This window comes from Raphanus sativus, chromosome 5 (assembly GCF_000801105.2).
Source record: "Raphanus sativus cultivar WK10039 chromosome 5, ASM80110v3, whole genome shotgun sequence".
NCBI lineage: Eukaryota > Viridiplantae > Streptophyta > Magnoliopsida > Brassicales > Brassicaceae > Raphanus > Raphanus sativus.
Genome location: NC_079515.1, coordinates 9,423,436 through 9,689,009, shown reverse-complemented (window position 1 = coordinate 9,689,009; position 265,574 = coordinate 9,423,436). Strand labels below are relative to the sequence as shown.

The window sequence follows — 265,574 nt, the reverse complement described above, 5'->3', positions numbered from 1 at the left end:
CATGGCAGTCCGCGATTGATTATATATATATATATTTTTTTTTTAAATCAGAAAAAAGAAATTTTAAGAACCCTTTACCGATAATGTTGCCCTTTGCTCTTTAGTTTCTGTGAGAAAGGAACTAACATAGTGATTCTAGTACTACCACATACCTATATATTTAAGCCTTGTTTCTACAATTACCACGTACATAAATATTTCAAGTATTTTTTTTCCAGAACAACCACGTACATAAATATAGTGCTTCCATAAATCAATCACAAAAAAATGAATAGAAATGTGGACAGCATTGATTTCATGAAATTTTAGCTGAAACTATTAAATCTCAACCAATATAGTGGGTGGGTGCAATTTATGTTCGCAGAAACATTATATTAGAGGAATTCCAACTTGAAACCTCACTTTTGACATACTGTAGCTTTGTTTTTCGTCGCCAAGAGTCTAGCTAGTGATAGATTCTTCTTGCTGGAAGAGTTTATACGAAATACATGGAAAATATCCAAATGTTTTTGAACTTGTGTTACTGAGATTTTCTGCATTTGGCTAATTGAGCCGTTTTGGACAGAAACATGTTTTAAACTAGGGGCAATTTGTTGTATAACCATAGCAAAGCAAAAATAAAGAACATAGACATACTTCAGAAAATGTGTCATTTTACCACATAAATAAACATCGCCTTCATATGTATTTGATACTAGTTGATATCGACAACTGGAGTATTAAAGGTTCAGGCAACAGTTTATAAGCATCTCAAATTCATTGCTATTTTTATTTATATAATAGCATTTAGAACTCACTTCTATTTTTTATTCTGTAATAAATATTTTTATTTTCTTCTCTATTTATATAGGAAGAAATAGCATTCTTCTATTTTTACTCTATATTTAGAGATTACTATTTTAAAAAAATACATTGGAACATATTTCACATCTATTATAGAATTTTTTTATTTTAGAAGTGAAAATAACAAAATATATTGAAGATGGTCTAAGTTGCATTAAAATCTTGGAGTTCTTGAAATGTTCATTTACTACGTTCCCCCCAAAGCATTAATTGGAAAATAATATTATCAACCAATCTGCACCTTGTTAGTTTATATAAATAAATTATTTTTAGGTATTGTTATTATTTTACGTTTTTACATATAATAAATATATATTAAATAATTAAAAATCAGTAACTATCACCCTCCAATATATTAATTGATAAGTCAATCAAATGACTTTTGCTTATGTGTCAATCACGAAAATATTTTCAAGAAATTATTATAATTTAAATGGTTGATGATTTTCTATTTTAATTATTTTAGTTAGATCTAAATAAAAATATAAGTTTAAAATCAATTAATATCACTTTTCAGATAATCTAAATGATATTGCAAACAATGATTTATAGTAACTATTATCAAAATATAGAAAAAATAATAATGTTTGATTAACATTTTTAATACCTATAGTTTAAATTTTTTTATCTCTTACGAAATTTTCACCCCGCGCAAGACGCCGTTTATTACCTAATTTTATCTATTATTTTCGTTGTTTTCCTAAAACTATCTATCTATACGGTGTTGGACTTCCATTCAATACAACTTGACCAATTGAGAGTAGTATCTTTTAAATATATGACTATAATATGACTGAGATTATTTTCCTATAAATCACTAATTTTTAATAATATTTCTTTATAAGATTTTAAATATTTTGGATATTGAAATTTATCAAAATATCTTCATAATATTTAAAGATATTTTAGTTACTGTTGAGATGTATATGTTTTATAAGGAAAATATCATGTAAAAGTAAAATTTTGATATTTTGTTAAGTTTCTAATTAATAGCACAACTATGATTTTTTAATAGTATATTATTTTTTATTTATTTTTGATAGAATATATATATTTATTTATAATATTCTCAGTTATTATCTAGCAATAAGAGTATGTTTATCGCGAGCAAAAAAAGGTTGCTTACCCCACTAAAAACACAAGCGTCGTCCTTTCCGCATGTAAAATAAGCGCCGTGATTTCTTCTTTGTTTGTATTGTTTGCAGACCTCACCAACACGTAGCGGTCTGCAATTGATGCATTTTTTAATTTTTTAATTTTTTTATTCGGACGAAAAGAATTAAGCAACCTTTGATGGTTACTGTGATAAACATGCTCTAATTTATGAAGCTACTTATTTGCCAAAATAATAGGAAAAACGTATTTATATTTATTGGTTTTCATTAGTGGGCCTAATAAGTCTCCATTTAACTTTCCGTTAGGTTTAGGCTTTTAGCTGATATTCATTTTTATACATTAAAAGCTCACAGAGCAAATCACAAAGACTTTTAATGCTCCGTATATTAATTCTTAAGCATTCCAACATTTTTCGTAGCCACGTATCATCTAGACTTTGACATAAAATTCAAAACCCAAAATCCAAACCGAACCGAAAACCCAACATATTATCCGATCCAAAATGTAAAAATAACCAAACGATCTTGTAGGCTGATATAAAAAATATTCGAACCCAAAATGTTATTAACCGAATACAGATATATAACTCGAAAAATCCCAAATTAGTTGTCAATATAAATAAGGGAATTTTCCAAAACTAACCTAAAACTTGATTTTAACCTCAAAGCTATACTCAAACTTGAATCAATTGCAAAACTAACCTAAAAATCTTTTGAAATTACAGCCCAGCCCCTTGTGAACCAAACAAAAAATATAGAAGCTATTTTTACGAATGTAGCCCCAGTAAATCGTCTGAGTCGTCTGAGATGTTGGAATTCGTCTGGACGGCTGAATTTTAAGTCATGTGGAACCAGTTTATCTTAAAAATAATTTATAAATTTTGTAAAAAATATTTTGATGAGTGAAAAATTAAAATAATGTAATTATAAACAATTTTAAGTGATATAAATTAAGATATGATAAAATTGATTTGTTTTCAACATAGATGAATGGAAGTAGTGAATCATAATATTCTTTGGCTTAGGGGTTTGACAAACATATATTGTAGTATTGTATGTATTCTTAGGGTTAGATTTTGAAAAGGTGTTTTTTTTCAAAAATTAAATTATACCTATATGTGTTTATTTCTGCGTATAGTAAACACTTTAAGTTTAATTTGATTTTATGAAGTGTTTAATTTGATAATTAAGTTTAGGGGTTATGTTTATGGTTTGGACGACTTATATTTTAGTTGTCTAGTGAATAATTTTATCCAGATGATTTATATTTCAGTCTTCTAGAAAGTCTTATATTTTAGTTTCCTGCTAGAAATATTTTAGTTTCCTGCTAGAAATATTTTAGTTTCCCGCTAAAATTATCAAAGTCTTCTGGAGACTTACAAGTAAGTCATCTGAATCGTAAATATTGAACCTAGTTGGATTTTTTGTCTCCTTATATAACGAAAAATTTACACATTCTCTCTCTCTTCCTCTCAAATGTCTACAACAAAAATGTAACGTTCATCTTTCTAGAACTCTCCAACCTTTCTATAATCTTTTGAACTTATAAACACCAAACTTTATATCAATTTATTGTTTTTATCTCATGTTTTTCTCACTAATTTATCTTGTTTTACAGGTTTTTCATCACATGGTTTTCATCTTACACTCATTTAAAGGTAGATCTATTAATTTTAGATATATATTTTTGTATGTTTTATAAAGGTAAATTTATCTAATCTTCCACCAAACTTTATATGAATTTTTCATTTTTGTCTCGTGTTTTTTTCACTAATCTATCTTTCAGTTTTTAATCAGATGGTTCGCATCTTCCATTTGGATATGTACGTTGTGTGTTCTATAAAAGTATATACATCTAATGTTCCACTCATTTTATGTGCGTTTTAAGCCATTTGAATTTTTTTTGATGTGCAGGTTTTTCAGATCTGGGCTTGATATGCAGGTTTTTTTTGATCTGGAAGACTTATGGGACGACTTACCTGTTAGTCGTCTAAACTATAATGCGTTAGACGACTTACCTATTAGTCGTCTGGACGACTGAATTTGAAGTTGTTTGGGCTTCCTGGAAGTCGTCTGGACTTTTTGGAAGTCGCCTGGACTTCATGTAAGTCGCCTGGACTTCATGTAAGTCTTCTGGAAATTGTCTAGACTTTCTGAAAGTTTTCTGATGCTGTCTTTATTCATATCAAGTGGAGTCCAAACTTGTCTTTGTAGAAATGATCTATTATAGTTTTGTTTGTGGTCTATTTTGTGATTTGCATGTATACTCCTTTAGTTGTGAATTTTTGTAAAATCAATAATATTGTTTCCAAAGATGTAATATATGTGCTAACATTGTGTTTACACATTTACAAATCAATGAAATAATAGACTTCAATATCCTTTTCTCATCTTTGGATCTCCCATATGCAATAATAAACTCCAATGAACTTCTGCTCATCTTAATGAACAATAATGTTAGTAGCCTCGTATTGATACAACATTTTAAGAAGCATTTTAACCCTTCTTCTAACAAATCATCATTGGTGTCAAAGCATATTACATGTTTTACAAGTATGTGTTGAAAAAATTAGTCAAATTTAGTAAAACTAAGAAAGAAAACATATTTTAAAAATATGAAATTTACATATCTTGAAGTTATTTAACACTCTTAAAAAACCAAAAAAACTTAGTAAAATTCACAGAAGATCAAACATTATACAAATTCAAAAACTAACACATAAGATACTAAACCACAAAACTTAATATTCTTGAAGTTACTTAACATGAATTAACAAGAAAATGTTAAAAAGTATTTCTAGTTTGAGAGAAAATGAAAGTTTATTAAATATCGAAGTGAACGACTACAAACTAAGTCATCCAGACGACTAAAACATAAGTCGTCTGGTCAACGAAGAGGTTATTTTTACAATTGAATTCAAATGTGTTTTATGAGATGACTGAAATATAAGTCGTCTACTTTTGTTTGGCTAAAAAAATATCCAAAAAACCTAGACGACTGGAAAATAAGTTGTCATAGGTTAATTTTGCATTTGACTGGATTTTTTCAGAAGTTTAACTTTCCTGGACGACTTACATTTTAGTCGCCTGGAGAAAAATTGATTATCAATATTTTATTAAAACTCAATGACTTTAAATTAAGTCGTCATAGGTTAGTTTTGCAATTAAAAAATAAAAATTCAATATTTAATTGTATCCAGATGACTTACAATTCAGTCGTCTGTGAGACGACTTACATGTAAGTCGTCCAGGATTTACGAGGTTTGACCAGAATCTCAGAATAAAATCCTGGACAACTTATATATAAATCATCGGCCGGACGATTGAATTGTAAGTCGTCTGGAGGTAAATAAATTTTGAAGTTTTATTTTTCAATTGCAAAATTAACGTACACGACGACTTACATGTAAGTCGTCGGGTTTTAATAAAATATTGATATTTTAATTTTCCACCAGACGACTGAAAAACAAGTCGTCCTGGAAAGTCAAAATTCCGACAAAATCCAATCAAATGCAAAACTAACCTATGACGACTTATATTTCAGTCGTCTAGGTTCTTTAGAGATTTTTTTTTGTAACCAAACAAAAGCGAACGACTTATATTTCAGTTGTCTCAGAAAACAGATTTCAAAGTCAATTGCAAAAATAAGATCTGCACTGACCAGACGACTTCCAGTTAAGTGGTTTATTGTAAGTCGTCTGGACGAATATATCTGAAAAAAATTTGATTTCATAGTTTTAACTAGTGAGATAACTTGTTTAGCACACATATGTTTTCTCCAAGCACCCAAAATCTCAAACAAAAGTGACCCACCAAGAATCGTAAGCTTCCATGGCTCTTTGAACCATAAAAAAAAATTAGAATCAAAATCTTGGGTTTTTCGGATGAATATGGAGAGAAATTGAAAGAGATGTTGTTTTTAGTTCATAAGAATTGAGAAAGAAGAAGTGTAAATCAATTTTAGGTGCATTAAGAGTTTCAAATTGGTTGTTCATGTGGTTGGTTTATTGAAGGCAATGCCAATCCTGTAAATATTTGAAGGTAGTGAGGTTGAGAGAATAAAAATGCTATTTTCAGAAAAAAAAAAGTGATGGCATCTTCGTGAATAATCTGAACTTGTAGGGTGGATATGGAAAAAAAAATTCAAAAAGACGTTAGTTTTGTATTTGACTTTGAATTGTGAGTCAATTTTGCAAAAAATCCATATAAATATTTAGAAATATACAAGTATTTCAATTATTAAATTCAATATTTGTGGTAATATGATATATAAAAATAATATTACCATTTTAATAAATGCTTTAGGTACACAATTAATTTTAAATAAGTACATTATAATTTGCTCATTAAAATAACAAGTATGTTCTCTATAAGATAATGCATATTGTTTACAAAAGATGTTTGTTTTCACGCTTGATTTAACATATATTGTTATTTTATCAATCTTATGTATGATAGATTAATTTTTTTATTTAATTTAATTAGGTGTTTTTCTTTATGTTTTGTTTTGGATTTTTGTTTTTTTTCCTAATTCGGTTATATCCAAACCGAACTGATATAACTCGAATCCAAACTTATGCTTATTTATGGGTTTTAGGGTGTAATATAATTTTGAACCGAACCCGATCCGTAATAATGAAATTTTAGTATGGAACCTAGAAACGTAAATCCGAAAACCCAAAAGTCCAAATAACGCAATCTGAACCCGAACTGATACCGAACGCCTAGGCCTAGTATCATCATTAGGATTAGGATGATTCTTAGAGTCCTTCAAAAATAAGTTGGTCCATAAAAATATATAACTATCAAATTGATTAGTAGTGCACAACATAATATTCTCAATTATTTCCTTAAATAAAAGCTACAGAATTACTTAATATTATTAACATATATATGATAATTAATGATTATGAATCATAAATATTTGATAAAATTTTTGTATCCTCTATCTTTTTTGGTTTAATTTTATATTATTAAAAAATTAAACAATCACATTAAGCAATAATAAAAAATAGATTTTTTTCTTATCAATTATATTTTGATTTTTTTAAAACGACTATAAATTACTAAAAATAATAAAAGTTCTGCAATGAAAATTTTGTGATCAATGGTTTATTTATTTTTGGTTGAACAAAAAAACAAATTATCATAAATCGCATGAATATGAAGTCTCATTAATATATATTCATATTATATATCATTTAAATAATATTATCTACTGTATAAAAATATATAAATATGTTAATTTCAAATTTTATTGAAAAATTATTGAAATCGTAATATTTTAATTTTAAAATTTGTATTGAAAAAATTTGTGATTAACAGTTTAAATTTTTGTTACATCAAATATACAAATGTTAATAAAATCATATGAGTAAGAAGTGTCAATAATAAATATTTATATTAAAATATACTATATATATATCTATGTATAAATATTACTAAATTTTAATTGTATACAATATATAGTAAATAAAATGATTGTTTTGATTTATTTACCGAAAAAATCACTTAGACCATGTTTATCCCACGTACCCATTATGGGTATCTTGATCATAAATTAATGATATTTAAGGAATAAAGGTGTTGAAGAGATTTAGTGAAAAAACTTATATTTTGATGTCTCCATTGCTAGTCTCTTGATTTTGGTTTCTTTAAAAAAAAATATTAAACTTTTTTTATAATTTTTTTTTTTTTATTCAATAAAACATAATACAAAAGGGAAAAAATATGATAACATCCCGGTTAAGACTCATTCAATACAACTGAATCAACTGAATCAACAACGTCTGCATATCATTCATAGAGATATCAAAGCGAGCAACATTCTACTTGACAGAGACTTATCCCCCAAGATCTCTGACTTTGGATTCGCCCGGCTTATGCCACCGAACATGACTCATGTCAGCAGCATCCATATAACTTAACCAAATTCTCGTGCTGTATTTCTGATATGACATTGATCTCGGTCAAGAACTCTTTCACGCCTTGTCTTGACTCAGTGGAAAGGACTTTGATAGCTGCAATCTTTCCATCTTTAAGACGGCCCTGATCGTTGACATTGTTTGAGTTAAAAAAAAAGATGAAGAGAAAGAAGAAGAGCAAGGAGCTGAGTTTTCTCATTTTACCTTGTACACAAAGCCAAACCCTCCTCCAATTTTATTCAGGGCATCGAAATCATTTGTAGCCTGACGAATCTCTTTGTATTTGTAAATCTTTACCTTGCCTGTCACTGAAAGTTCTGTACGCAAAAAGATATATACTAAGTTAAGAGGAAACCAGCAACAAATCTAACACATTGATCACACATCAACCTAACACATTGATCACACTAAGACAGGCTTGCTATCTAACCCTCAACCTAGCCATTGCACTTATTTATTACTAACACAACCATAATATTTCATTAAGGAAAACATTAACTACCTAACTAGACATTAAAAGAGTTCAATTAATTCCATCGAAGTAGACATTTTACCTGTATTGTGATTTGCTTTGCACTCCTCTGGTTTGACGAGACTTCATCTTCCTAAAACAGAAACACACCGAAACATATCAAAGATGTGTTCCACGCGAAACAACAACAAACATATATTGAAACAGAAACATATATAAAACTTGAACAAATCCAAACATAACAACATACATATCAAATTTAATCAATCCATATCAATTCAAAGATGATCAATGAATTTTTTTTCTAAGAACATGAAATAAAAAGAATCTTTACCTTCGATTAGAGGAGAGCCACCGTGAAAGAGATCCCTCGCCACCGACAGACAGCTTCTTCCCAATCGCAGAGAGGTCGGGGCCGTCGAGGAGAGCTCCGTCGCCACCGGAACACCAAATCGAACCGAACAAACAAAACAAAAAACAGAGATATTGCAATCAGAACACAACTTGAACAACAGTCAATCACATGCATTGAAGGAAGACTAGAGGAAGATTTACCTTTCGATTAGAGCCGAATCACCGCTGCAAAACTCCATCGCCGTCTAGGTGACCCACCGAGACACAGATTCAACGAGAAGCAACATATCCAACCGGTCGGAAGAAGAAGAGCATCGATCGATCAAATCGCCAAACAAATCGCCGAGAGGATTCGAGAGAGAGAGAGGGAGAGAGAAATAGAAGTTTGATGCGTTTAACGCGTAACCGACGCTCCACCCTCTCGTTCGTCGACACGCGTCCACCAGGATGCGTTCCTTCATGAGACCACGAAACACCCGTCTCCTCGACTTTCTTCCTTTTTTTCTTTTTTTTTAATTATAATTAACTAAAGAAACTCCCTTAGTTAACCGCGATAAACATGCTCTTAGGGAAGCTCAAAAATCCTCAATACTATCACAATTGACTTTCAAGGCTGCAATTTGCTAGATCAAGAAAGCACTGACTTCTTCCACAGTGAAGCTACTGTAAACACTGCTGAGTAACCTTAACAAAACCCATGACTCGATCAGTCTCAATGGAGACTGAGACTATCCTGCCTATAATTTCTATAGAGGATAACTCTACAACTACTACCACTCCATCTGAAATAGATTGTCTACCGGAAACTGCAGGAACAGGCCCCACTTCTGGTCTCATTGAGACATCCACTTCACCATCAACTCTCTCACACTCTCTCTCCTTGCAGCAGGTTCTCACCTCCATCTGTAGATGTTATACAAAGTGAATCTATACTAGGTGGCGATCAGGATATCAACAGGCAGCTAGATGAAGCAATGATCGCAAATAGGTTTGCTAATCTAGCCACTATTGAAGAGGAAGAAGCAGTAAATGATGTATCCTCCCCATCTTTTTCTCTATCACGGATTGTAGACGACAACACATCTTTTGTCTCCAACTTTTCATCGTCCTCATCTCAAGCCAAGATTTCAGATTTCTTTCACTCTCTTGATTCATATGTAGCAATGACGCTAGTTGATGTTAACACTGATATTGCAAATAACTCTGATAGTTATAATATGGTGTAAAGGTCTCATGGAGGTCGTCGTTTAAAGCCATCTCAGAAACTGAAGGAAATAGAGTGGTAACTGCCAGGATAAGAGAAGGCGTGGAAGAGGTGGTTGTGCTCATAGTCGTAAATCCCACTAGGATTTAAAGATCAAAGAGTTCTCCATCTTCTTTTGTTATTCTATGATGTTATGATTTTAAAAGTCTGTGGTGCTTTGCTTATGCAATTAGTTTTACTTCTAAACATGAAATTCTATGGCTGCATTATATACAGCCGGGTTATCTGATGTTCAAGAAGCTGATATTCTCACCTGTTTTCCTTTTGCTTCGGGGGAACTGCCGTTTAGATATTTGGGTCTTCCCTTACTTACAAAAAGGATGACTGTGAATGATTACATGCCTCTGGTTGAAAAGATTAGGAAGTGAATGGGCTCTTGGACAGGTAGATTCTTGTCTTATGGAGGGAGGCTTCAGTTAATCAGTTCTGTTATCACTAGTATGGCTAATTTCTGGATGTTGACTTTCAGGCTACCTGGTAGTTGTCTAAAGGAAATTGAAAGCTTGTGTTCGGCATTTCTATGGTCTGGTCCTGAATTAAAAACGAGCAAGGCTAAAGTTTGTTGGAAGGATGTTTGTTTACCGAAGCAGGAAGGTGGATTGGGTCTTAGACCTCTTAAGGAAGTGAATATTGTGCTTGGTCTGAAGTTAGTATGGAGGTTATATTCTTCACGAACTTCTCTTTGGGTTAAGTGGATACATTGTTATATGATTCGCAAAGGCTCTTTCTAGTCAACGAAGTGCAACGCAAATGGCTCTTGGATGTGGAAAAAAAATTTGAAGCTAAAAGATCTTGCTAAGACATATCTTAAGATGGAAGTAAACAATGGTGAGCACACATCCTTTTGGTATGATTCTTGGTCTCGATTAGGATGTCTCAAAGATCTATTGGGTGATAGAGGTACCAAAGATCTTGGTATATATCATGGAGAATGCGCTAATGGTGGATGTGCTAACTAGTCATCGCAGGAGACGGCACAGACTGAGGATTTTTAATGAGATTGAAGATGAGATTGATAAGCTGAGAGCTATCAATAATCAAGAGGATGATACACCGCTTTGGAGGCAAGCCGATGATAGATTCACAAATCAATTTTCCACAAAAAAGACTTGGAATCACATGCGTCAGGCAAGATCAGATTGCAGCTGGAGTAACGGGGTGTGGTTTAATCAGTATACTCCAAAGTATTCATTTCTAGTATGGGTAGCCATTCAAAACAGGCTGCAAACTTGTGATAGGATGCAACTATGGAACAATGGTATAGATACTTTGTGTGTGTATGGTTTGGCACAAGACCTCAAGGCGTTTCTCAGCCTGAAGTTTAATGACTTTAATTTTTCTTCAGAACTTTCTTTGTCTTTGGTTTCAAAGCAAACACTAGAAGCACTTGATGTAAATATGTTTTGATTGAATAAAATTTTATATTCATTCAAAAAAAAAAATTCTATGGCTGAGTGATGCAGAGAGATATCAGTTAAACATGCTTTTTTAATGTGGGTTGCTCAGCGAAACAGATTTTCCACAACTGCGAAGTTGGGGACTTGATGTTCCTGGGGATTGTATTTTGTACTCAGGCCATTCTTTTTTTTTTAACGAATTTTAAATTTATTCAAAATTTTTTTTTTACAACAAGTGTAGACCAGTTTTAATCTCAGAAATCAAATGAACTTCGAACTACATTTTTTAGCTCTCTGCTATTCTCTTGTTTGGAACCTTCCCACCCTTAGTTTTGATCAGACTGAGTTTATTTCTTATCCCTTTATCAGTAAATTTCTTAAGCATAGATATAGGCATCATCTTTTCTCCATGCTTTACTCTGTTCCTCTCTCTTCATATTGCATAAGTAGCTGCATGAAATGCATATCTTAGACAAAATAGACTCCTCTTCTCAAAAGTACCCCCAGAAATCTTCTGCACTATCAATGACCAGACCTCCGTGGAAGAGTTCCCAAGAATACCTCTGACAAGATAACCCAAAGCTGTGCAGAGTAAGAGCACTTCAAAGAATACCTCAGGCCATTCATAGTCGCGTGAACACTTGTTTTTTCGACTATACCTTGGCGCAGGAAGTGTGGAGCTCTTTCTTTCAGCACATACTCTTTCTCCACCATCATCTTTTACTTCTGTCACAACTTAGGTTCAGAAACCTACTCCCAACAAGAAATCCTAGTCATATGCATTGTCAGTGGCGGAGCCGGGATCTTTTTTTACCGGGGTCAAAAAATATGTACACAAAATTATTTATATATGTGTGTGTATATATATACATATTATATATATTTCATTTTATAATCTTTTTATAAAATATTTGTAACTTAAATTATTTTGCGTAAAATATTTTCCATAATAGATACTATAAATTAAAATTTTTAATAGCAATATATAAATAAAAATAACTTTAAAAGTCTATAATTCTCATAACAAACATGTCATGATAAATTCAGTCAATTAAAAATTCTTATTAATCATATTCATGAAATAAATCAATTATTAAATGATTTTTTCAGAATTTAATAAAATCCAAAACGACATCTAAAATGTTAAAGCAAATTAAACAATTTTTAAGAAATCCAACTTGAATATATAATTGTTTAACCTTTTTCAGAAAACAGTTAAGAAAATAATAGAAAACGTTAACCGTGATTTTTTCAAAATTAGATATTTGTTTAGTTTTTTTGTAAGAACTAGTTTAATAATCAATCATCTACGACCCACAAAATTATATACTATTTATCATTGTATTTAGATGGCTTAAACTAATAGCTGAGCCTAAAATCAAATTGAAACATCATAAATCCAACTGTCTAATTAGCTAGATAATTATGCCTTAACGATTGTTCACTTTTATTTTTATGGGGTCATTCAAAAATATTTACTGGGGTCATCAATTTTTTGGTCAAGGCTAAACATAATTCTTTTAAAAATAGGTGGGGTCAGCTGACCCCCCTCTTGCTGTGTAGCTCTGCCCCTGTGCATTGTCATTTTTCATGTTGTGGAAAAAGGAGCTCCACGATTAGTTGTTAAGACAAGTGGCCTATAAAAATTTAGAAAATATGAGTCAGTCGAAATTTTAAATTATAAATCTTTATGATTAAGCCAGACAAATCTTTCTTGTTATTTTCTCAAAAAATGTTTATTTCCAAGAAATCAAAATCCTTTAGAAGTAAAATTATACAAATACATAATCAAAGACCCGTATCCATTTAACCTTTGAAAAAAAGAATCCGATAAAATTAAGTGAGAAAGCTGTAAGGCCCAATTTTGTTTGCAGATAAAAATGCCTTTCGGTCATGAGCCCATGAGTAATATAAACCCTTAGCTACTGAATATACCAAAAACATAAAACTTTTTTTTAACTCGAAATTTTAATAAATTTTTCATAATGAGAAAAATATGGATTACAAAAGCAAAAAAAAAGTAACATCTCTGGAAGCAACAGCCCGAAAAAAACAAAAGTTAACAAAAAATAAAATGATGCGATGAATAATCATTAAAAAGAGCTATAGATACTAAAGTTGGAACTAATGGACTGATCATAACTCGCAAACGCTCCTGATAAATATGAGACCAAAGATAACCAAAGAACCAACAACTTAAGCAAATCCAACCCTGAAGGATATACCACCAAACCAAAACAGGCGCAACATTGGTAAAAACATGCGTGAGGATAAACTTACATCAACACCAGAGACTATTGCAAAACATAGGCAAGGCATAACCAAACTAAAACCAAACATTTAGACTACCTACTAACTTGAAACGCTAAAAGAAAAAACACATACGAAGATCATAAGTCTTACACGTGGACATTCGTTAGGCAAATAGTGATCGATAGAGCTAAAACTGGCCATCTCCTCGCAAGAGAAGACCTGCAAATCAGATCCACTGCTTTGTCTCGAAAACACTCACTCAATGGTACATAAAGAAGAGGTCTAGTAGATACCTCCACAGCAAGTACACCTAACACCGACGAATCCAAAAGGGTAGAACCATGCAAAAACGATGTCTGGGCTTTGGAACTTTGGACTAACCATTTCGAGGTAAAGCCTGACATTTCCTTCTCTACCTCACTTCATGCTTCAAACACTTGGTGGAACCTTTCTCCCTTAGGTGTCTGTGGCAATTTGTTTCCATGGATCTTCTAGAATCTCTGAATTACTAGGAACAAGCGAATCTTTGAAAATCGATCCTCTATGCCACATGAGATATTAACCGCATCGATTCGATTAATGAACGAATATGAAGAAGCACAAGTTGCATGTCAATCAACTTGTCACCTCGCTGACCCTCAAGTGTCACACATCAATAGATTTCAATTGCCGCCGTCTTCCACCGTATTCTTCGGTAACACTGATGCATCCTGGAAAGCTGGCTCGGTGAACCTTTGCTTGGATCTTCTACGACCAATCTTTAATGAAATTGGATCATAAAACCATCTCTCTGCGACATGTCTCCTCTCCCGTCATGGCGGAGGCTCTAGCTATCAGAGGGGCTCTTCTATATGCGGCTTCATTCAATATCACCAACATCAGCCTTCAATCAGATTCTCAAGAGCTCATCCGAGGAAGTGGACAATCGAACTTCACAGAGTTCTATCCGACATCGACTCTCTTGCCTTTTTCTTCATTTTCTATTTTCACCTTCTGTTGCTTTGATTTCTTTTCACGTTCTGTTAATGTGTCGACAGACTTGTTAGAATCCCAATTTTTTTTATATTACCTTAAAATCTTTAGGTTCTAGCCATTTAATGAATAATACAGTTACACAAAAAGAAAGTAAATAGAATAGAATAGAACAAAAAACTTAATATAGCTGTACATATTCGACTTTATAAATATATATTAGTTGTACAAAATTTTAAATATGTCATACAAAAATATTTTTTTTTATAAGTAAATAAAAAATTAGAATAAGTAATTTTTAAACTTATAAAATAAATTTTAAAAGAGTTGAAAGTGAAAAAAGTAAAATAGCAATTATTATATACTCCCTCTATTTCAAAAAAATATATGTTCTAGAGTTTTCACGCTTCTTAAGAAAATACGAATTTTTTTGATAATAAATGTATTATTTTCTGTGTTTAGCTATTTTTATAATTTTCAACCAATCAAAATTTAATAAATACTATTAATGTTTTTGATATTTACAATGACAATGTAAAATATGAATTTTTTAGAAATAATATTTTTTTTCTAAAACATCGATATTTTGAAATGGAGGGAGTAAATATCATGCATGTTAGTTGTTACGGGTGTAAACTTAGTTTTTGTCTGTGTTATGTATACTTATGTATACGTGATCTATTAAGTATTGGTACGTAGCATCGACATCAAATATATGTATGTATAGATAGGCCTTTTGAAACGTTTGGATGCATCTAGAATGCTTTTTGGTCCACCAAATTGAGATAAACATGATCAAAATTTCCGAAAATATATACGTGTCAGCATCATATTGAATTTATCTCATTTCGACCACATCTATATTAATTATATATAGTACATGATTGGACCAGGAGTTTCACGTTGCTCACAAACACATGCTAAGATAAGCACAACAACAACGAGCTGTGGTCGGGAAAGCTTAGAGATTGCGTGAACAAGTTGTCATAACCACGGATACGGATTTTCATTTAAGCAATTAAGAAAATGATATACTCTAATACTAGGTGAGAATTAACTTATATTACAGGTACAATTTGCATTTGGTTATCGGTGCAATGCATATGTACGTTTATCAAAGATTTAGACATAACTTTAGACGGTCAAATTGCAGCGAGGAACTAAAATGAATACAAATATGTCATTTTTTCAAGGTTGAAAAGATATCAACACGTCAGGAGAATATGAATCTTTTTTTTTTGTAACTAGAGAATATGAATCTTACTTGTATTGATTACTTCGATCTATTAAATAGGCAAAAAGGAGTGAACGAATTTACTTGTATCATTTACGTACGTAAAATAAGTAAAATCTAGTCACTAGAGTAATTCTCTCAAGAATTTGATTCTTTTTAATGGAAATTAAAGTAACTTAATGATGCTTCTGTGATTGGAAGTATTTATGTGTTACCATTATTTAAAATTATGAATTTTTCTATTTTATTGAGAACCATATATATTCTTAAATTATGATTTTTCTATTTTATTGAAAACCATATTATGTTTAGACGATAGATCTTATAAGTGGTTTGAACTACATAATCTTTAGTCAAAAATAGAGAACTACACGTTGATAGTTAGACAAAGATAAAGAAAAGCCAAAATATTGAAAATATTACATACCAACTTATAGGGTGTGACTGTATAGTTATTCTGTTAGACTAAAACTATTTTACTCTTAGAGCAGCTGAATATTTCATTTACAAATCATGAAAATCAGGTAAAATACTTCAGCTGAATACATCTTAAAATAGCACAAATTGTCTCACCACTTTTTAATAGAGTAAACATTTATAGTTTTTTTTTTAAACCTACATAATCACGTTATCGTTGTTCAAATTAAATCTTGTAGAATACGTGTGTGAACTGTTAATAGAATATTTTTTTAAAAAGAAAATGTTAATGGAATACTGTTTCAGATTGAGAAAATATGTCATTTAAATCACCAACTTTCAAATTTGATTGAAATAAAGCATCAAATTTTTGTAAACAAAAATATTCAATTTTTATTAACAAGTCATTTTAATCATAAATTTTAGTTGATTATATCATTTTATTCCTATTGTTAGTTATCATTTTTGTGGTAAAACAAACACTTAATTTTGATTAAAAGTCATTTTAATCATAAATTTAGTTGATTATATCATTTTATTTATATTGTCAGTCACGAGTTATAATCGACTAACAGTAAGCATTAAATGGTTCTTAAAGTTGATATTTTCTTGCAAAATATAAATCAATTTTTTTCCAAAATATTAGTTTTATATTTTTATAACTATAGCACTAATAATAAAAAGTAATTCAAGCCAAAATATTAAAGGTTTTAATTTTCTCAAAGTAAAAAATTCTAGAGTTTCATTTATATTCCAAAATAATTTGTTAACATATCATTAACTGAGTATCAGTTAAAACAACGATTATGAAGAACTTTTATAATTATTTACGATAAATTTTCGTAAATATCTATATAAACTTATTTAAATTATGTTTTATAATTTTACTACCAAAAATATTTGTTAGTGAAATTTTAATTCAACTTTTTATCCTCAAACGAAAAGGGTATCCAAAACAAAAATGTAGATAATTTCTATAAATGTGTTACAAGATTTCTTCTGCATTTTAATGAAAAAACAAATTTCACCAAAAATTGTTAAAATCCAAAATGTTGCTACATCTTTAGAATCAGGAAGAACCTATATAAGAATAATTTTATTATTGTTATAATAAAAAATATTAATATTTTATAAAGAAATTAAAATTTTGAGATTAAAATTATGAAACATTATCCAATTAGGACTATATGAACAATTACAAAAAGTGGCATAATAATTGTAAATAATCACTAAAAGTTAATATTATTTAAGAAATAATTATTAAACTAATATAAATGAAATTTATTTAAATTTATTTTGGATAAAATAATGAAAGTTATAATTTTATTAATTTAATATTTATATATATGGCCAAAAATTTAGTCATGAACTTTTTATTTACCAAAATTTTATTTTGGATAAAATAATGAAAATTTTAATTTTATTAATTTAATATTTATATTCAGCTGATTGTTTTTTTTATTTACCAAAAAGTTGGTCTTTTATTTCAACCAAATTTGAAAATTGGTGATTTAAATAACAGTTTTCCTGTTTCAGATTACTTAAATTCATATAATGGTTATTTACGGGTTTCCTCTGGTCTATAGCTGAATTGTGTTTGTATTTTGAGCTTAATGTGATGACACGTTACAATTAGGTAATAAAGCTTAATAGTTTATCTAAAGGACCGTGCATGAATATGGAGTAAAAAGTGTTGTTTGTAAGAAACCAAGATATTGATAAAGCACCATGCATAAGAGATATAAAGGATGGGACAAATGTTGTATCAAAATATCATAGGGGGAAGATTTTCTTATCGTCGCACTGTTGTGGCTTTATTCTTATAATTTTGGAATAATATGTGACACATCCAAAGTTGGCAATGGCATATATTCCCGAAAACAACCATCCTTTTGTTTTGTTTTGTTTTTGTAACACTCATCCTTTTGGTTTATATCTCAAGTTGATGATGAATTGAAATCTCTCGGTTTCTATTTTATACTGTAAGAAACCACCTAGCTTTTTCTAGAATGTCATATTACCAAATTTATGTGTCATATCACCTTTTTGTAAATAACATTGCCGCATTGATACAGTAAAAACCAAGCATGTAAACTGTTTGCTGTGGACATGATCATCAACTGATCACAGCCTTTTTGATGCTATCTACATGATAGTTATTTTCGAGTGGTGGTATAATTACAGAGTAATTAGGTAAAAATAACAAAAGAGAAAAACTCATCTAGAGTAATTAGGTAAAATAACAAAAGAGAAAAACTCATTCTAGATTAAGTAAATAACACAATTAACAGTAAGAAACTAACCATATATGTTTTTAGATATAATATTGTGTGTAGTATGTATTAATTACAAACTTACACTAACACACTAAAAGGAATGTATTCAACTCAGAATTTTAAAGATGATTTGTATTAAAGTTTACAAATTCACTGTTATTTAAACATGTATTTTAAAAATTCATTTAAAATTCACTGTATTAAGTTGTGGAGTTGTATTAACACTACAAAAAAAGAGTCATTTAGCATCATTTATTTTATAATTTTGCATTAGTTATAAATGATGTAAAATAGTTTTACATCAGTTAAATAAATGACTCTGAAAGTGGTGATGCAAATAATTTACATCAGTTTATTAATAACTGATGTAAAAAATTTAAATATTTTCATCAATTATTTTAAATGATGTCAATATATATCAAGGCCTTTTTGTAAAAGTGACTCAAAACTTGAAGTCAAACAGAAAACTAACACTTTCTTTTGACTCATTTTTTTTGAGTTTTTAACCCCACACCTGCATTTTATCTACGAAAATGCCATTAACTTTTTATTTTTTTTGTTTTTCGAAAATGGCTTCTTTACTGTCTCAACCTCCTCTTCTTCAAGTATTTACAATATTGCCACTGCCATGAATAGTGGGAACAACCTTGTACGAACTGTTTGGAGCTTTTAATGCCCTTTAATGCAAGTAAATCTCTTTACACTCTCTCTGTTTCAATTGTTATGAACTAAAAACAACATTTCTTTCACTTTCTCTCCATATTCATCCAAAAAACTCAAGCTTTTGATTCAAAATATGGGCGATGGTTGACAGAGCCATATTTCTTTCGTTTTGACTTACGGTTGCTTTCGTTTGAGGTTCTGGGTAGTTGGAGAAGACCATGTGTGCAAACGAAGTCATCTCACCTAGTTTAAGGTACGAATTTGAATTTTTTTCAAAATCTCTTCGCGTAGAAGACTTACAAGTAAGTCATCTGTATGTAGAAGACTTACTGATGAGTCTTCTGGTCAAACGGACGACTTAAACTAAGTCGTCCAGCTTTGTTTGTTGAAAAAAAACACTCCAGACGACTTATATATAAGTCGTCTACGAGAAACAGGCTAGTTTTGCATTTGACCGTGTCAGATCTTTGACTATTTCTGGACGACTTATAATTCAGTCGTCTCTGGGAAAGTTAAAATTTCAATATTTTATTAAACTAGACGACTTACGTGTAAGTCGTCTTAGGTTAGTTTTGTAGTTAACAAATAAAACTTCATAATTTAACTTTTACCAGACGACATAATATAAAGTCGTCCCGTCAGAAGACTTAATTTAAAGTCGTCCGGAAAAAGCAAAGTCGTCCAGAATTTTTCCCAATTTTCTGGTCAAACCTTGCTTATCCCGGACGACCTTAAATTAAGTCGTCTAGCTGGACGACTTTTAGTTAAGTCGTCTGGAGAAAGTTAAATTTCAAGTTTTATTTTTCAATTACAAAACTAACCTAGGACGACTTACATGTAAGTCGTCTAGTTTGAATAAAATATTGAAATTTTTACTTTCCAGAGACGACTGAATTATAAGTCGTCCATAAATAGTCAAAGATCTGACACGATTCGGTCAAATGCAAAATTAGCCCGTTTCTCGTAGACGACTTATATATAAGTCGTCTGAATTTTTTTTTTAACAAACAAAGCCGGACGACTTAGAATTAAGTCGTCCCTTTTAATTTTCAATTGGAAAAATGACCTCTTTAGACGACTTACCTTTAAGTCTTATGGACGACTTAATTCTAAGTCGTCTGCGATAATGTTTATTGAACTTCTTCATTTTCTCTATGTTTACTAATGTGTTTTATTTTGAATATTTGCAGATGATTTTTAAGTTACATGCAGTGTATGGAGAATGGTTGTTGAGAGATTTCCGTTGGGATTCTGTGGTTGATGATCTCAAAGGAGCAAGATTGTTTTTATTGAATGATGATTCAACACATGCTGAACTTGTTGCAATGGCTCAAGAAGATTATAACCTGGACATGAGATCAGTGACTGTGGAGATTAGCTACTCATTACCAGCAGAAATGATGATGACTCCAGGCAGTCCTCCCATTCATGTTACAAGTGATAGACAAGTTCGAAACTTGCTCGAGATACTCAAAACGCATAGAGTATGTCTTTGTGTATCAAGCCGCAGCAAGGTGGAAACGATTTCAGAGAAAAGAGAAGAAGCTGGTGAATGGGAAGAAGATGTTGGTGATAATGATGAAGCTGGTGAATGGGAAGAAGATGTTGGTGATAATGATGAAGCTGATGAATGTTTTGAAGATGTTGGTGATAATGAGTCTGTTGAAGATGAAAATCAAGATGGGGAGGAGGAAAATGGGGAGGAGGATGCTGATAACACTATTGTTGGTGAAACGGATCAGAATGGTGGGGATTACAGTCTTTATGGAAATGTTCAAGATGAGGACGAGGAAGATGATGATAATATTTGTTTTGAAGAAATTGAAAAGACATATGCTAAGACAAATGCTATTGAAGGAGGAAAATCAGATTGTACCAGCATCTATGTCAACCAGAGTTTTGTTAGCAAGGATGCACTGCTTTCAGAGCTGCGGTTGACAGCAGTGAAGGGTAAGTTTTCTTTCAGAATATACAAATCAACGCAAACTCTCCTTGTGGCAACATGTCGGGTTAGCGGTTGTGGATGGAAGATCAGAGCGAGTGTGAAACATGGGACAAACACGTTTTGGGTAACAAAGTATGTGGAAAACCATTTATGCTCAATTGGAGACCGAATCGCTCAACGGAGACACTGTACTCCAAAGTATGTTGGTAGTCTTTTCATTGATCGTGTTGGAATCATTGATGGGATAACTCCACAGCATATCACTGATGCAATGAGGAACATGTTTGGCATGACACTTGATTACACCACTTCATACAGAGCACTGTTATATGCACAAAAATTGGTGAGAAGATCAGCAGAAGAAGGGTATTCGCGTCTGCCTTCATATCTCGAGCAAATCTCCATTGCAAATCCTGATTCTATCACGGCTATAGAACTTGATTCTATGAAAAGATTTAAGTATCTATTTCTCTCTTTTGGAGCTTCTATCAAAGGTTTTAAGTATCAGAGAAGGGTCATTGTGGTGGATGGAACTCACCTAAGTGGAAAGTATGGAGGTGTTATGTTAGTTGCAGCCGTACAAGATGGCAATTTTCAGATATTCTCATTGGCTTTTGGGATCGTGGATGCTGAAGATGAACCTTCTTGGAAATGGTTTTTCACAAAATTGGCTAGTTGTATATCTCATGACAAGCCTCTGGTGATAGTCTCCGACCGGCACACGGCCATTAAAAGTGCGTGTGAGAAGGTGTTTCCTTGGGCAACCCGAGGAATATGTTATTATCACCTTCAAGATAACATTGTCAAAAAGTTTAAAGGGAAACATCTCATGTACTTGGTGAAAGGGGCTGCTTATGCGCACACGGTTTACGATTTTGACCGGTACATGGCTGAGATACGGAGTGCAAACCCGGAAGCATCTCATGTACTGGAACGCTTGGATCGGTGGAAGCGAAGCTCGGTTGTTGATCGTTGGAAGCGAAGCTCGGTTGGTCAGTGGAAGTGAGAGGAACAATCTCTTTGGAGGTGACACCATCTGCTTTATCCTCCGGCAAGATCTTATATACCGAGATCGCCTCATCTGCTGTATCCTCCGGCAACAATCTCTGCAATAAAAGTTGCACACAAGTTAACCCTGGACGACTTAAATAAAAGTTGTCTGGACGACTAGTTGACCCTGGACGACTTAAATAAAAGTTGTCTGGACGACTAGTTGACCCTGGACGACTTAAACGTAAGTTGTTTGGACGACTAGTTGACCACGGACGACTTAATTTTAAGGAGGACTAACCTCTTTGGGCAGAGGAGAGGCTGTTTCTTTTTAGGAGTAGGTTGTTTCTTTTGAGGAGTAGGCTGTTTCGTTTGAGGAGAAGGCTGTTTCTTTTGAGGAGTAGGCTTTGCCTTTTGAGGAGTAGGCTGTCTGGTTTGAGGAGTAGGATGATTGGTTTGAAGTGTAGGCTGATCCTTTTGAGGAGTAGGCTGTCTGGTTTGAGGAGTAGGCTGATTGGTTTGAGGTGTAGGGGTAGCCTGTTTATTACTAACCCCGGTTTCTGTGGCTTGAGGGGTAGGCTGTTTGTTACTAATCCCGGTTTCTTTGGCTTGAGGAGTAGCCTGTTTGGTTAGAGGTGTAGGGGTAGCCTGATTGGTGACACCAACCTTCTTCTCCACAGCTTTCAATCTATCAGACATCTTCCTAATTTCCCTGATGCACTTCTTAAACCCATCTTTCATCACGTCACCTAAGTCCTTGAACATATTTTCCAACTCCTCTCTGTCACCCAACTAGCCTCTTCTCTAGCCTCTTCTCTAGCCTCTTTAGGAGCCTCTTTAGGAGCCTCTTTACGAACCTCTTTACGAGCTTTCTTCCGAGGTCTCTGATTGTCTTCCTCCTCCTCCTCCACCTCCACCACAACCATCTCTTTGGCTCTTTTCGATGGAGTCACAACCTTAGGTTTTGTACCAGTGACTTCCCAGCAATCCATGGTCCACTTCCACGGTCTCCGATCATACGTGATTTTAATGATGTTTTCCGCGGGCACGTCCTCAACCTCAGAGTCCCATTTTGGCCACATTTCACTAATGTCCTTCTCAACAAAGTTGATCACGCGGGTCTGCAGTAAATAGAAGAAGAATCGAGTTAGATATTTGAAACAAAATACTAAATAGACGACTTAATTATAAGTCATCTACTAAGTCGTCCAGCTGGACGACCTTCCAGACGACTTATTATAAGTCGTCTACTAAGTCGTCCAGCTGGAAGACCTTCCAGACGACTTATTATAAGTGTCTACTAAGTCGTCCAGCTGGAAGACCTTCCAGACGACTTATAATAAGTCGTCTACTAAGTCGTCCAGCTGGAAGACTTTCCAGACGACTTATTATAAGTCGTCTACTAAGTCGTCCAGCTGGAAGACCTTCCAGACGACTTATAATAGGTCGTCTACTAAGTCGTCCAGCTGGAAGACGTTCCAGACAACTTAATTAAGTGAAGATGGAAAGGTACCTGACTCAAGATAGCAGCTTTCATGAATCTGCTGCCTCTGCTGCCCTCGTAAGCCAGAATCGGTGGAGACGGACTGTTTGCTCTGGGACTACCAATACTATCACCCATTCCCGGCAGAGCTGTGTACGCCCAGACCTGAAGAACTTGTATAAACCCATCCACGGTATAACAGCCAGTAATCTCTTTGTTCCACAAAGAGTCCATCAACACCTTAAACGCGACTCTCCCCCATGGATAATTCTCAAACCGTTCTAAATCCATAACTAGCCTTGCCAGAGTATATCGTGTAGCGGTTGAAAACTTTCTCCCTTCAATGAATCCAGTGAAGATGGAAAGGTACGCGAGCCGCTTGCGATCTTCCGTGGACCAATCCCCGCATCTCTTCAGTGCTGCTATTATCTGATCAGTAGTTGGCCCAGCTTCCAGATGAACTCCCATCATCCCCCAGAAAGAAACCATCTCTTTAGTAACTTCACATTTTGGTGTCTCAAGGTCCTCGATGTACTCGCAGTTTAGACCAGTGAGGTTTTCAAACTCTAACAGTGAAAACCTCACAGGTTCTGGACCAACGAGAGACCACATCTCGTACTTCTTCTTAATGTCCAGCTTTAAACAGAGCATGTAGTGAACCAGCCTTGAAGCCCAACCAAATCCCTGCTCCTTGAACTTGATGAAAACTCCCAAACTCGACTCTTTGAGCTCTTCAAATTCATCATCAGTGAGAGCTTCCCTAAGAGCAGTATGCAACTTCTTGTTATCCGTATGATACGAAATGTTATTATGGGGTTCTGGCTCTTCCCCTAATGTGTATAACCTACGGGGGAGTTCTGGAATATCCATCCTTTTTGTTTGCAAAATAATCAAAGACAACAATAGAAGTCAGAACACAAGCTAAATCAATCACGCCTTAATTGTTACTCCAGACGACTTAGTAGACGACTGTAATATAAGTCGTCTGGAAAGTCGTCCAACTGGACGACTTAGTTGGCGACTTATATTTAAGTCGTATGGAAAGTCTTCCAAATGGACGACTTATATTTAAGTCGTCTACTAAGTCGTCCAGTTGGAAGACTTTCAAGACGAATTACTTACAAGTCATCCAGTAGGAAAATTTCAAGCGGACCTGATTAGTCGCAGAAGGAGTTGGAGTACTCGTCATTGTGGTTATAGCTCTGAAAAAATAAACGTGAAACGGTGAGAATGAGTAAATTGATAGAGACAACGTTTTATGTTCATCTTTTCCTCGAGATTGATGACTTACCGGCGTTAGGGTTTACAGAGAAACGGCACTACGGTTTACAGAGAAGAAGCGGCGGCGCTAGGGTTTAGAAGAAGCGGCGGTGCTAGCTAGTGTTTAGAGGAAGCGGCGGTGAGAACGTTGGTGAGCACGGTGGCGAGGGCGACGGTTTGTTCGGAAATAGTGGAAGCGGGGGCGCTAGGGTTTAGAGGAATCGGCGGCGCTAGGGTTAGAAGAAGCTGCGGCGACAACGGTGAGAATGAAGTGAGATAGATAGCCGACGTTGAGAACGATGGTTTGTTCGGAAATAGTGGGAATTCGAATCGCCTTTGATATCGCCGGTGAGAGAGAACTGTTAGGGTTTCTGAATTTCGCGGAAAATGAAAAAAAAAATCACCTTATATATTGGGTAAATAATCCGGTTAGCTTTAAAAGTACATTGGTAAACTTTAAGGTTTGGTCCGGTTTAGACGACTTATTCTGGCTGATAATGTACATCAGACGACCTAATATTTAGTCGTCTGTGCACAGAAGACTAAATATTAAGTCGTCCCAGACCCTAAAATGAACCCCTAAACTAAAATGACTAAATTAACTTACTAACCACGTTATAAAATCAAATTATACTTCAATAGTGTTTACTATACACAGAAATGAACACGCTTAGGTAATTTTAAAAATTTTCAAAAACGGTTTTAATGCTTTCCAAAATCTAACCCTAAGAACACATACAATACTACAACATATGTTGATGAAACATAAACTAAAGAATATCATGACTCACTACTTTCACTCATCTGGACTGAAAACAATTGAAATTTGTTATATATTAATTTATATCTCTTAAGACATATGTTAATTACATACTTCCAATTTTTCACTTATCAAAATATTTTTTACAAAATTTTTAAATTATGTTTAAGAATAACTGTCCAGACGACTTTAAGTTAAGTCGTCTGGACGACTTATTTTCAAGTCATCTAAACAGACGACTTGCGAGGGGTAGAAACGTAAAAAAAATCCGTTTTTTTGTTTGTTCACAAGGAGATAGTTGTAATTTCAATAGCCTTTTAGGTTACTTTTGCCTTTGACCCAAGTTGGAGTATTCTTTTGGGTTTGACTCCAAGTTTTGAATCACACTTGGCAATTCTCCCATATATCAATTGTTAAAAAGTGATATAAACAATTACATCAATTTTTCTAATGATGTTATTATTGACATCAATTCAAATAACTGATTTAGTTAATAAATTATTAATTAATAATTGACGAAATTAATTTATTAAAAAAATACTTTAATAATTATATTATTTATAGTTAATGTTTTAAATATTAGTATCATTTGTAGCGAAGGAAACACATATAAAATAAAATATTATTCTGCAATAATTTTTTATTTTTTCATTGAAAATATAATGTACGCAAGAAGAAGAAAAATGAAAAAAGATACAGAGAAAACAAACAGATTATAGAAAGTTAAACAAATTACTAGTCATGAAAGAAAACATGAATAATGCTGAGATACAAACAAAAGTACTAGTAGTTATATGCAGATTCTTCTTTTTTTTTTTTCATTCCTTGTATCTTTTTTTTCATCTTCAATCTCTATCTTCCTCCACATTTCCATTCAATGTTGTCATCTCTTCATATATCTCTGAATGATACTGATCCTAACAAAGAATGATATTAACTAAGCCCATAAATAATTTTGTTTAAGAACTTTTAATTTTCAAAAACAATTGAGAGTAGAGAAAGAAAAAGAAAATAATACCTCTCAAAAGTTTAATCAGAGTCGTTTGATTAGCAAAACTTCAGCAATCTTTAAAACCCTTCATAAAAAGAAAAAAAATTATCATCTTTAACACGTACAATCCTTGATCTAGTGCAAATCTGTTTTTTGATCAAAATAACCAAAAACAACAAATTTTAAGCTCTGTACAAAAATTAAAAAAACTGAAAAAGATAGAAGAAGAAAAGGAGACGATGAGAACATTGACATAAGAAAATATGCTTTTGTTGAAGTGAAACAGTTATAGAAAATCTTGCTTACATTTTAACTGATTAGTTCACGTTTTATGTGGGATTGTGGTTTCCTTTTTTTTTTTTTTTTTGAAACTACTTGTGGTTTCCTTTTTTCGGGGAACTATAATAGATCATTTAGTATATAATTAATAATACAATTATATTATATTTATTATTTATTTTATAGATCTAAATTAATTTCGTACTAGATCATATATTTCAACCGATGCAAATTAAGAATACAAACAACATTATTTATATTAAACTGATGTTAAGAGAAAATATCGATATATAATTTTTATTAGCATCAATTATTTTATTGATGTAAATCATACATCAGTTTAATAAATGATATCAACCAAAATAATAAATGCATCAATTGTGTAATTGATGTAAATTTATATAATTGTATCATTTTTGTCAAAATGATACAAATTAAAAGAAAGGACATCACTTATGTTGAACTGATGTTAAATTAATTAATGATAACATCAATTACTGTTAATGATGTAAAATTATAAATATTTGTTTCAGTTATGAATAAGTAATTCAAAATGGTATCACTTATTTTAGTGATATAATTTAAGTGATACAATTCATTGTTTTTTTGTAGTGTAAGTTGTGGAGTTTTAAAGTTTTCAGGTGATTTTTAGGATGTTTGGGTGGAGTTTCTTAGTTAAAAAAATTATAACCCAAATCACATGTTTTCGGTTATATTCTAGATTAATTTAACAAAAATCACCTAAATTTTTACAATTTATTGAATTCATCTAAAACCCTATTAAAATCAAATTATATCAAATGTTAAATTGAATACATACCCTAAATTTGTTTCTCTTTCAATGTTTAGTTAAATATCTGTTTCCTCTTTCCCATATCATCTTATTTTTATCTCTTAATATTAGCTAATTCAGACTTTTTGTGCTATGTAGACTACAGAATCGTTTAATTTATAAAAAATAGTTTAGTAAACGAACACACATTTCCATAAAGTTAAATTATTAAAAACATAGAGCCGGATAAAAAAAATATTAAAAACATAGTTATTTATGCAGACTACAATAGCATATTTTCATTATTTTATATAATATTAAGAGAAAGTACACAATGTGATTTTGAATTAACTCATAGAGATAGAGTGAATCTAGTTTATAAGAAACGTACTCCTAATTAATGTGTACTCTCTATGTGATGTTTTTTTTTCTAAAAAAAATAATGTGATAATTTTAAGTTGTATCTTTTTGACAAAATCTCCTTATAAGATTCAATTCGTGGACATATATATATATATATATATATATATATATATATATATATATATCCTAGACTATATTTGAGAAGTGATTTTGCCACATGTCTTCTCTACAATCATTCTCACAAAAATAATATGACATGGTTACTATAATTGATGACATGTCTTATAGATTAATATGACATGGACAATTATATTTAATATTAATTTATATTTTTGATAAACATTTTAAAATATGATAATAACCCATATATTACATTTATTTTTGATTTAAATCCCCTATACTATATTTGAGAAGTGATTTTGCCACATGTCTTCTCTACAATCATTCTCACAAAAATAATATGACATGATTACTATAATTGATGACATGTCTTATAGATTAATATGACATGGACAAATATATTTAATGTTAATTTATATTTTTGGTAAACTTTTTAAAATATGGTAATAACTCATATATTACATTTATTTTGATTTAAATTTTTGGACTTTTTTAAAATATGGTAATAACTCATAAATAATCATTAAAATAAATATATTCAATTATGGTATTTCAAATGTCAAAATATCATTTAAATTAAAAATATTTCGAAATATCATTTAAATTAAAAATATTTCAAAAATATATAAATATTTTTAGAAAATTATAAAAATTAAATCATAAAATCATTAGTTTCTTATATATATCTACAGATTTTATTAATATTTTTTAATTTTAATTTTTGACAATTGTGAAATTGTACATCCCCTAGACTATATTTGAGAACTGATTTTGCCACATCTCTTCTCTATAATCATTTTCACAAAAATAATATGACATAGCTACTAAAATTTATTACATGTCTTATAGATTAATATGACATGAACAATTATATTTAATGTTAATTTATATTTTTGGTAAACTTTTTAAAATAAGGTAATAACTCATATATTACATTTATTGTCGATTTTTTATTTTTGGACTTTTTAAAAATATGGTAATAACTCATAAATCATCATTAAAATAAATATATTCAATTATGACATTTCAAATTTCGAAACATCATTTAAATAAAAAATATCAAAAATTATATATTTTTAGAAAATTATAAAAATTAAATCATAAAATCAGACTAAATCGTAAAATCATTATTTTCTTATATGTATCTACAGATTTTATAAATATTGTTTAATTTTAGTTTTTGACAATTATGCAATTTTACATATTTATTTAATATATTTAATTAAAATAAATAGCTAGAAAATTCTAACTAAGATTATAGTTTTAAATATATACATGCACATTCTTAAATATAATTCAAAATAAAAAAATTATTTTTATCTTAATTTTAATGTTCAGTTAAATCAAATTTATATTAAAATATTGATAAAAAGAAAATTTATAATATTAATAAAAAAATAAATATAATTTATATTTATCTGTTAAAAAATATTTTAAAATTTCTTTACTGCACATGGTGCAGGAGAACACCTAGTATATATATATATTTGCATTGCTTCGAATAATAAATGTTTTTTGTTCTACATTTATATCATGTTATGATTTAGAAGGTTCTAACTTAGACCACTTTGATAATGATTGGATTTACTCATATCTTTTACATAAGATTTATAATTTATCGTATAATTGAAATGAAATAGGATAATAAATAGGCTTTTTGCAAAATTGACTCAAAACTCAAAGTCAAATACAAAACTAACATATGCTTTTTTGAATTTTTCTTTTGTCCTCTTCACCCCACAGGTTCACATTATTCACGAAACTGCCATTAATTTTTTTTTTTTTTTCGAAAGTGACATTTTTACTCTTTCAACCTCATCATTTTCAAGTATTTACAAGATTACCATTGCCATCAATACCCTAACCACCATGAACAACCAATTTGAAGCTCTTAATGCATCTCATATCGATTTACACTCTCTCTTTTTCTCAATTGTTATGAACTAAAAACAACATTTCTTTCACTTTGTCTCCATATTCATCCAAAAAACTCAAAGTTTTGATTATAAATTTTTTATGGTTGATAGAACCATTCAAGCTTATGATTCTTGGTGGGTTACTTTCGTTTGAGGTTCTATGTAGTTGGAAAAGACTTATGTGTGTTAAAGAAGTCATCTCACTAATTTAAGGTATGAAATTGAATTTTTTTTCCAGATCTGTTCGCCTAGAAGACTTACAGGTAAGTTTTCTGGCTGTAGAAGACTTTCCTTTAAGTCTTCTGGCTATAGAAGACTTACCCGTAAGTCTTCTGGCTGTAGAAGACTTAAGGGTAAGTCTTCTGGTCAAACTGGATGACTTACTTGTAAGTCGTCCAGTTTTGTTTGTTAAAAAAAAACTCCAGACGACTTACCAGTAAGCCGTCTGGGATAAACGGGTTAGTTTTGTATTTGACCGAATTGTGTCAGATATTTGACTTTTTCTAGACGACTTACTTGTAAGTCGTCTCTGGGAAAACAGAAAAATAAATATTTTATTATTTCTAGACGACTTACAAGTAAGTCTTCTCAGGTTAGTTTTGCAATTGGAAAATAAAACTTAAATATTAAATTTTTCCTAGACGACTTACTTGTAAGTCGTCCAGTTAGACGACTTACTTGAAAGTCGTCCAGAATTTTTTTTCTGAGATTCTGGTCAAACCTTACTTATCTCAGACGACTTTCAAGTAAGTCGTCTGACTAGACGACTTAAGTCGTCTAGGAAAAATTAAATATTTAAGTTTTATTTTCCAATTGCAAAACTAACCTGAGAAGCGTCTAGAAATAATAAAATATTGATTTTTCTGTTTTCCCAGAGACGACTTACAAGTAAGTCGTCCAGAAAAAGTCAAATATCTGACACAATTCGGTCAAATGCAAAAATAACCTATTTGTCCTGGACGACTTACTGGTAAGTCGTCTGGAGTTTTTTTTAACAAACAAAATTGGACGACTTACAAGTAAGTCGTCCCATTTAAAAGTCAATTGCAAAAATGACCTCTCCAGACGACTTACTAGTAAGTCTTCCAGACTTATGTTTAGTAAACTTTCATTTTCTCTAATAATATAATTTTTTTTTAACATTTTCTTATTAATTCATGTATATTAATTAATATTGGAGATACTGAATGAAATTTATAACATAATTGGTGATATATATGAGGTTACCAATATTCATGTTACTCAAAGTTTCTTGCTAATATGTTTTTAACTCATACATGTTCTATCTTTGTTAATGTGTTTTATTTTGAATTTTTGCAGATGACACGTTAGATACATGCATTATATGGAGAATAAAAGCATTCAGATGTTGTGTATAAAACAATACAAGTATGAAGATTTAACAATTACAGAAGACTTACCAGTAAGTCGTCTGATAAGTCTTATACACAAAAGATTTACCAGACGACTTACTGGTAAGTCTTCTACAAAAAAAATATTTTCAACACAAACTTGTAAAAAATGTGTTATGCTTTAACTAGTTATTATTTTTTTTTCCATCTCTTAAGTATTTTTGTTATAGAAACCAATGATGATTATTGTTATGAGTTGGAACAATGGTTAAAATGCTTATTAAAATGTTGTATCAGTATGAGGTTACCAACATTCTTATTTATTACATATATTACATCTTGGGAAACATTATTAATGATTTTACAAAAATGTCACAACTAAGAGAGTACACATGTAAATCACAAAACATATCACAAACAAACTATTATATATCATTTCTCTACAAAGACAAGCTTAGACTCCACTTAATATGGAAGAAAACTTCTTCAGAAGTCTTCTAGGAGGTCCAGACGACTTCCAGGACGTCCAGAAGACTTCCAGGACGTCCAGACGACTTCCAGGACGTCCAGACGACTTCCATGAGGTCTAGACGACTTTTAGGAAGTCCAGACGACTTCCAGGAGGTCCAGACGACTTCCAGGAGGTCCAGACGACTTCCAGGAGGTCCAGATGACTTCCAGGAGGTCCAGACGACTTCCAGGAGGTCCAGGCGACTTAAAGGAGGTCCGACTTCCAGAAGGTCCAGAAGACTTCCAGAAAGTCCAGACGACTTCCAGGAAGTCCAGACGACTTCCAGGAAGTCCTCTGGATCTCGTGGAAGTCTTCTGGACCTCCTGAAAGTCGTCTGGACTTCCTGTAAGTCGTCTGGACTTCCTGGAAGTCGTCTGGACTTCCTGTAAGTCGTCTGGACTTTCTGGAAGTCGTCTGGACTTTCTGGAAGTCGTCTGGACCTCCTGGAAGTCGTCTGGACCTCCTGGAAGTCGTCTGGACCTCCTGGAAGTCGTCTGGACCTCATGGAAGTCGTCCCAGAAGTCTTCCAGATCTGAAAAACCTGCATATCCAGATCTGAAAAATCTGCACATCCAAAAACGTTCAAATGGCTTAAAAATAGAAAATGAGTGGAAGATTAGATAAACATACTTATATAGAGCACACAACGTACATATCCAAGTGGAAGTTGAGAACCATCTGATTAAAAACCTGCAAAAAAAGATAGATTATTCAGAAAGACATGAGACAAAACTGAAAAATTCATATAAAGTTTGGTGTTTTCAAGTCTAAGAGATTAGAGTTGCTTTGGAGAGTATTAGTTTGAGGAAAAATGTAAGAACTTTATGCAACAAGAAGTTACAAAATGAAGAAAAATGAGACATAAAAATACATTTCTAAAATTAATAGATCTACCTTTAAATGAGTGGAAGATGAGAATCATATGATGAAAAACCTGCAAAAACAAGATAAATTAGTGAGAAAGACATGAGACAAAAACAATCAATTGATATAAGCTTGGTGTTTATAAGTTCAAAGAGATTAGAGAGAGGTTTGAGAGTTTTAGAATGATGAACATTACATTTTTGTTGCAGCCATTTGAGAGGAAGAGAGAGAATGTGTAAATTTTTCTTTATATAGGGAGACAAAAAATCCAATTAGGTTAAATATTTTAGATTCAGAAGACTTTCAAGTAAGTCTTCTGAATAGAAGACTTCCTAGACGACTTACTTGTAAGTCGTCCAAAAGACTTCAATATTTTTAGCGGGAAACTCAAATATGTTTAGCGGGAAACTAAATATTTTTAGCGGGAAACTAAATACTTTCACTCATCTATGTTGAAAACAATCACTTTTATTGTATCTTAATTTATATCACTTATAATATATGTTAATTACATGATTTCAATTTTTCATTTATCAAAATATTTTTTTTATAAATTTTATAAATTATTTTTAAGATCAACTATACCAGAAGACTTACTTGTAAGTCGTCCAGTCGTCTAGAAGACTTACTTGTAAGTCGTCCAGCCGTCTAGAAGACTTACTTGTAAGTCGTCCAGTCGTCTAGAAGACTTACTTGTAAGTCGTCCAGTCGTCTAGAAGACTTACTTGTAAGTCGTCCACACCCTAAATTTAACCTCTAAACTAAATTGACTAAAATTAACTAACTAAATAAGTTATAAAATCAAATTAAACTTGCTTAGTGTTTACTATACACATAAATAAACACATTTGGGTAAATTTCATATTTTTCAAAAATACTTTTATGCTTTCCAAAATCTAACCCTAAGAACATATACAATACTACAACATATGTTGGCAAAACCTAAACCAAAGAATATCATGACTCACTACTTTCACTCATCTATGTTGAAAACAATTCACTTTTGTTATATTTTAATTTATAACACTTTTAACATATCTTAATTACATGCTTTCAATTTTTCACTTATCAAAATATTTTTAAAAATTTTTATAAATTAGTTTTTAAATTAACTATACTGGACGACTTTCAAGTAAGTCGTCTGGACGACTTACTTAAAAGTCGTCTGGACGACTTACTTAAAAGTCGTCTGGCCAAAAGACTTAGTGTGGTTAAAAACGTAAAAAAAAACTGTTTTTTTTTGTTTGGTCATAAGGGGTTGGTTGTAATTTCAATAATCTTTTAAGTTACTTCTGCATTTGATTCAAGTTTGGGTATACTTTTGCATTTGAAATCAAGTTGTGAGTTATATTTGGCAATTTTCCCTAATAAATATAGAACAAACATATTATAGTATAACGTTGTCGCAAAGAAAATATCAAGTAATTCTCAAAAAAAAAAAAAAAATCGTCTTTGGAATATCCTACAAAGTTAGTGGATGACTAACGTACGTGTTGAACTGCCTATGGTTTGGCTATAGGTAGTGGGATTGACCCACATAACCTTAATAATTGCATGTTAAAATATAAAATCATGAAATCTTGATTAGAATCACTACTAACCCTTTTCCAAAAGGTTGGAGAAAGGGTAGAAACGTTTGGAAAGATAAAACCCTAATCATCTCAAGAACTTAACTAACCCAATAAAACTATAATCCAATACCAAATAACTATGGAAGAGTAGTTTTTTTCTTTCTTTTGAAACTAAATTTTGTTTGAGTTCCAGAATATATTATAATAACATGGAAGTATCGAGTGTAAACTAAGTATAGTTCCCTTGCTAATTTTAGAAATATCAAACTCTTGTTAACTGAACTCTACGAGGAAAAAAGTTACTAAAAAATGTATTTAAATAATTTGAATAGACGTCAGAACTCAGCCTCATTTGGTTTCTAGAAGATAATTAAGCTAGAAAATTATCAAGAGTTGTCCCATTTGTTATGTCTTAACTTATATAATTTGTTAGTATTGACTATTGATGTGGATACATTACTAATTTTGTAGGGCCAATACTAAAGTTAACGAAGAGAGATTCCTAGTGTATGGTAAAATATCATCATGACGTCCACAAAGAGAGAATGCAACTTGTAGTAATATTGTACATTAAACATTTCCTTTACCTTAACCATTGGAGACATTTTATATTTCATTTTTACCTTTTAAATTTATTTCGAATAATGTTGTTAACGTCATTCTAAGTTCGAGGGATCAACTCATGATCAACATGTACAGCTTTTTAATCATTGCTCTCTCCGTAAGTAAAATATCTTCCTCCATTTCGCTGAATTTTTTAACCTATCAGTTCACCTTTATTTAGTCACTTTCGAATATTTTTACTTTACACCTCTCGGCTCTCGCTTTGCTTGTAGGTACGTCACCTGAAACATTGTGTATGTTTCTCATTGCAGATCTTACTCTTACAAACATGAGAAACCGAAACTCAAGTCCATCCGGTGCCAAGTACCAAATGATTCAACATGTTATATAAAACATAAGAGTGCTGGTTAAGGATGTTGTGATCAGTTGACCATAAAGCCCTAGCTCGACACAAATTACTGGACTGAACGTAACAATGTTTCGATCCTCACTTTTTTACTGACAAAGGGTTATTGATTATCATTTATTGCGCTGATCGAGCTGCCAACAACATTGGCCTTTTGGGTTGCGATTGGTTGTTTGGTTCTAGCCGATTAAACTTATATTAATGTCGTAGTTTATTTATTTTATAGTCAAGCACATATTGATTCATGAGATTTTTGTCCCCCCCACAACATCTGCAGTCAAATACCCACTAAATCATTGCACATGTGTAAGTTTTCGAACCATGTGATATTGAAATGATAGTGTACTAAGATGCTTAACAAGTCACAATGGTCCAAATACTAGAGACATCCATTTTAGCCTTGACACCTTGTGTGCATTCAGCAAAAAAAGAAAAAGAAGATCACGTCGAGCAATGGATCACAACCATTTGGTACACATACAAACAACAGACCGATATGCTACCAAGTGTATAATCTTAAAAACGAAAAGCAATGTGAATGGTAGGTATTTGTATGAATGTTAGGTTTTATGATTAAGAGATTTGTTCAAGGAGAAGAGGAAATGGGTAACCACAAGAAAAGGGTATAAAAAGACAAAACAGAGTAATTGAGGGGGTCGACATGGGGAATTACAAAGAAGCTGAAAACCTTGCAACCACATGAAATAAAAAAAATGTCATTGTCACACTGTTGTCTCTTGCGTATGTGTTTGTTTGGATCTGATCATCCGTGAAGAACCACACATTAAAGCAAAGCCACATTTTGAAAAAGACCCAATCAAACCCATAGGCAATATCTCTCTCTTCACATGTCCATTGAATCGAATATCCTCTCCTTTCTTCTTTTGTTTTGTTGGACTTAGATAGAATCAAAGGACACACAAAAGTGTCAAAACCCTTATCACTATAACCTCCACCATCTTCAACATCTCTCCTTATAAACAACCCTACTACACTTCTTTCTCTCCCACATTTTCTTAAGTACTCAATAAGCAATGGTGAGTTCTAGTTCTTTCTCTCTGTTTTTTTTATCTTGGCTCTGCTTTCTCTGTCTTAATGGTTTTGCTCGTCTCTTAAGGTTCATGTGTCATCGCATGGAGCAAAAGATGGCTCGGAAGAAGCCTTTGACTACAGAGGAAATCCACCTGATAAATCCAAAACCGGTGGATGGTTAGGTGCCGGTTTAATCTTAGGTACAATCTCGAGTCTCCACATCACAAAAATAACTAAAATTTACTCTGTTTTCTATACTCTGTTTTGTTCTTGCAGCTAAAACATATTCCTCTGTTTCTAAGATTCTCTGTTTCGTTTCTTTTAACAAAATGTGAAGGGAGTGAACTCTCGGAGAGAATATGCGTGATGGGCATATCGATGAATCTAGTGACGTACCTTGTCGGAGATTTACACATATCATCAGCAAAATCAGCAACCATTGTCACAAACTTCATGGGAACTCTCAACCTCTTAGGACTTCTTGGTGGTTTCTTGGCTGATGCTAAACTCGGTCGGTACAAGATGGTCGCAATCTCAGCCTCTGTCACAGCTCTGGTAAAAACCTTAAACCACATCGTTGTAGCTACACAATGGCTAGAGAAAGTTACTGACTATTCTACATTTCTGTGATAAAAAAAACAGGGAGTGTTGCTATTGACAGTGGCAACAACCATCCCAAGCATGAGACCGCCACCGTGTGATGACTTCAGAAGACTTCACCATCAGTGCGTAGAAGCAAACGGTCATCAGCTAGCTCTTCTCTACGTCGCTCTCTACACCATAGCTCTAGGCGGAGGAGGAATCAAATCCAACGTATCCGGTTTCGGGTCCGACCAGTTTGACACGAGTGATCCTAAAGAAGAGAAGCAGATGATTTTCTTCTTCAACAGATTCTACTTCTCCATCAGCCTTGGCTCTCTCTTCGCCGTGATTGCTCTGGTTTACGTCCAGGACAACGTGGGGAGAGGCTGGGGTTACGGGATCTCGGCCGCGACCATGGTGGTCGCGGCCGTGATTCTGCTATGCGGGACGAAACTGTACCGTTTCAAGAAACCTAAAGGGAGCCCTTTCACTGTTATATGGAGGGTTTGTTTCTTGGCGTGGAAGAAAAGAAAAGAAAGTTACCCTTCGCATAAGAGTCTTTTAAACGGTTATGACAACACGACGGTTCCTCACACTGAGAGGCTAAAGTGTTTAGACAAAGCCGCGGTTGTCGTCGTAGAAGAGAGCTCTCCTAGCACCACTAAGGAGTTTAAAGAGAAGGATCCGTGGATGGTATCGACCGTTACACAGGTCGAAGAAGTGAAACTTGTCGTGAAACTGATTCCCATTTGGGCAACAAACATTCTCTTCTGGACGATTTACTCCCAGATGACGACTTTCACGGTGGAACAAGCCACGTTCATGGAGCGTAAACTCGGGTCTTTCACGGTTCCCGCGGGGTCCTACTCCGCGTTTCTAATCCTCACCATTCTCCTCTTCACTTCCCTTAACGAGAGAGTCTTTGTGCCTTTAGCAAGAAAGGTCACAAAGAAACCTCAAGGGATCACCAGCCTTCAGAGAATCGGAGTAGGGCTTGTGTTGTCAATGGGTGCAATGGCGGTGGCAGCGGTTATAGAGAACGCTAGACGCGAGGCAGAAGTTACCAACGGTTATAAGATAAGCGCGTTCTGGTTGATCCCACAGTATTTCTTGGTCGGTGCGGGTGAAGCGTTTGCTTACGTTGGACAGCTTGAGTTCTTTATAAGGGAAGCACCGGAGAGGATGAAGTCGATGAGCACCGGGTTGTTCTTGAGCACGATTTCGATGGGATTCTTTGTGAGCAGCTTGCTTGTTTCTCTTGTTGATAAGGTTACGCACAAGAGCTGGCTTAGAAGCAACCTTAACAAAGCGAGATTGAACTACTTCTACTGGTTGCTTGTTGTCTTGGGAGCTTTTAACTTCTTGGTTTTTATAGTGTTTGCGATGAGGCATCAGTATAAAGCTGATATGATTAGTGTTGGGGTTGATGATTCACAGGAGAAGGAGAAGGATAACGAGAAAGACAAATCTGAGCTTGAGCTTAAAGACATTCCATAAAACCAGAGATTTGTCTTGGATCTTTCTTCCCACTTGCTTGTTGTTGCTTTGAAGATTTTCATTTTTTTTTGGTATTTTTAAAACTATAATGTGTGTATGAAATACAAGCATTTCTACATATAGTTTGGATTGTAATTTTGTAAAATTTGAAAACATTTGTTATTACTATTTAATGGTAGCTTTTCTTTTGCATCATTCAAGAATACTAAAAAATGACGTGATGTATATATAACATGCAACATTTATTGAGGTTACTAGTTACTACTACTAATTCAACTTCTTCTTGCTAGTCTTCAACTTGTGTTGTGTTACATCTCTTTACTTGATTCACTTGTGTTGTTACATCTCTTTACTTGTTACATCTGTTGTTACATTTCTGGTTACTAGTCTTTACATGTCGAATGCCAGATCGTACAAAGGTTGGAGACCCCACGTGAAGAAGCAGACTTCAGTGTATGTATATGTCGCTCCTTCCTCTTTCTCTAATGTTTTCACTCTACTTTCTTATTTTAAATGAGCCGGTAATTTTCAAAGCTATTGTTCTTATATCTTAATCAACAGGAGTCACCTGAACCAAATACTCCATTTCACGGTGTTGGAAGAACACGAACCGGATCAGACAGTTCAGACTCTGCAGCCATTGAGCCACAAGCTTCATCTAATTTGCTGATCACTACACACGTCCACCATCAATGAGCCTAGTGGTAGATCCAGCAGCGACAATAACCTCGATCCAGCTAAGATTATCTGACGGTACACGCATTGTCTCCAGGCTTAGTACTGGATGTTCAGGTTGTTGTTATTGATTTCTTCTGATAAGTGTAAATGTATTGACATTAATTGTGGTTCTTTCTTTTACGGCAAGTGATTGTGCAGATTAGTTGAGACTTCCAGATAGCGGCTTCTGCTTGTTGTGTATGTCACTATTTTTGTCAAGATCCAATAGGTATTTAGATTTTATTTTTCATTCTCTGCTCATTGTTGCCATTGTATTTCTGTCAAAAACTGAAAAATTGATAATAATATCTTGACATTTTTACCCAAAAGAAAACCAAACAACTATTCTAAATTAAGTTTGAAATTGTAGCACTACATTAAAAGTTCTGGTCTTCTTTATTTTTGTTCGCAAGTTTGAAAATCTGAATCAAATATTGGAGCCTAAACTTTTTAAGTTAGCTTTCAGCATGTCCGAAGATTTAGACAAACCATTGCTTAAACTCTTGTGCTTGTATATTAAACAACAGGAGTCAACAAAACTAACACTATTACTCCTTTTCAAAATGTTGGATGGTTTCTATCCAGATCAGTATCCAATATCACGCACCGGCTTCATCAGACTTGCTACCATTACACCACTATCATCCAGGACTGGTCCATGTCCATCTAGGGCCCCATTCAGAATGTAAAAACTGTGTCATTTTTAATGTTATTCAAACTCAATTAAAATAATACAGAAATTTCTTTTTGTTCAAAAAATGATACAGAAACTTTAAGAGAAAAATACAAAAACTATTTGAGTCCCTAAACGATGGCTTGTTTTGCCTATGCCATGGACGGACCTGCTACCATCAATGAACCAAGTGGTAAATCCTGCAGCACCAACAACATTAGTCCAGCTCATATTAACGGAGATCACACACGTTGTCTCCTAATTGGTACTCACCATACACATTCGAGGTTTCATAAAAACGCGTCTAGAGCAAATGGGTCTTACCAATTCCTCATTATGGGATGTCCTCCTAAACCATTGCTTGACTTTGACTCTCGAACTCTGTTTTCATCCAGAAAATATTAACATTTTTTCAAGTACATAAGATCAATTCTTTAGTGTCATTCAGTATAATATCAATTAGGCTGTCTTGAAGTGTTTGACCCTCAAATTTGACTCTGATCATCAGTCAACGATTTGATTCATTAGAGAAAAACAGCATTTCAAAAAGTAAGTCATAGAATTATAGAAAATGGTATATATTTCTGATGGGTTTGTATATAATAAGTTTCAGTCATCAAATTTATACAAGAAAACTCGTATCAAATTTGACCAAATTAATTCCCCTTTTACTCTGGAGTTACATTGGCGAGCTTCTTTTACACACCTGCCACCCTGTCAAAACCGTGCGTGCCCATGTTATTTGATTTTTTTTCCCCTCTCTCTCTCTCTCTCTCTGCTTTTTGTGTGATATATATTAAAAACAATTAAAAATTGAAAAATATCTGGATCTTCAGGTTGTTATTGGATCTCTTCTGATAAGTGTAAATGGATTTACAGTAACAATCCCTGGAGAGGGATAAGGAGAGGGACGATTTTTCTTCTATTTTTGTTCATTACACAACCTTAAAACCTGTCTTAAAAATCGTTATATTTTCTTTTCTTTTTCTTACAGATTATTTTTATCTGTCTGGATTTCGTTTGCCTTCTTCTGCTCTCTCTCTCTCTCTCTCTCTCTCTCTCGCTCGATTCAATTTGGGCGAGATAGGGTTTATCACCGGATCTGCAAAAAGCTTGTATCTTTATAGGGTTTGTATAGATCTCTCTCTAACCCATCTGCAAAAAAAAATGTAAGCTTTTTTTCTCCTCTTGCTTCCTTCCTTATCTCGATCTGCTTGCTTGATTGTATTCTGATACGTTTGTGGTTCGTGTTTCGCTGCGTGTGATTTGGGTTCAGGGTTCGAGTTCTTTCAATGAACTGAAACTAGGGTTTCATTCAGAAACCGAATCTGGTTATGCTAAGACAATAAAGTTCGAGACTTTGTGCCCTAAAGAGCTGATATCTCTCAGCTTTGATTCCTTGTAAGCTTAAAAAGGTTTAGAGATGATCAAACAGATATTTGGGAAGCTGCCAAGAAAGCCTTCAAAGTCATTGAACAATAATGACTCCAATGGTGAAGGAGCTGTTAACTCCTATTACGCCCCTAATCCATCAGCTTCAGCTTCAGGTTCACGTGTACCAAATGGGACTCTTGTTCCTAACTCTAACAAGAACATTCCCGTTCCACCTTCTGGTGTATTCGAGGCCTTGCCTAGCTTCAGAGAGGTTCCCATCTCCGAGAAACCTAATCTCTTCATCAAGAAGCTGACTATGTGCTGTGTTGTCTTCGACTTTAGAGATCCCTCCAAGAATCTTAAAGAGAAAGAGATTAAGAGGCAGACACTCCTCGAGCTCGTTGACTACGTCGCATCGGTTGGCGTGAAGTTTAACGAAGCTGCGATCCAGGAGCTGACGAAGATGGCTGCTGTGAATCTCTTCAGAACGTTCCCTTCCGCAAACCACGAGACTAAGATCCTGGAGATGCATGATATGGAAGATGAGGAGCCTTCCTTGGAGCCAGCTTGGCCTCACATTCAAGTCGTCTACGAGATTCTCCTCAGGTTCGTGGCTTCTCCCATGACTGACGCTAAGCTCGCAAAGCGATACATAGACCACTCCTTCGTCTTGAAGCTCTTGGACTTGTTTGATTCCGAAGATCAAAGAGAGAGGGAGTATCTCAAAACCATTCTGCACCGTGTTTACGGGAAGTTCATGGTGCATAGGCCTTACATCAGAAAGGCTATAAACAACATCTTCTACAGGTTCATCTCCGAGACTGAGAAGCATAACGGCATTGCAGAGTTGCTAGAGATTCTCGGGAGTATAATCAATGGTTTTGCTTTGCCTCTAAAAGAAGAGCACAAGCTCTTCCTTGTCCGTGCTTTGATTCCTCTCCACAAGCCTAAATGCGCGTCGGTCTATCACCAGCAGCTTTCTTATTGCATAGTTCAGTTCGTAGAGAAAGACTTTAAGCTCGCTGATTGCATCATCAGAGGCCTTTTAAAGTATTGGCCTGTTACCAACAGCTCCAAGGAAGTGATGTTTCTTGGTGAGTTGGAAGAAGTCTTGGAAGCTACTCAAGCTGCTGAGTTTCAACGCTGTATGGGGCCTTTGTTCCGACAGATCGCTCGTTGTCTCAACAGTTCGCATTTCCAGGTTCTACTTCTTGTTTTTGTGTGCTTTCTCTCTTGACAAGAGTCTTGTTACTTATAAGGAAGTTTTGTATTGTTGGTTGTTAGGTTGCTGAGAGAGCATTGTTTCTATGGAACAACGATCACATAAGAAACCTGATTACTCAGAATTACAAAGTGATCATGCCTATAGTCTTCCCAGCTCTTGAGAGGAACACTCGTGGACACTGGAACCAAGCGGTTAAGACTCTGACCCTAAACGTGAGGAAAGTGTTCTCGGACATTGACCAAACTCTCTTTGATGAGTGTTTAGCCAAATACCAAGTGGAAGAAGAGAATAAGACAGAGGTTAAAGCAAACCGGGAAAGAACATGGAAGAGGTTAGAAGACTTGGCGGCTTCAAAGACCAACATGGCAGAGCTGGTCCCAAGATTTGTGTCCTCGGTGAATCTTGCAAGCAGCTCTGAGTCCTAAGGGTAGGTACTGTGGTTTCTGCTCTGTTATGTCAGCTTATACTTTTAATGGTAACGGATACAGATTCGGGTTTGAGTTGTTGAATCGGTTTTCTTGAGGCAACCAAGAAGATATTCGAAAGAGAGAGAGGAGGGTGAGGTGAGTATATCAGTTCTCATCACTGAATACTTAACAACTTTTGTTTTTGTATGGGTTTTACTTGTTGGTTGCTTGTGATCTTCTTCTTCTGGGAATGGGCAAAACCGCATATATGTACTACTGTAAGAAACTATAGGGGATGGGTTCCTGAAAGACGAATGTATAATTATTTGGTTAAATTTAATCTTTTGGATCAAATCTATCTATACTATTATCTATGAAGTGATTTCACTTATGTGTCAACTTCTCCATATTTTTAGGTAATTTTTTATTTTTTATTTTATATATTTTTATTAGGTTTTAGCTAAATCATTAATTCATTATTTGTTTTTAGCTAAGTCACTAATTTATTAATTAAAATTACTATGAAGTGATTTCACTTATGTGTCAACTTCTCCATATTTTTAGGTAATTTTTTATTTTTTATTTTATATATTTTTATTAGGTTTTAGCTAAATCATTAATTCATTATTTGTTTTTAGCTAAGTCACTAATTTATTAATTAAAATTAACATTAATGAATCTTATATATGATTAAAACGAATTTTATTTTAATAATATTCAATTTAAATTAAAAATAATTTGAGAGGTGAATTTTTTATGTGTCATGTTCTCCATGATTTTAGGTATTTGACTTATTATATAATTAAAACGAATTTTCTATTAATAATATCAGGTTATATTTTATATTAACTAATTGATTATAAATTAATATGATAATTCATCAAAATTATATTTTAAAAGATAATTCTTATATATATTTTTTGTTATATAAAAATAATATTTTTATTATAAAAGATTAAGACATAGAAAATTTTATAATTAAATATTGTGATTTTGTTTATATATCATGTTTTCCATGATTTTAGATATTTTTGATTATTATATTATTAAAAATAATTATATTTTAATAATATTAGATTATAAAGTATATTAGCTAATTGATTATAAATGAATGTGATAAATCATCAAAATAGAAACATGTTTAAAAAATATTAAGATAATTCTTATATATATATATATATATATATATATATTTTGTTGTTGTTTTCTAGAAATAACTTTTTATTATAAAACATTAAGATATAGAACAATTATAATTAAATATTAATCAATCAAAAATATTTGTATAAAATATTTTCTAAAAAATTTCTAATATATAATTATTTGAAAAGTTTATCACAATAATAAACATATATATTTTGATGAATTTTTATCATATATATGATGTTGATTTAAACTTTATGTTAAAACATAAATAAATTTTTATTATAAAACATTAAAATATAGAACAATTATAATTAAATATTAATCAATCAAAAATATTTGTATAAAATATTTTCTAATATATAATTATTTGAAAAGTTTATCACAATAATAAACATATATATTTTGATTAATTTTTATCATATATATATGATGTTGATTTAAACTTTATGTTAAAACATAAATAATTATCTATTATGTTAATTTTTGAATTAGTAAATTATATAATTATTCGTAAGTAGTTTATGCCCGCATGTGCGGGCAAAACACCTAGTTGAGAGTGTTTTATTTATTTTTCTTTCTCCACTGTTTCGGAATAATTTCATCTGTAATTTTTTCCACCTAACTAGGTATGCAAATAATATTTTAATTATTTTGATGTATATTTAAGTTTAGATGTATTTTAAAGTTTTTGGTATTTATTTTATTTTGGATTTTCGATAATATATATATTTTTAATATATTTTGGATATTTAAGTTGATAAATACTGAAATTAAATATTTTGATAAATGTCTAAATATCCAATCCGATATGTATACCTGGATGTTCAAGCCTAATCTAATATTAAAATTAGTAGATATTGACCAATTATATATTGTATTTATTTTAGAATAATTATCCACTGATATCGAATAAAATGATATAAGAGGTGATCAGTTTATCTTTAATTTCTATGTAGAGTTATTAAAACTAACAATCATATTTTATTTAGTTTTAAAACTAAATTTAAAAAAAATCCTTATTTCTAAAATTATTATTTATTAAACGGTGGAAAAAGTTATTGTAGAGAACACTTTTTGTTTTCATTTAATTTTTACCGTTATATAATATTTATTTTATTTATTATGTATATTTAAAAATATGATTTTAACATTTTTTGTTATACAAATGTTATTTTAAAAACTTTAGTTAAAATTAGATTACTTTTAGATTAATACTAATTATAAACTACATTAATTTTAGAAATAATTTATTTATTTTAAATAATATCAAATCAAAATATAAATTAATTTCAATCATTTGTTTTATTTGGTTGAAAATATCAAAATAACAGATCTTAAAAGAGGAGATGAGTGTACATTGTTTTGAAAACCGGACTAGATACCGATTCGGTGAAGCTACTGGTTGACTGGTTAGACCGGTTCAACCGGTCGAACCAGATTTTTATTTATATAAAATGTATATAATTATATATTTATACTATATAAACTTTACTTCTATATATAATATTTTCTCTATTCTTTTTTTTATTAACTCAAAATAAATAACAAACATATAAATCTGATTACTATGTAAGCTAAAAAAAACAAATGATTTACAGCTAAAACAATCATATTTATTTATTTTTACAACTAACATTTCAAATTTTAAAAATATAGTAAAATAAAAATAGTATATGAGAGTCAAAAATATATTTTCACATTTTTTCTTAGAAAAATAAAAAAAATCAATTAAATAGTGATAGTTGAACACTAATTATAAAATATTAAATTTTAGCTAGTAATAATTAAAACACTTAAGTATACGTTAATTTTTAAGAACCGAGTTTTAAAATTAAACCGGGTCACCGGTTTTACCGGGTTTCAGCCGGTTTTACTGATTTTTATCAAATATGGGTTTTAAACCGATCCAAACTCTGCTTTTCAGCGAGTCACGGTCAGACCGGTTCGATCGGTCCGTCCGATCCGGTTTTCACAACAAAAATTGACAGAAAAAAAAAATACAACAATATTTCTGTTAGAATCATCCAAAGCACTACTCAAAAAGGAAGCAAAGTCAAACCAATAAAACACTTATAAATTAAAGGAATAAAACAATTAATATACTAACAAAATTCGGATCGATGATGCGTTCACACTATCACTTCCCTTCAACAAAAATGGCTGTCTTCCTCTGAGATTATTGACCAAAGACTTCCAAACTCCCAACAGACAGAAGTTTCTGTAATTGATCTTCTTTCTTAGTATTAAAAAAATCAAATAATATTTCCAACAATTAACAGCGCCGATCGAAATTAATAAAACTAATAATCATTCCCGAGTTGAATTTAGTCAACGTCGAATTAGTCAACCTTCCTCCTCCTTGAATCTCATCTCTCTTCTCCTCTTCTTCCCCAAAACCACACGAAAAAAAAACAAAACACAGAGACCTCAACGAATCAAACATGGAGCTACGGATCCGAATCGCTACTCTTCTTCTCCTTCTCCTCTTCTCGCCGCCGTCTCTGCTCTTCACCGTGGTCGAATCTAAATGCAGTGGAAGCTGCGACATAGCTTTAGCCTCATACTACCTCGATAACGGAACAACCCTCTCCAACATCAACCTCAACCTCAACTCTCCCGCCGCGCCTTACGACCAAGTCAACTTCGACCCGATCCTAAGATACAACCCGAACATACCGAACAAAGACACGATCCAGATGGGCTCTCGCGTTCTCGTCCCTTTCCCTTGCGAGTGCCAACCGGGAGACTTCCTTGCCCACGTGTTCAGATACAGTGTCCAACCGGAAGATACTTATGACAAAGTGGCCACCGAACATTACGCGAACCTCACGACGGAGGCGTATTTGGAGAGAACCAACTCTTTTCCGGCGACTAACATCCCGCCTCCGCCACGCTTAACGTGTCGGTGAACTGCTCTTGCGGTGACGAGAGTGTGTCGAAGGAGTACGGGTTGTTCGTTACTTACCCGCTTCGTCCTGAAGATAGTCTTGACGCGATCGCGAGTGCGTCCGGTGTACCCGCGGAGACTCTGCAGAGGTATAACCCTGGTGTTGATTTCCGGTCAGGGAGTGGGATTGTCTTTGTTCCCGGTAAAGGTAAGATCTTATACATTCTCTTTGTTGATATGCCTTATGCCTCATAAGATTGTATTAGGGTTTTCAAAGTGGAATATTTCTATATATATCTTGTGTTTTTGTTACCTAATGTAATCCGGAAAAAAAATATACTTTTAGCTTCCAATAATAAAATCAGTTAATTGGTGAATCAAGTTAAATTTCTGTGGGGTTTAATTAATTTTTCTCGTTTACCAAATGTTTCAAGCATTATCTTCTCTCACCCCTTATCACACACTCTTCTTGCAGATCCAAATGGTACATTCCCACGTTTCAAATCAAGGTAGATTAATTTTGTTTGTTGGTTTCATTGTATCTAATCGTTTCTTTGTTTCTTATAAACTTATGTTGTGCCTGTTGCTGTCTATTATGTTGTTTGTAGTGACCAAGGTTGGTTCTTCTCTCCATTTCTCTGCTTTTGATGGTATTATCAAAGAAGAAACTTGGGAGAGGTTTAGGGAAAAAAAATTGTTTTTGATATAAGCAGGTGGGCTTGGTGCTGGAGTTATAGCTGGTATATGTGTTGGAGTGTTGGTGGCTCTGTTGTTGATCTCCTTTGTCATATACTACGCTTACCGAAAGAGCAAGAAGCAACATTCTTATTCATCTTCTATCCCATTGTCTTCTAAGGTTGATCAGGGTAGGTTTTGTGATGATCACATGTACACCCAAAGGGATTTATATGTATGAGGTGGAGTGTGTTTAAGTGAGTTTTTTTTTATGAATCTGCAGCTAGCCTCCAAAGTGGAGACTTGGTTGGTACAGGAGTCTCTCCTGGCATTGCCGCTATAAGCGTGGACAAGTCTGTTGAGTTTACGTTGGAGGAACTCGCAAAGGCTACTGATAATTTCAATCTGTCTTTTAAGATCGGACAAGGTGGTTTTGGTGCTGTTTACTATGCAGAGCTGAGAGGAGAAGTAAGCAGAGATTCCTTTTTTTTTCATCCTTGTTATGTAGAGGTCTGTCTACATGGAACATTAAAGAACTATTTGCTGTGTAGAAAGCTGCAATCAAGAAGATGGACATGGAGGCATCGAAACAGTTCTTGGCGGAACTAAAAGTCTTGACACGTGTACATCATGTCAACCTGGTAAAGCTAAACTGTGTGTTTCTCTGTCAAATTAAAACATCTCCTTGATCAGATAACAAGACTTGTTGTGTTTTTTTTTTCATGAAGGTTCGTCTGATTGGTTATTGTGTAGAGGGATCTCTTTTCTTGATCTATGAGTATGTTGAGAATGGCAACCTTGGACAGCATTTACATGGATCAGGTACACACGAGTACTACTAAGATAAGGTGAAACTTGCGATCAATGATAGAGACTAAAGAGTTAATATATGTAAACTAGGACGTGAACCGCTACCGTGGACTAAGAGAGTGCAGATTGCGCTAGATTCAGCTAGAGGTTTAGAGTATATCCACGAGCACACGGTTCCGGTTTATGTTCACAGGGACATTAAATCTGCCAATATATTGATAGACCAGAGCTTCCGAGCAAAGGTTTATTCTCACTTTCTTATTAACCGAAACTGTGTTATATTTGCTTTGTTCACGGAAAGTGAGTTACTTACCGTGGTTAACAGGTAGCTGATTTCGGTTTAACAAAACTAACAGAAGTGGGAAGCTCAGCGACACGTGGTGCAATGGGTACATTTGGTTACATGGCACCTGAGTAAAGCTCATTTCTCTCTAACATATCATAAGAGTATTTGTATATCATTGTAGTGATGGTATTAATATGCAAACTGCACTGCAGGATTGTTTATGGAGAAGTGTCTGCGAAAGTGGATGTATATGCATTTGGAGTTGTACTTTACGAGTTGATCTCTGCGAAAGCCGCGGTTGTCAAGATGAACCAAGCCAGTGGTGAATTCAGAGGCCTTGTTGGTGTGGTTAGTACTTTAGTAGTAGTATTGCTTCCCTTTCTTTGAAGACATGTGTGGTCACTTACTTAAGCAATTTGCTTTCTGATGCAGTTCGAAGAAGTATTCAAGGAGACAGACAAAGAAGAAGCACTACGGAAGATTATCGACCCCAGGCTTGGGGATAACTATCCGTTTGATTCAGTATATAAGGTAAAATAATCTCTTCCTGTGTGCAATCCGGTTTATCTTATTTAAGATCGCTAAACCAAGCCAATGATGTGATTTTTTTTTATGTTTTGGTTCTGGTTTAGATGGCGGAGCTAGGGAAAGCTTGTACGCAAGAGAATGCGCAGCTACGTCCAAGTATGAGATACATTGTGGTTGCTTTGTCTACTCTGTTTTCGTCGACCGGAAACTGGGACGTTGGAAACTTCCAAAACGATGATATTGTCAGCCTTATGTCTGGCCGGTAGAGTTTGCGGTTTGCTGTTTATAGAAATGATTGTTTTATGGTTTTAACTCTAAAATTAATTTTGCTAAGCGTCAGTACATGTATATACTCTATACGAACTGTGCATGTCACCTGCTGACTATATAATAATATTTTATATCTAATTTCAGCATTTTATATGCCAATTCTAAAATTTACTAGTGAACATATGTATCCCAATTCTAAAATTGTGAACTCTGTGTTTCATACGTTTACAATTCTAGATCATATACATAAGGAGTTACGGACATAAATATCTATGTAAGAAAAATATTTATGTAAATACTAATTCATATTATTTATGACTTTACACTCAAAAATATTTTAAACCAAAATAATTTTCTAACCATTTTTTTTTTGGTTATTTTCGTGCTATAGAAGAAAAATGGTATCTAAGATTTGTTTAGAAAAAAAAAAAATCAGCAGAAAGCTGATATTAGTTCAAAAAGTCGTTAAATAGCTTCAGCGCCAACAATCAGTCGCGCGAAACTATAACTTCCATTCTCTCTCTCTCTGCATCTTCTTTTCAATCATCTCCAACGTTTCCAGAAAGGTAGTTTCGATTGCTGCTCATGTATCTTACTTAACACCATCATCGCTAATCTCTGTGATTCTTGTCCAGTGTCTCTAACCTCCCTCGCAATGTCGAGTCAAGAAGATGAAGTCCCGAACGAGCTTAACGAGCGACTGGTGCAGGAATCAGAAAGCGAAGAGTCCAACAACGGAGCTTCTTTCAACGGAGCCGTCTTCAACCTCACAACAACGATCATCGGTGCTGGAATCATGGCTCTGCCCGCGACGATGAAGATCCTCGGAATCGTTCCCGGAATCGTGATGATCATTCTCAAGGCTTTCTTGACCGACACGACGATCGAGTTCTTGCTTAGGTTTAGCGGAGGAATCGGATCGTACGGTGCTTTGATGGAAGACTCTTTCGGTAGACCTGGAAGGATTGCGTTGCAAGTCACTGTTCTTGTTAGCAACATTGGTGTTTTAATCGTTTACATGATCATCATCGGTACTCTCTTACTTTCATCTCTGCTTTCATCTTTGCATTGGTTGTTAACCTCTCTTGTTTTGGCTTGATCAAGGTGATGTTTTGCACGTTATGCTTAAAGATTGGTGTGGAGAAACCTGGTGGGACCAGAGAACTATTGTTCTTCTCTTTACAACTCTATGCGCCCTTGCTCCATTCACAGCCTTCAAGCGCATTGGTTAGTATCTATCTATATATGTTCATCAACAATGTGTTTGCTTTTGCTTCATGACTAGTAGTGCAACTCTGTTTATCTGCAGATGATTTGAGATACACATCTGCCTTATCACTTGTTCTAGCGCTTGTATTTCTTTTCATCACTGGAGGAATCGTGGTTACAAAGTTTTTCAGAGGTGGTTTGATGAAGCCAAAACTGTTCCCAAGTCTCACTGACTTGTCATCCTTCTGGAAACTCTTCACCGTTGTTCCTGTCCTTGTCAGCGCATTCATTTGTCATCCTAACGGTACAAACGAGCTTCTTTCTCTCCCGCTAAGCCTTACATTTTAAACAAGAACTCATGTTTGGAATATGTTTTACAGTCCATAATATACAGAACGAGCTTCAAGACCCCACTCAGATCAAACCCGTTGTGCGATCAGCTCTCATCATCTCCTCCTCTGTTTACATAATGACAAGCTTGTTCGGATACCTCTTGTTTGGTGAATCTACTCGTGGTGACGTTCTGAGAAATTTTGATGCCGATCTTAACATCCCTTTTGGTTCGGTTCTCAGTAAAGCAGTCAGACTCAGCTATGCATCTCATCTCCTACTTGTCTTCCCTATTATCTTCTATCCTTTGCGGGTTAACGTGGACGGTCTCTTCTTCCCTACCGCTCCATCACTTACCACCTCTAACCTGAGGTTTGCCTCCATCACTGCGGCTCTCATTGCTGTAATCTTTGTTGGTGCAAACTTCATTCCCAACATCTGGGTTGCTTTCCAAGTCACTGGAGCTACAGCTTCTCTCTGCATCGGTTTCATATTCCCTGCTGCTGTCATCTTAAAGTAAGAGTCCGTCCCTATTGCTTCATAAAACACCTGATAGATCATCATTATCTGAGTGTTATCTCTCTTGTGTTTGTTTCAGGGATCGGCATAACCAAGCAACAAAGATGGACAAGACCAAATCTGTTTTCGTGATAGTCGTTGCAGTTTTCTCCAATGCAGTCGCCATGTACAGTGCCTTTGTCAGGAAGAACCAATCCATATTTCCAAATGTGATCGAAGATTGATTTTGTTTGCTTCTCTTAGTTTAGATAGTTCTAAACAGCATTATGAATAGTTAGTTGTAGGAGATCCTTTGTTTCTTTTACTGTAAAGAAAACTTGAGAAATGTTGTTACAGTTGCTATAATAAAAAAAAAATTTCACTAAGAGTTTTTTTGCCTTTGCTTTCATGAATTATGGTTCCAATCTTAGACCATATTTAATATCCAAAATAAAATACTGTTGAACTGATATAATCGTCACTGTGAATCTTTAAGATACAGACCAGAAAAAAAACAGCAACAAGTGTCTATTAGGAGTCATCGGGACAGCTCAAAACAAAACAAGAGTTATAAGGAAACAGCCTTAAACAAAAGGCTAGAAGGAAGAATAAAGGGTTGGCTTTAAGGAATTTTACTTATCTCCATCGCTGGAATCAGCCTGAGAGGGGAAGCATGGCCTCCACAGATCTTCGCCAATAACCTCTAAAATGTTATCCCTTGAACTTTCAATTCTTCTCTGATCTGATCACTTTTCTCAAACTCTTTCTTCCACGCCATTGTCCTTTCTTCTATCTTCTGCGCAAGGTTTTGTTCGCTCAAATATTTAGTAGATATATGTCAGCCCTATGATGATTTATATGGCAACCTGCAATGACAATTAACTGAATGATTGTAAATGTTAAGGGTGGGCACTTTACCCGATATCCGAAGTGGCACCCGAATCCGATCCGAAAAATCCGAACCGAAATCCGAACCGAAGTAGCAAAATACCCGAATGGATATTAAGTTAGGAGAGACTGGATATCCGAACCCGAACGGGTAATACCCGAACCCGAATGGATATCCGAAGATAACCGAACATATGTATATTTACCTTTATTTTTCTAGTTTACATCTCTCATTTTATTTAAAATATTTAAATTGATGTTACACATACTTTAAGATCATATAGTATATATATAATTATGAAGAAAATAATTTGATATTCATTTAAAATGCATGTCAAATTTTTTTTGTTTCATGTATTAACAAAAGTTACATCCAAAGTTTAAAAACAATAGCCAAATTAATATTTTTATTTTTGAAATATTATATCCAAATCTATTAATCATTCAATCTATAAAAAATAGAAATATCAGTTAAATGAAATCTATATTTTTAAATACAAGAAACTTAAAAAATTGAAAATTTTATTTTTATTTCTTCTAAAATCTAAATATCCGAACCCGATCCAAAATAACCGAACCCGAACTAAAAATACCCGAACCCGACCCGAAGTACAGAAATACCCGAACAGGTTTTATATCCCTATACTAAAATACCCGAAAATCCGAAATACCCGATCCGAACCCGAACGGATACCCGAACGCCCACCCCTAGTAAATGTTATGATTTTCATTGATCTGAATATATAAACATCATCCCATTATAAACATTCTGATATCATGTCATATTAAATCATATAACCGTTTGTGAATATGCCAAAATAGTGTCATAACAAAAGGTCATTGGATGATAAAACCATGCAATAATATTCTGGTCATACCGTTAATGTTATAATAATTTCCCGTTTTATTAAACCATCTAGTGTCACATATGATCACAGTCATTGCAACCTACGCGCCGGATTTTTGTACAATAATATATGTTTTAGTACTTTTGAAACTATTTTGGTGTTTTATTTAAAAAAATATTTATCAAACATATAAAAATATTCCAATTTCTGCATTCATTGTTTTTAGATTATCTTTAAATAAGCAAGATGAATACATATGCAAAAATATTTTAGCCTTTTAAGTAAACTGATTTTTTGACCTTTTTATTAATCTTCGTTGCTTTTCACCAAATTTTTAATAATTGGATATTATTTTCCTGAATGTTAGAAAGCTATACAATGAATTTTGAAAGCAACAGAAACAAAGTAAATATTATTAATCGCATGTACAGTGATCTAAAATACTATAATATCAACAAATATGCATTAGAGTTTTAAATTTATACTTATACTTTAAAGTTATATCAACAAAATGAGACTAAAATATGTAAAGCATTTTATACTTATACAATCTGATTTGAACATAGTTTTAAAGTTAACAGTTTTAAAAATAATATTTATTTTATACACTAAATGTATTCATATTTTAGTCCGCTCCGTTTTTTTAATATTAGCGATCAAAGCCTCCGTACACAAGATAAACAAATACGGTGATAATGGATTTCCCTGGCGAAGACCTCTTTGTGGAACAATGTGTCCTTTCGGCTGACCATTCAGCAGGATTTTATATTGAATCGAGGAGATGCATTCCATAATCAGTTTGATCCAATGATGGTCAAATCCCATTTTTGATAGTACCTCTTGAATAAAAATCTATTCCACTCTATCATAACCCTTGCTCATATCCGTTTTAATAGCCATGAACCAGCTTTTGGTTTTAAGAGGTTTAGAGCGGTTTGAAACGATTTGTACCGGTTTAAATGATTATTATGAAACGCTGCCAACATCTTACGAGTGGTAGCAAGATTTTATTCCGCAATAAACGGAACCCACCCCACTACTCCGAATACAGTAGAACCTCTATAAATTAATAATCGATAAATTAATATACACTAAAAATCTCTATAAATTAATATATTTTTATAGTCCCAAATTAATTTTTTGTTTCAATTAGTATCTCGATAATATCTTTATAAATTAATAAAAAATTATAATTTTGGTGTAGTTCCATCATTATTAATTTATAGAGGTTTCACTGTACATGGTGACGGTTACAATATATGAATGAATATATGTAATAAATAGCTCTACAAGGTCTATAAGTTATATGCAGTTTGTACAAACTCAATTTTAATAAATGGGTATAAGTACGAGGCCTTTGTACAAATCCAAAGTAAATATACATGTTTTCAAATACAATGTTCGATCATATTATTATTTAGGAATGAATACATGTGATGTTTCAAAATATAAATACTGATGTTGCATTTTCATAAATTAATAACATATAACTTTTATAAGTTGGTTTTTAATAGAAATTAATATTCATATAAGTGTATAATTATGCAATATTACATATTTAATATAGTTACAAAAATTGTATTAAATTAAATTAATATTAAATATAATATGGTTACAAAAAAACAAATATAAAATTAAATTTCTCAAAAAGAAATTTAGACAAAAAATATACAAAGAACGGATCGAAATTTAGTATTCAATTAAATTAAGAACATGACCCTATTGATATATGTTTAGTTCAACTATTATTTTATTTATTTAAAAATAAAATAAAATATATATATCGCTTTTGCATAACATAAATATAGAAAATAAATTTCTAAAAAAAAATGTTAAACAGAAAATATACCCATCATAATATGTATGATAAAATTGTTTTAAGATTATATTTTATTAAGATAGTAAAACTAAAATTTGTAATTGAAATGAATTACAGTCAGGAAAAAAATAAAGTCCAAAACATATAAGTAATGTACAACAAACAATTCGTTCCTTCGGAATAACGCAGAAGAAATATGAAGAAAGCTTTTACCTAAAAAAGATTAAAAAAAAAATCAAATCGTGTGTGCATCTCGGAAAAAAATCAGAGCTCTTTCGTCGACGTTTGATTCTTTTCGCAATTCTCTGATTAATCGAAGCAGAGAGAGAGAGAGAGAGAGATCGGGGGGCGTAATGGACGAGGTGATGACAGTGGCGGACGCCGGCGGAAACAGGGGATTGTACGGATCTCCTCCGTCGCAGAACCCGTTTCCTCACAACCTTCCGATCATCTCCGCTTTTCTTGCATTCGCCCTCGCTCAGTTCCTCAAAGTCTTCACTAATTGGTCCGTCACATAACTTTCACTCCTCGATCTGCTAATTTTGCCTTTTATTTTACTCCTCTCTATGTTAAGAATGACTATTTGCTCCCAAGTTGCCAACTTTCTCACTGTTAGAGCATCTACAATGTAAAACTTCATTTTTTCCTCCAAAATGGACTAAAAGTGAATATAGAGTAAAATTGCTCCAACCCTACTCCATTTTTCACTCAATAATGGAGTCATGAACAAACAAAAAATAGATTAGAGTAAACTTCAAAATGGAGTGAAATATGGAATTGGGTTGGAGCATATGTTAATTCATAATCACTTTTACTTCATTTTGGAGTTAAAAATGGAGTTGGGTTGGAGATGCAACTTTTTGTTTACGATTGGTTTGTTTGAAAGTTTACAACTTTTTGCTTATGGGTTGGTTCCACAACTTGAAAGTTTGCTTCTTTGCAACTAGTTAAGATACTTAGGTCTTTACAGAGACAAAAGGGAGTCTTGTGATAGAGAATATAAAGACGTGTGATTTTTCATTTAGTAGATTCTCAGTTGTTTAGGTGGTGTGTGTCTGTGCTAGAATGTTCAGGTACAAAGAAAAGAGATGGGACTCTAAAAAGATGATTAGTTCTGGTGGAATGCCTTCCTCTCACTCTGCTACTGTCACTGCCTTAGCTCTTGCCATTGGCCTTGAAGAAGGTGCTGGATCACCCGCTTTTGCTATCGCACTTGTCTTAGCATGCGTTGTGAGTTTTTCTTCTTCTTCTCTCTTCTAGTTTCTACCATCATTTGTCTCCTACAGTGTGTTCTCCTTGTGTCATTCCTTGGCATTAAAAGTGTCTTCTTTGGCTACTAGATTCTGAAACTTTCGAACCGCTTCTTTTATTCAGTGTAGGAAAAAAAAAAGAGGAAATTTTGTTCAACTAGCAATTCAGTTTTTTTAATCATACATTTTGATTACTCAATTGTACTTCTTTTACTTGCCAACAGCATCTTTGCTGATCAAAACCAAACCAATCTTGCATTTTGATTACTCAGTCTTACAATCCATCTTTGGTATTTGTTTGTGAAATGGGTTGCAGGTAATGTATGATGCCTCTGGGGTCAGGCTTCATGCTGGTCGCCAAGCTGAGGTAAGGCCTTAGAAAAACTTATTAAAGTTCTCCAGTAGGATTTTTGCCATGCTTTCTAAACCCAAAACCTTCCTTTTGTTTGCTTGCATATGAATATGAATGGGAATTTTCAGCTACTGAATCAAATTGTTTGCGAGTTTCCGTCGGAGCATCCGTTATCCACAGTTAAACCCTTGCGTGAACTGCTCGGCCACACTCCTATCCAGGTTTGTCTATGCAGGGTTCTAATATTTGGTGCCTTCTTTTCTTACACAACTGTTCTGTTCTTCAGAAAGTATCAAGCTATACTGTCTGAGTCACTCGAACTGGTTAACATTGGGTTGTCTCCTTTAATGACTTGTATCATAGAAAATGTTAGAATCCAATTGTATCGACCCGAGGTCTGTTTGTTAAAGATGATATAGCTAAGTTATGAGATTTGAATATTACAGGTTGCAGCAGGTGCTGTTTTAGGATGCGTGGTAGCGTTTTTGATGAGGAGTACAAGCTAGTTTCTACACAACAAAGACTCCAAAAATTCTTTTGAAAATCATTAGACCCTTGAGAGAAACTTCATCAGCGATCAAGCTGAGGGTAGATTATTGGAAGTAAATGGAAAATTATTTCACATCTGTGTAATATATAGATCATAGTTTTAAGAGAATTGTCTAAGTGAACTGACTTGTCATTGTTATGCTATTTTTCTCTTCATAATTATTCTTACCTTGTTTTGTGTTTTCTAATTATCTTTTACCATTATTGATTATTGGTAGAAAATGTTAGGGTATTGATCCTTGTGAGTCAGCCTAACAGTTCTTTAACCAAGCAATGTGGAATCAGATTCAAACTCTAATATTTCACCTTCTACTTTTTCTCCATTAGTGTCTATTGGTTTAAACTCTCTTTTAAAATGTCCTATGAAAATGCAAGTCTGTAAAGTATTCTATTCTCTCTGGTGGTTGAAAAGTAAGACATGATGTCACATTCGGATAAACATTAACTAACTTCTGGGCTTTTATACGAAAAGTGCCAAAGTTGTCAATTTAGTAGAGTCGGCTTCTTGCTAAGGACCACGATGCTGAGGTTCCCACATTGGTCATCACCGTCTTGATGCTGAGGTTCACACTGGTCATTGTTGTCTTGTTCTAAAAGCTACAACTCTACAAATAAAATGAACGTTCGCATGTATCCAAAACTCTTGCACAAAAACAACTAATCAAATTCTTTTTTAAGATCAAGACATAATCATAAGCTGCTACGAAGCTCCAATGACCACCAATCTTTAAGACACTGACCATAGTTGTGTAACACGTAGAAGCATAACTTACCATAATGTAATGTACGTGTACAGTGTATTTGTGTGTATACGTGTAATGTACGTGTACAGTGTGTATTACGTCGTAAAATATTGTTCCCATATCCACCGAAAGTGAGGAAAGCTGTGGAAGCAAGAATATATTCACTCACTCGAAAGAAGATATGAAACTAAAGTTTAAATATTCCCAACAAATTAATCTTCTATCATCTGTTTCAAGATTACAAAACCTCTTAAAGAGAACGTCACTGTTAACTAGAAGAACAAACAGAAAACAAGACAGACAAGAAAAATGGGATGTTTCGGACCATCAAAATCTTCAAGAACAAGAAACCAAGAACGAGACACCACTCGAAAAACTCCACCTCAACCTCAACACCAAACCGTGAGAGCTGAAGAGATTCTATTACAAATTCCAAGATGTAGAGTCCATCTCATCGACGAATCCGAAGCTGTGGAGCTCGCCTCAGGTGACTTCAAGCTCGTCAAAGTCTCAGACAACGGCGTGACTCTTGCTATGATCGTCAGAATCGGACATGACCTTCAGTGGCCAGTGATTAAAGACGAGCCGGTTGTGAAACTCGACGCACGTGACTACCTCTTCACACTTCCGGTTAAAGACGGTGATCCACTTAGCTACGGGGTCACTTTCTCCGGCGACGACAGAGATGTAGCCGTAGTGAACAGCTTGAAGTTGCTTGACGAGTTCTTGAAGGAGAACTCTTGTTTCTCGTACTCGGCTTCGAGTAAAGTTGACAATGGAATCGACTGGAAAGAGTTTGCTCCGAGGATTGAAGATTATAACAACGTTGTTGCTAAGGCGATTGCTGGAGGAACAGGACATATCATTAGAGGACTCTTCAGTTGCAGCAATGCTTACACCAACCAGGTGTTTATCACACTCTTATATACTCCTTCCCCTTTTTATGTGATGTTTTATAAGTTTATATGCCAAACTTGACTTTGTTTCAGATTTTGTGACCTTTTGCGTTATGTAAACATTGTTGTGATTAGATTCAAATATGTCAACTAGCTAGTCAAAATTCAAATAGTGTGACTAAATGGTTTATGTAGTAAGGGAAAAGATGTATAACTTTTCTTTTTAATTTAGAACATCCTGAAACAAATAAACGGAAGGAGTATTAGAAGATTGTGGGTGTGATATGAACCCAAATGATCTTGTCTTATAATTAGAAAGCATGCATGAATTATCTTGATGTTAATGAGAGATTCTTATCTTCATTAGTTAGTGTGTATATATACGATTAATATGGTCATGACTTGCGAGTTTTATTGAACAGGTTCACAAGGGAGGTGAAGTAATGATTACAAAGGCTGATCAGGAGAAGAGTGGTGCCTCTCAGAGAAATGGAGGTTACAACAGTGGAAACTCCAGCAGTACCGAGAGGAAAAATGGAATCAACACAAACCTTCAGCGGTATTCACTCTTTTGACAAAAAAAAAAAAAAATCTTAAGTTTATTCTGGTTAAAATATAGGTTGTTTTCAAATTTAGTTTCTGCGTTTGCGTTTCCTTACATGAGGAAAAAACATCATATTCTTGAAATATAAAAACATCTTTTTCTGTTGCCCAAAAAAAAACATCCTTTTCTATAAATATTTATGCAACCTTTTACTTTACTTATGGCGTTTTACACTTTATAAATAATACAAAATTTTGTTATTAAGATTATGTGGATATATTTTGAAAATAGTAAAAGTATACAATTAGTGTAAATATAAATATATACTATTAAAACTGAAGTACAAAATTGAAATGTTTGGAAACAAAGATAGTAAATTAAATGAAGATTGTTTGGAAACATGGATAGTAAATTAAATATTTTCTTTTATTTGTACATTTAGTTTTACATTTATAATAAATTAATTACTTCTTTTTGTATTTCTTTCTTATTTTCAGATTTTACCACTTCATTTAAAATCAAATATTAAAATTAATTAACTATAATGATAAAGAAATATAAATCAATTAATTTATTAATATATATGTTTTCGGATCTGCAAAAGGAATATATTCAGTTTTGCTTAATTGATTTGAAATCATAATTTTTAAGAAATAATTACATGTAAAAAACTAATCAACTGTGATTCTCTACAAATCTAACATTCCAATTTAGATTTTTATTCGGTTTTATATAAAATAATCTGACCCAATTCTTTAAATAATTGACATATTAATTTTATATAAAATAAAGTGAACTACAATATTTTGTTACAATTTATGGTTGTTGTTTCTTTGCGGTGGAAATAAAAACATAAATTCTAATATATCATATATATTAATTTGCTACATAAAATTTTCAAGAAAACAAAATATCATAAAATTAATAATAATTCATAAAAAACTACTGTAAAATAAATAATTTTCAAAAAAATAAACAAAAAAGAAATATGTTGATATATAAATTAACTAAAAATATGAATAAATTATTTAAGGTATACAACTTTGTAAAACTATTACTAAAATGTTTACGACTCACAATATTTCACCGACGCCCCTGTTACAATACAATGATTAAATAGTTTTCTTAATTAGTAAAAGTGGAACCATTAGATTGTAATTTTTGAAATGTTTATATATATCATAGAAATAAAAACTCGTCCAGTCGGACGGGTTATGATCTAGTTTAAATTTAAACACCAAGGCAAACCGAAACAAATATTAGAGACATCAATTTTTCGTTCTTGAGTCTATTGATATCTTGGATGCTTTGTTGGATCGATGTAATATATTTAGAGTGAGGAAGCTTTCAATGGCAACAGAGCAGCTGAGCAAGACGATGTTGAATGGTGCTGGAGTTGTGAGCGGCTCTGTGATGGTTCCTGTGATGAAGTCGAAACCAGGGAAAGCTTTCTTCTCCATGGTTCCAGGGGAGGTTCTCTTGGCTTCACTTGATGCCCTTAGTAAGTTACAGAGAGATGAGAATAACTATATCTATATATAAATATAATGATTTTCTGGGGTCAAAACTCAGAACAAATATATGTGATAGGGTGAAAGCTTAATGAAATGTAAATACTGTTTGGCTCGATCCAATAGATAAAATACTAGATGCAGCAGAAGCCGCAGAGAGACAAGCTCTTTCTGCTACATCCAGGGCTGCTACCAGAATGGTCAGTGAGAGGTAACTTTTTGAGGTTCATTCATGTATAACATGGGTTCATGACATATCAACAGTGATCATACACATTAAAGGTACGTTGAGGTGATAATAAACTGATAATCACGTTTGGCAAAGCAGGTTTGGAGAGAACGCAGGGGAGGCGACGGGAGACGTACTAGCAACTGCGGGCCACGCGGCTGGAACAGCATGGAATGTTTTTCAGATCCGCAAGTCTTTCTATCCTTCATCTTCTCTCAAATCTGGGATCGTAAGAAATGCTCCAAGAAAGTGATCACAATGGGTTTTCATCTACTTATATCAGCTTATGATCGATGCTAAACCTAAACCAAGTTCAGTTTCATATTAGACTGCCTACGTAACCCACGAAGGATACTCATCAGCTATACTATATTGTGTAACATTACCCAACATTATTATATAAGTTCAGTAATTTGTGATTAGACACATCAAATTTAATGGTGGAGAGATTAATTAATCTTGGAATGTTCAAAAGTTCAACTGTCAAATCACCGCAAGGGCTAACCCGCCTTCGTCAACGGTTCACTAAACTCACGCTATAATTGGTTTGACCCGATTCCACCATAAATTCTCAATGTATTATGTCTCCAAAAATTATCGGTTCCCTTAAAAATTCGACACACACATGCATATCTTCGTGTACCACCGCAAAGTAATGATTTGATCTATCTAGTCTAGTGCTCGGTAACATCTTATATAGTAGATGATTGCAAATTGCAATATTGTTTTATATACAGGAGATGAATACTCTTCCAACATATATATAGGATATTAACATTTTTGTGGAAACAAGACGAGGTTAATAAAATACGGTAAATGTAAATGTAGAAGCTTTATAATGTTAATTAAACTGTCGAAAAGAGAGACAAATTCAAGAAGACTTTGGTACATTTACATATACTAAAATCTAAAATGTTAGCAAAATTAATTAATTGCATATATTTCCAGACCGGACAACCCCAATAGAAAGGGTGATCGGTTGTGGACGTAAATGCTCTAAAAAAACCAAAATTTAGCTTAGAGTCATATATGTAAACCAATCATGAATTTTTTCTTTTTAAAAAGTACAGCAAAAATATCTTTGAAAAATCAAAAAAGAAAAATTGTGGAAAGTTTTATTTCTAGAGTAAAAAAGTGCTTTAAAAATCTACAGCAGAAATAGGTACATTAATTAAATCTACACCTATTATTCCAAATAAAAACCACAGCATTTATCAATCATCCTCCAAAATTCATGTTTTTAGGCTTACAGCGATGAAAACCGAAACCATCTGTCTTCAGCGACTATTTTTAACCCCTAGAAGTATCACTTTCACCGGCTATCCGACATGAATATAGTAGATGCTTCGGCTCAGATGAGTTCAGAATAACAGCCAAGGACGTCGTTAGGAAAAGAGAAGAGTCTCTCGGTTCATTTTTGAACATCAAGACTCAGAGATCTTCTGTAAATCCACTGGATGTCTATGCGGACAATATTTATGCGGGGTCATCTATTTTCCTTTTTTCTCCGGCATCTCAAGATTTGCGGTGGATGATTCAGCATCTCAAGATTTGCGGCGACTTCTCCGGCTTGTAGTCTGACGAATTGGATATATACAACGCGGGACACTTGAAGAGCATGTTAGCTATTTAGGTTTGGTTCAGAAAATGGTGAATCTGAAAATTTGTATATAAAGTGCGGGTTTAGATTTAAAATAAACTAGATCTTGATCTGCACAACTGTGGGGGTATTTACTTTTAATTTTGTTTTTACTAAATGATACTATATTTATATTTTAAATGTATTATATAATTATTAATATGACGTTTAAAATGTAAAATTACGAATTTATTACATTGTGTAGTTATATTTTTGTTTTTAAATTTTAACTGTCTGCTATGTTACCAATATTGGGTGTCATATAAACAAATCCAACATTTATATCACTAGCTAGGACTTATACAAAATATAATACTGTATATATATTGTGATTGTATACCCTAGAACTATGCTTCTTGCATATATAAATATTGTACCTTATATCTTGATCTATTTACCATTATCACCTTCTCAAAAGTACCTTTACACTACATTTAAACTTTCTTACGAAACTCATAGCATTGTTAAACTCAGTTGCCAATTTGAAGCACTTTAAGATGACATTGTTTAACTCGTCCGAATCCCACTAATCTTATGGTGGCTGTGGTGATAAACTTGCATTCTGCATGTGCGATAAAAAATTTATACAATTTTTACTCCAACATGAATTTCAGATGTTCACATTTTTGTCATATTTTATTTTATGTTCATATATAAGCTAAATGACACATGTTGGATCCAAACATTATGTTTACCACTAAGATTTTAAGATATTTTGTTGATGTACATGGCTGTATTTATGGTTTTCATTGTTGTTTCATGGATTTTTTATAATAATATTACAGCAAAGATCATATTATGTAATTAGAGGGGTTGAATCTAAATATTGTTTGTCTTTTTTTTAGTCCGGATTATATTGATTACATGTGCTAAAGAGAGACAAACCTCTTAAGTCGTAACCTCTAATTTTTTTTTTGTTTTAGCGGCAATATTTACTATAGTCGTATTTACTGTGATCTTTTGAGAATCTAATCATGCGAAAATTGGTTATTTTAGTATTTAATGTGATTGTATATTAGAATAAATGTGAAATGCTATCATATAATATAAGTAATAACTTTTATGTTAAACTTTGTTATCATGTTTTAGTCAAACTTCTCTTTTTTTTATTTTTATATATTCTCAAAAATAAAAAGATGTAAAATATAAATGACATATTGATGTAAAATATAAATACATTTTATTTATTTTTGAGAATAATAACTAATTTTATATAAGTTTTTGATTACTCATATAAATTCATTCTCATGATCTATATTTCAATCACACACAACCAATAACACAAGTTTAAAAAAAAAACGAAGCTTATCTTATATAGATATATACAATTTCGTTCAATCATTCATTACAAAATATATAGTATTGAGACTATGACTTTTACATTTTTAATACATATATATTAAAATTTATATTTTTTTTACTTCATGCGCAGGTTATCACCTAGTAGTATAATGAATGTCTTGAGAATATTTATAAATACCTCTATTAATAATTGACGTGACTTTTTGGTAGAAGATGTACGTAATTTAAGAAGTCGATTATGACATAACTGTTACAAAAAAAAAGAAGAAGTCGATTATGACATAACTTTTCCCAACCTGCTACATTGTTTTTAGCCACACATCCTGCTTCACCAAGGGGGTGTTATAAGTTTACGTTTTGAAATGAATCATTCTAGAAATGGCATATGACGTAGGTTTTGCCTACCTACCACATTTTTTTCTGGCACACATCTTACTTACCACACCCCGCTTTGTCTACCAATAAAGATGAACTGATCTTTTTGAGGCAATAATTCAATTAATCGAAATAGTACTAAACGCACGACACTAGCTAAAACCATATGGCTAGCTTAACACAGAATGCAATGATTGACCTGTTACAGCATTAAATGTTACAGTGCTCCCCCCATGTGGATAAATAATGGGTCAGAGTACCGATATTAGAGCAACCTCATTAGTAGGACAAAAATAAAGTTCTTAGCATATTTTATTAGTTTTTTTAAGTTAAGGACAAAGGTTAAGAAGTTTTTAATTTTTGAAGATTATTGATAGGACAAAAGAAGTCCTTAGCATATTTTACTAATATTTATTTTAATGTGTGATAAGATATAAAAGATACATTTTAAATAAAACATATGACTGAAAAGTTTAACATTAAATTGAAAGAAAAAGAAAATTAGAAAGAAAAAAAATTACAAAGAAAAAAAATTATATGTTATGCATTCGGTAGTACTTTTGAAAGCTAAAGTTGCCAGGACATGCTGCAGGTTCGTTCATATGGGTTGCTTCCCATGGTTTCAGATGCTTTTGAGCATAATGGATAGCTTGTTTTGTAGCTGTCATCGACCTTGATCTGAAGCTTCATCACATCACCGCAGGCTGGAGCTCCGACGAGTCCCGTATCGATGGAAGAAACCTGTGTGGAAGAAGAAGAAGAAGAAGAAGAGAGAGAGATAGGGAGACGATGAAAACGAGAGAGAGACCGCAAAGGACGACACGTTGCAGCTAAGGACAAATATATTTGTATCTAAGCTAAGGACGTCCCACTAATTTTCCGATTAATTGCATTTATTTTTAATCACTTTAACGCTAAGGACAAACTTTAGATATACCGTTAATCATGGTCTTATACTCCAGCATTGAATCGGCTAAAATATGCACTGAGCTAGTGAGCTTAATAATAGGCGACGAGGCTCTGTAATTAAGAGTTCTATCTTCTCCCATCCACAATGAATGCTGTGGACGAGGAATCCTATAAAAGCATATTTATTGGAAGGTTTTTAAAGTGAGATTTTTAGCGGAATATAAAAGACCATCTCTTAGTTTTTAACTAAAAAAACTAAAAATCGATTTTTAAATATTTTATTTAAGAGTTGATTCTTAACTTTTAACTAAGAAAATTAAGAATTGATTTTTATATTCCGCTAATAGTCCTACCTTTAAAACTTCCCGATAATATTGTTTTTTGTAGCTTCCAAAATGCTGTGTGCACTTTATTTTACTTAAATGAGTTGTAGACCTCGTTTAAGGAAAAAAAAGAGTTACGGACCTAACCAAGTGGTCTTGGCTAACTGACATAAATTTCAGTAGTCGATTTTAGTCAAACTTAACAATCTACAACTGATTAAATAGACTTTAATTGCACACGGATTGTATCGATGTTCTAACAATTATTAGGTCAATTGTTTGACACCTAAAAGTTATTGTCAAGGCGGACGATTGTTTGACATCTTAACTGATTTTTTAATAAAAAAGATTTGAAAAAATCTTTTTGTTCATATCTGATTTGCAGACTAGATGGACATCTATATGTTGCCTAGAGTGAGTTTAGAAATACTGAATTATATTTTTTCCATTCATAAAAGATTGTTGTTTTGAAAAAAAAATTGTTTTTGAAAGATGACTGTTTTATGTTTTCTATGAAAAATTATAAATTTTAAGAAAATTAATTGGTTTTATTAAACTACCATTGACCAAAATTTGTTGAAAATTGAAAACTACAGAGAACAATAAATTTATTATAGTAATTTAATGTGTTTTCTTAATATATGTGAAAACATTAAAAAAACATATCTTTTAAAAACAGAGAGAGTATTACTTTTGTACTAGTCCGTGTTCAATGAAGATATAGTTTCAAAACATTTATTTATTCCACAAAGATAATAATTTTAAGTTTTCATATTATTTTTTTTTTGTAAAAATGTTGTTTTGATATTTCTTTTAACAGATAAAGATTCTTATATTTTAATTTCAATATAATTTATATTCACTTTTAGCATATTATCAATTGCAATCTTATAAAATAGTTAAATAGATAAAATAAAAAACATAAATTTTAATCATTTTTAATGTGTGAAAATGTCAAAATAACACTTGTAATGAAATTGAAGAAATAATCAAATTATTCATTTTCATATTAATTAAAACAATTATATAATAAATTTTTCTTTATAAATTATATATTAAAATAGAATTATTCTATGGAGAAATTATGTTTTAAGAAAGCTAACATATACACAATCAGGTAAAGAAAATATATTTTCAACCCCCATGCAGATAGCCAGATACTATCCAACACGTGTCTGTCTGTGTTGTTAATGTCGAAAGATTCGAGACGATGATCCAAGTTTCAAAAAAGAAAAAGATTCGAGACGATGAGGATACATACATAATCCTTGGTTATCTGAGATTCTGATCAGTTTCCAAAGTTGTGAATTGTGGAAGTAATGTAGCCAGTATTAATTCTTTTCACTTTATAGATGTTGTAAATTTTCAAAGTTGTAAGGCAGTCTCTCCAGTCAGACTATTCCTAAACAATTTTGTATATCACCTTACATATGCTCTCTGAAGTTTTGATTTCGCTTACAAAATTGTCTTCTGTCGAGTATAGTGCAGACCGACTATTATTAAGTAATGAACTTCAACTAGTGTTTTTCTTTTAGTGTGCATGGTTGGTATAAGATTACATTACGTCCACATAAATCATATACAAATATATTCCCGAATTTAAAAATATAACAAGCTAGTTAGTCATAAAAACACACGTCGTGATCTAACATTTATTCAAGAAGGATAACTAGTCTCCCCAGACCCATACAAAAAAAAAGGAAAATAAAGAACCGAAGCGGAGCATGCAAACAAACAAACACAATTAAGGATTTGCAGAAAACAAACAACAGATAATCCAAAACACATTTATGACTTTTGCATTAAAAGTTCTTGAACACGTCCGTTTTGATTAAGACTTCCGTTCTGTTTAGCCACAGGTTTCACGCCCAACTTCTCCACAAACTCATCAAGATTCCGATCAGACGAGCCACCCCGAGCCACAGCCGTTTCCGCCTCCTCCTTCCATTTCAAAGCATTCTTCTTCAGCTCTGTCGCTTTCTCTCCTTTAGTAACTTCTCTCAGCCTCTCCGCTACTTCCTCTCTAGGCACCACCCTCTCCTCCGTCTCTCCACGGCTAAGCCTCACTCCCGTCTTCAAGACGTCGATCATGTAAACAGCGTCGGTGACTTGATCTCCCCACTGAGGAAAACAGACCGTTGGGACTCCACTAGACAAAGCCTCCATAGTCGAGTTCCATCCACAATGAGTCACGAAACAAACCACAGAAGGATGAGCCAAGACTTTCTCTTGCGAACACCACTCAACGACTTTACCTTTCCCTTTGAGTTCTTCAGGCAGAACATGCCTCTCTCTGTTTATACCTAACTCTTGTTGTCTAATCACCCACAAGAACGAAACGCCAGCGTTTAAAACGCCGAACGCAATCTCGTTGATCTGTTCTTGTTTCACGTAAGCCACGGTGCCGAAAGAGATGTAAACAACGGAGGAAACAGGCTGTGAGTCCAACCACTCCATGCAGTCATCCCTTGTCTCAGACATATCTCCTTTGATGTCATCACAAATTAGCGTTTTCGCCATTTTGTAAAGCGGTCCGAGCGGTCTGACGACGCCAGGGAGAGAGAGGTTTGTCATGTGGTCGATGATATCTTTCTCCAAGGAGTAGAAAGTATCGATGAGAACAGCGAAAGGCTTGTGAAGACGTTTGATCTGATCTATGATCACTTCTCTTAAACCAGAATAAGGTGAAAAAGGATGGACGAAAGATGGGATCTCGTCGTGTTTTAAGAGAGGCATGCATGGGATTCGAACTTCGATCTTGGGATCTGTTTCGGTCGGGAAGTCAACAAGCTTGTGGTGGTAATAATAGTAAGAAGCTAAGCAAGCGCAAGACTGGACCCAGAGAACAGCACAGGGGATTTGAAGATCTTCCGCTACGTCACAGACCCAAGAAACGAAAGGGTTGTTGATGAGACACGTCACGGGCTGTTTCATCACTTCCTTGTAACGTTTTACTAGGTTTTTGATCTCTTGTTGTCCGACAAGCTCGAGTTGTGGTCGGAGGACGGTTAAGTTGGTTCTGCTAGCGTCGTCGTCTTCAGGGAGCCCGTCGTCGAAGAAATCGAACCGGAGATAACCTTTACCTATAGGTTTGAGGGCTCGGTCTTGAATTTTGTTGGCGGTTCGCATCTTTTTGCCCCATGATTCTGTTGTGACAAAAGTGACGAGTAAACCCTTTGAGGCTAAGAGCTTGCCCAGACGAAGAAGTGGGTTAACGTGGCCTTGTCCTGGGAAAGATACAAGCATAACATGAGGAGGTAAAGGGGAAGATGATCGTTCCATCCTTTAGAAAAAATTGGGCTCTCTTTTATGTGCTCTGTTTTTTTTTTCCTTCTCAAGTTTGTGACACAAGAGATATGCTTAAATACAAGACAAAGAAGGTGTATAATTAAGGAGTTCTCAGTTTCCACCGTCGCATCTTTGTCCATACCGTCTTATCCAATTCTATTGAATGCATGAAGCTCTTTAAGGTCACTTGGTTAAGTGGGTGACGTGGATAACTTGACACTCGTTAGTTTCCCGATTATTTACATTTTGAAAACAAAAGAAGATATATACTATATGTTGTTATTAATCAAAGAAGAGACATGTCAGTATAACGTTACCAGTGTATTCCATGTGGTGTTAAGGAATATTCCATAGTTTTTGTTTGTGTGTGTGACCATATATAGGTCGAAACGATTCAACGTTCATCCCACCAATGGTCCACAACATACAAAAAAAAAAGAATAAAACTGGAGTGCCGTGTAATGTCCAGTACAACGTTCGTATTTTAACTTGGCAATATATTTATGTAATGTTGGATGCGGTGCCGTGTGCCTACACTTTGTGGGGCTTGAGGCAATTTCAAAACTGGGGCCTTTATAAAAGATTTAAAAAATTATCTTGTAAAATCTGAATTTTTATAAAGTATATATTCAGCATAATGGAAAATTTTAAAAATTTATTTTATGTATAAAATATGATTTAAATGTGAAGTCAACACAGTTGAGAGAAAAAAACTAAAAGGATTTGATATACAAAAATATTTATTAAGATTCCTTATGTGTATTTATCGTGTGGATCTATGTTAGTTATAAATATAAGTTTTAGATATAAAGTTGCAAAACAATTCAACAATGCTAAAGTGAATTATAATGATAAAATATAAAATCTTATAAAAAGCTAAATAGAAAGAGCCTAACATAATTAAATTATAAGACATAAATTATAATTAAATTTGTAGGAAACTATTTGTCATGAGTAAATTATGACAAATATTTTAAAACTGGTTGCATATAGAAATTGGGGTTCCAAATTTAATGTGTGAAGTGGCGGGTCTGGGGCATTTGCCTTTCTACTAAAGCCATAGGCACGGCTCTGGTTGGATGTAGTGTTTAATTTTAGTCCAAATGACGTGCCTCATGTGTGTAGTCTTGACTCTTGATGGGTTAATTTTCGCTCCATTACATGGATTTAGCTGAATATATAAGAAAAACAAAGCCCAAATAAGAGTTACTTAGCCGAAATATTTGTTTTGTAGTATGGTTTGTGTTATAATAAAACTTTTGTCAGTATATATTACAACTGAGAAGTTAGCCTTGGAAAATAATTTGTTTTTACTGCATAAATTTAAATGGAAGCAAACTTGAAACTCTTATATATACCATAATTATACATGGTTTTGGTTAATGAAACTTTTTACAATATCTACAAAGTTACTTGTTTTTTGGTTACTTAAAGAGATTACTGTCAGATTTGAGAAACAATCGTCAATGATGCATAAAACAAAACAAGCGAACCACCATTCACCAAAACATAGAATCGTGTTCAAATTAAAGTTTAGCGACATCCAATATAATATATACTTTTTAAACCAGAATGCTGAATTGACCCTAGTTGACTAATTAGAGATATTTTTCTGAACAACAATATTATGTTAGTGGACATTATAATCAATTGAGAAAGTAACAAACCAAGTTAAACCGGCGTGGCGAAATTAAACACCTCTACTTTTATATACTTTCTTCTGCTATGTTTGTAGAATCATGGAAATCTCGAAGACTTTATTAGTTTAGTTCCAAGAAATTAAAAAGGTGACGTGTTGTTATACCGTTGGTTAGCTAATAAGTGGCCAAATTTCATTAGACCCAGTTTTGTTCCAGTAGTTCCTAGTGTAGTGCACTACCACCAACCGTAAAGCATTAAAGCTATTAATGAGTTTTGTTTTGCTTCTGGACTGCCTTTTATCATCACATGGATCATGAATGGAGTTTTTTTTTTTTTTTGTAAAAATGGAGTTTTCTTTAACAGGTTGGAATTGTGATATTTTGTATATGTCGTGTTAATTATGGATCCAGATGATAGGAGAATATATAAACATGTGAAAACGGTTGAAACGGAGCAGCAAAGATGTGGTTGAACCAAGTGATCGTAGCTTGGTGGTAAAGGAGGTACAGCTGTACTGTCCGCCACCCGGGTTCGAGCCTTGGCCACAGCAGATTTAACATCCTTTCTGCTGGGGCGCTGGACCTTCTTCGGGGGATAGTTGGAAATGTGGTAGCCCAGATACCAGAGTTATCAAAAAAAAAAAGATGTGGTTGGCTTAGAACAAATCTATTTACGAAATGTAAAGCAAATGAAACAGAAAATAAATTAAGTGGAACAAAAATGTGGTATAGTAATTATCAAATTTAACTATCATTTTAAGCATTTCATACAATTGAAACTGTTTTCTTTTCATTTATAATTAAATTATATTAGTCAAATAAACTTAATCCATTATTTTTCATCGGATATATATCATATATTTGGACAACATTAAAAACATTAGGACTAGAGAAAATACTGAACCAACACAACAAACAAAGCCAGACCTAAGTTATATCGAACCCGAACCAAAACTGGTAGCATATCCGAACATATATAAAATTTGATATATGGAGAACCAAACTTGAACCAAAATATTTCGGATACGTGAATATATCCAAACCAGAATTTGTATACGTAGATATATTAGTTATTATTAAATTTAATTTTGAAAGATATCCAAAATATTTAAAAATATTCAGAATTATCCTAAATACTTTTTCTGTTTTATTTTACTTGTCGTTTAGATTTTTGTATACAGATTAAAGAATATTCAATTTTGTATATTTTCTAAATAAAACATCATCACCTATACTAATCAAATTTCAACCAATAAAAATAGAATAACATATAAATTAATAATTTTTTTCATGCAAATCGTAAAACGACACTTGTTTTGAAACAAAGATTTTACTCCACAATTACAATTAAAACGAAATGGGAGAAGTACTAGAAAATAGTTAAAGATAATATTATAAATACTCAAAACACCATAAATACCTAAAATGCTTATTGATTTTCCATCCAAATAAAAAACTGAACCAAGGTTTTTTAAAATTTTATATATTTAGCATATATTATTTAAATTTACATGTTGTATATTATTTTTCAGTTTTGAAACTTAAAGACTTTTAGGCATATTGGAGTTTCTAAATTTTTTTACATAATTTAAATGGATATTCGAACTCATACAAAACCCGCAAACTGAATTGAAACCAAAATTTATGCAAAATAAGTGTTTAAGTATTTGATCCTGAAAATATGAAACCTGAATATTCCCAAACCGGACGGTTGGCTTACGAACTTATGGATGGAGAGCTTGCTTACAAATTGATTTAACTCATGAAGTGTTCATTTTTCAGAAACCGTTTGTTACTATAACTGAATTGTTCCATTGCAGATAATTTTGTTTATGAAAAACTAAACAAAAATTGATTATGTAGTGGAGTAGAATAAAATATAATTAAAGGTTGTGGAAATAATATATAATCTTTAAATTAGATGTATAATCGATTTATGTATCAAATTTTAATTAAATATATATATATATAAATTCATTTTCATTAGAATTCCAATATCAAGAAACAAAAAATTATAAGAACAACTTTTTAAATAGTTTTAACAACTATTCAAAACTAAAACTCTCAATATTTATCTTAGATCTCTTATGATCTCTTTTTTAAATCATATGAAATACCTCTCTATTAGATCTTATTAGTGAAAGATAATTTACTTAAATATGTGAGATAGAGAAACACAAACCTAATCTAAAATTTTTTTTTTATCTTTTAACATATTAAACATTCATTAATATGTTAATTATCCACATGCAACTATCTAACATTCACCCCCTTAATTCTAACTTGAATTAAGAAGATCAATTTCTTGAATTCCAATTAACCTCCTCATTTGTTTGAACTTAATCATTGCTAATGGTTTGGTAAGGATATCGACCTTCTGCTCAACACCCGGCATATGCTCCACTTCAATTTCTCCATTCTCTACACACTCACGAATGGAATAATACTTCAAGAGTGCATGCTTACTCTTTCCATGGAAACCCATATTCTTCAATAAAACAATGGCTGATTTGTTGTCGATTCTAAGCTTGACCCTCTTGCCTTCTTCACTTAGTATCTCGCTCAACAAATCCTTGATCCATATAGTTTGCTTTGCTGCTTTTGTTACCGCCATGAACTCTGCTTCTCATGATGACATTTCGACCGTTCGGCTGCTTCTGTGACGTCCAAGTTATCAATGACTCGACATAATAGAATGCATGTCTTGACGTGGTCCTCTCGTCGTCGACATTAATATTGTGACTACAATCACTATAACCAGCAGCACTTCTTGACCCATCTCTCTTGAAGAACATACCAAAATTTGTTATTCCTTTTACATACCTCAGTATGTGCTCGATGGCTTGTCCATGAGGTCTCTCAGACTGTGCATGTATCTGCTTAGAACACCCACTACGCAATACAAGTCGGCTCTTGTGTGAAGCAGATACCTCAAACATCCTATGATTCTTCTAAAATTCGTAGCATATATTTCTGGTTCATCTTCAGCTTTTGAGATTTTCAAGTTCGACTCCATTGGAACTTGAGTTGCGTTACACGTCTCCATCTTTGTGTCACACAGGATTCCTTGAGCATACTTTTTTTGTTTTATTCTATATGCTCCTTGAATCACTTCGAAGTCAAGGTGATACATTAGCTTTCCTATATCTAACATCTCTAACTTCTTTGACATCTCTTTTTGAATTTCTTAATCACCTTAAGCGAAGTTCATGTCACAAATAGATCATCAACGTAAATGGTTATTATCAAGACGTCTCCTCTTTTAGTCTTGAAGTACACTGATGGTTGCTTCGTGCACTTCTTAAATCTTATCTCAGAACCTGATCGAGTTTAATATTCTAAGCTCTTGGTGCTTGGCGTAACCCATACAGAACTTTGTGTAACACATAAACTCTATCATTTTCTCTTTTCTTTTCAAAACCTTCGGGTTGAGTTACATACACTAATCCTTTAGATCTCCTTTCAATAAAACGGTCTTCACGTCCGGATGATGAATATTCCAACCGTTTGTTGTTGCAAGGGCTATTAAGAGCGTAATAGTTTCGAGACGTGCCACAGATGCAAACACTTTATCGAAATCTATTATCTGTCTTTGTACATAGCCTTTTACCACAAATCTTGCCTTATACTTGTCCATCCGCCTGTTTTTTATCTTGTAGATCCAATTTAACTTTATAGGTTTCACTCAATCCGGTCTATCCACAAGCTCCCACGTCTTGTTTTTTGTGATATATTTCATCTCAGACACCATTGCTTCAAATCCGCACAAAGTAGATTAGACTCCGCTGAGGCAAACTCTCCTCTTCTAACAGTGAGAAATGTTTTAATGGTTTCATTAAACCTTTTGAACTGATCGAATGCCTCCGTCTTTGCATGAAACATGGTTTTAGTCGAGAATGAGTATCTAATTCGCTTTTTTTTCTAGACATGCATCATACACGATTTCTTCGTGTATTAAACTCGGCATTCCTATGAACATCACTTTTCTTCTAGACATGCATCACACACGCTTTCTTCGTGTATTAAGCTCGACATTCTTAATACCATCTCCTTCTTTACCATGTTGTTCATTATTCACTCCATAACTTATGTCCTAGCCGAGCATGCCACCTCCATGTAGCATCTTCATCTCTGACATGTAAGCACTCCGGGTAGCTAATCTCAACCACGGTCTTGTTGAGACGGTTTGGAGATCTTGTAACACGTACTAGCAACCTTCCATACGAATCTGTGAGTGTTAAATAGACATCTTTCATGTTAACCTCACATCCGTTTTCTGTAGCTTGTCCAAGAATCAATATGTTATGCTTCAGGTCGGGTATGTAAATGTCTTTGAGTGCCTTCTTCTCTCCAGTCTTGGACACAAAAGTAACCACACCCTTTCCAACGATATCAACACACGATCCATCACTTAAATTCACCTTCCTTTTGGTATTTAAATTCAAACTCGAAAATAACTTCTTGTTTCCCGTCATGTGATTACTCGCTCCATTATCCAAATACCAAACACTTGCATCGCCTTTGTTGATATCAAGTTTTTCGGAATCACTTTGTCTTCATTCAAGAATACCACTTCGTGTACATAGAGTGCATCGGTCTTTTATGTCTTGTTTAGGTTGGCTTCTTGTTTCTTCACTGAATTTTCGGGACATACAATTGCATAGTGACTCGGCTTATCACATATCCAACATACCAACTTTGAACGATCCTTCTTTGAGTTTTTGTCTTCGGTGTGTGACACATAATTTTGATTGTGTGACCTACCTCGACCTATGTCTCTACTATTACGTTCTCTACCTCTACCACGGAAACTCTCATAGCTCCTATGAAATTGTTGGTCATTATTTGAAAAGATCAGCTTCCCTTGGTCTTCTTTCTGAGTTGCTTTGCCTACATGCTCCTCGTACGCCTTAAGCTTTCAAACTATGTCCTCAAAACCCATAGAGTTGAGATCAAGAATTTGCTCAAGAGATGCTACGATCTGGATGTACTTGTGTCTTGGAAGACCCTTCAAGAACTTCTTTACCATCTTAAATTAAACTATGTTTCTCCCAATGAGGCTTCTTTGCATGATAAGCTCGATATCTTTCCCGTGAAGTCATCGACCATATCAGTATCATCCATATTCAACCTATCGAACTATATCACCAACGTCTAAAGTCTCACCTCCCTTACATGATCATCTCCAAGGTATCATGACTTAATGGCTTTTTAGATATCTTTTAATGCGTTTTGTTCTCCCACCGGGAAAATCAACGTCTCCGGAATGGATTGAAACAAAATAGCAGTCGCTACATCGTTCTTCTTTTGATCATCCGAACCGGATTTGATTTTGTCTCATACTTTACATGAACACGAAGTAACACATTCATCCTCATCGACCAAACTGTGTAGTTTGTCGATAATAACATAGGACATTGGATGGATGCTGATCCAATGTCCTTCGTGCATGGAGCCCTAGTCACGTCCGCAATCTTGCTTGCACGATTTCTTATTAACAAACAACAGAATCTTAGCTTCAACTAAAGCCTAGATTGAGTTTCCAACCTAAGGTTTTGATACCAATTCCAGTCTCTAGAAACAAAGAATTATGAGAATAAATTTTCTTATTAACTTTAGAAACTACTCAAAACTAAATCTCTCAATTATTTGATTAGATCTCTTATAACCTCTCTTTTAAATTTTATGAAACACCTCTTCATTAGATCTATATTTACCGTGAAAAAGACAATTTTCTTAAACATATGAGATATGAAAATACAGACCTTAGAAATTCTTTTTTTTTTGCCTATTCTAGCTTTCATTTTTTTGTGTATTTATCATTTAACATATTAAAAGTTTATTAATATATTAAATTCCCACAAATTTGAGATTATCCAACAAGAATTGGATTTGAGTAACCTAAGATACGATGTAAAATATGGTAATATAAAAAAATAATATTTTTTTTTTTTGTAAACTTATAAAAAAAAAAAAATATGTTGCAAAGAAAACAACAATTTATATATGTTCCGGTCAAACCACACTTTATTGTGTTCGTAATATGTTCCACACACAATTTTTTTTTACAAAAGAAAAAATATATCCCACACACACACAATGGTCAGTACATTTTGGACTACCATATCATTCGACGATCTATTTGATATGTGTGACATATGGAATAGAGCAAGAAAACGACTTCACGTTTTATGCATCCAAATGGGACACTCTAATACAAAAGAGGAATCTGATCCTCAAAGCCACGTTTTCTAGTACAACCCGAAAATACTAATAATGGCAACAAAAGCAAACCCCAAAAGCAAAAAATTAATCATAAATCTAAACCTCCTCCGAACTTTTTGAAAGAGTATAAGCAACACCAAACCCTTTTTTACGTAGAAGCAATCTATATCTATCTCCACATCTATATATAAACACTAGAGCAAACGATACTTTCATCAAATAATATTCAAGAATAACCAACAACCTGAAACCTAATCTACCTGCAGAACTAGAAGAATATCAAAATGTCGACAACCTTCAAAGCCATAAGAGACCGGACATACTCAGGTGTAGGTGACCTCATCAGACTCCTCCCGACAGGAACCGTCTTCTTGTTCCAGTTCTTAAACCCTGTCTTAACGAACAATGGACATTGCCTCCTAATCAACAAATACTTAACTGGAGCTCTTATCGTTATATGCGCCTTCTCTTGCTGCTTCACTTGCTTCACCGATAGCTACCGAACAAGCGACGGTTACGTTCACTATGGAGTCGCTACTGTGAAGGGTCTCTGGCCAGATTCTTCTTCAAAGGATCTGTCTTCGTATCGGCTTAGAGTTGGAGATTTCGTCCACGCTTTCTTCACTCTTATCGTTTTCAGCGTTATTTCTTTGTTGGATGCTAATACTGTTAACTGTTTTTATCCTGGCTTCGGTTCCACTGGGAAGATTTTCCTAATGGTTTTGCCTCCGGTGATCGGAGTTATCTCCAGCGTTGTCTTCACGGTGTTCCCTAGTAGACGTCACGGAATTGGGAATCCGTCCGAGAACAATGACGACAATGCTTCTGAGATGGAGAAATGATATATATGAGTTTCACTATATATATGTTCATAATTTAATGAAATGGAATTTACGCGTGAAATGTTAAAAGGTTGTGTAAGAGCATCATTATCAGTTGTCCTTAGTTTTGTGTCCTTAGGTTATTTAATTAATTTTTTGTGTTAAGAAACAAAGTTAAGGACAAAACTCCAAAGAGTTGATTATTGGTAGGACTTTTAATTGTCTCTTAGTAAATTAAATTGCACAAACTTGTATGACAAGTAAAGAGACTCTAAGATAAATCAGATGTTTTTGTCAACAGACCCTAATATATATGAAGAATTATGAATGCAGTGATAGCTACCAAGAAATTATAGAAAGAAAGCTACATGTACTGAGAAATGTGAAATGTGAAATGTGGTTTCTGTTCTGATCATAGATGATGAATACAGGAAAGTGAAGCAGAAGCAAAGTAGTACACTTCAAGACTAAGCAACGAACCAAAAGACTAACCCAAGTGCGAGTACACCAGACCATTGAAGAAGAAAACTAAGAAGAGCCGAGACGAGGATTGCAGAAGAGTTACACCAATCCCATTTGAAAAGCAAAACACCATGTGGGTCAAGCCAAGGCATGAGAGCCAATAAGAAGAAGACAGTGAACAGCGTCGTCTTCCAACAGCGATCTTAGCCATCTGGTAGAAACCAACACTGGATAAAAACAAAAGCTTTCTAGTGTGAAATAAGAAGAGAAGAAAAAAAAACAGAGTACATTCTCTTAACATCCATCAAAAGATCAATTCTTGAGCTATGGGTATTGATGCAAGTCTTGAGCAATGAACCTGTTGTGTTTGAGGCTGGTATTGGCGAGACCAGAAGCAAAGGCCATGACAGCTTGATAATGATGCTCTAAGAGAGATTGATAATGATGCTCTAAGAGAGATTGGGAAATTGAATCCAACTCTTCCCATCACCTGCAAAAAAAACAAAAGTTTTAATAACAGAGAGATACAGAAGAATATAAGATTAGAAAGAAGAGTGTGCTTTAATTACAAGTTTATTGGCGAGGATGATGCCAACAGCTCCTTCTGATGTTTTAAGCTCGTTGTATAAAGAGCTTCTGAGTTCTTCCAAAGCTCGTCCTACCAAGAAAAAAAAAATAGATCAAAAAGCCAATTCATTTTCTTCATAAGCAATTCATCAAACAGGTGATAAACATTAAATTCTCAGATTACAAACAAACCCTAAACGATCGTTTGATGAACAATGTGTATCTATTTATTTTAATGTTTACGATCCCTAAACAAACCCTAAACGATCGTTTGACGGCCGTATTGTAATGTTTACTAATTTTAAATTTCTTGTGATTTGATCTTCATGTTTGATGAGAAATCAATGTGTATCTATTTATTTTTTCTTTGTAAATGATTTTTTTCAAATGTTTGTTGATAAATAAAAGTAATTACATATCCATTTACAATTTAAGCAAAAAAATAATAATTACATATTTACGCTTTTAATTCTTTTAGTCTATCAATGAACCAGCATGGTAGCATCACCCAAATCAACAGATGCTTCGGAAAAGACATACACAAATCTTCTGCGTATCCTTTTATTTTGTAAAGTACTCGCTCCATATCTATATTACTATAAGTGGTGTTTAAGGATTTCAATTTTGTTTCAAAACAAATGATGTTCTCATAGTTCTAAATAAAATTTAATGTCGTTTGGAATTTGTGACAAATTACAAAATACTGTTTTTTTATTGGTTGAATTAATTTTATTTAATATTATTTTATGTAATCAAGATAAATTATTTAAAATTTTGTGTTTTTTTAATATTTGTGCAAAAACTTTAAACACCTTTTAAAATGATATAAAGAGAGTATATAGCTAGGAAAAAAGCATCAATGACAAGAAAATTTCGGAGCCGTCGCAAGATCAAACTCGCCTAAGCAGCTATCGATAAGCTGGTCTAGAATCGGATTGACTACCTCCGAGGCACTGGGAATGGTCAGTTTGATCATATCTCAAGGCTTTGGTTTGCCAACCGGTGAGAGCAGTCTTAGAGTAAAATCATTTTAGGAATACAACGGTGCATTATTTGTAAAAAGGTTTTTTTTTTATCTGAATGAATTTAATATTTATTAAAAAAGTGTATAAGAAAAATAGTGCTTACGATAAGGAGTCTGTTATAACATTTTGATTTCCTCTAAATAATATTCTATCTTATATAAAGTCTGGTCCGTTGATGCTTCATCCAAAAGGAGAGACATGTTCTACTGCCTCCGTTGGTCTATAGCTTAAACTAGATTTTAATCCGTGCAACCGGACGAATATTGTTTTTAATATATATTTTAGATCATTAGTGTTATATATTTTTTATTTTAATCATAGGTTTAAATATTAATATAACTATTTGAAATATAATAATTTATAGTTTACGTGTTGTAAATAATCAACTGTTTAAAACCATCACATGTTTTTTTCTTCTTCTTATTATATATTTATCTTATTGTATTTGCATTTAGTTATTAGATAAATTAATAATATGTACATGAAAAATATTTTGTATTTAATTTATATTAAATTTTTATCCGTCTTTTAAAACTGGATTTAATTTTAGTAATATTTTTGCATTTATTCATTTTACATCATATATTATTGTATATACAAAAATAAAAGATATGTAAATTTTTATATATGTATTGTAGTCTTTCGTCATATTATATTTTTAACATAACTATTTAGATGTATGAAATTTTTTTTATAATCTATCAATTTAATATAATTTTATAATATGTTTCAATATAATAAATTTTATTTTAATATGATTATTTATGATTATAAAATAGATAAAACTATGATATAATTTTTATATTAAATTTTATAAATAATAACGGTTTATTAATGCATAATAATATTTCACTTTTGGTTACGAAATTAGTGAAAATATTCACATAAATGTTTAAAATTAATATATTGTTAAAATATTTAGATCAACATAATAATTTTCTTTTAATATGATTGATCATAATTATATAATTGATAAAATAGGATAGAATATTTATTTTAATTTTATAAAATATAACTAAATATATTAGTGTATATTATATTTCAAACCTAATCAAAAAATTAGTGAAAATGTGTACATATAATTTTTGAAAATTAAGATCTTGTTAAATAATTTTAAAAATATTTTCGAAATTTTTAATATATATAAATATATTTATTTATAATTAAATGAAAAGATATCAAAATAGTTTAAAGATTATTTACAAAATCTCTAAAATATTGGGAAGTTGGTGGTTTTAATTAATTAAGGTTTTTAATGTTAGCTTGAAATAAAATATATAGTTGAATAAATAATACACATATTATGGTTTTCTAAAAAATAGTCCAAACTAAAAATTCACACATCAAATAAATTATGACTTCTGTTTTAATATATAAGATGATGATGCGCGCCTGTTAAAAAATATTCGACTCATTAATCACTTAGGTTTTAGGGTTTTTTTAAGCTAAAACTTAAAAGGACTATAAATTTCTACCTGGGCTTTTAAATAATGTAAATCAAATCCATATTTATTTTGGTCATGGGACATCAGCTATGTGTACTGTACTCTCTTCTCCACTCAACCGCATGGGCTTTTCATTTTACAGTTAACCTTACAACACTATGCGTTCGGCGCTCGGGTGTTAAGGTTTAGATCAAGTTTTCAGGTTTTTTGGTTCAAGCCATTTGAATTAAAATACCCTTTTCCGTTGAGAAATATTATCACTTCAAATTTTAACCTGTTGTCTTTATTGCCAAAGCCCAAAGATAGTTTCGTTCTTACATTGATTAGAATACTCTATACCAAATCATGATAATACTAATAACAATATCCTGATCCCTTCATCTGATGTAGATTCTGACATCTCCTGAGTCGCCTTACAAATTTGTTCCTGAGTCTTATTCAGTTCTTTCTTCCAAGGGTACTTCTGATCACTATATAGTCAAAATCGATTTGGTTATATAAACAAAGATCGATCTCGTGGAAGCTTTTTTTTTTTTTGTTTTAAAGATCTCGTGGTAGCTTCAAACATTCCCTTAAGAAAGCAAAGCAAAATATCTTCCGGATAAAAAAACTAATATGATGTCGGAAGAAGATACATGAAATTAGAAACTATTATATCTTCACACAGTTTGGCTAATGCCCTTATATAGATAGACACACAAGCTCTTGTTTGTAATGGTAACGTCGTTTTATTCTGAAATACTATATGATTCCATACAATATACATTTATGGTCACAACTTACGAAAGAACTAAATAAATTTTAAGCATTTAAAAAAATTAAGCATACAATCGTTTTCTTTTATATTCTACAATGAATATTGAACAAGACCACAAACAACAAAAGTAACTATACGTTTCATGCATAGCCAGAATCCTTCTTGGTCTCCTCCTCCTCCTCCTCCTCCTCACCACTTGGAGCATACCCGAGTCCATTCCGTTTGCTAGGAAAAATAGCGAAGATACCTGCCGAGACAACGCCCACAGCCACAGGCAAAACCATGACCAAAGTCTTTTGAGTTTCTCTAAACCGCGGATAAAAGCAGCTTGCGGTATTAGCGTCAAGCAACACAAGCGTTCCAAACACAGCCACAACGAAACCCGCGTGAACGAAATCAGCAATCCTAAGCTTGTACTTAGACAGATCCACGGATCCTGGATCAGCGTAAGTCCAAAGACCCTTTCTGGTGACTATACCATACTTTCTTGACCCATCCGTGCCTTTGAAACTATCGGTGAAGCATGAGAAAACGCATGAGAAGCTGCAAAGAGCGACGAGAATGCTTGACATGACCTTGTTAGATGTGGAGCATTCACCGTCGTTTGTGAGGACCGGGTTGAGTAAGAGGTAAATGAAGAGTGTTCCTGTTGGGAGAAGCTTTATGAGACTCTCGAGGCCTGTGAGAGATTTGTTTGCCATTGATTCTGATGAAGCTGGAGAGTTTTCTTTGGGTATCAGCAAGGAAGAAGCTTCGGACATAAGCTCGAACTTAGAGTTGGATGTATGAATGTTTAAGTATGTTCTTAGTTGGTTTAATGCATATTTATAGAAGAACTAGATCATCTAGATGGTTACTCATTGATGATCCGGTCCGAGATGTTGGCTTTAGCACCGTAGAAAAAACTCGTAACGAACTTGACCAAGTCAATTATTACACGTTTATAAGTCCAAATGAAAACGAAATATAATGCTGAAATAGTTTGATTATTATTTCCTCAATAAGAAAAGTAGAGACAAAAGTATTTAAGTTCTGACCTCAAAAAAAGGAAAACAAAATTCTGAGGTATTGAAGGTCGTTTGGTATTTAATGAAACTTGACTGAACCTAAATAGAACTTTCTTGGGTACGAAAAGTTTGTAAGACTCGGGTTATAAGTTTATAACTTGAAATCGACTTGACAAAATGATGGCATGGGCAGAGGTGTGCCGTCCCGTATATTTTGGTGGCCTAAAGCATTTCAAAAATATGTAACCTATACAAAACAAATTTTAATTTTAAAATAAGGTTAGAAAATACTAATATATATATATATATATATATATATATATATATATATATATATATATATATATATATATAAACAGACCTTATAGTTTTTCTTAGAAAAATTTCATGCACAATTTTCCATAAATTGTATTTATCAACCATATCTTGAATACATATTATTAATATTTATTTAGTTATTCTATGATTGACTGAATTATAAATAAATTTTATTACTTACGAATTTTGAAAAAAAAAAATTGTAGAGACAACAAAAATTAGGATTTTCACTCCATAATAATATCAAAATATGAGAAATGCAAAACTTGCTAAAATCAAAATCCAATCATTGTGAAGAAAACGTAGATGCAAAGCTCTGAATTAATTCTGTGAGATTTCAAGACAATCATGTATCTATGAAAAGGGTCGATACTTTGTAAATAGTGAGAAAGTTCTAGTTTGACAAAATGGCATTTTTGTAGTTTATAAAAAACATATATGAATAACATAAAGAATTGATATTAATCTAAAGAATAAAAAGCTTCTAAACAAAAACCCGAGTTATGGCCTAAATATTATTGTCAGAAAATATGACCTAAAGCCAATGCTTTACTTGCCTTACATAAGGAACGGGTCTGTGAGGTAGCTTTGTAAGGGGAGTTCACTTGACCCCTATGGATTTTTGTTAAAAACAAATCTAAACTATTAAGGCTGAAGTACACTTAACTATGTCCCCTTAAAGTTGCTCAAATATTACAAAGGACTGCCACTGCATTTAAAACAAATAATTAATCTAAATTACTATTATTATCTAACCGGATTTGGCCAGATTTGGCTGGATGATTTACTTACCAAACTTTTTTTTTTTCTGACATCACTTACCAAAAACTTAAAATGTACGTTTAATATCCTGTGCATTTAATATCCTGTGCATTGTAATTTTATATCTTATATATTATACACATGACATTAAAAAACACCTGTCAAATGTTAGTGAGTCACCGCATTTGTATTTTTAATTTTAATAATAGCATTTACATTACAGAATAATTTATATATACAATGTAATACTTGCACAAATAGATTAACATTTGGGTTGATATATAGATTCAAAATTGTCATCAATAACGATCCACTTAATCATTTATAAAACACAGTAATTACCAATGGTTTAGAAATTTATAATGATTTTATAAATTAAAAACAATCAATAACCATTATTAAAAAATGTTTTCAATATATATAAGAAAAATACAATAAAAAGATTAATTTCATATACTAACTTAAATTATAGTTTTTATATTTGACATTAAACTTGAAGAATATAATATATATGATTATTTATAAGATGATACATATAAAATACTATTAATTATATAATTATTTATATGATGGACCAATACAATTAATTATATGATGACATATATAGGATACATAATAGTGACTAGGGCTGGACGTTCAGGTATCCATTCCGTTCGTTTCGAATCTGTATGAGTTTCGGATTTCCGGGGTCAAAGATTTCAACCCCGTTCATATATTTCTAAATTTCAGTTCGAATTATCACTAGGAATGGGCGTTCAGATATCCATTCGGGTTCGTTTCAGATCTGTTTCGGTTTTGGATTTCTGGGATCAAAAATTTCAGTCCCATTCATATATTTTTAAATTTCAGTTTGAATTACATTCGGATCTTTGCAGATTCAGTTCGGGTTCAGATAACCCATTTAAATTATTTTTTAAAATTCACTATATATTTTGAATTTCTTAAAATCTATAAATAAAATAATATATTGTATATAAATTTGAATAATATATGTCAGAATATCTAAACTTAACATATAAATTGATTTAGTTTAAATTTTGGATCAAAAATCAAAAATAATTTTAAATATTTTCGTTGTTTTGAGTGTACTTCCACTATATTAGATATTTATATTTGACTATTTTTATATATTTTCAAGTATTTAAACCAACCTAAAAGTATCATATATATTCTGGATATTTTTTATATACATTAAAACTAAAAATAATTAATATATATAAGTATATAAATCTTTTTCGGATACAGAACAAATATCCAAGATACTTTGGTTCGAATTGGTTATGGTTTCGGTTGTCTAAATATTAAAATTTTGATAGTTTAGATATTTAATCAATTTTGGTTAGGGTTTGGTATTACTTTTTTGGATCGTGATCGGTTCGATTCTTCAGATTTGAATTTTTTATCCAGCTTTGATATTGACATGAAAAATAAATAGCAATATATTTCTGAAATATACACCCGCACGGGTGTGCGGGTCAAAATCTAGTTTACTTGTATTTTGGAAAGCAAATCTAATAAAATATTGTAAAATTAGTAGACCTTCATGATATTTTTCTCAGACATGAATTGATCCCATGGTGTTTTTTTTTTGTCTTTTAAGTCTATTAACGGTTTTTATTTTGGTCAAAGTCCATTATCTAAATAAACATATGATGATTATTTTTATCTTAATTGTTTCATGTTTATTTTTACAACTGTTCTTCTAATAAAGAATAGAAAATAATCAGTTCCGTTTACATATATTTATGTAGAAATGAATAAATATAATTTCATAATTTAATATCAAAATAAATTATCCCTTATATGTTAAAAAGAAACATTTGTAACGAATGTGTTCACCCACTAACTGACACGTGACAGCTTCAAAATAATTTAAAATTTAAAATGCTAATGTGATAGTCTCACAATTATTTAAAATTTATTGTATCAATACACTAATTTTTAATTTTATCGTAGACAATTTAATGTGTTTACACAATAATTTTTCTAACCTGAGGAATTTAAGGCAATATAACGTTACATTTGCAACGGATTGTTCTCAATTGGTGAAGATGGTTTCGGAACCAAAAGAATGGCCGGCGTTTGCAAGTTACTTAGAAGACATCAAGAGTCTGAAGAGAAGTTTCAACAGCTCAGAGATTATTCATATACCACGGACGCAGAACAACATGGCGGATAGCTTAGCACGCAGTGTGAGGCAACAGACGTCGTTCACTGTCCATATGGATACAGAACACCCAGTTTGGTTTACAGCGTCCACATGAGTTGTAAAATGGTTGACAAAAAAAAAAAAATTTCTAACCAGCTCATTTTGAGTTTTCTCATTTTTAACTTTTGCACTAGTGAATTTAAGTTCTCTCCATGCAACTACTGAATAATATTATTGTTGAAAGAAAAAGTTTACAAATCATTAAGATTCACATCAACTAAAACGATGGAATGAGAACGTTTTTAGAAATTAAAAATTTCATATCTTGCCAAACTTGGTCACGGTTAAGGTTCATGTACACAAAACAACAAATAATTATGATTAGTTATGAATTAAGAAAACCAAAGTAAAGTAAACTCACTAGATCAGATCTTTAGTTTAACCAAGTATTATTTTTCTTTATAGAGTTTTCATATCAGACCAAGAATTGGAAACATAATCAAATTGTTAAAAAAATCAGAAAAGTTTTGAAAAAAAAAAATTTGTGAAACGGATTGAAAAACATAATTCAGGTGTCGAGTGAAGAGATCACATTATTTTTGATGAAACCCTAACCCACTTTCACTCAATTGTATCATGTGTTTATTATATTTACTAAAATGTTTTATAAGAAAGTACACGTCATTGGTTATACATTACTTCAATTTTGCAATATACCCAACAATATTGACACGGCATCCAATCATTTTTATTTTGTATTTAAATATGGTCCAATAATTATGTATGTAAAATAAATTCAAAATCTTTGTTTTACATTTATTTTATTTTGTTTTATATCAGTAGAAAAAAAGATTTGGGTAAAATATCAAGATTTAAAGAACCGAACCAAACTTGATTGAAATTAATACTAAACATAAATTAAAATTGATTAAGTATCCAGATGTATCTGAAATTTTAATATCCGGATAACTATACCCGAATTATCCAAACTGAAATATTTTGGATACTGAAAATATCTAAAACACAATTATATACTTAATATTAATTAATTAAATTCTATATCTATTAGATATTCAAAAGTATAAAAATATCTAAAGAAATATCAAAGTAGTCACAATTAAATGTCTAAAAATAAGATTTTCTTTTTGAAATACTGAAAATATCTATTTATTCTTCATCCAAATATTAAAATTGAACTAGTTTTTATGTAAATTTAAGTATTACGTTTTACGTTATTCAAATTTTAATGTTTTATATTAATTTTGTTTTTGGATATTTAGGACTAAAGTATATTTGAAATTTTGTTAAAAAAATTACATAATTAAAATGGATATCCGAACTCGAATCCGAATCGAACCTGGAATGATTTAAATCAAATCCAAACCAAATTCAAACCAAAATTTATAAATACTCAAATCAGATTGAAATTTAACTCTTAAAATCTGAAATCCGAATAGATCAATTGAATCTAAATGGATATTTGAATGTCTATCCATAGAAAAAACTATATGACAAATCCTTTAATACAACGGAAAATAAATAAGATAATTAACTATTTCATTTTGCACACGGGGCAGATCACTTCCTTTTTATATAAATAATAGTAAATGTATCAATACTTTTGAGAATTCTGATGATATTGTTATTATTAATTGTTGGATTTATTTCGATAGATCGACAGATAATCTAACTTGTTTATAATAACAAAACATTTGTTTTTACATAGATCAGAATATTAGTTAGAGAGCTAGTCTATTAGTTAAAACTCTTAGATTTCTTAATTAAAATTTTAAGGGTTATATGTTCAATTCCCATTTGTTTGGACATATATATATATACACGCTTCTAATGAGATTAATTCAGTTACAAAAAAACATAGTTTTGTACCTTTTATCATTAAAAAAATGTAAATATAAGAAACATAAGAAACATTTAAAATTTTATAACTTGTATCATTGAAATCATTGAACCATTGAACTTCTCTTTAGGTTGGTTTGATATAAACATAAACACAAAGAATTATAATATCCTCTATAAGGATCTATGGACTGATTGTACTAAGTATTTTCTTAGTCTTTCATATCACTTGCAGCTGCTTTGTTTTCAGTCCATGAATAGCTTAGGAACAAAACTATTCTATGAGAATTTCTTTTCTCATCTTTTTGATACTTTTATCATTTCTTTATCCAGTGATCAATATGCTACTTACTACATTTCTTTCTTACTTATATCCAGACCTTTTCGAATTTGTAGTAGCATCCACCACATAGAAGTATATCTCCTTATAATATGTTCCTTTGGTCTCTGTGAGTATCCTTGTGTAATCAAGCCATTCCTTGAATGCTTCAAATAGGAATATGAACACCTTAGTCCATGTCTCACGATTTCTTTTTTTTTTCCTACACATGACCTATTTTTCACTGGTTTTATCTTATCAGATGGTGTTCTATATATATGGCCTATACACCCATCTCTTATATAAATCCCCACGGTTTCAATCTCTCAATCTATGAATGCATTCTTGTATTCTCGTGGGCTCTGATCCTCGCTTATATCTTTCAAAACTCAAGTGCTATTTCCTTATGCATCTTTATCTTTTATGTGTCGACACTTCTTTTATAGTGTTCCATTGTGTTCCAGACATGAACTAATCGATTAAAGATTTCATTCTTACTAAGAACCTTCATTTACCTTGCAGTTTGGCGTCCCAAACTACATGGTCTGGTACCTTATATGTTAGCTGCGCAGCCTTATCTCAATGTCTGGTCTGGTTTCCCTTATGACCTCAGATATGTCATTTCTATGCACCTTTCTTTTCATTTCCGAGGTTCCTTATCTTATGGAACATATTGGTCTATCTTTAGACTCTATAGCAACTTGATTATGTCTCTTCTAGGACATTAATTCCGTGGTGCTTAAGCTGGTATGACTTAGTCATTCTTTTTCTTTTCTTTTCGGGTCTAATCTGCCTGGCATTCTTTTAGCTAGCTTTGTATGATCTTTCTTTGGACGTCTTAAATCATATTATCTGGTCTGAGGATCTTGCCAAGACAAGGATGGTTAATACCATTCCATTTCTTTATACTTGTACCAGCTTATTTCTTTCTCCCCCTGATGTTGTATAGTCGGATTTAATCATGCAATCCGCAAACCTGGCCTTAATCTGATCACCCATATTTGGCTCAAGGTTTCTTATAAAATCGTGGGAGAAAGCATTCTCATATCCAACATATATTCTCGATCTTATCTCATCTTCTTATGAGGTTCCATCCTAGACGGCACATATTATTGTGGTGGTCTATACATAATCTCTTAGGATGGTCTATGTCTGGATCATGACCCTTTATCATTCTTAGATGGGAATATCTATGCTCACTTTATATGGCCTGATGCATATTTTTATTACATGTAAATCCATGTGTTCCCAAGCATTAGCTAATGATCTTTGTATCCCAAAGAATTCGGCCAAGTTCTATCTTGGTCATAGACCATGTCATTCGGATTTTTAGTGTTGTTCATGGACCACGGGAGTGTCATTTCTCCCCCTCATGAACATGCTATAAATCTTTTAGATGCTTGGAACATTATAGCCTTATGAGTTTCCCTTGTGTACATGTTACACAACGTGAGATTCTTTGGGATAACTCTTTTGTGCCTTTTTTTTTTATATCAATCATTTACATCAATTTTAAAGATCTGGATGGCTAGTCCAGTCATGCCATAAAGTGTATAAAATTTCATGGGTCAACCTATCTGGTTACCTAGACCATTTGCCTTTATCATACTGATCTTTTAGCATAGTTTAGATCAGACGGAAGTATAGTCTCGACCATTTCTTTGGATTGTTTTCCAAAACTTATGGATATAAAAAGTCAAACCTTAAATTTACAATTCTCATATATATAATGGTAATAAAATATAGTAATAAAACTATTTCAAATTATATAGATATGTATCATCATAAACATTGTATTATATCGAAAATAATATTCTTATAGTAAATAATCACTAGTCTTTTCTATTTTGCTATTAATAATTATAGCTCTATCTCGACTAAAACATCATGCACAAATTTTATTTATCTAGTCAAACTTTAGTTGATTAGAAATTAATGTCAAGCATGATAGACAAATAATACTTATCTCGATAAAGAAGAATTGGAATGGAGATCGGAGATCTGACATAGAGATGATCTTGAAAACACTATATTTCCAGCTAGTTACAATCTCGAGCAAAACTTTTCTCCGTTATAAAGAACACTTACAATCTGAACTAATTTAAAATATTGCTCATGAAACATGGCCACCATGTTAGTCAACATTAATATATAATAAGTTATACACATATTTCTCATAAATTTAATGAAACGATTTATTCCAAACATATCTCAATATCAAAGTGATAGTTGACTTTCACATTATAATTATAAGTCACGTGTAAATGAAATATGAAGCAAAACTATCAAACAAATAACCAATAAAGCTAGACATGATATATTTGGTTATTAAAGATCTGAGTGTCTATATTTAGTAAAACTTATAATAAGTTAAGAATGATACTTATCTCGATTGGAATGGAATGACCCTGCGGAATTTGAAAACTAAAAACAGAGACTAAATTGATTAGATGTATAAGTCTCACCGAATACATAGCCTTTATCCATCAAACGAACAAGATAATTCTAAACAATTAAAATTATGAATGATAAACCAAGAGAAGAAACAAAAGCCATAGTTATACTATGCAGCATGAGTCGTTGACTATAACAATATTTGTTTTACGATGTGAAACGAAAGCAAGACGATATATTTTATGTTCTTACCTCATGCTTATAATTTATTGAATTAATAAAATTATATGAAGTAAGAATACTCAGATAACGAAAAAGGTTTGGATCTTTGACCTAACACAAATATACTTATGGTACAAGTAACAGATCAACGATATATTTACTAATATTCGTTTACTAATATATTGGTGGAAGCATCAATATAAAGCATGACATACAAATAGTATACTTATCTGAATAAGAAGTCCATCAAAGACTCGAGCTTCGATATGGAGATGATGTTGGAAAAATTTTGTTTTCAGCTGGTTAGAATTTCATATAAATCTCCTTTATAAGTACAAATATACAAAACCTGAAATATTCAGAATTTTGCTCACCCAAGCATGGCTATTGCATTAGTCAATATTAATATTTAATACTAAAATTAACTATTTCTGACTAATAAATTATGGATCATAAAAGCATGTTTAAACAACAATAAGACAATCAAATCAATAAATTGGTTTTCACCACAACTTTAGATTCACGATCAAAAAGGTAATGGTTTATACGAACAAACAAAACTATACAATGTGAATAAAAACAATATTCATCATATTTTTCAACATGTTCCGTATGATTAATATTAAATCCACTAACTCAAACCAATGATTCATGCAGCAATAAACGACAGACAATAAAACACTCAAGCTAATAAAATAAGTAAACGATAAATTGGAGCCATAAACAATTGGAACAAAATTAACATCAATAAGATTTGACCAAACAATACAAAAGGAAATACTTAGCTCGCTCGGTAACAATGAAAAAGGTTAGCGGCCGTCAATAGAAAATAGGGGATAGAGGGATTGTAAAATCACCCGTAGTCTTTGGTTGTTAGGGATTTAGATCTTGCTCAGACAGCTAGGGTTGTGCTGAGAAGAGGTTTTATTATTTTTTCTTTGCTATTAGCTAAGGTTTCTATGGGAGCAAAGGTGCTGATAATGTGTGTTGTAACTAAAGGAAAAGCTTAGTGTTATTCCTTGACGTGAAACGTAAAATATATACATGTTTTCATAGTTATCTTAATAAGGAGATAAACACCAATATAATGAGATAATAACAAAGATATATGTCGATCATATATTCTCGGATCACAACAAACTCATTATATTTCCATTTTTGCCATTAAATCAACCAAACTCCTAAGGACAGATAGTTATTACGGACATAAGATAGAATCAACAGCTCAATTATTTTACTTGTGTAAATGCAACTTAACCTGAAATGGTGCTGAAATAGTTCATTATAGTTACGTATTACTTTTTTTTTTTTGGCATCAGTTACGTATTACTCGTTTACAAGTCTACACACTAACACGAAATAATGTCGAAATAGTATATTATTGTTCCCTCAATAAGAAAAGTACAGGACCTCTTTTTAAATATAACCTAAAATTTCAAATCAAACACAAAAAATAACTTATGTTTTTTTTTAAAAAATTTTTTCCCTATTCACCCTAAAAATTCGAGCTATTCACGAAAATACAATAACAATTTTTTCTTATTTTGAAAATAAATCTTTTATCTTATCATCTTCATTTTCACCAAGTATTTACAATATTAACATTGTCATCAATACACCTACCATCATCAACAACTAATTTGAAACTCTTAATGAACAATAGTTTCAATTTTATTCTTCATATCTCATTGTTTATGCATATAAATCATATTTTTTTCACTTTCTCTTTAAATTCATAAAAAAACTTAGATTTTGATTCCAAGATTTGTAAGGTTCATACATACATTGAAACTCATGATTCTTGGTTATTAACAAACTGGTAGTTTTTATAGTGAAATTTTGGGTGTTTAGAGAAGCTAATGAAGTTATTTCACAGGTTCAAGGTATGAAATCATTCTTTTTTTTCAGATCTGTTCGCGAAGACTTTCAAAAGATTTCGAGAAGACTTTTAGAAGATTTCAAAAAGACTTTTAGAAGATTTCTGGAAAACTTTCAGAAGACTTCACTAGATGTGTTTTCCATCGAGAAGTCTTATAACTTTCCTTTGTTAACAAAAAAAAAATTGAAAATCCCAGAAAAGACGTTTCAAAAAGTTTTTTCGAATAAACATGTTAGTTTTGTAATTGACCGAAGTTTTTCAAAAAATTCAACTTTTTATAGAAGATTTTTCGAGAAATTTTTTCGGGGAAGACTTCTATAGAAGTTTTTCCGAAGTCTTTTCGCTATCAAAAAAATTTACTCGCTGTCAAAAAAATCTATATAAATTATTTTTGCAATTGAAAAATAATAATAAAACATTTAATAGTAATGAAAAGACTTTTTGAGAAGTCTTCCCGAAGAAAACTTCAAACACCAGACGTAAAAAGCCAATAGTTTAAACGTAAATGTTAGTGTTATTGTGCTTCCAGTTCAAAATTTGTTAGAAAGAATGTTTTACACTGTGTCATTGGTGGGGGCAAAAACACGTAAAAGTTATTTATATTTTATCAGCCGGGAAACAAGACAAAGAAAATATGTTATATCAGTTGGAAATTTTGTTTTCTGTATCCATAACAGACCCACATTCAATTTAGTGCACCCAATAAATAAGTATCATAGAGCATTTCTAATGGGGAGTTCTAGCTCCGAAATTCTAAAATTACATATATAAATATGTATACATTATGTGTGTATGTAACTATGGGTTCTAAATTTTACGAAAATCCAACCTAAAATATCTAAAATAAATATTTTGGGCTTAATTTTTTGTACAGTTTAGAATCCTGCAGTAATTATATACATATATATAATATAGACATATACATATATGTACTTTTAGATACTCGTAGAATTCAGAATTCTTTGGAAGTGCTCTTATATTCACCACTGATTATCAATTTTAACAAATGCTGATTTCGGACGAGAGAAAGATTATACAAGCATAATATCCAATTTTTTTTGTTACAAAATGCAGTGATGCTATTATACTATATTGTTTAATTTGGCTTGACGTGTTGGAATTTCATTTTAAATACAAATTATCTAAGGAAGAATGCGACATTTACTATGCATGGGGAAATATATATGAATAGTGTATATAAAGATGACTATGAATAAGTCTTTCGGATTTTACATATTTGGATGCAGTTAAGTATTTGAAATTTCTGTTTTGGATTTCTGTTGGTTATTTTGGATTTGAGTTGGCCTGGATCCATAAGTAAATTACCTATAAACTACTTGAAATTTTTGAATATGTAGCAGTTTAAATTGTTCGAGTATTTAGTACTCGAACATCATCAAAATTAGCCAAAATCTATCGTATTTATCTTCAATTTTACAAAATAACAAAATAAAAAATTGTTAATTGAAATTAAACATTTTAAACTCTAAATTTGATATTTAAATTTTTCATATGACTTGAATATGTTACAAAAACAATAGTGAAGATTGTAAGCAAAAAAATATTACAATAAATCATAAACTAAAGAATAGAAAATAGAATGCATCAAGTCGAAAACTTGAATATTTATATTTTTGGGTTGGGTATGTATCAGTTTTTCTGGATTGGGTATATCCGGGTTGATTCTTTATCGGGTCTACATCTATTATTATCGGGTTTTTTCGGTTTCATTTCTTCATTATAGAAGAATTTTATACCATTCTAAATACTTTGAAATTTTTGTTTCGCCTTGGATATTTTTTAATCTGTTTCGATTCGGAATTTTGGGTCCATGTAAAATGTCCAGACCTAACTATGAAAATATTTATTGTGTTGGAAAATCACAATGTGAAAAGAAGAACTAGTGGTTGCAGAATATTAGATTGTGTGCTTAAGCCAGACAAATTATGATAAAGTCTCACATAAAAAGTACAGAAGATATCATCCATCCATTTATCTTAAGTTGGTTTTAAAACTGAAATACATTTAATCTTGAAAACTAAGAGAGCTCGTGTTGGTTTATGAGTTGGCAACACACCAAACCGGTTTGGTAATCTAATAGTTAGGAAAAGTTAACTCCACTAAACCCATTAGTCCATTACCTATTGCTTTAACTTATTTTGTCTCTACATAAAAAATAAACATTGCTGAGAGATGTAAAAGAGTTAGACAAGTAGAGATTTGGAAGAAATCTAGACAGAGAGAAAATGTTGAGAAACTAAACAATTAAATTGTGTCACGTGATTAATTTCGATTAATTATTTCTTGAATAAATTTTCATTTTAATTAGTACCCCTCTGAATCGCATGATTAGATGAGATAGGCGATAGAAATTAGTTATTACATTTGTTTGGCTGTGGACAATAATACAAAAAGTTAGGCCTACGGATTCAAAGCCAAAAATGCACTTGCTAAACTCGTTACGTACCATTCTGTGAAACATGTTGTAAATAAACTCAACCACCAATGTTTTATTCTAATAATCAGATATACTAGGCGGACAAAATCACTGAAAACAATCAAATTAATATATAAAAAATCTACCAAAGAAATGCTAATAAAAATACATCGAATGACTAGGTGATAATTGGTTCGGTTGTGGTTTTAAATATTTAGCTGTACAAATTTAGTTGTAGATAAATTGGTTATAGCTGTACAGTTGTTATTGTAGATTTTTTTGCAGAGACTTTTGCTGTAATTAAATTTATTGTAGCTGTAAGTTATAGACTGTAGACATTTTAAAATAAAATATGTGAAATATTTAATGTATATATAAAATAATTAATTTTTATCAATTAAAGAATTTATATTAATTTTTTTATAAATTATCAAAGTTTACTATTATTTAAAATCTGATATGTAAATAATAACTATGTTATTTAAAATATTTCAATCAATTTAAAAACATCCAAATTTAAATTAAACATTTAAAGATGATTTAATTATGATTATCTAATTTACTTTATATTATATATAGTTTTTTATTTTATAGATTCTACAGTCTATATTTATAAATTCTACAGTCTATAAAAAAGAGCTTTAGGTTTTATACTTAAAACACATAAGAAAAAAAATTGCTTTAACTTTTTTTGCTGTAGCTTTAAAAATAAAGCTAAAGAACGATTGGTAAAAAATTATAGAAACTTGATGTAGGCTTTAACTACTAAAATTAAAACTACAACATGATTGGTAAAATTTGGTGATTTAAAAATAAATAAAGCTAAAGTAATGAGATAAAGTTCAACCAATCACTATGTACCATCGACCGGAAAATACATTGATGGCAGGCATTTGATACACTATATGCTTTCATCAAATGTACAGTAGCAATAAATTTGATATAACTATTATACTATAGACACATAGAATATATATATATGTAGCGTAATCTATTCTATTAAAACAGAAGTCATCATTTCACTTTATGTGTGATTTTGTTTTTTTAATTTGGATCAACTTTATAAAAATTTATTAATTTTGCATATATTATGATATCTTTTCATATATTATTTTCATTAGAAATGTAAATAAATATTTGAAAGAAGATTCTAACAAAATCTTTTTGAAATCCCTTCAAATCTTTATAAATATATTTCGAAAATTAGTTATTTGAAATTTTAATTATTATCAAATATAATTAAAATAAAATTCATTTTTAATCTATAAACAAAAATTAAAAAATTCTGTAAAATACTTTTATCAGTATCCACAAATTTGTTTTCTCTATTATGTAGGTCCAACTTAATTTAATTTTCACATATATTTCAACTTTATAAAAAAGTAAATAAAAAATACTAATTTATAAATCACACAAAAATTATTATAAAATTAGATAATATATAACATCTAATTTTATTAACTTATTGGTAAATTTTATTATATAATCTACATCATTTTAGTATTTAAGAATATTATTATGCTTCCATATATGTTTAGTTATTGTTTAAAATGAAAAATAAAATTTTTATCATACTTTATTTATTTTATAATCATAATTTATCAAATTAACATAATTATTATATTGAACTAAATATGATAAAACTAAATTAAAATTATATATTAATATATTTTATTTTCATAAATAGATATATTTATATTAAAATAATATAATATGTTGTCAGACGGGCTACTATAATATATAATACATGTATACAAGTTAACATATCTTAAATTTATATATACACAACAATATATTATTTTAAATTAATAAGCATAAATAAATAAATATTTGGTTGACAAAACAAAATAATAATAAATAAATATTTAAATATATGATTAATATTAAAAATATATATTCATACTAATGTAAACAAACATATATATATATATATATATATATATATATATAATTAAAATCCCGTTCGGTCGAGCGGGTCAAAATCTAGTATGTATTATGTTTATTGTTACTCCACAAGAAAATTGGCATTACTACCCGTTGTTTCATCGCTGCTAGCGTCCTCTCCTCCTCCTCCCTCGCCACCCATAATCTCCCTACGTCTTTTAAATGTTGGATCATAATATTTTTTATCTATTCTATGTAGGGAATATAGAATAAAATGTACTTATATCATGTTCTATTCCATTTGAAAATTAATAAAGAATGTTCTATTTTGTTTAGAAATATAGTTTATAATTTTTTTAAGGTCTAATTATCGTTATATGTTTTTGAACCTGTAAAAATCGTACCATGATCTATATTGTATAGTTTAATACTACGTAATATAATATAATATTACATAATATAACCTAATATTGCATAATATTATGTACTTTTTTAGATTTTGATATTTGAGTATATAGTTTATATTCACGTTTAGGGTTTATATTCGGTTTTAGGGTTCAATGATTATGATTCATGGTTTAGTATTTAAAAAGTGATGGAGTATGGTTAGAATCATCATTAACTTTTTCTATGTAATCATAGGTATTTCATAATTTTACAAATATGTAATATGTTATATATTTTCTTCCATTCTATTCGGGTTTAGAGTTTATAACTGAGTTTAAGGTTTATAATTGGGTTTGTGGTTTATGCTTGGGTTTACAGTTTACGGGTTAGAATTTAAAGTTTAAATATTTAGGGATTGATGTAGAGTTAGGATAAAATTTAGTATCTAGATTGTAGAGGTTTAGATAGAGTTGGTGTCATATACTCCCTCAGTTTCAATTTATTTGTCGTTCTAGACTTCGGCACACAGATTAATAAAACATTTAATTTTGTATATTTACTAGATAAAAACATCATTACCAATACAACTAACCAGATTTCAACCAATAGAAAAATAGAATAGATTAAAAAGTCAATAAATTTTGTATTGAAATCATAAAACGACACTTATTTTGAAACGAAAATTTTATTCCAAAACGACATATAATTCGAAACGGATGGAGTATTATTTAGGTGATATACTATAGAATAGAACAACTAAAGCTTTCTTTGCGGTGAGAATTAAGTGATGTGGAATAGATTTACGGTGAATATAAATGGAATACATCATTCAATATGACAGTGTTGTATGCGGTAAAAAAAAATATAAATGACGTAGATTTTCTCCCGTACTCCTAGTACCCATTGTGAACAGTTGTGTTAAATTTGTCCACATTCTAAAAGTCAACATTAACTCTACATCGCTCCATCGGCTATTTGTACAAAGGATAAAACTAGGTGTGGACGTTCGGGTACCCGTTGGCGTTTGGATCGGGTTTTTTGGATTTTCGGATTTACACTCGTAGGTCTTATAGTAATATTTCATTAGTACGGGTCGGGTTCGGATAATAACATTTCGGGTTCGATTAAAAATTATATTGCATCCTAAAACCCATAAAATAACCATATATCATTCGGATTCGGGTTATATCAATATAACCAAAGTTAAAAAGACAAAAATTTAAAGAAAAACATAAAGAAAAATAACTAAATTAATAAAAATTAATTTATCACACATAAAATTATTAAAATAATAATAAAATGTTAAATCAAGTATGAAAACAAACATTATTTGTAAATAATATACATTATATTATAGAGAGTAGACTTGTTATTCCAATGAATAAATTATAAATTACTTATTTATAACTAATTGTGTACTTAAAATATTTTTAATATTGTTAATATTTATTATTATATATCATATTACCACGAATATTAAATTTAATAACTAAAATACTTATATATATATATTTCAAAATATTTATATTAATTATTAGTTTCGGGTTTTTCGGGTTACCCGTTCGGGTTCGGTTAATAACACTTCGGGTTCAGATATTTTTTATACCACCCTACAAAACCCGTTCGAATATTTTTACATTTTGGATCGGATAACGGGTCGGGTTTTTCGGTTCGGGTTCGGTTCGGATTTCAGATTCCGGATTTTATGCCCAGGCCTAGATAAAACCGACGTAAACAAAACATAATTGTTGTTGACCAAAAAAAAAACAAAACATAATTTTTTTTGTAACTTAGGCTTTCAAACAAAACATAATTGTTAGATAATGAATTATATCAAAATCACTATACACTTGATTTCTATTCAAATTTGGTTATTTCGCAAATTTTCCCTTTATTTAAAAGGTTCAATTTGTTTTCACAACAAGGCCATGCTTATTTTTTTTGAAACTTACAGTAAGGCCATGTTGCGATGACTCAAAATCTATCTCTCTAAGTCTTTAGAAAAGTTTAAGCAAATCCAAGCAGAGTATATAATTTACAAGAGCTGAAGCCAGAGACAACAACATACTACATATACAACCACTTTCTAATAAAGTATATCTAAAACAGAGCTTCCGTGAAGATATGGTCTTGTCACATTTCCTCCTTCAGCCTCAACGGCGTTGGAACTTACCTTTACCATCTCTGATCCATATCGTTGACCTGGTTCTCCTAACATGGTCAGTGAAGAGACGGTACCTAACAAAGTACAAGATTCACAAAGAGACATGCATGAGAGTCTGAGACAAGACAAAAGCCTTTGTTTGAAACAAATATGTCGGATAACAGTACTAACCTCTCGTACTCTAGTTTCTGAGTAACTATCCCATTCAGCACTAACTCAGAGCTATACACCTCAGCCCCTGTAGAGAATAAAGAAGAAGAAAAAACTTGAATTTCTCGTGTAATATACGACATATAAATAGGTAGGAGTTACATAGATCAAAGTATGATTCACCTCTTTCTAGAAATGGAATGCTGATATCTCGATCCTCTTCACATGATAAAACTAGAAGATTCTCTGGGACCCTATCGTCGCTTAGGACAGATCTTCCCACTCTTTCCACAGGCTGCAGTATTTCAGGATGAATCAGATTGGGGAAGAAAATACAATTGAAGATCATGGATAACCCACATGAAAGTGAAAAAAAAGACTTACCTGTCCATGAACTGCCTTAACCAAAGTTGTGATTGTGTTCAAACCAGGCTTTGTATTTGGGGTTATAAAGACCCTTCTCCCCTGAAGTAGTGTAACACGAATGAGGTAAAAAAAAGAAAGAAAGAAACTGAAACTAAAAAAGATCTTGAAATACCTTTAGTAGGGGATTCTGTCGTGCACGAGCCAAAGAAACCCCCATGTTGAAACCAAACTCCTTCTCCTTCTTCGAGTCTCTGAGTATGTAAGGATCCTCGTCAACATAAATATTCACTTGATCAATGCTTTCAAGCCACTGTGTTGTCACCACTGGCTTCCCTGAAGCGATTGCCTCCAGCATGTTCCTTGTGCGCATAAAACTATCCGCTATAAAGTGTGTTGCCTCCGTCATGGAGGATGCTTCCGAGATATCAAACTTCACCAAAATCTATCAAGCAAAAATGCCATATACTGTTAGAAAAACATTACTTTTTTGTGTAAAACTGAAACTTAACTATCCAAACCATACCTTCTTCAGATGCTTGGTCACATCTTCATCAAGATGTTGGCTGAACAAGACACGTACACTACCCAACTCCCTTCGTTTTCTTGTACTCTTTGTCTCGAGAATAGGTTCCACTGATTGTGTGGTCAAGCTACGGAACTCCCTTGTAGAGTTTGATGTACGTGAAGAAAGTCTGTGATACTCATCGCCCATGCATATAGGCGATACATTCTTTGAAGGCTCCTTAGCCTTAGCTGGAGTATCAAAAGCAGGTTCTGAACTCCTCTCTGCCTCAGTAATCTGATCTTGCGAAATACGAGCTGACCTTCTCCGCTTGGGATAACTCAACACCTCTGCTTCACCTCCACTTGATTGCTTGACTAGCTTGGACGTACACCGTTTGTTTGATAATTCTCTGCCTCTTTCCTCTGTACTTGACACAACAGCTTCATCCATATTCTTCTCACAAGCCTTTGTAGTAGTAACTGATTTAGCCTTCTTGGTTTTTGGTTTCAACGATTCGACATCACCATCATCTACAGCTTGCATCCCCTTAAGTCTCTTGGATTTCCTGGTAACAACTCCACGTGAAGATTTCTTACCCTCATCCCTGGCGTCTCCAGAGTGCAGAGCACTGATCACTTCAGCAGCCATCTGCGTATCAGGGCCTGCTTCTACCTCTTCACGCCTATCAAACATTCTTGTATTACTTTCCTTGGAAACTTCATCCAACTCATCAACAAGATTCTTTTTGGTCTCTCGTGAAGGAGTATGAACCTTCCTGCTCTTCAAACAGCATGGAGCTTTCTTATCAAGCTGGTCACTCTTTGAAGACCTTTCAGTACTCTTCCTGTAAGCTTTAGCAGGACTAGGACTAGCCTTATTCATCCTTCTTCTCAACAATTCCTCTTTACCCATAGCCTGAATCCTCTTAGTTCCCCTGGATTGTCTAGTAACGACTCCTCTATCTTCTCCTGGTGACGACAGTTTATTTCCTGTAAGATAACTAGCCGCACCATTAACTTTGCCAGAGCACACAGCATCAACAGCTTCAGCAGCCACTTTTGTATCATACCCTAAAGCCACCAAATCACGCATATCAGATGTTTTATTATTACCTTCCACGTAAACTGCATCTAACTCTTTGCCAAGATTCTTTTTAGCGGCTTGGTTCATCTTTTGGCTCCTAGTCACACTAGACTGCAACAGTCTGGAATCAGAATGAACCTTTCTTTTATCCATTGAAACTTCAAGTCTTCTATGACTTTCATGTAACAGTTGTCTAGGCAAGGAAGAAGGTTTACTAGCAAACCCCAAAAGTTCTTCTTTTCTTCTAAGGAAAATATCACCCCCACCTTCATCCTCACGATTATCATCCCAGTCGAACATACAGTTTCCAACAGCTCTAGCTTTGAAACTTGCTTTCTTTGCTAATTCTTGTGGACCTTTAACACTCGGGATTTTGTTTAGTGTTACTTGTGTTCTCCTTCCATAACCAGCTTCAGCTTCAGTTTCAACATCAAAGTTTAGACCTGACTCGCTAATGAGTTTATCAACGAATTTAAGAGCACTGGCCTGTGATGCCTCGCCAGGCTCTTGAGAGTCTATATAACTCAAACCAGCAGGAGAAGGGTAGTTTTCTTCAGGGGAATCATCTTCAAATAAAAGCTTCCTCGCTGTTCTTTTTCCTTCAATTTTCTTTTCAACAGACTTCTGATTCCCTACATCTCCAAAGTTTTGTTGTAAAAGGGAACTATTTGTGGCTCCTTGACCAGAAGAAGAAGAAGCTAAAGTAGAAGTGTCACCATTGAGAATCGTCTGGGCTGCAACAGCAGAAGCACGAAAAGCTGCTGAACGAACTGATGCGAACCTAGTCACCTTTCCTGTAAAAAAAAAAAGAAAAATTCAATGAACAAATAATACAAATGAGAGAGGGAGCTCCAATCTCTTTGCTAAGAACAAACCGACAAAGTTTCTTACTTTGGAAGCATGCAAGATGTATATATTGACTATAAAAAAAGTGAAAGCATCAATAATTCAATTAAGAAAAAACATTTACTACCAGCAAACTTAGAGCTTCATCTCCAAACACTGGGAGTTTCAAACTAAGCTTGTAATTTCTCATATTTGGAGACTGGTAAATTTCTGAACAACTAATGTATATAGTCAAGGAGGCATTTTGAACCAAAAAATAAAAAATGACCTAGACAACTTTTATCTTAAACAAGAAGTAAAACGAGAACTTGATGCAAGAAAATAACAACAAGTATTGTTAATGGTTTCATAAACAAAAGTCTACCACTTTGGGATTAGGAACTCACCGGTTGGCTTAACGTTTTCATGTCCACTCGACAGAGAATCAAGAGCACCCATTGGTTTCATGTTCTCATCAGCATGCTCTCCACTACTCTTATCTTCACTCGTTAACAGATTTCCTCCTCCTCCAACTCCAATGTTCGAGTCACCACCACAGTCAGAGACCTCGCTGTTGTCCACCAAGTAAACAGTAACATCATCATCAGAACGATCAAGCACCTGCGTAGCCAAGCCATCAAAACCTTGGAGTAACTGATCATCATCTACAAACGGTTCTTCTTGAGTTCCAAACCCCAAATCCACAGCTTGGGTTTCCCGACAGAGAAGAAACTCATCGTCGTTGTCTATTATGACCTGAGTCTCCATATACTCATCATTGATCCAAGCATCGTCCTGAAAAGGCTCATCGCCACGATTCCCAATCCAACTATCTTTCTCGTCACCTAAACATACGAAACAGATCAGAAACAGTTAAAAAAGAACTCGACTTTAGCTCGTGCTAATGTCCGAGAAACCCAGATCGAAGAAAAGGGGCCAAAAAAGATGAGAGCTTTAGAACGAAATAAACCCTAGAGAGATGGATCGTACCAGAGTCGGAAGGCGAAGAGGGAAGAGAATCAATCGGCTGGGTGTCTTGATCCGCGGAAAAGTTGTGATCTTTAGTCATTTTGATTCATCCACTGACGAAATTCCGACAAAAGTGATCAACTTTCTTAAGCGATTGGTCGGGGTTGATTTTGTCGACACGCGAACTTGTACGAGAAAGTGAGAAGAAGAGGAGGGAAAGACCAGAATTTTAGGCGCGCAAAAGACAGTAAAGCGTCTCGTTAGGGTTCGCGTGGAGGGAAATATAGCAATATTGGTTTATATGTTTCTTACTAATTATCGAAATCAACAAGGGCGTTTGGTCTAGTGGTATGATTCTCGCTTAGGGTGCGAGAGGTCCCGAGTTCAATTCTCCGAACGCCCCATTTTTTGTTTTTTTTTTGTTTTTAATAATTTAACTTGGATAATGTTTGCAACTTTGTTAACCCTATACATATGCGTACGAAACATTAAGATTCATCAAAGCAGAAAATTATAATTCAGACAGAGCATGTCAGATCTCTGTAGTTGTAATTTTGCATCAACAGTTTACAGAGAAGAATACAAGAGGGCTTATGTTCGCGTTAGATCTTAATACAATGCTATCTGAAGCCTTCACACGTTCCATAGACTCAAGCTTGTCTTCTTGCCAATGTTCTTTCAAAAAGTATCACATACAATCAGTGAGGTCCTTTGATTATATAACCTGTCACTTGCTTCTCTCACTTAGCTGGAACCATCTTTGTGGTACTCATCAGCTTGATCTTAAACGCATTTAACGAGAACTCGATGCTCAGAGACTGCCAGCGATGCAATCAGACTATTGGAAGAACTACAAACCACTTCCGCTTCAATGTTCACCAGCTTCCCTCACTATTCGAACCTGAGCTCTTGTTAGCATTGTCAGCCTCTTAGCCTTTTTTACAAACGACGAGGATAATGTTCTTGTTTCATACTCATCAGGTGACTTTAGTTCTTTGATGACTGAAACATCTACGTCGTGTTGACTCAGGTCAGAACTAGTGAGCTTAGTCCTGTAGATTTCTGAAGACCCCTTTTCTCCATTTCCACTCTCAACATTTCAGCTGTTTGCCATCTCTCGGCATGTGCATACAAGTTCGATATCAACACAAGGTGATTTTCACTGTCACCCTTCATGACGCTTCCTGCAGTCTCGATCATCTTTATCACTTGTTCAGCCATTTCTGTATCCATATGAACCTTGCAGGCACCAAGTAAAGCTCCCAAAACTGTATCGTTCGGTTTCACAGGCATCTCTCTTACCAATCCGTAAGCCTCCTTCAGTTTACCTGAGAGTCCCAAGAGATGAACCAAACATCCAAAATGCTTCACATTCGGTTTCACATCTTTGGTCTTCATCTCCAAGAATATCTTTAGACCTTCCACTAGAAACCCTCCATGAACACAAGCGGTGAGACCCGCCAGAAAAGTGATCTCATCGGGTTCTGTATCCATCGTTCTGAACATCTCTAAAGCTTCTCTGCCCTTCCCGTGATTGGCAAGACACGAGATCATAGAGTTCCAACAAGCTACACTTCTCAGACTTAACGACTCAAACACGGATGTAGCATTCTCTAGATCCCCACACTTAGCATACATATCGATCAAAGCATTAGAAACAAACTCATTAAGCTCAATGCCTATACGGTTAATCAGAGAGTGAACCTCTCTGCCAACATCAAGACGACCAGACTGAGCACAAGCAGACAAAACACTCGAAACCGTCACTGCATCCGGTTCAAACCCTTCTCCTTGCATCTCATAAAAAGCATCAATAGCACCATCAGAGTACCCGTTCTTCGCATAACCAGTGATCAAACTGTTCCAAACCACCAAATCACGAACCTCCACACGGCTAAAAACACCACCAGCCTCATCCACATCACCTACCCTAAAACACCCAGAGATCATCAACGACCACACAAACGAGTTCTTCTCCGGTATCTCCTCAAAGAACACCCGAGCAGCCTCCATCTCTCGATTACCAACGTACCCTCCAAGCATAACCGCCCAAGCCTTCACACCCCTCATCTCCAGAGGCATTCTCTCAAACAAGTCTCTAGCTTTACCAGTCTCCTTTCTCTTCGCGTACCCTTTCATCATCTCGATCCAAGTCACTTCATTTCCACTCCCCATCATCTCTCCGAACAATCCAGTAGCCGAGACTGTGTCACCGTTCCACATATACCCACCGATCATAGCGTTCCAAGCAGCAACGTTTCTCTCGTGCATTTCGTCGAACACCTTACGTGCAGAAACTATGCGTCCACATTTGCTATACATGTTGATCAGAGAGGTTCTCACCATGACGTCAGAGTAGATACCGAACTTGATGGATTCGGAATGTAAGAGCTTCCCGGGGACAAGACTTGGAACGCAAGCGCATGCTTTTAGAAGCAGAGGAACCCATCCAGGGAAAAACACTCCTTTAAGGCGGATTCCTTTGTATAAGAGTAGAGCTTGTCTTGGTGATCCTCTAGATATGTTATTTCTTATAAGATTGGATATATGAAAATGGTCCTGATAATTCATACTCGGTAGCCAAAACAATAACTCTTTACTAGTTGCTAGTCTTAGGCCACTGCATAGGGTCGGTTAATCATGGTTTTGAATTTTATTTTTCTTTCCAAAAAGATGTTATATACCTTGTATCATTATACGGTTTCAAGAGATTGAGAGGTTGCTTCGTTGATTAAATTACAAAAGGCTTCTATCTCAAAGACTAAAAAAATACTGTTGGTTTTTCCAAAACTCGTTGTTTGAGGGGGAGGCTACAAAAGTGCAACTCTTTTTGTCCCAAAAGACAAAACCCTAAAGAAGGAGAAAGAGTTATTAACCGTAAAATGCAAGAAACTTAAAACAGAAATGTGTATTCCCCTGCTGCTACACTTTTCCCTCAATAGATTTTGAGAATATTATTCAAACAGATCTTATACTTGCAGAATAATGGATCCCAAGTCCTCAGTTGAGCAGAGCTTCATTCTTGTTTAACTCATCCAGATCCACACTCACTCTTAAACCCGACTTCGCCAAAGCATTGACCATTGCAGGGATCTCCGATCTCAGTGAAGCTGCTACAGCCTGTTTCATTTTTTAAAAAATGGTTTGCTTTACAAGCTTTGGTTTCCAATACACATAACAGTGAATTAACTCAAGAGACAATCTTTACCTTCTTATCTTCTTCCTTTTGGTGCTTGACAACATCCACAGGCCACTCGTTTACCAGCTTCTTGAATTCAGCTTCAAGTGCTGACTTCTTCTCATCAGGATATGCCTGTGAAGCATATACACATGTTTTTAGATGTAATATCATGATGAAAAAGAATGTTATTAACCAGATTCTGGCTCAAACCTGGGAGATAATTTGGATGACAGCAGCAGCTTCTTCAGGTTTATGTTCTAGCAGAAAACCCTGTGTGAGAGAGAGAGAGAGCAAACATGAATAGGTGGTGGTAATGCTCCTAACATGAGAATGCTAGAGAAATGTCTTTCTTTACCTTTGCACATGAAAAGGCTGCGGAAAGAGTGTGTTGGGTGTAAGTCTCAGATCTCAGCTTATCAACCTTCCATAACGCCTCTGTGTCTCCTGATTAACGATTAGCATAGTATGCAGTTAGAGCATCAAGATCACTTCAAGTTAAAGCTATGGAACAGTTGTGACAAGACAAACTCATCTACATAACAAGAAACGTAGGAAATCAAATACACACAAAAACCTACCTCTTTTGGCAGCAAATTCCATCCATACATCAAATGTGGTCTTCCTTAACTTGACTCCAGCTTTGCAGAATTTCTTAGAGTACTTAGCTAATAGATCCCAGCTATCTGTCTCATGGCAGATCCTGCAAACAATTCACTTGAAGTTCATTTCATGGTATAACAAAAGCTCATCGAACTAGCAAGCCATAGAAACTCGTGAAAAAAGTGAGGAACAAAGTAAACTACTAGGCACCTGAAAACTAAATCCGCTGTACCGGGTTGAAGAGGTAGGTCATTGGCCTTCAGGAGTTTCATCACTTCGTCCATGAGGTTAGCGTTCTTGTGCTCCAACGCATGTGACTACCATAAACCAGGAAACATCCTTAACAATCTTGAGGTATTAAAGAAACAAACAACCAACAAACTTATAGACTTGCAAATACCAGTAAATGGTGAGCAGATGCAACGCTAGGAGTCAAACCATGAACATTATGTTTCCAAAGAGCCCGTTTACCTGAGGATCATAAGATTACAAAAGCTGTATCAGTACTGACAGATTCACAGAAACAACCAAGTGAAGCAACAAGGTTTGAGATTACCATGGTTGATTGCTCCCACACGGACACAAGTCTTAGCAACTTCCCGGCAAAGATTGCAATTAAAGTTGTCATGTATACGGAGATTAGACAACCTCTACATTCAAGAAACAGAACATAATCTCATATTAAGAACTATCTTAACATAACAAGGGAATATAGAGAAGTAAACTACTCACAAATCTCCTGAGATTCTGGAGAGCGTCAAAGAGGAAACTAATGTCATCCTCCTTCCGGCAATTCTCAATCAGTGACCACAACAAAGCATTCGGAGGCATCGATCTCTTGACATTCACAGAATCAAGTATCTTACCGTGTAGCTCCTTGACAGCCTCTGCATACAGAAACACACTCTAGTGAGCTCTATAGCCATTTCCAAAACAAAGCTTTTACAATGAGTAAAACCTGTAGGATCTTCGACAAGTTTTGCTTCAGAGGAAAAGCTTGATCTCAGCATCATCAGCCCTACAAAACACATTGTCATCTCGGTAACTCACCAAATTACAAAGGTCAAGACTTTAGTACTTGTTGCAAATAAAGTCTTAACCTTTTGTCTTCTTTAAGAATGGGCAACCACTAAAGATTGGAAACAATGAGTGAAATGAAGAGATGGTACCTGGAGAGACAGGGACTGAAGTAGATCGATGGTTCTGCGATTGGGCAGAGTCAACAACATGAGAAGCAAATCTCACATCAGACTTGAAGAGTTCAAGGGGTTTTAGAACCCGAACGATTCTACGAGAGTTCGATAGATACTGCATGACTCGGGATCCTTAGCCTCTCTGAGTCAAGCCGTGTTGTCGGATTGAATCAGTTCAGTGTGGAAGAACAGCGGTGAAGCAAGATTTAGGGTTTATGTTTTTCACCCACTAAAAATGGTATTTACTCGGATAACCCTATACTATTGGTCATTCAACAAATGACCCCCTTAATTCGTGATATCAAATCCAAACTTAACATGAAATAACCAAAAAACCTAAAATTAAGAAATTAACCATGTGAGGAAATAAAAAGAAAGAAGGAGAAGGGAAAGGATGGTAAGGTTTTTAATTTCAGTTATTTTGGGTTTTTTTTTTTTTACGGCAAACGGCTATTCTATTACTCAAACTTGAGGTGGTCTGGGTAACCAGACCGGAATAGAACAACCAACAAAATGTAACTTCCTATTGAAGGATCTAGCTGTCTTAGCTAAAAAATCTGCAATCTGATTACACGCTCTTGGAACATACGAAATCTTGAAGTCCGGGAAGCATATAAGCAGTGTCTCTATCCTTTCCAATTCCGTAGCAAAACTTGGCCAAGCATGAGGTTCCTTGATCATTGCAATCAATTCTTTACAGTCTGTTCCAAATTCCTGGCATGTTGAGTGTTGAAGCATATTCTCCATCGCCCATCGTAATGCTTCCACTTCTGAGTGCAGAGGTGATTCTCTTCTGGGGAAGTTGTGGGATCCCATGAGTTGCGTCTTTCCCCTGCTGTCCAACAAGACCCATCCACAGCCACTAAATTGAGCATGAGTCGTCCATGATCCATCCAGTAAGCAAATATTTCCCAAGCTTATGACTTGGGGTTCCTCTACATTACTATCTTGTACTAATGGCGATATCATCTTGGCATTAAACCAAGCTTGGCATTCACTCTCAGCATATCGAACTAATTCCAGAGGGTCTCTGTCTATTCCCCTAAAGAGTTTGTCATTTTGAGTCTTCCAGATGTACCAAATTAGCTAGGGATAAGGATCCCTGTCTAGTTCTGGTTCAAGTGAACCGTCTTTTTCCCAGAAGAGGTAGTTCATATTCGTGTAGATACTTGATGTTGGAAAGACACAGGATTAGTTGGAGTCGATGAATGTAACCAAACTTGTAGCGCAGGTGGACATTCGTAAATAGCATGTGTTACTGACTCCTCTGGTTCTCCACATCTTGAGCAGTAATTATCGCATCTCATATTTCGCCTTACTAGATTTCTCGTTACTGCCACATGACCAGTTAACAATTGCCACAAAAGATAACAAATTTTCTTTGGCGCCTTTATCTTCCAAGCAAAGGCTTGGAGCTTTGTAATACTTGGCTCTAACATCTGCTTTTCGTCTGCATCCTTCAAAAGATTTTGCGCAACCCAGTATCCAGACTTGACCGTGTATTGTCCATGTCTCGTGAAGTTCCAGCAAAACGTGTCAGGTCTATGAGATGTGCTTATGGCTAAACTCCTTATGAGTGGTATATCATCAGAACTGACATATTGTTCCAGTAGATTAACATCCCATTCCTTCAGCTCCTGGTTAATAAGATCACTCACTCTCATATTTGGATGCATAACTAGTGCTATGGGTATAGCTGGCCTGGCAGGATTTAATGGAATCCATGGGTCTTCTCACACCTTCACCTCATAACCAGAGTGTATTTTCTGTCTTATTCCCAGCAACAAAAATTCCCTCACAGCAGAAATACTAGTCCAAACATAAGAAGGACTGTTTACAGAATTTTTAACAACTAATCATTTTCCTATTTTAAAAAATTACATCTAAGTAACGAGCTTTAAAAAATATTGTGTTTTTGTTTGAATGAATTGGTTTAAAACCCAAAAGAATGATGAAATTAAGAAAATAACTATGATGAAACAAGTTTGGTATAGGAAGGTATCATGGTGTGGATTTAAGGTATTAGTTTAATTAGGACAAAAGTTTAGTATATATGATGCAATTTCACTTGTTTTTCTCTAACCCTTTATTTCTGTTGAAACACTATTTTAGCTATTTTCATTACATAATCAGACTTTTGTTTAAGTTTCTTGTCAGATAAATATATAAACTCCTCCTAATTATCAACATCTTGCTCTTCTTATAAAATTTGATTGGATTTTTAATATGTCAATGAATACATCAACATCGTGTTTCTTGCTTCTTATTAATTTCTGCTATGTTATAAGAAAAGCATACATAAGTCATCATCCTCACAAAACTACATAATGTATAAATGGCCTCATGAACTCATCTTCTGCTACCTATCAGTCCCACAACCTTACGCAACAACTGCAGCTCCTCGAGAACCTCTTTAGCCAGCTCCAACTCCTCTTCATGAGCTATCACTTCAATTATTATTGTATATCTTGTCTGATTGGGCATCCTCTTCCCGTTAACCATCATCTCAAACACATCCAAAAATGTAAATTAATATTAAATGTAATATATGAGTTATTACCATATTTTACAAAGTTTACCAAAAATGTAAATTAATATTAAATGTAATATATGAGTTATTGACATATTCTAAAAAGATTTCCAAAAATATATATCATCATTAAATGTAACTGTCCATGTCATATTTAATCATATGACATGTCATCAATCTTAATAGTCACGTCACAATTTTTTTTATGAAAACGAACGTAGAGAAGACATGTGGCAAATCACTTCTCAAATATAGACTAGGGGACTATTCCTTTTTAAAAGCCTAATTTAAAGAAAATTGTAAAAGTACTCTTATTATTTTCTTATAAGTAACTAACTTTCCTTTCTAATAGATAATTGTATGTTAAAAATTATGACTAAAAATAGCTACAAACATTTCACATCTATATTTAGGTTTAAGTTTCCACATATTATTTTTACAAAACACAATAGTATTTACATGAAAATTATTACCTGACTATTTTCTTTTAACTTCTTAATACAACTCAACATTTTATTATCATTATTACATTTTATTATAACATAATTTTCAATTTTGATGTTGTTGTTTACATCATATATTAAACAGATATTTTCTATTAAAAATAAAATAGTTGCATAAAAATCATAAGGAAAAACTAATAAAATAATTAGTTTTCCTTTTTTTTAAGAAAAAGTATAAATAAAAATGTAAAGGTAAAGTAATCTTATTTTTCTTATAATTAACTAAATTTACTTTTTAATAATTCTGTGTTAAAAAATATAAAGAAAAAATAACTTAAAACATTTCACCTGATATTATTGTGACATGTGTCAATTACTAGAAAATTAGATTTTGAATGTGTCAATCAAAACTGACATTATGTGAAAATAATTTTTTCATAAAATCTTAAATAAAAGTGATTTCTAAAAAAAAAAATTCTTTTCTAATCTTAACCAATTAAGACTTTTTGTTCTTTTTCTATTAAATCCTAACCGGAGAGAATTGTAAAATAATAATAGTAATTTTTAATTTAAAATTTTAAAAATTTAATGATAATCATGATACTAACAATTATTTAATTAACAATACAAATTGAAAAAAAAACATTAGTGATATTGAAAAAACGAATTTTGAAAATGCCATCTTTTAAAAATAATTAATATTAACTGGAAATAATTATTTGATAGAAATTTTGTTTTCATAAATCCTAGATGAAATATAATAGTAAAAGATTAAGTAATATTAATTTCCTTTTCTAAAATCCTAAAGCTGTAAAAGAATATTTGATAGTTTTTTTCCTTTTTATAAAATAAATCCTAAACAAAAGAAATTTGTATCATATTTCTAAGTCCTAACCAAAAGAGAATTGTAAAAAAAATTAGTTTATAATATTTAAAGAGAGTATGTGATGATGAACATAATATTAAAATTATTTAATTAACGAAAGAAGTGTAAAAGTGGTATTGATACAAATTGTTAATAAAAACAATTCTAAGATTATTTATTAATAACTAGAAATAATGATTTGATAAAAAAAATTCTGAATTTTTTTTATTTAATTTATTAATTGTAATTAAATAGGATATTTATAAAATAATTTTTTTTTCCTTTTTTAAAATCCTAGCAAAACAAAATTTTTAAAACTTATTTAATAAAACATTAAGTTAGTACATAAGAACATGTATAATATTGTTCTTGACTCGATTGGTGTATTTGACTTTGATTTTTTTTTACCTTTCATTCAATTTCTTATTTTGGGTTGTGTTGAGTTTAAACGTTTAGGTAAGTATATTTTTTAATCCTAATTACAAAATTCACAACATTGATCTATGAACAATGACTATAAAATACAAATATTAACTTGAACTTATGTGTGAAAAAGGATTTTTAATTATAAAATAAATCTCACACAACATATACAGAAAAATCATAAAACTATATATAATAAAATGATTTTTATTATGTTTTTATTAAACTAAAACATCAAACACAACATCAAATAAAACCCGTTGCAACGCAACGGGCTCATATCTAGTTATATATGAATCATTACTGCTCTACCAATTAATAAGTAACGATAATTTATATAAATTACATGTAATTAATTTGTTTTATCTAGTAATATTCAAAATTATTTTATATCCAAAAAAATATTTATAGTGGACCTTAGGCTAGACATGTTCTCAAAAGCCCAGAGCCAACTATTGCCATCGGCTTAGGTTTTAGCCTTTTACTATGCATCAACACCATTCCTCAAAACCCATGAAACCTCATTGATTAATGTTCTTATAGTTCCGCATTGAGATTGCTATATCACAGTTTAACCAATTATATCCATTGGTGCTATGCTACTGCTATCCAGTCATCCTTTAACTATGCTTGTTCAACCATTAGAGACTCGAAACCGGTTATACCAAATTCGGTTAAAAGTATCCTGATTGAACCGGGTTAAACCCAACTCGATGATTGCATCTAACACAAATCTTACTTATATAGAGTTCGTGTATGGGTTAGTTCATGTAACGAATTTGCATTTATCAGATTTCTATTTTTATTTATTTTTAAAGTTTTTCGCGGTTATATAATCCCCAAAAATTCTATTTTCTCATCTCTTCCTTCGTCTTTGCTGCTTCGTCTTCTCTCTTAATCGATCGCTTAATCCGTAAGCTCTCTGATTGATTCTTTCCGATCTCTCACAGCTTTCCTCAATCTCTCTATCTATCTATCTATCTATCAATCGAACTCCCGTCGATGCCTTCAAAGTGATTTTGGATTCTTCTCGGTAAGCTTCATTTTCCCCCTCTTTCTCTCTCGCGATTGAGATAGTTTCGATTTCTGATTTCGTCTATTTATAATGAAACATTGAAATAATTGAGCTCTCAATTCATTGTTTATTCGAATGTTTAAGCTTTCGATTTGAAAATTCGAAGCTCAAATCGAGTCGTGTGATTCGAATTCGCCCAGTATTAAACTAAACTAGAGTTGCTTTAGGAGATTAATTTCAAATTCGGAGAAAGCTATTTTCAAATTCGAAGAATTTTTTTTTTCTGGGGTTTGAGTACTATTGAAACTGATGACGAGAATCAATTAGGTTTCCGCATGCAGAATTTAGTATGATCGATCAATTACGGATTGAGCTTTTGTGATTTATAGTGATATTGGGGTTTGAATCTTTGGTAAAACTAAACATTGTTTTTTTTTTAAAAAAAAAAAAATTGGGAAGGTTGTATAGGTAATTAGAAGAGGCATAGCAAATGGCGCCTTCAAGGTCAACGAAATCTAAGTACAAGAGGACTCCGCGTCCTAAAGCTGTTTCTCCTCACAAAGAAGAAGAAAGTATGAGCAAAACCAAACAACGGGTAACCTCTTTTCTTTACTATTCAACTGGGTTAAGCTGACTTTAGGTTACATGATTTGTATTACTCAGCCAAAGATTTGATTCTGAACAAAATTGTATCGTTAGGTTGCGGAAGGATACAAATCTTTAGATGCCTGATAGACTTTTAAGATGTTGTTTCTATTCCATTTCTATCTCAAGGAGGTGCATTGTGTTACACTTGTTGTTATTTAGAGGGAAACAATTGTATAAGGATCAAACATATCTTATTTTACATGCAGAAGAGGAAGTTGTCGGATATGTTAGGTCCTCAGTGGAGCAAGGAAGAGTTAGAGCGCTTTTATGAAGGATACCGCAAACTCGGAAAAGAATGGAAAAAGGTCAGTTCAAATTAGCAGTATATACAAGATCTAAGTCTTGGAATGCGATCTGTTATACAACCTTCCATTTGAGAAGGATACTAATAAACTGCTGCCGTAGTTTCCGGTAATTGTTAGGAGGGATAGTTAAGTCCTTTTTATAAGATTTTGTAAACTAGAAATAATAATAATATAGTGCTCTCCATTCTATGGTTTTTAGGTCGCTGCTTTTGTAAGTAGTCGTTCTGCAGAGATGGTTGAGGCTCTATACACTATGAATAAGGTTAGCATGCTCTCCTCCTTCTCCGGTTTATCTTTTGATCTTGGTCTAAATAATTTTCAACTTATGTTGTACCATCTGTACTTTAGGCTTACTTGTCTCTTCCGGAAGGCACTGCTTCTGTCGTTGGCCTAACTGCAATGATGACTGATCACTACGCTGTTCTGGTAAGAGCTTTAAACCGTTCGAATAGTTATTTTATTTCAGTATCTTGGTTATTCCTAACTTACACTGATGTGGTCCAGTTCAGAATACTAATTTCCATTTGTATTCTCAAAACATTTTACAAGGCTGACACCCGTTCCTATGGAACACCTGCCAACTACTAATCATGCTTGTTTCTTGTTAAATTTTGTGCAACCTAGGGGTGTAGCACTCTTGTCTGTTCAGATATTGTCACTTGAAAATATAGTTTAGCTCAGGGAAGACAAGTTCTTACTTTTTTTTTGTTGGGTGTTTCTTTGTTAAGTCGTTATGTGTTGATAAAGTAATACATTTTTGTTTCAAAGGAATATAGTTTGGTAGTGTGAAGTTGGTTTGCTTTATGTTATTATGTAACAACTCTATCTCTTCTCTAGCATGGAAGAAGTGACAGTGAGCAGGAGAAAAACGAAACTCCGAGGTCAGCTTCTAAGCGCTCTAAATTGAAATCCTCAGATCATCCCTCTGCAGGATTAGAGGGTCTGTCTGACCGCCTGCAGTTCAGGTCCTCTTCAGGCTACTTGCCATCACTGAAGAAGAGGCGTACTGGTAGTGTTCTCTGCTTCTATTTGACTCAAAATCTGTTCACCGATTCAATCATGTATTTTGCGCGCACACACGATATTCTATATATGCACGAGTCTTTGCGTGGTGCGAACTTTTTTCTCTCAATTATTGCAGTCCTTCTGATGATACGATTTTGCTCTAAAGAATTAGCTTATATAGGACTGCTCTGTTTTTTCTCTAAAGAATAAATAAACTAGCGTCGATAACGTACACTACTAGACAAAGTTACTTTTGTACATGCAATGGGAAAAAAAGTTTTACCTTGCCCATGTTTTATTGCTCATTAGCTATCCCTCTGATGGAATAGATCTATTGTTTGCTAACTTTTCTTATAATCGTAATCTGCATGTGCCAAGAGACTATGCCTCGTGCTGTTGGAAAAAGGACACCTAGAATTCCTGTCTCATATACCCCTGAGAAGGATACTAGCGAAAGATATTTGTCACCTGTTAAGAAGTCTCTAGATCAGAAGGGGGATGATACTGATGATGATATGGAACATGAGATTGCATTAGCATTGACTGAGGCTTCACAACGAGGTGGTTCTACCAAAAACCCACACACACCAAATAGAAATTCAAAGATGTTCTCCCCTGATAAGAAGAGTGAAATAATGGTAATTTTCTTTACTGTTGCTTATAATTCATATTACTTACTTAATGAAACTATAGCTCGTTTCACTACATGATAGTCCTTTTTCAAATTCAGTTAACATAAATCTAGCTTAAGTAGCAACTGTCTCATAGAAATATGGACTGATGGATCTTGATATTCAGCGTTCTGATATTGACATGGCGATTGCCAAGCTTCGTGCCACTGATACGGAGGATGCCTGCCGTGAACCAAGCTTAGAAAGTACTGAAGCTGAAAATGTGGATAACCCAGGAAGTAGAAATGAGTTGACGAATGGAGAAGATAGAAATGCCATGAAAGGAAAACAGTACTATAGAAGGAGATTCGGCATCAAAGAAGATGATTCAAAAGAAGCCTGCAGTGGTACAGACGAAGCACAAAGCTTAGGCACAATCGATGAAAAATTTAAACAAGAAGGGGATGGGAAGTTTTTGAAATATACATATAGAAGTTCAAGGAGAAAAAGTAAAAAAAGTCTTTTCACTGCAGGTGTGTTCTAGTCTCTCGCTTCTCCGTTAAATTTACCTATCTGCAATGCACATCAAATTAGGATATAACGAAACAATAGAAACATCACTTAACCTTTGTTCAAAGCACCCTCGTAAATGCAGGTGAGCACATGCCTGGTATACTTAAGTACGGAAGTATATCTGAAAATCGTAAATTGAGTTAATGTTTTGGTGGTCACTCTGTCTTGCGTTTCTTAACTTTAAAATCCTTATTTCTGGTAATGTCAGTGACATTTCTTTTGTAAATTTGGGAGCAACAACTGCTTGTTTCTGGTAACCTAATGAGCTGGCTACTGAGCTTGGAATTCAAATTTGACCAAATTAATAATGAGGTTTATGGTGGCATTGTTCCTGAAGGTTCTTCTCATCTATGACAAACTTAAGAAGCTAGTTTATGGAGTCATTCTTCCTGAAGATTCTTTTTATCTATGGCAAACTTAAGAAACTGTTTATGGAGTCAACTTATGCGTCAGTATTTAACCTTTTTCTTGTAAATTCTCTCTACAGATGAAGACACAGCGTGTGATGCTCTCCAGACGCTGGCAGATCTATCGCTGATGATGCCTGAAACTGCCACGGACACTGGTGGGATACCTATGTTTGACCTATAAGCGTTGTACACTAAACCTAGTGTCGTAACCTATATTTGATCAAGCTGCTTAATGTTATTAGCCATATATATGTAATTGCACTTATATGCAATGTTGTTGTTTATTAACTTTCTCTATCTGAATTTTGGTTTGAAGAGTCATCTGTTCAAGCTGAAGAAAACAGAGCAGGAAAGGCTTATGTGTCAGATTATAAAGAGACTGATCCAGCATCCATGTCTAAAAGCGGCTCTCTTAGAAAATCAAAACAGAAAAGATCCGTCTGCAATGATCTTTGTAATACTGAACCCGAGAAAAAGAGTCCAAGTAGCTCTGTAATCCGAAAGGGACGGCAGAAATCATCACCAGCTAAAGTAAGAGAAGCGAAATATTTAACAAATATAACTTGCTTATACGGTTCTGTTGTCTGAATTCATGACCATGTTGAAGCTGTTTTCTTCCTGCAGGTTCCTAAAGATGAGCTTGCTGAAATTTCACAAGTCAGTGAGCCTTCTAAAAACAAGGTACGTGTCTGATATGGAACACACCTTTTCTAATTAGACAACATTGCATACATTACTTATCTGCGTGCCTTGGAATGTATATATCTTCGACAGCCAAACTATTTAAATATTTCATGTTTGTTTTTCTTTTATAGCGTTAATCTTAGGACTGTTTATATTGCTGTAGGGAATAGGTGAGGAAAGTAAGCCTGTTGGGAGAGGTAAACGGTCCGCAAGTATTCGAAACTCGCATGAAAAGAAGTCTATCAAACCCCAGGATCGTACTTCCTCAAGTAACAACATGGTAGAGGAAGACGAGTCAGGTCCATCAACTGCAGCCACGCAAAAAGAAGTTAACTTGCCAACTAAAGTTAGAAGCAGAAGAAAGATAGTAACTGAGAAACCTCTAACTATTGATGACGTGAAGAAGTCAGAGATTTTGGTAAGTGAAAATTTCTGATGTTACAACTCTGTTGCCAAATGATAAAAATCACCAACAATATCAATTAATCTTAAGATCATTAATTTGTTTGGAATTTAGTTTGTGGAGTTTCCTGACTATATATTGTTATCATATACAGGAGAAGTTTTCGCATTGCATATCTAGTTTCAGAGCACGAAGATGGTGTCTTTTTGAGTGGTTCTATAGCGCAATTGACTACCCATGGTTTGCCAGACAAGAGTTTGTTGAGTACTTGGATCATGTAGGGTTGGGCCACGTTCCTAGGTTAACTCGCGTTGAATGGGGTGTCATAAGAAGGTAATCTCAACTAAAATGCAGTTAATTTCTACTAATTTAATTTTCTGTGTGTACATGAATGTTTCCTTAATCATACTTTGTTAGTGCAGCTCTCTTGGGAGACCAAGGCGTTTTTCGCAACAGTTTCTGAAGGAGGAAAAGGAAAAGCTATACCTATACAGGGATTCTGTAAGAAAACATTACGATGAACTAAACACAGGCATCAGGGAAGGACTTCCGATGGATCTGGCTCGGCCTCTAAATGTTTCACAGAGAGTCATTTGCGTGCATCCAAAGTCAAGAGAGATTCATGACGGCAGTGTCCTAACCGTTGATCACTGTAGGTACCGAATTCAGTTTGACAACCCTGAACTAGGGGTGGAATTTGTCAAGGTACTGTTCCTGTCAATGCAACTTTTTCTAGCATTTGTAGAATCTGAGTTTTCTGACATAATGAATCACCGTGATATGGAATAGTCACCCAAACTAAAAAGGCAAAATTTTAAAAGGGAGAAATGAATCCTTGCAGTTGACTGCATATTTGTAATTATGACCAGAGTCCCAAATAAGTTTGGTAACTAGAATCGCTTCTAGATTTATTACAACAGTAATTTCGCACTTAATGATTGATCAACTGTCTGGTGCATACTTCACGAGGTTCCCTACAAAAGCACTTAGAAACAATCTTAAACATTATGGTTTGTGAGTGACAACGAAATTTGAATGTTGATAACATTTAAATCTCTCTTTTGGTGAAGGATACTGAATGCATGCCACTAAATCCTCTAGAAAACATGCCAGCATCACTTGCAAAGAACTATGTTCTCTCGAAGCATTACAGTCGGAATTCCAGTGAGGAGAAAATGCATGAGCAGGTAAAGGAAAGCATGCCTGAAGGATTCCCCAAACTTTCGTGCGAAGCAGGCCATCCCTTACCCTCACCAATTTATAACATTAACAATCCACTAAAGCAGGAAAAGGTTGGTATTTTCTGACCATCATGCTATGCGCATCTTATTCTACTTTTCCATATGCTATATTATTTTTTGGAGCCTATTTTCTGCATACGTGGAAGAATTGACTTAGTATCATACATATCTAGAAGTTTACGGGGTTCTTTGTGGTTTACTGGTTTCTTTAATATAGATGGGTTTCCAACAAACGTATTCAGTCTCTTGGGAGTTCTCTGTCTGAAGTCTTTGACCAATAATTGTCCCAAGCATTAGTCTACCCTAGGACAGTACCTAGGAAGTTATGCAGATAATTCAAATCTCTTGCCAGCCTTGTAAAAAATTAACGTGCATGTTCTAGCACAGTTTTCGCTGAGAGTGTAGCTAATGTTATTCCTCCTTACTTGCATCCACTCTCCCTCTCTTGCAATGCCTTGTTTGGCATTTGACCACAGTAAATCTTAGCAACAGTTTAATAAAGTCACGATAGATATTATTAATTATATTCAAGTTTGCGTTAATTTTACAGCTAGAAATCTCAAGGTCGGATCCACAAGCTCAAAATGGAGTCGATGAGGCTCTTGCTGTACAATTGTTTAATTCTCAGCCTATTGGTCATATTCATGCGAGAGAAGCTGATGTCCAAGCTCTTTCTGAATTAACACGTGCGCTTGACAAGAAGGTTCTGCCTTTTTATCAATTCTCAGCCTTATATACATGTGTGATACGTGATTGTCCTTAATCTTCTTCTTCAACATAACACTTTCTCTATAGCCTGGCTGCTTTTCTGTCTGTTTACATATTTCATGATATTGCTTCAGTCTCGCTAGCATTAAACTTCACATAAGTAGAGATTGCAAGAGGATGTGTTCGATGGAGTAATACTTACTAATGGACTAATAAGGAATGTGAAATCGTGTAATTACTGATAAGCTTTAAAATGATGTTTTGAATTTTATTTGTTACTCTTTGATTCACTCCAATTTAGATTTTTTTTCTTCCTTGTCTTCCATGTTTGTTTAGCTCTTTCGACATTGTAGTTTTCATTCTAACTAAAGCTTAATCTACACGCTACAGGAGCTAGTTTTGAGGGAGCTAAATTACATGAACAACGAGGTTGTGGAAAGTGAGAAAGATGGGCATAATGCTCTAAAGGATTCTGAATCTTTTAAGAAACAATATGCAGCAGTTCTCTTTCAGCTAAGTGAAATCAATGAACAGGCAAGAGTTTATGAAGGAAATATAAGTCATCTTGTTGTCTTTACTACGTACGGCTCCTGAATTTCTTATTCTATGTCTCTCAAATATGCACAGGTTTCATTGGCACTTCTTGGCTTGAGGCAACGGAACACTTACCAGGAGAATGTACCATCTTCTTCAATAACACACATGAGCAACTCAGGGGAACCTGATGGACAGTTGACGTACGTAGACAATTATGCATCTGATACTAATGGATTCCAGGTCTCTGAGATTGTTGACAGTTCTAGAGTAAAAGCAAGGAAAATGGTACTCAGAGCTATACAGGTGTGTGTGCATGATGAGTTGGTCTATTTCTATGTTTGGGATCTACATTTGACAATTTACTCATCATTTGTTGCGTCTCCAGAGGTCTAACCAACTTAACTATTTTGCCTCCGTACCTATTGCAGGCATTGGCGTTACTAAGGAAAGACGAAAATGATGTTGTAAATATTGAAGAAGCCATTGATTTTGTTAATAACCAGCTCTCAACAGATGAATCAGAAGGATCATCAGTCCAGCAAACACGAGCTTTCCAGGATCAGCGTCTTCCCTCTACACCAAATCCATCTAGCTCTACTCAACATGCAGATGATTCCCACGTAAACCCATTAGACCAAAATGACCTGCAGGTTCCGTCTGAACTTGTTTCACGCTGTATGGCTACATTGCTCATGATTCAGGTGACAAATCTCAAATAACCCATTCTGTTTATCAACATAATTACACTATTAGGCCCTATTGTTCTCCCTCGTCATACAGTTTCAGATATTAGAGAAAGTTCATGGTGTTGTTTTCTTTTTGCTCTCACACTCTGTAGTGGCCGCATGAGTTAGTTATCTTGTGTTACGTTCTTATTTGTTCCCAGTTTATGATCCTAACACTGAAACCTAACTATGCAGAGATGTACAGAGAGGCAATTCCCACCAAGTGAAGTGGCTCAGGTTCTAGATTCGGCTGTAGCCAGCTTACAGCCTTGCTGCTCACAGAACCTTCCTATTTATACAGAGATACAGAAGTGCATGGGAATCATTAGAAACCAGATTCTAGCCCTCGTACCCTCCTAGAGCCAAGACTTAATAAACCCTCTTTGTCTCTTCATGCTGCTGCTTGTTTCTCCTGTAAAATTGATGTTCCCTTGTAGAAAATTTCTTTATATATACCTCAGTTATTTTGGTGCGTCTTGACTTGCGAAAGAGCAAAACTCAAAAAGAATTCAAGACCGCACCGACCAAAACAGTTTATCTGGTTCCGAACAAGATTCGCCTTAATGATTTGGAGTGTGTTGATTCATTTTTACATAATAAAATCCATTAATCATTGGACACGACTGCATAGCCCTCCATTGTGTTTGTCTAATGGAACTGAACTAGTTTCATTCCTTATCTTATTTAAATTAACTAGGGGCTCTGCCCCCGCGCAAGCGCGGGGTTATAGATGTAGTTGTTGTTTTACCTTTATGTATATATGTGATGTTTTATTTGTGTAGTTAGCGTTCTGTCGTGGTTACTGATTTTCAAATATTTGTATAGTGGTTGGTGTTGTGTATATATTGTGTATTAGAGTATTTAACATTGTCGGATGTTTATTTTAAATAATGATTGTACTCCTAATTTCAGATTTTTTTTGCTTAATAAAGAGATGAGCATAAGAAGACACATGCCTCTCTCGTACAACATATATTCTCAATGAACCTTCAAAATGGCTCGGAAGAAACTATGTACTTCTTTGAATAGCATATACATACTTGTCTAAAGTCTTTTGCTTTTATGATTTGGGCAGTTTCATATTTGAGCAAGAGCTCCAATAATATCTGGAAAAATAAATAACAATGATCAAAAACGAAAAAGACGATATCTCTAAATTGAAATTAGGTAAAACTGACATGTTTACCACTCTTTCTGCTAATGGTTTCATCTTTGATTACAGACATCAGCTCAGCTAATTCTTAAAGAAGTAAGGTCATCTTGCACGTGTCGGGGACGTTTACCCGGGACGTACCCGTCCCCCCGCCGAACCCGGTACGCGAGACGGCTATAGATTGACGTACCCGTGCAACCTAGAAGTAATTGTTCAAGAAAGCAACAATATCACTCATTAGCAAATTTGTTGCAAACTTCAGTTCAAATCAGATTGAGGTTCATCCAAGCCAAGAATCTGAAAGCAGTTCCAGAGCTTGGAGTCTTCATATAGACCTTGTGGAGTAACTTCCATGTCAACATGGCCACTGCATTCTGCTGTGTTGTGAAGGTTTGACCTTAAACCATAACCGTCCATACTGGTCAAACTCAAACCGGAGTAATCAATCCCAACACTGCTTTGAGAAGACGAGACGTTGAGAAAGGTCCTCGTCATGGAAGACTCATTGAGGTGACTCAGTGCAGCAATTACCATGTCCTTGGCTTGAACCTGAAATCTCAGATAACTTCTCAGCAGGAATATACTGAAAATCCACAAGCAGTCCAAGCACTTGAGCTACCACATTGAAGACAACAGCAGTTTCCTTCTGATATCCATGAGGTTGGACGCTATGATTAAGAACACATGATCGAGCATAATCCTAAGCAATTTCCCACATCTTTGAAGACATAACAGTACCAAGAATCTGCGAGAACATTAACCACACATTCCATAAGAATGTCATATAAATTAAATCAAAATCGTATAGATCCCAAACACATGATTGATGATCAAAGTTAATCAGATTCAATCGGAACAAACATGAAAACGCAAGAGAGAATTAAATAAAAATTATAAACAAAAACGCAATCACAAAACTAAGAGAAGTAGATCTGCAATAAAATACCTCAGAGCCAAGAGGCTTAACCACCTTAGCCGGCGACAGAGGACTCGCATAGGACAATGAGGCATATGAGGAGACCTGGAGCCACTCGCAAAGGAGGAGATGCAGTGAGTCGTCCGAAGGATTGATGTTTGTTTCTTTTTTTAAGAATCTGCATATGTTATAAAATAATAAGAATAGAATTAAGCAAAACATGGAAACGAAACCGTCGGATTTACCGAGACTTTGGGTACTAATGATGCCAGTCAAACGATTCTTAAAAGGTATTAGGGATTGAACCTGGAGCCGACAAAATCAATATGCAGAGCCTTCTTAGATCTGAAGGAAAGATGAGGACGAAGAGTTACAGTCTTACAGATGTTTTGATGATGAGTACATGGAAGCTTGATCGACGACAGAACCAAAAAACATGAAGAGACGCTTCATGTATGAACATAGAAAATAAGTGACTAAAAATAAGTAAGAAACAATCATCACCAGTTCATCAAGGAGGAGAATGGTGATGCCCATGAACTCTCCATTCTTGCTAATGTTCCTGGAATCCCAGAATCGTATGAGTCGACCGACAACAGACTGGGCGGATCTTCCGCGGTGGAGGAGATGAACGTGGAGTAGAGAACGGCGGCAATGGCAGCCAATAATGATACGTCGAGAAGTTGAGAAGAAGATATGGGTCAAACCTGGGTATGTGTTTCAATTAAATGTACGATCTCAATATATAGGAAGCTGGAGGTAAGGTTACAGGAAGTTGATTCGCGACGTCGACAGTGATTGTGCTTAGGTTCATAATGATCGAAAAACAAAACGGTGGAAGAGGAAGCACTCCGTACAAAGGATCTCGAAGAAGACGACCCTAATCTGGAAAATCGACATCCGGGTCTATGAAATCAACGAAAGAAACATTAAGTAAATCGAAGCCCATTTTTTCATATTGTTTTAATTAGAAGCCCACAATAGAAAGAAAAAAAAAAGCCCAAACGTAAAAAATGCTGACGTGGCAGCAAGGGAGAGCCCCAACTCCCTCATTATATTATAGATTACATTTTTGTTTCATTGTGCATGTGTACTATATCTATAACCTTCATCTGTTTCAGGGCATGTCTTCTGATCTTTAAACCTTTCCACTATTGCTTGCTTTTCAGTTATTAAAACAGGATTGCATTGCGGTCCATTATCATTGGTTTATAATGGTACTAAACTAATTTCATTCCGGTATCTTGTTAAATTCAATTTCTACCTCTTTAGAACATCTCAAATGTAAAACTTCATTTTTCCTCTTACATAGAGTAAAAATGACTATGAAGTAAAAATGCTATAATCCTACTCTATTTTTTTATTTGAATAATGAACAAAAAAAAAATAGATTATTCCATTTATAGAGTAATTTCATTATAAAGTGAAAAACAGAGTAAAGTTGAAATATTTTTTTTATTTCATAATCACTTTTACTCCATTTTGGAGCAAAAAATTGAGTGGTATTTAAGATGTCCTTATCTACAGATTCAACAATAAATATGTAGACATATCTTGTCTGGATCCCAAACGAAGCTTAAATTTAAACACAATGGTTTCAAAATTCAATACCATATTATTTTTTTATATTTTAACACTTTACATCTGTGGAAGCACCGTGGCCTAGTGGTCAAGGTTTAAAGGTTTATACACCCAAGTCTGGGGTTCGAATCCCAGGCGACACAATTTTTACACCAGGAGGTCTGAGTTTCAATTCCCGGAGAAGGCGAATTATGCAGAATATTGGAGACAAGTCTTATAAAGGATCTTTAACATGGCGCAAGGAATACCGTCAGGAATGGATCTCATAGGACGGCTCACGGTGATGCAGTCAGACATAAATTCTTATAAGGCAGGTAGAATGGTCAGCTGTAATATCATCTATGTAATGTTTCTCGTTGTTTCTAATAGCATAATAAACCCGACAAAAAAAAACACTTTACATTATTTTTTATTTCATCTCATAATCCAACAACATATATTTAATTTTATCACATTATAATGGTTTGGTTTAGTAAAATCAACATTCTATACTAGTAGTTAATAATGTTTTTCAAAGTCTAAACTAAATACCAAAAGTTTCGTTGGTGATATTATTTTCTTCTTAGTTAACATTCACGTCATTAAAATTTTATTTTTCAACAAACTTATGTAATGATTTAGTTGAATTTTTTATTCAATACCACTATCCCTTATAAATTAAATAAGAAACATTGACTTTAATGCATTCACACTAATTTCGCCACGTGTCGTTCTCACAGTCAATTGAAAATCAATTGAATATAATTTCTATAAATTATTTTTTCTATCCCTTAAATAAAAACTACGAAATTACCAAATATCACTAATATATATATATATATATATATATATATATGACAATTAATAATTCTAATAAATAAAATTTGATAACAATTTATATATCCTCCATATTTTTGTATAATTTTATATTATTAAAATAAATTAAAAAATCAAATTAGCTATAAAATTAAAATTTAGATTTTTTCGTATATGTTATATTTTGAATTAAAAAAACCAAAAATAAATTACTAAAACTGTTAAAATTATTGTGTTAAAAAATTAATGATCAATAGTTTAGCATCCCTTATATATTAATTGAGAAACATTACAACATTATTTTGTAGTTACCTCACCATGAGAATGAAATTCATAATTTTTAGAAAAATAGGTTGGTCCATCTTAATTTATATTATATTTTTTTATTAAACTAACTATCAAATCGATAAATAGTATACAAAATAATATTATCGCATTTTCCTTAAATAAAAGCTACAAAATTACCTAATAAGATTAATATATATATGACGATTAATGATTATGAATAATGTATATTTGATAACAATATTTGTATCTTGGCTCTTATTATTTAATTTTATATTATTAAAAGATATTAAACAATCACATTAATAATATAATAAAAATTAGATTTTTTCTTATATGTTATATTTTGATTTTTAAACAACCATAAATTATTATAAATTTTAAAATTCTATTTTAAAAATTTTGTGATCAATGGCTTAATTTATTTTGTTATAAAAAATAAAAATAATCTTAAAATTGAATTAAAATTGATTTTTATTTAATAAATATTCAAATTAGATATATATATATATATTTAACTAACGACTTAAAACAAGAAAATATGTTGCATCCATTTAGTCGTCCAATTGAAACCTTCCAAAACTATGTGGCACACTGAGGTTAAAAGTAATTCAATTTTGAAAATAAAACTAACCTGCTGGTTTTAAAACTTTTAAAATAGTTCTCAACGATATCAAAGTAAAGTATTAAAAATTTGTAAAAATTTTAAACTCAAATCGATGAGACTCACCATAAATTCAAAATAGATTTCGGTCCACTAATTGCAATTACAAATGCTCAGACCAATATATACATAATTATATAAAGAAAACACAACTGTATACATATTAAAAAAAATTAAACACATATACATATTAATTTGACAATACTATATAATTTTAATTTTTATTATATAAGTTCGCGCTGCACAAAGCACATCCTAGTTATAAATGGTTTAGTATGTCAGATTGGTCCAGCCAGACTCCACTGTGTGACGTGTCCCAATTCGGATCATAGAAGATGTCTTGGTTTGGCTGAGTCTGATTTTGGATCTGGTGTAGTAGTGAATTAGCCCAGTCGTATTTTGTGGGGGTCCGACTTCAGATTTTTGTCTTTATTGAAACAATCAACGAAGAGTTAAAAACAAGGTGTTTAAATTCGTTGAAATTGTTCTAGCAGTTAGTCTATATACTTTATATACTAGTGATATAAAACGTAAAAGTGCAATATATTTTTCTGGTGATAATTGAGATGTGACTATTCTAATAGTGAACATTTTGATTCTATACGAGAATGATTAAGTTGTAATCTTAGGTTAAATCATTTTGATATGAAACTTTGTTATTTTTATGGTTCCCACCATAATACTGACGTGTAACCACATCATCCTCCGTCCATCTTTCTCTCTTCCAGTGTCTTTCTTTCCTTTGGTCTGCAGATTTTTTTCCTACCATTTGGTAGAAGCCACAATAACGACAAATAAATGAGAACCGACACAATATATGTGGAAGTAATTATTATTGAGCTATTATTAACACATAATAATAAATAAAATAGTTTATTTATTTTATTTTTTTGTCTCATAGTGGGGATCTTTTGTCGTTTAGTAAAAGAAGTGAAACAATAATGAAGCCTTTTGTCTGGTTTCTTCTGAAATTTATCTGCTAAATCGTTCACATAGATCTTTGAACATGATACTTCACATCCCGTGAAGAGAGAAAAATTGAGACCATCATGTCTCGATCACACTTCCAATTTTTTTTTTCTTTTGCCAACACTGAAAAAATATTATTTTGGAATATCACTTTCTATTTCAAAAAATTATATTAAACTTTTATATATATTCATAAAATATTTTAAAATTTAATTATAAATATTTTGTTTTTCTGATTAATTATTTCCCATTACTTTTACTAATTAAAATCTAACAAACACGCTTATATGATTTTTTAAAAGTTTACAATTTACTATTGTTATCTAATATTTTTTTAATATATAAATGTATCTTTTTAAAATAAATCTAATCTATTAATTTAGGATTTTAATTTTCATCTACTGTTGACAAATTTTAGTATGACCACTTAATTAATTACTTAATGTGATATATTTGATTATTTATAGTAAATCTTATTAATCAATTACGATATTATAATAAATAAATTTAACAATAAATTTTATTTTCTTTCTAATTATAACAAAATTTGTTAGAAAAAAAGTCTAACAAAATTCTACCAAACATTTTAAATATTTTATTATAAAATAATGCTAATTAAAATTTTATCATAAAACAAAAAAATTAAAATTATGTTATCTTTATAAATTTATCATTGTAGTATATATTATAATAAAATAGATGTGCTCTATGAACTAAAAATTAATATTAAATTGGTAGATTAACTTATTTTTTAAATGCTTTCATTTAAATAAATTCCTTGTTCGTCGTTAAAATGGATTAAATTCTTAAATTATCTATCATTTTATGCAAAGTTTAAAATTATAAACATTTTTTAATTTTTATTTACAACTACATATTATATTTTGTTTATTTTAAAATTCAAAGCAATATATTATCTAAAATGATTATATACAAAATATAATAGTACATAACTAACATTTAGTTAATGTATTTTTTACCAAACATGCTATTAAAACTTTGAAATTTTAATAATTAATTAATGACCAATTAATTCAAAAATAACAATGTATTTACTTATAAAATTTCACAAATACAAAAATGATAGATTTTCATGTATATTTCTTAAACACAAAATGAAAATATAAATTATCATAAACAAATATATATTTATAGTATAACTAAATAATTTTAAAATGTATCTTATACAAACTATAGAAATTAAAAAGCTATATTAAAGGAGATTTTGTATTTGATTAACTAAGATTGTATTGTGATGAACTCGAAAATATATTAATAAATAATAACATTAATAAGAAATTAAAATGTATAAAAACTAATTTATGTTCATTATGACGAATAAGCCTAAACAATAAGATTATAGGAGTATACAATATATAACACCAAATATAAATTATATATTTAAAATTTTTATGATGATATAAAAGCTATATATTTATAAAATGAAATAAATATCTGCACGTATGGGAGGTAAAACTCTAGTTATTTTTTAAAGCATGGATCATTTTGAAAATGAAAGGAATATATGCTTAATGATATAACGAAATACATTATATGCACACATGTATCGACATAAACATGGATCTGATCTTGTTCTTTCTTATTCTTTATGTTCCTTCTCGGCATACATATGAACACATAAACACACCCAACTCCACCATACACACACACACATAATATATTACAAGTTGTAGTTACATTGGGGGATTTAATCATGACACTAAACCCCCTAAGTGGGAAACATTCCTGTACATTATACTCACAAGAGTCCCACAACTAAATTCTTAAAATTAAAACAAATTAAGTGGTAACTAGTTAATGGAAGGGGAAAGGGGTGTGAAAATAATATAGTTAATTGAGAATCTTGGCAAAATCAAGTGACTTCTTGCCTTGGAGCTTGTTGGAGACATAGTGATAACTATAGTCACCATGATTGTAGCTTCTATACTTGCATGGGTTGGTTTCATCATCAACCAACTCACCCATTGGCTCTATTTTAACCTCGTAGTTTGGTGCATAGAATGTCACTATGGTAAGCCTCTCCCTTTCTCTGTTTGTCACTGCTCTATGCTCTACACTCTTGTACTTCCCATTAGTTAACACCTACACGCACATATACAAAATTTCATATAATTTTGTAGATATAAGTTAATTTTGATTGAAATCTATTTAAAATAATACCTCAATTGTATCACCAATGTTGATGACAAGGGCATTGGGAAGAGGTAGTACAGGGACCCAAGTGTTGTCCTTGAGGATCTGAAGCCCAACACAGCTGTTCTTACTCTGTTGAAGAACAGTGAGAGCACTACCATCAGAATGTGGGCTGAGTCCCAAGACAAGATCAGGACGTGAACATGGTGGGTAATAGTTCATCCTTACTGCTTGCACTGCTTCCCCAAACATTTCTTCAAATTTCTCTTCCTTTAGATCCAAGCTTATTGCTATGTACTTCAACAACCTCTTGCATAATTTCCTTATCTCTTTTGAGTAACCTTCAAGATTTTCACTATAGAAAAAGAAAAGTAATTGCTTAGCCACATTTTTTTTGGCACAAAGCCACTTATACTTTTAGAAAAGAGGAATTAATAATTGAAAATATGTATCACTAAGCTACGCTATGTAAATATTTTAATTATCAGATGATCCACTATAAGTTTTTAAAACATGAATCATGATTAATTTTGAACATGGATACAGTATACATGACACTTTCTAGCAAATATTATTTTAATTTGCGTGCCACATGCTCATTAGTTAATCTCTATAGAATATGATAATCATGAAAACTGAACAAAGGTATTTCAGAAGATTAAATAATTAAAGGGAAAATAAGGGTTTTTTTAGGAGAACCTGAACCGGGCCGGTTTAGAAGGCCATAGTTTGGGGTTGCGAATAGAAGGAGGATGAACACCAAGAGCAAACATGTTGCACCAATCAAGCTTCTGATCTTCAGAGAAGATGAAAGCTTGACCGTAACCTTGTACGGTCCCTGGCTCCATTGGATACTTCTTCTTCTCCACCAGTGGCATCTCGAAGAACTCCTTGGCCACCTTCTCTATACCTTCCACCACACCCCCTTCAATCCCATGATTTATAACCTATAGAAGAAAAACTCTGAGATTCATATGTAGTTCAAACATGTTAAGTATGGGCTAATAAACCCAATTATCTAAAGAATGTATTTATAGTAGAAAATAGATTACTGTATATGATTTTGACAAATAGACAATGTTTTGGAAGAAAAAATCATAAATTTTACCTGGAAAAATCCCCAGTCTTCACAAGCTTGTGACAGCTTAAGAATCTCAAAGAGAAAATCATCATGAGTGTGAGGTTTAGACAGTTTAGAGAGATCAACAACAGGAATATGATGATGAAGGTGAGTCTTATGAGACACTAAGACACCTCTCTCATTGGCTTCTCTTATGAACCTCTCTGGAACTTTGTTTGGTTTTGTTTTTATTAATTCTTGGACATCATCTATTTTCCCAACTCTAATCGAAGAAATGGGTAGAGGAGCCATATTGAAGCAAGCAAACTCGGAAGGAGAATTAAGATCTTATTTGTTTTCTCTTACTTTTTTGGAATTTAGCTAAAACAAGTGGACTCGTTGCGGTATGAGTCGTGAGAGAGTACATTTTATAGAAGAAATGCGTGGAGCTCAGTGATGTTTATTATGTTTGCATGTTGTGGGTTAACTGAGTGTTGCAGGTTTTGTGGAGTGGGGGTCCATTTTGTGCACTTTCGAATTTCTTTCTATTTTTAAAGAATCTATCTTATTAAAGTAGAAGTACTTTAAGCTTTTGTTTGGTAATAGGGATAAGAGTTTAAAAAATTAAATTTTGTTTGGTAACAAAGATAGTAGAGAATTTTGTATTTTCCTTATTTAAATGATAGATTTAAGTATTTAATGTCTTTTCCTAATTTAAATAATAGATTTCTTTAATAGAATGAATCTTAACCAAAATAAATTTCTTTATAATTTTTTGTTAACATTAAATATTTTTCAATACTTATTAATAAAAATAATAAAATAAAAATCACACATCAAAATCAATTTATATATCATATAAATAAAATTTAAAATATTTTATTTATAAATTGTTAGTATAACACTTTTATAATATAAGTCCAATTAGTTATAAATATTAGATTTTTTATATGATACACTGTGATATAATAGACGACTAAAATCATATAATATAATTATTTAAAGTAATAAATATTTTTTTTTTGTTTTAAAATGTTATACTAACAATTATGTAATACATATTAATTTATATATATATATATATAGATATTATCATTAGAACAAAGAAAAAAATTGAAGTGAAATCAAATATTTATACAGCCACGGGTCAAACTATAGAAATAAACAACAATGGCGTAAGATTTTTTTTAAACAAATTTATTTTAATTTCAAATATGTTTACATATTTTATTTATTTATAAATTATTTTATTTTTTTATTAATAATGCTAAGATTTTAGAATTGGAAAAAATTATGACCCATCTCTATATTATTTGAATTCGGAATTTAAAATTTATATCAAAATAGTTTTTTAAACTTAATTTTTATTATAACTACAAATGTTAATTTTCAATCTAAATTTATGTTTAAATATTATAAATATATCATTTATAAATAAAAAAACTTAAAACATAAAATAAATACCCGCCCGGTTGGGCGGGTCAAGATCTAGTTTAGTGTTATGGCGTAAGTTCACACTGAATAACATAAAAATAAATAATTGCTTTCCAAAGCTCCTTGTATGTTCATTTTTTCGACCATATTAATCATTAAAAATCTCTAAATAATTCTCAAATTACCCACCAACCTCAATCAATAAGAAAAGTAATTGTTTTTAGCGAATAGAAAACCCTCCAGTTATCTATTTTATGTGTAATGCACTATATTTATATAGTACTAATACGGAGTATTATTTTGGATACTATATTAAAAAAATTCCAAAAATATTTTTAAATTTTTGGTAGAAAATTGCTACTGTTGCGTATTTTTCATTTTAGTTCACGATATTAAATAGGACTGGGCAAAAAATTTGAACCCGAAAGATTCAATTGAATTCGATTCAAAAAAGTAGTATGGAATCCTAATCGAATTTGGTTAAATATATAAATGTGTTTAAAATTTTGGTATCTAAAGAACGGGAACCGAACCCGATCCGAACCAAAATATTTTGAGTAGTCGAATATATGCAAATCAAATTTATATCTCTGAATATGAATAGCTATTTTAGATTTAATATTCAAAAAATCTGAATGTAAAAAGATATTTTGAAATTCTCTACAATACTTAAAAATATGTACAAATAGTCAAAATTAAACATCTAAATAGCTAAACAATATTCAAAACATCAATAATATTTAAAATATATGTTGATTCTCTATCCAGTTATTCAAGCCAAACCAATTTTTATGTTAAGTGTAGATATTTTTGCATACATTATTCAAATTTATATGTTATATATTATTTTTTATTTTTAGATTTTGAGAAATTTAAATTATCTATGAATTTTAAAAATTTTAAAATAATTTAAACGGTTATCTGACCCTGAACCGAACCCGTAAAGATCCGAACCAAAATTTTTAAATATCCGAATGAGATTAAAATTTCAATCCTGAAAATCTGAAAACCAGAACCTAATCTGAATGGGTACACCGGACTGCCTATCCCTTATACTGAGGGTGTGGATATACTTTTTCAATTTTTATTGAATATGATCAGGGTCGGCAAAAATTAGTGATAGAATCGCAAGAATAGATTTTATATGTGCAATCGAGTTTAAATTTCTCTAACTCTTTTCTTTTTTACCAAAAGCTGCTCAATTTTTGTTTTATTTTAATTTTGAAATCTCAAGAACGATTTTGTATTTGATAAAATAAAATAACAAGTTATGTAATAATTAATCTTCTTTTTTGGAATCATTAACCTTCATGTATACATCTTGTTTTAAAATTTCAATGCCAAAATTTTCCCAAACGTTTTAGTGTATTTAGAGGACCGATCATGAGATTTTCGAAAAAAATATAAACAATTTAGTAGAAAATTTAATTATCCTTTTTAGCAAATTAGAGTCATATGCCTAATTTTTGGTGTCCAGGACTTTAATGTGTATCTTCGAAATGATGGAGGAGTTAAATTAATTCTCATGTTTTCTCCTTTCTATTAACGTTTATCGAGAAAATTGACGATATAGAACGATTGTGATGGATGTTGGACTGAAAATGTTTTACTTCGAAACTTTTTTCAAGATAGAATACTCATAATTGTTGCAGAAAGAAGAAGATTGTATGAAAACAAATTTTCAGCCAAAACATCCTGCCACAATTGAAACGAACACACCAAGTTTGAAATAGTGGAAGGCTGGAAGCATGAAGCATCAGATACTCATCAAAGATAATAAACAGTGGTTGGTAAGTGGTAACCCTCGTATGTTATTAGTTTTTTTTTTAAATTAGTGTGACATGCGTTGGGCAAGCTTATGTTGGTTGATAAACCATAACATATTGACATAAAAATTTACAATGACTTTTTGTGTATATATTAATTAAGAAAAAAGTTAAGAAGTCGATATTTATGTGTTTAGAGAGAAATTTATGTGTGTTTTTAAAAACAAAACGGTAACTATAGCTAATTACCATTTACCTATGATCATTATTATTATTAACGATAATTATTAAAAAAAGATATTTTTGAGAAGAAAGGATAATTTTTTTTTTGAGAAAAAGAGAGATATTAACTTTGCACAAAGATTAACATTACTAATCAGCTTATCAGCTTCCAGCCATCACACCAAAATAAGGAAACAATATAAGAGAAAAAGCTCAGTATTGTTTTTGTAGTCCATGTGGTAAGCTCCGGCAACGATCCATACCGTTGTTCTGTGCCACAAGTTCTTATACTTTAATAAAGCGGTAATAGTCTGATGGCAAGAAAAAACTTGGAACAATGTATAAACCTGTCGATCTTGAATTCGAGTTTTCCCGGAAACTAAATTCGTTTGATCAGATGACATAGACGACCTGTTTCAACAGAGAGTGTCATGAAGAGATGGGATTAGGAAAATAGTATATGCAAATCTATCTTATTAAAACAGGAACATTACAACTTCTTCTAGGTGGATTTTTAAAGGTGGACTTCATATATTTAAATTAAATGTATCATTCTTTATATATAATACGTACCATAGTCTAACTTTGCATTGATATATTTCCTTAAATACAGTTCTTCCTTTTGTCCATATTCCATATATGATTTTTACATTTATTACATGTCGATTTAAATAAGATATACTAAGAATACTAAAAATATTAATCGTTCTATAATTACCCTATACAATTCATTTTAAATTGATCAGTATACTTTCATTGGCCATATTAATTTTATTAGTACGAATAACATTAGGTAGATAAGTCATAGACACATACATAAAGATATGACTATTCTTATAACTACGTTGTGCCTAATCTACTTTCTAAAACAAATAACACATACCTTCATATATTGTATAGAATATAGTAATATTGTATAGTATTATACTTATACAATAATACTAAAAACAAACCAAACTGAAATATAATATATATCGAAAATACTTTGAACCATTACACACAAAATATATTAGACCTCAGAGATAAAATTCACTTTGAAATTATGTAATAATTATTTTAAAAAATTAAATTTCGTAATGTACAAAAAAATATAACTTTTATATAAAATTTTGTGTTACAATAAAAAGACACAAACTCGCGCTTGCAAAATGTTATTTTTTACATACGAAAGACAGTTTTGATATTGTTCTTTAAACACAAAATTGAATTATACAAGCTCGATACTACATAAAACTAAACAATATAGAATACATTTCAAAAATAAAACCCGTGCGGGTGTGCATATGTTTATATAATATATAAATATATTATGTTACACATATTTTCATAGAAATAATACCCCAATGTAAGTTTTGTATGATAAATGTTGAAAATACAAAATATATAGCACTATATATTTTAAATAATACAGAAAAATCTACTTTACGTTATCATAAAATTTAAAAATCAAATTTAGTAATTAAACACATTGATTATTTAAACACATTAGTACACATTGTTATTTATCAAAATTTTATATTAATACACATTGGCGATCATGTATAACATTTAGTAAAAATAAAGATTAAAAAAATGACTCCCGCTCAGTCGAGCGGGTCATGATCTAGTCGTTAATTAAAATGTATTAAACTATAGTATTTTGTTAATTGGTAAAAGCAATGAACGGAAAGTGAATAAGACTTTCGATCCCTACTTTACTTTAGCCTTTATTTGTATTGTGTATGTGAATACGATTATGAAAAGATGCAGTTATACAAACTTTGTTTGGCATATTTAAAACTTCAGTGTAAAAAACGAATACATACCATAGTATGTGTATGTTCCTGTTTCAAAGAAAAAGTATGTATGTTTTTCTTACTTTTCCAACTTTCCCTTACATTAAAAATAATAAACAAGTAAAAAGAAGTCTTAATGTCTTAGGATCAGTGTTTTAAGAAAAATCTAGCAAAAAGAAAGATTCGTTAAGTTTACTTTGTTTACTTTGTTGACGTTCACAGAACGAGACAACTTATAAACCTAAAGTCAAGTTTCTTGAAAATTCAGTTTTCCTAAGTTTGCTTTTTTTTTTTGTCTGCAAAAAATAACCAAAAGCAAACGTATACCAATTAGAGTTGAAATCTACCTAACCACATGCCAATTAGCTGCCAATAGACCTAAATTACTCTATATATGTGATATTCTCGATGTATGAATAATGATCGTTCATTGGTTCTTATAGCTAGCAATATATCTCTACAAAATCTCATTATAGAATTCGTTTAGAAACGATTGATAAAAAACATTTTAAATTTAATCGATTTTGGTTTGGTTTGGATTAGCGTATGATTGTTTATTACTAAATAAAACTTAATACGGACTTACAACTTAGAATCAGTTTACCGGTTGAACATATAGTGGTTGGTCGATATTTAATATAATTTAAACTTTTTAATTAAGTTCAATGTTATTTTAAATTTCTATAACATATGTATTTTTGGAGTATATATGCCATCATTATTTATATAAATTCCACTGCCTGCATCCACAACTGATGTTTGTCTATTGTTGATTCACTAAATGTTTCATATATATATAATGGTTAACGAATTTTCAACTTGTAAACCAATGTCTTCTTTACTTGGAAGACTTTGTCTCATATTCGTTCGATGTTGTTAACTGAATAATTACTCAAATTTTGAAACTTGTACGTCTATTTCTCTCTCGACCTCTCGAACACGAAGATTGAAGATCGAAGTAGACTTGTAGCCCAATGAAAAGAAAAATTCTAAAAGTATATGATAATTTTTTTTCCAAGAATTAAAGGAAAAAGTAAAAGAGAAACTGAATGTAGAGAGGGTGAGTTTGGAGATAATAAAAATTGTGGAGTTGAAACAGAAGAAAGTGGGTACGTTAAGGTAGGGGCCAAAGTTTTTGTGTTTATGAGTTTCAGAGAGAAAGTGATGTGCCGACCAGATCTAGTGATCTTCTCGTAGCATTTCCTTCCCACATTGTGCCTTCTCTCTTTTCCTTTTTAACTTTCTTTTTATTATTTTATATACTATTTTCATATTTACTTAGAATGAAATCACATGGTGTAACGTTGACTCGCCAACCAAGAACTCAAAACATAACATTTCTTACTATATTTTTACCGTGAAGTGTATTTTTACAACAACGCACGAGAGCGCTTAGTCTGGCGACAATCTAGAAGTGTAGTGACAAAAATTCAGAGGAATCTTTTGTGCTTTTTGACGAAATGTTTAGAGGAATCTCCTTCGTTACAACTTGGCCATAAAGGTTTAACGATGTGTGGGAGGAAAAAAAAGCTTTTCCGAAGAAAGAGGAATATGTCTGTTTTGCTATCATAATTATGTCTATTGACAAAAACACAATAACTTTAAATCAAGCAAAAATCTAAATTACAAGAAACATATAATGAGATAGTTATTTGTTATTTTGTAAACCCTAATAATTATTAAGCCAGCAAACCCCCAGAAAAGAAAAGAAAACTTTTTTTTTTGTTTAACCAGGAGGTGATCCAAAGACTTTCTAGGCCCAAGACTAATCCCCCTGAGGCCGACGATAACCCACGTATTCTTGCGATTTAACGCTAGCCCCGGTGGCCAAGTGAAATCGAACCCAGAGCGGAAGCTCCAGCCGGAGCCCCTTTACCACTAGGCCAAGACAACTTGGTTAAGAAAAGAAAACTTTCAGTATCTCAAATCATGTTTGGTCCACATCCTTATCAATTATTTGTTCTTGTTGAGTCACAGAACAAGTTAGGCAATAAGAAGGGTTTCAGACTATCCCTAGCTCTACACAATCCAATGTACCACCACAATATCCTACGAGTTTTGTCTAGCCATTTTCAATACAACACCGAATTTGATATAATTGCATCTGTCGAAAGTTAGAATATAATGTACTAGTTCTCCCATGTTTCCTCTTTCATAACAAATCTGAGCGTTTTGGTAAGTTTTTATGCATAATTTTTCTTTATTTAATAACTTTTTGTTGCATAAAACTCTTACTTTTTTTTTAAACTAAATTTCTCCAACCTCTCTAATCTCTTTAAACATGAAAACACCAAACTTTATATCAATTTTTCATTTTTCATGTCTTTCTTACTAATTTATTTTGTTTTGTAGGTTTTTATCACATAGTTCTCATCTTTCACTTTTTTAAAGGTATATCTAAATTTTTTAGATATGTATTTTTTATGTGTATTTTAAGGTAAATTTATCTCATCTTCCACTTATTTTCTTTTTTTTTTAAACTCATTTAAGCATTTTTGGATTTGCAGGTTTTTCAGATCGGTTGGATATTCAGGTTTTTCAGATCTGGATCAGACTTTGAAATCTTCTGAAAATCTTCTCGGAAGTCTTCTAAAATGGAAGTCTTCTAACCGAGTCTTCTCTCATGTCTTCTCTTTCATAACAGATCCGAGCGTTTTGGTAAGTTTTCATATCTGGTTTTTCTTCATTTAGTAACTTCTTGTTGCATAAAGCTTTTACCTTTTTTCTAAACTCTCCAACCTCTATCTAATCTCTTTAAACATGAAAACACCAAACTTATAATAATTTTTCATTTTTTCTCATGTTTTTCTCACTAATCTATCTTTTTAAAAGTTTTCAATCAGATGGTTCTCATCTTCCACTGGGATATGTATTTTGTTTGTTCTTTAAAGTAGATATATTTCATCTTCCACTTTTTTATCAACTGGTTTTATTTCTTAAGCCCAATGGGCCAGTACAAGGAATATCAGAGTCCAATTCACTTCATTACACTCAAAGCTTAAACTAAAACCTAAGAAAACAGATTTACTGAAATTATCACTTTTGTTATAGACACCGGAAATTCCGACGAAAACTTATACATTAGGGTTTCGGTTTGGATTTTCATTTCCTCGAGATTATGTTGCAATATTCCGACGAAATTCCGACAAACTAGCCAAATTCTTCAGAATTTCTTTATTTCCGATAGAATTCCGAAGAATAAATATTTGATATGATTTATTCAATATTAATGTAAACTCGGATACCTACAAGGTCATATAAACACATATTAAGTATCTAATAGGATGTGAGTTAATAATCATTCCATTTTTCAACTTATAAAATATGCTATGAATATATAAGCGGATACATAATATCTCAAATAAAAACTTATATACTTAAACAACATATTTCGGTGATAAAATTTACAATATTGATATTTTTAAAATATGATATCGTATGAACACTTATATAATTTATTATGCAGGTAATTCCTTCTAAATCATCAAAAAATTAAATTTTATTGTAGGTCAAAATTTTCATGTTTTTAAATCCGAAACCACTTTTCATCGAAAATACGTCGGAATTTTCTGACAGATTTTTGACGGATCTAACTTTTACCCAATTGAAAAGCATACATAGAATATGCCATATTCGTCAGAATTCCGTTAAAATTTTCCTACAAAATTCCAACGAATATAGAATATTCTTGTCTCGAAATTTGGTTAGTTGACCATTTGCCAAATGTTCCGATGAAATTCTAACGAAATTTTGACGAAAATACATGATCGTTAGAATTTCGTCGGAATTTGACTTTATCCTAAAAGAAATAGCCAAAATTTTTGTAGACCGCCAAATGCGAATTGATTCCGATGGAATTATGACAACCTTATTCCATCCGAAATATTAATATAAAAACAGAAACTTCTTCTACTTCCTCATTTCTCCTTTCTCTCTCTCTATCTCTAAAACACACAAATTCTCTCATCTCCTCTCTCTCTCTCTAATCCGGCGAATCTAAGCCATAAACTTCTCAAATCTCTTTCAAAATTTATGTAAGTCATCTATTTCTTTTTCTCATTTGTCTTGTGTAACTTTTTGAGTGTTAAATTGTGGATTTTAGGTTTTAAAGTTGAATTTAAGTTAGGATGAAGAATTTTATGAATTAGATGTTAGATTTTGTTGTTAGGTTGTGGTTTAGATAGGTTTTGATTGTGATTTTGTGGCTTGTTTATTTAATTTGTGATTTGTGAAATTTATATAGTTGTATTACTTTATAATTCTTTTCTGAATTTGTAAAACGTTTTCAGAGTTTTTTAATATCTTTTAAAAAACTTTTAGAGTTTTAAAAATATTTCAAACGTTTACATATATAAATTCTATTTATAAATTATTTCATATTTAAAACGTTTTTATTATATATATAAAAGAATTTAATTTAATTTATATAATATATATTAACATTTTAAATTAATTTATATTAAAACAATTATATATATATATATAAAGAATTTTGTGAAATTTAGAAAGTATTAAAATTATTTTATAATTTTTTGGCGTTTTTGTAATTTTAAAAAAGTTTTATAACTAAATATATTTAAAAACGTTTTAAAGTTTTTATATATTTATATATAAAGGATTAAGTTTTATTGTAATTATATATAAATAATGAAAATATTTATTATAAACAATTGCATATATATTTTAAAAATTAATTAATAAATTTAAATTTTATATTTTAAATAAAAAAATGTTTTCTTTAATAGTTTATAAAATTTCCGACAAATATCATCCGTCCGATTTTCGTTGAAATTAATTTGTTGAAAAAGTTGTGTCGAAAATTTATTTATTGGAAATTCGTTGTAATTGAGTCTGTTGGAAATTTGTCAGAATTTAATATGTTGGAAATTCGTTAGAAATTTTTCAAATAGTCTGATAAAATTTCGAGAATTTTTTTTCCGATGAGATAGAACTGAAAAAAAATATTTGTCGAAAATTTATCGAAATAGCATTATCCCGACAGAACTCCGATGGATTTCTCCATCAGAATTCGTCTGTTTTCTTGTTGTGGCACAACAACAAGAGTTTGAATAAAGAGAGGAGTACAAAACTAAAAATAAAGCTGCTAGTATATTACAAACCTGATTTTTACCAACCATGAAGCATGTGATCTTTTCTAAGCATGATATGCACAACTAACCATGATAAGCTTCTATAGATTCTCAACAGAACTATAGAAGCCCGATCTCTACTAACCAATGATAGGCACATCATACTAGAACATAGCCAAAAATAGATATTTATGCAATCACACTTACGTACCAAGGTGTTACTCCAAAATCAAGTCATGTGTATACTACTCTTACCACTTCCAGTAGCTATATGTAAGATCCTTTAAAGGCATTCTTGATACCATATATTACCAAAAGAATATCTTTATCACTTCGAGTGGAGTTTACTGATGTCTGGGCTGAAACGTCTATGGGCTTTCATCCATATTGTTTTGGGCTAAGCAAGGTTTTCTATCTTAACCAAAAAAAAAGAAACAAAGGAGGTTCTGTGTGCGAGTTCGAATGCCGAAAGTGGGAATCAAGCAGCAATGTTTGGTTGTGTCTCTGAGAGGGAGCGCGTGTAACCCATTCAAAGCAAACACGTTCCTTCACTTTCTTGGTTCTCTCTCTCTCTGTTCCTCCTGAATAAGGGCAGGTGAAAGCTACCGTTTGATTCGTATATTCCTCACATTGTAGCCATCTAGAGTTGTGTATTTGCCTTTGTAATCTATATCTATACGACAAGAGTGGGGGGGAGGGTGTATCAGCGTGCGTAAATGGGTCAGCAACTGCGTCGAGCCGTTGGGAGAGTCAAAGAAGTTGAAAAGTTTCCGTCAAGGGTCTCCGTCGTCGATCGGAGATCTCTTCCTAAGGAAGAACTCAGCAGCGCCGTGAAATCTCCGTCCACCCCCGCCGTTAGTGATGTTTCTGGTATTCCAAAGCTTTCACGTTTCTTATCAACACTGATTTTTTTATGGTGAAGAATCTTGGATAGAAAGGTTGTGTTTTTTTTTTTGAATCTGAGTTTTGTTGTTTTGTTATCTGTTAGATGAAGCTAGAGGAAGCAGTGGTGATACTGTTTTAGAAGAAAGAGACCCGCAATACGATACAATGTTGAACCAAATGGTTGGGAGGATAAAGGCTAAACCCGGTGGCAAAGCTGAGATGGGAGAGGTCAGTAGTGACTAGTGTCCCACTCTTGTCTCTTGTTTGTTACAAATCCATCTTATCAGAACAAATATGTCCTTTTGAGGTTTGATATTGATTCATCCCACTTACCTGCATTGGTAGGTAGTTATCTATGCATAAACGCTTAGTCTAGACCATAGTTTCAGAGTCTAAAATTATGTAGTTGTATCTGAGAACGTTCTTGAAAGCCTTTGTGTTGTCTTAACTAATAATGTCAGGCTCTGTCATTTTACGTAGGCATCGGTAGTGGAAACCTCGAAAAGGCCACTCCCAAAGCTCCGGAACACAACCCCTGAATCAACAAGGTACGAGGAAAAACCGGTGCCGCAAGGGACACTGAACGTGGCTCAAGTGAGACACATCATGCTTCTCTATCAGGGCAAGGCTCAGGATCACAACGGTCCAATGAGTGTGAACGAGATTGCCAAAAACTACAGGATTGACGTCTCCCAGGTCCACAAAATCACTCAGTTCCTTTCTTTGCCACCAGAGGCTACTGACAAGCAGAAGAAACGTTACGAATAAAAAGTAAAAGACTCTGTTTGTTCATCTAGATTCAATATTTTTTTCTCTAGCAATAATGTAAGAAGGATACAAAGCTTTACACACGTGTGACAACAATACCATAAGGTTCTTTCTTATGATTGTTTAGTTGCGTGGAACAAGACAAGATAATAAATCTATTTGCAGAGAGATGCAAGAACTCTGCGAGGAGGATCAAACGGTCTTCGTGAGTGAAGAACAGCCCAGTTGTCTATAAGCAGAACATCACCTCTCTGCCAAGGAACAGCAACACATTCTTCTTCGAGTATCCTTAAACAGTCGTGGACTATATCTTCCGGTAAAGGCTTCCCATCTCCAAAAGTCACAGCCTTTCTTGGATCATTCCTCTTATCCTCCCACCCTGTGTAAGCAGCCACCATGCTGTTGAACCACACTTTACGGTTCCTCGACTTGTCGTACTTGATAGCCGGGATTGGACCCATTATTGTCTTGGCTCCTCCTTCCTCGGTCCATTCCAGCTTCATTCCCAGTTTAGTTGCCCTGTCAAATCAACCGATCAAAAGCCACTTAGAGAGAGAGAGAGAGAGAGATGATGAAGTAAAGTTTACCTTTCCTCAGCAACGTTCTTGTCGTGTGTCAAGAAAGTTGATTTCCAGCCACGGCCAATGGGTGAAGAAGGATCATCAGCTTCCCCTAAAACCCTAACGTAGACCAAACCATGTTCCTCCAACCTCTGAACAAACTCTGGATGCTTCTCTTTCATTCTCTCGTACACAACATGACTCAACACAATCGGTGTCTCTCCTCCACACTTAGGCTCCACCTCACAGTAAAAGAACAACTTTGATGGAAACTCAGGAACCTAACAACACACAACCAATAAAGATCCAATCTTTATAAAGCTAAAAACCATTTTTAAAACAGACCTGAGCCATCTCGTGGTGAAAGGGGATCTTTTGATCAGGAGGAGACTCGTTGGCAGTGAAGACACGGCCGACGACGCTAGTGCGTGGCGCGGCGCCTCCCACGTAAGGAAGCTCGTCGTAGCCGAAAGCCTCGACGACGTCGTTGAAGTCGGAGGCGGTAGAGACGGGGAAGCCTCGGAAGAGGACGGCTCCGGATCGGTGGAGGAGGGAGTCGAGATAGGGTTTGTGGGTGGTGATTGTTTGTGTGAAGAGTGGGAGAGACGGAGCAGGGAGTGGGAGAGACGGTGACTGAGTGATCACCGCAGGGAAAGGTTTTGATTCGTAGAGCTTTTGGTGTGGGATTCGAGTTTCCACCAATGATTCTGCCATTTTTTGTCAAATGTTTCTAATTTTCTTTTTTTTTTCAGGCTCTGTTCTTGCAAAAGTCTGTTGCTGGACAGTTCGTGTCAGTATCTGAGTATGTCCATGTGTACCCAATGTTTATGGTTATCTCTAACCATTTATTCATGGAAAATAAATTCGTTATGCCTTTAGTCCTTTTTCACACGTTTTTAACAGATTCTATAATACATAGTTTGGTGTTTTTCGGACATAATCATTTTACAAATATTTATTAATTTTGTAATATTGTTTCAAAAACTAATAAAATAAATTATTATTTATATTTCTAGCTGACAAAACAATATATAAGAATTATCTTTTATTTTTTTTTAATTTGTTATTTTTGAAAATTTTATTATATTATTTTATAATCAACTATCTAATGCAACAGATAAATCAAATAGTATTGTATAATTATACAATAATATCAAGTGTAATAATATTTTATCCAGTTAACTTAACGTGAAAATTCGGATGAAAAACATCATCTTGCAAATATAGATTTGTGAAAGTTATTAGGTTTCTTAGCAAAAGCAGCTAAAAGTCAAATACATTTTCATATGGATGCTAAATTTGTATTTGTATATGGACAACGAATATTCGAATCAATATAGCCACAGGACCATCTTTAGGGCATCTCCAATTCAACTCCATTTTTTCCTTCAAAATAGAGTAAAAGTGAGTTTGGAATAGAAAATGTTCCAATTCCATTCCATTTCTCACTCCATAATGGAGTTTACTCCATAAATGGAGTAATCTAATTTTTTTTTGTTCATCACTCTATTATGGAGTGAGAAATGGAGTGGGGTTAGAGCATTTTTATTCCATAATCACTTTTACTCTATTTTGGAAGAAAAAATGGTGTTTTACATTGGAGATGCTCTTATACTACAAAATAGATTTAAGCGTCTGTGCTAGCTTTTATTGATCAAAGTAAATACGGATATACCATAAAACTAACTAACTAACAAAAAAAAAAAATTAGTTAGTTTTACGATAAATTGTTCTTGAGCTTAGCAGCAGCGTCAACATGTCTCCAAAGGAGGAAAAAAAATTGAGGAACAAGTTAAAAATATTAGAAAAATTGCTTTAGATACAAAATACAATGAATGACATTATTGTGGATGTTTTGTGGTGAGGTTTGTTAGTTTATTGGTCTTGCATGTTGGTTCATTGGAACTTCGGGTAACATCTACTATTTCGAGAATAAGAAAAAAAAATGATCATTGTTCTATGGTTTAAAATTTTAAATTTATAGGTAAATCTTCAGTTAATTGATTAATTAAGCTTACGAATACTAACATGCAATGCACAGACGAAAGGAAATTTTAGCAAAAAGAAAAGGACGAAAGGAAAATTGTTTAGATAAAAAACTATATATATGGATTTGACGAAAATATTAGAATTCTGAGCCGTTTGCCACAATGAGTTCTTATTATACGAACTCTTGCATGTTAGTATTTATACAATATTAATGGATTATAAATTAGATCATACGAATTGATGAAGAATACATAATGATTACTCATACGGGTTACTCAATTTTATATGTTGTTTGAATCTGGTATTATAAAATCTATTTTTTGGTTGCAGGTGATGTATTTAGACCGTCTGTGCAAGGAACGTTTACAATGATCAAAAATCTGCAGAGTTCACTAAATACTTTTTTACACAAGAGGATATTGAATTCAAAGGAACAATACTAATTAAATACTTTTCGTTTGTAGTAACTTTTTTTTAGCAAATTCGTTTGTAGTAATTAGAGGCATGAAGTTTGCTGTCGATACTATAAAATACTTGTGTTCGTGTCATATGACCCAGTATCGATTTTTTCTATGGTAGATTATTGCATTCAACTAGTTATCACATAGAATTCTGAATCGAATTATATTTAATTTTGCTTTTAGTCATAGTTGCATGCATGGAAAATAGTTGACTTTGTCTTTTTGTAACTCAAGAAACAGTTTACTTTTATGCGCCAAAGCTAGGTGATCCCATAGTTATGTATAGACTTTTTCTTACATAGCTTCCGTCTTGCGGTTCGGGACTCACTGGCCATCTTCTTTTAACCAACAAGAGGTCAATGCAAGTTAATGAATTATTATTGTTTGGCAAAGAGTCTCTCACTCATATTTGCATATTAAGCGATATTATGTCACTTTGGTATAACCAAATTGAGCTATTTTCTATATCCATCTGTTAAATAGTCGCTTACATTTGTTGCTAAACTATTAATATCAAATACCAAGAAATTCAAATTGTTGGAAAAGTCCTATTGTATAATTTGTATTAGTATCAATGATTGAACAATTTTTTTGGTTCTCGAGTACTTCATGTGAAAACAATAATGAACTACCAGAGTGTTAGTAGTTCTCGGGTTTACATCATTTTTGATACAAGGTGTTATTTTTTAAAATTAAGAACCGGAATTTTCCATAATTATAAGAAATAATAAACTGGAATAACTTTTAGCAATTCGCTTTTAGCCATTTCTTCCAAACCGTGAAAGAATTTCAACATTGTTGTGAACTCACTTGATCAAATTTTTGATTTATTATGGTTCATCAAATCCAAGGAGAAGGGCATCAAAACCAACTTATAACATATCAACGGAACCCAAAAGTTTTCTTATTAAAAACACAGAGTACTTGATTACTCACTTATTCATACATATAAGATATTACAAAGATATCATCATATCAAACACTTCACATCCCCTCCAATAGCCAAGTCACAATCATTATGGACCACCGGGACAGCTACATGGGCAGCAAAAGCCAGGTTGAGCCGCTGCGCAACACGCACAGTGTGGACACATGAGAAGTGGTGGTGACGGTGCCATCAACTTACGCCCTCCACCTATCCATAGAAACGTAATTTTATCTCCCTAAGAAAAATCTATTAACATAAAAGATAGGGAAATTCAGAGTTTATTTCTAGCTTACCTCCTAGATGCACACTAGCTGCTTGACATGGGAGTATTGGAGACAAGACCAGCGCAAGAACAAGAACGTATAGGAGGACGCTGGACTTGGATGGCTTGGTTTCCATCTAGGATTTTCTAACGTAAACTGGTGAATATGTTATTGAACTTAATTGATTTAGTGTTGAAACTTGAAACCACGGTTGAGTGTTGTATGTTTATATAGGAGGGTAAAGAGAGGTAGTAAACTGCAACAAGTTGGTCAAGAAGAAGACTAAGCAAAAAAATAATTGAGATCAATTCTAGTTACCATTGACCAATATAAACCGTTCGTTTAGATGATGTAACTCTCTTTTGAATCACATAGTAATTGTCAATTTCATAAAGTACATGACAAATACACATTAGTTGACCTTGAAGTGGTTGCCGTGAGATGACTTACTTTCTGATAAAATTTGAGAAGTGATGAGGTAAACAATAGCCTATGGCGAGTTCAAATTAGAAGAAGTAGAAGAGTGTTTGCTAGTACCTAAGATTCTATTTATCTGACATGTAAAGTTGAAGAAGGAAATCTTGATTGAGCATTAGAACTTCATTCTCTTAGCAGGACCTTGATCGATAATAGGATCAATTTGAGGCTGCTGTGACTCTCCTCCCTGTGTTCCAAGCTCTTCTTCATTTTCTCCTAGTGCTTCCTGGCTAACATAGCCTTCAGGGAAGGGTGGTGGTGGAGGTGCTGGGGGTAACTGCACAAGGCAACACACACACACACACACACAAAAAAAAGAATCAAGTCTCCAAACCAGAATAAAGGTAATCAAGAAGTAAAGCCAGAACAGTTTCACGCAAGTATATTTTCTCCGAGTTACAAAATGTACCTTGCTATATAACGACTTAAGAATCAAATCGACTCGCTTCACTTCCTTGAGATCAACCGTCTCACTAGCAGGCTTTGTCTCAGAAGCCTCATTCTGGCTTTTAGCATCAACTGGAAACCATAGATAATACATATCATTATCATAAGATCGATGAAGTAAGTTATCTCTAGTACAAGTACAACAACAAAAACCAACAGATTCACAAGTACTTGAAAAATTTGATAAAAACTGTTCAGCACTGACTATAAGCTTTGATAAAGAGTTCAAAGTAGCTTCCTAAGTTAGCTGAAAAAAAAAGGTATTTACATTTGCAACTACAAGCAGTTCATACAAACAACACATATTTCGCAGTCCAGTCTTATTGACTTAGCCAGTTTGAATCTACTCCTAGTAGCAGAAACGACTTACATCACACCAAATGAGACAGAACAATCGATCATACTGAATAAAAGAAAAGCTTACCCTGCTTAATGGTCTCCAACTTGGATGCAGCAACAGAGAAAGCGTTGGAAATATGATAAACAGCCCGACCCTAAAGGAGAAACAGAACAAACCAAAAACGTGTCAGCAACTAAGAAAAGCACACAAACTTTCAATTAGTATCTAACGAGAAAGGGTGAAGAAACTCACAACTCGGGCAGCAAAGACACTACAAAGCTGAGGAGCTTGGTAGATAGTACCGTCCAAGATATAATACGTTAGCATGGGTGTGACTTTCTCGGGACCATCTCTCTTCTGCTTACGAAACACGAACAGGTTCGGCTCAGTAGCATCACTGATCACATACTCTAACCCTGTCATCTTCCTGCACACATCAAATTATAATATCAAAATCAAAGATCAATCCTTTCCACGTAACCCTAAAATCGAAATTGAAAGGAGTGAGGAGGTTACGAGAGTTGAGAGTGATCGAGAGGATGAACGGATCTCCGACGAAGAATCTCGTTGTTGCAGGTGATATCGTAGAAAGGAGACAAAGCGAAGTAGTCGAAGACGTAGTTACGGTCTAGAGGGTACGAGTTTATCCATAGCTGATCCCTGAAGCATATACCTGTCATATCCGTGCCTGGTGGCTGAAGCGGTGGAGCAATCTGCTCCCCCGCATTGCCGCCGTTGAAGGTGTCGGCCGTAGCGGCGGAGAGAAGAGAGGCGTCCATGGAACTGAGTCGCCGTAAGAGTTCTGCGAGAGAAGAGAGATAAAAGGTGTGGGCCTCTCTACTAGTGAGAGGTTAGGAGTAAATATATTTCGGCCCATTTTATAAACATCGGCCCAAAATATTTAGATTTTCGAGAAAGGAGTGATTAATCGAACCGGGATTTGGATTGGTTAAGTGACAATTGGAATTTGAAGGCGTGGTTAAGTTCCGGTTTGGAAACATAGCCAGTTTGATAATTTGTTAATGAGTATATAAGTCAATCGTCTTACAGTGCAAGTACCAAATTACTAATTTTGGAATAAAACAATATAAAATAATTTAAATGGATAGAAAAATAAATCTGAGAAAATTGTCAAAAAGAACAAAAAAAAACAGGTTGTTATTCCCTTGGTATAAAACCAACATGAAGCCTTCCCAATAGAATAATATTTTTTCATAATCCTAAAACTAACTTTATAATTAATCTAATTAAACACAATTTAAAAGTAAATTTAAATTTTAAAAAAAGTAGTCTAGCTCCTTTGTCATCAGCAGAAAAAACTCATCCAGTAGTTGCACCTAATTTCTAAACACCAAATATGCATCATAGAAAACAAGAGTGTGAAAAAAAAATCAAAAGAAAAACTATAGAGAAACATAGATTGATGAAGAAGACAAGGGAGAATCAGTTTTTTATTAATTGTTTCACAAGTAAAATCGACCATAACACGTTTTAGAAAGTTAGAATATTTTTAGGAGATTTTTAGAATATTTCTTTAACTGAAATTTCATTAATTTTCGCAAAAAAACAGATATTCTTATCCGTAGAAGACGTCTTCTAAAAGTTTAGAAGAATGATAAAAATCCTGAATACACTTTTTACTTTGAGTAGACGTAAGAGTACATTGTAGAAAACACATTCCCTTCCCAAAATTTAGAATAATTTATAAAAGTAGAAGATGCATTTGGAAGAAAAGTGGATACCTTTAAGATTAGTAGAATGTGCATTCTTCTTAGTTAGAAATTTAGTAAATAGTATAATGGTCGTTCTAAAAGAAGTAGATGAACATGTTTATTTTAGAAATCGTTTTCTACTATACCATTTTGTAGAAGACACTTTCTACTTTTATTAAAACGTATTTTAAAGTTTTTATTTATCAAGTTTTTGAACAAAAAAAAATACCAGCTTGTGTATATGAGTGTTTTATTAATTTTTTATATTTTTAATAATTTTTTGATTCACAAAATTATTTATTTCACTAGTTTTCAGAAATAAAAAAGGTAAAAATGAGAAAATAGACAAAAATGAATTTATACCAAAGAAACAACAACCTATTTTTTTGTTCTCTTTTGGCAATTTTCCCAATAAATTTCATTGCAATGTTTTAGAATATCGGTATAAATATTCATGACTAAAAAACTTATGAATATGTGATGGAAAGAACTTTTATTTATTTATTCCGTAACTTTACTTATTCCATTCATTTTTATTTTCATTCTTTTAGGTTTATTCATTCATAATATATAAAATATTAAAAGGAGAATATGAACTCCATTGAGTTATGCCACGTAGGATGAAAAAATTGTCCAATCACAAATTTTAAAATTGCCATGTCACTGCTGTTGAGTTAAGATGGGCTTTTGCGTGGAGCTTTTTCAGTTTCCATCCGGTCCAACTGAACATATGCCTACACACTATATTGTCTTAAAATGTCCAAGGGTTTCTCTCTCTTTGACTCTTCAACTTCATCTTCTCTATTTTCTCGTAGTTACTTTCTCAACTAATGATGATCTTAAAGATATTCTTGAATATTTTGTTTCAACACTTCTAAGCAAATATAGTTCTTAGGACGTTGATCTGATAAACAAATAAATTAAACTATATTTCCTAGAATATTAGTTTCTAGGGATAGAACTTTATATAGGACACTAAAAGTGTTGAAATTCTAGAAAAATCATATATGTCAATATAAAAGAAATAAGCTTAAATATATTCTAATTACAAAATTATAAGATAAAAATCATGAATTTAATAAATTGTTTAGAGCTTTTGATTACACTCAGTAAATCGCATTACATTTTTTTAATTGTTACCTTCAATCTATATACTGTTATACCTTTCAATCACGAAGCTTAAAATTGCCATGTCACTGCTGTTGAGTTAAGATGGGTTTCTGTGTGGAGCTTTTTCATTTTGCATCCGGCCCAACCGAACCTATGCCTACAAACTGTATCGTCTTCAAACGTCCGAAGATTTCTCTCTCCTTAACTCTTCAACTTCATCTTCTCTATTTTCCCTCAGTTACTTTCTCAATTAGTGATGATCTTAAAGATATTTTTGAATGTTTTGTTCCAACACTTCTAAGAAAATATAGTGCTCAGGGCGTTGCTCTGATAAATAAATGAAGTAAACTATATTTCCTAGAATATTAGTTTCTAAGGATAGAACTTTATATAGGACATTAAAAGTGTTGAAATTCTTAAAAAATCATATATGTCAATATAAAGGAAATAATCTTAAATATATTCTAATTACAAAATTATAAGATAAAAGTTATGAATTTAATAAATTGTTTAGAGCTTTTGATTACATTCAGTAAATCGCATTACATTTTTTTTAATTGTTACCTTCAATCTATCAATATACTGTTAGACCTTCCATCATTTATTTATAATGTTATATTAAATGAATTTGTGTAAAGATCAATTCAGGTTAAAACATCACCAGCTAAAGCATTGAGAATTTTCACAATTTTTTAAAAAAAATCTAAAATTTCTTCTTTTTTTTTTGATAACTTTGGTATCTGGGCAGCCACATTCCCAACTATCCCTCCGAAGGGGGTCCAGCGCCCAACGGAAGGGATGTTAAATCCGTTGTGGCCAAGGCTCGAATCCGGGTGGCGGGCAGTACAGCTGTACCTCCTTTACCACCAAGCTACGAGTACTTGGTTAAAATCTAAAATTTCTTCACTATTCCAATGCCTTTCTTAAGCTTAATAATAGTGGTAATATGTTTCTACTGTAACATAAAAACAATATTCCTAGGTTATAAATTTTGTAAATTTACCAATCTCTATAATATTATTTGAGAAGTCAGTTTCCTATGTGTCGCGCTCACGTTGACTCTCACAATGGTTGATTACATTGTTACCCTTAATGAATTAACAATATTACATTTAAATACTATTATTTTTTATTTAGTTTACTTTTTAAAAAAATTCCATAAAACATATATATATTAAAAAAGAAACATTTATAAATTTTAAAAATCGAATTTAAAAACGAAAATATATATGTATATATAATATGAGTTCATTAAAAAGGAAATTTCATAACATAGTAATATTTTATTTAAAAACTATTTTAAATAACATAAAGTATACTTTTGAAGTAATAAAATACTTATTTATATCTATTGTTTCTTATATGAAAAAAAATTCTTTTTATATAATGTGATTTTATAAAAACAAATTTCAGAAAGATAATCTTGATATTAGAAAAAGAAATATTATTTATTTTAAAACATAATTTTAAACAATACAAAATAATAAAAATATTTTAATATATCTATCTAATTTCTTAAAATAGTTTAAAAATATTATATTTAAAAATACTATTTTAGTTTCTTTTAAGAAAATTTCCATATAACATATATATGAAAAAGGAAAGAATTATAAATTTTAAAAATCGAATTTAAAAATGAAGATATATGTATATATAATATGATTTCATTAAAAAGGAAATTTCACAAGTTAGTTATATTCTGTTTTCAAAATATTTTTAAATAACATAAAATATACTTTTGAAGTAAAAAAATACTTACTTTATATATATTGTTTCTTAGATGAAAAATATATATTTGTAAATAATGTGATTTCATAAAAACAAATTTCAAAAAGATAATCTTGATATTAGGAAAAAATATTATTCTTTTTGACAACTAAAATACTATACTATTTCCAAAATATTAAATATTATTTATTTTATAATATAATTTTAAACAATACAAAATATATATTTTCAAATTAATAGAAATATTTTGATATATATGTCTAATTTCTTAGATGATTACATAAAATTATTAAGTAACATAAAATAATCAACCTTATATCTAAAATAATAGATTATATTAAAATTAAGAAAGACAATAACCAACCTAAATAAAAATAAGAAAATAATCAAATTTTAATATATTTTGAATAAAAATTGTATAGTTGAATTCATAGAAATAAATGCATTCTAATATACTAATTAAAGTAATGTAATATTATTAATATAAATTATGCATAAAAAGTTTAAATTAATTTAAAATTAAAGTATATAGCAAAGAATATATTTATTTTATAAATATTTATATCCGTGCATGAGCACGGGAAAATCACCTAGTGACTAATATATCTGTAACTAAACTTGAAATCGTTTATACTGAAATCTACTACAGATTTTTTATTTTTATAACAAATAATTATCTACAAAAAATAAATACCAAATTTTAATATTTAAAATAAATTATGGCTTCAAACTTAAGAACTACTAAATCATTTTATTGGTCATCAAAATTTACAGATTAAGTATTCAAAATTATTACACATTTATAAAATTATATATTAATATGAAATAAATGTTATTTACCTATACTTAAAAAGTAATTTAAAATCAATCTGATGATCTATAAGAAAATATAATATACATAAGATAATATAAAACATTTTATTTTATTAAATGTAGACTATTTTAAAATTTAAGAAAGATTTAAACATGACTACTATAAGATTAATAGAAACATTTGATATGTTAACATAAATTAATTATATTAAAAAAGATAATATTTAAAAAATTTTTTTTTTACAAACTAATGTTTAAGTTATATTTAACATTAATATTATATAATATTTATAGACATACGAACCGCGCGTAGCGCGGTAAAATCTCTAGTATTCGTAAAATTGATTACCAGTTACATCATCATTCGTCTTCCCTTTTCTATCTCCATCATGATATGATACATGTACAGACTGTTCTTGAGATTCATAACATATTTGTTTTTTTAATATTTGTTAGTTATTTACAATGTTCAAAATTTCGCTAGGCGTTACGCGTGCGCTCGACCAGAGCCTAGCGAGTTAACGGAAACTCGGAAAAAAATCGGGGAGTAATCGGGGATTTTATTTTAGATATTTTAAATTTTATATATAATATAATATTTAAATTTTGGGTTTTGCGTATATTTTTATAAAGTTTCAGTATTGTACACTAATCCTCAGCGGCAGAGTGGCTAAGTGCTCTTGTGTTTAACAACCAGTAGCGGGTTCGACACCTCTCTCTGCGTCAAAATTATTTTTTTAAAGATTTATACTAAATAAGGGCAAAAACGTATTTTTCTTAGTGTCTTCATCATAGACCTATTTTTTTCCTGCGTGTTAATACACGGCCGCCATTGATTTGAAGCTTGGTTTTACGCCGATTTAATCAACAAATCAACTAGATTAAGCATCTACATGGTAAGACATATGTTTATAACACGATTTCGAACCAAATATCAACAAAATTTCACGTTTTTCGTTTGAACCCGCGTTTTTCTCCGATTTGGGCAAAATCGCAACGGTTCCTCTCCGCCGAGCGTGTAACCGGCGATTCAACGGCCTCCGCGCCCGCGTTTTTGAACATGGGTTATTTATAGTCTAACTAGGTGATTTTCCCGTGCCCATGCACGGATATAAATATTAACAAACAAATATATTATTAGAATTAGTTAATATGTATTTTAATTTTTAATTATTATGTAATTTGTATGTATGATTATTTATAAATAATAATATGTTATTTTAATTAGGCATGTGATTTTGGATATATAATGTTTAATCAGGTTGATAACTATTTAGGTATATTAGATTGAATATAATTTTCTAAATTCAACAATAACCTTTTTATTTTTAGCAGATTAAAATTTTGATTAATTTAATTATTTGCATGTCTATGTAGATTCATATAAGAAATAGCTTAATATACAAAGAAATTTGTTTTATTAGTTTTAAATATTATATATATATATATATATATATAACATGTCGGTTCATATACATTCTTTACTTTTGATTAAACATGGTCTATCTAGAAGTTTAGGGTTGGCCGTTAGGACACTGTAAAAAAAGGAAACAGAGTTTTTTTTTTTTTTTTTGAACTTAATTTCATATTTAAAATGCAGAAAAAATAAAATTATACAAGCCTTTCAGCTAGTGTTTTTTGGCCCAGCCAGCCTAGTTAAAGCCCAAAGTAGTTTAATTACCCAAATCAAAGATACTAATTGCTCTTAGAGAAAAGAAGTTAAAAGTCGGGGGAGTTGAACGTCGATGGTAACGAAGCTTCTCGACGGAGGTTCTGAAGAGTCATGCAATCCACTGTTGCATCATTTTTGATGAGAGGCGAGGGCTCCTTTCACGATAGCTCAGTATTATGTCTCTTATTTGACGATCTATCAGCCGGATCAACGCGTCAGGAGATCTGAATGTGTTCCGGTGTAGACGACCATTCCTTTCCTGCCAAGTCCAAAAGATACAGCTCTGCCAGGTAAGTAAGATTAATCTTCCTCTCCAGTTTCGGCTGTTGTATGATTGGAGTTGAGTTGTGATATCATTCCATGGTTGTTGAGGAATTAGGCCGCAACGACGAGCAAGAGGCAACCACAAGCTCCACGAATAGGGGCAGAGAAAATAGAGATGGTCCCGAGACTCTGGTGATGAGTTACAGAGCAAGCAAGTTGGTGAAGTTTGAAGCCCCCAATTCAACAATCTGTCCCGAGTAGGACAGCGGTTCAAGAGAAAGAGCCAAGACAGAAAAGAGTGCTTAGGAATACCTCCTGCAATCCAGATAATATGAGACCAAGGAACCGCAACGCCCTGACCAGATAGAATTCCATACACTTGACCAGTGGAATAAGTTGTGTAAGTGTTACCCTCCAGTTCCCATTCATAATAGTCATCTTCTGCTGTGAGTTCTATTGTTGTAAGGAGCACATGAAGCTGTAACTGTTTCTCCGATCTTGGGTGTGGCAGGATCCAGTGGTTGTTCCTGTAAAGAGAAGCCAGGGTTGCGTTCTCTCGGATACCCAGAGATGAGTTCGAGTCAGTGGCTAGGAAAGTTCTCAAGGAGCCCAACTCTGACCAGTTATCATTCCAGAAACGGCAAGTTTCTCCATTCCTTACTCTAAGTTTGATCCAACCAAAAATCTCACTTCTCAGTTTGAGTAATTTATTTACCAACCATGAGTTCCTTGTGCTCGGTTTCACTGTCCAGAATGAGTTGAGATCTCCGTCAAGCACCGTTTCTGTAAACCACGCAACCCATATGGATCCAGCTTCAAAGAAGAGCAGCCAGATCAGCTTTAGTATGCACGCCTTGTTCCAAAGGTCAAGATTTCGAACTCCAAGTCCTCCTTCAGTCTTCGGTTTTGTTACTATCTCCCAACTAACCCTTGTTGTGTGACGATCATCGATGTTTCCTTTCCACAGGAACACACCGCAGAGCGAGTTAATCCGTTTGATGCAAGCTTTTGGTAATACGAAAGATGAACACCAGAAGTTGGTTATTCCAGCAATGACCGTCTTAATGAGCTGCAGGCGTCCAGCAAAATATAAGGCTCTTACACTCCAAGAGTTGAATTTTCCTTTCACTTGCTGGATTAAAACTTCACAGTTCAGTGATGTAAGCTTTTTCGTGCAGAGAGGAACGCCCAGGTACCGAACCGGTAGTGAACCTTGCGGCATTCCAGTAGTGAATTGGATAAGGTCGCGTTCTGCATCAGTCAGGCCCGAAGAGAAGAACGAAGACTTCTGGACACTCACAGCGAGACCCGAGCGAAGCTCAAATTCCTTGAGTACCTGAAGTACAGCTTGGAGAGACTGGAGGGAGCCGTCCAAGAAGATCAGAAGATCATCGGCGAAGCAAAGATGAGTCATCTTGGCAGAGTCACAGCGCATATGATATTTGAACTTCAGTTCTCTTGCAGCCTGGTTAAGCATGAGTGATAGGTTGTTGAGAGCAATAACAAACAAATAGGGGGATAAGGGATCCCCTTGGCGCAGTCCCCTTCTACCCTTGAAGAAACCGTGTACGGCTCCATTATAGCCCAGTGAAAAACTCGTAGTACAGACACATTCTCTCAGCCATCCAATGACCTTCTCAGGTAAGCCCACCCCTTCTAGACAGTTGAATAAGAAATCCCAGGATAGAGTATCAAACGCTTTTGCTATATTAACCTTGATAGTAATTCTTGGGGAACCTGATCTTTTGTGGTATCCATTTATCAGCTCAGAAGCCAAGACCGTGTTCTCAACTAGCAACCTCCCTTTCACAAAAGCAGTTTGGTTAGGGATAATGAGCGAAGATAGGATTGGTTTCAGTCTCTTAACCAGGAGCCTAGAGATAGTTTTGTAGACAGTGTTTAGGCAGAAGATAGGTCGGAACTCAGTGATAAGAGAAGCACCAGGCCTCTTTGGCACCAGTGTTAGGATTGTCGCATTAGCTGCAGTCGGCAGATATGATGAAGTGAAGAACTGTATGATCGATGCAACAACCTCAGAGCCTACAATGTCCCATGCCGCTTTATAAAATCCCGACGTTAACCCATCGGGGCCTGGAGCCTTGTTTGGGTTAAGTCTCAGTAATACTCTAGAGATCTCTTCACCTGAAGGTAGGAGGAGCATAGTTTGGGCTTCTTGGAACGATATCACGTAGAGGTTAAGGGACTGGAACCATGTTGGAGGAGAATGAAGTGGTGATGGAGGTAGCAGTAGAGGGCCAAGAATAGACTGAAAGTGGTGAATGGCATGGGATGACATTTGCAGAGGATCTAGTATCACTTCGCCCGATGGGAGATGGAATGATCTGATGGCGTTAAAATTCATTCTAATTTGGACCACTCTAAAGAAGTAAGCAGTATTTTGATCTCCCTCCTTCAACCAATTGATTCTTGATCTTTGTTTGTAATAGCTTTCTTCTATGCTCCTTAGGAATTGCCACCTCTGAAGCAGTTCTTTCTCCTGTTCAAACAGCATTGTGGAAGGCGAGTTGAGGGATTGTACCTGCACAGCTTGTAACAAACAGTTAGCTTCGCTCACTCTCTTTTGAATTTGTGAAAAAAATTCTATGTTTAAGCATTTTAACTCCCTTTTAATCTGTTTTTGCTTCCAGCACAGGTCGGAAAGATTAGTCACTAGGCTTCCGGCTTCAGTCCACGCTTGCAAGACCACTTGGTGAAAGTCAGGATGTTTTGTGAGGTAATTATAAAATTTGAAAGGCTTAGTTCCTGAAGAAGGAATTTTAAAAGCTAGATCAACAAGGCATGGGCAATGGTCTGAGAAAATAGGTGGCAAGAAGTTAGATGAGCAGTGGGGAAAAAGGTGAAGGATCAGGCTGGTGATAAGAAGGCGGTCTAGTTTTTTGGCTATAGGGTCATCTGGTTGGTGATTGCTCCAAGTAAAGTTAGGGCCTTGGTATCTCAGATCATAGAGTTCTAGTTGAATCAGACAGTCACGAAGCTCAATCATTTTTGGGGTCAGAGAATTCACTGCTGGAACAGAGTGCTCAGCAGGATGCAAAACCTGGTTAAAGTCCCCTCCTACCATCCAAGGAGCTGAGTAGAGATCAAGCGACTGGTATAAGTTCAGAAGATCCACCCACAGGTCAGTGCGCTCACTCCTTGTATTTGCAGCATATATGGCAGTATATATAAACATTGGTGAGCCTGGGATCCTGACTTCACAGGTTAGTGACTGGCGGGTTTGATGCAGAACCTGGACTGAGACAGAGGGCTTCCATATCAGGACAATTCTACCATCATCATCGCACGCATGGTTAGAGGTATACTTCCACCCATTGCAAAGTTTACCCATTAAGTAGCTTAGATTTGGATCTTTGATATGGGTTTCCAAAAGAGAACCGAAAATAGGCTGGTGGCTCTTAAGCCAATCACAAAAAGGCTGATGCTTGTCCGGGTCATTTAGGCCTCGGACATTCCAAAAAAATAGTTTACTATACATATTTAAAGATTTTGAAGCCCCTCGGAATGAAGAGCATCATTAGAATCCAAAATATCAAACGAGTTGGAAGTGGAAATAGGTTTTGAGGAGGAAACAAAAGGCTTATCAGGCGGGGTTGGGGGAATTAATGGGGGCAGAGAAGAGAAATAGGCTAACTGACTTAGGAAGGAAGGAAATTTTTGGAGGTTAGGATTTGAGATTGATCTTTTTAGGGTGGCTTTTTCTGTGGATGCAGGTGAAGGAAAAGGGAAGACAAAACCCTCAGAGGAGGAGAACAAAAGGGGAGGGGAATTGTTTAAGGAAGGAGAGAGAGGTAAGGTTTCAGGAGGAGTAAGGGGCAGTGATTGGCTCAGAGAGAGGGGTAAGGTTTCAGGAGGAGGAAGGGGCAGTGATTGGTGTATGTGAGGGTAGGAGAGAGCGGCTTAGAGGGTGAGGTAACAGTTTTTTCTGGTATAGCAGTTTTTTGAGTCGCAGTTTTTGGATCCTTTTTTGAAGGGGGAGGGTCTTTCTTTGCAGGAGCAGGCAGAAGAAGACAATTGCGTGATATGTGCCCAAGTTCTTTGCAGTGAGCACATGTGGGGGGCACCCATGGATAATCTACTTGAATCTCCACAATCTCTCCATTCTGTCTGACGAACTCAACAACTCTAGGTAGTGGTTCAGACAGCTTGACTTCAACTTTAACATGCGACAATGTCAAGCTGACGAGGTTCAAGGTAAAGTCATCCGTTTCTTTTGGTTCTCCAATAAGACCAGCCACTAGACTAAGACCTTGCTTGTATCTCAGGTCTAAAGGGACGCCAGTTAAGTGAGCCCAAATTTGGATCACTTCCCGTGGCTTAGAGCTACCGTCTGAAGACCACTGTGATGCATGGAACATTGAGTCCCCAATATACCACACATTCTTCTCCAAAATCTTCTGGCGGAGGTAATCACTTGGGATCCTTACAATCACTGGCGGAGGTAATCACTTGGGATCCTTACCTTTTCCCCACATGTGGTTCAGCACATTCTGGATTTGAGTAAACGGAGGTGGCCTTCCGTTGAAATGGCAGACAATTAAGTCTTTGTGTAGTTCAGCACCTTTCTGGAAAACACTGTCTGGAATCAAGACTCTAGGCCTGCCAGAATCAGACAGAGTGATAGGAGCAAGTCTGGTAAGAGTCTTATCTTCTTTTTTCCTCAATCTTTCTACCAGAGAAGGACCAGTTGGAATTGAACGGCTTTGGGGATTTGTTACAGAAGGAGGGCACGTGAGTAAAGGGGTGGTTTTAGAGGGAGGGGCAGGACAGTTTAGGTTAGGATTTTGGTTCTGGATCAGGTTAGTTTTGTCGGTAGGCAGGGGAGGGAGGATTGTAGAGGGTGCGCCTGATGCTTTGTTTGTTAAAGTTGGAGAGGTTTCTTTAGGAGGGATAATGGTGAAGGATTCAGAAGTTAGGTTTTCAACAATAGCTACAGTATTTTCAGATCCAGATTGGGGAACAGTGATTTCAGATCTACTATAAGAAACATCTGGGTTGCAGAAGCATCACCAGCAGTTGGAGGGAGAGTTGAGCTAGACGCCTTCTCAACAGGCTTGTAATGGCCAGTACGAAGAGAACGGCGTGAAAGTTTGGAGGAAGAAGAGGAGAGGGAAGGGTAGTGAGAAGCAGGGAAAGGAGAAGATGGGTCAGGAGGGTCAGGGGGTGGGGTGGGACGAGGGAGCGACTGTCACCAGTGGTGTCAAGCGGCGGACTGAAGGCGGAAGCGCTACCGGACGGGAACCAGGAATTCTCCATCGGGAACCGTGCTAGAGAGCTTTTTTTTAAGACATAAGCAACTTAAACAAAGCAACTTAAACAAAACCCATTAAGGAAACAGAGTTAGACTAGTGCAATTTCCATTGTTCATTCAAAATTTGTAGTAGTGAAGCATCCGCGTAAAAGCAACGTGCTTGCCCAAAACAAATAAATAAATGATGAGTGTTGACATTTTGTTTCAATTATGGAACTCTAGTCCGATGATAACCTAATTAATTATAAGGAAACATAAACAAAAGACAGCAAAGGTCAAAGTCAACGACCATTTGGATCATAACAAGTATTGGGTGTGTCGCATGATGCACGTCTCATTTCTGGACCAGCGAAGCCAGTTGCCACATGTACTCTTTGTGTCTTTTAAAATGATCTAAAATTACTTGTGTAATGTAAAATAATTTTGACGTATTAGTTTAGTTTTATTTTGGTCGCAGATACCGAACTCTTTTTATTTATTTATTTTATAAACTGACCTCCAAAAACTACATCGGTGCTTATTTGCTTTTCAACAATTTCCAATAATACGGAGACATCTCTAAAAGTTTTCTGTGTTTTTTTTCTGTAAATGTACAATTAAAGAATAATGGAGAATCATCCTCAAGCACTTCGGTTGTGTGCCTTGATATGCATCACTTTTTCTTCCCTTTTACATATCATTGAAGCTCAGGACCAAAACGGTACTTACATACACGTTTCTTTATATTTCTTTACTACATCTTTTGTTGAAAGATTGTTCTTAATTATATACAATTGGTCCGAAACATGATTGCTTATGTAATGTGTTATTAGGATTCATCAGCTTGGATTGTGGGTCACCACCTAACGAGCCTCCTTACAACGACGTTCAGACCGGATTAACATTCTCAACGGACAATGGTTTTGTGCAAACTGGCAAAACCGGAAAAGTTCAAGAGGAGGTCGAGTCGCTCTTCCCTAAACCGGTTTGGAATCTCAGGTACTTCCCAGATGGAACCAGAAACTGCTATACCTTGAACGTCACGCAAGGCACAAAATATCTTATCAGAGCTTTATTCGTGTACGGTAATTACGATGGTCTTAACGAATACCCGAGTTTCGACCTCTACCTTGGTCCAAATTATTTGGAAACGATTAATTTGGGTCTATGGGGGACAGGTGGTATGTTCGAGGAGATCATCCACAAACCCATCTCTAAGTCCCTCCAGGTCTGTCTAGTTAACACAGGAACAGGTTATCCTATTATTAATACCTTAGAGCTACGACCATTACAGAACAATAGTACTTACAATACTCAGAGCGGCTCTCTGAGGCATTTCAGACGGAATTATTTCAGCACTGCAAGCCGTACCGTAAGGTATCAGTCATCATGCATGCCCTTTTAATTCAGTCAAGTTCAGTTTTTAGTTTTCTAGTTTGCTTCGAGTTTTTTTTTTTTATCATGGGAAAACGATCCAAACAAAAAGCGAACTTGATTATTTTTGATTTTGGATTATTAAATTATTTTCCTGCAAAATTTAATTTAATATACAACAATTACTTTAATATTAGTACACCGATTTGATTTTATTTTTTAGTAATAAACGTTCATCTTTGTTTTAGCTAAGTAATTTTTTTTTAAATTTTTTTTAATACATTCAATTTCTTAGATTTTGTATTTTATAATAGTAATTAGTTTTAAATAAAATAAAATTCAATAGTAAAATAATTTCATGTGTAATTGTGCATTCTATTAAAATTGTCTAATTGTATGTAAAGATCAAAAGTTTAATGAAAACTCCCATCATAATTAAAGATATACTAGATTTTGACCCGCCCTTTTAAAGAGCGGGATTATTTTTCGTTTTAAAGTTTTATGTAACAGAGAATTTTTTTTTAAAATAAAAGATATATTCATAGATTTTATATTTGTTTATAAAAGATTGATAATATTTGCATATATTTTTTAAAAATAATTGTTTATGTTTACAATACTAATATATTTTGAGAAGGGATTTAAAAAGTGGTACACTTCTAATCAGTAAATTAAACTATGCAGTGTTTATTTATTTGAAAAGGTTACCATATTTACATTTTAAACTTATTAAACTATTATATTTATAAATTAAACACACATTATAGTTATTCATTATATATTTTAATGTTTCATGAAACTAAAATTTATATTCAAAATTAAATATAATAATATACCTAAAATAAATAGAATGCAATGCTTTAATATTTTTGTTTTCAAAAAGGAGACACTATAAATTGGGCTTCGATTTGGATTTATAAACTTATTAAACTCGGCCTAAATGGCCCGAATTTTCATAGATTTCGTTAACAATTAAATAATTTAATACAACCAATTTAGACAATCTGTTACATTTAGGTATAAGGAAGATATGCGGAGCAAACATATCTATGTATTAAAAATGCTCCAATTCTTATAAGTTTAAAATCTATGGGTCGATTAAAAAAAGTTAGATACGGATATTATTTTTGTTAGTATTTGTTAGGTTTTCGAACTTTTTTTTACTGAAGGCTTGGGTTTCCGAATTTTTTGTGGATCATAAATCTCAATTCTCTGTTAAATATCTATTAGATCTCTTAATATATTTCATTAACAATAAATACTACAGTATCAAATATCTGAAAATATTAATGATGATCAATATTCAATAGATAAAAAAAATTATAAAGATATTCATTTAATAAGTCGTTTACGTATTTTAAGAAAATCTTAGTACTAAAGCATTTCCAATGTATGACAAAAAGTAACATTCCTCTATATTTTTTTTTAAAATAGAAAAACTTTATTATATAGACATATGTACATTGAAGTAAATTCAACTCTATAATAGAGATTCTCTATTTTAGAGAAAAAATATAGAGATGAAAATAGAGGTGGATTAGAGATGGTTAGTTAACTATTATACCGGGCGGCTAAAAAAATTGGTTCCACGATGATGACTTTTCAAAATTCATAATATAAGATAGAAATATATAAAATTTTAGAATAATTTTTATGTTACAATATTGTAAAGTCAAAAATATCAAACGAAATCTCCAAAAAAATATAATGGGTGTAAAAACACATGTTGGGTCGATGGAATATAGTAATTAAATTTATTAATTATATTAGTTTCAAATTTACCTATTAGTTAGGAACAAAAAAATTGTAAAGATAAGTAAATGGTTACGGTTTCAATTAGGCTGAGTGATAACAAAATATTGATTTACCAATAATATAGGAAGGCAAGACATTAAATAACTTTTAAAAAGGGAAGGTAATTTGATTGCACATAAAAACTGGATTTTGATTGGATGTCATAAATGTGGCCGAACTTTAATTAAAAAAATAGGAAAATCAGTGGCATTCTTTTGTAAATAATTTGAAAAATCAAGGGTAGAATCCTATTAGGGATTCTGATTTAATAGTATAGATGGGAAATTTTCAATTCTACCCAAGTTTAATACTACTTTTCAAATATACCATTAATGAATGGTTATTTTCATAAATATCCTAAGTTTGTGATAAAATAACTAAGCAAAATTTCTAAATATTTATAAAACATCTAGAAACCCAACCCTAATCCCTAATACTAAACCCTAAACAATAATCAATAAAACCTACACCCAAATGTGTTAGTATATTTTTGGTTGAGGACATTTTTTAAAAATGGTAATTAACTTATGATATTTTAAACAATTTCTCTTAAAATATCTATGGTGTTTTCCGTAATATACAATGTAAACAATATTTTATTTATATAATAGTTATGTTTATAATAAAATTATTTAATTAATATATATATATATATATATTTGCAAAGGATTTTTCCCATTCGATTTCAGACGTTAGACTGGTTAATATCATTGTTACCTATAATAAATTTTATATTTAATAATATTATATTTATATGTTATATAGATAAATGATAATAAATTAATATGATAAAAATGTCAAAATAAAACTATTTTTTAAATAAGATAATTATACATATATATATATATATATATATATATATGTTGTGTTGTTATCTAGAAATAGTATTTTCTATTATAAAAGTTAAAAATTAAAATGTAAACCTATTAAAAATTAATATTAATATTAATAAAGAAATATTTTTGTATAAATGTTTTTTCTATAATAGTCCTAATATGTGAGTGTTTTAAAATTTTCAACATAATAATAATCATATACATTTTGATAAAAAAACATTGTCATATACAGATAATTAATCTTTGATTTAAATTTTCTGAGAATGTAAATAATAATTTGTTATGCTGGTTTTTGAATTAATAAAACACAAAACTAATAATTTTTCATAATAAGATTATGCCAATATGTGTGGACAAAACATCTAATTTCATTATATTTTGGTGTAACTATTTCATTTAAAATATTAAATTATTAGAAATTTTGATTACCTAAAATGTTAAGGCTGGCCCAGGTTCTTTCGAGTCGATTGAACTACTTCTCTACCATTCGAGTTACTTAAAGAGTTCAGTTCAAAGTGATTGGCTCTTAATGTTCATCCCAATTTTGTAGAATTGAACACATGATTAAACTATTTTTTTCTAGGTATCCCAGTGATGTTAGTGATCGTGTATGGATACCCAATTTCGATGAGAAAAAATGGACAGAAGTAACTACCAATTTCACCGTAAACACTTCTAATGGTTATAACCCACCACAAGTCGTGATGGCGTCAGCCTCAACGCCCATAAGTGCTTTTGCGCCATGGAATTTCACCTGGACATGGTTATTGACGCCTTCGACGACCCAATTTTATATCTACATGCACTTTGCCGAGATTCAATCTTTACAGGCGAACGAAACCCGAGAATTCAGTGTATTGGTGAATGGTGATCCTATGTACGAACGCTATAGTCCTAAACCCTTCTCCATAGAAACTTTATCATACTTCACACCACAACAATGTGATCAAGGAAATTGCACCGTAGAGTTACTAAGAACGTCAAAATCTACCCTTCCTCCTCTCATAAATGCTTTCGAGATTTACACGGTGATCGATTTACCGCTGTTGGAAACAAACCAAGATGATGGTATGTCAGTATAATATCTCCTCTATCTATATGACTCCTTTCATTTTTATGCATGAGTTGTTTATTTGATTTAACAAGAATTTTATACCAGTTCTTGCTATCAAGAGTATCCAAAATACTTACAATTTGAGTAGGATTAGCTGGCAAGGAGATCCATGTGCTCCTATAGAGTTCTTATGGGATGGTTTAAACTGTGACAACGCAAATGCTTCAGAGCCACCTATAGTCACTTATTTGTAAGATCAGTCTCTAAATTATTTTGCTAGTTCTCTCACAATGTTTCGTCATTTTTACGTAAAATGTGTTCATGAATATGTCTTTAGAAATTTATCATCAAGTCAACTAACGGGGATCATCGCGCCTGTCATTCAAAATCTAACTAACCTAAAAGAATTGTAAGTAGAGCGTAAACAGCATTATCTATATAACATAGTATTTCATATTTACAATAAATGTAATCAGAGACTTGTCAAATAACAATTTGACTGGAGGAGTACCGGAGTTTCTTGCTGGCATGAAATCACTCTTGCTCATGTGAGTCGCTTTTGTGGCCATCATTTTTTCTGTTGGCTTCCTTCATTATAGCATTGCTTATGCTCCTAACTATGTCTATCTTAACAGAAATTTAAGTGGGAACAATCTGAATGGCTCTATTCCTCAAGTTCTTCTTAAGAAAAAAGGACTAAGACTAATGTAATGTTTTATCATATATATACCATATATATTTTCTTCATGAATATATTAAGCCTGTTCGATTCTAACTAACATCACTGGTAATTAACTTACAGTCATGATGGAAACCCAGATCTTATTTGTGCGGATGAATTATGTGCTAACAAATCCATTGGTTCCAAGAAAAAGAATAGTGTAGTACCTATTGTTGTATCGGTCGTGGTCCTGGTTGTTCTTGGATCTGCTTTGGCTTTCTTTTTTGTATTCAGGAAGAAAAAGACACCAAACAGTGCAGGTATACAAAACAGACCATTTTAATTTACATAAAAATTGCAATATATTCATAATACATGCATGTTTTCAAACTCATATCACATTTGGCTATCATGTTATATGCATGTATCAGATCCTAGAACAACCAGATCTTCAGTACCGGCAATAATGACGAAAAACAGAAGATTTACTTACTCGGAGGTTGTAGCAATGACAAATAACTTTGAAAGAATCCTTGGTAAAGGAGGATTTGGAATGGTCTATCACGGAACTGTAAATGGTACTGAACAAGTAGCTGTTAAATTGCTCTCACACTCATCTTCTCAAGGGTATAAGGAATTCAAAGCAGAGGTAACTTTTAGCAAATCTCTATACTAAAAATGTATAGAAAACAATAAGGTGCTTTAACAATGAAATGCTACATTTTTTGTTATGGTTCTTCTACACTTCTAGGTGGAACTTCTTCTCAGAGTTCACCACAAAAATTTAGTTCGCCTCGTTGGATTTTGTGATGAAGGAGAAAATCTGGCTCTCATATATGAATACATGGCTAACGGAGACTTGAGAGAACATATGTCGGGTAAGTATTATGAGTTTCTACAAAGACCAAATTTGTGTATGGTAACATGTTCATATATTGATTGAAATAGGAAAACGAGGGGGGTCTCTTCTGAATTGGGAAACTAGACTAAAAATAGTCGTCGAATCTGCACAAGGTCTGATATGAGTTTTGATGTATACTATCTTGTTTATTCTATTTATTTTCTTAAACCCTGCTAAAAATGAAAATTGTTGCATAGGTTTGGAATACTTGCATAATGGATGCAAACCACCTATGATTCATAGGGATGTCAAAACCACAAACATATTATTGAATGAACATTTTCAGGCTAAGTTAGCTGATTTTGGGCTTTCGAGATCTTTTCCGGTTGAAGGAGAAACTCATGTGTCCACGGTTGTTGCTGGAACCCCTGGATACCTTGATCCAGAGTAAGTTGTATGAGGCCGTTGATTTTGATTTTGTTTTAATTACTTTAAGTATAAACTCTGTTTTTCATTCATAGCTTTATATATACCACATTTTTGCATATTTCTCTTCTATTCTAATGGCATAAAGAAACAATTTTGCAGGTATTATCGAACAAACTGGTTGAACGAAAAAAGTGATGTTTATAGCTTCGGAATTGTACTATTAGAGATCATCACAAATCAGCCTGTAATCAATCAAAATCGTGAAAAACCATACATTTCAGAATGGGTTGGGTTAATGCTTACAGAAGGAGACATCCAAAACATTGTGGATCCAAAACTCCATGGAAATTGTGACTCTGGTTCTGTTTGGAGAGTAGTTGAACTAGCAATGTTGTGTCTAAATCCTTCTTCTGCTAGAAGACCAACCATGTCCCAAGTCGTTACCGAATTAAACGAGTGCTTGGCATATGAAAACTCAAGGGAAGGAACGAGCCAAAACATGAACTCACAGAGTTCTATAGAAGTGAGAATGAACTTTGGTATTGGAACTATCCCTGATGCTTGCTAGACAGCAAAAATGATATTTTCTTTGTTCTATTGGTTTAATCTTCTTTTTCTTTTTTTTAACTATTTAAACACTTCTGAAATGAATTTGTGTCATTGAGTAATATGATATTGTATTGCAATCAAGATTAGTAGCCAAACCTCAATCTATTGTAAGAAAAGTAAGACGATGATGTCGATGGAGGAGTCTCAATAGAGAAAAATGGTTACCAACTTCTTGCACGTAAGCCAACGGTGCCCAAAACATAAAATAAAAATGTATGTGATCTCGCGGGAGCAGTGTCAAGAAGAAAAGCATCCCTTAAGGTAAATTGTCAAACGGATATGCATGTAACCCTTTATTTTTCTTTAAATTATTGTTTTTCTACCTTAAACGTCTGGTTTGTTCATAAACGGTAGAACTGTAAAACTGATAACTACTATGTGCATGTAAATTGTTTGTTCTCTGTAAATTAAATGTCTGGTTTAAATATTCCAAACATATAATCTCGTAATTTCTTAAACTGAGTTATTCAGATTTTACATAATTTTTCTGAAAATTTGTAACTTTAAAACTCCAAATTCGTGAGCTATATATCTAATCTATTAATTCAGGGATTGTTTTTTATCTACTGTTTAAGGTTGTCATTTAAATTTTGGTATATTTCTTAGTTGTTGCTAGAATATATCACATCTCCTACAAAATACATTCTCCTCTATGAACATATATAGCTCTGCTACGAGCGTCTTAAACAATCCTGAAAATATACAAAATATCATAACCGCTTAATACGTACTATTTATTATAATAGATAACAAAACCATTTATTCGATAGTAACATAATAACAAATATAACTGTTAAATTGTGTCTAAACTACCTGATATTATTGTGATCTATATAGAGAATCATCTATACTATTAAAACTGAAGTACATATAAATTTTCACCCTAAATTTTCTTCAATAATTACAAGAGAATGCCACTGGAATAAACCGTTATTTACCATTACCAAAACCGAATTCATTTAAGCTATTAACCACTTTTCACCTCTTCCCTTAACCAATTCTAACACTTTTATATATTTGGAAACAGACCACAAAATATAATGGCATCTTCCAACGTTTTTTTTTTCTAATTTCTTCTCTACCTTTACCCAAAGAACATAAGTGATTTATCTTTGAAGGACAAAAAGTTTATTTACTCCTTTCTAGATTATAAATTAAAGAACAAAATATTCTTATTAACCTTCTCAACCATTAAGCTTTGGCTCTGCAACCCCCAAGTTTTATATAAAACAATCCATTTAATAACACCCCAGTGGAAGAGAAGAAAACAATATGTACGATGTAACAGAGAGATCTCAATGACCATCAAAGTACAGCAACAAAAATACTGTGATGTTAGGAGTTTTGAGGCTCCTAAGTCAAATGATAGTATAGTGGTAGTAAGTTGTCGAACCAAATCTGAGGGATTCAAATACAGAGAGAATGCAAGTATTTGCCTAATCTAAGTGCAATCAGTGAAATTGATGGTTTTTAAACTAAGACTAGAATGCAAGTAATAGAAATGATACTTTTAAGCTATTGGAAATGAGAACTCATGGGTATAGGGATTTCAGACCTTGGGTGATCAAGTTTCGAACTAAGGATGACAAATGAATCAATCAAACTATTAACCTTAAGCCTAGACACAATTCTAAGCAAGCTCTATGTCTAGATGAATGCTCATTTGCTAACATGTCTCAAACATCAAATGTCTTTGGTTGAATAACATGCAAGCAATCATTACTAACAAGTCTATTAGCTATCTTAGCATCTTTAACAACAAATCTCTTTGGCAAAGTACACTAAAAGCCTAGGAGAGTTGACTCAGACATTTCATCAAACACCTTTTGGGTGGGAAATGCCTAGAGATCACCCTTTGAGTGGCCTACTCAAATGATGCATTAAGATCACTCTACTAGCAAGGAACAAGTATGATCTACACCTAAAACATCCTAGAACTAGCCTAATCACCCTTAATCACCCTAACCCATGAATCCAAAAGGTGATTACTCACTAATCTCCATGATTCCTCTTAAACCCATGATGGATTTCAGATGAATCATATAGAGAAATAGAAGAGAAATCACAAGAACAATCACAAATCAAGCCAAAAATAAATCTTTTTCTTGAGAGAGTTTGTGTTCTTCAATAGATCAAAAATTATTTGCCAAAAGGTGGCTACAACATACTTAAACATTAGGTTTTTCAGTGCAAAAACGTGCACAATAAATTGCAAAAAGGTCCTTCAAAAATAATAAAATCGTGCAGCTGGTGACGCGGAGCGACCCCAGAGAATCGCTCCAGCACGTCGCTCTGGCTTCGGGAGCGACCTCGGGTGGTCGCTCCGAGGGGTCGCTCTGACTTTGTTTCTTCGTGTCTCCGAGTGATGAGAACGCGAGCGACTTGGAGTTATCGCTCTGGGAAGGTCGCTCTGAGAGGTGGGGCACAGCGACTCCGTAGGGTCGCTCCGGGAAGGTCGCTCCAGTGCTTTGCTCGTCCAATGATCACCTTTTTCACCTCTTTTGAGCTCCAAACACATCCAAATGTCTCCAATAACTTCACTTGGCACTCCAGTACCTAATAGAGACTTATGCATGCAAAATGCAACCTAGACATGTCTAAATCCTATTCTATATGATGAAAATGCATATGAAAGAATAGCTAAAACAATGCAAATATGCAAGATATCAACTCCCCCACACTAGTCCTTTACTTGTCCACAAGTAAACTTTCAAGAACCAAAGAGAAGAAGTTTGAAAATGGGGGCTCACAACCAAAAGAAACTCTTCTTAGTTCTCAACCTAACAACCTTGCATAATCATACCAAATAGCAAGAGCAAAGATTTTATCCATCTCTAACTTCTCTAGGCCTATCTCAGCTCCTTTGATCTCTACACTCATTAACCATGTATCTACAAACCACAAATCCACATCTCTCTAACATTTATGAAGCAAACTCAATAGACATCTCACAAATGGTCAACTGGTCCAAGTCATTTGGTTTGGTAAGACAAAGGCTTTAATGCAAGTGAAATCAGAGGTTCAAAAAAATAATCTTTTAAGGTGGTTTACTCTCAAAACACAGTAGCTTTGACATTACACATAATATATCTAAGAAAGGGATCAACTCATGCATACAATGCTCAATCTCCATTGTTCTACCCTTTCCCAAACATACAAGATATTTAATTATTCCTCAATGTCAAACCCAACTCACATCTCTCACCAAAAGATCCCAAGAACATTCTTCACATCAGACTCTTTCTTTTTGAAATCAATAAGGGATTTTTCACAATTTTAAAACAAATCATAGCTCCTAACAACTTTGCTAGCCCCTTTTTTCATTCTTTTTTTTTTCTTTTTTTTTCTTTTTTTTCTTTTACTTTTTTTTTATATTTGGGGGCCAAGACTTTTCACAATAAGAGCTAGATACTTCTCCACTTATCCCATAAAGACTAATCATTTAAGCACAAAGAGTCAAACCTTTCATATTCCCAAATCACAATCACAACACTCACCCCCTTCCTATAGCTAGACAACAGAGTGACTAATCTAGCAAGAATGGAGACTAAGCATTGTCGTTCCCAATACTCTCAACATTATGCACATGTAAAGCTTTCCAAAGAGGCCTCACTCAACAAATAATGATGGTTTAAAAAGGAGGTATGGGTTTTGGGAGTGGAGTACCACTTGAGTTTGTCAAGAAGATTGGTAAAAAGGATGGGACAACTCAAGTGTGTATATCCATGACTTAGTACACAAGGGACCATATGCAAGAGACATTAAAACAGGAGCTTGCTTCAAAGAGAGAGTATCAACAGTCAAATGAGTTTCAAGAGGAGCATTCAAGGCGCGAAGTTTACAAGCTTTCTAAAGGGTGCTCAAGCTACTTGTCATGATTACAAAGGTCAACAAATTCAGTACTTAGCATGAGCTCTTTACAAGGTTGAAATCCCCCTAATGCATGAATGCAACCTATATGCTTCTAGACTCAATCCTAAAAATGCAAATGATGCAACTAAATGATTCTTTTTGTGTTTTTCAATTTTTTTATTTTTTGGATTTTTCTATGCAAATAAGAATGTAATATGCAATGCATGAGACTCAAAATCATGGAAACAAACATGATCAAATACTTGGTACCTCCCCCACACTTAAATCACACAGTCTCTGTGTGAGTGAGGTACCCAATGGAAATGTGAAATACAAAGAAAAGATGGGAGAAAGGAAGTTTCCAGTTACCTGAGACGGGAGCGAGGTGTAAGGGTCGATGTGGCAGGTCGCTCCCAGCTGGAGCGACCTCATGACGTCGCTGCCGATACCTCGCTCCACGGTCAGTTCCGCTCCGGAGGACACGAGCGACCTCTGGGGATCGCTGTGGGCAAGTCGCTCCCAGCTGGAGCGACTTCTCTCCCTCGCTCCATGACCTCGCTCTGATGTCCGATTTCTGCTCCACACCTGCACACAACTTCATTTTCCCATTGTTTTATGCAGTAAGATGAAAATGTAAACACTAATGCAATATATACAAGGATACTCATGGGACTTCCTCCCAAGTGAGCTTGTTTTAAGTCTCTAGCTTGACTTTGCCTCCTTTGGATCAGGCTGGACTAGGTGCAGAAAGTGGAGTTGACACCCCATCTTCCTCAGGTGGTAGCTCATCAAAGTGATCATCAGCAGGAGAAGGATTCATCTCTTCAATGGTGAAGGCTTGTCCAAATACAGTGGGGTTCCTCATCTTCTCCTTGATGTCAAAGTGGAGGATGTTCTCCTTGCCCAAATGGAGGTCAATCTTCCCTTCCTTCACATTCACAATAGCTCCTGCAGTAGCTAAGAATGGCCTTCCAAGAATCAATGGGTCTTGAGCCTCCTCACCCATTCAAGCACCACAAAATCTGTAGGTATCTCATACCTTCCAATCTTCACAGGGAGGTTCTCTAGGATGCCCACAGGGTACTTCACTGAACGATCAGCCAACACCAGAGAGAGTCTACACTTCTTGTATTGAGTGAAACCAAGCTTCTTTGCCACAGACAAAGGCATCAAGCTGACACTAGCTCCCAAATCGCAGAGACATTTCTCAAATACCATAGGTCCAAGAGCACAAGGGAGTGTGAAGCATCCTGGATCCTCTAGCTTCTCTGGAGCATCAAGCCTCTGAATGATGGCATTGCACTCATGACTCAGAACCATCATGCCCTCCATCTCCTTCTTCTTAGCAGCTACAACATCTTTCAGGAGTTTGCTGTATTGAGGAATCAGCATGAAAGCATCAATGATGGGCATTGTAACCTGAGCTTCACTCATCTGCTTCTCAAACAAAGCCTTGTACTTCTGTAGCAGCTGCTTCTTGAATCTACCAGGGAATGGAAGCTTTGGTTCATAGGGAGGGGGGACAGGAGAGCTCTCACTAGCTGGAGCAGCAGATTCACCATCTTTTGTTGTTTTCTTCTCTTCTCCAACCTTTCCTTTACCCTTGGCTTTCACAATCTTCTCCAAGATCTCAGCATCTGTCTTCTCATCAACAATGACCACTTCATCATCTAGGTTGATGGCCACCTCCTCACCTTGTTTCTCAGCATCCTTGGTGAGGGTTACAGGAGTCAACTGCTTACCACTCCTAAGTGTGACAGCTTTTGCTTCCTTGGGGTTTTGATCTGACTTTCCAGGTAGAGATCCTTGCTGGCGGTTCTGGTGGGAGCTCATGGAAGCAAACTGATTCTCCAAATTCTTGACAGAAGAAGCAAGGTGGGAGAATTTGTTGTTGAGCTCATTGTAGCTCCCATCAATCTTGGAGTGAAGGTTCTTCAGCTCATAGCCCACATGCTTCTCACTTCTAGTCTGAGACTCCAAGATCTGTTTCAGTAAGGCATCAGTGCTGCTCTGTTGAGGGGCAGAGGAGCTAGGAGAGGAGTTTTGCTGAGGCTGATAGTTGCTCTGCTGGTTGTTTCGAGGCTGATAACCACTCTGCTGGTTGTTTGAATAGGGCTTCTGTTGGTAGTTGTTGTACTGAAAGTTGGGTTCCTTCTTGTACCAGCTACCATTACTGTTGATGAAACACAATTCTTCTTGCCCTTCCAAACCCTCAACCTCATTGACAGTAGGAGGTATCTCCTGGCTTGGGTTGCCAACAAAGTTCACCTGCGCTTGTGTGGCCTTATCAGCAATGAGTTTGTCAATCTTCTCCTGAAGAGCCTTTATCTCATTCCTTGTTTGATTGTCATCACCTCTGCTGCTTCTGTCATGGTCTCCACTGTAGACTGCATCACTCTTAACCATGTTGTCAACTAGAGCCTCTGCCTCTTCCTCAGTTCTCCCCAAAAAGAACCCATTGCTAGCTGTATCCAGTCTGGCTCTGTACTTAGGAAGAGCACCTCTGTAGAATGTGCTCAGCAAGCTCTCCTTAGAGAATCCATGGTGTGGGCACTGAGCTTGGTAACCATTGAATCTCTCCCAAGCTTCACTGAATCCTTCCAAGTTCTTCTGTTGGAAGCTGGAGATCTCGTTCCTCAACTTAGCAGTTCTTGAAGTAGAGAAGAATTTCTCCAAGAATGCCCTTTTGCAGTCTTCCCAAGTGGTGATGGAGTCACTTGGTAGAGACTTCTCCCATTGACGTGCCTTATCCCCCAAAGAGAAAGGGAATAGCTTGAGCTTTAAGGCATCCTCTGACACACCATTAGTCTTTGACATACCACAGTAGCTGTCAAACTTATCCAAGTGATCAAATGGGTCCTCCACAGCCAGACCATGATACTTGTTGTTCTCTATGCAGTTTAGCAGTCCTGACTTGATCTCAAAGTTGTTAGCAGCCACAGCTGGTGCTCGGATTCCAAGTCTAGGACCATGGATGTTGGGGCGGTCATAAGTGCCAATGGGGCGAGCTGGTCGCTGTTGAGGTCCATTGGGGTTCTGAGGATTTTGTTGTTCTTCCATTGCAGCTTCCAGTGGCTGCAGTTGAGCTTGTTGCTCTTCTTCTCTTCTTTTTCTAGCACACTCTCTCTCTAAAGCTCTGATGTCTGCGGCTCTTGGAACAAGGTTTGATGTACCCTTGCTCCTCAAGTTCATACACCTGAAAATCACAAAGAGGTGAAGAAGAGAATCAGTAACTTACAAAAATAAAAATGACTTAGTCTCAAGCAGATGACTAAATCTCAATGTTCAAATCAAACTCAGAATTTGGCAACGGCGCCAATTTGATGTTAGGAGTTTTGAGGCTCCTAAGTCAAATGATAGTATAGTGGAAGTTGTTTGTCGAACCAAATCTGAGGGATTCAAATACAGAGAGAATGCAAGTATTTGCCTAATCTAAGTGCAATCAGTGAAATTGATGGTTTTTAAACTAAGACTAGAATGCAAGTAATAGAAATGATACTTTTAAGCTATTGGAAATGAGAACTCATGGGTATAGGGATTTCAGACCTTGGGTGATCAAGTTTCGAACTAAGGATGACAAATGAATCAATCAAACTATTAACCTTAAGCCTAGACACAATTCTAAGCAAGCTCTATGTCTAGATGAATGCTCATTTGCTAACATGTCTCAAACATCAAATGTCTTTGGTTGAATAACATGCAAGCAATCATTACTAACAAGTCTATTAGCTATCTTAGCATCTTTAACAACAAATCTCTTTGGCAAAGTACACTAAAAGCCTAGGAGAGTTGACTCAGACATTTCATCAAACACCTTTTGGGTGGGAAATGCCTAGAGATCACCCTTTGAGTGGCCTACTCAAATGATGCATTAAGATCACTCTACTAGCAAGGAACAAGTATGATCTACACCTAAAACATCCTAGAACTAGCCTAATCACCCTTAATCACCCTAACCCATGAATCCAAAAGGTGATTACTCACTAATCTCCATGATTCCTCTTAAACCCATGATGGATTTCAGATGAATCATATAGAGAAATAGAAGAGAAATCACAAGAACAATCACAAATCAAGCCAAAAATAAATCTTTTTCTTGAGAGAGTTTGTGTTCTTCAATAGATCAAAAATTATTTGCCAAAAGGTGGCTACAACATACTTAAACATTAGGTTTTTCAGTGCAAAAACGTGCACAATAAATTGCAAAAAGGTCCTTCAAAAATAATAAAATCGTGCAGCTGGTGACGCGGAGCGACCCCAGAGAATCGCTCCAGCACGTCGCTCTGGCTTCGGGAGCGACCTCGGGTGGTCGCTCCGAGGGGTCGCTCTGACTTTGTTTCTTCGTGTCTCCGAGTGATGAGAACGCGAGCGACTTGGAGTTATCGCTCTGGGAAGGTCGCTCTGAGAGGTGGGGCACAGCGACTCCGTAGGGTCGCTCCGGGAAGGTCGCTCCAGTGCTTTGCTCGTCCAATGATCACCTTTTTCACCTCTTTTGAGCTCCAAACACATCCAAATGTCTCCAATAACTTCACTTGGCACTCCAGTACCTAATAGAGACTTATGCATGCAAAATGCAACCTAGACATGTCTAAATCCTATTCTATATGATGAAAATGCATATGAAAGAATAGCTAAAACAATGCAAATATGCAAGATATCATACTGCTTGATCAAAAACTCCATAACAAAATCCCCTAAATTCAAGATTTAACGCATCAAATACTGATTATTAATCCTGTTTTGAATATAGTTTTCAGAGTTCAAAAGATGTTTATACACAGTTTAATTGCTTCTGTTTAATACACAGTTTAATTGCTTTTGTTTTCAGAATATTTTAAGAATTAGCAGACAGTGTATGGTTTTTTTTAAACCAGAATTACGAGAAAATAATTTTGGTTTTTTTTTCTACTGTGTATGATTATTAAACCGGTTTAATTATACCACCATTTTAATATGTACTTGAGTTTGAAACAATAAATCTAGATACATACGTAAAATAGTTAACGAAATCTACTTAACAAACCAGTTGCGGAATACTTCCATATCTAATTTATATTTCCATATCTCTCAGTTGTTAACAAAAAAAAAGAATATTTTCAGCTATATTCCTACAATCTAGATTTTTTTGCATGATTGACTCCACATAAATCTAACTATTAAGCTGACAAAAAAAATCATAATATTCCAACCTTTAGTGGTTTGAACACATGGAGTTAATACGAGAGACCACATACTAACACAACATTACTGTTTTTTTGTCTCTTTAATTAAACACTTACTATACAATTATATGTACTGAAAATAAGAAAATCACTTAAACAAATGTATATATTTTGTATATTAAATAAAAACTGTAAAAAATATTTCCTATTAGCCGCTCGCATTACGCCTAATATAAATTTGAACATAGAATTCATAACAAAAATGTTCTAACATATATAAGAAAAATACAATTCAAAGTCAAATTTTATATACCAACTTAAATTATAATTTTTATATTTCACATTAAATTTTAAAAATATAATATATGTAATTGTTTATATGATAGTAAAATACTATTAATTATATATTTGTTGTGTTTTTAAAGAAAAAAATAGATTTTGAATTAGGGGTCAGTGTTCAGGTACCCATTTGGGTTCGATTTGGGTCTATTTCGATTTCGGATATCTGGAGTCAAAGAATTCAGTCACATTCGAATATTTCTAAATTTTGGTTCGGATTCGATTTAGATATTTGCGGGTTTGTTCGGGTATGGATAATCCATTTAAATTATTTTTAAAATTCATTATTTACTTTAGATTTCTCAAAATATATAAACAAAAATAATATATTACATATAAATTTAGAATAACATATATCAAAATACCTGAAGTTAACATATAAATTGGTTTGATTTAAATATGTGGATAGAGAATCAATAATTATTTTAATTATTTTTGGTGTTTTAAATATACTTTGACTATTTTAGATATTTACATTTGACTATTTATATATATTTTCAATTATTTAAACCAACTTAAAAGTACCTTATATATTCAGAATGTTTTTATATACATTAATTCTACAAAAATAATATATATAAGTATATAAATCTATTTCAAATACATTTCGATATCCGAAATACTTTGGTTCGATGGATTTGGTTTCAGTTTTCTAAATACCAAAATTTTAAAATTTAATCGATTTCGGTTCGGGTTTGATGCTTCTTTTTGGATCGGGCTCGGTTCGATTTTTAAGATTCTGATTTTTTTTCCCAACTCTATTATTGACATAAAAACAGCATATTTTATAAAAATATACACCCGCACGGGCGTGCGGGTCAAAATCTAGTAACTAATTAAATGGAAAGTTCACGTTTGCTAAATCATCCCGCCTTTGCTTATCACTAAAACATTTCGAAATCATCCCGCCTTTGCTTATATAGCACCATTTAGTTATATATATTTAATATAAATAATATATATGTGTCTAATATATATATATAAAAATATTACACAAAATATATATAATATTATATACACATATTATATATAGCATATATTAAAATTAAAATTTAACAAATCAATTTCCGCCCTTAGGGCGGGTCCTAATCTAGTATATATATATATATATATATAAAAGTTCTTTTGATCATAAATTTTCTTCAGCTTCTTTTTACTTATTATTATCTTGTATAGATCATTTTGACTTCATTTTATTTAGATTTAAAAAAAATGAATCTAAAAAATAATTTACTTGTAGATTCCTTGATTTAGCTCACAGCACTTGTTTTTATGTTAATAGTGAGGGTTTCGGGCGTTAGACCCATAATCTCACCTATATCCGGAGTCTACTTTAAAATATTCTGATTTAAAAATAAGAGTTTTTGGATTATTTTCAGAATCTTTAGATTCACCAACTAATATAATTTTTTATTTTTTATTCAATATTTAAAATAAACAAAATATTTGTCAAATTATATTATATTTTTAAAATAAATACCCAAAAAAAAATTAAAAATATTTTTAACAGCATCACCAGAATATTAAACCCTAAATTTTAAACATTAAATCATGAGATAAACACTAAACTCTTGGATAAATTCTAAATTTTGAATCATAAACACTAGACACTAAATCTTAAAATTACTAAATCATTAATCCTAAACCCTTGAATAAATCCTAAACTATATGATTTATAGTTTACCCACGAATTTAGAGTATAGTGTTTAAGATTTATTGTTTAAGATTTAGGGTTTATAATGTTTTGCTCACAATGTTAAAATATTTTTAAAAAATTATAGTTTTAAGATTTAGAATTAGGAGTTTAGTCTTTAAATTTAGTGTTCACTGTTTATGGTTTAGGATTTAAGATTTATCTAAAGGTTTATGACATATCCAAAGTTTAGGGTTTATGGTTAAGGGTTTAGTAGTTTTAAGATTGAGTGTTTAGTGTTTATAATTTAGGATTTAAAATTTATCCAACGATTTAGGGTCTATCCAAGAATTTGGAATTTAAGATTTATGATTTATTGTTTTGGATTAGGGTTTAGTGTTCTCGTGACGGTTTTAAAAATATTTTTTAAAAAGGAAATTTTGGCAACTACTATTTTTTATTTATTTTTATCTTTTTATTTAAAACATAATATAAAAAGATAAATATTTTATTTTCTTTTAGAATATATTGAATAATGAAATAACAAAATTCTATTGGTTGGTGAACCTATAGGTTCATCCCCTACCCAAAAAAAATTCTAAAAATAACTCTCCATAGCAAAGGTGGTTTAAACCTGTGGCACAAAGAAACCAACCCCCTTGTGTCAGTAGCCATTTAATCCATGGTCCATTGGATGGGAGGTGCAAGGCCAGAGAATTGAACACATTATTCCGCTAGTTCCCGTTTTTCCCTTCAGGGCCAGCTTCATAGTGTGGTCAGTACTCCATACTGTTACCACTAAACAACCAACACTTTTTTAGCTCATAGCTCATAGCGCACTTGCTTATGACTTACATACAAACGGTTTTACTTTCACGGTTGGTAAACTCTAACCGAGATTAACAACAAACTTTAAAACCAGCTAAAACCAAGATTTAAACAATCTCATCAAAGTTACCATCCAAACCAGCTTATGTTACATTCAAGCTAAACCAGGATTCCGATGTACAAAACGTCTAACTGATCCGATATCAAATTAATATCGGGATCAAGACTCACTAGAATCGCAATATTCGTCAGAAAACTTACAATTTTTTTTTGTTTCCAATCCATTTTCCGTTTTCTTTTCATGGTAGTGAATGGGTCGTAACCCCTGGTTTGGCTCAAAGTATCTAAGTTCAAAATATGTAGCAATTGGCCTGGGATGAGTCATATCGTCGAGGGTAAGAAGCTTCTGCCAATTTATATTAGAGTGATCTTCTTCTGTACGTTCCATTTCTTCAAAGAATATAACAACAATGTTAATGCATGGTCATCTCGTTACATTTTTCAGTATTGTCATAAAATAAAATTGTTAATAAATATCAACTAATCATTATTCACTTCATGAAAAAATTTAGTGTTTCTAATTTTCTCAGTTACTAATAAGATAAAGCTATGACGAATATAATTGTTTTCATATCTTAGTAAAGTTTACTTAATTAATAATTGCATATGTGCATTAGTTCGATATAAAAGGTTATAGTTTTCTCATAAAAATATACTGTATATTTGTATATTGTAGTATTTTCTCTAGTAGTATATTCTAATTAAGTGCATAAAAATTCTTAGCGCAAAGATTATCAGCTTATGGTACGTGAAATGATTAAAAGAGAACTATATTTTTTTTTCTTTTTAAAAGAACTATATTTTAACATAGAGAGAACTACTATATTACTTTGAAATCTTAACATTTAACAAAAAAACTATATTACTTTAATTTGAAAAGTTTAAATAGAAAATTTAAATGGATTTTAATTTCCGAAAGAAGACCAAGTTGAGGAATAATTAATGAAATCGAAATATTGACAAAAAAATCGAAATGATGATAATAGAGGGGTGTATCATATCTGTTGATGATTGTGGACAACTGGATGCTGTTTTCGTTAATTATAAGCAAAGAAGTTGCCAAGTTGATGGGGTAAGAAATATTCAGCTCTCGTCATCAAGTGTGTGTGTGTGTGTATCCTCTGATTTGACAAGATACTTTGTTCTTCAAATTAAGTTTATTTCCCTAATAATTATAATACTTAAATAAATAGATGGACATGTGTTCTCATGAGTCATGAGGTTGTTTGTTTGATTTGCGGACCATGTCTTTGTTCCATAATTTTGGAGGATTTTCTCTTTGAATTCTAATGATTAGTAGGACCAAAATCTCGGGTTTATTAACTAATTAAGGTTATGTTAAACTTTCCAAAAATAGGTTGCTTCACAGGAACATCTTTGTCTAAAACGTTAAATGGAAACGAACAAAAAAACATAACCGTTCAATGAAAAAGTCAACAAACATGATCGATCTCTCTTATCTCACCAGCTAGCAAACCTCCATCGAATCCTGACTTTTCTTTTCATTATTATATAGTTTATAAATTATAAATATGATTGTTTTCTTAGAGTTTTCCGTTTGTTGGGAGTCAACTTGAATATATTATTTTATAATATTAAATGTAAAAATTATATTTTATCTACCAAATCATCAAATTTATATGCTCGACTTAAAATGTTTGTCGTTATAGATAAGCCTATTTTCATAACAAGCTATCAAACCAAGTCGGTTGCATCTCGGATTGTTTCATCACTTTGATGACTTAACAACCATTATACGACGAACTTTAATTCCATCCAATAGCCGGGTTGCAATAGGCCTTAATTACGTGACTCTTCCACATATAAACTTCATACAAGGTAGGTTTTTTAACTGGGAGTTTGGGTTCGGAGCCTAGCTCTTCTTGGTCTGGAACCAGTCTATGCTAAGACCTAAAACATAATGCAAGGCATCTCTTCTATATATCAAACACACAAACTATAAGTGCATCATTATTAACTCTTGCGTTTAACCACTAGCTTACCTCATCCATTGGTAAAATAGACTTTTTTTTGTAATTAGACCATTTGTGTTTTCGTGTTTAGTTATTTTCAATATACTATAACATACTTTGTGGATTTAAACCAAAGTAGCAATCCAATCATGATACTAGCACATACTACTACATGTCATAATCCTTTTCATTTATGTAGTCTACGTTACTAAGAGTCTAAGACTATAAATCAGTTTTGCTAAAACTTGATGGAACACATTATGTATATTAAAGACCTTTATAAATTACATGCAGAAAACCCTTTATGATTTTCTTTTCTGGAGTCTGGATTTAAACAGATCGAAAGAGTTCCAGTTATAATAGACTAGTGGTGTAACTAAACCAGACTTGTGCATGGGTTGCGGGTTTACCGGTCCAAGTGAGCGAATCAGATGGGTGGTTATGGGATTTTGATATCCGGTATGACACTGAAAAATCTAAAAATACACCGAAGTAAAAAGAGCGCATCCATGAAAAGAACAACATAAAGTACTATTAAACGAGGAAGATGGCGTTCAAGGAGATATTAGGGGGAGAAACAAGACAAAAACCAAAAGACAAAAAAGAAGAATAAAAAGAGAGGAAGATAGAGAGAAGCATGTGGCGAGCATTTTAGGGTGTTTGAGTCAGGTGTGAGAGTTTATATTCTCAAGGCGCACGCCTTCAACATTCTTAACTCGTATAATCTCCAAACAATGGTTTAAATTTCTGTCTTTATATACAAACAAACAAAATAAACTGTTTTTCTTTTAAATAAACTGTTCTGTTAAGATAAATTAGATCCAAAGTATATAATAAATTTCTTCCACCAACAATATTCAGCAGTCAGCATATATACATGCTTTTAGTTGTTATATATCCTGGAAGTAAAAACAGATCTGAAATCAATTTTATGTGGATCAATGTTCCCAAGTGCCAATTTAATAAAATAAATGTAATAATCTTGCAATATAGTTATTGATATTTGATTAATATTATTTTTGGTCAAATTTGATATATTAATATAAACTATAAAGTTTGAGGCATAGTTTATAGTTACAAAAAAAAGAGAATGAATATTTATCAATTACTATTATTCTAAAGAGTTCTCCAAGAAAAGCTAAAACTTTTAAACAAAATTGTAAAGAAGAAAGAGATAGAGGCACTTTCTAAACACTTTTGCTAATAATCATTTCTTCATAATTGCAAGTATCTTACGCTTTCTTTTCTGTATTTAAATAATAAAGGGGTGAAAAATGTTGCAGAGACAGTAAATTAACATCTTTAGGGCTCTGTTTTTCACAATTTCAACCCTCGAAATTCCACAGATACTACAAAAAGATAATTAAAAGAAAAACTTTGTATAAAAAGAAATGCAGAAAACAAAGACTGGAAAGTAGAAACAACACTACCCAACACACCATTCTTGCCTTTTTCTTGAGAACTGCTAAAACAATCAAGACGTTATGATTTTGTTGATGATGATGATGATAATGATGAACCGACATGTTCAACACTCAGGGTGATGATGGATCTGATTAGGGTTCTGCATGGGAAGAAAAGAAGGGTGGAATAAAGGAGAGGAGAAGGAGAGATTGGTTGGGTCAAGCTTGGGTCTCAAGTTCTCTAACGCCTTTACTTGCGCTCTAAGGAACTTGAGATAATTAGCAGCCTCATCAAGCATTGAAGCAGTGTCCATCTTAGTCCCACCTGGAACCAATGTCTGTAAAACCCTAATCTTCTCGCTTATCCTCTCCCTCCTCTGCCTCGCTGCCACCGTTTGAGGATCCGTAGATATCTTCACGTTCTTCCTCTTAGGCTTCTCAACAGTCTCCAAACCGAAGTTCACCGGTCTAAACGCAGCCGCTCTGTATATCATCTCCTTCATCTGCGCGATCGCTTCTGCATCAGGCTCGGCATTATCAGACAAAGAAGCTGAATGTCCGAAACTGATGTTGGAAGAACCACCTCCTTTCTCTGTTCTTGGTTTCTTTTTCGGTTGATTCTCATCGTATATGAGCTTGAAGCTTCCCTTCTCTGTTTCATCTTGAGGATGATGAACAAGACGGAAGTGATTTCCTGTCTCGTCTCTGTTTCTCTTCAAAGACTTAGGCTTTGCTGTTGCTGTCTCTGTCGTGATCTCTTTGTTCTCAGACTCTGCAGATGAGACTCCTCCTCCACCAAAGCTCCAAAGAGTCTGGCAATCTGAGAAAAGCGCAGAGATACCTTCGTCGTCTTCCGTTGAAGTGTTTGTCGTCGCTGACAACAAACACTCGAGAGATGATGGATCTATCGAAGCAGCTCTGTTTCCGACGTGTTGTTGATGTTGAATCTCATTAATGACTCCAAGATCGGACATGAAACAGCTTCTAAGGTTGGGATTAATGAGTTGGTGAGAAGAAGAACAGAGCTCTCGAGGCATTAGCTCATTGCCTCCCCAGACCAAATCTGATCCTTGATGATGCTCCATGGTTCTGTTCGTACCGTACATAGCTTGCGCATAAACCGATTCTAATCCTTCCATTGGATCCAAAAGAGAGAGAAAACAAAGAGAAAAAGAACAAAGAGATGAGTGCAGAGAGCAAAATGATAACGGTTCTGCTTTATAGAGTTGCAACCTCAAAAAGGAAAGAAACAGAAAGAAGAAAAGCTCAGAAAGGAAAGAAAGTAATGAACGCTCTGTTTCTGTTCTGTTTCTATAATGAGCTCTGCTAGATGTTTTGCTATAAAGAAAGGACTTGGAAGCGCCTCTACACCTCTATTCATATACCCAGATTTGTTATTATGCACATAGGTACATTTATATATGTGAATATATACTAAAATATATATATTTATATTTGTATATTATTATAATTTAAAAGGTCCCAGCTTTTGATGAGATCAATTGTTCCTCTGAATCAAGCACTAGTTCTGTGTATTGGTATGGATGGTTAATTTTAAAATTATGGTTAAGTTCGAAATAAACCCATTTTAATTATAATTTAGAAGATAAATATATATGACCGCCGTCAAAACGAGGCTTTATATCTACATATAAAGAGCATTTGATCTCTTGACTAACTAGCATTTACTTGTAGGTTTCTTATAACAACTTTTATGATAAATGTATGAACATTTGTATCATATTAAGTAATGTTTTAGGAGAAACATTCAATATATTTATTATTGCCTCCGCGTAACTATGTGAGTTTGAATCGCGTATATGTTACCACACCTATAAAAATATATTGAGAAAGAAATGAAAATGACACAATATTTAAGTGGATAAAGCTCAATATGAGAATTATATCCACGTTTCCCCGCAGATTTGAGATATTTGATTCTATAATTAAAAAGTAGTGAAATATTGATAACATCAATACAAGACTTATTCTTAGGTTCACCCTAGAGGTGAACTTCTAGGTTCACCAACCAATAGTGTTTGAGTATTTGATATTTGATATCTTTTAGAAAAGGAAACATAACTGAATTTCCAAATTAGATTAAAATAAAAAATTAAAAATACATAAAAATAGTAATAGTTAAAAAAATAAATAAATTAATATTATTAAGTCTTCACTAAAATACTAAATCCTAAACCCTAAATCCTAAAACCTAAACTCTAAATCCTAAACCCAAAAATTTTAGGTAAATCCTAAGCCTTTTGATAAATCCTAAACCCTAAATAATAAATATTAAAAACTAAATCATAAAAACACTAAACCCTAAATTCTAATCTCTAAACCCTAAACTCTTGGGTAAACCCCGAACCCTTGGATAATTCATGAACATGTAGGTTCACCGACCAATATATAATGTTTGAATGTCAAAAAAAAAAAATATATAATGTTTGAGTTTATGATTTATCCAAGAGTTCGGGGTTTACCCAAGGGTTTAGGGTTTAGTGATTAGGATTTAGGGTTTACTGTTATTATGATTTAGTTCTTAATATTTGTGATTTAGGGTTTACGATTATCAAAAGGCTTAGGTAAATTTTTGGGTTTAGGATTTACCTAAGATTTTAGGGTTTAGGGTTTAGGGTATAGGGTTTAGTATTTTACTAAAAGCTTAATAATATTAATTTATTTATTTTTGTAACTACTACTATTTTTATGTATTTATATTTGTTATTTTAAAAATATAATATAGTTTTGAAATTAAATTTTGTTTCCTTTTTTAAAAGATATCAAATACCAAATACTCAAACACTATTGGTTGGTGAACCTAGAGGTTCACTCTAGGGGGTGAACCTAAGAATAACTCTTAATACAAGATAACTATACAACCAGTAAACTATGTCATGGTCAACAATTTGGATATTTTACACCAAAAGATTTTTGGTATATGTAATGGTCAATATTGTGTATGCCTGATATCTTTAGAAATATTTTAAGAGATCAAACCCTTGGAGATTAATATCAATCCACCTATTTTTTACAACGTTCAAATGCCTAATACTGAATTTCAAAACACCACCGAAAATATAAACGTTTACTTTGGAACAAGTGTGCAAAACAACCGAGGTTGCATGAAAACTTCATCTTTTTCCGGCCGCTTCGGAACCGGAATCAAAATCGGAATTTTTTGGAAATTTACAAATTTTCATTTCTAAAATATCGTATTTAAAAGCACATTAAAAACTTACGATTTAATTTGGAATCATGTTTCTATTTAACAAAAGATGATGTTATAAATAATAAAAATATAAAATCATGTTTTTGTATTTTATAAAAACTAAAATTTGATACTATGAAGTAGACATGGGCATTCGGATCTTCGGATCGAGTTCAGATCAGGTCTTACGGGATACAGATCTTTCAGATCTTGGATATTAAGATCAATAGGGTGATTAGAGTTTGTCAGTCCGTCGGAAGGATCCAGGTTTGGTTTGTATCTTGTCGGATCCGGATCGGTTTGGGTTTTGCATAGTTGGACTCAATATGGTAATTAGAATATTTTGATTTGGTTTTGGATCGGATTTTTCTGGTCTAGCCAAAAAAATACACAGAACACACAAAAATACCTGAAAATATTTAAATACCCAAAAAATATCTGAAACTTTATCTAAAATATGACCTGAAGACATGACCAATACCATAACTTTTATCCGATTATTTGAATATTATTTTTGAAAATCAATTTTACCCCAAACCCAAAAATGTACCTGAAAACTCAAATCCAGTACTTAAAAAAATACCAAAATATTTTGATATATACCTAATATATACTAAAATTTTCGGGTATTTTGGGCATCTCATCGGGTCTCGAGTTCGGGTCATATCGGGTCCAATACATGCGGATCCTCCACAACAAAACCGAATAGGATAAAATGATCGGTTCAGTTCTTACCCGAACAGAATTTTCCGGGTCGGTTTCGGATTGGGTCTTCGAATCCGAGTAAAATGGCAAGGCCTACTATGTAGTAGAGAAAATAGTAATAAACAAATATAAAGATAATACTAGAAATTATCTTTATGCATTTATAAATTATCTTTATGCATTGGAATTTTTATTAGAGATGTAGCATATATATTCCAATATATTGTATCAATTATCTATGAAATATTAAAAATGATTAATATGATAATTTCCTATAATCTTAATTTATGTGTATATTCACAGTTTTAGTATGAAATTATTTAAAATTATTATCAATGAATAAATATTTTATTTTAAAATTTGAACCATAAATTTTATAAAGAAAGCTATACTTATATATATATATATATATATATATATATGTAGGATATACGTTCCAACACGTTACTGTTTCTTAATTCTTAAAAAAATCCCGCTTTTATGTTTAAAAACGATTCCGGTTCCTCGCTTCCAATTCCATGTATCATAGTCAACAACATTCTGATAAACTTGATACTGGTAAACCTGATTATTCATTACTTGATCCGAAATTTATTTTAATTTTCGTGAGTAGCTGATATTAAAATTAACGTTTTACACATACTTTACATCATCTCCAACTCAGTTATATAATTACCTCTAAAATAAAAAAAAACTATTATAAATGTAGATTTGTAAATATAAGTATTTATAATAGATTTTCTCTACTTTTATAAAAATATAGAGAAATGCTATTTTCATCTAATAATAGAAGCAAAAAATAACATTCATCTAAAAATAGAAAAGTTTTATTGACCATCTTTGTGATAAAATTCTTTTATATTTGAAAAAAAAAACATAGAGAAATATAAAAATGAGTCCGAAAAGCTCTAAGGTAAAACTGAAATTACTAATGGAAGTTGGGAAATGATTTTAAATAAATAAATAAAAAAAATAATATATATATATATATATATATATATATCTTTATATAAAGGTTTGGTATGCATTATAGTTTTTGGATTCGAAGAGCATCCTTTCGTAACCCTAGAAAACAGATATAATAATTGACAAAACTACTGAGTACTCCCTCTGTTTCATAATACTTGATGTTTTGCCTTCTTGCACAAAGATTAAGAAAACTAGATTTTTTCTAAAAAAATATTTTAAAAATATTACTTTAGAATCAATTAACCAATAATAAAAAAGACATTGAAATCTAATTGGTTGAACAGTTTCCAATAAAGCTAAAGTTAACCTTAAAATCTCAAAACTTCATCTAATTTGAAACAAAATTATTCTTCTAAAACATCAACTATATTGAAACGGAGGGAGTATATGATTATACACTTGATGAAAAGGGAGATGTAATTTAAAATCTATGAGTGCTTGAGCAGAGAAAAAGGACTGACACCCTTTTAGTATCGTGCGAACTGAAAAGTTTACGGGAAATGTCGAAACGAAGTTGCGAATTAGGGTTTGATTTCTTTTTGGTGAATATAAGATCTATATTAATTAAATTTTATATTATATCTAATCATAGTTTTGATCATGATCAAGCTGCAAAAGTAACTTATAGTTATATACCATTAATTTTATTATTCTTCTAGCTGTTAGCTTAGTTTACCTTTTCGTTATCATCATGAGTCAATAATGATCAATATATACCATTCTTTTTCTTTTATCAAAATGATCAATATATATCTACATATCGATCTATAACGTACATTTTTGTAAAAGAAATTAAAAAATAATATGTTTAAAACGTAATATTAATTTCTAAAATCCTAACGTTTATTCCAATCCTTTATCATGTCATGTAAACATATAATTGATACATGGAAATGGTATCAACTATCAAGTACTACATGAAAAATGGAAAGCTTAACCAAATCAATCAAAATGGAAAGCACATTATACCAAACATTTTTGGGAATTTAGTTATAACTTATAGTTTCTTTTTGCGTAAATAGTAATAAAACTTACAGTCATATATGTATCTTTAAAACTAGAACGTATATTTCAGTTTACAAATAATCAAAATATAAAATTAAATTACTGTTACCTCAATATACAGATTTGAGTCCTCATGTAAAAATGGAAAAAAAAACTTGGGGATTTTCTATTAGTAGAATCGAGAACAAAAAAATGGAAAAAGACCCAAATAGCAACATCAGCTAGGAATAAAAGAAGAACTCTGGTTTTAGTGTAAATTATACTAAACATCGCAATCTGTAGAACGGTGAGAAAGAGAGAGCAAAGAAGTCGACATGACCTCCCTGCCCAACCACATGCCTTCCATAATCCCACGTACAGCTCATTCAATTTTTTGCTTTTGTTTTTATTATTGTCAATTTTGTTATATCAATTTATCCCACTGGTTTGCCCTCTCTTACTCATGTTTTACACTTATCATCAATGTTTTTTGCCTCCAGATAAATAAACAAACAAAACGTTGGTGGATTTATAAGCAGATATTACGTACAGTTTTAGTTCTCTAATCGCATATATATACAAAACTTTATAACAATGAGTACTTTTTATCTACTCCCGTGATGTATAAGAATAAGAAAAAACATCTACATAATTCAATAAGGGGATGTATTCAAACGAGAGTTTTAGGTGTTTTGTATTAAAATGACAAATTTATTTTTATTCAAACATGAATTTTAAAACTTCATTTAAAATTCACTGTTATTGAAAATATTTTAAATTCAAGAATTTTAAAGTTTTAGGTGATTTTAGGGTGTTTGGGTGGAATTTTTTAGTTAAAAAATTAAAACTCAAATTTTATGGTTTTAGATGATATTCTATAGTTTAACAAAAATCACCTAAATCTTTGCAACTTATTAAAATTTTCTAAAACTTCATTAAAATCAAATCACATCAAATGTTAAATTGAATACATCTCCCTAAGTGTTTTCATTATGTACTATGGATGTGTAAAAATATAAGTAAAAACAAGAATCATCACTAATATACTAAAATCCCTTTAATACGATTTATAATTATGGTACATAAATTTCTTTTTATCAGATTTGAGCTCCTAATGCTTATTTCTAAAGAATTGTATAAGAGAGTTGTTAAAGGGTGTGTGTATAATATATTGTCGAGATCCTATTCAATAAAATTTTATCAACCGTTTCAATTAAGCTGAAGCAAAGTTTTCTAATATATGTGTATACAAAACCCTGGTTTATAACTCTCACAAACAAACACTGGTTTAAATAAAATATAATGATCGAACTCGTTACTCCAAGTCTCCGATCATTTTTGTTGACCTGTATTTATAACAATCAGTTATGATAACAGCATCAATATACGTAACTATTAACTAGTGTCATAATATTAAGCAAAAAAAAAAAAAAACTAGTGTTATATATCAGCCGATTTGATTGATAAAAAGGCGATAATATTTAAATAGAAATGCATTTAACTTTTTTTTGTTTGCAAATAAAAAATGCCTTTAACCTTTTTTCTCTTTTGCAAAAGAAATGCATTTAACTTCTGCAGATGTAGCTTAGTTTTTTTTTGTCAGCATGTAGCTTAGTTAAATAACTGTTTTCCTTGAAATGTCGGACGTGCAAACTAAATATAGAACAATCATCTAGAGAAAAATTATCTCTGCACCATATGCGTATAACCATAGATGGAAGGTAAATGAAGATCAACATCACATTCACAGTTGTTGACATCCTTAGGATACTCATAACGAAAGAGACATTACTTTCTCCATACATGTGAACGCAATTTCTTCTTAAAAAAAAAAGAATTTGAATAATCCCAAAACATATATTAATTGACAGACCCATAAGAAACAAAAATTCTCAAATCAATACTTCTCACACCTCAACCGGGAACCAAAAATGTCGGTCGAGAACAACTCCTCACTTTTAATTCACGAAATTGACTTCCCACGGTCATGCATATCCCATCCAATGTACCAAAATTAATTTCGACCGCGTCGGTTTACTAAGTCAACTTGGGGTGTAATTGCAACAAGTATGATCATGTCAAAACATTAATAGACCGGACTTCATAGGAAAGTACATAACCGAGTAGAGAATGCAGATTCTATAATTTTACAAAAGCCTGATAGATTTGAGCTCCTAATGCTTATTTCTAAAGAATTGTATAAGAGAGTAGCTAGTGTAGAAGCATAATTATATGTTTTGTCGGGGGTGTGTCCATGATTTTGCGCCCATGATAAAGAGATCAAGGTGGTCCATTATCTTATATATGTCAAAATATGAAACATCTTAAGAGCAAAAACCATTATATTCCTTCTCTTTCAGCTACTTTGGCTCGGTTCGGTACGATTTCAATGGTCCAGACCGGAGCTGTACAAGTAAGCGAAGCTGAAGAAGCACTTGACTCTTCTTCACTCTTCCATTATTGATAGCTCACACGTGAACACAACGTTCTCCACATGCACGTGGCTCTCTATAATTGGTTGTAATCCTAGAGGATAGTCGTCCCACGTGGGAAATCAGCATGGCGTCATAATGTAGGGACCCCAAGTTTTTTTTTCCGTTTTTTTGGTTTTCCAATTTTAACTCAATTTCTTTTCTTTTTTCTGATGTATCTAATATTTTTGATGTATCACCCCCGTTAATGTATTGAATATTATCCTGTAGGAATAAATGAATCTTGACAAGGATATGAGCTTCAATTATGTTTGGTATCTTCACAAACCTACAAACACACACACAAGCACATATACATATATATATATATATATATATATATATATATATATATATATATATATATATATTTTTTTTTTACTTGAATACTTGTAATTCCATATATAATAATAATAAACTTATATAAAAAATATGTTAGAGCTACAAATTGATGGAATTGAAAATTTAACTTATAATTGTGTATATAGTTTTATTTTCAGGTATGTTCACGGTAAATTGTTGTGTCCAAGTTTTTAAATGACTGTCATTAACCAATATTAAGCTTTTTCTTTCTTTCTATTAACATACAAGATTTTACTCACACATAGGATTATTTTAAACTCATAGTTGGATATGAATATTATTAACTTATAAAGTTTCTCCAATTAAGAAAATATAAGAAATATAACCTATGAAATATATCCTGAACATTATTCGGGAATATAGCCTCAAAATTATTTGATAAGTGATTTGAGTAGGTCTCATCACCACATTCATTCTTAACAAAATTAAATGACATGGATTTTGAAAAATATGATATGGCATCAACATAATTATAACATGTACAATTGTTTTATAAAAAATAATATTGTTGGATAGTTTATTTTAATATGGTGATGAATGATAAATCTTATATTATCATTAAAATAAAATTTCTATATAAATCTTTATTTTTGGAAAAACTTTGAAATAGTCTATTATGTTATTAATTGCACCGTTGGCAATACTATTATTTCAACTACTCAGGTAGTTGAAGTTCTCATTGTATCACTATAACGATGATAAAATCATGTATAACTTTTATATGGACATTAGTAAAGTTTTTAGCATATATGTCCTTGATTTTGTAAACTGCGTCCTTAAACTTAACATAAGAACGGATCCTAAAGTTCTGACTCTCAATACCATTGCCAGTATGTTCTACATGTACAAAAAAGAATTTGGTGAGAGAATTAAATTAAAAGAATTTTTGAGAAGTTATCTTATAGCTTGCTTTGTTGTTGATAACCAAAAAAAATCTTAATTTTATAGACTATGGCTTTTAAGTTCTCCTCATAATAGCCTATATTAGCTTGCGTGTATGTGTGGATTGTGTGTTACGAAAAAAAAAGAATGTGTGGATTGTAGTTGTCTGAACTTTTCTGTCAAACATAATATATAGTGTTTATTAAATTTTAGATTGGCAATGATTAAAGAAAATTTATTTTATCTTTTGATCAATACGAAACAACTGAAAACCTATAAGTAAACTGAATGTGTGATTGTTATATATATATTATGTATTTGAAATAATTTTAGTTACTTTTAAAATGTATATATCTGATAGTATAATATTTAGATATAAAATTTAATCACAATAAAGATTTTTTTGAACATACCTATTATTAAATATTTTTTGTTAGATGATAAAAATGAATACAGATTAACTAATTTTGACTAGTGTTAAGTAATATTTTGCACATTGAGATATAATATAAAAAATCTTTTTTTTGTCGGGTTTATTATGCTATTAGAAACAACGAGAAACATTACATAGACGATATTACAGCTGACCATTCTACCTGCCTTATGAAAATTCATGTCTGACTGCATCACCCTGAGCCGCCCTATGAGATCCATTCCTGACGGTATTCCTTGCGCCATGCTGAAGATCCCTTGTAAGACTTGTCTCTAATATTCTGCATAATTCGCCTTTTCCGGGAATTGAAACCCAGACCTCTTGGTGTAGAAATTGCGTCGCCTGGGATTCGAACCCCAGATTTAGGTGTAGAAGCCTTTAAACCTTGACCACTAGGCCACGGTGCTTCCACCTAATATAAAGAATCTAGAGTATGATGTATAGTAGTGAAGTTTGTATGAATGTATAGTGCATTTAAAGAGATATGGTTTAACTTTCTGAAAGTATAACATATATTATTTTATGGTAAGAAAAATAATGTTTGCTTGTTTTGTAGTTCTACATGAAGTTTTTAACACCTTTTGTAACTTATTACATAATTTGACAATTAATTTCTGTAGTTGGTAACTTCAAATAAAAAAAAAAAAACCTTATACATAGTATATTCCTTGTAATTTTGATATTTATGTTTTTTTCTAACAGTTAAAAATTTATAAGATTTCATTGCTTTTGCTTTGTTTATTAGTATTTTTATATTTTGTATTATCGTGTTGATGAATGCATATTGACTAATCTTCTTCTCATGTTCTTATGTTATCATTTAGACTATAATTTATTATTGATATTCTGTAGCAATTTTATTGAAAGTTTTACCTAAATTTAATATAAACAAGGATCTAATTATTTATCAGTAAATTGGATTAAATATTTATGAGAAAGTATCATGTAGTTTGATTTATTATTAATGATCATAATATTAAAAATATGCTCCTCGGGGTCTTGGATATTACTTTTCAAACTTCCAAGGCATATTTTTCCTTCATAACTTTTTTTTACTAAACCTACTTTTAGAATAAAAGTTCTATAAGGGTTATTATTTTATTAGCTTTCAAATTCGTGTCGGAACATAATATAAAGTGTTGCTTAAAATTTTAACTGTTGATTATTTAACTTTTTTGCCTTATGATTAATAAGAAACAATTTGAAACTCATAAGTAAGTTATCTTTAACAATGTATTTATATAAATTAAATTTTCTTATCAGTAGCTTTTTGATAAAAATTGTAAACTCAATGAAAATGAGATAATAAATTGGTTTTAAAAAGAAAATAATGAAACCAGATATTATTTTAGCTAGTTTTAGAAAATTTAGTAATATATTATTAGTTTTAGATGATTGTTTAACTATATATCAATACTTTAGAAATAAAAAATATATTATAAATTTCATATGATTATTTTTAGCTTTTATTAGGTTAGCAGTTTTGATATCAATTATCCATTTTATTTGATATAGATGATATGCATTTTGACATATTTTAGAACCTAAATTTGTACGTTACATTTCAAAGATTTAGGTTATGTAGTAACTAATTTATATTTAATGATATTTTATTTATTTTTTACACTAAATAAATAATTTAGTTTTTAAAATTTTTATATTTTCAATATATTAAAATATAATGTTGGTTTTACATATTATATTGGCGTTTTAAAATTAGTTTTGAACATTCTCAATAACATAGAACTTTTATCATAAAATACAACTTCTTAACATAAAAATATTTTAAAATCTTTGATGTTTAATTTTTCTGAGATGAAGAAATGAAGATGGATTGGAATACATTGTCATCTATCATAGCATTTAGAGATGAATATAAAAATGGTTAGAAATGGTCTTAAAGCTTAATAGTAAACCTCCACACAACTCAAGTTCAAGCTGATAAACTATTTCTTTACTATAATTTTCATCATATTTTTTATAAATATATTTTCTTTATTTTTCCTTTGTTTTTCCTAAAATTATTATTATTTTTTTTTTAATTTTTTCCTAAATATATATTTTATTTCTTTTATATTTTACCTTTTTCCTTATTTTGTTATTAGTATTCTCTAAATTTTTAAAATGTATTTATTTAAATGTTACTTTATTATGTCCATATTTATAGTCAGATACAATCCTGGTTCACGATGCATATTAAAACATCTATATTTGGAAGCACCAAATCTGATCTAACTATAGTTTAGTTGTTACTATATATATATAATTTTGTAACTAATAAAAACACAAATATATGATCAAAAACTTGAAAGTTTGTGAGTATCATCATTGGCCACGATATTCGAGAGCCAATTGGCTACTTGCCGGCATTTCTCTTCACCCTCCAAACTGACTATGCAGAAAAGTGGACTGGGGCGGCAAGATTGTAAACAAGCACTCTTTCAGTCAATACACATAGATTGGTCAGTTATCTTTTTTTTTTTGCATGGACAAACTTCTTATATGCAATCTCGAGATCGCCCTATCGGAAAAAAACTTTGAAAACCAACGCGTGTTGGCCTAGTGGTAAAGGAACTCCGTCTGGAGTGCCCGCCCTGGGTTCGATCCGCGTTGGCCACGAGAGAATTTACATGGGCTTCTCTCGCCCTCCAGACCACTTCGCGTAATCAGGGGTCCTTAAATGGAGGTTTAAAAATTCCTGTAATGGCATGGGCATAAGCCCGGTGGGCTAGTCGATCACGCTTAGTGGTCGGATACTGGGTTATCAAAAAAAAAACTTTGAAAAACAACTTTGAGCAAATTTAAGATCTCGAGTTATTAGAAACAGGTCAAAGGAGGAGCATATTAAGTCAAGAGGAGTTGTTCATCTTATGTTAAACTATATTCTTATGTATTTTGGTTTCATTTTTGTATTGGTATAGGTTCTTTACTTGTTTGTATCTTCTAAACGAATGGTATTATATTTTCTACATGGTCAGCTATCAAATTAAAATATTAAAATTATATTTTAAATATACCTGAGACCAAAAACGTTATGACTAGACAAAGAAGCTGCTAATATTAAGTAAGCAAATCATCGAAGTTTTTGTAGTACCCATATTTTTCTTTTGAAATGAAATCTGTTTAATAGATCTTTAGTTTCTGGATACTGAAGAGAAGTTACATATATATTTTATTTATTTTAAACATATGTAAAAGTCTAGAATATAAGGTATATTTTTACTTCTAGTTACAATATATCTTAATATTGGACTATGTTGTTTTGTTAGTTCACATATGTTTTTTCCTAATTTTTAGAAGTTTGTCAAACTTTTATTGTTTTTAGTTAATTGAATAAAATGGAATACTTATATTTTGTTCAATCGTAATCAAAATTGTAGAGGAATGTTATTGAATGTTTTTTTGTATATTTTGGATTGTTTGTAGAATTGATGGTTTGTTTCATTCATGTCAAATGGTAAAAAAAAGTTAATGGAATTAATCATTCAACACCATTTTTTTTTGAAACATCATTTAACACCATTTCATTCTCAAAAAAAAAAAAAAAAAAAAAAAAAAAAACACCATTTCATTCTAAAAATTTCGGTTACGGCTTAAATGCTTTTTGTCCAGTCCCCAGGATGTTACTAATTCCTTAATATTCCAAGAGCCCAAAAACCTCAATGTAAGAATTTAGTGGGCTCAAGCCCACATGATTCACGCTCGGGTTCTTACTTACGCGCGTTAAATTTAAGAACACACTCGACTCTCACGCGCCAAAAAATACTCATCGTCTTTTGGATTGGTTTTCAGTTCTGGTCTGTCCCGACCCGGCCAAACCAGGGAAAATAGGCTCGTTCCGACCGAACACGCTTCATCTCTCCTCCACTTCTGTGTCAGATGATTGCGATCAGAAACAGATATTTCGTTAAAGATGATAATCCCAAAATAGGAAAAGTTTTGGAAACCATATGGAAGTTTAAAGTTAGCGAGAGAGAGAGAGATCGAAAACATGTGGCTAGTGTTGTGTAAAGAGACCGAGTCACCCGAGCATCATCACCCTCACGCCCACTCGGACCTAACCAACAAAACCTCGCCACGTTATCTGTAATCCGAGTTCCCGTGAGTTAGGGATCTTTACTTGAATGAACCAGACATGTTCGCAGAGTCACACATACACACAACAACCAAACCTTCACAAGTTTTTTTGTCGTCCCCTCGTATGGAATCCATTGTGGGGCGACACAAACATTAATATCTTCTTTTGCTTCTGCTCTTCTTGATCTTCTGTCAAGATTCGTTTTAGCTCCCCCATCTTATACTAAAAAAGAAAAGGTTATAATCTTTTGGTCTTGATATTTCAGAAGCTAATCAATCTGGTTATATTACCGATCTTTCTTTATTGAGATTACTTGCAGGACAAGTAATTAATAGGGTTTGTTGTAAAGTGTAGGGAGAAAAAAAGAAAGAAGAAAGATGGGAGGAATGAAAGATGAGGCGAATAGGATAACAATCCCTCCATTGTTTCCAAGGGTTCATGTGAATGATACTGGGAGAGGAGGCCTGTCTCAGCCATTTGATGGCAAATCAATGTCTCTTTCTAAACGTTCCACTCTTCCTTGTCCAACAAACAAGATCTCTGATTCTCCTTCCACACTCTCTCTGTCTCTTGCTCCACAAGCCAACAACACCCGTCTCGTGAGTTTTCCTTTCCTCCTTTTAAGTCACTTCTTGCTTTTGCTTGGTGTTACATTGCACAATCATTGATGAAAATAGAATTTAAAAAATACAAATTATAGATATCACTTTATACTTATTGCCCAATACTTTTTTTTTCTTGTGTTTTTGAACAGCATGGTCGACCTGAAAAGAGTCAGTTTTCACCAGTCTACAACACTTCTCCAGCATCGAAGTTTGAGGGGAAGGTGAATCATCCAAGTGCCAGAGGATCACCAGTTACTAATACAAAGCCTAGTTCAATAAAACAAAATGAGTACCATTTCAAGAACCTTACCAACTTGGATTCTCTCAAGGATCCTGTTGTTAGACACTCGGAAACAAATCCACAAGCAAACACAGATCTATCACTCCAGTTTTGTAATAGCAGTAGCAACATAGTAAAAGGAGGAGAAGCCGCTGGTTCCAAGGCTTCCCTGAACACTCTTCATACTCGAGAATTACTTTTGCAAGATGAAAGCAAGAGAGGGTCGTCTCTTAGTATGATGAAATCTCAATTGTATAGAAGAAGAGCCCTTGATGTATTCAACGTTGAAACTCAAAAGAAGCTCAAAACTGTGCCTCCGCGTGAACAAGATGTCTCAGACTCTTCTGCCATTGACTCCTTGTCTGGTGTGAGTGCATCGTCTAATGATATTGCAAGAGTGATAGGTAACAAGAGGTTTTGGAAGATGAGAGCTTACATGATCAAGTATGTATCCTCTCCCTTACTTGTCACTCTCTTTTCATAAATTTTGCCGAGTTTATCACTCTTTTCTTGCTGATATATTTTCAGTCAGCAAAAGATCTTTGCGGCACAAGTCTTTGAGCTTCATAGGCTAATAATGGTAAGCTGCTAGCTAATAACTTGATTGTTCTATGACTTGCTTCAATGTGATCTGACCATGAACCTTAAACAATGATACAGGTTCAAAAGATGGTTGCAAGATCGCCTAACCTGGTTCTTGAAAGTAAGCTTCATGGCCTAAGACGTGGTGGTACAATAGTTGCTTCAAAGGTTAAGAAACCAAACACAGAAAATCAAAAACCTGTAACCGAAGAATATCCAGAGCATATGAAACCAAAGCTTCCTCTACCTTCCATAACCAAAGAGCTCATGAACCCTATTTGGCAACAACAGCTACTTCCTCCTCCTGGAAACCAATGGTTAGTTCCTGTAATGTCTCCATCAGAAGGTCTGGTCTATAAACCATACGCAGGACCATGTCCTCCTCCTCCTTCAGCTTTCATGGTTCCAATCTACGGACAAGATTCGCTGCTCGACACGTCAGCATTCAGGTTCCCCGTTTCTACTCAGTTTAGCCACAACTACTTCCCACAGCCTAACGCGAGGACAACAGTACTTGACCAGACAAACCCGTTTGGTCAGCTTCAGAGATGGTCTACCACGTCTAGCCACATGACTCAAGCCATTCCGTTTTCTTTAAAGAAATCTCAGGAATCTAATGACAGCGATGTACATGGAAGTACAGCTTCAAGTCCACCAGAGAAGTCTAAATTTGATGTGCTTCCTCTTTTTCCTACAGAGCCTACTCATCACAATGAGCAGAAACAGCAACCGCTGCAACATCGTGCCATTAAAGCCATTCCTCATACTTCAACATCTGCCTCTGAATCTGCTGCAAGAATATTCCGTTCTATTCAAGAAGAAAGGAGGGACTCAGATCATATGATTAGTTAGTTTTTCTTTACTCTCCACATTCTTTTTGCTCCATAATTGCTTCTTAATCTAGTTAAGTTTTTCAGTGTATTCTATTTACTATTACATAAAACATACACACACACATACACACATGTTATATTGATATTGTATTTGACATACAGTAAATAAAAGAGAGAAGTTTTTGTTCCATTAATAACATTACAGTTCTCAATTGTTATGGAAATGCCAAGATAATATAAAGAAGACTCTGATGCTCCTTAGAACTAAAACTATATCAATTTTTTTGTTATTCAGCTATCTTTAAAGATAAATTTCATTAGCCATTGAAGTATATATACTATCAATGTAGAAGAAGACAATAGTTATCAGTTGTGTCCATGCTAAAGCAAAACTACACTCAAAAAGTCCCAAGAAACACATCCATTAGAAGCCAAGAACCTTTGGGGAAAGTTTGAGTAATGGCTCCAATGCACTTGGATCAAACTTTCTTGCAAAGAGATAACACACGTGAGATTTCTGATCATTGTATAAGCAGGAGTGATCTTCCTGAATCTTCTTGAGAAACATCTCTGTTATAACAGACTTCCCAAAAGTAGTTGGATGAGGACCCCCTTTTGACCAATCTGTCCAAGTTAACGTCCGTTTCGCCAGCAAATCAGAATAACCAATAGATATCATTGTTGGGAAGTAATGTTCATCCACATAACAAGGAGGTCTACAAAACTCCTTGAACTTGCGGTAGTAAACGATGTCTTCAATAATGTAAAGAGCGAGTTCTCTGTTGATTTCAAACCACTGAGACCCTTTTCTCCACTGGCTTAGCTGGACTTCCGGTCCCATTGCGTAGCTGTATCTGCCTCTCCCGTAAGGCCCGTCCTCATCAGCTGAACCCATGAAACTATATCTTGATTTGGAGACGTAACTGTAGATGAAGTCGAAACCGCGGAGAGGAATGCAAGCTTCAGAGAGCAGAACAAACCATTCATTAGAGATGTCTAGCAATGCGTTAGCCAATAGCCTCCTCTCTGCTTCACACATACTCATCTCTCCCCAAGCCACATGCTACACAGAACAAGTAGAAGCAACATTACAAAAGATAAGTTTTGGTCAGTTTGAAGATCAATGTAAGTACCTGACTTGGAATCTGTCTTTTGTAAAACACAGATGAGCTTGAGAAATCTGATTTATAATCTGGCAACGTGTGAACATAGATTGAGTAAAACCCTTCATGCCCTTTGAAGAACCTTTCCCAAAGTGGAGCAAATGGTAAAGGGCCTTTGGTGAGAAACATGAAGGCCATTTTAGGAACTCTTTTGAAAGGATACTCATATCTCCGTGGCTCAATAGATGCACGCCAAAGAAGCTCGCTGTCATTCATGGAGTGCCAAGCACTCGATGGAGGCTTGATAAAGCTCTCCAATGTAGTTACCTCATCGCACGTAGAGATCAATGTGGTTGGAGCCAGAGTTTGAATCTTCAAGTACTTGATCATGTGCATGCTAACGACAGAGATTCCAAGAGCCGAGACAACTAACATCAAGAAAACCTGAAGCACCCGCATTGGTAAAAGAGACCTACATTGGTTCGTAGGTCTTGAATTGGAAGGTGGTGTATCTTTAACGCCTTCCTCCTTCCCCATTAGCCTCAGTTTCTTGATGAACAGAACAAGTTTTGTGAATATACAACAACACTTCTGAGTTTAAAAGAATCTATGTTACCTACACCACCGGAAGAAAAAGACGTTTTGTTAAGGTCTAAAACACACAAAATAAGCTGCCGGATCGGATTCCCTCATATGTCAAGAGGAAGTCTTAATGGAGCTTAAATCTTGTCTCATGATCTTAGCCGAGGGATGTTCTCTGAAAATCTCATCTGACTTTGGTATCTAAATCTTGGTATCAGAGAGCTTAAATGCAAGATAAATCGGAAACAAACATAATAAAGCATTAAAAGCCTAAGTACGTTGGTAACTGATGGTCTCGGTTAGAGAATAACGTTTATTACACAATACAGAAACGTATTATGGTTTGATTACGATTGTGGTAAACAGTTCTGGAACGTATTATGGCGGTGCAATTAGAGTAGCGGGCTCGGGGTATTTTATACAGTGACTAAACATATTTATCTTTTGCAAAGCATGGGCCTTCTGGGCTAATCCAGATACTTCACTTGGTGCACAAAATTATAAAACAAACTAGATTTTGACCCGCACGCCCGTGCGGGTTTGTTTAATTCATATATACTCTCTCTGTTTCAAAAAGATAGATGTTTTAGAATTTTCACAATTTTTCGGGTAAAACATATTAAAACTTAGTTATAAATACATCGTTTTCTGTAATTTTATATTTATTATACTTTTAAACCAATAAGATTTTACGAATTACAATTAATGTTTTTGAACTTCACAATTTTTCATTATTAGTTGACAAAAATTGTATTGAAAATATAAAACACCTATCTTTTTGAAACAAAAATTGTATTGAAACCTATTTTTCATTATTAGTTGACAAAAATTATATTGAAACCTATTTTTCATTATTAGTTGACAAAAATTGTATTGAAAATATAAAACACCTATCATTGATAAGGTGTAAAGTAGCAATTGCTAAACCAATTACTCTGTAAGCCATCAACTGATACTATACTCCATAGACAACGTTTAACAAACAATGCTAAACCGTTTAATAGATTGTTGCAATTACAAAAATGAATTTTATAGAAAAATTAAACCAATTAATCTGCATGCCACAAAATGGATACTATAATCCCAGGCCTTGGATTTATTTTGAAAAACGTCATAATGCGTTATATATGATATGAGCACTTATCAATAATCAAAAGTTCAGAGTTAGACCACGTGTGTAATTGTTACATTTATAGTTTCCATAAATAAGGACCAAGTCCAACGAATGACATGGTTAGCATAGAAAAAAATAGTAAGAAGTTAATGGGTTAGAAAAATAAATTAATGGGTTAGAAAAGATGTAAAACTACTGTGTTTTGATTAGTGGCATTTAGTTGTAATTTTTGTGCAAAACTAAGGGGACATAGCTAAGTGTACTTCAGTCTTAATAGTTTAGATTACTGGGTCGAATCCCGGCCACTGGAGAATTAACATTTCGGTATCGCAAGGGACAGAGGACCGACATGTGGCAACACATGATTAGTCTGGACCACTTCTGTGGGGCCAAGATACCTCTGTATAATTCAAAAAAAAATAATAATAATGATTTTCCATTGAGAAATTGGCTGCAGTACACCTAATAGCTCATCTATTTTGTCAAATGCCCAAACTCTCTGTTGCGTGTCAGAAGTGCTCTTGTAACCATTAGACAATACAATGGTTCCTTGCTTTTCCAGAAAAAATATCAAAATTCAAAAGGCATGAGTTTGCATTCTCTGTTTAATTGGCAACCATCAGATAAGACACATTTATTTGTATTCTTCCAACCACCACCGTATTTCATTCCTTCTTTTTTTTTTGTATTATTCTTCTTCTCTCCTCCACAAAATTCCAGAGAATTCGAATGGACTTTAGAACCCTAAATCCCTAAATCATAATTGCAGGTTACAACAAAATCCTTAGTTGTTATAGGATATCTTACATGCTATATGTTTCATTAGCACCTAATTGACTATTTATTTTTTTAGATGTTTTTTTGTTAAATGTTAAATTTAGTTTATCGACTGATAAATGGTATATGACAGCGTAAATATTAGGTAGTGATCACCAAAAAATATTATACGTTATAACTTTTCTTACAGACAGATAATCGATTTAGTTGCATTTTGAGGTTACATATAATGTTAAATGTTAACTTCATGTATTAACCGGTAAATATTATTGTAGAGGTTAAGTGAGGACATTAGCTCACGAAGAAGTGCCTAGATCAGTCGATGGACAAGAGTATAGAGAAACTCGTCGCTTTAGGTAATCATGCGTACCAGGTAGCTCCATTGTCGTCCAATGTTACGCAAAGCCTCCAGGAGATTGAGAGGAAGCTAGTTAGTGCTGTAGTTGACAACCTGAAGGATATGCAAACCGTAGTGCTTGAGGAGTTTACTGATATGATAGATAAATCAAAACATAGCAAAGGGAGTGCGGACCAGACAGCTGATGGCGACAGAGGGACTGATGAACCGTCAATCTGACAGTCATATTAAAGAAGTTTTGCGTGATGTTAATGAAGTGCTACGTGACCTTGCTCATGTCATCACCATCTGAAATAACAAACTTAATTAAATGGTCACTGCATAATATATTTTTAACATCCACATACATAAGTAGCTGATATTACTAAACATAGCAACTAAGTCATGTCTTACAGTTTGACTTCTTTTTTCTACTTTTAAAAAGATGCGACGAGATGCTCCACGAGATATATACACAGGTTATGATCTAGCTGATATTACTAAACATATCAACTAAATGATGTCTAACAGTCTAAATGTAACTACTAGCTGATATTATTAAACATAGCAACTAAGTGATTTTTTACCAAGTATCACACAATCCTCAGTCTCACCAATATTTAGCCCCATGTCAGCCCTACCCAAGCCTTGATCCATAGAACCAGAAACTTATCTGCAAATTCAAGAACTGACTTCACCAGTTATTGGATCTGTGTCTTTTTCCTTCCTCTTGTTAGTTGACTCCAAACTCCCTGTAACAGTTTCATCAGTAGCAACTAAACAGACAGGTAACCGGTAACCATTTATTTATCGCCTACAACTTCAATTATCACAAGAACTTGTATTTATTTTAAAAATATCCGGCAGCATACCTGAGGCTAATGTGATACTAGTTTGATGTAGAAGTTCTCTAGCCACAAATAGCTTCGCAAGAAATTTAAATCATTGTCTGTGTATGTGTTAAATTTGGTTCTCTAGACATAAATTCAAGAACTGACTTCCACCAGTTATTGAATCTGTGTCTTCTTCCTTTCCCTTGTTAGTTGACTCTAAACGCCCTCCAGCACTTCCATCAGTAGCAGCCAAACAGACAGGTAAATGGTAACCTGTTATTTATCGCCTACAACTTCAATTATCATAAGAAGTTGTATTTATTTTAAAAACATCCAGCAGCATACCTAAGGCTAACGTGAGACTTGTTTGATGTGGAGGTTCTCTAGCCACTTCCTCAAACCTGATTATCCCATCTCTTGTTGTAGTAAGAACATCTATTTCATCAGATGAGTCAGTTTCAGATTGAACAAGAGGCTGGATAGTATCATTTTTCGTGAGATTGAGAGAGTTCCTACGAAAATCTGAAAGCAACATCCATAGCTAATCGTTAACCTTGCATATTACCATAAAAACAGGAAGTTAAAGGCCAAACTTTACCTCTTAAAGGGATTGCTTTTGGAGGAATCACATCTAGTACGAAGCCTTTCTTTATCCAATAGATCGACTTCTGCAGCGCTTCCTGCCATCATCCCTGCTCCTCAGAACAACTCTCCATCAAATCACAGAATTTTCTGCAGTCTGACACGCACGTTTGGAACGGCGCATCTGTTTTTACATAAAGCAAGGGTAATTTCGTCACTTTGCTATTAAAAGGATACTACTTTTATCTTTATCCAAATCCTTGTGCATTTGGCTAATTTGGGCTTGTATTAGGTATATTGGACCTATTGTCCCTTTTCCATTTTGTCTAATAATTTCTTTCATTTTAACTTATAAAAATAATAAAAAATGAAAATCTAATGGGTGGCATCCATAACGTACTACTTGGCTTCGCCATTGAGTTTGGATTAGGTATTTTGGATACTTCAGTATATAGGTCTAAAACCTGTTTACGTATTTTTGATTCAGTTCGGATATTTTAGATTTTAAAAAAAAAAACAATTCATTGATTACTCAAATCTCTTATACTTCAAAAATTACTATTAACTTAACTGACATTTAAAATATTTAATAGGTTGACAGATTAATAAGTACGGAAACAAAAAAAAAAAGAAACACCAATTTGTTATTGTTTTGAGAATTTTAATACAACTTTTGTCAAAGAATAAAACAAGAAACTTAACATGCATTTTAAGTGAATAATAAATCAAGTAAATATTATCCTTTCATGTTCGGATATCCAATATCTCTTAATTCAATATCTGTTAGGATATTTTGCTACTACGGTTCGAGTTTCAGTTTCAATTCAGGTCGAATTCAGATTCGAATTCATGTGTCCGATAAAATACCCATCCCTACTTTTGCAGATCATGTGAGGGAAGGCGACAACAACAGTAAGTGTTTCATATGTTAAATTCCATATCCGATTGAATATAACAGTTGTGGGTGGGGACGATATAATTGTTTGAGAGGATTTCCAGATCTGTAAAAGGCGAAACATTTGGAGAAAATTGAAACAATTACCATTGCCATTTCTATGTACTCTTTCTAGTAACAAAACAGTGATTTTACAGTAAATTTAATTATATATAAAATGAAGTTAAAAATGTGTATTTAAATTAAATTTATATTTAATGTATGTATATATTTAAAAGTATAATCTTGTAAATATTTTTTATCTATTTCTTTTGGTTAAAATATATTAAATCAAATTCTATAAAATTAAAAATAAATTGTAGATATATAACTATCGAAACGTGAAGCTATATGATATTTTTTTTAATTTTGATAGACTTTTTATCTATTTCTAGTATGTCATCCTCCGAAAATAGTCTTGCACCACCAGAAGGGACACGTTGCTGTGGGGCGTGCATGGTGCCTCCAGTTTCATGATGCTCACCAGAAGGTAAGCCAAATGATTGATGTTACATGATGCCTCTGAAATCATGATGAACACCAGAAGGTAAGCCGAAGGATTTTTGCTCCATGTTGCCTCCAAGTCTAGTCACGTCCTCCTCAGAAAAGAGTGTTGCGCCACCAAAAGAGATGTACTGCTGTGGGTCGCTCATGCTGCCTACAAGTCCAGTCATGTTCTCCTAAGATAAGAATTCACTAAAATAGCCATCACTAGAGTGGACGTGTTTCTGTGGGGCTTGCATGGTGCTACCAAGTCCATAATGCTCACGAAGGATTGTTTCTGCTTGTTGTCCCCAAGTCCATAATGCTCACGAAGTACTGTTGCTGTGGGGCATGCCTGCATGTTCATGCTGTTGCTGGTGCTTGAGGACCTGAGTCTTGATAAGATTGAGCTCTTCCTGTTGTTGTTCGAATAATTTTTTGTATTGAGCGATTACATCCGAATTGCAGTGAACACTTTCTGCACGTTTCTGTGCGCCACTGAAATGGGTGTCCACAACATCTTGCCTCACATGTTCATTGTATAGAGCAGTTTCAATGATGGTGAAGTTTGTTTGAAGTTTTTAGTGGTATAAATATAATATTTTATAATTTAGTTTTCAATTTATTTTATTATTTTTTTATGTTTTGTTTTGATCAATAAAGAAAGAATGGATGTACATCCTCTTTTCTCAAAGTATCTAAAATGTCGTGGTTTAAGATATTGGTAAACTTGTATTTCCTCTTTTTCATTCTTTTAACATATCAAATACCATCAAATATATCCATGTTGAAGCTGCTCTAACTTCTTATATGACACAACCAATTTTTATTCATTGTATTACTTTTAAAAAAATAAAAATGATTAAATAACACTTCGCTAGCTTAAGTATGGAAAACCATAATTTATTCTTGTTTTTTATTTTATTTATCATAAATTTTTTACTTTCTTTACATTTTATATATTTTTATTAGTTGAATTAAGTAATAAAACAAAAAATGCCATTTATTGCTTTCAGAAAATTGGATGCCCTAAGCCAGTGCTTGATTTCAAACACTAAGGCAAGGCTCTTCTTGGCGATGCCAAAAGTATTGGATAAGCTCGATAGTTTTCAATCCAAGATATCTCTAACAAGTTGATTAGGATAAGATAGGCTTGATACAATTTTAATAATATTAGAAGTTATCTATTACACTAATAGGAAAAAAAGAAATAAAAAAAGTTGTGCTACCACTATGTATATACCATTGTTGAGATGTGACATTGATATATAATTTAAAGTTTAGTTTTGAGTTATTTTTAAACATTAATAAAGAAAGCAATTCTTTATATACAAAGTGTGTTTTCAAGACTTTAATTGGTATCCGAGCTTTTGGATAATCGATATATGGGAGACGGTAATCCCACTCGACCAAAGGAATTCACACAACCATCGATTTAATTCCACATACTGAACGCAACTAACTATTGGGTATTGGTAGTAAGGATGAAAGTCTTGTTGAAGATATATAAGGTATGAGACCTATCCATCTCGGAACAAAGGAACCTGACAAAGACAATGTTGTGATAGACAACCGCTATTTGTAGCAGTCTCGGCCAACATTAGTACTAGCTGTCTAAATTCTAAATGTCGAAAATTTCTATCCATACTAGCTATGTATTAAAAAATTATATATTTTCTATATATTTTTGGATCTAGCTATGTATTATAGATCCAAACCAGTTCAAATTCATAAAAAACTACCAAACCTATATATATATATATATATATAAAATTTGTAAGTATCAATTTATGTCCAAATCTCTGACGAAATATTTTACTTATCCAATTTCTAATTTTGAGGATCCAACCCAAACTTAACCGGTTGGAGTTTATCGTAAAATTTGAATGCACAAGTCTACTTTCTTTTGTTGTTGATTGTGAAGATTTTGTTTCTTTTCATATGAAGTCAAGTCAGTTTTTATTATGATATTATAATTATATATAATTACGAGAAACATTATATAGACGATTCGATAATATTATCTATTTTATGAGAATCGACAATATTACCTACTTTATGAAAATTTATGTTGAAGACTCTTTGTAAATTTTTCCATTATCTGTACAATTATTTAATAAATTTAATTTTTGGAACTTGAAATCTAGATTTCCAGTAATATACAATTTTGATGTTTAAATTCTTTAAACTTGAACCATTAGGTTTTGGTCAAATAATTTTCTTAAGAAAAAAGACTAATAAGATGTTTTTGTGGAAGCACCGTGGCATAGTGGTCAAGGTTTAAAGGCTTCTACATCCAAGTTTGGGGTTCGAATCCCAGGCGATGCAATTTCTACACCAGGAGGTCTGGGTTTCAATTCCCGGAGAAGACGGATTATGCAGAATATTGGAGATAAGTCTTACAAGGGATCTTTAGCATGGCGCAAGGAATACCGTCATGAATGGATCTCATAGGACGGCTCAGGATGATGCAGTCAGACATGAATTCTTATAAGGCAGTAGAATAGTCAGCTCTAATATCATCTATGTAATGTTTCTCGTTGTTTCTAATAGCATAATAAACCCGACAAAAAAAAATGTTTTCAAAAGAAAAAGAAAAAAAAAAGATGTTAAGAAAAAACGAAAGGTAGTTTTTCTGACGGCATGAAACGCTGTCGCTTAATGTTTGAAGAAGATGACCAATTCACCCTTTATCACAACCTCTGAGAAAGTAGCTTCCTTTGAACCTTCCCTCGACTCGCTTGTCTTCCTCTTCCACCTCTCTCACTAAAACATCTCCAATGTTAGCCACCACGCCTGCTCACGCCCTCAGGCTCAGGTACGTGTTCCCCACGCGCTCATGGCTTCACAAGTTCCGACGCTCCTCCTCCTCCGCCGTTCCTCTCGCTCGCCTCTCTCCTTCTGAGCTCTCCGGCGGTAACAACAACAACAACAACACACTGAACGCTCACGAAGAGAACAACATCAACATCTCCCAGAAGAAAACGGCGCCGTATTACCCGAAACGAGGCCAGACGGTGGAGCTCGTCTGCGAGAGCTTGGGGTTCAAAGGCAAAGGAATCTGCAAGGTCGACGGCACCGGCTACGTCGTCATGTGCGACCGAGCTCTTCCCGGAGAGCGTTTCCTTGGCCGCGTCACTCGCCGCAAAGGCAGCTACGCCGAGGTTTCATTAAAAAAAAATCTCTCCTTTTTTTAATTTTTTTTTGCAATAAAGTTACAATCTTTTTGTTCGTATTTGCTTAGGTGACAAAGATCAAGACTTTAACTCCACACCGTGACTTAGTTGAAGCTCCTTGTGAGTATGCTTCCTACTGTGGTGGTTGCAAAGCTCAGAACCTCTCCTACGAAGCTCAGCTTAGAGCTAAAGAGGAACAAGTTCATGAGCTCATCACTCATGTTGGAAGGTTCTCTGATAACAGTCCTGTCTTGAAGCCTATTGTTCCCTGTGATATCCAGTTCAATTACCGTAACAAGGTTTGTTTGTTTGTTTGTTCTCAAGCGTCTCCTAATTGGGTTGCTTTGGTTTTGAGCTTGTAGTACTAACAGTTATTAGTGTAGATGGAGTTTTCGTTTGGTCCACAAAGATGGCTTCCGGTTGAAATGTTGGACCAGAGAGGAGAAGATGGTCCTGAGAGCTTTGCGTTGGGGCTACACGCTCCTGGGTTTTTTGACAAGGTTTTGAATGTTGACAAGTGCTTATTACAAAGCGAGCCTGCTAACATGGTACGCTGAAAGCAGTTTAGTTTAGTTTAGTTCAAAGCTGGAGCTCTTCTTTGAGTATCGTTAGTAACATTTTGTTATAACCCCAAATAGGTTCTTGCTGCTGTTCAAGCTTGCTGGAGAGATCCTCAACTAAGTCTTTCGCCATATAATGCTCGTTCACATGCCGGGTTTCTTAAACATTTGATGCTGAGAACTGGAAGGTATTGAAGGTACTTGAATCATAATTAATGTCAATAGAATAAGCAATTTGTTCTCGTATAGAGAAGTGAAAATCATTGTTGTATCTTCGTATGATCATTAGTAGTAGTTCTTCTTTCATCTTCTAAGTTTTGCTAATACTTTCTTATGATCTAACTTTTGACCATAGGAATGTGGAGACTGGTTCACAAGAACTCATGGTCAATTTTGTGACCTCCTCTTATAAGCCAGAGCTGTTGAAGCCCCTGGTTGATAAAGTCTCATCAATTCCTGAAGTGGTTCGTGTGCAAATCTTATTTGCTTCATTCCGCACAGCCCTATTTAATAGTTTGATCACATTTTCTTCCCGCTTTGTAATTCTAATAATTTTCTTTGGCTCATGAAAATGCAGGTAAGCATCATGAACAATGTAAATTCCTCTGTTGGAAATACATCGGTTGGGGAACAAGAATATACACTTTACGGTAAAGAAGCAATCGCAGAGGTCTTGAGAGGCCTTACATTTCAAATCTCAGCCAACTCTTTCTTTCAGACTAACACTCATCAGGTACGTAAAGCAATGAACCAGCTTGACTCCTCTCTTTCACTTCAAGCATTAAACGCAATCTTGGTGAAACTAAAATGGTGTTCACTGTGTAGGCCGAAGTTCTGTATAAGCTGATTGAGGAATGTGCTGGACTCAAAGGAGATGGCTCAGAAGTTGTGCTTGATCTTTTCTGTGGAACTGGTACCATTGGTCTTACACTTGCCAGGAGGTAGAAACCTGAGATTATTATAGTACTTGCCAAAGAATAATGAATATTAGCAGTTCTGATCGTTTGACTCTCCTCTGTTTCTAGGGCTAAGCATGTGTATGGTTATGAAGTAGTTCCACAAGCAATAACAGATGCACACAAGAATGCTCAAATAAACGGCATAGAGAATGCAACATTCATCCAAGGGGATCTTAATAAAATAGGAGAGGATTTTGGGAGCAATTTCCCTAAGCCTGACATCGTTATTTCTGGTTATAATCTTTTTTCATTTTTTATTCTAATACTCTTATCAGATATTTTATTGCTTACTCATTAGTTTTTTTTTTACAGATCCCAATCGGCCTGGTATGCACATGAAGTTGATCAAGTTTCTGCTAAACCTTAAATCTCCACGGATCATTTATGTTTCATGTAATCCTGCAACCTGCGCTAGGGATCTCGATTACCTTTGTCATGGCGTGGTTAGTCTCTAATACTCCACTCTAAATCTTTACTCTTTATATTAATTTTGTAAAAGTAAATAACAACAAAAACTTGGTGATTTTGAAACGTAGGAGGAGAAGAATATAAAGGGTTGCTACAAACTGATGAGTGTGCAGCCAGTGGATATGTTCCCTCACACTCCTCACATCGAATGTGTCTGCTTGCTTGAGCTTTCTTGAGGCTTCATTTGGTTTCTAAGCAGAGAAGAAACAAATGAAACCAGAGATTCTTAGATCGAGGGAGTTTTGATTTTCCATTAGAGTTAAGTCTATTCAAACCTTTTTTTTGGTGGGGGGTGGAGGATCAAGTCTCGGTAAACATCATCACACCACCTTTCTCCTTTCATGAACCGACTAGAAATATTATTTGAATAAGACTCAATTATTTACAAAAGGACAAAAAAAAAAAGTAATTGACTTCATCAAGAACATGATCAAATTGTAAAATGAGTGCATCTTCCAAAGCACTTTCATCTTGTATCTTAGTTTCGTTTTCTTGAGCTAAGTTGACGAGCGTAAGTGGCGACACGCTTTGCCCACTTCACAATACCTGCCTTGAGCTTCTTAGAATCCATACGACTCAAAGACGATTGTTTCTTCTTACCATCCGGTGATTGCTCTGTGAACGAGAATGACAAGCATCGATAATAACTTGACTTGTCGCTTCCATTGTTCTTGCTCTCTGGAGCCTGTTTCTTGACAGACATGACATAAATCTTCAGATGAAAAGCTAAGAATTGCTGTAATTGTTCGAGTTGTGAAGAGACTTTATAATAGGGAGAGGCGCAGACATAAGAAAGATAGTCTTACAAGTTATTAGACATATGTTGGGTTTAAGGTAAAAGACGTGTAAGCGAAGTAGCATGCTGGTTTCGTTGCATTTGACTTTGTCAACGCATATTCTTCTCTTCTTGTCACTTCCCAAATGGAATCTAGATGTTTTTTATTCTCTCTTTTCCATTAAAAAACTAGTAATATGACATTTCTTTGATCCATTTTGGCAAAACCATTGACCAAACACAATCAAGGATAGAGTTTGCTGGCTATGTTTGCTACGTAGTCTAGATCTTATGGAGGTTTCAGTTTGCAAACAGAGATGGTGCGCCTGAACATAATGTAAAAATAGATAGAAAACCAAATAGCTGTAAAAAGTTTCTTCTCCATCTGAGTTTGACAAAGAACTTTTAAAGAGAGTTACAACAAACAAATCTATCTGGAAAAGGACTAAAAGCAATCCTTGAAATGCTAAGTGAGTAAATGAGAGCAACAATGTCTTCTTCCACCTAATCTGTGAGTTTATTTTCTTCTTTCTTCTAAGTTTACACCTCCCACCACCAATTGCTATTACTGATATAATTACATATACACACATTCACTTCCATATTCTTCTCTCTCTTTCTGTCCCACAAGCACTAAGATATATCTGTACTATACAGAAAACCAATCCAGCACACACTAAAACCGGGCTAGTTTCATCTTAAACCTGAGGCGAGAAAGAACAACAAAAGACAAGAAATAGATGCGAAAACAAACCAGGGAGGACTTAAACCCATCTCATCATATAGTATTATTGCCTGCAGATGGCAATGCTCTATGCACTTGTCTCGCTGACCCCTTCACTGCTTCGTTTATCCTACTGAAGACTACTTTGAGAGGGATGCAAGATACAATCCCCTCTCTCGTCTTCTCTATCATCACTTTCTTCTTGCTGCTTACTGTCAGCTTCTGGCCACTTAGAGCAGAGAGGCACTTTGTCTTTATGGACAGAGACGAAGATTTCTTTGACTTTGATGATTTGTGTGGAGGAATGTGTGGTTTCTTTTTCTTTGATTTATTCTTCCATGATGGTTTTGGCTTCACCTCAACAGCAACCATTGGAACAACAAGCGACTTGATATGACTGCACAAAATGCGGTCACAAGATCCATCTCCAAGCACTTCAACCGTTGAAGGATGACCGACGATAGCTTCACCGTCCAGTTTACTCATAAGGGATATCAGCGGGACATTCCTGGGTTTGTAGTTACCTTTCTCCTCGATCTTCACGTCGTACAGCTGAGAAGAGAGAGAATAATGAGGGAAAGAGTTGTTGTTGTTGGCTTCTTCCGCGTAAGCAATTCTTCTTTCTTCTTGTTTTTTACTCATCTGCCTTGGATTCCTTTTCCCTTTTAGCTGCCACTTCGAAGTGATATCCTCAACACCACTGATGAGTGGAACTGCTGGACTTGTTGTACAAGCGGATCCATTGCATCCTTCAGTTTTCACCACATCATCACATTGCCTCGTCGGTTCAGAGACAAGAGCCAGAGCTTTCGCCTGTGAAGATGTGAAAGCTGCCGCCGAAGTACCTGAAACAACAATGGACGTCAGTTTAAGTCATGCTAATCACAAACCGGAAAAAAAGAAGCTACCAAAACCGATCTAACTGATCAAGTGTTTGATCCAAACAGACACAGGAAGAAAATATAGCAGATAAACCATCTTAAGCCAGTTGACCAAAAAAAAAACCATCTTAAGCCAAAAGAAAAAAAAACTATTAGGAAGCATCTCTCATGATTTGGACACTGAGTTGAATAAATGATAAAACAAACAAGAGTCATTAGTATTCTATCCCGGTAGAGTTGTCCAGGCATTAGTCATATAAGTACTTTAATCCATCATGTGACAAATACAACTGATGATTTATTCTTGCTATCATGTTTCCTCTCTTCCTAAAAGTGGAGACTTTCAGATTTTTCAAAAAATAAAAAATAGACACACAAACTGCAAATGTCCCTTAGATCAAAAAGGGACCCATTCAATCACCAGAATAATAAGATAAGAGTTCAGGCATCTATACCTGCAGTGTATTTATGTTCTCCAAGTAGCGGAACATCAAATACTTCATCCTTTGCCAAAACTGATATGCTGGAGACTTCACTCTCTTTTGCCTTGTTATGGATCCTCACATCAGCAAAATTCTCAGTAGCATTTAGTGAAACATCATCATTCTCACATGAAACCACCCCATTGCTGTCAGAGTTATTTACCGCAGAAACTTTGCTTTCAGAGAGCCCTGGACCAGGCGGACAATCAGAATTAACAAGTTCGTCACAGGTAACAGGAACAGACACCACAGCTGTTGTACTCTCCAACACTTTTGTCAGTGGTCGTCGTTGGGTTTTCTTTTTAGAGCTCTCATTAGCATTTATGTCTACATCACTAACCAATCCATTTTCCTGCTTAGCCTTTTCTTTTGATCCTACACCAACTCCAATATCCTCAAGCCCTCTCATACGTTTGTTTCGTTCATCATCTTCCGAGTCATTAGGTGTTCTTCTTCTCCTCCTCCTCTTTTCTGACAAAGGCTGCACCTTTGAAGCTTTGCCATCAGTAGAGTCAGAAGACGTGCTTGCCTTGTCGACACAGGAATCGTCTTTTCCTACAAGGAGGAGGGCATTCTCAATCTCGAGAGCATGGACAATGGCGTCTTCCCGTCGAGCATACTTGACAGGCTTCTTACCAGATGCAGTAGCCTTGGCAGTCTCAATACAAGCGTCATACTCCCCACAACGAAAGGCCTTCACCCTCTTGGACTTCTCAAGATTATACCAATCCCTGCATATATAAAGAATTAAAAAAAGCAAATATTTTAACTAACTCTTGACAAAAAGAGACTTAAGGAGGAGAGAGTGAATCAATGAATGAATCAAAGAGAGTTTTTTTACTGACACGCCAGCATCGTCACGGCCTAGAAGCTTAATAGGTGTGCCGGATTTGGGAGAAACGATGGTATCGTCAGGAACCTCGTGATGAGCCATGATCCGACCCGGCCACCAGGACCCGTTACGTCGTCGGACCCAAACCAAGCCTCCAACAGAGGCATCAATCGCCTTACTGTTTCGCTCATCACTACTCCCCATCGGAGTTAAAAGAGAGGGGAGACTCTCTCTCTCTCTCCCTGAAAACTGTAACCGACAGAATCAGACTCAGAAGCTGTGGAGAGATTGCGGAGAGGGTTTTATCTAATCTACCACAAGGAGATCCGGGGGATCAACTCTTCGATGTTTTATTCTCTTAGGGTTTTTATGAAGCTTTTCTCCGATCAATCCGCTGTTCTTTTTTTCTTTTTGCTCTTGAGGGTTTTGTTTTGTCTTCCTCCGCCAGATACGCAGAGAGAGAGAGAAGAGAGTTTTCTCTTTTTTATTTTTTTCTTGACTTTAGGGCAAAGAGGCGGTTGCGATTATTTTTGTCTTCGATTATATATCAGTTTTGTGTTTTTTAGTTTTGGTTCGGACATATCCGATTTTGATTCCAGACTATAACTTCCAGTTTAGTTTAGGAGATACGGTTCAGATATTTTCTTGTTTTTTTTTTTTTTTTTTTGATAAAATTGTTTTGTTTTGTTTTCAAAGGTTTTCTCCTTTAATCTAATGTCGAACCCAAGATGTCTGCTTCCCAATTCCAAATCAGAATTGGAATAAAAGCTTCTGAAGATTTTCAGAATCTCGTTTTCAAATATGTTTCTAAAATCACTTCTTTAAAAATGTATGCTTCCCTTTTAAATTTTAACTACATCTAAACTTGTATATCTGTACGGATTGCGTTTATAATTTTATTAAAAGTAAATTACATAAAACATAGAAAAATATCTTAAGATAACTCTAAAAATGTTTTTATCACAAATATAATCGCGGAACCGAGAGAGTTAGGCACGGAAAGGAAAGCTAATGATCAAAATGTATAATTAAAGAAGTAAATATATAGATTTTAGTATCCATGATTAATTAATATAGATTTTAGTATTTAAAGTTAAGGGATGAAGTTTTGGATTTGTTTAACAAAAACTTGAAAATAATTTATTTAGCATGATTATCCTAAAACATATACCTATTATTAATACAATTATATTATATATAGTGCATTCGGTCTGACGGATTTTAGTTCATAAGATAATAATAATTAATATATATATATATCTAAAAATGTTGGTTCATGGAGAAATAAATGAATATAATTATATAATCAAAAGTGTTGGTTCATTTATTTTCTAAACACACAATTACTAAGAATTCAGATAACTAATAGATACATGTGGGTACAATTTTATAATAAAAATGTATTTAATTTAAAATCTTACAAAAAGTGGGTCCAAAGAAAAGTTTATATTTTAGTAAGAGAGAGATCATAAATAAATACAAATATAGAATTATGATTTATTTTATATAGCAAATCTCTAAAATTAATAGTACAGGAAATAATAAAATATGGAAATATTATAAATTATATTGTATCAGTTATGTGTGATATATTAAAAATCATTAATTTGATTAATTGGAATATTTATTTATATATGTAATTTGTTAGCATTTTTACAGCATAATATAAAGTCGATTGACTGGATATAAATTATTAGAATAAAAAAGTGACTTTCATTTTTGATTTGAACCATATGAATTTTCGATATATGTTTTATAAAATTATTTTATATTTTTAATTATATATATATATATTATTTTGGATATATGTTTGTAACATATGTCCACTTTTTAGTTTTTACTGTTCTAAGAAAATTTGATTTTACACTAGCATTCGATTCTGTTTCCGGTTCTGATTTTGTTTCGGTGTATCCGTTTCTGGATTTTACGTAACATAGGTTTTATTTGGTAAGTTCTCAAGGGCTCCGGCACCATAATTTACAGTCACTATTAACTCGTTTGTAATTTACAATCATAGTTTACTTCTGCACCGCTGATCGATCTCTCCAATTGCCACTTGCCAATGAGTCATTTCTTCACTATCCCTTGAATGGACTCATTTGATAGAGTTGGATGAAACTCTCTTTTACAAGATCGATTTAAGGAAATAAATGGGAAGGCGACACGAACAAATGTTGAATCAAGCAGAGCCAGTAGAAACTAAATTGATCTTGAAAACATGTACATATACTGGTTATCATCCACTGGTCCAAAGATCAGTAAAATAATCCATAAAATCTACGAAAGGTCTTCTTAAGGAACAACTCACACAAAACTGGGCCTATCAATCATTTCTAGCTTCATAAGAAGAAAACACAGCTAAATCTTTTAATCAACAATATGACTGGACTCCAAAAGAGGAAATGGACATCGAGCCTCCTCTTTCACCTCTGAGCATGAGGTCCAACTTTTCTAGAGAGCTTCGGTTCCAGACTGCATCAATCTTTCCCGTGCGATGATGCATAGTCTTTCATTCTTTCTTTCAGTTGCTGCAAATAGGTAATCAACATTCATTGTTATAACAAAACAGCTCAGAGGACGATGAAAACTAAAACTGTGGGAGCTTTGTAACTCACCTTCAATTCTTCATGGAGAACAATAAAGACTTTCTTCAAACGTTTGTGCCTCTGCAGATTTAATATATTTAAGAAAATCATCATCAAGTATAATGTGCAATTAAAATGTAAACAAATCTGGCAATCTTGTATCATGATGATCACTCTAGGTATCAAGAGGTGTTCCTCGCTTTAACCCATTACATAATGCGATATGTTTTTCATGATTCTCGGAATCGTGTACACAGAAACAAGGAATTTTATCATTCATCAGTCTCTTCAAACGATAGGATCGTTTCCAAATTTCACTCCAGATAAATAAGATGTAAAATCATCTAATGCCTAGAAAACTTCAGTTAATAGTTGAGTTCAATCTTCAAGGGCATGTCAAAAAACGTTCCCCCATAAGAAATCACTATGTGTAAAGTGGTTAGAGATAGAAATATCACCTCCCCATATTTGCGATACGATTCGTTCACGTCCTCCACAATTTTGTTATATCTCAACATGTCCCTTCCTTTTGCAAGCTTAAGGTCTTCCCCCAACTTTTGAAAGTCATTTCTGGGAATAATGGAAATATATATACATTTCAAGAAAGCTGATAAACTAGAACAAAACAAATGATTTTTTGTGAACGAATGATTCATATAGGTACCTGTAGCTCTCTAATATCTTGTTAATGGAGGAGTAATCATCATATTTATCCAAATATTCCTGCATGTATGCTTTATACCTGAAATAGAAGAAAACAACATGTCAGTCTTTGTCAAATGCTAAGCGATTAGATTTCCAAAACATTATAGTTTCAGTTTACTCACTGCAAATGATCCCTAATAGGCCCCTTATGGTCAGGAGAGGCTTTCTCGTATTTCAAATAAGAAGAGTCTTCTTCATCAAAAGATGCATCTTTGTGTCCATTCATAGAAGTTGCATGTTTGTGTCTTTTGCTCTCCCTTGATGAGCGGGATGTGGATGGCCGTTTGGAGCCCTGCTTTATAACGGGCGTTTTTTTGTTCGTCTCTCCGTAACCTTCCACACTGCTTCCTACCCTTGCTCTACTATCTCTCTGTCTTGATTTATAAGCTGCATCCTCTAAGTTCTTGTTATGTGAGCCGTTTTCAGTGTCTGTACCTGTATGGTTCTGCTCATGTGACTGCAAAGCCAACTTTTGGGATCTTTCTGAGTCATTAACGTCGAGTTGGGGCGATTCCTTTGTGCCATTGCCGGCATGTGCAAGAGCTGGCTTTTTAGAGACGGATTTTTTAGACCTTCGTTTATCTGAGTCAATACATAAGTTTTCTGAAGTGCTTGGTTTTAGATTTGACTGCCTAATAGAAGTGTTCTCTTCGAGCTGCTTCGATGATGTATCTATCCCATATGACTCAGGGAGTTCACCCAACTCCAAGTCCGAAACTTGTTTTTGGAGAACAGATCCATTTCCCTTAGGTAATTTTGCTCTATGGCTATCCAATGGAGATGAACCCATGCCAAAGGCTGAAACATTCTTGAAATCCTTCCCACTTCCATCCGGTTCACCGTGTTTTCTGTTGGTTTTGTCAGAAGGTAATGAAGGTCGTATGGAGGACTCACCATCTTTTTTGTTCCTTGGAAACTTATTTTTGAAATGAACATCATCCCTATGATTGTCTCTGAAGGCCTTTCCTGAACGACTAGAAAGGGTTTCATGCGGAAGATAGTCATATTCGTCAGATTTACGAACATTACCCAAGGCATCGGAATGTTTGTTTGATTTACCTGAACTATCTCCAGGCTTCATTTGACCATGTCTACTCAACTTTTCAGTAGATGACTTGTGAAGTCCTTTAAGTGGATCTATCATATGACTGGTAGAAGCGTTGAGCTGTTCTAAATCATACTTGCGCTCTGAAGGCTGTGAATCTTTACCTATGGCAGGCAATTGCTGGGATCTTATGTTTTTCACTCGTGCTGATTGCTGACTGTAGTGCTCCAATTCAGGGGCTATTTGGTTCTGGTCTTTGGCCAGCCTCTCAGAGATGTCAGCCTGGTCAGTTTTCAAGCTATCCTTCGTTGTATTATCTGTATCATCAAACAACTGCCCAATAAAATTTTGGCGCTCGCGTAGCTTGTCGTGACCAGAAGGTAGTTGTTCATGCCCTGGAATGCCAACTTCTTCATTCTTCCTGTCAGCTTCAGAACCATGACCCTCATCTGAACTGTGACCATCGATGTCCACTGCATCAGAATCGTGACCATCAATGTCGACAGCATCAGAATCATTACCCTCGTTGTTAGCTGCATCAGAACCATGACCTGGGAGATCATTAGCATCCCGCTCAGCTGACTGTATAGTCTGTCGAGGCTCATTTTCACCATCGCTCATAATATCCACATCCTCATCAGAAGCTTCCTTGCTGTTAGAAGAAGCCTCGCTATCACTGCTGCTCCCACTATCACTATCACTGTCACTATTATCACTATCACTGTCGCTACTAGAGCTACGAGCCTGACCATTTCTGTTCTCAGATCGCTTTTCCTCATGAAGAATACCAGGTGAATGATGCTCAATGTCAACATTTTCTTGCACACTCAGATGCTCTCCCAGATGCAAAGGTAAACAGTCTTGTGAGCCTTCTCCTTTCCGCTCACACACAGAAAAGGTATCCGTGTTGCTAAACCCTGGAACAGGTAACTGGTCGCGACTGCACTCAGTGATTGGAAGCAGTTGCTGGTGTTCAGGTGAGCTGAAAAATAAACATTTTACTAAACCAGATACGACAATACAGGAGAAGACAGTATAGAAGATGCATGTATTATAGTCATATAGCTTCTCAATTCATTCTACATTAAGTTGGATAATAACAATTACTCAATTAGAGTTCACTGGCCACTAAACAAGCGCATTTGCTTTTTCTTGATCTTCTATTCTTACCACAGATTTTATCCTCATGCACCTACTTGACATTATACATCACATGCATTATTTGTGCCAATCCTACTTCCTAGCGTGTCATATTCTATAATGACAAAAAAAAAATTATCGTTTCGGGTATACGTACCTTCTGCTATCAATTGAATGCTTTCTATAGCTTTCCATATCTGCTTCTGGTTTTAGGAAATACCTTGGAGCTTGGAAATTTGCAATCTGGTTATCAACAACAATTAGGGACATAATAATACATACTGCGTCTCATAAAACCACACCAAAATTTTCATGACTTACTTTTTTCAAAATTGGCTCAATCTTCTTTGCCGCATTAGGGGTTCTATCTCCAACAGCTTTCTCTAATGCCTAGAGAGAAACAGATAGAGAGTGAATCAATCGTGGTGGAAACACATATTGGATACGAAAATAGCTATATAGCTGAAGTTTGATCTATGTATTACCTTCAAGCTCATTGGAGCTTCTTTTAGGAGATCAACTAGCTGTGCCTCCAAGTCAATTTCTTTATTAACATTGATTTCTTGGCGTTCAGATGTGTCCCTTAAAGCATTTCTTTCCCAGGTTGATAAATCTTTTTCGCTAGGAACCATGCTCTCTCTGCCCTTTGTGTTGACTGGTGTGACATTCACGTTATCTGCGTGAGTTTTAGCAATATTCCCAGTCCCATATGAAGAAGGGGTATTGTATTGATTAGAAGGAGATGGTCCAGGTGAAGCTGATGGCCTATTCTTCACAGAAGTGGTTGAAACCCCTGGTCTGAAAGAAGGCTTTGGACCTCCGATTGGAACTACAATAAACGATAAGTAATATTCTTACAATTGACAAAACAGTAAGGGAGTAAAATAGCACCTAAGAGTCTTTGAAGCCGTAATGTGTTACACAAGCTAATTGCAATGTTTTGCATATATACCTGGAGGTGGATCAACTTTCCGCTTCTTAGGCGGAGGTTCCTTCTTCTGGTTATTTGACATTCTCCATGGACTTGCTGAAAGCACAGGGAATACGTTAGATACTTATTAGTCGTACCCAAACATTATTACAAGCTAGATATTCAAAGGTTTTGAACCCAAGAGATAAAAAAACTGAGCATACAGTAAAATTTATAGCATGGGATTCAGTTTCAAACAAGAATAGTTAGCTAAGCTAGAGAAGATATAGGAGGTAGAAACAAGCTTTGACAACAGTTTCATGTTAGCAGCCCAAAAAATCAAATAGATAGATAGCTGCTGTTCCAATGGAGACCAAGCAATCGACGGGAACTTACCTTCAGCACGAGCTAACTGCTTCTTCAATGATGGATTCCCAGGATCTAAAACAATTGCCCTGACATGACAAAATATATAGTTTCAGTTCAGGCATAATCACTTTGATGAGATAAAGTTAAATATGAACAGTTGAACACAAAACGATGCAATTTGTTACGCAGCGAGAAACACTCTGGAGTCTCACTGTCATAAAAACAGCTCAAAGTACATGAGTACGCTAAAAGGGCCCACACCAGCCTAACTGTAATAAGATGAATAATGTGTATACCGATACTTTGTTCACAGCTCCGCTAAAGGTTATATGTTATAGTGGCAAGAGTCATGAGACTACCCTACAGATATAAGACTGCAAAACTAGAAAAACTAAGATAACAGACACCTTTGCAGCAGTGGACAGACTATGCTGAGAAAATTTACAGATATCAGATGAAATTAAAATGTAAGGTTGGAACACGTACTTGCGCGATTTGTTTTTCTGTTCAGCTTCAACTGAGCGCTTCTTCATCTGGCTTGTGATTGACTCATCTAGAGTTCGTTGGACGTTCAATTTTCTCCAAGCAGATCCAGCCTCAATCAGCACACCATTTTCATCTTCGCCACTTTGGTGTTCCTCATAGATATCACATAAATCACCACGCTCCCCTGACCAGGTAAATTTGAACTCCTTTCCACCAACATCAATGATCTGTTTCAAAAGTTGGATACAATTAAAATGTTAGATAAAAAAATCGACAGTGTCACCACTAAATCAGCGCAGTAGGAAATAAATGAGAGAAGGGTATGCAGCGGGGACAATAGATCCCAACTGACAACCACTTCCAGTGATCAAACCACAGCTAAAGAGATTATTCAATGAGAAACAACTAACCATATACAAATACATTCTCAACCAATAAGTCAATGTCTATCAAGAATGAATTAATGTGATACAATTGCCATCCAAGTACCAATCAGATCTTCAAAATACCTCTTCTCAACGGCAATAGTCTAGAAAGAGTTTTACCACAGGATAGTAACATCATCTTCTCCAATGTTACATTACAATCTTAGCTATTTCCCCCCAATTTCACTAATTTAGGTTACCTCCACTGAAAACTAATTGTCAATTTGAAAATTAGGGTTCATGGATTTGAAAATTTGGAAGGAGACGAGACTCACATTCCCAGTGCTATTGTTAGGAAACGCATCGAACTTGATCTTGGCGGCTCCACCATCCGCCTCCAAACGCTTGATCTCATCCACCAAGTCAGGAGTTAACCGTATTATCATTCCGAAAGCCGGAGGACTCTCCCTCGGAACTAGGCTAAACTTCTCCTCAACCACCGTGCGAGAAGACGACGCCGCCGCCGCCGCAGCCTTGGCGCCGGTGGTATTCCTCTGTCGCGGGGCGGCGGAGGAGCCATCACCGCCGGTGGACATCCTCCCGATGGGGGAAGGATGTCGGTTAGTAGGAGGAGGGAACGAATTGCGGTTTCGACCCGGTCCACCGCCTCCCCTGCCGCGAGCGAGTTTAGACGATCCTCCGTACATCCTTAGGGTCAAATTGAGCCGTCGTCACTGGAATAGGCTTGCAAACATGTACACGCGTATGTATAGATTTAACTGATTGAGACGAGCGAGCGAAGAGATTGGATAGAGAGACGATGATTAGAAGGGGGAGGGAGAGAGAGAGGGAGGGACCCAAGGGGGCTTCTTCTGTTCTTCTCAATGTTTTTCTGCTAAACGCTGCCGTTTTTAGTTCTCTCTAGCGAGCGTGATTAGAGCCCGACCCGAACTGTTCGGATCGAGATCACCCGGATTTACAGATCCGGACCCGAGCATATGGTCGTGGACGCTGCTGGCATTTTTTTTCTTTGTCGACATGCTGGCATATTAAAAACACGATTTAAGTAGAAAATTAATCTTATTGCTCAAAAAAAAAAGTAGAAAATTAATCTTATTGCTCAGAAAAAAAAGTAGAAAAATTAATCTTATTGCTCAGAAAAAAGTAGAAAATTAATCTATTTTTTTTATATTTTCTCATTACTCATTTAGCTACCATACTGCTCGAACCATGTGGATCAGACGGTTGCAACACGTTTGCTGTTTAGTGATCTTGATGAAAAGTGCCAAGGCTGTTTTACCTGTGCCGTTCTGGATGGTTATTCTAATGCTTAACAGCATATATGATGTTGTACTTATTCTTGTTAGTTCCTACCCTTCGAATGTTACATATGCCTGAATAACACCATGCATTTGCTTACAGCTCCAGCTATGATCAACATGCTTGTGATGTTGTTGGGCTGTAAAGTAGTCTCATACAAACGAATTTTAATGGTTTCGTCACCAGTTTCAAAGTTATCATCATAAATTCTGAATTTGTTCTTCATAAGGTTTGGAAGTTCCTAAATTTCTATCATACCAATTTTTGGTCTTGATGCAGGTGTTTCAAAAAAAAAAGTATCCTCAATTGCTCAGTTGCATAAGGGAAATCACATGCAACGCATTAAAATATCCGAAAGTTTAACTTCTTTACATGAAACCTACATGTGTGAATCCCTGCAGAATTATTTCCTTTTTCTTTTCTTGCGTAGGTCTACTCTCTGAAATGTCATATATCACCTGAGGTGAACCACATGCATAAGCATTAGAACATGTGAGTAAGGTTATCAGTCCATTGAAAACTTTGTTTCAGTTTATTATTGAGACAGATCATGATTATGTCAAGATCCTCCTAAGTTCTAACTCAGAAACATAATTGTATCTGATTTATTTTTTAAAGTCCTAGACCAGCTGTGGTCCATTATCCTGTATTCAGATTTTCGTTTACCATACAACCTAACCTTGTATGTTGTCACTTTTGTCCATGTGTACATATCTAAGGCAGTTCATATTATACAGAGTTCAAATTCTGGTGGGTTGCTGTAGGGACTGTAAGGAGAACTTGAAAAACATTTCCTCCTCTCAGTTGTGCTGCGGTTTACATTAAGGAGACTCTTATAGTTCCCTGCCGGGGTGTTCATTAACCAATATGTTCCAAAGGAAATACTTGAACGTAATGCTACGTCTAATATATTTCTCTGACAAGAAGTTTCCTTAAGCTCTTCTTACTGATATTGAAGGTCCTTGACCGTTCAGTTTGTGAGCTTTCTGTTTCGTACTTTTAAAGAGAGCTTGGCTTCTCAACATGATGATCATTGCCTCTTCGTTCTTGTTCTTTGAAGATAAAGTTTGGATTATTCATTGGAGTTGGATATCTTCGACCTTTGGTCTGAGGATTTTCCAAAGAAATTGGAAGACATTTTATAAAGTACTTAAGAGATGGTTACTTGTAAATAAATCCCTGATCAAAGATAGTAAACACGAGAACGTGTATATATGTTCCTCTTGGCTAGCGTAATTGTTATTATTCCCTAGCAAGTTAACTATATGTTTCTGTCTTCTTACTTTATCTTGACCTTTGCCTATGGCATACATCTTAATGTACAAGAGGCTCGTCTTCTCTTCGTGTAATCTATTTCTTTTCCTGATTCACTTCTTGAAATATCTAGATCGTTTTTGAGTTTTTATAATATTGACCAATGACCACCTTCATGATGCTATTTATCTGAATTTTATACCTGGAAATTTCACATCACCGTGCTATTTATAAGACCCGAAATCTCAAAAAAAGTGTATGTGTTTTTTCAAAGGTTTTCTTTTAGAGGTCCCAATCTGGACATCTTGATGAATCCACCAATAAATATCTTATAAGTTATTTCAAGGAGAGGACACAAATATGAAGATATAGATTGGAGTGATAGATAGGGATGTCACATGTAGAACAGTGAGATGAATAGCAGTCGTTGCACTTGTAGTAATTTATCAGTACATTAAATATTCAAACTGATATTTGGGTCAATCAATTGAAATAAAGGATAGAGGTCAACAAAGAACAATTACAAAATAAATCAGTTTTAATATTAAAAGAAATATACATGTCAATATAAGAAGAAAAACATTTAACTTCAATCTAAATACAAAAAGGAAAAAAATTACCTTCACAAAAGAATATTATCAAACCAAAACTTTGGAACAATCACACAATAAGCAAAATAGCCCCCCCCCCCCCCCCACCCCCCCACCCCCACACACACACACACAAGACATGTGAAATTGGCTACCATTTACCAAAAAAAATAACGAGCCCATCACAAAGAGGAATTTCAGAAATGACAGCTGAACACATTTGGTAAACACTGACAATTCAACTTTAAGCCAATATTGATTCTACATTTCAAATCTTTTGCCCTAATTAACTCCTTAGAAGTGGACCATTATCAAAATTCTGGTATCTTAGCGCTATCTAGTGTCTATAGCCACATGGACCACCACTAACTCTGCCAGTCCTTTTCATTTTGACTTGAAAATAATCTACATTCAAGACTTTTTTTGGGTCAAATCTACATTTGAAACTTGTTTCATGGTATATATGGGTAGAGCCATCTATAGATCTTTTATCACATGTAGGCACTAGATTAGTATTGTTGGTCTTCTATGTCCCAATACATTAACTTCATATAACGTTTGAAAATATAGAATTTGACTTTTCTAATTCTATAATACTATATCATTTATGTATCTTATATTAAAAGAGAAACTACTCTTAATCTGAGAGTTTGATTGGACTTCTAAACCTAACTTATCAGCGCCTAATTTTAGTCTTTATTAGAGTTTGAATGTTTTGTTATGGACATGATATGCAAATGATCATGCCTTGGTGCATTTGATCATACAGTTTGATTAGACATTGCATGCAATCACGCCTGTGATGCATTCCATTCACATTTAGAAAGAAGGAAAAACAATAGTGTAAACTTTAATTTGTAAAAAAAAACGATAAATAAGTGAATAAGTAACATAAAAATGCAACTTGTAGTTCTTTGTCCCCCTGGTCAAATACAAAATATCTCAAACAGGAAGGGCAAATCTTTGTAACCACATTGGATCTCTCGTATATCTATTTATCTTCCCATTTCGTAAACAAATTTATCGAGCCACTAAAATCCAAAAGCTTAATGTATGTTGAGGTGAAACAATTCGTTTTTTATAGGTAGTGGATAAGAGAATGATGCATGGCATATATGTCGATAACATTTTGAGAAAATTAAGCGTATTGATAACAAAATGGTAATCAAGTATTGTATATTTCTCTACATACTCTCGGCATAAATTCGGAACTAAGCCTGCCTTAGATGAAACCATCTCAAAAGTTTCAGCCGGAACACTTAACCTAGACCGATAACCAGCTAAAATTTTTCTCTATAGATTAGCCCGTGAGAGACCGCAGCCACATAAATTCAAAGAAATCGCATTAACCACTCCTCATGTGAATTTCATTTGGATTGTTAACCGTTTTCAATGATAAAAGAACATGGTAGTAGTAGTAGTAGTAGTTAAGTAACAAAACGATAAGTCTAGTTAAAAGACCATCTAATTCAAAACAGCATAAGTTACTTACTGTTTTCCCATTTCTTTTAAACATGTGTTATCTTAACGGCTTATTCTTTTGGCTTATTTGTCTAAATAATTGACAATTAAACCGTTTGATCGCTAATAGACTATGACAATTAAAAACGCCACTCGATTCAAGAAAAACCGGCGACTGCTAGTACCGAGTCAATATCATGATTCTAGAACTTAGGGACGTCTTAAAGTAACTAAACATGCATAATTAAAATACGATCCAAGGCCACATGCCGTAAGAATGTTGCTAATCTATGTCGGTTCATGCACAATTATTTTATTCTGACATTCGGTTAAACGAACCTATTCTGCGCATATATGCATGTAAAAGGGCTTAAGTTTATATATTAAGTTTCCATTCAAACTTACCTTTCAACAACGTATGGCATAGCATGATAGGAATGTAATTAAAAGTATCGGCTAATTACCTCACGGTTCAACAAAAAAAAAAAATATTATCGTGCTCAAGGCCAAAATTTCATTCAACGTCACGAGTTTCGTGAGAGTCTTGTTCTAAAAATTCTACAATTATACAAACATATAAACTGAAAATCTCCTTCTATTACATAAGTCCAATAATATTTAACAAACCGATTTATAAATGAAAAAGAAAAAAGGGAGTATTAGGATAGGAATATAATATATTACCAAAATGACATAAACATCGAAACTGTTCACTGTCTACGTGATGACACGCGCCACCTTTGAATCAGTTTTAGCAGCTTCATCTTATTTTACCTAAACACCCCTCTGTCTTCTCCTCCTTCAGTTTTTCTCCACTCTGTTCATAGAAAGATCGGTCCACGGGTTACCACCCCCACCACCTTCGTTACCCGCTTCACTCCTCCTAAGTCCCATACCCGGATCCCAACCCGACCCGTCTAGGATGATCCCACCAAGACCCAGATGCATATTCGACGCCAAAAGCGAGCTAAAACTCCCACCACCACCACCACCACCACCACCACCACCCATCTCCATACCTTTCACGCCTTGGTCTCCGATCGGAAACCCGTACAGCATCCGGGTCGGATCCGTATCCGTGTTAGGACCCGGGTCCGGGTGTTTGGTCTTCTTGTTGTGTGTGTTAACAGGAGAAGATAAAGAGGTTGATCGTTTAGCGTTCTTGCGAGAACCGCCGCCGACGGGAACGTTCCGAAGAGCTCCGCCTTTGGTCCAGTAACGACGGCAGCTTTTGCAAAAGTGACGGGGCTGTGACAGATTGTAGTTGTTGTAGTAACAGAATTTTGTGTTCGGTGAGTCACAGCGAGGACACTTTAGCTGTTCTTGCTCTGGAAACTGCTGTGGTTGTTTTTGTTGTTGTTGTTGTTGCTGCTGCTGGTGATGTTGTTGTGTCGCCATCATCGACTGGTAATAAGCTGATGGATCCTGCATTTCTTCTTTTGAAAAACAGTGTGTGTTTTTTTTCTTTATAGATAGAGAGGGAGTGGTTCTTGACGCATAGATAAGACAAAATATAACACTTTCTCTCTCTAGATATGAGATGAGAGAGAAGTTGGGTGGAGCAGAGCAAGAAGGGCAGAGAGCTGAAGTCTAAGTCTAAGACGAGAAGACAAGCTTCGGTGAGATGTGGTTGTGTGACCAGTCTTATAGGGTTGCCCAATTACAAAAGATTAGTGCTTCCGTAATTTTCTTCCTTTTAATTAGAATTTTTGTAAATATTGTGCTAATTATTAATTTGTATATACTCTTTTTTTTTATCAAAATTTGTATACACTCTGATTATCATTACAACTATAGAAGACAAGAGCGTGGGTGTTCAACTTTTTCATTGACTTGTTGACCTTTTTAACTAATATCATGATAGAGTTGTTTTTGTGTTGATGTCATTTTGTCGGAGTGGTTAAAAGAGTTTAGTTCTATTTGGTTTAGAATAATTCTTGGATTGGCCGACCAATAAATATTCGTTTCATATTATCTATCTTTTTTAAAAAATATTGTCAAGTTATACTATGTTTAAAAAAAATAGTATTTGCAAAAAAAACTAAATACTATCAGCAAAACCCTAAACTTTAAATCTTTGGTGAATCGAAGATAAACCCTAAACTTTGGATAAATCATAATCCTTAAAATATAAATAAAATTTAGCCCAGTCACCAAAATACTAAACTATAAATTCTAAATATAAAATCCTAAATTTTTGAGTAAATTCTAATATTTTGGGTAAACACTAAACCTTGAATAAATTGAGTTTATGATTTAACCAAAAATTTAGGATTTACCCACAATTTAGGGTTTAGTGTCTTGATGACGGTATTAAAAATGTTTTTTTAAAATATTTTTTCGTTTGCAACTACTATTATTCTTTAATTTTAAAATATAATATAATCTGACAATATTTTATTTTCTTTTTTAAAAGATACTAAATATGAAATAACGAAATTCTATTGGTTGATAAACCTACAGATGAACCTAAGAATTACTCTTTGTTTTATATGAGTTTTTCCTATATTAACAAGATTAATAGCTATTGATTAAAAAGAAACAAGGTATAGACGTATATTTTTATAATTAAAAATCTTCAAATCTAGAAAATTAGCTAGCATTATAAATAATTGTATATGAAACTAAGGTTTTAAAATGTATTTTGTAGAAAAAAGGGTCTATTTCAAACCTAACTTTTTGGATTGTGCATATTATGTCATGAATTTTGGTATAGTGCCTATTTCATTAAGAACTCAACAATTTTGAAATGTTTATACGAACTTTCACAAGCATGCATTTATACATTGACTATAACTATGGTTAGTCAATTGCTTATAATAGTGATTAGTTAACAATTTATTCGGATGATTAGATAGCTGATATGACATTTTTGTTAAAACAGTATCGTTGATAACTATCCCAATTAAAATTTTAAATTTTACAGATTTTAAAAGATTCACTTTGAATCCACGTCTTGGTGGCTAAATAGAAACTTTTTATATGTTAAAGTGTGAGTTTGAAATTTGTAAAACTCAAAGTTTTAATTTCCAGTTCAGAGAGATGATGAAGCTTCCACCGTTCACACGCGTCTTCGTGGTTGATGTGGAGTCGACACGTGGGTTTGTGGGTGGCGGTGATTTTTTGGGCTTCGGATTTTCTTTTCTAGGCTTGGGGGTTGGTTTGCGTGGGTTAAGTGTTGTAACTTTTAGTTTTTTGTTCGTTTGGACCGATATTGGGCCTTGTACTGTTTTATAAGCTTAATAATATTTTAGTTCGAAAAAAAAAAAGAAATATGCAATATACAAATATACGAAAGTTCACGATCGAATATGCACGATTCGAAAAAATTAAGTTTAAGATAAGCCTTTTTCCGTGTTTTGTATATATCGAAGGGCTAATAACTGTTTCCAACGTATTTGGATACGCATGTCTTGGAGCCATGAGTAGTTGTTTGGCTTCATATGTTTAGACCAATATCGATTCTACGCATCTTTTTGTTTTCTTTGTGTTCTTACGTTGCCCACTTGCCCCCAGAAACAAACACAACTGCCTTTTCCTTTTGATGGCAAAACTTGTCTCTACTCGAATCTTCAAGAAAAAAACGTCTATTTACTCCTTTTATTATTTTCTCATCACAAATGTTAAAAATGTAAGGAAGAGTTCGTGTTACAGTTGACAAAAAAAAAGTTCGTGTTACAAAAAAAAGAAAGAAAGAGTTCGTAACAATTTCTCTATATATAAAACTCCGTTCAATCCTATTTATTCACGTCGATCTCAATACCTTTTAGTCTTTTATAAAGGAATTCTTATTTAAATTCTTGATTAAAGCATAATCAAGAAGACGTCAAACAAATGACAACAAAAACAGTTGTTCTTTCCCGCTCATTGTCACATGAGTTTTCTCATTCATGCAGAGACCTAGTTGCATCATTGCATGTACAGCTCAAATTCTTTTCTCGCTATAAAATTAATTATAACTAATTAACTAATCCAGTTAGCTGTAAAATCAGAAGTGATTACCATCGATTATTAATTTTAGTTAGCTGAATATAAAAATATTGAGATTTAAAAACTAATATTCCATCATTATTCACTGCCATAATATCTAAAACCCACTCTGACTCAAGGATCAGGAGACAATAGGTACTTAGCGTTCTTGTGAAGCAAGTATGTGTGTACTCGATGAGATCATTACACTTAAAAATCCAATCGCAGCCGTTGAGTTTGCACTGTAGGGACTAGGGACTATTGAATCAGAGCCGTCCGAGTGTCGAGAAAACAGACTAAGGATATTGTCGTAGCGTTAAGCTGCCGTAAGAGCTGACCATTTGGCCTTCCGTGTGTTCTGTTTTGCCAACACGTGGGGACAACCACTCCACTTTCTTCTTGATTCCCCCATCATCGCGTCATTTCTACGGCTACGATTTGTGGTTGCCGCTTGCGCCATGGACGGTGCAGATTAAACCTGGCCCTTTCGAATATTTTGGAGAGTGACAGAAAGACACATCTTAACCAGTAGCTAATCTAAATATTTCAGTTACTTACTGAAAAGAGTTTCACTTGAAATAATCTAAATAAGAGAAACGTTAAACACCCTCTTTGTTAATTGATTTAGAGCCTTTGGTTGTGTGTTTTAAAGGAATGTATCAACAAAAGAAAATATGAAAAAAAAAACAAAAATATTTTCAAGAATATATCCAAAATAAACATCTCTCACAAGAAGTTGTGCGAGAGAAAACTACAATCACGATTTTTCTTCTAATCGGATTCTCTTTTTTTTTTCTTTCAAATTCATGATACAGACAAAGAGAGAATATAAAGGAGCCAGTTTTAAGTTGTAATATGAAGATGGTGATGGGTGTTATCATATAAGCATCTTTGATCCTTGCAGTTTCACTAGTATAGCCAAAGCTTCTTTCTCCATTAGGGTATATCTTTTTTTTTTTGTTTTCTTTCAAGCATAGTACATGTACAAACTGTTGGCAGCAGCGCAAGCTATAGAGTTCTCTGTTGGATGCCATGCGAGATGCAGCAACTTTGTTGTATGGTCAAAAGAATTAGCATTTCCATCACCGCCTCCGGAACTCTCTGCTCCTCCTATTTTGTAACAGTATTATTCATTTAACTCTCTATATGATCGTTCAATCAATTCCCTAGAGACAATTGGATAAAACTCACTGACCTCTTCTAACCGCGCGTGTTATACTGCTTAGTGATGGTCTTGATGGCTTCGCAGGTGTTGTCACTTGTCTCCTATAAGTTCAAACACATATTGAGGATCTGATCATTACTTAGAATTAAGGAGCAACAGTTTGTTACCTCATTGGGTTTTTGCTTGCTTCCAAGGTTGTGGTTTCAGTACTTCCTGGGGAAACACCAAACACACGGAAGAGATTGCTGGACACAAAAGTTAAACCCAGGGAGGTTAGTCCACAAAGAATCAAAATTCGAAATAGAATAACAATAAATATCAAAACAAGCATATACCTATAAGAACCAGTAGCCACTCGCAATCCGTCCCCACTTAGACAACACTCGAACTTATCGAAGATGGAATCGTTTTCATATAAATCACAAAGCTGGAGATGGTAACAAAGATCTAGTCATCAGGTTATGCACCGAGTCGAGTCTGCTGATCTCTCAAAGTACAGGACACTAACCTTTGGCCTTAAATGTTCATGGACCTGGAAAGTTGATACTGGACCCGAGTCCATGTTGATGTCCCATAACTAACATGTACAAACATAACCATAAGTTCAGTTCTACTTATACAGTTAGTTTAAAATTAATCACTAAATAACCAAATGCAACTCTCAGGAATTAATGCACGAGGAAAATTCGGAAAAAAACAGGGACCTTAAGGGACATATAGTCACGGCTAAGTATATATCTTCCTCCTTTTGCGAATTTGATGTCTGAAATTGAAGCAATTATCTCTGTGAAAAATGATCTAGAAGTTGGTGTCTCTGTGTCCTCAAACCTGCAAAAAAAAATAAGCAATGTTACGAATTTACCTTTGTGGAAACAAGTGATAAAACGCTAGAAGATAATTTGGTTTCTTTCTGTCCTCAAACATTAGTAGTTAACACAGTATTCACTTTCCGACATTATTGGTAAAAGTACGTAGTTGAGGCAGTGCTATACCTTTTTTGTGTTTGGTACGAGAGATGTTAAGAGTCAGATTCTGACAGCAATTCAGATTTTTTTTTTTACATATCTAGATCGTCCTTTCTATACATTCCACTACTGAGAACATTAGTAAGGTCTACTAGTCTCAAGACTTACAATTTGGAATGTGAGTCACATAAAGCTGACTGTCGCAGATCAATCAGGCGAATTGAGCCTTTGGAACTGCTATACGCTAAGGTATTGCAATGCGTAGGATGAAATTCCGCTGATGTGATAACCTCTGCAACAACGAAGAAGATAAATATTGCAGCTCTAGAGTTAACTCCCAATCATCTCAACATTTTAAAACCAAATCAAGCATGTGCATATGGAGAATAGAGATGACAAGAAGAACATTTAAACATTTAAGTGGAACACAATTAATTGACCAGGCTATAGTATCAAAATGTTATTTGAGAGATGCATGCTCACCAGTTAGATCTTCCATGTTCGCAGGCTTGACATCAACAATGTTAAAACTTTGATTGCTTATCTCTAGGTTCCAAAGATTTATACGCAAATCATCAGCAGAAATAAATGTCTCGCCGTCACTTGAAATTTTTAGTAGCAAAAAAAAAATCACCAAGATAAATAAAAGGAAGGACAGCAAAAATAAATGTGACCAAATGGGCAAAGATAATCCTAACCTACCTATTGTTTGAGATTGAATTGATGTGATAATCATGAGCATGAGTGTACACTCTTCGACATCTAGCCACAGGGCTAGTCTCATGGCTTATAGTTACCTGCATGTTGTTAATGAACTATCAGTCTACTATATAAATTCTACATTCCTTGCTTATGTCTCATTCATTCAGGTTGAAGTTTTTACTGTGAGACTAAGATCTAGCCAAAAACCACAAACAATTAACAGAGAAGAAGTGGTGCAGAGTGAATTACCGCAGGTAACTGCAGAGATGGGATGCCTCCAGGCGGAAACGTGTAGTCATTATTTAAACAATTGTTAACTTTGTCAGACAATCCTCCATTTGTAAAGCACGACTTTGAACTGTTTGAGTTAATTGAGCTTCCAACACTTCCATTTCCAATAGATCCGGAAGATTCTGTATTTATCTCACAGACTTTCTTGATCTTTTTCTCTTGAACCTGTTTATTCTCCCACATACAAAAAGAAAAATAGTTGTTTTTAAATATTCAGCTTAAAAGGTAACTGAATAAAACAAACACAATGCAACGTAGACCACAGCTCCTATCAAAATAAAGGGAGTTTTTCTCACCTTCCAGAACTTGATGGTTTTATCATTTGTTGAAAGGAGAAAGAGAGCAGCATTGGCTGTTTGAGACCATCTAATTTTGTTGATTTTCTCCTCTATCTCCAGACTCTTGAGATAATCAAACTGGTAGACAAAAGGATCCAGAGCATGAAAAGCCAAAAACCCTATGTTGTAAGAAAGGAAAGATGAAAGAAGTAGTACCTCAGGTTCATGACTCTGAAATTCAGTTTTATAACGAAACTCCGGGTGTCTCAATGGACAGTCCGTTCCTTCGAGATCTCTTCTAGATCCACTAGTCTGCAATGAGGCAGCATGCAGCAAGCAAAACATGAGAAACAATCTCATCTGTTGCCTTTTTAGGACCCAAAACAAAAAGTGATGCAAGACTGAGAGAGGGCTATTACATTTTTGGAATCAGTTCTCTCGAAAAGAACAACACGTCCCCCACGGTCTCCAGTAGCAAGATGGTCACCAGATTTATCAAACTCAATCGCTGAAATGATATCAACTGCAGAGGAAACACCAGCTACAATTTTCAGAATTTCGAACTCAATTTAGATAAAATAAATAAATAAATAGAAAAACCTAATAGTAAAACCTAGAAATAGGTATGTCACAAAACTAAAACTGTAATCGCCTTATAGTCCAAGAAACCTAATAGATCTACGCGCTCAAATCAAATGGATGAGATCCAATGGGGGGGGGGATCAAGCAGAAGCAGAGATGCATGGAATAGTGAAAGAATGGTGGGGGGGGGATACCTTCATGAACTTCTTCACCAGCGCTGCGTTCACCGAATACCTGAGAGAATCTCCAATCCAAAGGCCCTGACGAAGCTATCACCTCATCCCCACCCTTCATTTTCTCCTCTCTCTCACTATTGATCTCAGACACTACTAAAGTTACACATCAGCAATCAGACAGAAGCAGATCAGAGATTTTCAGTTGGAGCTACGAAGATGGCGATTTCGATCAATCAAGATTCCCAGATTTCGACAAGCCAAAACAAAATCCACACACACTCTCTCTCTCTCTTTTGTGTGAGAGGGTAAAATTGGAATTTCTAATAAAGAACAATGACTCTTACCGTTGGTCTTTTCGTTCTTACACGAGTTCGGGAAGTCACGTGCGGTGACGTGGAACTCTGTCAAAAGTTCATGACTATTGGACCTGGGCCTTTTTGCTCGCGCATTATGAATTCTTTAAGGACTTTCGTATTAAAATGTTTTTAGTTTTATTTTTTCTTCTGAAATTACAAATCGAAATTGTAATAAGAAAAAAGACAACTAAAAAATAAATTCAATAGCTGAAGGAAAAGTGCTTGTCAACAGTAGAGCTGGGAATTTGATTCTTTACCCGCGGGTTCCGCCCCGTTTGATCCGTTGCAGGGCGGGTGCGGGTCAACAGATTTGAAAAATTTGCGAGGCGGGTGAAGGTGCGGGTCAAGCATATTTCATGCGGGGCGGGTGCAGGTCGATGGAATTTAAACTGCGGGTACCCGCCAACTCGCAAAATAAATAAAATTTTTTTTTTGAAAAAATATGATTTCTTTTTATAAAAATATGATTTTTTATAAAAATATATTTAAAATTACGAATATATATAAAAACTTAATTTAATTATATTATTTTTAAAATATTTTATTAAAAATATCAATAAAAATATATCATTTTTTAATATTTTTTTAAAAAATTAATAAAATATATAAAATTATTATTTTTATTATTTTTAATATTACCCGCGGGTCCCGCGGGTGACCCGCTTAAATGAGCGGGGCGGGTGCGGGTCTTATTTTTCTTACTCGCGGGTCATGCGGATCAAATTTTTGAATCCAAAATAATAAGTCGACCCGCGGATCGCGGGGTGGGTCGGGGCGGGTTGACCCGCAAACCCAGGCCTAGTCAACAGTATAGAGAGAGAAGAGAGAGAAGAGAGAGTCGCGAGTTAAAGTTTCACCGGCGTCCGGTGGCGCGTCTGTGCGCGTGCCGGTGCCGGTGGGTCTCCTTTCCTTTGTTTCAGTACTGCCGTTGGGCTGGGTGCTCGGTGTTGTAGTCGTTCTCCGATATACCGACGGATCTGGGTTAGGGTTTGTTCCGGAGGAGGCTCTGTTCGTGTGGAGACTCTCGACGGTGGCATCTCACCTCTCTCTAGTTTCGTGGTGAGGAGAATCGAAGATGGCTCGGGGCGTCAGTCAGCTTTTGTGATCAAGGTTTTGTTCCAGGGGGTGGAGGATCCGATAAGTCGCACGCCGCCGATAAAGTTTCCGGATGGCGGAGCCTTCCTCAGTTCCACGCTGCCGGCTGAGATATCGGGAGGTGGAGGCTCCTATAGCTCCACCGTTGCCGAATTTGTCTCCGGGAGTTAAGACGTTCTTTGCCTTAATGACGCCGGCTTTTGTTCCCTAAGGCTTTTTAGGGTTTAGTGTAGCTTTCTTGCTTTTGTTTTATGCTTGTTCCGGTTTGAGTTTGACGGAGGAGAATTTGTCAGAGGACAATTGAAGCTCTCCGGTCGTAATGGCGATGGTGAGTGCGAAGCTTCCTCTTGAGTGGTGTGCGGCGAATTCCAGTGGAAGAGATCTCACCATGGCGATTGTATCCTTTCGATTTGAGACCCTCTAGAGCTGAAGGCGTTCGCGGTTAAGAGAGATGGAGTCATGAAACTCCGGTGTTGCCTGGTGATCGGAGTTGGAATCTCCGGTGGGGCGAGAATCGACGGAAACGCTATGGTCTTCGCGACATGTGACCCTCGAAGGTGAAGATGGTGACACGTGTACGTGCTTCCCCCAAATCTGATCTGCGAGGCGGCCATACTCGTTTCGCGTTAGATTGCTAGGGTTTCCTCAATTTGGGTCTGAAGCCCAATTGAGAGTGTTGGTTTATTACCCAATATGTATGGGTTTTGTAATGTTTGTTTGTAATTGGGCTTGGACCCCTTCTTTATATAAAATATCTAGTTGGAAAAAAAAATTCAATAGATAAATTGACAGCAACAAATTCACTAGATAAAATCCTTAAAAGTCCGGTGTAGAAAACTAAAAGAGGCGGAATAAACTATCCGGAGAGAGACCGGTGGTTCCGGACGGACATGTAGCCGACGAACCATCAACCATGGATCAATCTCACAATTTCCAGAAAATTTGAAGCTCCTGCATATCCTACACGTGTCTTGCATTAAGTTAACCTTATTATCTTTTAAACTTGAGCTTCGTATTGGGCTTAAGAGCATCTTCATTGAAGAAGGTTCAAACCTCAAGCTTTCACAGTTTTCTAAAAAAAAAACATTAAAATAATTATGGGGTCCAATAATCTTATAAACCTGTCTCACCTAAATCCATCTTTGTGAACCTGTATCTTAACTATTTCACGGGCTCTACGACACGTGACGACCCGTAATTGATTCGATTATTAATTTAAAAAAAAAAATCAAACATTAAAAAAGTAATTAAAAATTGTTTTGTGAACTTCCCCATGAGATTCACTAATGGGGATGCTCTAATAATATTTTGTAATGGAATGAGTTTATCTGTTTGTAATGGGTTTTTCGTTTAATAAAACTAAATGGTTGACGGAAAAAAAAACTAAAAAGAGAAATCCGCAAGAAGCAGAACTCTTGTTCTTTGCCTCTCGGGTTGTCCTGTCCCATAGCGCCGATCTGGTGTTGAAGCAATTGGTCATACAACCTCAAAGGCAGTTGCGGTTATACTAGTCAGGCATCTAAGTCACCTGTCACTTTCAAAAGTGACGTTTCTATAACCTTAAAGACGCAAGAGGAGGTTTTGCATATAACCCACGGCAACACCGAAAATTCAACTTCTTAAATTGTATAACTTATTATTCTGGATAATCCAGCTTAACCCGGAGTCCGTAGAATCTTGTTTCAATGGCGCGTCATAATTGTATTTCACTAGGAAATTCTACTCTTATTTACCAATGTCGTTTGAAGCTATGTGCATAGTGCATACTATTGTACTAGGATAAGATCCGCGCCTTTCGCGGAGTGAGAATAATCTTAAATTAGAAAAAAGTATTATTAGATATAATATATGCTTACTATCGATGGTAATTTAATTATTATAAATATGAATTAAGCAAACAAAATCCCCTAGACTATATTTGAGAAGTGATTTTGCCACATGTCATCTCTATAATCAGTTTTACAAAAAAAATATGACATGGCTACTACAATTGATGACATGGCTTCCGAAAAATATGACATGGATTATTTCATTTAATGTTGATTTATATTTTTGGTAAACTTTTTAGAATATGGTAATAACTCATACCTTACATTTAATATTGATATTTATTTTTGGTAAACTTCTTTAAATATGGTAATATCGCATACATCATCTCTAAAATAAATATATTCATATATAACATTAAAATTTCGAAATTATATTATATTTTATTTTCTATAATTATACAATTTGTATTGCCACGTGTCCTCTTTACAATCAGTTTCACAAAAAAAAAATGACATGACTACTAAAATTGATGACATGGCTTCCGAAAAATATGACATGGATTAATGTTGATTTATATTTTTGGTAAACTCTTTAGAATATGGTAATAACTCATACCTTACATTTAATATTGATATTTATTTTGGGTAAACTTCTTTAAATATGGTAATATCGCATACATCATCTCTAAAATAAATATATTCATATATAACATTAAAATTTCGAAATTATATTATATTTTATTTTCTATAATTATACAATTTGTATTGCTACATGTCCTCTCTACAATCAGTTTCACAAAAAAAAAATGACATGGCTACTAAAATTGATGACATGGCTTCCGAAAAATATGACATAGATTATTTCATTTAATGTTGATTTATATTTTTGATAAACTTTTTAGAATATGATAATAACTCATACCTTACATTTAATATTGATATTTATTTTTGGTAAACTTTTTTAAATATGGTAATATCGCATAAATCATCTCTAAAATAAATATATTCATATATAACATTAAAATTTTGAAATTATATTTTATTTTATTTTCTATAATTATATAATTTGTATTACTAAATCTTTAAAAAATTGCTACAATTTTTTAAAAAATTTGATTTCTAATCGTAAAATCATTAGATTCTTATATATCTACAGATTCTATAAACATTGTTAGTTCAAATTTTTGATAATTATACAATATATTTTTAAATAAAAAATCATTTTATTTTAATTTAATATTTAAATAAATAAAATCTATATTTAAATATCGATAAAAATAATAAAATCTATAATATTTAATAAACCTTATTTTAAATATAAATTAAATTTTGAAAACAATTTTACTGCACATAGTGCAGGAAAACACCTAGTTAAACAATAATTTGTAAGCAATATATTAAAGTAAAAAATGAATATTTTAAATTACTATAACACACAATGTCATATATTATTTATATATCGTGTATGAAAATTATCAAGTAAGGCCAAATGGCTATTTATGTTTCTATCTGGGTATTATGAAAGGTTCAAACATCCTTTTTTGGGCAACATGCCCAAATATTCTAACCATAGGTTTAAAAACATGCCAACATCCTCTTATATATTAAATGAAAAGTTATTTTCGTGATTTATGGTGACATGTCGTTCATATATTAAATTCCAAGAAATTGTTATAATTTGATTGGTCGAGTGTTTTTATTTTTTATTTATTTAAGTTAGATCTAAAAAATTAAGGTAAGTCTAAAAACATATAGCATCATTTGCCATATAATTTAAAGAATATTACAAATAACAATTTATGTCAACTAATTCTCGAAATTATAGAAAGATTATTAATGTTTTATTTATTACTTTTAATATTTATAAACTATAGAATACAATGAATGAATTTTTATATAAGATAATTATAATATTTTTATACACTACTTGATGAATTGTATTCGAATATAATTATATAATAACTATTTTAAATATTACAAAATCCAAACATGTTTATTATTATTTTTTAGAACTATTTATCATTGTTTACAGAATAAATTTATCAGAATATTAAAATAATTTATAAAATGTTATAAATCATTTATAAGAAATAAATCCTACTATATACTGATTGAGAAGTCACATAAGTGATTTTTATTACGTGTCGATCATAAATGAACTATTCAAATTGTTATAATTTGATTGGCCGATGATTTTTAATTTTATTTATTATAATTATATCTAAAGGAAAGGATAATTCAATTACCACTTTCCAAATAATCTACATAATATTAGAAATAATTATTTATGGTAACTAATTATTGAAACTATGAAAGAGTAATAATGTGATCAAATTTTTTATATATTTTTAAATTACATAAAATAATAAACAAAAATTTATTTTAATTGATATAATGATTTTATATTCGTATAGAAATCCTTGTATTTGTATATAAAGTATCATAATAACAATTAATGTCTAACAAATTTCATGCATGCTTTATAAATCATTTATAAAATTATTTATATTGGCTTATCAGATGTTTTAAATTATTATAAGAGCTTCTAAGTAATTTATAAAGCTTATATATTAATTTATAAAATGTATTTTGAAAATTTATTTTATATTAAATGAGAACTCACTTAATTAATTTTTTGCTTAGGTGTCTTTGAGTTTTAGAAAAACTATTATAATTTGATTCGTTAATAGATTTTCTATTTTTATTTATTTTAGGAGTAAAGAAAATCACTTCTAGAACCAATTTTTATCAGTATCCAAACGATATAAATATATTTCATAAAATAATTTATGGTAATTAAATATGTGATTTATATAAAATATATGTAATGCTCATAAAATCATTTTATTACTCAAGTATTTATAAAATATATAATATATTTCAAAGTAATTTATAGAATAGATATAGTAGTTTTATATTCCTATGTAGTTGGATATGTGAATATGTAGAGAATGTGTAACAATCATATTGTTTTATCTTTTAATCTTAATAAATACATATGACTTTAGCTACAAATTATTTAAAAATGAAATGTTTCAATACTACATACCTCTAAAACTCATTTTTAATAAAAACTGAATTATGAATAATATATATAACTAATTTTAGTAAAAAATTAAATACAAAATATCAACAGATATTTAAAAAAGTAATAATCATCTTTTTCAAAAATAAATATTTAACAATAAAAACATATACAATTTTTTTTTTTGAAACCTAAAACATATACAATTTTTGATTATGAAAAATATCTCAATTTGACAAACTATAATAAATATATTGTTACAAAACATTCAAATCCACAAAATTGCGGACATCCAAATTTTCAAATTTATTCTAACTATGGATCAAAATTGATAGTTCTGAAAAAAAAATGAAATATTTTTTAGAGATACGTACTTGGACTTTACAGAATCACATATGAAATTTACTACTCTTTCAATAAAAGAAAAGTAATAACAAATTATTGTGGCACTTATTCAAATTTGTTAAATTTTTATCTCAGGTTCTACAGCAGTTTACCGAGCAGTTTTCTCTGCCAAACCTTTTGGCCACAAATAGTTGGTAAATAGCCAACCATGATCTCTCGATCCCTATATATAAGGTTAGCTTCTATTTTTTTTTATAACTTTTGTATTGGTGAAGTATAATTGAAGTATAGAAGTTTAAGTGGTTTACTAGATTCTGACCCGCCTTTAAAAGGGTGGGTATATTTTTTATTTTAATTTTTAATTTTCATATTTATGTTTTTATGATTATATTTGTGAATAAGTCTTAATCAAAATCATTTTATTAAATAATTACAATTTAAAAATTGATCCAGTATACATTCGGTTAGGACTGGGTTGCGGGTTGAACCTGGTTCGCTGACCCGTCAACCTGCGGATTTCAATTTCTTTTGGTCAAAAAATCTGACCCGAATAATCTGCAAAAAATAATTTTGTATTTGCTCTGCTTAATTTTGCGGTTACCCACATGTTATATTTTTTTTATCTGCCCTTAAAAGGGCGGATATATTTTTTGTTTTATATCTTTTTAAAAATTTATTTTTTATATTTGTGTTTTAGTTATATTTGTGTTTTTCATTATATAATATTTATTTTAAATTATTAATAATTTTTTAATAATTATATTTAAATATTTGGACCACACCTATATCAATAAGTCATGTTCCTATTTTAATAGTATTGATTTGTTTTTCATTATAATATTTTTTTTAAATGATTAATAAGAAGTTTTGATGATTGTATTAAAATATTTAGACTACACCTATATCAATAGGTCATATTCCTATTTTAATAGTATTGATGATTTTTGTTTTTCATTATATAATATTTCTTTTAAATGATTAATAAAAAGTTTTAATGATTGTAGTAAAATATTTGGACCACGTTTATATCAATAATTCTGTTACTAAATTGATATTTTTGAATTGTGATGTTGCATAGTGCCATAGGCATTTTGTGTAATATAGTGTTGATGGAATATAATACTGCACTATACCATTTACATAAACGTTTAGAACAACATATCATGCAAGGAGAAATAAATAAAAATAATAACAAACTAAAAAAGCATGAAGAAATCGAATGTGGTTATTGTATAGAGAAACATAACATATTATAATAATCAATTGACACATTCACGTAACCGTTAGAACAATATGCTAGTACATATTATAATTGTTTTTTTTCTAACCAATATTAGAAGCGTTTGTTATCTCCTCCACTAAGCCATTCACGTAACCTTTTTCGTTAAAGAAATATAAAGTAGTTAAAAGGAAGTTACTTTCGTTGATTAGTAATGGGCAGTGATTAGTAATGGGCCTGAATTTGGTGTATCAAATCCGATTTCTGTAGGTGTAAGGCAGTTACTTTTTATTGATTAGTATTAGGCAGTTAGAGAATTTAAATGAAGTATATTAAAAGGGAGTTATAAAATTTTAAAGGTGGACACAACTTTTATCAATAGATCACACTGCAGAATTAATAGAATAGACTAGATTCTGACCCGCCCTTAAAAGGGCGGGTATATTTTTTGTTTTAAATTTAGTTTTCATATTTGTGTTTTTTTGTGATTATATTCGTATGTTTCTTTGTAATCGTATTTTGTGTATAAATCAAAATATATTTTATTAAATAACGGCAATTTAAAAATTGATCCGGTATACGTTCGGTTAAGGATGGGTTGCGGATCGAACCCGGCCCGCTGACCCGCCAATCCGCAGGTTTCAGTTTTGTTCTGATAAAAAAATCTGACCCGTATAATCCAGAAATAAATAATTTTGTACCCGTTCCGCTTAATTTTGCGGTTATCTGCGAATTGTATTTTTTAAACAATAATTCTTTAATATAATTATTATAAAGATATATAAAATATATTTATAATAAACCTTTTATCTATTATCAAAATTCATATACAGTTATATATTTTGATTTGAATAAAATAATATTTGAAACTTAAATAAGATATATGGTTTGAAAGTTGAGGTTGGATCATAATTTTAATTTGTTTTTTTTTTCGTTTTGGTCAAAACAAAGCAATAATTTAAATATGTAATTTCAATGCCAATCAAAAGGATTTATCATTGTCCAAGTTCCCGTTATTTTCTCGTGATGGAATGTTATTTATGAAAATGTAACATCAGTATTTATATTTTGAAACATCATCACATGTATTCTTATTCCTAAATACTGTTTGAAAATATGTATATTTAGTTTGGGTTCGAAGAAACTACATATAACATATAAGCCTTGTACGTATATCCATTTATTAAATTTGGGTTTGTAAAAAGAAAAAAGTTTGGGTTTTTACAAATTGCATATAACTTATAGATCTTATACAACAATTTGTTATGTATATTCGTTTAGTTAGTTAAGTGAACATAAATCTATGAATTTTAATAGCATAAATATGAATTTAAAAATTTTGACCTATGATAATAATATAAATCTATTTGGACACGTTAACCTATTAAATTAATTGGTCTCGTGATCCGGAAAATGTCTTTTGGTTTTTATTTTTGTATTTTCATTAATTGGCATAATCGTTATTAAATCTTCTTCTTTCTAAAGACATCTTTTAAGTTTCTTGCAACTTTCTCTAAGGTTATCATCCAAGTGTCTTCAAGAACAACTATAACTTATGACGATTTGTTATAATCGACTTGTTAGCTTTGACCCAAGTTCCCTGAAAATGATCTTTTAGATGAAACGATTTGTTGATCAAAAAAAAAGATGAAACGATTTGTTAGCTTTGTATGGGAAATAATCACTTATGATGATTGTGTTTTCTAATTATAAAAGGACTGTTAAAAAATAAAAAAAAACTGTAAAAGGAAGTACGTGATAGAACATGGCCCCATATATATTGTATGCTCTCGATGAAAATAAGGAAGTTAGTAAGTTACGTACGGTTAAATAATATTCTAGTGTAGTTATATTTACTTTATATTGTAGATGCAGTTATAAAATTTAAAAGGTGGACACAACTTTTATCAATAGTGCAAACTGCAGAATTAATAGAATAGATTTATCATTTAAAAATTCGATAAAATCTCAAAATTCGTCATTAACCCGCCAACCTAAACCAAAAGAAAAATTGATTAAACTTATCATATATTTTATAATAGTACATAAACTGAATCAACTATTTAATTTAACATATAAAGTAAATGTATTGTTTTTATATTATGTATTTTAATTTATAGGCTTTGTAATTATTATTATTTTGGTAAAAAGATTTTGTAATGATCAAATATTGTTACAATTTTAGTGTATATACTTTTTCCTTTATTTTGAAGTATATAATGGACTTAAATCTATTAATAGATTGAATTTATGATTGTTAAAGTTACTTACAAATAATATTAATTTTATTAATAGAACTAAGATAATTTAATATTATTTTATATGTTGCGTTTAAAAACAATATTGTGGCATGAAGAAAAATATGTCAAATCATTTTCCAACCTATTTGTGATTTTGCAAAACATATTTCCTTATTGACTTTATGTATTTTTGTTAGATAAAAATGTTGTATGTCAGTTATCTTGTCTCATGGAACATGAAGAATGTGATTAGTTGTTAAAAATACGTACGTGCTATATATCTTTGTCATGCAGTTTAAAAAATACGTAACCGTTTAATATTATTAGTGTGGATGCAAGAAGGTGGGTTTGTAAATTGTGACTCAATGTAAATGTAAAAAAATTCACTTTAGTTGTTAAAGTCCAGTTCTGTTTATTTAAAACTTGTGATTAGTGGCCCAAATGATAAATAAAAACCTCAAATAAAAAAGACACCAAGTTTAACTAAACTAAACGCACATTTACATGCAGTTACATCGTGAAGTTCGCATATAAATGCAGTTAGATATAGATTTCCTGTTTTTTTAAATTGGACATAACTTCATATCAATTGGACATGTTGAAGAATTAATAGAATAGATAAGCGTAAGGACAGCCATATATAAACTTAGGTGCGGTTATAAGATAAAATGAAACGGTAATCAGTAGCACAATTGTTTTCATAAGTAAAGTAGGAAAGCAACAAATTCTAAGAAAACAAATCCAAATAACTGAAAAACAACAACTGCGATGAATACCGTCTTCTAGAATTCATTGTTAAGAATCCTATTAAGAAAAAAAATATGTCAGCTTAACTTATTTTCAAATAAGCAACAAAAACCAAACCAACCATGATAAGAACGTTTAAAGTGGGTACAGTAGGAGAAGTTTTAGAATTGGATGGTAGTGTATAAGCATATAAGAAACACCTTATATAGAGGAACCAATGGTCTGCGGTTGTTAATGAGATATGCAAATAAGGAATTGTAATATATGTGAATTAAAGACAAACAAATTAATTGCTGAAATTTAAGATCTGTATACGCATACTATCCTAAAATAGCTTCGTGATGTACCGTATTAATCCAAGATTGGCAGAATTTCAGTAAATGTTACGTCTCTTATATAATTTCAAAAAATCATGATCACTACACAATTTTGCATTAACTATAATTTAGCCAATCATAAAGAACAGTAGAATATTTAAAAAATCAAACGGCAATTAATCTTTTCCTAAATTAAGCTTATAGATTTGTCTATATTGAATTCAAAATTTACCTATAATTTAGCCAATCATAAATGACGGTAGAATATTTAAGATATGGTATGGCAATTAACCTTCCCGTAAATTAAGCTTATAGATTCGAAGTATTGAATTGAAAATCCTCAATTATAATTTAACTTGGGTAGGATATTTTGCGTGATGATCAATAAGAACTTTTTTTATTGCATAATCTTTATGGGTATTAAAATTAACATAAAGCCCGTATATAGTATTCCTCACAATATAAGCTGCTTAGATAATTGTCCAATATTTCAAAGAAAAATAGACCATTTAACAAATATCGAATACCATTTTTATTTATTTTTCATAATATGAAATAAAGTATTCAATATTACTTATAAGAAATAAGAAATAAACAAAACAAATCCCCTTGCTGAAAAAGATTGAAATTTCAATGCAATTATATATAACATAGAATTTGACTCACAATTAGTCCATATCAAGAATATTGAAACCAAACGTATGACGTACAAATAGACCATATAATAAAGATCTATTAAAAAAATTATTCATTTTTTCATAATATAAAATGAAGTTAATATATATATTTACCATAAAGATAGCATGAGATTATATATATTTCTTAGAAATAACATATAGCATCAATGAGACCGTAATATATAATATGAGGAGCAATATAAACAAAATGCTTCGATAATTTTTTACGTTTGAGGAAGACGTGTAGCTTTTTGTTTGATTATAAGGCTTTTCTCATTGATATGCTATAGTCGATTGTCTACGTGTAGATATATGTTTGATTGACATGTGATAAATGTAATAAAAGAATATGATACGCAGGTGTATAACACTGGCGAACGTTTTATTTTATGGTGAAGCCAGTGGCAGTTTCTGTAAATTATCTAGTAATCAATGGGTTATATCAAAAAGAGGCTGAGAACAGCTCTCAAGCTGACACATCAGCAATAGCATGCTCGTAAATAAGTTGCATTTTAATGGTATTCAGAAAATTTGCTTGTCTTTTAATAATAAAGCCATGTGCATAGTGCATACTATTGTATTACAACCAGGGTTAGAATAGGACCACTCTTGTAAAATATAGAATACGATCAAAATTTGAAAGACATAAATAAATGCATACAATAGTTGCAGTGGAGAAATAGTTAGTCCATACTAATTTATATACAAAAGTTGGCTGCTGAAGGGGCTCGAGGAGGTTGCAATGGAAGACAGCGACACCTCTAGAAACGAAAGGTGCAAACAGCTTTTTGTCTTTTTCTTTGACGACAAACATAGGAAATAAAACCCTTAAACAAACACGATAGAGGAAATAAATGCACAATGTTTCTTCCTTTTCTAAAATTCTCTCTCCTCCCCATAACATGAAGAGATCAGATCCGTGGATCTCGTCTCCTCCTCGTGTTCTCGTGTTCGAATGACTGAAGGCGTTGTGTTATTACGTAAGCAATTACGCATCTCTATACAACAAGTTCGAGTGAGACATAGAGGCTGGAAATGAAAAAAGTTGATTGTACCCTCGACCGGCTAATTAGAAAAAACGACAAAAACAATAAAGTAGAGATAGTGCCGTCAATCACTTTTGCTCTCAGACAAAGATTCTAATCTGAGGAGATGTGGTCAAGGTAGATAAATCGCTTACCTCACTCAACATCGACCTCACGTCTCAATAAAAAAAGATTAAGCTTTTTTTTTTTTGCTCTTCTCTAGCTGCTTCTACAATGGCGGTATTGATTGGTATGGGTTCACTCTTTTCTTTACTCACTCTGTTGCTTACTTGTTTCATTGCTTAGCTTTCACGTTTGTGGCATTCTTGTGTTGCGTGTGGAGGGAGAGGTTCTTGGTTTAAATAATCTCTCTCTCTCTCTCTATATATATATAAGAACAATCATTGATGATACTATATATAGTGGAGGATCTTTGTTATTCCCCATCTTTGGCTTCTTCTGTTCCTAAAGACAAAAAAAGTAAATTAAAATAAACTATATAAGTGTTAGTGATTTGCTAATATATTATAATCTCTTTGTGATTGTTTTTTTTTCTTTTTAATGATGCAGGGGGTCTTCCATGGTGTGAGGTTGAACTGAATCTGAGCTCTAAATGCTTCCAGAGAACGGCCATAGATCTTGTAAATCTACTGTTCCTCTGCTTCTTCTACTTGCTCTTGGTAGCTGGTTGTGTATCCAAGCGTTTTACTGTTGGTAGCCGCAAGAAAGGTTGGACCTTTGTTGCTGCAGCTATATGCTGTGCTGTCACTAGCATTATTCTTCTTGGTGCTGGATTGAAGAATCTGATTGATGATGAAGACTCATGGGTGGCTTGCTTTGTTGAAGGGATCATTTGGGTCTCACTCACGGTTTCCCTGCTTGTTAATGGCTCCAAATGGATCAAGATTCTCGCATCTGTTTGGTGGGTGTCTTTTGCTTTGCTGGATTCAGCAGCGAAGATCCAGATACTTTCCCAAGGGAAAAGCATCATAATGTTTGACATCATCACCTGGCCGATAAGCCTTTTGCTTCTTCTTTGCTCCTGGATGAATCTGAGATCTTCTCCGGAAGCTCAAGATTACATCAAAACTGGTCTTTCTGATCCTCTGTTGTCTGAAAATCCAAAGAAAAACAAGTTAGCAACAACAGGGTTTTTCAGCTTTCTATCTTTCTCCTGGATGAATCCTTTGCTCTCGTTAGGCTTCAAGAAACCACTAACCCCAGAGGATATCCCAAGCGTTGTCCCGGAGGATGAGGCTGAGTTAGCTTACACTAAATTCTCCAAAGCATGGGATGCTCTTCTTCTCTCAGAGGGAGGAGGAGACAAGGAAAGAAACTTGGTGTTGAGAGCCGTTGCAAAAGTTTATTTCAAGGAGAACATACTCACAACAGCTTGTGCACTCTTCCGAACAATAGCTGTAGTATCTCTTCCACTAATGCTATACGTCTTTGTGGATTATGCAAACAGTGACCACAGGGATCTCCGCACCGGTTTCTTCAACTTAGCTTGTCTGGTTATGCTCAAGCTCGTTGAGTCCTTATCAATGAGGCACTGGTACTTTGCAGCGAGAAGATCAGGGATGAGGATTATATCAGCGCTAATGGTCGCTGCATACAGAAAGCAGCTGAAGCTATCAAGCTTAGGGAGGAAAAGGCATTCGTCTGGAGAGATTGTGAACTACATAACCGTGGATGCGTATCGAATGGGAGAGTTCTTGTGGTGGTTCCACACAGGATGGAGCCTCACGCTGCAGCTTTTTCTTTCCACAGCTGTGCTTTTTGGAGTAGTTGGAGCAGGAGCTGTCCCGGGTTTGATTCTTCTTCTCCTCTGCGGTCTTCTTAATCTCCCGTTTGCGAAGATGCTGCAGAACTGCCAGACACAGTTCATGGTCGCGCAGGACAAAAGATTGAGGTCCACTTCGGAGATTCTGAACAGTATGAAAGTCATTAAGCTGCAGTCGTGGGAAGAGGAGTTCAAGAAACAGATAGAGTCTTGCCGTGATGAGGAGTTCAAATGGTTGGCTAAGGCTCAGCTGACGAAGGCCTTTGGTACTTTCTTGTATTGGATGTCTCCAACAATAGTTTCTTCTGTTATCTTTGTTGGGTGTGCTTTAATGAACAGCGCTCCGCTGAACGCAAGCACCGTCTTCACGGTTTTAGCTACACTGAGAATTATGTCAGAGCCGGTTAGAGTTATACCTGAGGCGATATCTTCTGTCATACAAGTCAACGTCTCTTTTGATAGGATCAACAACTTCTTGCTTGATGACGAGCTCAAGATTGACGAGATTGAAAGAAGTGGTGTTGAGAAATCTGAAACAACAGTTGATATACAAGCAGGAAACTTCAGCTGGGATCCAGAAACTAAGAATCCAACTCTTGGAAATATAAGTTTGGAAATCAAGAATGGGCAAAAAGTTGCGGTTTGTGGACCAGTTGGTGCAGGTAAATCATCGCTGTTGCATGCAGTGCTCGGAGAAATACCTAAAGTTTCTGGAACTGTAAGCAAACCATCCACCAAGAGTCTCTCTCTCTCTCTTTGTTTATGTATGTTTGTTCAGAAATGATTACTTTGTGAAACAGGTAAAGGTCTCTGGGTCCATCGCTTATGTGTCTCAGACATCTTGGATCCAGAGTGGTACCATTAGAGATAACATCCTCTATGGGAAGCCTATGGAAACTAGAAGATATAATGCAGCTATTAAAGTGTGTGCGTTGGATAAGGACATAAATGATTTTGGACACGGTGACCTCACAGAGATAGGATAGAGAGGGCTTAACTTGAGCGGAGGACAAAAGCAAAGGATCCAGCTGGCACGTGCTCTCTATGCAGATGCTGATGTTTACCTCCTTGATGATCCTTTTAGTGCTGTTGATGCACATACCGCTGGAGTTCTTTTTCATGTAAGTGAGAACACTGCTTTTGACTAATCTTTCTTAATTAAAGAATTCTTCTTAATAGGTTTTGTTATGACTTTGCAGAAATGTGTTAAAGAGTCTCTGAGGGAGAAAACTGTCATTCTAGTCACTCACCAAGTAGAGTTTCTCTCAGAAGTTGATCAAATTCTGGTTATGGAAGAAGGAAGAATCACTCAGTTAGGAAAGTATGAGGAGCTCTTAATGATGGGAACTGCATTCAAACAGCTGGTGAATGCTCACAATGATGCGGTAACTGTGTTACCTTTAGCTAGTAACGAAAGCCTGGGAGATCTTACAAAAGTGGGTAGAGAAAGAGAGATAGGAAACATCCACGTTGTAGAGAAAATAGAAGAAGAGATCACAACAACTAATCTTCCAGGGGCACAGCTTACACAGGAAGAAGAAAAAGAGGCGGGCTATGTTGGGTTGAAACCTTTCTTGGACTATATAAATGTCTCCAGAGGATGGTGTCTTCTATGGTCAAGCGTATTGGGTCAGGTTGGCTTCGTAGTTTTTCAGGCCGCATCAACATACTGGCTGGCTTATGGCATTGGGATCCCAAAACTCACTGCAACAATGCTTATTGGAGTCTATAGCGTTATCTCAACTCTGAGTGCTGGTTTTGTGTATGCGAGAGCTGTCACCGCTGCCCATCTTGGACTGAAAGCTTCTAAAGCTTTCTTCTCTGGTTTCACAAATGCAGTCTTCAAAGCCCCCATGCTTTTCTTTGATTCTACTCCAGTTGGACGCATTCTCACCCGAGTAAAGATCTCTTTTCTTTACATGTATTATATGAATAAAAACTACAGGTATATATATATATATATATATATGATAATAATTGTATGTAACATATGCAGGCATCATCTGATTTGAACGTTTTGGACTATGACATTCCATTTGCGTTCATATTTGTGGTATCACCTGCTGTCGAGCTCACTGCAGCTCTAATCGTCATGACATATGTGACATGGCAAGTTATCATCATTGCTCTTCTTGCTTTAGCGGCCACGAGAGTTGTTCAGGTACATATATCTTCGTTTTAACTTATATCATAGCAGCAAAGAAGTCATTATTAATTATATCTCTGCTTTCTTCAACTCTCTGTAAAATATATAGGAGTACTATTTAGCCTCTGCAAGGGAGTTGATTAGGATCAATGGAACAACGAAAGCTCCGGTGATGAATTATGCTGCAGAAACCTCACTTGGAGTGGTGACAATAAGAGCTTTTGGAACTGCAGAGAGATTCTATAAAAGCTACCTAAACCTGGTGGATGCAGATGCTGTGCTGTTCTTTCTTTCTAACGCAGCCATGGAGTGGGTGATTCTGAGGATAGAGACTCTGCAGAATGTGACTTTATTCACTTGTGCACTTCTGCTTATCCTTATTCCCAAGGGCTACATAGCTCCAGGTGCATTAACTCGTTACCTCTTTATCACATCGTCCAATGATTTGAACTTGTAAACTTTACAAGCTAATGGAAGTCTTGCTTTTTGTGTTGCAGGTCTAGTTGGGCTTTCACTATCCTATGCATTAACATTGACACAAACTCAGGTGTTTCTGACCAGATGGTATTGTACCTTATCGAATTCAATCATATCGGTAGAGAGGATAAAACAGTATATGAGCATCCCAGCTGAACCTCCTGCAGTTGTGGATGATAAAAGACCACCTTCATCATGGCCTTCCAGTGGTACCATCCACTTGCAGGAACTTAAGGTAAATAGAAACATTACTTATATAAGATGATGGTTTCAGTTTTTTTTTTTTTAGTTTCAGTTATGACTTAATGTTAAAGACATTGCTTTGCTTCTTTTTCATTTTTGCAGATAAGATACCGCCCAAATGCTCCTTTGGTTCTCAAGGGAATCTCTTGCACATTCAGGGAAGGGACAAGAGTTGGAGTTGTGGGGAGAACGGGAAGTGGGAAAAGCACATTGATCAGTGCTTTGTTTCGGTTGGTAGAACCAGCAAGTGGTTGTATATTGATAGATGGTATTGACATAAGTAAGATTGGTTTAAAAGACCTGAGGATGAAACTGAGCATCATTCCTCAAGAGCCAACTCTCTTCTGTGGCTGCATAAGGACCAACCTTGATCCTTTAGGTGTTTACTCCGACGATGAAATATGGACAGTAACATAAGAAACTAAAATGGCATGTCTTAATCAAAGATCAATTTTAAACCTCTCTGATCAACCATTCATTTTGATTTCAGGCTCTTGAGAAGTGTCAGCTTAAGGCCACGATTAGCAATCTACCAAACAAACTTGATTCTTCAGGTTGAGAACAAAAAAAATATGTCATGTTTCCTTTCTCAAAATGTCTTTATTGACAATACTTTTTGTTTGTATTTTCTTGAATGAGAAGTGAGTGATGAAGGAGAGAACTGGAGCGTGGGACAGAGGCAGCTGTTCTGTCTTGGAAGAGTATTGCTGAAGAGAAACAAAATATTGGTGCTGGACGAAGCTACGGCTTCCATAGATTCAGCCACTGATGCAATCATCCAGAGAATCATAAGAGAGGAGTTCGCAGATTGCACGGTGGTAACCGTTGCACATAGAGTACCAACGGTCATAGATAGCGACATGGTCATGGTTCTCTCCTTTGGTAAACAAACATCTTTGTCTCTCAAATTATCATGTCTTAAACTTGTTCTGAGACTATATCTTCAATGGGTTTTGGTTTTTTTTTTTTTTGAACAGGTGATCTGGTGGAATATAAGGAGCCTTCAAAGCTGATGGAGACTGATTCTTACTTCTCCAAGCTCGTTGCTGAGTATTGGGCAAGTTGCAGAGGAAACTCTTCTCAGAATCTACAAGTTCACATCTAAACTATATCGTTTAAGTCTATGGAAAGAAAGATCATTTCATAAAACCCATCAAGGAAAATTATTCATAAGTTTTTTCGATGTAGTTCACCAAACTCTCTGATTGAATCAGATATTACCGTTTCACCGGCAATGTTCTTTATAGTGGAACACTGATCATATTCATATCAGTCTCACCCACCGGCCTAAAAAACAAGAAAGCTATATAAACTATCCAAGATAATAATAGTTTTAAAGTTGCTTTTACGTATCAAGACGTCTAATTATGTGACGTCATCAAAGTTACCAGATATTTAAATCCCAAACCATCTCCCTCTCCACGGCTACATCTCAGAGTTTGCCGTAAAGCCTTGCTTGATCAACGGTCCTGCCAGCGACGTTAACTCATAGGCCGACGTGCATGACGTCACACGCAAAGTCTCCGCCGGTCTTACCAAGCTCTGCGTGAACCAGCAGGACGTCGTAATGCTTATCCTCCCATCCACCCTATACGTAATTGTCGAATAGGTACCATGTCACCCTAAATATTCCTAGCCAGTCATTTCTGACACGTCATCACGGCTTTAGCAAATATATTTTCTGTTACACATTTGGGCCTGGCTATATTTGTTTAAGGTCTTTATTTCTACAACCCAAACCCCTGCTTAATATTTGACCAATATATCGTCACCAACTCTTCGATCCATCGACTTCTTCTTCATTTTCTGTTGATTCACCCACGAATAGTCTCATCACTACCACTATCACTCAAAAATCACTCATAAACAATAAAGACCTAATCGTTTTTTTTTTTGAAACACAGACCCAATCGTTATTACAGTAAAATAAAGCCAACCAACTCTTCCATTTCTCGGACCTAAAACTTTATATATATATATATATATATATATATATATATATATATATATATATATATATATATATATATATGACTCTTTACTGTTCTCTGAGAGAACTTCTCTCATTCACTGAAAAGCTACCTTTATCAGTTTGTAACTCTTGCCTAATCCTTCTTTATTAGGCCAAGCTCTCATACATTTATCCTTTTGCTCTTTTTTCTTTAGTTTACATCTTCGTCAAGATAGTTTGGTTTGATTTTTCCTGATTTTATCTCTAACTTCTCAATTTTTTGTTCTAAAATATGAATATAACGTGTAGTTCTATTGATCATGCCACAAAGGGTTTATATACATAGAGAATAGGAAACATAGGATTAACATAAATCCCACCTAAGATATAGGAATATTAACATTATCATTATCCCTTTACCCCCTCAAGTTGGTAATGACATATCGCGAATTCCCAACTTGGATAATAGAAACTGAAATGCAGGTGCTGGCAATGCCTTAGTAAGCAAGTCTGCAGGTTGATTCTTTGTAGTAATATGTTCCGTTGTAAGAAGCTTAGCTTTGACTGCATCACGAACTGTATGACAATCATTCTCAACATGCTTCGTACGTTCACGAAACACCGGGTTCTTGGCTATATGGATCGCAGCTTGACTATCACAAAACATTCGCATTGGTTGAGGATGTGCAAATCCAAGCTGAAGAAGAAGACGCTTGAGCCATTTTAGTTCACAAGTTGTGTCTGCCATAGACCTATATTCAGCCTCAGCTGAAGACCGAGAGACCGTTCGTTGCTTCTTTGTCTTCCACGAGACGATCGAATCACCAAGCAAGACAACATAGGCGCTCAAAGATCGTCGAGTAAGTGGGCAGGCTGACCAATCCGAATCCGAGTACGCCGTCAAGCTCAAATTACTATTAGATGTAAGCATAATACCTTGATCAGGGCAACCCTTCAGGTATCGGACCACACGCAAAGCAGCTATCCAATGGTCCTCTGTTGGTTTCTGCATAAATTGGGAAAGAATGTGGACAATGTAACTCAGCTCAGGGCGAGTAAAAGTGAGGTAGATGAGGCGACCAATGAGCCGGCGGTATTTGCTAGGATCAGACATACGATTGCTCTTGCTAAGAGCAAGTTTATGATGTAGTTCAGTAGGCACCGGGGATGGTTTAGCACCCAACAGACCACACTCGGTAATGATATCTAGTGCATATTTTCGTTGAGAGACAAAGATACCGTCAGGTCCTCTTGCAATCTCCAAACCAAGAAAGTATTTAACTTTACCTAAGTCTTTCATCTTAAAGCAAGTGTGGAGATAGTTTTTGAAGCGATCAATTGTAGCGACATCGTTCCCAGCGATGATAAAGTCATCGACATACACCAGTATGTGAAGACATACATTGTCTTTCACAAACGAAAATAGAGAGTAGTCTTCGTAACTCTATGTAAAACCAAACGCGATGAGTGCCGTACTGAGCTTTGCAAACCAGCAGCGAGGGGATTGTTTAAGACCATATAACGATTTGCGAAGTCTGCACACCTTGGTTGCATCATCTGTCTTGAACCCAGGTGGAAGTGTCATATATATCTCTTCCTCAAGGTCGCCATGAAGGAACGCGTCGTCCATTTGATGGAGTTCCCATCTTTTAGCTGCTGCAACTTTCAGAATAAAACGAACCGTATTCATCTTTGCGACCGGTGCGAAGGTGTCTCTATAATCAAGACCTTCTTTTTGGCGATTTCCACAGGCTACAAGGCGAGCTTTAGGTCTCTCCAGGGTACCATCGGCCCTGTATTTGTTAGAGTAGAGCCACTGGCAACTGATAGCTCGTTTCCCTGGTGGTATATGAGTTACGTCCCAAGTATGATTGTCCTCCAAGGCCGTGATCTCGGTTTTCATCGCCCCATTAAACCGTGGATCATTAACTGCTTCCTTAAAATTCTTAGGGACATAGTCAGTTGTTATAGTTTCCAAGAAAGCCTGATGCTTCGCACTAAAGGCAGTAGTCGAAGAATAATCAGAAATAGGGTACAGAGATGTACCTGAGACCGTAGTCGGAGAACTCTGATTCTGAGCTGTTGCAGAGTGAGAAGCGTGAGAGGGGTCTTTAGTATGCGCAGAGTTGGTCAGATAGTTTTTCAGAAGGATGGAAGGTTTCTTTACTCGTTGACCGCGACCAAGAATTTCAGGCAGTCCCGGCGATGACACTGCCTCAGTCTGAACCGGCAACGAAGGCGGAGATGGTGGAGGTAATGTATGTGTAGGTGTAGACTTAGGTGTAGAAGTAGGTGTAGATGTAGGGGATGCGGGGTCTGTAGTTGCAGGAGTCCCAGAGGGAGATACATCTGAGAGTGTGACCTGCGGAGACGTAGTAGGTAGTGTCGGATTCGATGGCTGTTCCGGTGAAAGGAGCCAGTCATCTACCGGAATATCGGACTGTAGGGTTGGTGGCGTGACATACACAGTATTCTCAATCCCCGGAAACTTATCTTCAAGGAAGACCACATCACGGCTCGTAAAAAATTCATTGGACTCAAGATCATATAGACGCCAAGCCTTCTTACCGAAGGGGTAGCCCATAAAAAGGCACTTGCGACTCCGAGCACTAAATTTGTCTCTGTCTCGTGGTCGTGTGTGTGCATAGCATAGGCATCCAAACACCCTTAACTGATCGTAGAGAGGAGGAGATCCATGTAGAACTTCATATGGTGTTTTACCATCTAAAACTTGTGTAGGAGTGCGGTTAATCATATGCGCCGCAGCTAATATACTTTCTCCCCAGAAGTCTACCGGTAAGCGAGACTGGAACAAGCAGGCACGAGCCACATTGAGAATATGACGGTGCTTGCGTTCAACTCTGCCGTTTTGTTGAGGTGTATAGGTGCAGGACGTCTGGTGGATAATACCGTGTTCACAAAAGTATGGCGCCAAGGTCATGAACTCAGTACCATTATCTGTCCGAACCACTTTCACTTGCTTCCCAAACTGTCGCTCAGCCATTGCACAAAAATTTCGTAATAGGGAAGCCACTTCAGATTTTTCAAGCATAAGGTATGTCCAAACTGCTCGTGAGTGATCATCAACAATTGTCAAAAAATATACTGCCCCACACGAGGCTGGTGTGCGATAAGGACCCCATACGTCACAATGAATCAAAGCAAAAGGTATAATAGCTTTATTAATACTGTCGGGAAACACCTTGCGAGTCTGTTTTGCTTTAAAACAAATGTCACATTGACTAGAATCAGAAAAATCTATCTTAAAATCCTTAAACACCGGTAAAGTAGATAAAGCCTTGTAGGATGGATGTCCAAGTCTTCGATGCCATAGAGTAGAAGTAGAACCTTGCGACTTAGAAACCCCATGAACTCTTGCGACTTTGACACCCGTAAAGTAGTAGACCCCCTCACGTTCTTCACCTGCTCCAATCAGAGTCCTCGAAAAACGGTCCTGTAACACACATAGAGTATCAGTAAAGATTGCGATGCAGCCAGTTTGTTTTAACAATTTTGAAACTGATATAAGTGTGCAAGTGAAGTCTGGAACAAATAGAACTTCGTGTAGCACATAATCCTTGCTAATACGTAAAGATCCTCGTTTCGTAGCATGAGAATCACGCCCATTAGGAAACGTCACGGGCGATGCCGAGATATCATAGATATCATGGAGTAACGTAAGGTCTCCTGTCATATGATGGGACGCTCCTGTGTCAATTATAACATCAGTAAGTGTAGTTTTACCCGACAAACGTTCCGATGATAGATTGCTTTGTTGGTGTTGTAGTAGAGAGATCAGAGAAGCTATCTGGTCGGAGTTGATCGTTGGCGAGTTCTGGCTGGCATTAGCACGACCTCTTCCACGTCCACGGTTGTTGCTAGAGCGACCACCGCGACCTCCTCGTTGACCCGGAGAAGACGTACTTTGCTGTTGTTTCTCAAGAAACCACTCTGGGTAACCATGGACAAGGAAGCATTCGGTGATATCATGCCCTGTCCTTCCACAATGAGTGCATGTGCGTGCGGGATCACGAGAGCGTGGAGGCATAATCTCAACTTTGGTAGTAGGTTCTGTTTTGACGGAAAACCCCAAAGCCTCTGATCGTTGTTCCTTGGAGCGAGTGGATGTCATGTTTTGTTCTTCACGAATCACTCGGGAGTAAACAATATTGAGATCAGGTAATGGTTCCTCATCCGTGATACGAGACCGGATCGAAGCAAAGCGCGAGTCATCGAGCCCGAAGAGGAATTTATGGACTTTAGCATCTTCTCTCTCTTTTTCTATGTCAGCAGCCGCCTCACAAGTGCAGGGACGAGCCGTCTTCATGTTTTGCAGTTCTTCCCACAGCTTCGTGAGCCGCCCGTAATAGTCAAGAACCGATTTACCGTCTTGTTTACAGTTTGTAATCTCATCCTGTATTTGATGCAAGCGTGTACCGTTCCTAACCGAGAAGCGGAAGCGTAGTGTCTCCCAAAGCTTATGCGCCTCAGGGACATGAGTAACAGTTGATCGTACTTTCGAGTCAATCGAAGTTCTAATCCAACCGACAATCATGGAGTTGGTTGCAAGCCATCGGGACAGATCAGGTTCTGTTGCAGGTTTCACAATCGTGCCATCTATGAAACCAATCTTCCTCTTTGCCTGTAGTGAGTTCCGAAGCTCCGTAGACCACTCGGAATAGTTTTCATGGGTGAGCAGAACATACGTGATCAAAGCTCTCGGGTTGTCGGATGGAGCTAGGTAGTATGGTGAAGCATCAATGACGTTAGGTGGGAGTGGAGGGTTAGGGTTAGGGTTAGTAGCCGATGAGTTAGCCGTAGATAATTCAGCCATCGTTTATGATGACGATGATAGAGAAGTAGTAGGGTAGTTTGTAGAGATAGTAGGGTAGTTTGTAGAAGACGATGAATAGTAAAAAAATTAGGTCATAGAGATCTCAGCTCTGATACCATAAAATATGAATATAACGTGTAGTTCTATTGATCATGCCACAAAGGGTTTATATACATAGAGAATAGGAAACATAGGATTAACATAAATTCCACCTAAGATATAGGAATATTAACATTATCATTATCCCTTTATGTTCCCCGATCCGAACCAAATAATATTTGTTTTATATTTTCATTGTCCTGCTAGATCTCTTTTTCTAGGTTTGCGATTTTTAGTCTGGGCCTGGCTACCTTCTCAAATTTCGTCTTCATCTTACAGTTCGATTTCTTTAGGTGATTCTTTCTCCTCCAAAGGGAGCAGTCCATAGCAAAGCAGTGGCTGCTAGATCCGAACCTATTAGAGCAACCGCATTAACGGTTTATATCCGTCATAAACCTTTTAACATTTTCTGAAAGTTCTTTGTAAAAAATAACTATTATATCCGTCTGAAATTCTCACAATTAAACACCTGTCAAAAAATTATGCCAAATTTTGATGGAATTATTTTTTTGGATAATAGACAGTCAAAATTTTTTAAAAATATTCTTACAAATAAGTATCTCTTAAAAATTTCTGACTGAAATCCGACAGATTTAGTTTGTCTAATCTGTTATTTTGTAAAAAAAAACTCTTGAGAGTTTTTCCAAACATGTCAAAAAAATTTGACGGAGTCCAACATATTTGATTTTTTTAGCTAGTTTTTTAAACAAATAAATACTCATCAGAAATTTTTTATGGAATTCTGACGGTTAATTAATTGAAAGTTTGTCTATATATTTTGACTTAAAATTGGTTGGAAGGTGTGTAGGAAACAATTTTTTTCTTGTAGTGATTATTGGTAAAATTCTCAGACACAATATATTGTAGAAAAGACCTTATAGAAAATTATGAGAGATAACCAAATGACTAGCATATAATTTTGAGTAATTTATTTTTGAGTAAAATTAGAATATTGATTATGTTTTATAACTTCTCTCCAAATATGAAAATATATAAATTAAATGTTGATATGTATTCATTAAATATTGCAAAAATAAAAGAGTATTTTCTCAAAAAAAAATAAAAATAAAAGAGTATTTTACTTCATATTTGGTTGCCAATAAATCAATTAACTTATTTAGCTAAGGGCAATTTTCTCAAATAGCCATTTTTAAGTTTTTGTCAAAAAATTGTCCTAAAAAATAAAATGAAAAAAATAACTTTTATTTGTTTTGAAAGTTTTAATATTTAGCTTTTATTTTTTTGAAATTTGAAACCCCACCCCTAATTTCACTCCTTAACTCTAAGCTCTAAGTCTTAAATAAAATTTTTTTGGTCATTTTCCTCTTTCGGATGTTATTTCTGTGAAAATAAACAAAATAGAAAGAGTTATCTAAGAGAATTTTTCTTTAGTTAATGAAAATTTTAATTAATTTGTCAAGAAAACAATTGATGGGGGGATCAATTTTTTTTCAGAACGGTGTAAACTTATCAAGTAAAAATCTAAGGAAACTTAAAAATCTAGTGGTGGTTGTTGTCCTAATTCTAACTAATGAACATATTCACGAACAAGATGGGTGAGAATGTTACTCCTTTTCACCCTTCTCATATTACTGTAGTGTTTAGGTTGTTTTGGCATATGACCATTTAGATTGGTAGAAATGTTTGCACTAGGACTTGCGAGACTTATGATTTTTTTTTCTCCAGCAGCTAATAAACAGATTCTATAAACTAAATCGGTAGATCCACATTCATATGAACAATATAAAATAGTTATTTTTTTACATTATGTGTTAGACTCCTACAGACTCAGTAAAAACTCTTCAGAATTAGATAGCCTAATCCATATAATTTTGTGATCTTTGTTCATAATAACGGACCAAAATTATTAATAAGAGACCTAAGCCATCTTTTCGTAAATTTGGAATATCTATAAATAAACATAATTTATCATCTACAACACCATATATTTATACAAACATTTATATAGTTACTTGGTATATATATATATACATGTGTAATTAGTGTTGTCGACAAACTATTTTCCCACAAGAACTATCATATAACATCAGATATCTCTTATATTATGATCATGTTCTATATATCTCGAAACAATAATTTCAGATTTAATTTCTTATGAAATGCCTAAGACAATATTTGAGATTATTAAAATTTATGAAATTAAGCAAATTATTAAAGTAACAAAATCGACAAGGTATAATGGATATTTAATATATTATTTATACAGTACTGAAATTGGTGAGGGACAAAACATAAAAAATAATAATAAACAATTGTGGTAGTGGTTGTAGCTTTAAAAAATTTGTATAGATTAAAAATCTGTAAACTTTTTGCTATGGTTTTAGATTTTATTACTATAGAATTTTATGGAAAATCACAAAAGTTGCTGTGAATATTTGGCTATACAAACACTTGTATAATTGTAGGTTATTTCAAGAACTATCATTTAAAAAAAATTACTAAAGCTTGATTGATGTGAATTTAGTGCTATAAAAATAAAATAGATTTTGTTATGTGCATCCGCGCAGATGTATTTTTTGTAAGATATATTGCTATTTGTTTTTCATGTTAATATTAGGGCTGAGCAAAAAATCCTGAATCCAAAAAATTGACCGATCCCAATCCAAAAGTAGTATCAAACCCGAACCAAAATTGATTAAATATCAAAATTATTCAATTTTTTGTATTTAGAGAACTGAAACTGAATCTGATCCGAACAAAAGTATTCTGAATACCCGAATATATCTGAAATAGACTTATATACTGACATATGTTAATCATTTTTAGATTTAATGTATATAAAATGTCCAATATATATATATATATATGATACTTTTAAGTTGGTTTAAATACTTGAAATATATATAAATAATCAAAATTAAATATCTAAAATAGTTGAAGTATACCCAAAACACCAAAATACTTAAAATAATTATTGATTATCTATCCAAATATTTAAATCGAAACAATTTATATGTTAAGTTTAGGTATTTTGACATATGTTATTCAAATTTATATGTAATATATTATTTTGTTTATATATTTTGTGAAATTTAAAATATATAATGAATTTTAAAATTTTAAAATTTTAAAATTTTAAAAATAATTTAATTGGGTATCCCAACCCGAACCGAACTCGCAAAGATCCAAATGAATCCGAAGCAAAATTTAGAAATATTCGAATGAGGCTGAAATCTTTGACTCCGAAAACCTCAAACCCAAATAGACCCGAACTGAACCAGAATAGATATCCGAATGCGCACCCCTACTCAAAACCTTAGTAACATAAACACTCACAAGTAATTAATCATATTTTATACGTACCACCATATAAGTAATCATATAATTAATAGTATGTTATACTTACTATCATATAAATAACCACATATATTATATTTTTAAAATTTAATGTGAAATATAATAACCATAATTTAAGTTGGTTTATGAAATTGGATTTTGTATTGTGTTTTTCTTATATACCGAAAATATTTTTTTTTAATAATGGTTATTGGATAATATTTTAGTAAATTTTTTTTGAACATATGTATATTTTTAAATCAATTTTTCATATAAATCAACTTTAGATTATTATTTTGGTTTTAAATATGTATATACAGTTTAAATTTTATTTTATGATTTTTTTAGATAATTAGATTAATTAGCTCATTTTTTATATTTTAAAACTTGCTCAAATAGATAGTTTCTCATAATATAATGAATTTCCAAATTTTTTTAATAACATAAATCTTTTTTTTTTAATATATTGTTATCCATGTTTGCAAATATCATTATATTCTTTTTATATTGTTATTTATGTTTGCAAACAAACCTTTTTTTTAATTGTTATTTATGTTTCCAAACAAACTTCTTTTTTTTAATCTGATATCCATGTTTACAAACAAACATTTTTTTTCAAAAAACTACTATCCATATTTCTAAACAAACTTCTTTTTCTTTTTAAAATTTCTATTTATATTTCCAAACAAACCTCTTTTTTTTAATCTACTATCTATATTTCTAAATAAACTTCTCTTTTAAATTACTACTAGATCTTGACCCGTACGACCGCACGGGTATTAATTTTCTGTTTTAATTTTTATTTATTTATACTAAATGATGCATTTGTAATACTTGATCGTTTTATATTGACTATGTTAGGAATGTATATTTGGATACCACTGATTCGGTTAAAATCTATTTGGGTTTGAGATTCCCGAGTTTAAAGATTTCAGCAACATTCAAATACCTATAAATTTTGGTTTCGGTTTGATTCAGGTATTTGCGGGTTCGGTTCGGATACGGATACTCCGTTTGAATTATTTTAAAATTTTTAAAATTTATATATACTTTAAATTTCTCAAAACATATAAATTTGAGTAATGTAAGCCAAAATACCTAAATTAAAAATTTAAAAAACAGGTTGATTTTTTTTTAAATCTACTATCTATATTTCTAAATAAACTTCTCTTTTAAATTACTTTTCATGTTTTCAAACAGACATAATTTGTACTTCAGTTTTAATATTATAGATGGAAAAGTAGACATCATCTACAACAACTACCGGTCACACCCTATATATCAAAACGATATTTGTAAGATTGTATGTGTATATTATATATATCTTCATTTATTATGGTAGTTCCAATATATATATATTACTAAGAAGACAGTATAACAAAACATAAAAGATCAACAGAAATGCTATAGAAACATTGCTTACACCCAAATTGTAAGAAATCCTATATTAAACAGCAATATCTATACTATTAAAGTACAAGCACATTTGGATTTTTACTCTGTTCACCCCTATTAAAGAGACTTTCTTTTGTATT

General features: G+C 33.4%; 32 protein-coding genes, 4 long non-coding RNA genes and 2 other non-coding genes across 52 annotated transcripts; 18 read left to right on the top strand and 20 right to left on the bottom strand.

Moving 5' to 3' along the window:
* Positions 1-7,625: 7,625 nt before the first annotated feature.
* Positions 7,626-9,107, bottom strand: LOC108861711 (uncharacterized). Its single transcript, XR_001950887.2, has 4 exons — positions 8,689-9,107; positions 8,437-8,487; positions 8,087-8,199; positions 7,626-8,006 (listed from the first exon to the last, which is right to left on the bottom strand). It is a non-coding gene; the product is annotated as an uncharacterized LOC108861711 (long non-coding RNA).
* Positions 9,108-36,170: 27,063 nt separating this feature from the next.
* On the top strand, positions 36,171-38,637 carry LOC108805171 (protein NRT1/ PTR FAMILY 6.4). The gene is made up of 4 exons (XM_018577143.2): positions 36,171-36,368; positions 36,449-36,563; positions 36,701-36,918; positions 37,006-38,637. Exons 1-4 carry the CDS (start codon positions 36,366-36,368, stop codon positions 38,440-38,442), a joined length of 1,773 nt encoding a protein of 590 aa, XP_018432645.1. The 5' UTR covers positions 36,171-36,365; the 3' UTR covers positions 38,443-38,637.
* Positions 38,638-40,607: 1,970 nt separating this feature from the next.
* On the top strand, positions 40,608-43,192 carry LOC108805355 (serine/threonine protein phosphatase 2A 59 kDa regulatory subunit B' zeta isoform). Its single transcript, XM_018577376.2, has 3 exons — positions 40,608-41,001; positions 41,109-42,407; positions 42,491-43,192. The coding sequence occupies exons 2-3, from the start codon at positions 41,256-41,258 to the stop codon at positions 42,854-42,856; spliced, it is 1,518 nt and encodes a 505-aa protein (XP_018432878.2). The 5' UTR covers positions 40,608-41,001; positions 41,109-41,255; the 3' UTR covers positions 42,857-43,192.
* Positions 43,193-46,179: 2,987 nt separating this feature from the next.
* Positions 46,180-49,588, top strand: LOC108856564 (chitin elicitor receptor kinase 1). The gene is given in 13 exon segments (XM_018630396.2): positions 46,180-46,867; positions 46,870-47,079; positions 47,347-47,380; positions 47,480-47,487; positions 47,582-47,737; positions 47,830-48,014; positions 48,098-48,187; positions 48,275-48,368; positions 48,447-48,598; positions 48,682-48,770; positions 48,855-48,990; positions 49,075-49,173; positions 49,275-49,588. Coding segments are annotated over 13 exon segments (1,857 nt in total). The 5' UTR covers positions 46,180-46,425; the 3' UTR covers positions 49,437-49,588.
* A 388-nt stretch (positions 49,589-49,976) lies between these two features.
* On the top strand, positions 49,977-51,879 carry LOC108859855 (amino acid transporter AVT6B). The gene is made up of 5 exons (XM_057010384.1): positions 49,977-50,471; positions 50,545-50,667; positions 50,750-50,953; positions 51,030-51,495; positions 51,578-51,879. The coding sequence occupies exons 1-5, from the start codon at positions 50,096-50,098 to the stop codon at positions 51,720-51,722; spliced, it is 1,314 nt and encodes a 437-aa protein (XP_056866364.1). The 5' UTR covers positions 49,977-50,095; the 3' UTR covers positions 51,723-51,879.
* A 3,336-nt stretch (positions 51,880-55,215) lies between these two features.
* Positions 55,216-57,365, top strand: LOC108857820 (uncharacterized). The gene is made up of 5 exons (XM_018631837.2): positions 55,216-55,537; positions 56,106-56,262; positions 56,599-56,649; positions 56,763-56,855; positions 57,081-57,365. The coding sequence occupies exons 1-5, from the start codon at positions 55,386-55,388 to the stop codon at positions 57,138-57,140; spliced, it is 513 nt and encodes a 170-aa protein (XP_018487339.1). The 5' UTR covers positions 55,216-55,385; the 3' UTR covers positions 57,141-57,365.
* Positions 57,366-58,112: 747 nt separating this feature from the next.
* Positions 58,113-61,565, top strand: LOC108857601 (senescence/dehydration-associated protein At4g35985, chloroplastic-like). Its single transcript, XM_018631604.2, has 5 exons — positions 58,113-58,832; positions 59,245-59,381; positions 60,701-60,867; positions 61,004-61,088; positions 61,206-61,565. The coding sequence occupies exons 1-5, from the start codon at positions 58,236-58,238 to the stop codon at positions 61,357-61,359; spliced, it is 1,140 nt and encodes a 379-aa protein (XP_018487106.1). The 5' UTR covers positions 58,113-58,235; the 3' UTR covers positions 61,360-61,565.
* A 5,712-nt stretch (positions 61,566-67,277) lies between these two features.
* On the bottom strand, positions 67,278-69,020 carry LOC108861420 (UDP-glycosyltransferase 84A2). The gene has a single exon (XM_018635281.2). It carries the CDS (start codon positions 68,934-68,936, stop codon positions 67,443-67,445), a length of 1,494 nt encoding a protein of 497 aa, XP_018490783.2. The 5' UTR covers positions 68,937-69,020; the 3' UTR covers positions 67,278-67,442.
* Positions 69,021-77,022: 8,002 nt separating this feature from the next.
* Positions 77,023-77,842, top strand: LOC108859129 (protein DMP2). The gene has a single exon (XM_018632984.2). The coding sequence runs from the start codon at positions 77,092-77,094 to the stop codon at positions 77,647-77,649; it is 558 nt and encodes a 185-aa protein (XP_018488486.1). The 5' UTR covers positions 77,023-77,091; the 3' UTR covers positions 77,650-77,842.
* A 155-nt stretch (positions 77,843-77,997) lies between these two features.
* Positions 77,998-78,797, bottom strand: LOC130512565 (uncharacterized). Its single transcript, XR_008946115.1, has 3 exons — positions 78,660-78,797; positions 78,449-78,580; positions 77,998-78,317 (listed from the first exon to the last, which is right to left on the bottom strand). It is a non-coding gene; the product is annotated as an uncharacterized LOC130512565 (long non-coding RNA).
* A 3,044-nt stretch (positions 78,798-81,841) lies between these two features.
* Positions 81,842-82,664, bottom strand: LOC108829380 (protein DMP1-like). The gene has a single exon (XM_018603038.2). It carries the CDS (start codon positions 82,643-82,645, stop codon positions 82,025-82,027), a length of 621 nt encoding a protein of 206 aa, XP_018458540.2. The 5' UTR covers positions 82,646-82,664; the 3' UTR covers positions 81,842-82,024.
* Positions 82,665-99,469: 16,805 nt separating this feature from the next.
* LOC108858164 (uncharacterized) lies at positions 99,470-103,766 on the bottom strand. Its single transcript, XM_056986272.1, has 8 exons — positions 103,583-103,766; positions 103,000-103,437; positions 100,703-102,561; positions 100,352-100,621; positions 100,198-100,278; positions 99,997-100,108; positions 99,835-99,901; positions 99,470-99,737 (listed from the first exon to the last, which is right to left on the bottom strand). Exons 1-8 carry the CDS (start codon positions 103,659-103,661, stop codon positions 99,653-99,655), a joined length of 2,991 nt encoding a protein of 996 aa, XP_056842252.1. The 5' UTR covers positions 103,662-103,766; the 3' UTR covers positions 99,470-99,652.
* Positions 103,767-103,892: 126 nt separating this feature from the next.
* Positions 103,893-103,964, top strand: TRNAP-AGG (transfer RNA proline (anticodon AGG)). The gene has a single exon. It is a non-coding gene; the product is annotated as a tRNA-Pro (tRNA).
* A 59-nt stretch (positions 103,965-104,023) lies between these two features.
* Positions 104,024-106,203, bottom strand: LOC108861308 (pentatricopeptide repeat-containing protein At3g21470). Its single transcript, XM_018635145.2, has one exon. The coding sequence runs from the start codon at positions 106,130-106,132 to the stop codon at positions 104,588-104,590; it is 1,545 nt and encodes a 514-aa protein (XP_018490647.2). The 5' UTR covers positions 106,133-106,203; the 3' UTR covers positions 104,024-104,587.
* Positions 106,204-106,320: 117 nt separating this feature from the next.
* LOC108857529 (uncharacterized) lies at positions 106,321-108,734 on the bottom strand. The gene is made up of 11 exons (XM_056986348.1): positions 108,512-108,734; positions 108,301-108,360; positions 108,075-108,229; positions 107,899-107,992; positions 107,743-107,813; positions 107,553-107,659; positions 107,321-107,442; positions 107,098-107,186; positions 106,953-107,012; positions 106,770-106,874; positions 106,321-106,681 (listed from the first exon to the last, which is right to left on the bottom strand). The coding sequence occupies exons 1-11, from the start codon at positions 108,654-108,656 to the stop codon at positions 106,562-106,564; spliced, it is 1,128 nt and encodes a 375-aa protein (XP_056842328.1). The 5' UTR covers positions 108,657-108,734; the 3' UTR covers positions 106,321-106,561.
* Positions 108,735-113,588: 4,854 nt separating this feature from the next.
* LOC108862636 (protein ALWAYS EARLY 3) lies at positions 113,589-122,225 on the top strand. 4 transcript variants are annotated; one of them, XM_057010725.1, is made up of 20 exons: positions 113,589-113,829; positions 114,291-114,406; positions 114,666-114,764; positions 114,964-115,026; positions 115,113-115,190; positions 115,602-115,773; positions 116,148-116,407; positions 116,538-116,913; positions 117,441-117,518; positions 117,680-117,894; positions 117,988-118,044; positions 118,211-118,465; positions 118,605-118,783; positions 118,873-119,155; positions 119,521-119,742; positions 120,242-120,394; positions 120,790-120,933; positions 121,027-121,239; positions 121,365-121,637; positions 121,857-122,225. In XM_057010725.1, exons 2-20 carry the CDS (start codon positions 114,302-114,304, stop codon positions 122,019-122,021), a joined length of 3,390 nt encoding a protein of 1,129 aa, XP_056866705.1. In that variant the 5' UTR covers positions 113,589-113,829; positions 114,291-114,301; the 3' UTR covers positions 122,022-122,225. The 4 variants fall into 4 exon arrangements, with proteins under 4 accessions (XP_056866705.1, XP_056866704.1, XP_056866703.1 ...); XM_057010724.1 differs by having other exon boundaries at positions 114,280-114,406; XM_057010723.1 differs by having other exon boundaries at positions 114,271-114,406.
* A 330-nt stretch (positions 122,226-122,555) lies between these two features.
* Positions 122,556-124,660, bottom strand: LOC108862638 (uncharacterized). 7 transcript variants are annotated; one of them, XR_008946151.1, is made up of 5 exons: positions 124,235-124,659; positions 124,037-124,140; positions 123,761-123,908; positions 122,840-123,559; positions 122,556-122,767 (listed from the first exon to the last, which is right to left on the bottom strand). XR_008946151.1 is itself a non-coding variant. In XM_018636832.2 (4 exons), the coding sequence occupies exons 1-4, from the start codon at positions 124,265-124,267 to the stop codon at positions 123,515-123,517; spliced, it is 330 nt and encodes a 109-aa protein (XP_018492334.1). In that variant the 5' UTR covers positions 124,268-124,659; the 3' UTR covers positions 122,556-123,514. The 7 variants fall into 7 exon arrangements, 1 of the variants encoding a protein (XP_018492334.1); XR_008946150.1 differs by having other exon boundaries at positions 122,848-123,559; XR_008946152.1 differs by having other exon boundaries at positions 122,556-123,013; positions 123,150-123,559.
* Positions 124,661-129,591: 4,931 nt separating this feature from the next.
* LOC108805359 (protein SRG1) lies at positions 129,592-131,677 on the bottom strand. Its single transcript, XM_018577381.2, has 4 exons — positions 131,287-131,677; positions 130,878-131,125; positions 130,206-130,533; positions 129,592-130,127 (listed from the first exon to the last, which is right to left on the bottom strand). Exons 1-4 carry the CDS (start codon positions 131,548-131,550, stop codon positions 129,876-129,878), a joined length of 1,092 nt encoding a protein of 363 aa, XP_018432883.1. The 5' UTR covers positions 131,551-131,677; the 3' UTR covers positions 129,592-129,875.
* Positions 131,678-138,969: 7,292 nt separating this feature from the next.
* On the top strand, positions 138,970-143,304 carry LOC108862799 (uncharacterized). Of its 2 annotated transcripts, XM_056986250.1 has the most exons (4): positions 138,970-139,093; positions 142,162-142,395; positions 142,514-142,638; positions 142,891-143,304. In XM_056986250.1, the coding sequence occupies exons 2-4, from the start codon at positions 142,242-142,244 to the stop codon at positions 143,176-143,178; spliced, it is 567 nt and encodes a 188-aa protein (XP_056842230.1). In that variant the 5' UTR covers positions 138,970-139,093; positions 142,162-142,241; the 3' UTR covers positions 143,179-143,304. The 2 variants fall into 2 exon arrangements, with proteins under 2 accessions (XP_056842230.1, XP_018492547.1); XM_018637045.2 differs by lacking the exon at positions 138,970-139,093 and having other exon boundaries at positions 141,140-142,395.
* On the bottom strand, positions 143,205-144,540 carry LOC108862797 (clavaminate synthase-like protein At3g21360). The gene is made up of 3 exons (XM_018637041.2): positions 144,084-144,540; positions 143,766-144,019; positions 143,205-143,697 (listed from the first exon to the last, which is right to left on the bottom strand). Exons 1-3 carry the CDS (start codon positions 144,450-144,452, stop codon positions 143,334-143,336), a joined length of 987 nt encoding a protein of 328 aa, XP_018492543.1. The 5' UTR covers positions 144,453-144,540; the 3' UTR covers positions 143,205-143,333.
* A 2,536-nt stretch (positions 144,541-147,076) lies between these two features.
* Positions 147,077-148,046, bottom strand: LOC108857356 (uncharacterized). Its single transcript, XM_057010585.1, has 3 exons — positions 147,917-148,046; positions 147,410-147,635; positions 147,077-147,323 (listed from the first exon to the last, which is right to left on the bottom strand). The coding sequence occupies exons 2-3, from the start codon at positions 147,513-147,515 to the stop codon at positions 147,205-147,207; spliced, it is 225 nt and encodes a 74-aa protein (XP_056866565.1). The 5' UTR covers positions 147,516-147,635; positions 147,917-148,046; the 3' UTR covers positions 147,077-147,204.
* Positions 147,700-149,471, bottom strand: LOC108857355 (mediator of RNA polymerase II transcription subunit 6). Of its 2 annotated transcripts, XR_001950344.2 has the most exons (6): positions 149,160-149,471; positions 148,896-149,070; positions 148,728-148,797; positions 148,266-148,375; positions 147,917-148,133; positions 147,700-147,832 (listed from the first exon to the last, which is right to left on the bottom strand). XR_001950344.2 is itself a non-coding variant. In XM_018631334.2 (5 exons), exons 1-5 carry the CDS (start codon positions 149,420-149,422, stop codon positions 147,972-147,974), a joined length of 780 nt encoding a protein of 259 aa, XP_018486836.1. In that variant the 5' UTR covers positions 149,423-149,470; the 3' UTR covers positions 147,700-147,971. The 2 variants fall into 2 exon arrangements, 1 of the variants encoding a protein (XP_018486836.1); XM_018631334.2 differs by having other exon boundaries at positions 147,700-148,133; positions 149,160-149,470.
* Positions 149,472-155,590: 6,119 nt separating this feature from the next.
* LOC130512767 (uncharacterized) lies at positions 155,591-156,688 on the top strand. The gene is made up of 3 exons (XR_008946351.1): positions 155,591-155,968; positions 156,058-156,342; positions 156,454-156,688. It is a non-coding gene; the product is annotated as an uncharacterized LOC130512767 (long non-coding RNA).
* A 1-nt stretch (position 156,689) lies between these two features.
* On the top strand, positions 156,690-158,510 carry LOC130512766 (uncharacterized). Its single transcript, XR_008946350.1, has 4 exons — positions 156,690-156,807; positions 156,910-157,583; positions 157,708-158,328; positions 158,410-158,510. It is a non-coding gene; the product is annotated as an uncharacterized LOC130512766 (long non-coding RNA).
* Positions 158,511-159,787: 1,277 nt separating this feature from the next.
* LOC108858163 (uncharacterized) lies at positions 159,788-160,318 on the bottom strand. The gene has a single exon (XM_018632127.1). The coding sequence runs from the start codon at positions 160,316-160,318 to the stop codon at positions 159,788-159,790; it is 531 nt and encodes a 176-aa protein (XP_018487629.1).
* Positions 160,319-161,983: 1,665 nt separating this feature from the next.
* LOC108859556 (receptor-like protein kinase At3g21340) lies at positions 161,984-166,763 on the top strand (the record flags this gene model as incomplete). The annotated part of the gene is made up of 4 exons (XM_057010160.1): positions 161,984-162,567; positions 165,778-166,262; positions 166,354-166,498; positions 166,586-166,763. Coding segments are annotated over 4 exons (1,290 nt in total), but the record flags the coding sequence as incomplete, so codon positions are not given.
* Positions 166,371-168,869, top strand: LOC130494655 (receptor-like protein kinase At3g21340). The gene is made up of 10 exons (XM_057010159.1): positions 166,371-166,498; positions 166,586-166,657; positions 166,725-166,796; positions 166,884-166,955; positions 167,051-167,229; positions 167,341-167,558; positions 167,661-167,787; positions 167,858-167,923; positions 168,008-168,197; positions 168,339-168,869. Exons 3-10 carry the CDS (start codon positions 166,777-166,779, stop codon positions 168,745-168,747), a joined length of 1,281 nt encoding a protein of 426 aa, XP_056866139.1. The 5' UTR covers positions 166,371-166,498; positions 166,586-166,657; positions 166,725-166,776; the 3' UTR covers positions 168,748-168,869.
* A 6,307-nt stretch (positions 168,870-175,176) lies between these two features.
* On the top strand, positions 175,177-175,283 carry LOC130495297 (small nucleolar RNA R71). Its single transcript, XR_008934569.1, has one exon. It is a non-coding gene; the product is annotated as a small nucleolar RNA R71 (small nucleolar RNA).
* An 8,708-nt stretch (positions 175,284-183,991) lies between these two features.
* Positions 183,992-185,426, bottom strand: LOC108859894 (transcription factor bHLH87). The gene has a single exon (XM_018633794.2). The coding sequence runs from the start codon at positions 185,175-185,177 to the stop codon at positions 184,164-184,166; it is 1,014 nt and encodes a 337-aa protein (XP_018489296.2). The 5' UTR covers positions 185,178-185,426; the 3' UTR covers positions 183,992-184,163.
* Positions 185,427-197,802: 12,376 nt separating this feature from the next.
* On the top strand, positions 197,803-200,559 carry LOC108860986 (protein HEADING DATE 3B). Its single transcript, XM_018634821.2, has 4 exons — positions 197,803-198,733; positions 198,889-199,463; positions 199,548-199,599; positions 199,680-200,559. The coding sequence occupies exons 1-4, from the start codon at positions 198,512-198,514 to the stop codon at positions 200,451-200,453; spliced, it is 1,623 nt and encodes a 540-aa protein (XP_018490323.1). The 5' UTR covers positions 197,803-198,511; the 3' UTR covers positions 200,454-200,559.
* A 299-nt stretch (positions 200,560-200,858) lies between these two features.
* Positions 200,859-202,289, bottom strand: LOC108860993 (glycosyltransferase BC10). Its single transcript, XM_018634827.2, has 2 exons — positions 201,568-202,289; positions 200,859-201,497 (listed from the first exon to the last, which is right to left on the bottom strand). The coding sequence occupies exons 1-2, from the start codon at positions 202,072-202,074 to the stop codon at positions 200,859-200,861; spliced, it is 1,146 nt and encodes a 381-aa protein (XP_018490329.1). The 5' UTR covers positions 202,075-202,289.
* A 7,603-nt stretch (positions 202,290-209,892) lies between these two features.
* LOC108862958 (uncharacterized) lies at positions 209,893-212,767 on the top strand. The gene is made up of 10 exons (XM_018637233.2): positions 209,893-210,343; positions 210,424-210,654; positions 210,739-210,903; positions 210,994-211,103; positions 211,271-211,379; positions 211,493-211,648; positions 211,741-211,856; positions 211,941-212,107; positions 212,187-212,317; positions 212,411-212,767. Exons 1-10 carry the CDS (start codon positions 209,960-209,962, stop codon positions 212,516-212,518), a joined length of 1,677 nt encoding a protein of 558 aa, XP_018492735.1. The 5' UTR covers positions 209,893-209,959; the 3' UTR covers positions 212,519-212,767.
* Positions 212,734-213,330, bottom strand: LOC108862959 (uncharacterized). Its single transcript, XM_018637234.2, has one exon. It carries the CDS (start codon positions 213,043-213,045, stop codon positions 212,821-212,823), a length of 225 nt encoding a protein of 74 aa, XP_018492736.2. The 5' UTR covers positions 213,046-213,330; the 3' UTR covers positions 212,734-212,820.
* A 147-nt stretch (positions 213,331-213,477) lies between these two features.
* On the bottom strand, positions 213,478-216,567 carry LOC108862957 (uncharacterized protein At1g51745). 2 transcript variants are annotated; one of them, XM_057011005.1, is made up of 4 exons: positions 216,352-216,567; positions 216,050-216,285; positions 215,178-215,935; positions 213,478-214,686 (listed from the first exon to the last, which is right to left on the bottom strand). In XM_057011005.1, the coding sequence occupies exons 2-4, from the start codon at positions 216,238-216,240 to the stop codon at positions 213,896-213,898; spliced, it is 1,740 nt and encodes a 579-aa protein (XP_056866985.1). In that variant the 5' UTR covers positions 216,241-216,285; positions 216,352-216,567; the 3' UTR covers positions 213,478-213,895. The 2 variants fall into 2 exon arrangements, with proteins under 2 accessions (XP_056866985.1, XP_018492734.1); XM_018637232.2 differs by having other exon boundaries at positions 216,050-216,567.
* Positions 216,568-218,215: 1,648 nt separating this feature from the next.
* On the bottom strand, positions 218,216-224,531 carry LOC108862709 (uncharacterized). The gene is made up of 12 exons (XM_018636933.2): positions 223,977-224,531; positions 223,277-223,503; positions 222,818-222,876; positions 222,464-222,538; positions 221,997-222,340; positions 221,833-221,901; positions 221,669-221,754; positions 219,449-221,353; positions 219,286-219,363; positions 219,080-219,191; positions 218,652-218,702; positions 218,216-218,564 (listed from the first exon to the last, which is right to left on the bottom strand). The coding sequence occupies exons 1-12, from the start codon at positions 224,346-224,348 to the stop codon at positions 218,514-218,516; spliced, it is 3,429 nt and encodes a 1,142-aa protein (XP_018492435.1). The 5' UTR covers positions 224,349-224,531; the 3' UTR covers positions 218,216-218,513.
* A 4,312-nt stretch (positions 224,532-228,843) lies between these two features.
* On the bottom strand, positions 228,844-229,884 carry LOC108859824 (dof zinc finger protein DOF3.1). Its single transcript, XM_018633735.2, has one exon. The coding sequence runs from the start codon at positions 229,695-229,697 to the stop codon at positions 229,068-229,070; it is 630 nt and encodes a 209-aa protein (XP_018489237.2). The 5' UTR covers positions 229,698-229,884; the 3' UTR covers positions 228,844-229,067.
* A 3,024-nt stretch (positions 229,885-232,908) lies between these two features.
* Positions 232,909-236,705, bottom strand: LOC108856569 (serine/threonine protein phosphatase 2A 55 kDa regulatory subunit B alpha isoform). 3 transcript variants are annotated; one of them, XM_056986474.1, is made up of 14 exons: positions 236,413-236,705; positions 236,056-236,177; positions 235,853-235,948; positions 235,655-235,774; positions 235,317-235,523; positions 235,068-235,162; positions 234,849-234,967; positions 234,534-234,657; positions 234,105-234,228; positions 233,909-233,977; positions 233,736-233,827; positions 233,568-233,645; positions 233,431-233,501; positions 232,909-233,336 (listed from the first exon to the last, which is right to left on the bottom strand). In XM_056986474.1, the coding sequence occupies exons 1-14, from the start codon at positions 236,510-236,512 to the stop codon at positions 233,203-233,205; spliced, it is 1,551 nt and encodes a 516-aa protein (XP_056842454.1). In that variant the 5' UTR covers positions 236,513-236,705; the 3' UTR covers positions 232,909-233,202. The 3 variants fall into 3 exon arrangements, with proteins under 3 accessions (XP_056842454.1, XP_018485904.1, XP_018485905.1); XM_018630402.2 differs by having other exon boundaries at positions 232,909-233,345; positions 236,413-236,703; XM_018630403.2 differs by having other exon boundaries at positions 232,909-233,345; positions 236,056-236,159; positions 236,413-236,702.
* Positions 236,706-249,239: 12,534 nt separating this feature from the next.
* Positions 249,240-255,123, top strand: LOC108857741 (ABC transporter C family member 8). Its single transcript, XM_018631751.2, is given in 11 exon segments — positions 249,240-249,459; positions 249,780-251,710; positions 251,793-252,113; positions 252,192-252,890; positions 252,989-253,153; positions 253,248-253,542; positions 253,636-253,850; positions 253,961-254,266; positions 254,349-254,412; positions 254,501-254,740; positions 254,836-255,123. Coding segments are annotated over 11 exon segments (4,380 nt in total). The 5' UTR covers positions 249,240-249,443; the 3' UTR covers positions 254,964-255,123.
* Positions 255,124-265,574: the final 10,451 nt, after the last annotated feature.

Bases quoted from the DNA above. Each gene is read 5' to 3' on its own strand.
- LOC108805171 (XM_018577143.2), top strand. The intron at 36,564-36,700 runs GTACAATCTCGA...CAAAATGTGAAG, and splicing joins AGGTGCCGGTTTAATCTTAG to GGAGTGAACTCTCGGAGAGA. The intron at 36,919-37,005 runs GTAAAAACCTTA...TAAAAAAAACAG, and splicing joins CAGCCTCTGTCACAGCTCTG to GGAGTGTTGCTATTGACAGT.
- LOC108805355 (XM_018577376.2), top strand. From the start codon at position 41,256: ATGATCAAACAGATATTTGGGAAGCTGCCAAGAAAGCCTTCAAAGTCA. The intron at 42,408-42,490 runs GTTCTACTTCTT...GTTGGTTGTTAG, and splicing joins TCAACAGTTCGCATTTCCAG to GTTGCTGAGAGAGCATTGTT.
- LOC108859855 (XM_057010384.1), top strand. From the start codon at position 50,096: ATGTCGAGTCAAGAAGATGAAGTCCCGAACGAGCTTAACGAGCGACTG. The intron at 50,668-50,749 runs GTTAGTATCTAT...GTTTATCTGCAG, and splicing joins CACAGCCTTCAAGCGCATTG to ATGATTTGAGATACACATCT. The intron at 50,954-51,029 runs GTACAAACGAGC...TATGTTTTACAG, and splicing joins ATTCATTTGTCATCCTAACG to TCCATAATATACAGAACGAG.
- LOC108857820 (XM_018631837.2), top strand. From the start codon at position 55,386: ATGGACGAGGTGATGACAGTGGCGGACGCCGGCGGAAACAGGGGATTG. The intron at 55,538-56,105 runs GTCCGTCACATA...TAGAATGTTCAG, and splicing joins CTCAAAGTCTTCACTAATTG to GTACAAAGAAAAGAGATGGG. The intron at 56,856-57,080 runs GTTTGTCTATGC...TGAATATTACAG, and splicing joins TCGGCCACACTCCTATCCAG to GTTGCAGCAGGTGCTGTTTT.
- LOC108857601 (XM_018631604.2), top strand. From the start codon at position 58,236: ATGGGATGTTTCGGACCATCAAAATCTTCAAGAACAAGAAACCAAGAA. The intron at 59,382-60,700 runs GTATTCACTCTT...TAATATATTTAG, and splicing joins ATCAACACAAACCTTCAGCG to AGTGAGGAAGCTTTCAATGG. The intron at 60,868-61,003 runs GTAAGTTACAGA...TCGATCCAATAG, and splicing joins GGCTTCACTTGATGCCCTTA to ATAAAATACTAGATGCAGCA.
- LOC108861420 (XM_018635281.2), bottom strand. From the start codon at position 68,936: ATGGAACGATCATCTTCCCCTTTACCTCCTCATGTTATGCTTGTATCT.
- LOC108859129 (XM_018632984.2), top strand. From the start codon at position 77,092: ATGTCGACAACCTTCAAAGCCATAAGAGACCGGACATACTCAGGTGTA.
- LOC108829380 (XM_018603038.2), bottom strand. From the start codon at position 82,645: ATGTCCGAAGCTTCTTCCTTGCTGATACCCAAAGAAAACTCTCCAGCT.
- LOC108858164 (XM_056986272.1), bottom strand. From the start codon at position 103,661: ATGACTAAAGATCACAACTTTTCCGCGGATCAAGACACCCAGCCGATT. The intron at 102,562-102,999 runs GTGAGTTCCTAA...TTTTTTTTACAG, and splicing joins TGAAAACGTTAAGCCAACCG to GAAAGGTGACTAGGTTCGCA. The intron at 100,622-100,702 runs GTATGGTTTGGA...TTTGCTTGATAG, and splicing joins TGACCAAGCATCTGAAGAAG to ATTTTGGTGAAGTTTGATAT.
- LOC108861308 (XM_018635145.2), bottom strand. From the start codon at position 106,132: ATGAATTATCAGGACCATTTTCATATATCCAATCTTATAAGAAATAAC.
- LOC108857529 (XM_056986348.1), bottom strand. From the start codon at position 108,656: ATGCAGTATCTATCGAACTCTCGTAGAATCGTTCGGGTTCTAAAACCC. The intron at 108,361-108,511 runs GTACCATCTCTT...TGTGTTTTGTAG, and splicing joins TTCAGTCCCTGTCTCTCCAG to GGCTGATGATGCTGAGATCA. The intron at 107,660-107,742 runs GTATTTGCAAGT...GGTTTATGGTAG, and splicing joins CATCTGCTCACCATTTACTG to TCACATGCGTTGGAGCACAA.
- LOC108862636 (XM_057010725.1), top strand. From the start codon at position 114,302: ATGGCGCCTTCAAGGTCAACGAAATCTAAGTACAAGAGGACTCCGCGT. The intron at 114,407-114,665 runs GTAACCTCTTTT...TTTTACATGCAG, and splicing joins TGAGCAAAACCAAACAACGG to AAGAGGAAGTTGTCGGATAT. The intron at 117,519-117,679 runs GTGGGATACCTA...TTTGGTTTGAAG, and splicing joins TGAAACTGCCACGGACACTG to AGTCATCTGTTCAAGCTGAA.
- LOC108862638 (XM_018636832.2), bottom strand. From the start codon at position 124,267: ATGGGCATCACCATTCTCCTCCTTGATGAACTG. The intron at 123,909-124,036 runs GTTCAATCCCTA...TAACATATGCAG, and splicing joins ATTGATTTTGTCGGCTCCAG to ATTCTTAAAAAAAGAAACAA. The intron at 123,560-123,760 runs GTATTTTATTGC...ATGTTCTCGCAG, and splicing joins TTAAGCCTCTTGGCTCTGAG to ATTCTTGGTACTGTTATGTC.
- LOC108805359 (XM_018577381.2), bottom strand. From the start codon at position 131,550: ATGGCTCCTCTACCCATTTCTTCGATTAGAGTTGGGAAAATAGATGAT. The intron at 131,126-131,286 runs GTAAAATTTATG...TTTCTTCTATAG, and splicing joins AAGACTGGGGATTTTTCCAG to GTTATAAATCATGGGATTGA. The intron at 130,534-130,877 runs GTTCTCCTAAAA...CTTTTTCTATAG, and splicing joins TCTAAACCGGCCCGGTTCAG to TGAAAATCTTGAAGGTTACT.
- LOC108862799 (XM_056986250.1), top strand. From the start codon at position 142,242: ATGGGTCAGCAACTGCGTCGAGCCGTTGGGAGAGTCAAAGAAGTTGAA. The intron at 142,396-142,513 runs GTATTCCAAAGC...GTTATCTGTTAG, and splicing joins CGCCGTTAGTGATGTTTCTG to ATGAAGCTAGAGGAAGCAGT. The intron at 142,639-142,890 runs GTCAGTAGTGAC...CATTTTACGTAG, and splicing joins GCAAAGCTGAGATGGGAGAG to GCATCGGTAGTGGAAACCTC.
- LOC108862797 (XM_018637041.2), bottom strand. From the start codon at position 144,452: ATGGCAGAATCATTGGTGGAAACTCGAATCCCACACCAAAAGCTCTAC. The intron at 144,020-144,083 runs GTCTGTTTTAAA...GTGTGTTGTTAG, and splicing joins TTCACCACGAGATGGCTCAG to GTTCCTGAGTTTCCATCAAA. The intron at 143,698-143,765 runs GTAAACTTTACT...TTGATTTGACAG, and splicing joins AAGAACGTTGCTGAGGAAAG to GGCAACTAAACTGGGAATGA.
- LOC108857356 (XM_057010585.1), bottom strand. From the start codon at position 147,515: ATGGAAACCAAGCCATCCAAGTCCAGCGTCCTCCTATACGTTCTTGTT. The intron at 147,324-147,409 runs GTAAGCTAGAAA...TTCTATGGATAG, and splicing joins AGCTAGTGTGCATCTAGGAG to GTGGAGGGCGTAAGTTGATG.
- LOC108857355 (XM_018631334.2), bottom strand. From the start codon at position 149,422: ATGGACGCCTCTCTTCTCTCCGCCGCTACGGCCGACACCTTCAACGGC. The intron at 148,798-148,895 runs GTGAGTTTCTTC...TTTCTCCTTTAG, and splicing joins GTGTCTTTGCTGCCCGAGTT to GGTCGGGCTGTTTATCATAT. The intron at 148,134-148,265 runs GTACATTTTGTA...TGCCTTGTGCAG, and splicing joins TTAAGTCGTTATATAGCAAG to TTACCCCCAGCACCTCCACC.
- LOC108858163 (XM_018632127.1), bottom strand. From the start codon at position 160,318: ATGTTCCATGCATCACAGTGGTCTTCAGACGGTAGCTCTAAGCCACGG.
- LOC130494655 (XM_057010159.1), top strand. From the start codon at position 166,777: ATGAAATCACTCTTGCTCAT. The intron at 167,559-167,660 runs GTAACTTTTAGC...CTACACTTCTAG, and splicing joins ATAAGGAATTCAAAGCAGAG to GTGGAACTTCTTCTCAGAGT. The intron at 167,924-168,007 runs GTCTGATATGAG...ATTGTTGCATAG, and splicing joins AGTCGTCGAATCTGCACAAG to GTTTGGAATACTTGCATAAT.
- LOC108859894 (XM_018633794.2), bottom strand. From the start codon at position 185,177: ATGGAAGGATTAGAATCGGTTTATGCGCAAGCTATGTACGGTACGAAC.
- LOC108860986 (XM_018634821.2), top strand. From the start codon at position 198,512: ATGGGAGGAATGAAAGATGAGGCGAATAGGATAACAATCCCTCCATTG. The intron at 199,464-199,547 runs GTATGTATCCTC...ATATATTTTCAG, and splicing joins ATGAGAGCTTACATGATCAA to TCAGCAAAAGATCTTTGCGG. The intron at 199,600-199,679 runs GTAAGCTGCTAG...ACAATGATACAG, and splicing joins AGCTTCATAGGCTAATAATG to GTTCAAAAGATGGTTGCAAG.
- LOC108860993 (XM_018634827.2), bottom strand. From the start codon at position 202,074: ATGGGGAAGGAGGAAGGCGTTAAAGATACACCACCTTCCAATTCAAGA. The intron at 201,498-201,567 runs GTACTTACATTG...TGTTCTGTGTAG, and splicing joins AAAGACAGATTCCAAGTCAG to CATGTGGCTTGGGGAGAGAT.
- LOC108862958 (XM_018637233.2), top strand. From the start codon at position 209,960: ATGTTAGCCACCACGCCTGCTCACGCCCTCAGGCTCAGGTACGTGTTC. The intron at 210,344-210,423 runs GTTTCATTAAAA...GTATTTGCTTAG, and splicing joins GCAAAGGCAGCTACGCCGAG to GTGACAAAGATCAAGACTTT. The intron at 211,380-211,492 runs GTTCGTGTGCAA...ATGAAAATGCAG, and splicing joins TCTCATCAATTCCTGAAGTG to GTAAGCATCATGAACAATGT.
- LOC108862959 (XM_018637234.2), bottom strand. From the start codon at position 213,045: ATGTCTGTCAAGAAACAGGCTCCAGAGAGCAAGAACAATGGAAGCGAC.
- LOC108862957 (XM_018637232.2), bottom strand. From the start codon at position 216,240: ATGGGGAGTAGTGATGAGCGAAACAGTAAGGCGATTGATGCCTCTGTT. The intron at 215,936-216,049 runs GTCAGTAAAAAA...TTATATATGCAG, and splicing joins GGCCGTGACGATGCTGGCGT to GGATTGGTATAATCTTGAGA. The intron at 214,687-215,177 runs GTATAGATGCCT...TTGTTGTTTCAG, and splicing joins AGAACATAAATACACTGCAG to GTACTTCGGCGGCAGCTTTC.
- LOC108862709 (XM_018636933.2), bottom strand. From the start codon at position 224,348: ATGTACGGAGGATCGTCTAAACTCGCTCGCGGCAGGGGAGGCGGTGGA. The intron at 219,364-219,448 runs GTGAGTAAACTG...CTTCTATTTCAG, and splicing joins CCTATTAGGGATCATTTGCA to GTATAAAGCATACATGCAGG. The intron at 218,565-218,651 runs GTGAGTTACAAA...ACCTATTTGCAG, and splicing joins TTCTCCATGAAGAATTGAAG to CAACTGAAAGAAAGAATGAA.
- LOC108859824 (XM_018633735.2), bottom strand. From the start codon at position 229,697: ATGCAGGATCCATCAGCTTATTACCAGTCGATGATGGCGACACAACAA.
- LOC108856569 (XM_018630402.2), bottom strand. From the start codon at position 236,512: ATGAAGGGTGGGGATGAGGTGATAGCTTCGTCAGGGCCTTTGGATTGG. The intron at 236,178-236,412 runs GTATCCCCCCCC...TGAAAATTGTAG, and splicing joins TGGTGAAGAAGTTCATGAAG to CTGGTGTTTCCTCTGCAGTT. The intron at 235,949-236,055 runs GTAATAGCCCTC...GCCTCATTGCAG, and splicing joins AGAGAACTGATTCCAAAAAT to ACTAGTGGATCTAGAAGAGA.